Source organism: Bos taurus, chromosome 18 (assembly GCF_002263795.3).
Source record: "Bos taurus isolate L1 Dominette 01449 registration number 42190680 breed Hereford chromosome 18, ARS-UCD2.0, whole genome shotgun sequence".
Lineage (NCBI taxonomy): Eukaryota > Metazoa > Chordata > Mammalia > Artiodactyla > Bovidae > Bos > Bos taurus.
Window position 1 is genome coordinate 44,607,549 of NC_037345.1, and position 233,951 is coordinate 44,841,499.

General features: G+C 43.3%; 4 protein-coding genes, 2 long non-coding RNA genes and 2 pseudogenes across 18 annotated transcripts; 7 read left to right on the forward strand and 1 right to left on the reverse strand.

Annotated features, from left to right (window-relative positions):
- The first annotated feature begins 226 nt into the window (after nt 1–226).
- On the forward strand, nt 227–54,142 carry LSM14A (LSM14A mRNA processing body assembly factor). 9 transcript variants are annotated; one of them, XR_009491168.1, is made up of 12 exons: nt 227–488; nt 24,685–24,848; nt 27,076–27,205; nt 35,976–36,098; nt 40,581–40,757; nt 41,033–41,098; nt 45,232–45,414; nt 45,524–45,695; nt 46,805–47,036; nt 51,019–51,055; nt 51,198–51,384; nt 53,037–54,142. XR_009491168.1 is itself a non-coding variant. In XM_005218991.5 (11 exons), exons 1-10 carry the CDS (start codon nt 368–370, stop codon nt 51,043–51,045), a joined length of 1,395 nt encoding a protein of 464 aa, XP_005219048.2. In that variant the 5' UTR covers nt 227–367; the 3' UTR covers nt 51,046–51,055; nt 53,037–54,142.
- LOC112442480 (uncharacterized) lies at nt 42,531–42,626 on the forward strand (annotated as a pseudogene).
- Nucleotides 54,143–56,494: 2,352 nt separating the features above from the next.
- On the forward strand, nt 56,495–67,810 carry LOC100297504 (T-box transcription factor T-like; annotated as a pseudogene).
- A 16,062-nt stretch (nt 67,811–83,872) lies between these two features.
- GARRE1 (granule associated Rac and RHOG effector 1) lies at nt 83,873–168,704 on the forward strand. 4 transcript variants are annotated; one of them, XM_005219028.5, is made up of 14 exons: nt 83,873–91,625; nt 115,726–117,014; nt 141,693–141,902; nt 146,081–146,221; nt 146,438–146,533; nt 146,658–146,819; nt 149,443–149,601; nt 152,317–152,414; nt 155,969–156,094; nt 157,215–158,248; nt 162,147–162,312; nt 163,054–163,191; nt 165,552–165,630; nt 166,118–168,699. In XM_005219028.5, the coding sequence occupies exons 2-14, from the start codon at nt 116,520–116,522 to the stop codon at nt 166,427–166,429; spliced, it is 3,216 nt and encodes a 1,071-aa protein (XP_005219085.2). In that variant the 5' UTR covers nt 83,873–91,625; nt 115,726–116,519; the 3' UTR covers nt 166,430–168,699. The 4 variants fall into 4 exon arrangements, with proteins under 4 accessions (XP_005219085.2, XP_005219084.2, XP_024834310.1 ...); XM_005219027.5 differs by having other exon boundaries at nt 83,873–83,929; NM_001206284.2 differs by lacking the exon at nt 83,873–91,625 and having other exon boundaries at nt 116,520–117,014; nt 166,118–168,704.
- A 2,844-nt stretch (nt 168,705–171,548) lies between these two features.
- On the reverse strand, nt 171,549–176,371 carry LOC132342838 (uncharacterized). Of its 2 annotated transcripts, XR_009491376.1 has the most exons (3): nt 176,094–176,371; nt 173,098–173,266; nt 171,549–171,924 (listed from the first exon to the last, which is right to left on the reverse strand). It is a non-coding gene; the product is annotated as an uncharacterized lncRNA (long non-coding RNA). The 2 variants fall into 2 exon arrangements; XR_009491377.1 differs by lacking the exon at nt 173,098–173,266.
- LOC132342837 (uncharacterized) lies at nt 172,518–176,450 on the forward strand. The gene is made up of 3 exons (XR_009491375.1): nt 172,518–174,956; nt 175,280–175,345; nt 176,365–176,450. It is a non-coding gene; the product is annotated as an uncharacterized lncRNA (long non-coding RNA).
- Nucleotides 176,451–176,702: 252 nt separating this feature from the next.
- Nucleotides 176,703–204,979, forward strand: GPI (glucose-6-phosphate isomerase). The gene is given in 18 exon segments (NM_001040471.1): nt 176,703–176,905; nt 177,890–177,980; nt 178,316–178,384; nt 179,813–179,932; nt 186,368–186,451; nt 186,577–186,723; nt 187,469–187,540; nt 188,002–188,046; nt 189,399–189,452; nt 199,726–199,786; nt 200,454–200,497; nt 200,612–200,764; nt 201,636–201,765; nt 201,919–201,995; nt 203,877–204,005; nt 204,218–204,293; nt 204,387–204,453; nt 204,571–204,979. Coding segments are annotated over 18 exon segments (1,674 nt in total). The 5' UTR covers nt 176,703–176,783; the 3' UTR covers nt 204,704–204,979.
- Nucleotides 204,980–210,025: 5,046 nt separating this feature from the next.
- PDCD2L (programmed cell death 2 like) lies at nt 210,026–228,291 on the forward strand. The gene is given in 7 exon segments (NM_001192129.1): nt 210,026–210,163; nt 210,278–210,444; nt 210,591–210,651; nt 211,512–211,885; nt 212,771–212,881; nt 218,729–218,877; nt 228,103–228,291. Coding segments are annotated over 7 exon segments (1,101 nt in total). The 5' UTR covers nt 210,026–210,055; the 3' UTR covers nt 228,234–228,291.
- Nucleotides 228,292–233,951: the final 5,660 nt, after the last annotated feature.

Consider the following 233,951-nt stretch of genomic DNA (forward strand, 5'->3'; position numbering starts at 1 on the left):
CTGGCCTCTCCTTGGATCTCCTCTCAGGCCTCGGGGAACGACAGCGACAGACCAGGCCAAGCGGCACTGCTAGGATTGCCGAGGGAGCGAAGGAGCCCTGAGCCACCGGCCGCCAGGCGAATCTCGCGAGACCTCGGCCTCCCCGTCCAGCATGCCCCGCGCCGCCGCCGCTGCAGCCGCCGCCGCCGCCGCGCCGCGGCTTGAGGGCGGGAGGCTGGGGGAGGGTAGCGGAGCCGGCGCTGCCGCCATGTTGGGTCTGAGGCGGCTGCTGTAGGCGCCGACGGAGCAAGTGGGCGAGCAGAACGGCCACAGCGGCGTGGGATCTGCCTCTCTGCGAGCGGCCGGGAGCGGCGGCGGCGGCGGCGCCATGAGCGGGGGCACCCCTTACATCGGCAGCAAGATCAGCCTTATCTCCAAGGCGGAGATCCGCTACGAGGGCATCCTCTACACTATCGACACCGAGAACTCTACCGTAGCTCTCGCCAAAGGTATGCCGGGGCGGGCCTCGGGGTGGGAAGCCGGGCCGAGCGTTCGGGGCTGCGCCGAGCTCTCGGCTCGCGACCTCCTCGCTCCCTCCCCGCTCCACCGTCCTCCTTGGGGTGCCGCTCCCCTCCCTCCGTCCGGGCCCCGGCGTCGCGGGCCGGGCCGGGCCGAGCCGCGGCCTCCCCGGGGCTCTCAGGGTTCCGCCTTCGATCCGGTGACTAAGGACCCCGGCCGGGCCGGGCGGGGCAGCCCTGAAGTCCGAGAACGGGCCGAAGAACACGGAGATACGCGTCTTCCAACTCCGAAATTCGGTGGTTCTGTCTTCTTAACCACCAAACAAAGCCTGAGTATTCAAAGAATTTTTCCGCCCAGCCTGAGTTTAAAGCGCTGATTTGCTGATTTTCCAGCACCCATTTTCTCGCGTTTTTAATTTCAATTCGTTGCATATTCCTCAGGTGAACTTTAAGTAATGTGCCCAAAGTTTGGGTTTCTCCTGCGACGCAGACGGCCTCGAAATGCCATTGGTACCTGGAGCAGATCACATCCCACTTGTCTCCTGTGTGGTATTTACCTGTTAAACCGGAATCCTTCACCAAACCTGTTGTGCAACTATCTCTTTCAAATGTTTGCTGCTCTCCTTTCGGCCTTGTTTTTGGAAATCCGGTGGGAATAAGGGTGCCAGCTTTTTCCGGGTCCCTTGTTCCCAGGGCAGATCTAAGTGGTCAGTGGGCGCTGACCGACCCCGGTGGAGGCACTCTGGGTCCGAGAGTTCTGGGGTCGGGGAGGAAGGTGTCCACCCCAAAGTACGTACCATCGCCCAGTCTTGTGGGTTTTGTTTCCGTTCACAAGTCTGGGTTTTTGTTCCGCCAGGAAACCAGGAAGAAAATAAACTTTAGCTCCTGATCTTAAACCTCACAAGTTTTGGGAACATATAGGAGAGGGAAAGCAAGATAACTAAGGTCATTTTCGCAGCACATCTGGGAGAGTTATAGAAAGAATAGCATGGTAAGGAGAGAAGTCCGGCGATAGGAAGAAAATTTTCTAAATCTATTTTTAAGAAAAAGATTAGTCTTTGACCGATAGGAGAGTCATTTCGCGGTATCACGCAAGTATTTAAAGATACTTTTTGGATTACCTGGTACATCCTTTTTAAAACACTCTTGTTGGGACACATTTTCTATCTAGGTAGGGAGTCTTTAAATTATTTTCTCTTAATTTTCTTTTCTTTTCTTTCCTCTCCCACCCGTCCCTCCACCCACCCGCATGCATATTTAGCTGTATAATTTTTATGGTTTTGTGGAATTGTGAAAAGGGCCCTCTAAAGTTTTTGATGAGAGCCACATATAAGCTGAAAATAGTATTTCTCATTAAAGTGATTTAATAGTTTTTTTTTTTTTTTTTTAAAGCATTGTTTGGCCCAATCTGACTTTTAAGATTTCTTGCCAGGTTAGTGACTTATCAGTGAGTTGACTGTGGTACCTTTACTTCTTACAAAGAAAATAACCTAAGCATTTTTAAGATTTCTAATGTATTCGTCTTTTTAAAAACAAAAACCTATAAATACATTCTTTTGTGCAAGAACCTAAAAACATCTATATAGCAATGAAAAGGTTTTTTTAATCATTGATTTAATTTATGTCTGTTCTCATGGCTTTGATATGTAATCCCACGTACGTAATATATTCTTTTTTTCTAAAGAAATTTGAGTTGTTGATATAACAGAGGCTTGGGAATTGTGTTTGCAAAAATTGGAGTTACCAAATGTGGATATTATTCTACTTGGCAGTTTCTAATCTAAAACTGCTTTGTAACTGTGCAGTCAACAACCAGGCACTTATTTCAGATTTCAGAATTAGAAGTGGGATGTTTGGTGTTAAGATTTTAGAATTTATGTGATTTGCTGAGTAATCTGATATCTGAAATTCCACCTTTTTCAAAATTTGGATGAAGAGTGGCAGTCTACCCAACGAAACCAAAAGTATATTCATGGATTTTAGACTACAGTGTGTCTAGAATACAGTATGTATTTGGATTTAGAGATCCTTGCTAACTCTTTTTAAACTATGAATTGAGTTATCTCTAACATTCTTAGAATTCTATTTAGGACGTTAATCCTTTTCCCCTTTAGAGAGAGGTGTTTTTTTTTTCCCCTCAGTGTGAAATATAACCACACATGTTGTAAAGATATGTGGATAAAAATGAAATATTTTTAAACAAAGGTTCTTGTAACTACCACCCAGGGAAAGACTGGCTTTGCCAACGTCCCACAAGCCTCCCACTCCTGCATCTTCCCATCAACAACTGCTGCCTTCTTAAGCTAGATATAAATGTTATTCTGACATTGATCGTTTTATCACTTAAGTTACATCTCTGAATGATAAGAGTTTTGTCCCTGTTTGAACTTTATATAAATGGAATCATGTTGCATATATTTATTTTGACTTTTGTTGTGACAAAGGATTCCGTCATGCATGTAACTTGTTTATTTCTCCAGTTGCTTTGGATATTCTGAAGCTATTCAACTTGTTTACGGTTTTGGGCAATTATGAACAGTAACTTTGTGTTTGAGTTTACTGATACATGTTTATGTAAATTTCTTTATGCTCTGTACTTTGAATTGCTCTGTACTTTGAATTGCAGGATCCTGGGGAGTATGTCTTTATTAGATCATGAAAAACTGCTTTCCAAAGTAGTTGTTTACTAATTTTTATTTCAGTTATTAGTAAAGTATATGAGAGTTATAGTTGTTCCACATCTCTCACCAACAGTAATACTTGTAACTGCCACTTTCATCAGGTGTTTTAGTTCTGTCCAATCTGGTGGGTATGTATTTGTATGTGGTTTTAACCTTCATGATTACTAGTGAGGTAAACACCTTTTCATATCTTGGTCATTTGGATTTCATCTTCCATGAAGTGCCTTAGAAATTTTTTGCCCATTTTCCTGTTGAAATGCGTGCTGCTGTTGTTGTTTTTCTTGAGTTCAGTATCAGAATATGAATCCTTTGCTGGATATATCTGTTGCAAGTATCTTTTCTCATTTAATGGTTTCTTTTGATGTATAGAAGTTCTTCCTTCTATTGTAAATATGTTACCACTCTTTTCCATTGTGACTAATGTTTCTTGTCCTTTTTTTTTTTTTTTTTCTTTCAAAGGAGCTTTTCCCTACCCAAGGATCATGGACTTACTTTGATTATCTTATCAAAACTTTTCTGTTTTGCCTTTTCACATTTAGGCCTATGATGCCCCTGTAATTGATTTTGTGTATGTTGTGAGGTATTTAAATCTTTACATTTAGTAAGGAAGTCACTTGGCTTATATGGTCCAGATTATAATTTGGTTTCTTTACTTGGATATTACTTACAATTTAAATCCATCTGCAATTATAAAATACTCTTGATATTTTGGGCTAGCTCTGTTTGATGTAGTATATAATTAGGATGACCATATGGCCTGTTTTGCCCTGGTGGAAAGTCCTTGTTTGTGCCTGTTATTTTGGCGAAATTGTTAAAACATCCTTTTTCTCTCTTGAAAATCTTGCAGTTTGGATAATAAATTGTATGGTCCCACTGTATGTAGTCAAAAGCCCAATGCCAGAGATACTGTCAAATAGGTGTTATCTTTTATTTTCTGCTAGAGATTTCACAGACTAGCTTTAGTTCTATAAAAGTGAAATTGAGGTAAGTTTGATGAACTTTGATACATTGAAATCTTCTAAATCAATGTCAGGAAGTTTTAAGGGCAAGTAAGGAAGAATTTAATGTCAGTATAAGTATGTTAATAGATAATCTGGATTGTTGTTTGTTTCTTGAGGTCTTTATCATGGGTCTGAGTTTTTTTTCTTCTAGTACTGATCATGACCTACATGTAATCATCTTTGTTTATTTGCATGTATTTATTGTCTAAGCCCCTGGGATGAACAGATATTTATTAAATGAATGAATAAATGAAAATTATTTAGCATTTTAGTTTATTAATCTTATAGAAGTCTCTTGGGGATATCTCTAAGTGTTTGCAGTGGTATCACTTTAAAATTAAAATATATAAAGTATGTTCCCTCCACCAACAGTAAGAAATTTTGGAGAATGGGAATATAAGAGAATAAAATTTTTTTTTTTTGGCTGTGCTGGGTCTTTCTGTGCACAGGCTTTCTCTAGTTGCTGTGAACAGTACTGCATGGGCTTCTCATTGCAGTAGCTTCTCTTGTTTCAGACAACAGGCTCTAGGTGCATGGGCTTCAGTAGGTGCAGCTCACAGGCTCCAGAGCACAGGCTCAGTAGTTGTGGCATATGGGCTTGGTTGCTCTGTGACATGTAGAATCTTCCCAAACCAGGCAGATTCTTATCCAGTGTACCACCAGAGAAGTCCAGGATAAAATCTTAAGACATGCATGATATAAATGACATTGTTGGGCATACAGAGTTTTTCACCTTATGGCTCAAGCTTAATTATAATTTTCATTTAAAATTTAAAGAATAATCAATTCAGAATGTTTGAGGGAGCTGCAAAGTGATGATGTGCATCAGTAGTTTGTAGGATACTTCCAATTGTATATGTACTTGTATTTGTGAATATGACACCCAAACACATAATAGATCCTGGATACCAAGAGATTCCCCACAGAATGGAAACTTTGTAAAGGCAAGGGTTCTGTCTCATTCATTGCTCTGTCCTCAGCAGCTGGAATAGTGCCAGGCACAGAGCAGACCCTTGGTAATATTTGAATAAATGAAAGGAAACATAGCTTTTGAAGGTTTCTCATTGTGGGAATCTCAAAGTTGGAGGAAACTTACATATCCTATAAGCATTATGTATGTGGATTTTAAAAGTATTTAAGTAAAATAGACTCATTTCAGTTCAGTCACTCATTCGTGACTCTGCGACCCCATGGACTGCAGTATGCCAGTTACCTGTCCATCACCAGCTCCTGGTGCTTGCTCAGACTAATGTCCATTAAGTTGGTGATGCCATCCAACTGTCTCATCCTCTGTCGTCCCCTTCTCCTGCCTTCAATCTTTCCCAGAGTAAGGGTCTTTTCTAGTGAGTCAGTTCTTTGCATCAGGTGGCCAAAATAGACTAAATAGACAAAAGTGAGTAAAATTCTTATCTAACATGCATTTAGTTAACTGTACCTGGTTAATAAACCCTTAAAATGAAAATCATGTTGCCATTGAATTAGGAAAAGAGACTTTGTGAGGAAGAATGATTATATAAGCCGGCTGCTTTTAAAACAAACAGTTTGTTCTTAAAGAATCAAGTGATTGGTGGAGGAATATAAAAGTGGGTAAGTTGGTGGGTAAGTGGGTAATGGATTATATTGCCCATTGGCGTAGCTTACTCACCTCTTGATTGTTAATTATCCACATAGTCATAAACTCCAGAGAGAGTGGGAGAGCTTATGTTGGATGAAATGCCTGTGAAGTGCTTTATTGATTTCTTGCCTTCTCTCTGATTTGGGGATCTGAATCTAGCAATTCACAAAATCACTACTTAGGAACAGCAAAGGTCTAGTGAAACTTAATGCTGCAGTTTCTTTTGGTTGCCCTATTTAGTGAGATTGCCAGAACTTGGAGCCTTGGAAACAGTTTGTTGTTGTTGCATAGTCCTCAGAAGTTCTTGGTAATTCTGAGAGTCTCAGGTCAGGTGCCAGAAACTAACTGTACATTTTCCAGTAGAGTAAGAAAAGCCATGGCTTTCTTTTTCTTTCTTTCTTTCTTTTTTTTATATTTATTTCTTTTGTTTGGTTGCACCAGGATCTTCAGTCTTCTTTGCAGTCTGTGGGGTCTTTAGTTGTGGCATGTGGGATCTAGTTCCCTAACCAGGAGTCAAACCCAGGCCCCCTGCCTTGGGCGCTCAGGGAAACCAGTGGACCATCAGGAATGTCCCAAGACATGACTATCTGAATTGGAAGTAAAGAAAACAATATAAAGCCTGAGGAAAATAATAGTAGAAGAAGAGAAATAGTAAGAGTAAAGGGATCTTACCTGTGTGACACATAGCAAGAGTTTTGTATTTAACTCAGTGCCAAAGTAGTAATAGCAGTAACTGTAGATGGTTTAGCTTGAATTTATTACTCCATGATAGAAGGTGCTCTCTATAGGAGCAATTTACCTTTTATTTTCTCTGTGATACTTTAAAGTAGTACTTCAGTTAGCTATTTTAAAAACTGGATATCAATGAAGTAAAATTGATCAAGTGTGAGGTAGTCTGTGAAGTATTTTACTCACAAAGATTTATTCTAGTGTTGTGGAGTGTTTGTTTTTGGAAGCAAATGTGACCTAAAAGGCCAGTTGGAAAACTTAGTAGTGTCCTTGGACAAGTAATTTAATCTCAGCTTTAACTTCATATTTTAAGTAAGGATAGTAACGTGCATCTTTCAGAGTCATTCTCAGAATTAAATGAGATAATACCAGAAGTATTATAATAACTAGTTTGTTACAGTGCTTACTAGAGTAGCTTTCTCATTGTTATTTCCAACCACTATCTCCATCTTTGTCTAGGTAACCCATCTCCCAGAGAAGGCAATGGCAACCCACTCCAGTACTCTTGCCTGGAAAATCCCATGGACGGAGGAGCCTGGTGGGCTGCAGTCCATGGGGTCGCTAGGAGTTGGACACACCTGAGCGACTTCACTTTCACTTTTCACTTTCATGCATTGGAGAAGGAAATGGCAACCCACTCCTGTGTTCTTGCCTGGGGAATCCCAGGGACGGGGGAGCCTCGTGGGCTGCCGTCTGGGGTCGCACAGAGTTGGACACGACTGAAGCGACTTAGCAGCAGCAGCAGTAGCAGCAGCAACCTATCTCCATCAGTCATTCAGATCTACTGTAGCCTACAGTCTGTTGATCTTACTACCTTTCATTGACCCACACTCTCCTTATAACTTTACCCCCTGTTTTAATTCCATGAGGAGTTGTTACAGTCAGAACAGAGCTTATACTGTCAACCCTCTTCCCCCTCCCACTTTCTGTACAAACCTCACAGCCCTAATTATATCAGCACAGACATGCTGGCCAGTTTCACTGTACATTTATGTTCACTAAGCCCAGAAGTCATGGTTACTTCCCATATATTGTATGTCTTTAGTCCATTCATTCAGGTTTTGTACATGACCATTCCATTCCTTGTTTTCCTCAGACTTCTATCATCTCTTCCCCCATCTTCACTTTCAGCCTGTGAACCTTGCTTCTTCTTTATTTGAGAAGAGAATAGCAAACAAGAGAATTTTGCTCAACTCATCCCACATGTGCCCAGTAACCTGCATCTGTCCCAAACCTCTCCTTTTCTTTGTTTAGATAAACTGTTCTCTCCTAAGGTCACCCATGCATTTGTGCAGTAGGTTTCATCCCCTCTTCATGATTCAAGGACATTGCTCCAACAGCCTCTCCTGCATATTTAGTTTCTCCTTCTCTACCAGACCTTTCCTGTCTACTCACAGATACGCTGTTATTTCACCCATCTTAAAAACAGCAGCAGCAACAACAACAAAAACACTGCTATTCTTAACGCAGTTACTCTTTTCTATCTACTGCCCCCTCTCTCTCTTTCCCTTTACACCAAAACTCCTTGAAGAAGTTGTCTATATCGAGGTTGCCAGAGATTTCCATGTTGCCAAATTCAGTGGCTGGTCCTTATCCTCAGTCTACTTGACTGATCAGCAATATACTGCTCAGTCAATCTCGTCTGCTTGCCAAATTCAGTGGCTGGTCCTTATCCTCAGTCTACTTGACTGATCAGCAATATACTGCTCAGTCAATCTCGTCTGCTTCTAATGGTTTTTCACTTGATGTGATCCTAGTTTTCTCTTAGACCTCACTGTCTCCTTTGTGATTCTTCAACTCCTAACCCTCCCATTGTTGGAGGGTGCCAGGGCTTAGTTCACATCTTCACTCTCTTATTCTCTTTCTCTTTTTTCTTTTGTGTTGTTTACAGATTATTTCCTTGTTTTATCATGTGCACTCTTCTCTTGATTTCATTCTGAATTTCATGACTTCAGATGCTGTCTGTAGATTATTGTCTCCATCCTGCACCCCTCCTGCAGACTCCTAATTTGTGTATCCATCGGCTTCCTTAATATTTCCACCTGGAAGGATGTCTGCTAGGCACCTCCCATTCAATATGTCCCAAACCTGTTTCTTCATCTAGTCCTTTCCTTCTAATTGAACGACAATTTATTGTTTTAGTTGGTTAAGATAAAAAGATCTTTGAGTTATCCTTAAATTTCTCTCACGTACTGTGATTCTGATCTTGTCAACTAATTCCAAGATACATGCAGAATTTTACTTCTTACCACCTCTGCTACTTTACTACTTTGCATTATCTCTGTCCAGTCTATTCAGAGACATTCAGGGGTTCCTGTTTCTTGTTTACCATGTTGACTTCTTAGTTGGTTCTTTTCCCCTCAGTTTTGCATAAGTGCATCTTTGTCATTAAAAAAAAAGGTGGGATGTGTGGGTGGCAAATTTTCTTAGTGAATCTATGTTGTTCTTGATTGCTTGATGACTGGCTATATTATTATGAATTCAGATTGTTTTTTCATATGGACATTTTAAATTATTGGATTATTGTATTCTAACATTCTGGTGTTGCTGATACCAATTTGATTCTCACTTTTCTCTCTGGAAGTTCTTGGAGTTTCGAAATGTTGCCACACTGGAGTGTGTTTTTCCTGAGTGGTTTCACTGGGCCTTGTAAATCTGAAGACTCAAGTTTCTTTAACCTAGTAAATTTGCTGTCTTTGTCCAACTCTCAGATTAGTTTCTCTTTCACTCCTGTGTTTTTTGTTTTATTTTTTAACTCCTATTGGATAAAGTTATTTTTAATTAATTAATTTGCTTTTAAAAATATTTTTATATCTCTGTTGGTTATATCTTTGGGAGAGTAAAATACAAAACCAACCATAAGGAAGAATACCCAACAAAGCAGCTTAGAGGGTTGAGGCTAAATTTAGACTGCAAATTGGACATGCTTTTCCTTTTTCTTCCTGTTTATAAGTCTTAACTCAAACTACATGAGAAGGCATTTTTTTAAAACACATAAACCCATAAAAGAGAAAGTAGAATTGGAAAGGGGACAACAGCAACAAAATTTTGAAGGGTGAAAAAAAAGTTTTTGTCTTTTGAGTTTAAATGTCTTAGCAGAATTTAGCTGTAGACTAAGGAGGCAGTGGGTAAAGCCAAGAAGTGAACCCAAACTCCTAAAAGTCTCAGGAATTGACATCATCATATGCAGTGAAAACAAGGACTATAGTAATTGGGTGAAGATAGAGGTCAGAACTGGAAGATTAACTTGAAATTTGTTTCAACAGTGGTCAGATTTCCAAAGCCTCTTTTGCATTTCCCACATCTGGATGAATAGCTACTTTTCTTCGATCCTGGTACTCTGGTGAGGTTAAACTAGAGATTCTGGAGAAACCTCAGCACATTTAGGAGCAGAGGTACCTACCACACCAAAGACATCATGGAGCACAGGGAGCATAAGGGAAGCTTGCACATGCCTGGGGCTTATTACATCCATTCAGGAGAATTGCTGAGTACCTTTTACGACTACATGTTAAACACTGTGCTATATGCTAGGAAACCAAAGAGCCAGAGACAGGGTTCTTGAGGACCCAGCAGCTAAGGTAGGGCCTGACAGATAGTCACAGTTAGCCACAGGAAGAGGATGTCTAGGAAAAAGTCTCCAGTCCTAGGTCATGGGGAGTTTTGCAGTCTGTTGGGAAAGTGAACCAAAGTCACAAAGGAAAGAGAACCAACAGCTCTGGAAGGTCCCAGTGAAAATGTGTCAAATAACAGACTCCAGCCCCTCCCTCCCCTTTTATTTTTCTTCCCCTGCTACATTTATCTTAGTTTATTCAGTTTGTCATTTGAATAGCACAATAACAAGTCTGAGTTTTCTTGGTGGGTTGTAAAGTGAAAGTGAAAGTCGCTCAGGCGTGTCCAACTCTCTGTGACCCCATGGACTCTGCAGTCCATGGAATTCTCCAGGCCAGAATACTGGAGTGAGTAGCTGTTCCCTCCTCCAGGGAATCTTCCCAACCCAGGGATCAAACCCATGTCTCCTACATAGCAGGTGGATTCTTTACCAACTGAGCTATCAGGTGGATTGTAAGGATCCCTGGAAAGTTTTTAGCCAATGAAGTGATTTGTCAGAGTCCAGCTGTAGGATGTTTATGCTGACAGCATTGTGCAAAAATTGTGAGTGAGGGACAATTTGAGCTGACAGTATTGAATGACAGTACCTATAATGATTCCTATCCACCAAAATTAGGAAAGGAACAAGAGGGAATCACATTTATCCTTCTAGATGCTACTTGAGCATCCTCACCCCTTCAAAGCCTTCCCCAGTTACCCTAGTCAGAAACTATATTGCATCTTCTGTGTTTGCAGTTTATCTTCTGTTTTCTTTTTGTGCTTAGCAAACTTTTCTTATTTTTCACTGTAGACTATTTTTCAACATCTTTCCCTCCTTATGTCCTTTGTGCTTAACAAATTAACTGTTGATAATATGAAGGATTATTATTTCTGAAGTCTCCTTCGTCAGAAAATGTGTGGTTGAACTTGACGTTTTATAGGAAAGGACACTATGATAAATGAAGATGGTATGTATTGACATTTTATTCTCTCAGATTAGTATTAATAAGTAATAATAAGTATTAACAATAAGTATTTACTTTTGCTGTCCTATGCTTTACAGAACTGTTTCAGGATCTCTCCTGTTGCCATTTCAAAAAAGTCCTATTTTTGTGTTTTGCATTACCGCTGCTGCTGTTTTGTATCACCATCTAAATTATCAAAGTACCTTTTGGTTTTATAATTCTTTCTTCTTGGCACTCTTTCTAAATTCTTAGGCTAGTCATTATTTTCTTGTACTCAATCTGAAATGCTAATGGTTGAACAAAAAAAGGTATGTCTTGAGTAAATCTGCACATATTAATAATCCACTGGGAGGAAGCAAGTGAAGTTGCAGGGTCTCAAATCTATAATCATGGAAGGTGACATTGGACTGAAAGAAATGTAGAAGTCTTTCTTCCCCCAAAACTATGAGGAAGAGGGGAGAAAATGAGTGAAGATATGAAATGTATTAATGAAAAGGACAAGATTATTTGGAGTCATTTTAGTCAAAGAGGAGTTTACTTTCACTTTTAGAATTAAGTGATAAAGGAGTTGGTTTTAAGAATATGTTTGAAAAGGTAAGAGGAAAGTTATCTGGGCCATGAAGTCTGTTATCTTAGAGTCACCAGTGACTGGCATGTGACCCATGCCAGGAGATTGAGAATACTGCAGAGAGGTCAATAGTAAAGTCACTGTTGGGGAGGACAGGTCTGAAGTACGTACAAGAAAGGATTACAGAGGCTGGAGACAGATGGTTTTATTTAGCGCAGTATTAGACCCTAACAGAAAGTAGTGTGGATACAGGTGAAGAATGGACCAAAGCAGAGAGTACAAGGTGTGCCAAAAGTGGAGGTTTGCAGTTACAAGCTGTGACGTGATTTCAAAGAGCAGCCCTGTGAAATCTTATATTTTAAATCCCCCCCCCCAAAAAAATAAATAAATAAATAAATCTCCCCACCCAAGTTAAAAAAAAAAAAAACCCGGAGCCCACTTACCACTATCCTGCTCTCAGGGTCTGTGGGTACTGTGTTGTAGAAGAGATAGTTTGATAAATGAAGATCTTTTAATATTTAATTAAACCTTGTGTTAAACCCTTATATAACAGCTTATTCCAAATATGTAGTGTCTCAAATAGTTTCAGCAAGAGTTTGTATAGCATACTGGATATGCACTAAGAACTGTACTTAAAGATAAATGTAAGGAAAATAGAAATACCAAGTGGAGCTTTTTGTTTGTTTGTTTTTAAATTTATTTATTTTACCTTAGCTGTTGTGATGGGTCTTTGTTGTTACACATGGACTTTCTCTAGTTGCGATGAGCAGAGGCTATTCTCTTGTGGAGCATGGACTCTGAGCATATGGGCTTAGTTGCTCCATGGCATGTGGCATCTTCCCGGATCAGGGATTGAACTGGTGTCCCTTGCAATGTAAGGCAGATTCATAACCACCGGACCACCAGGGAAGCCCCCAAATGTAGCTTTTCAGCACTTCCCCCCAACCCCATTTGATACTTATATGCTGGGGTTTTTTTTTTAATCCATGTGCTATGCTTTCTGTTTTCCCATCCTGTTGATGTCCAGCTGTTATTTCTTTTTGCTGTAAATAGTCATTTTCCCATTTTATTCTAAGTAGGTTTATTGTGTGGTTTAATTCAGTTCCTTTGGTATTAAACAGTGCTTAGTAATTTTGGAAATAGCTTACTTAATAGCTTTTTCCACTCTGAAATTTATTCAAGAAATATTCAGATGTCAGCACTATTTAAGGCACTGTGTTAGCTACTTGTGTTAATTGCAAGGATACAAATCTTTGTCCTGAAGATCTTTCAATTTTAAAAGAGGTCACTATATACAGTGGTAGAATGCTGTATGATTTTTAAAGGAAGAATATGTTACCAACACCTGGGAATTACTGGTGGAGTTGTGTGATGGCTAGTGTTAGGTCACTTTGCCTGGGCCACTGTGAGCTTAGTTGTGCAGGCATTCTGACTTTTTGCGACCCCATGGACTGTAGCCCGCCAGGCTCCTCTGTCCATGAGGATTCTCCAGGCAAGAATACTAGAGTGGGTTGCCATGCCCTCCTCCAGGGAATCTTCCCAACCCAGGGATCGAACCCAGGTCTCCTGCATTGTGGATGGATTCTTTACCCTCTGACCCATAAGGGAAGCCCACTCGTAGCCAGGCCACAGTGCCCAGATATTTAGTCATATATTCTGGATGTTTCTGAAGGTTTTTTTTTTTTTTTAACCAGATTAATATTTAAATTATTGTACTTTAAGTAAAGCATCTTTGCTCCCCCATGATGTGGGATGTGGGTGGGCCTCATCCAGTCAGGTTGAAGGTCCTAATAGAACAAAGACTGACCTCCTCTGAGCCAGGAGGAAAGAATTCTACCAGCAAACCACCTTTGGACTCAAACTGCAACTCTTCTCCAGGTCTCCAGCCTGCTGGCCTAATCTGCACATTTTGGATTTTCATGCGAGCCAATTTCTTAAATCTCTCTGTGTCTATATATGTGCATTCTGTTGGTTCTGTTTCTCTGCAGAACTATGATGAATATAAGTAGTATCTAAGCTGAAATTTAGGATAGGTCACGTGTGGAGAGGCACTTTGGTGGAGGACAGAAAACTTGGTCTGTATATGGAGAATGATGAGCTTGGTTTGAACTCACATTCAGATAAGTGATTGGGACCAGGTCTTGTAATTGATACTTGAGAGGAGTTTTACTTTTAAGACTACTTCATAAATGTTATTATGGATTTCCACTTGAACTTAGTTTCCCAACTTACTTTTGGACATTTCTTGAATAATCAGCCTTTTATTTATTGCTCTCACATTTTAGTATTCAGGAGACTTGTTTTTCTTATTTATCAATCAGTATCAGAGCCTAATTTATAATTTTTAGTTTGTGTCCAAAACTTAAGGCTTTTGGGAAATATTAGTGTTATTTTGATGGTGCCAACTACATTTAACTATGGGTATATTTATCATATTTAAACTTAACAAAGCTTTGGTATTTTATAATGGAGATACTGTATTGGGAATTTGGTCACTACAGCTCTTCCCTCTTGTTGTGTACTTTGACTATATGTGTGGGTATTAAGGGTCTTCCCCTGGTGGCCAAGAGGTAAAGAACCTGCCTACTAATGCAGGAGAAGTGAGTTCTAACTTTGCGTCGGGAAGATCCCCTGGAAAAGGAAAATGGCATCCCATTCTAGAATTCTTGCCTAGGAAATCCCGTGGACAGAGGAGCCTGGCCGGCTGCAGTCCATGGGGACACAGTTCAGCGACTGAGTATGCACATACGTGGGTAATTAATACACTGTGAACCAAGTTTAACATTAGTGTATGTTTGAGTTTGCCATGATCTAAAGATAGAGTGGCTCAGATGGTAAAGAGTCTGCCTACAACACGGGAGACCTGGGTTCGATCCCTGGGTCAGGAAGATCCCCTGGAGAAGGAAATGGCTACCCATTCCTGGAAAACCCACGGATGGAGGAGCCTGGTAGGCTACAGTCCGTGGGGTCGCAAAGACACGACTGAGCAAATTCACTTCAGCTTCAGAGATAGAGATATTTTAGATAAATGATTTTGCCAGAACTTTGACCTTATTTCTTTTTTTATTAAAAAATAGTATCATGGGATGCATTTCTATTAATAAATCTTTGCTATTTGTAGCCAGAAGTAGGGAATTGATTATATTCTTTTAAGACTAATGCAGGAAAAAATACTTTCCCTACTTCCCACTCTTTTGAAAGGTAGCCTAAAATGTGGACTTTTCTATTTTGGGAAATAAGAAAAACTAGAAGACTTACTAAAGCAATGTAACAATGTGAAGTTAAGAGTATAGAGGACAACTACTCCTAGTTTCAGCATTCTATTCCAACTATTTACTGTCATTTTGTGTTTTCTCTTACTGCTATATTTGTAGGGGGGTGTGTGTGTGTGTTTCGTTTTTGTTTTTTGCCTCACCTCAAGGCATGTGGGACCTTAGTTCCTGGGAGACCTGGAATGGAACCTATACCCCTGCAGTGGAAGTGCAGGACTGCCAGGGAAGTCACTATGTGTGTTATTGAAGTAAAATTCAAATAACATAAAATTAACCATCATAAAATGTATGATTTAATCCAGTCACAGTGTTGTGTAGCCATCAGTTCAGTTTAGTCACTCAGTTGTCCAACTCTTTGAGACCCAATGGACTGCAGCACACCAGGCCTCCCTGTCCATTGCCAACTCCCAGGGTTTGCTCAAATTCATGTCTATTGAGTTAGTGATGCAATCCAACCATCTCATCCTCTGTCGTCCCCTTCTCTTCCTGCCTTCAATCTTTCCCAGCATCAGGGTCTTTTCTAGAAGACAAGTCAGCTCTTCTCATCAGGTGGCCAAAGTATTGGAGCTTCAACATCAGTTCTTCCAAAGAATATTCAGGGCCGATTTCCTTTAGGATTGAATAGTTTGATCTCCTTGCTGTCCAGGGGACTCTCAGGAGTCTTCTCCAACCCCATAGTTCAAAAGCATCAATTCTTCGGTGTTCAGCTTTCTTTGTGGTCCAACTCTCACATCCATACATGACTACTGGAGAAATAATACCTTTGACTAGATGGACCTTTGTTGGCAAAGTAATGTCTCTGCTTTTTAGTATGCTGACTAGGTTGGTCATAGCTTTTCTTCCCAGGAGCAAGCATCTTTTAATTGCATGGCTGCAGTCACCATCTGCGGTGATTTTGGAGCCCGAGAAAATAAAGTCTGTCACTGTTTCCCCATCTATTTGCCATGAAGTGATGGGACCGGATTCCATGATCTTCATTTTTTGAATGTTGAGTTTTAAGCTAGCTTTTTCACTTTCCTCTTTTACTTTCATTAAGAGGCTCTTTAGTTCCTCTTCACTTTCTGCTGTAAGGGTGGTGTAATCTGTGTATCTGAGGTTATTGATATTTTTCCCTACAGTCTTGATTCCAGCTTGTGCTTCATCCAGTCCAGCGTTTCTCATGATGTACTCTGCATATAAGTTAAATAAACAAGGTAACAGTATACAACCTTAACATACTCCTTTCCTAATTTGGAACTGGTCCATTGTTTCATGTCCAGTTCTAACTGTTGCTTCTTGACCTGCATACAGATTTCTCAGGAGGCAGGTCAGGTGGTCTGGTATTCCCATCTCTTTCAGAATTTTCCACAGTTTGTTGTGATCCACACAGTCAAAGGCTTTGGCATAGTCAATAAAACAGAAGTAGATATTTTTCTGGAATTCTCTTGCTTTTTCTATGATCAACGGATGTTGGCCTTTTTCTCTGCCTTTTCTAAATCCATCTTGGACATCTGAAAGTTCATGGTTCACATACTGTTGAAGACTTGCTTGGAGAATTTTGAGCATTACTTTGCTAACATGGGAGATGAGTGCAATTATACTGTAGTTTGAGCACTCTTTGACATTGCCTTTCTTTGGGATTGGAATGAAAACTGACCTTTTCCAGTCCTGTGGCCACTGCTGAGTTTTCCAAATTTGCTGGCATATTGAGTGCAGCACTTTCACAACATCATCTTTTAGGATTTGAAATAGCTCAGTTGGAATTCCATCACTCCCACTAGCTTTGTTCATAGGAATGCTTCCTAAGACCCACTTAATTTCACATTCCAGGATGTCTGGCTCTAGGTGAGTGATCACTCCATCTTGGTTATCTGGGTCATGAAGATCTTTTTTTGTATAGTTCTTCTGTGTTCTGCCCACAGTTTGAAGGACACTTACTTTAATTTCTCATTTCCCTTTCCCCAGCCCCTGGTGGCCACTAATGTGCTTTCAATTTCAGTGGATTTTCTGACTCCAGATAAATGGAATCGTAATATGAGATCTTTGGTGATGGACTTCTTTTACTTAGTGTGTTTTTAAGATTCATCATATTGTATTGTATTTCAGAATTTAATTCCTTTTTATGGCTAAATAGTCTTCCATTATACCAGATACATTGGGGGCTTCCCTGGTTGCTCAGATAGTATAGAATGTGCCTGCAATGCAGGAGAGCTGGGTTCAACCCCTGGATCAGGTAGGTCCCCTGGAGAAGGAAATGGCACCCACTCCAGTATTCTTGCCTGGAGAACTCCATAGACAGAGGAGCCTGGTGGTCTACAGTCCATGGGGTCACAAAGTGTTGGACACGACTGAGTGACTAACACACTTTGTGTATTCTTGCCACTTCTTCTTAATATCTCTGTTCCTGTTAGATCCATACCATTTCTGTCCTTTATTGTGCCCATCTTTGCATTAAATGTTGCCTTGTTATCTCTTATTTTCTTGAAGAGATCTCTAGTGTTTTCCTCTATTTCTTTGCACTGATTGCTGAGGAAGCCTTTCTTATCTCTCCTTGCTGTTCTTTTGAAATCTGTATTCAGATGGTTATATCTTTCCTTTTCTCCTTTGCCTTTCGCTTCTCTTTTCTAAGCTATTTGTAAGGCCTCTTCAGACAACCATTTTGCTTTTTTGCATTTCTTCTTTGTGGGGATGGTTTTGGTCACCGCCTCCTGTTGCTGCTGCTACTGCTAAGTCGCTTCAGTCGTGTCCAACTCTGTGCGACCCCATAGACTGCAGCCCACCAGGCTTCCCCGTCCCTGGGATTCTCCAGGCAAGAACACTGGAGTGGGTTGCCATTTCCTTCTCCAATGCATGAAAGTGAAAAGTGAAAGTGAAGTCGCTCAGTCGTGTCTGACTTGTAGCGACCCCATGGACTGCAGCCTACCAGGCTCCTCCATCGATGGATTTTCCAGGCAAGAGTACTGGAGTGGGTTGCCATTGCCTTCTCCCACTGTGTGACAAACCTCCATCCATAATTCCTGGGTGATGCTCTGATATCACTCAGGAAATTCCAAGAGATTTAGGAGCTCTGTGTCAGAAACCAGGGTCAAAGACCAAACATTAGAACATAAGATGCCCTTAGTACATTTATCTTTTAAGAAAAAACAGAAATTTTGGAGCTCTGGTCAGAAGCTAGAGATGAGAACCTATTTATATGGGCTTCCTTGGTGGCTCAGATGGTAAAGCGCCTGTCTGCAATGTGGGAGACCCGGGTTTGATCCCTGGGTTGGGAAGATCCCCTGGAGAAAGAAATGGCAGCCCACTCCAGTAGTCTTGCCTGGAAAACCCCATGGACAGAGGAGCCTGGTAGGCTACAGTCCATGGAGTCACTAAGAGTGGGACACAACTGAGTGACTTCACTTTCACTTTCACTCTGGTGGCTTAGATGGTTAAAAATCTGCCTGCAGTGCAGAAGACCCAGCTTCAGTCCCTGGCTTGGGAAGGTCCCCTGGAGAAGAGAATGGCTACCCACTCCACTATTCTTGCCTGGAGAATTCCATGGATAGAGGTTCGATCTCCTTGCAGTCCAAGGGACTTTCAGGAGTCTACTCCATGATAGCCAGCATCATCATGTTCAGTGGTGAAAGAGAAAACATTCCCCTAGGAACAGAAACAGGACAAGGTTGTCCACTTCCACCACTGTTACACAGCAATGTATTAGAAGGCCTAGCCAGCACAGTTAGTCAGAGGGACTATACTGTCATGAAGTATAGTCCCTTTGATGTACTGTTTGATTCAGTCTGCCAGTATTTTGTTGAGGATTTTTGTGTCTGTATTCTTAAGAGATTTTCATGTAGTTTTCTTACGGAAACTTTGTCTAACCTTGGTATCAAGATAATGCTGGCCTCATAGAATGTGTCAGGAAATATTCCTTTTTCTTCTGTTTTTTGGAGGAGTTTGAATAGGATTGATGTTAATTCTTAAAATGTTCAGTAAAATTCACCAGTGAAATTTGGTATCACCAGTGAAGTATGGTCCTGGTTCTTTGGAGGGTTTTGACTACCAGCCCAGTCTCTTGTTGGACTTGTTAAAGATCTGTTGAGATTTTCTGTTTCTTCTTGAGTCAGTTTTGGTTATTTGTATATTTCTGGAAATTTTTCTTTTTTGTCTAGATTATCTATTTTGTTGGCATACAATTGTTCATAGTATTCTCCTATAAGTTTTTAGTCTGTGTAAGATTGGTAGTAATGTTCTTGCTTTCATTTGACTTTAGTTATTTACATTTCCCCATCTTTTTCCTTAGTCTAGACTAGAATCCCAGGGACGGGGGAGCCTGGTGGGCTGCCGTCTATGGGGTCACACAGAATCGGACACGACTGAAGCAACTTAGCAGCAGCAGACTAGCTAAAGTTTTGTCTATTTTGTTGATCTTTTCAAAGAACCAACTTTTGGTTTTAATGATTCTGTGTCTCTGTTTGCTGTGTTGTTTATCTTGGGTTGAATTCAGTATTATTATTTCCTTCTGTCTGCTGGATTTGGGCTTAGTTTGCTCTTTTTCTGATTTCTTTCTTCTTTTTGTTCTCCTTTCTTTGAGTGCACTGGGTTTTAGTTGCAACACTCGGTTTCTTCCATCTTTAGTTGCAGCATGCAAACTCTTAGTTGTGGCCTGTAGGTTCTAGTTCCCTGACCAGGGATCAAACCTGGGCCCCCTGCATTGAGGGCACAGAGTCTTAGCCACTGGACCACAGGCAAATTCCTCTAGTTTCTTAATAGATGATTTGAGATTTTTAAAATATAGCATTTATAATTATAAATTTCTTTCTTGAGTATGGCATTCTTTATATCCCCTAATATTGGCAGGTGGTGTTTTCTTTTTCATTTGTCTTCAAGTTTTTTCTTTATTTTTTAATTGAAGGTTGATTGCTTTACAGAATTTTGTTGTTTTTTGTCAAACCTCAACATGAATCAGCCATACAAATTTTTTCTTAGTTTCCCTAATGGTATCTTTTTTGTCTTATTGGTTCTTTATGAGTCAGTTGTTTAATTTCCAAATACTTGTGATTTTCTAATTTCTCTTCTATTACTACTTTCTAGCCTTATTTCCATTTTAGTCAGAGAGGATACTTGATAAAATTCGATCCTTTTCATTTATTGAGAGTTGGTTTGGCCTAAAATTTGGTCTGTTGTGAAGAATGTTCTATGTGCAATGTAAAGTAATGTGCATTCTGCTGTTGTTGAGGGGGAGAAAAGATATTCTAAATCTTTTAAATGCCTTCTCCAGTGTTACTGAGGAAGTCAGTTTTGCCCTGCCCTTGAGGGTTAAAAAAATGGTCAGCCTCTCTGGCTGGCTTCTCAGTGAATTTTTAGGTAGATCATAGCATACAACCCTAAATTTTTGGAGGACAATATCCCTGTTCCCCACATGGCACCAGCAAGCTAGCCAGGAACATGGGCGACTGTCCCCATAGCTGCCTTTTACAGAGATGGGAGATGATGAATGGTAATAGCTAGCCACTCTGCAAAATGCCAGAATTCACCAAAAGTTAGCGACCTCTTTCTTCATTAGATGCTCACTTGGATTTTACAGGCATCTGGTTAGACTCCATAATTCCAAAATGGTTTGTTCAGATTGTTTGCCAGCCCAGTAGTTATTTGGGTAGAGGGACCATTCCTGGATCTTCTTACTCCACCATCTTGCATGATGCCCCTCACGCCTATGTATTTATTTTAAATAGTTGTAATCTTTTGAAATTAATAGTTTTATAATCTGCCTCATGAATAGCATGTTTAATGTTGTTGTATGTTTACCTAACTTTTTGATGTTACAAATAATATAGCAGTCTATTTTGGAAAAAAAAATGTGGACAGAGTTGTAGATTCTGAGTAAGAAATTACATTTAATAAATCATGTTATATTTTGACCTTAAGTACCTTTTCACCATCACTTGCCCAATAACTTCCAAACTGACCTTGTGCTTCCTTTTTCATTTTATCTTCCAAGTCACAGAAGGAAAAATACTGGAGAATGGTGGTTGCTAGGGGTAGGGGAAAAAGATGCATTGTGGTTCAATGGGCAAAAAGTTTTTAAGCAAGGTGATAAAGTTGTAGAGCTCTGCTGTAATTTTGTTTGTAATTAACAATACTGTGATGTACATTTAAAATTTTGTTAAGAGGGTAGATCTCATGTGGTGTATTCTTACCACAGTGAATCTGATGGGCTAGAGTCCATGGGGTTGCAAAAGAGTTGGACATGACTTAGCAACTAAACAACAATGCGATTAAGAAAAATCGGGAATTCTCTGGTAGTCCAGTGGTTAGGACCTGGCGCTTTCAATGCTGAGGCCTGGGTCCAATCACTGCTTAGAGAACTAAGATGCTGCAAGCCCGGTGATGCGACCAAAAAGAAAAAGAATTGAATTAATAGATAACATTAACAAAATTGCTGGTGAAGTATACCTAACAATGGAGTTGTCTGCCAGTTTGAAAGGGAAAAAAAGTAAGGTAGCACGATGGAAGAAAGTATAACAGAGAGCTGAGTCTGCTACTTGGAGGCAAGGAAAGAGTGCCTCAGGATCAGGAAGAACCACACAGAAAGGACTGGTTACTGAGCCAGGAGGAAACTTGGGGTGAGTGGGAATCATATACTGTTCCTATGTGGTTTTCTATGTTTAGCCACTGCTCCCTAAAATACAATAAATAAAACAAAATAAAATAGCACGTTATAATAAATTAGGAATGAAACAATGTGATTTCTGACTGTACTGACGTAATTCCCTTATTAGCCAGTTGCACATGAGCTAATTCATGTATTAAAATTATTTGTAGCAGAATACTACTGGTAATTTTCTACTTTTTCTGTTCTTGTCCTGCTTTCTCTTTCTGCTCTTAGCATCCAGGTTTCAGCCTTCACTACCTCTCATTTGTTCTGTTATCTTCCAGACATGTATACCCTTCTGATTGCTGTTCTAATTAAGTTATTCTTTATAATACTACAAGAACTGTCTTGAAAACATTAAATCTGATCAGATAGTCTCTATCATTAGAACCTGTTTCTCAAACTCTTAGTGTGTGCAAATCATTCTTCATGGTGTCTGTTGCCATAATTTTTTGCTTTGACTCTCCTGCTGTATGATAGAGATTGTCTTCATACCGTATTTTGGAAAGTATGCTTTTAATTTTCAGCTCTATTGTGGGTTATCTTTAGGAGTGCAGATAACAAATTTTTAAGCCAATGTATGTGAATTTATCAACTTCCCCCAATCTTTTATTAGGTAACTCCTTACTGTAAAAGTTGAGAGTATTCATTTATGAATTTCCTTTCATGTTTCCTTTGCTTCTTATTTTCATCTCCCAATTTTTGTGAGAATAGAGTGTGAAATAGATACCATCTTAACAGCCCATGGACGAAGAAGCCTGGTCGGCTACAGTCCATCAGGGTGGCAAAGAGTCAGACAGGACTGAGCAACATCACTTAACTTTTCTAACACTTTGTAACTTTGTAATGTTTTTCAGAACTATTAAATTTACATTCTATCCTAGCACCTTCAGTGGTAAAGAATCCGCCTGCCAATGCAGGAGTCATGGGTTCTATCCCTGAGTGGGGAATGGAGTAGGAAATGGCAACCACTCCGATATTCTTTCTTGGAAAATTATATGGACAAAGGAACCTGGCAGGCATGGGGTCGCAAAGCGTTGGACATGACCGAGTGACTGAACGTGCATGCACACTAGCACCTTGGTAAATTGTCACATACATTAATATGTTTAAATGATTTTATTGTCCATCTCTTTATTTTTTAATGCCATTGTCTCTGTGAGTTCTTTATTTTGATGTAGCAAAGGATAAGTCTGTATGGCTTATAGTGCACTAAAGTTCTTTTTTTTTTTTTTTTCTGGAAATACAGTGAAACCTTCTCATCATATTTAGGTCCTTATGTCAGGAAATTTGTTATCTTTAGTTGCATTTTGTCTTACTTGTTCTGTTGTCTTTCTCATAGACTGTTCTTGTTAGGTTTATTCTGCAGCTATATTTGTCTTACCTCTTTTTTCTTTCTTTAACTCTATGTGTTTTCAGTATGTGAGTTTTATTTTTCTTAAGAATATAAAGCAGTTCTTTCTGAAATTTTCTTGTTTCATCTTTCTTTTGGATATATGGATATCATTTGAATGGTTTTGTTAAGCCTTGGATAGCCTAATAGAGCTTCTCTTTGGTTTTATAGATGGAAGACCTTTAACCCCACCCCACCTGCCCGCAGCTTCAGGATGAGCTGATTTGTTACCTTGGAGGTCTGGGACTTTATAAAACTTTGTATGGTGGTAATGGTGCTGGTGCTGAGTTTAGGAGTGAGATTGATCCGCTTGTAATTTTCCTAGCTTTCTTTTTGGTTAAAGGACAAAACGTAAAACCATGTCTGTTACTTCTGCCCTGATACAGTATTGTTTGGCCACCAGAGAGGGAGGGGAGCTTCAGCTCTGACATTCTACATCTTTTCCTTTATCACATCTGTGTCCCCATCCATCAAGTTGGAGTATGCCTGGGAAAATTTCTCAGCATGCTATATATGGATACTGGATTTGGCCTTCCAGAGTGGACTAACTCAAAAAATATCTGCATGATACTTTTTAATAAAGTTTTATGGCATAGGTTTGAGGTATTTTCTTGGTTTAGGGGTATTTTAACTTTTTAATTTTCTTTAGTTATAGGGCAGAATAGTCATTTGCAAACCTACAGATGCCATCATCTTTTCCTGAAAGTCTCATGAGTACCTCAAAAAATTTTTAGGATTAAAAAAAGGCATTTAAGCTGAAATATGTATCTTCAGTCTAGCTATGGATAAGTTCTGCAGAGAAATATAAAACTTTGCACAGTGTTAAGGGATTTGCTTCCTCTAGGATACTCTTTAAATGAATAATATCTGATATGGCAAACTTTCTTATTTGGAGCTTCTGTGGGGATGTCAACATTTTCAGAAGTCTCCTCAGATAGTGAACCTGAAACTGTAGTATTGATAAGAAACTTTTGAGGAATTGATTTAAAATATAGATATAGATTTCTGTATCCTCTTCACAGAAAATCTGAGTCAGTGGATTCCAGAATCTTTTTTTTTAGCTAGTTTACCCTGCAACAGCTGGTCACAGTTCAACTTTGAATAATGCCACCCTGAGTGTTAGAATAGTCAGATTTAATTACGAGGTAGATATTTTAGGTAACTAGGGCATTTCAGGCTGTCCCATGGAGCCGAGTAGCTGACAGAGGCTTTACTTGGTTTCTAGAGGACGTACTACTAACCAAGGAAGATATTCTTTTCATTGTCTTGTCTTAAACCTGAAGCTCAGTTTCCCAGACTTTGGGATTTTTGTAGATTGGGAAAATCTTCACTCAGTGAAGATTCACTATACACACACACACACACACACACACACACACACAACACACAAGTTGCTAGTTTTTTTATTTTGCTGAATGGGGACATTAAAAATAAATCAACAATGAAAGGGCTTTTTTTAGCACCTCTTACCACAACCACCAAAGATATAAGTAAGTGACAATGTAGAAAGAACACAATACTTTCTAATACAATATTCATAATACTGATAGTCTTTTAAATTGAATACATGTAACTCTATGCAAAACCCACTTTCTTTTCCACTTTTAAAAAGAATTTACTTTAGCAACAAATTAATGAATACTTTCTCATGGAAGGCGTTTAAGGACTGCTCCTTAGTACTGGAAACAGTGCACTGTAAGAGGCGCTACCTGAATACAGTGAGTAGACACCTATCTCATATCCTCTGTTTTCTTACCAGTTCGCTCCTTTGGTACAGAAGACAGACCAACAGATCGTCCAATACCACCTCGAGATGAAGTCTTTGAATACATAATATTCCGTGGGAGTGATATTAAAGACCTTACTGTTTGTGAGCCGCCAAAACCACAATGTTCTTTGCCTCAGGACCCAGCTATTGTTCAGGTAACATTGTAAATCTGTCTTGGAGTACAAATAAATTTCATACACATAACTAGCCTTGGATTTTACCTCCTTGTTTTAGTCTTTTAAATTTTCTCTATTGAACATTCATGTAGCTTATTACCATTTTCTAGTTACCTAGATACCCAGAATACCTGGGTAATGTTCTCATCCAGGTTTCTCTCTTTAGATGATAAATCGGAACTAAATAGAGTAAGAAATAGCTGAGGGATTTTTCTTTTTTTTTCTTTTTCTTGGGCTGGGCCACACAGCATGTGGAATCTTAGTTCCCATGTGGAAGCCTGGAATCTTTACCGCTGGATCACCAGAGAAACCCAGGAATTAATTTTTATCATAAGAATTCTCTGATTGCAGCAACAAAGTAGCTAATGTTTATTGAGTTCTGAGTTTATGAGAAGCACTGTTAAAAGCACTGCACATATAATAAAGCAAACCTCACAACACTCTCTGAGCTTGGTACTATAGTTATTCTCTTTTTTTATAAGTGAGGAAATTGAATTAGAGTCATAATTTGAACAGACCCAGGCATTCTGGCTCCAGAATCCAGGATCCATTCCACTATATTATTCACATATATTCTATTATTATATATTATTCATACGTGGTTCATTTTACAAACCAGGGTGATAGTGGCTACTCTTAGGTATGTTACTAGGTTTAATGAGAAAAATGCTGAATCACGTTATATGGTTGTATAGTGTACATGGAGTGTTATCTAGTCAGCACAAACACAAAAGGATTTTAACATATACAGATATATTATTTGATTCTGTAATAAAGTATTAAAAAGAAGATCCTAAGGCTTCTCATTAAGAGAAATTTCAAAATTTGTGTATTTTATTAAAAACAGAAACATGTGATGTCTAATAGATTGCAAATTATGAGTTAAAGAGGATGTTCATTATAGTACCCGTTTATATGTTAATTGGAAATACATAGAAACTCTGGATTTCTACTATAGCAGCAGCACAGGAGACAGGTTAACATAAGAGTATTTTTAGTTGTGTGCATAACTGATTGAAAGCTTTGTTGCCCCCATGTGACTTTCCTTCTGAATCCATTTTCTTTCCAACTTTTTTTCTATCAGAAGCCTTTGGTAATTTGCACTAAATTATGCTTGTTGGCTTTTTTAACTTACTCTTTTATGCTGAGAGTGATAAAAATCTTAGTTTTTCACAAAACTGATTGTTAAAAACACACAAAATGTATATGCATTATCTTGCAGAGAATGTACTTTCCAGCTTTTAAAAGGAAATACCTAATGAACGCTCCTAAAGAAAATATTAAGTGCTGTGTAAAATTAAAATGGGAGGGGGGGAGAGAAAAAGTACCTTTTAACATTTATTTACTGTTTTTTCTGAATACAAGATAAGCTTTTTATTAAGAAATGGCTGGGACTTCCATGGTGGTCCAGTGGCTGAGACTTCACACTCCCAGGTCAGGGGGCTTGAGTTCGATCCCTGGTCAGGGATCTAGATCCTACAAACCGCAATGAAGATCCTACATGCCACAACTGAAGATCCCTGAGAAAACGCAAACTTCTTTAATGCAGGGAGAAAAGGCATGTTCTCATGTAAATAGTTGCCTGCACTGAACAAGGAATCTTCTCCAGGCGCTGTTCCAACTCAGGGATCAAGTCTGGGTCTCCTGCGTTGCAGGCCGGTTCTTTACTGTCTGAGCCACCAGGGAAGCCCCAGCATAATAATAACTATATTTAAAGTATAAATAGTAAATGATTTTGTATGGGATAGTCTCTTTCCTGTAAATGTAATAGTATACCTCTAACGATTGAAAAGAAGAGTAAAATCAAAAGTGAAATATCTTACAAGACTGAAACTTAGTACTGTTGATATAACCAAATTTGATTTTTCTCATATTCTTTCTTTAAACAAAGTTCATTTACTTACTCAGGTAACTTTTCTTTGGTTCTTTCCTAAATCTGCTCTAAAATGAAACCTAAAAGAGGAGTTCATTGTAGAAAAAAGTATTTATAAATCACATTAAGTATAATTGACAAATAAAATCAAATATTGTAGTCAGATTATTCAACTGTTATAACATTAAGTGCATGTTGCAAGTTGTTATAATTGCTTCTGTGTCTAGTAATTGTAATTTAATAGTTTTCTTTACACTGTAAATATGCAAATTTATTTCCATTATGCACATATTGTTTAGAGCCTGATAAATTAACCCATAATCTTTTCTTCAGTCTTCACTAGGTTCATCTACTTCTTCATTCCAGTCAGTGGGCTCCTATGGACCTTTTGGCAGGATGCCAACGTACAGTCAGTTCAGTCCAAGTTCATTAGTTGGACAGCAGTTTGGGGCTGTTGGTGTTGGTATGTTGTGCTTTTTTCCTTTCTTTCTTTTTTGTAATTTTCCTGTCTTTATCATAAAGATGTATAAAACCTTCCACAAGTTTTCAGACATTGTTTGATCTTCCTTTTATAACCTGTTATTTTGAAGACTTTGGTCCTTAATGATTAGTGGTTCTATAAAGGCCATCTCTTAGAATAGTAACTTTTAAAAATCTAGGTATATCCAATTACCAAATTTTATTGAATATTATTTTAAATTTACACAAGATATAGCCATTTATTTTTAAAAAAAAATTTTTTTTTAGCCATTTAAAATAAACATTTTTTTCCAATAGGATGGGTTTTCAAAAAGGGAAATGGAGATAATCCTGTTGTTAAGGAATAGTAAACAACACTACGGGCTTCCCTGGTGTCTTAGTCATAAAAGAGTCTGCCTGCAATGCAGGAGACATGGGTTCAATCCCTGGACTGGGAAGATCCCCTGGAGAAGGGAATGGCTATCCACTCCAGTATTCTTGCCTAGAGGAATTTCATGGACAGAAGAGCCTGGCGTGCTACAGTCCTTTGCATAGGGTTGAACAGAACTGAGCAACTAATATACACAACACTATAGAAAATATAGACAGGCTAGGCTAGTAACAGTCCTACTTGTGACTAGAAGACAAAGGCTCTCATGTACAACTAGATATAATGAGATGAACTTTTTTGTGTTTTTGTAGCTGTGCATTTTACCTTTTAAGTATACCTTTATTGATTTCATTGAAATAATCACTTATCAGTTTATTTCACTGAATCACAAATCCAGTTTTCAAGTTTATCTTGAAACTCATTAGTATATTAGTAGATTTTATTAATTAAGTAAACTTCTACACTGATATTTTACACTCTTAAAAGAAGAAATACAACTCTTAGAAAACGTGACTTAGGGTTTATAATTGGTAGTGGTATTGGTGGTGTTCATTTTGAAACTACTTTTTGTATGTATAATAGGATAAGGCATATGAATAATATATTGATGTTGATAAACGGTATTTTTACCTTGGAGAAGGGAGATACACATATTGAATGGGGAAAGGTAAAGAACAGTGTTGTGGTAGTGAATGTGAATTGGAGGTATAGGTGTGAACTCATTTTTTTAAAACTGAGTTTTAAAAAACTTTTTTTTTTAAAAAAGTTTTAAAAATGATTATTTCCTGATTCTGTTCATAGAAAAGGCCTAGAAGCAATGATACCCAGTAGCAAAGGACATGTGTAGACCCAGTTCTTGCTTTCTAAATACTTTTCCCCACTAAACGGAATCTAGGCCCCTTTTAAAAAGAAGAAAAAGGAAACTCTTTTTTTAGTAAAATAGCACTAGCTAAGAAATACAAGGAATGGTGGACATAGAAAATCACCATTGTTAATCTCTAGTGAAATAATTAGCAGGGATTAGCAGTGGATGCTAAAATCATTGGGTGAATGAGGTTGAAACAGGATATTAAAATAATCTTAAAGTATCATCACACAGTTTACTTGTTAATTACAAAGGGAGAAGATGTACCTTTATAATGGAGAAATCTGATGGTCAGTCACCATCTTAATTAATTTGTCAAGTTTGGTATTGCCATAATTATTGATTATATGTCTTCTGGTGTGATGATACATGGGAGAGGTGTAAACACCTTTACTTCTGGGCATTCTTGCTAAAACTGCAGACTCTAACCTTGAAGAAACTGACATACATTTTCAGAAGGTCAGGTTTTTCAAAGGATTCAGTGTTGTGAAGAAGAGAGGGAGCAGGGCTGTTTTAGACTTGGGAAGACTGAAGAAACATAGCATCCAAATGTAATATATGGTCAGATCCCAAGTTTCAGGAAAAGCTGATAATAAAGAATGTTTTAGGGACTAGTGAGGAACTTTGAGTGAGGACTAAATGTAGGATGATGTTCCTTTTCTTAGATGGTAATGGTATTGTGGTTAACCATATAGGAGAATATGTTTTAGGGAGATGACTTTAGTACTGAAGGGTGAAGAGTCAGATTGATTATGGCATATGTAGGTGAAAAGAGAAGTCTGTATATCGCAATATGAAAAAATGAAAAAAATGGGATAGGCGTGGTGAGAAGGTAGTAGTTGGTGAGCTAGGTGAGGAATATATTGATATTCAGTGTACTCCCTTTTTTTGACACAAGTTTGACATTTTTCAAGTTTATATATTTTTGTTGGGGGTGGTAGTTCTTTCATCTCTAATCAGAATTTAAATATTTAATTACTTCTTGGATAGGTGGAATAACTTTGGTCCATGTACCTCCTAATCCTACTCAAGGAAAGATCAATGTTAACTTATCCATGTTAAATCAAGGTATACCCTATGTTATTAGAATCCTATTCTGAGGATTCAAAATAAGGGACAGTTGCAAATTATTTTATCCTTTTGAGATTCCTTTCACTAAGTTGAATAGTTAGCTAACGTCTGTATTGTTGTACTTGCCTTCTACATTACTGTGAAGTTGCATGACAGTATTTATAAAAGTATTTGAAACAGGGTCTAACACAAAATGTCTGCATAGTAAATGCTGCTTTTGCTATTCCTCACATCCTGCTCCTCTGATCAGAGTATTTTGTGGTGGTGAAATACATTAATATATTCCTTATAAATACTTTTATCTAATTGTTCTTTGAATGTCAAAACATAGGTTTTACTTGTGTTTTCCATATGAGTAGACTAGCTTTTGCAGTAGCAAATTATTTTTGATTGTTTGATTTCCATACTGGTAGAATAATTTGTGGAGTGGCTAATTAAAGAACTATATATAGTATTTAGAAATAGTTAAATGAGGAGGAGGAAAACTGTAGCATTGATTAAGGTGGCAGATGTTCTTTAGAAACAGAATTAACTCAGATACAGTTTGTGTTGATACAAATTAAGCCAGATTTTAATCTAAGCCTCTTGTTTTCATTTTCTGTGCCTAGTATTCTGATGTAAAGAGAACGTTTAAATAAATTGGGATTACTCTACTGCTGTTTGGGGGAATTTTTTCCATTTTAATTTTCATATATTATCATCTTTTTATAGTTTTATTTGCAGTTTATATCATGAAGGATTAGTATCTGTAATATCTAAAGAGCTTCTGAAAATAAAGATCTACAACCCAACAGAAAAATAGATAAAGATTAGGAACTAACTTTGCCTTTTTCAGAAAAAAATACAGATGGCCCTTAAACATGGAAAGATGCTTAAATCTTGCTTATGGTGAGATAATTAAATCAGCACCACAACACCATTTCTCATTATCAATTTGACAGAAACCCAGAAGTTTGAATATATTCTGTTTTGTCATGATTATGAGGAAACAGATACTCTCATACTTTGAAAGAAATGATGCAGTGCGTAGAATTACAACGTTATTTTTTTAAGCTGACACTCAGATTGTTCTTATGTGCAAAGATTAGGTCAACTGCCTTTAATTCATAGGCCTTTAGGAAAAATTAATTATCTCAATAAACTGAAGCAGCAAACAGCCATGGTGTGCTTTCTCTCATACTACTCTTGTGCGCAAGAGGAGGTATATTGCCTGAACAGTCAGGCAAATGAATACATTTTAGCTGCTTAAATAATCAAATCATACTGGACAGTGATTCTCTTAGGTCTCTAGTGTTTTGTACAGATTAATTTTTAATCACTGAGTTTAATGAACACTTAACTTGCTTATGAACTTTATAAAGTTAGTATAAACCAGGAGAGTGTTTCCTGCATTAAGAATGACAGACTAAGGATTATTAAAGATCTACTTTGGAATTCCCTGGCAGTCCAGTAGTTAGGACTTTGTGTTTCCACTGCAGGGGACCCATGGTTGGGGTAAACTAAGATCCCACATGACATGTGATGTGGCCAAAAATAAATAAAAGACCTACTTCAGTAATGTGTAAAGGAATTGAACATTCCGGTTAAAAGGCAGAGATCATCAAACTGAATTTTTAAAAAAAGACCCTGTTAGGTTCTAATGAGGCAGATGAAACTGGAGCCTATTATACAGAGCAAAGTAAGTCAGAAAGAAAAACACCAATAGAGTATATTAATGCATATATATGGAATTTAGAAAGATAGTAACGATGACCCTGTATGCAAGACAGCGAAAGAGACACAGATGTAAAGAACAGAGTTTTGGACTCTGGGAGAAGGCAAGGGTGGGATGATTTGAGAGAATAGGATTGAAATATGTATATTATCATATGTGAAATAGATCGCCAGTCAGGTTCAATGCATGAAACAGGGTGCTCAGGGCTAGTGCACTGGGATGACCCTGAGGGATGGGATGGGGAGGGAGGGTCAGGATAGGGAATACATGTACACCCATAGCTGATTCATGTGAATGTATGGCAAAAACCACCACAATATTGTAAAGTAATTAGCCTCCAATTAAAATAAATTTTTTAAAAAGACCCTGTTATATGATAAGAAAAGTATGTTAGAAAAATTAACGTCAGACAGAACTGCTTAAAGATCAGAAGTACTGCCAAAGATACAGAAGGATTCTTTATGACAGTACAGTGGGCAGTTCATCAGAAAGCTGTAACAATCCTAAATGTGTATGTGACTTTTATAAAATAATACACCAACACCAACAATTGCAGAATATAGATTCTTTTCATGGAGAAGGCAATGGCAACCCACTCTAGTATTCTTGCCTAGATAATCCCATGGACAGAGGAGCCTGGTGGGCTGCCGTCCATGGAGTCACACAGAGTTGGACGTGACTGAAGCGACTTAGCATGCATGCATGCGTTAGAGAAGGAAATGGCAACCCACTCCAGTATTCTTGCCTGGAGAATCCCAGGGACAGAGGAGCCTGGTGGGCTGCTGTCTATGGGATCGCAGATTTGGACATGACTGAAGTGACTTAGCAGCAGCAGCAGATTCTTTTTAAGTAAGTGTGGATCAATCATTGGGATAGGTCAAATCTTGGTCTATAAAAGAAGTTACATTAAATTCAGAAAGCTTGAAATCACGGTATTTTCTCAAACCACAAAGAAGTTAAGTTTGGAGTTAATAATAAAGATAACTTGAAAAAATAGACAAGTAATTAGAAGTTGAACAAACATAAAATCATTAATGAATTAAAGAAGAAATCACAGGAGAAATTAGAAGATATTTTAAAATATAATGATCATAAACCACAACATATCAAAATTTTTGAGTGGAGCTTAAGCATTGCTTAGCTCATACCTTAAACACATATATAAGAAAACAAAAATATTTTAAAATCAGTGCTCTAAGCTACCAGTTTATTAAGAAGGGTAAAACAAAAAAAGGAAAGAAAATTAGCCCAAAAGTACTAGAAAGAAGAAAAAAGTTAAAACAGGAAATAGAAACTAATAAAAAAAAAGTATGTATATATATAATATCAATAAAGCCAGAAATTGGCTTTTAAAGAAATTTCATAAAATTAATAATCTTCTAACAAAACTAAACAAGGGGGAGAAACTCAAATACTGATATCAAGAATGAAAGAGTAGACATCACTGTAGATCCTAAAAGGATAATGTGAAGATACTGTGAACAACTTTATGTCAACAAACTTGTCATTTTAGATGAAATTACCAAATTTCTTGAAACTACAGGTTTCCTAAACCAATACAAGAGAAAGTATAATCTCACTAGCACTCTGTTAAAGAAGTTGAAACTGTAATTTAAAATAAAGAAAATTCTAGACTGTTTGCTTTACTGGTAAATTCTACCATTTAGGGAAGAAATAATTTTACCAATCTTTCAAACTCTTTGAGAGAGTAAAGGAGAAGAACACTTCCTAACCAGGTAATGAAGGCAAGATAAGATACCAAAATGTAAGTGAAATTACAAGAAAATAAAATTACAGCTAATTTCCATGAACATACATATAAAAATCCTCAACGTAGTCTTATCAGTGGAAGTCAGCAATTCATAAGAAGGTTAGTACATAATGACAAAGTTTATCTCAGGAATGCAAAGATGTTATAACATTTGAAAATCATTGGTAATTTACCACATTAACAAAATGAAGCAGAAAAGCTGCAGTCCCAAAAGATATAGAGGAAGTGTTCAATAAAATTTGATACTCATTTATCAGCAACTAAGGAATAGGAGGGAATTTCCTCATTTGATCAGTGAAATGAAAAGCTTGCATACATAATAGTGGGATAATGAAAAGCTTGCATACATAATGTGGGATAATGAAGGCTGTTCCCTTAAGGTAAGGAATAAAGTGAAAGCAGAATTGTATCTTATTTCATGTAGTGTTCTTCTAGAGGTCCTAGTCAGTCCAACAAGGCAAGAAAAAATAAAAGATTCAGAGATTGGAAAGGCAGAACTAAAAATGTCATTATCAGAAGGTGACATGATTCTGTGTATAGAAAATGCAAAGAAATATTAAAACCACTAGAATGAATAAGTGAATTTAACATGGTAAGGGACACATGGTAAGCACACAAAAATCAACCCGATTTTTATATTCGGAATAGGCAGGTTGACAAACTATGGCCTGTGGACCAAATCTTGCCAGCCTCCGGTTTTATTAGAATACAGCCATACCCATTTAGTTGCATGTTGTGGCTACTTTTACACTACAGGTGCAGAGTTGTATAGTTGTAATAGATCATGTGGCCTGAAAAGCCTAGAATATTTTATTTACCATTTGACAAATTATAAAATTTGCTGATCTAGAACAGATTATTGGTAAATGAAATACAAAATCCAATGCAGCTTATAATAGCATCAGTAACATCAGATACCCAGGAATGAATATAAAAAAAGATATTTAAAAGCCTCTGTACTAGTGGTTCTCAGTAGAGGGAAGTTTGTTTCATCCCCCTCCCTCAGGGGACATGTGATAATGTTGGATGACATTTTTGTCTGTCACAACTTGGGTGCTACTACTATCCAGTGGACAGAGGCCAGGGTTGCTGCTTAACATCCTATCATGCATGGGACAGCCCTCAAAACAAAGGATTGTCTGGCGCACCGTGTCAGTAGTGCTGATGCTTGGAAAACTGCTGTTCAATGAAAATGACAAAACGTTGCTGAGAGAGATTACAAATCTACATAAATCCATGCTTAGGGGTTAAAAGATTCAGTATTTTTATGGTGACACTTTTCCTCCAAATTACAAATTTACAGGTTGAACATAATCTTAGTAAAAATCCCATCACACTTTAAAAAATAGAAATTAACACATTGATCCTAATATTTGTATGAAAATACAAACTATAATAACCAATATACTCTGGAAGAAAGAGGAAGTTTGAAGTATATGCTGTTTCAAGATTCAAGACAGGGAATGATCAGTACAACAATGGACAAACACAGGTAGAGAATAGAGGGTTTAGAAATAGACCTATTTAAGTGCTGACTTAAGACAAAGATGCCAGTGCAGTTCAGTGGAAAGGAGGAAATCTTTCCAACAGATAATGTTGCAGCAGCTGGGTATCTATTTGGAAAAAATTAACATTGATCCCTCCCTAACCCTATGCATAAAAGGTAATTTGAGATAAATCAGTAGCAGAATTGGCATGAAGGAGGTGGGTGTTGTATGACCAAGAACTCAGAAAAGAGATGGAGAATATAGAAGAGTTTTCTAACCAGAGGGCAAGGAGTAGGAGGTTGAGTCAGGTGAGAAAACAGAGCAGGGTGGAGGTTGCCTACGCATCATCAGAGTAGTCTATATCTTGGTCATTACCTAGAAATGCTAGGGATGAGGGACTCAGCATTCTACAGAACTATTGAGAACACTAGTCTCAACATTTCTGGGCGTGTTGTGGGAGATTATGTTAGGCCTCTCCTTAGCTGACTGAGGCCACAGCCTGAATGGATTACAACTCTTAAGGAATCCCATTCATTCTGTGATAAGTTCTGCTGCCCCATTAATTAGGGGGAAGTCAGAGGCAAGGCTTAAAGAATATGTGAAGGTAAGTAATGGTTGAAGGAACTAGAGTTGCTTAGCTTGAAAATAAGATGTGAGGGACATGTCCATAATGTTCAAGTAATTTAAAAGCAGGTAATTAAACTTCTGTTGTGGAGTAGACATGAAAATAATGAGGGGAGGGGTAGGCAGATTGGCGGGGGGCGGAGGCGATTGCTTATAAACTAAAGCAGATAGAGGTGGGTAAGGAAGACTGTTGAAAACCTATGTAGATTAAATATTAAGAGATCACAGCATGTGGAAAGTGATTGATTCATAAATTCTGAAGAAATGTAGAGAAGATTGACATAACCTAATATAGCAAAGAATTGAGTCCTTTTGAGGGATTTTTTTCTTCTTCATATTATCTGAGCTTTTTGTGGTTGCTTTAGGCAGAACATAGCCCCACAATACTGTCCTGAGGAGAAGCATTAAAATGGACTGGAGTACATTGTCCATTGGAAATGCTGGAAAAGCGCTTTGTAGACCTGTCTGCTGATTTGGCTATTTATACAGATATTTGGTTTTAAAATAATTGAACCTTCATGTTAGTGTTGAATATACCATTTCTGCTACTTCTCTATCTGATGTGCATTCTGCTGTCCTACCTGTATAACTGCTCAGGACAGTATTGCATATGTTACAAAAATCGTTTCCAAAGAAGCTGGAGTACATATGGGCTTGCTTTTATATGTATATACTGCCAAAATTTTCTCAAAATTATTTTTTGATTCAGTTTCATTAATTTCTAGTATTACTAACTTGCTCAGGTGTTATGGGGAAGGACAGTTATCATCACTAACATGGTATATTACTTTATATAATAGAAAGGTTAAAAAAAATTTTTTTTATTTTCATTAAAATTTTTTTTTTTAAAGCCGGAAGCTCCTTGACATCCTTTGGAACAGAAGCATCAAGCAGCAGTGCCCTCTCCCAAAGTAGTGTGGTTGGTTCTGCCTTTACACAGGATTCAAGAGCTCTAAAAACACAGCTATCTCAAGGTAAGCTGTTTTTTCCTTCAAAAATTTCCATTCTAAATTTCTGTGGTGGTTTTTGTCTTTCTTTGAATGGAAGAGCTTTTGCAGATTGTGAATCACGTATATAATTTCTATTTAGCTCTTTTTAAATTGTCATCCAAATAAGTACATTATTGAATGACTTCCACTGTTTAGACTTTTCACAATTCTTAGATCATAAAATGAAAACGGTGAACACTGTTTGAATTTTTTTTTTTTTTCTAACAAAGCGATTATATTACTTGTATATGGTGGTTGAGTCACTAAGTCATGTCTGACTCTTGTGATCCCATGGACTGAAACCCACCAGGCTTCTCCATCCATGGCATTTTCCAGGCAAGAATACTGGAGTGAATTGCCATTTCCTTCTCTGTGGGATCTTCCTGACCCAGGGATCTAACCCGAGTCTCCTGCATAGCAGGCAGATTCTTTACTGGCTGAGCAACCAGGGAAGCCATATATAATATGTACTTGTATACAATACTTAAAATATTATACTCAGACTCACTACTGAGGATGAATTCTCTGAATTTGAAATAGTAGCTGAGGAAACAAGCTGTTCCTTATGCTGTTGCATCTTTCCTAGCATCCTCATAATCTAGAGCAGTGGTTCTCAGTGTGGCCGCCACCTAGAACCAAATCTAATCTGGAATGCTTTAAAATGTAGATCCTGAGAACTGATACATAAGAATCCTGGGAGCTTGGAGATCTGCATTTTAATAAACTTCTTAAAGGATCCTGTTTCATTTGTTTTTAATTTTGTTTTTCTACCAGCCAGTCTCATAACCTTCAGTGATTCTAAGATTCCTTGTCTTTATCTGCTGCTAAAGTAGATGATACTGGCCCATAGCTTTATATGGATATTTACTTTCAAATAAAACAATGTAAAGTCATTTCAGAAATATGCTGTAATCAGGACAATATTTTCAAAAACTCTTCAGGGTAAAATCAAGCCAGTGCTAAACATAATCCTGTGTATCTCACTTTAGATATTTTGAAATAGTTGTAGTTACTCTTATTCATATTAACTTAACTTAATTTTTAATTTGTTAACATTCTGAAGATTTCTTATAAGTATTAATAAATTAGAAATAGACTAAGTGTACTGTATAGCACAGGGAACTATATTTAATATCCTGTGGTAAACCATAATAGAAAAAAAGCATGAAAAAAGAATGTGCGTGTGTGTATGTATATAACGGAATCATTTTGCTTTACAGTAGAAATTACACAACTTTGTGAGTACTTCAATAAAATACATCTTTAAAGAAAGAATTACACTCAGCATAGGAAGAAAATAAAAATACTTGATTTCACTGCCCAGAAATAACATATTTATTTGCAGATTTTAACATAAGATTTCCTTCTGAGAGAAAATACTTACTCTTTTTAAGCATTAATTTTCTGTACTATAAAATAGGACTTACTGATAAACTAACAGACTTATTGTAAGGGTTAATTTTTTTAAAATGTGTGTAGTGCCCTCCGCATAGTACCTGACAGGGAACATGCTCAGTAGATGTTAGCGGTCTTAATTAATAACTAGCATTAACCTTAATATTGAAGCACCAGAAAGATTCTTGTTAAAATCATAATAACTCTGGATCTCATTGCTGCTCAGCATTGTTCTGGAATTTTTAGCTATGTCAGGAAAAAGAAAGAAATATGAATACTAGAATTAGTATTATTTGTCGATGGTAACATTGTTCTTGGAATTGAGAATTCACTGAAAAACCTAAAACTAATAAGGGACTTCAATTAGAGGTAAAATGTAGAGAATAAGTACAAAAATCAATAGATGTCCTAAAACCTAACCCACTGATTATTAATGGGGATAAAAGAAAATGTTCACAATAATGAGAAATAGAAATTATATAGAAAATATATAATAAATATGACCAGCCTCTGATGAAAGAAAGTATAATAGAGGGACATAAAAGAAGTTACCTATAATCAGAAAAGCATATCTTATCTCTAAATACAAAGATTTAGTTTTAGGAAGACTTTACTTCTCATAATAACTTTACTGTACTTTGTAAGAGAACCTAATAAAATACATACACAGACTGTCTTAAAAGCATGCAGATACGACAGAGGATGAGATGGCTGGATGGCATCACTGACTCGATGGACTTGAGTCTGAGTGAACTCCAGGAGTTGGTGATGGACAGGGAGGCCTGGAGTGCTGCGATTCATGGGGTCGCAAAGAGTTGGAGACGACTGAGCGACTGATCTGATCTGATACCTAGACATGTTTTAAAAATAAAAGTAATGAGATAGGGCTTACCTCTTAATAAAGTATACATAAAATAAACAATGCAGGAATAAATTTAGAGATGAATGGAGCAAAAGTCAGAAATACATCCAAGTATAAATACGTAATTAATATATGATAAGGATGCTGTTTTTAAATTAGTGGAGAAAGACTTGTTGTCCAGTAAATGATGTTAACAGATAACTGTCTGATCATTTGGGAAGTTAACTCCAGAATTCTTCCCTCATACTTCAGACTAAGTTTTAAATAAATTAAAATGTTTTTTAAAAAAAAATTTACAAGAAACAGAGAGGAGGCCTGGGGTTCTGCATTTTAATTTCACCAACTAAATTTCTGAAATTTATCAAATTTTAACGCCTAGAATTTTCTTGCAACTGGGAAGATAAGAATGAAGGTAACTTGAGGGAGTGTGTTTATAATAAGAGCTTTTGAGTTTTATGTTTGCATGTATGCTAAGTTGCTTCAGTTGTATCTGACTCTGTGACCCTATGGACTGTATATAGCCTACCAGGCTCCTCTGTCTATGGGATTCTCCAGATAAGAATACTAGAGTAGATTGCCATGCCCTTCTCTAGGGGATCTTCCCAACCTAGGGATTGAACCCCATGTCTCTTAAATCTCCTGCATTGGCAGGCGGGTTCTTTATCACTAGCACCACCTGAGAAGCCCCTATATAAATAAGATCATTTAATGGACTATCATAAAATTACCTATAAACAGGGACTTCCCTGGTGGTCCAGTGGTTAAGCATCCATATAACATTGCAGGGCACACAGGTTCAATCCCTGGTCAGGAAACTAGGATCCTACATGCTGTGGAGCAGCTAAGCCCTTGAGCTACAAGAGTCTGTGCCACAAGGTCCCACATGACATGTTGAAGATCCTGCATGCCTCAGCTAAGACCTGATGTGACTAAATAAACAGAGATTAAAGATAGAATTACCTAAATAACAAGCTTTTCAAAAAACATAACACTTGTTCAGTAAATAAATCACCTTTATTTTAACAAATAAATACTTCTGTAAGGTGATAAATAATTACAGAAATTTTTCTCTTAGGTCCAAACTTACATAAACTTGCACCATGATTTCCCATTATAATTAATGGGAAAATTACAGTGTTTCTGTTGTTGGCAGACTGAACTGTGACATTAATGTAATGCTAGAAATAGTGACACACATTGTTGTTGCATACTTTAGATAACCATGAACCAGGGGAGGATACTGATAAATAATCCCTGAAGCTCCTGGTGCACAACAACCAGTGTGCTATCAGCACTCGGCCAGGTCACCAGTTTGGAGCCTGTGCATAATAGCACAGGTAGATAGGAACATTTGCAGCATATTTGGGATTTTTTTTTCTTTTACATAAAAGTGAGCATTATTTTTTAAAGCAAAACCTATTTTGCTACAATATCATGGGATGTGAGAGCACGTTGAGCAGGGATTTACAGCAAACATAGGGGACAAAAGCATGATGGGAGCACCCAGTGTTACACTCTTCTGTTCATACTGTGACCAGGCTCTGACTTCATAAAAGGAAAAATGGAATTTGTAAGTACCAAACCATATTAAGCAAAAACTTGCCTAGAGATCATTCAAATAGCAAAGATTGAGTATAGTTATTATGTAATTATCTGAAGGTTTTATTTGTTGCTGGTCTTTTAGTATTAATTACCCAAGCCCCTAAGGTATTGAAGAACTTCATTGTACTTTCTAATTCTTTACTTCCTTTATAATACTTACAGATATAAGTGTATCACTTTAGATATATCTTCAGAAAACACTAAAAAAGTTAAAGCCTCTGAAAATAATGACTAAAGTGTCAGTATAATCTTGTGATTGTGGTTGTTGGGGAAAGCCTACATCTGATCTGCCTAAATGCTCTTTGATAATATTCATTTGATAATATTCATTCATACTTAGAAATACAGATTCAGTTTTCACAGTTTTTTGTTTGTTTGGGTGGGATTTATTTTTACTTTTTTTTCTTCTTCTTTTTTTTTTTTTACAGTAGTTAAGTGAACAGCCCACTAAAGATAATTTTAAGTTCTGGTCTAATAAGTAGATGGATTCAAATTATTCAAAGGATTTGAATTGGTGGAAATAAAGCTCTAGATGTATTTTTAGGGTCTAGATTATTTTGAAACCCCCAAAGGTTAGGGTAGTTTCTTATCTTTTGGTTACGTTTTAGGTCGTTCAAGCCCTCAGTTAGACCCTTTGAGAAAAAGCCCAACCATGGAACAAGCAGTACAGACCGCCTCGGCTCACTTACCTGCTCCAGCACCTGTTGGGAGAAGGAGCCCTGTATCAACCAGGCCTTTACCATCTACCAGCCAAAAACCAATAGAGAATCAAGAGCACAGGCGAGGTAGAACTTTAGCTGTTTACTATTTCTTGATTGACCGGTCAGCATCTTCCATTCAACTTATTTTCATTAAAAAGATTTACTTTATGTGAAATGATCCTAGAAGGTGTAAACTGAACTTGAGAGAATGTTCGTTCAGTCTTTCAAATTCTACTCAAAGTAGTGATGGTGGTGGGGTTATATGGATTTTTGGGTTTGTTTGTTTTTCCATTTCTGACTTTCCAGAAGTTTTTGATTATGTGTCCCAAGTTGACTGTCACTTTCTGTATATTCTATAGCTGAAGTACATAAAGTCTCAAGACCAGAAAATGAGCAACTCAGAAATGATAGCAAGAGACAAATAGGTAAGTTGTTACATGGATCTGAAAGTCTAATCCTCTGCTTTTCAATTAAACATTTGAAATGTATGATGTGTAATTACTATTTTTAAAAAAGAACAGCAAGGTTTGGTAGCTATACAGGAGTAGCACAGGAGAGTTTGATTGTGTTACCTCGATTATGGTGCTGGTGCTGTGGATCTGTGTATGTAGCAAGAGGTCATAAAACTGTATGTAAAGACATACCAAAAAATGAGTACATGCAAAACTATTGAGATCTGACTATGAGATCTTAGTGTAGTTAATTATATTGTGCCAGTGTCCTCGTTTTTCCCAGTTTTTGATAATGTACAATAGATAATCAAGATGTTACTGTTGGAGGGGAAGCTGGGTGATGGGCACTCTGTACTACTTTTTCCATTTTTTAATCTAATTATTTAAAAAGATTTTTTTTTAAATCATCATTACGTGGAATAAAACCTACTTGTTGGTAAGCAATTGTCTTTTAATATATTCTTAAATATCTGCTAGTGAGATTTGTATACTTTTATTTTTATATTTTATATTGTTTAATGGCTTTCTCTTTTGTACTGTCTTTTGTATTTTTTTATGTTTTTGTATCAGTTTCATGTTAGCATTATAAAATTGCTTTCTTTGTTTTTTATGCTTTTAAAAATGGAATCGGGAATTCACTGGTGGTCCATGGGTCAGGACTTGGTGCTTTCATTGCCATGGCCTGGATTCAGTCCCTCTTCTGGGGACTAAAATCCTACAAGCCACATGGCGCAGCCAAAAAGAAAAGAAAAAAGAATGGAATCATTGGAAACTATGTTCAATATCCTGTGATAAACCATAATGGAAAAGAATATGAAAAAGACTATAATATATATATGTATATGAATCACTAGCAGAAATGAACATAGCATTGTAAATCAAGTATACTTCAATAAAATAAATTTTTAAAAAAATAATGAAATTATCTGTACCTTAAAAATTTGAGTTTTCTCATTAAAATTAAGTCCTTTTTTTTTTTTTGAATTATTCAAGAAGTTTAACTTTCTTTCATAATTATCGACTTAATACTTGTAAACTTGATCTTTTTGGTAATCTGTAACATACCCCAAATCCATCTATTTTTTATTTTCATATTCATTAGCAGAGAATAAATTATGATTTAAAACTCTTCCAAGTTAAAAAAGAAAGGCAGTGTGTGATCAACTTAATTACATAATAATTGGGAGATGATCTTTAAGTTTAGCAAGCTAGAAAACACTGTATTTCTTCTGTACATTTTCATATGTGTTTTTATTTATGCTGTGTGCCATAGAATTAACAGAGGTTGGGGTTTGGTTTTACTGTTTCACTTTTTTTTTTTTTAATTTGCAAAAATGAAAGAACTCCTCTCTTCTCAAGATAAAATAATTGCTATGCTTCCATCATTCAAAAATCATGTAAAGTAGTGTTCACTTTGGCAACACATACACTAATATTGGAACAATTAGCATGGCTTCTGCACAAGGATAACATGCAAATTCATGAAGATTTCATATTTTAATATAAAAGGAATGTGTGTGTCTATCTGAATCACTTTGCTATATACCAGAAACTAATACAACATTGTGAATCAAGTATACTTCAGTTACTAAAATAAATAGGGAATTCCCTGGCAGTCCAGTGGTTAGGACTCTGCACTCTGACTGCCAGAGACCCAAGTTCAATCCCTGTTCAGGGAACTGGTCCCACAAGCCATGTAGCACAGCCAAATAAGCAAGCAAATAAATAAATCATGTCAAACAATAAATAAAAGTATCTTTAGCTACCTTTCAAAATTTAAAACATATCACGCTGTACTTGCTGGCTCGTAGCCAAGACATTTTCAGTAGTAAAGCTGAATATTTAAACATCCTGCCTGTCCAGATTTAAGTGTCTGGCTATACTGCTATGGGTTTTTGTGGTTTGTTTTCTCAAACTTGGACAATTGCAAAGTTTTATTTAGAGACTAGTGAGCACAGATGGTGACTGCAGCCATGAAATTAAAAGATGCTTACTCCTTGGAAGAAAAGTTATGACCAACCTAGATAGCATATTGAAAAGCAGAGACATTACTTTGCCAACAAAGGTCCGTCTAGTCAAGGCTATGGTTTTTCCTGTGGTCATGTATGGATGTGAGAGTTGGACTGCGAAGAAAGCTGAGTGCCGAAGAATTGATGCTTTTGAACTGTGATGTTGGAGAAGACTCTTGAGAGTCCCTTGGACTGCAAGGAGATCCAACCAGTCCATTCTGAAGGAGATCAGCCCTGGGATTTCTTCGGAAGGAATGATGCTAAGGCTGAAACTCCAGTACTTTGGCCACCTCATGGGAAGAGTTGACTCATTGGAAAAGACTCTGATGCTGGGAGGGATTGGGGGCAGGAGGAGAAGGGGACGACAGAGGATGAGATGGCTGGATGGCATCACTGATTCGATGGACATGAGTCTGAGTGAACTCCGGGAGTTGGTGATGGACAGGCCTGGTGTGCTGCGATTCATGGGGTCGCAAAGAGTCGGACACAACTAAGCGACTGAACTGAACTGAGCACAGAGATGTCTATTGCTGTGTAGTCATTATGTGTTAAACATTTCACATAATTATAATCATTGAATTCATCCTGCTTTGTGCTCTATATTTTTCTGTTGAAAGTGAAAAAAGTGAAAGTCACTCAGCCATGTCCAACTCTATGTGACCCCGTGGACTATAGCCCACCAGACTCCTCTGTCCTTGGTATTTTCCAGGCAAGAATACTGAAATGGGTAGTCGTTCCCTTCTCCAGGGGATCTTCCCAACCCAGGGATCAAACCCAGGTTTTCTACACTGCAGGCAGAGTCTTTACCTTCTAAGCCACCAGGGGAGCCCATATTTTTCTGTTAACTCATCAAATACTATTCCATGTTTCTCTTATAATTTTTTTTTAACTGTTCCTCTTATTTAGATTCTCAAGTTTTCACTGTAATTTATGCTACTTTGGTATTGCTTTACCATGCCTCATAAATCTTGTTATTGTATTAAATTGTAGAGAAAGGATAGATACAGGAAGACTTGACTAATATGGATCTATTTAGAGAGAGACAGTGAAGGTGAAGCAGGAAGTGGCTGGAGGGATTGAGATCTGGTGTTTCTTGTCTTTTGAGTTCTCTTGCAGTTTGTGCTAATGTGCTCATTTATTTTTCTCCCTGTAAATCTTGGTTTCTATTATCCTTTCCATAAAAGGCTTCATAAGTTTTGAGAACCCAGTATACATTTGACACTTAATAGGTATTAGGGATATAAGCAGAACAAAGTAATGTAGTGCAGAAATCTCCCAAATTGTTTGATTGTATACTGTATCAGCCCTAACTTAATTGGTGGAGAATCTACCTGTAATGTGGGAGACCCAGGTTTAATCACTGGGTTGGGAAGATCCCCTCAAGAAGTAAATGGCAACCCACTCCAGTATTCTTGCCTGGAGAACCCCATGGACAGAGGAGCCTAGCGGACTATAGTTTATGGGGTCGCAAGAGCCGGACACGACTTAGCAACTAAACCACTACTACCATACTGTATCTGCAGCATGTTTGAGTACAGACCCCATAGGAATAAATTTCACTAAGGACATTTATAAATTTCATATTTATAAATTTTATGTGCACTCTTCTCAGTCTAGGGAGGCTTCCCTGGCAGCTCAGCTGGTAAAGAATCCTCCAGCAGTGAAGGAGACCCCAGTTCAATTCCTGGGTCGGGAAAATCCACTGGAAAAGGGATAGGCTTCCCAGTCCAGCATTCTTGGGCTTCCCAGGTAGCTCAGCTGGTAAAGAATTTGCCTGCAGTGTGGGAGACCTGTGTTCGATCCTTGGGTTGGGAAGATCCCCTGGAGAAGGGAACAACTACCCACTCCATTATTCTGGCCTGGAGAATTCCATGATGGTATAGTCCACAGAGTTGGCTGTGACTGAGTGACTTTCACTTTCTTTCACTTTCTTCTCAGTCTACTATGTATTAAATATTTGTGAAACTTCATCTCTTTTTTATAGTAAAAAAATACAAATATAGTCAGGTATATAGAGACATAAGCATTTCTGTTGTTGACCATAACGACCATAATAATAGCTTCTGCTTTAAACCAGCTTATTCTTTATTAATATAGTTCCAGGTGCTCCTTCAGCTCCAAGGAGAGGGCGTGGGGGTCATCGAGGTGGCAGAGGAAGATTTGGTATTCGACGAGATGGTCCAATGAAATTTGAGAAAGATTTTGACTTTGAAAGTGCAAATGCACAATTTAACAAGGAGGAAATTGACAGAGAGTTTCATAATAAACTTAAATTGAAAGGTGAGTTTTTATTTTTCTCCTCAGAGAGTACTCTTTTCTGACCATGTGAATTATGGACATTAAGGCCAAATCTTGACTTATATGGTATGTACTTTTTTTTTTCCATTAGAAGATAAACTTGAGAAACAGGAGAAGCCTGTCAATGGTGAAGATAAAGGAGACTCAGGAGTTGATACTCAAAACAGTGAAGGAAATGCAGATGAAGAAGATCCACTTGGACCTAATTGCTATTATGACAAAACTAAATCCTTCTTTGATAATATTTCTTGTGATGATAATAGGTACAGTCTTTTAAGCTGCTCTTATGCAATTAGGAGGTTGAAGTGTGAAGTGATTCCTGATAAATTCACAAAGTGTCATGAATATTTAAAAGTCCCTAAGGACTTCCCTGATGGTCCAGTGGTTAAGGATCCATGCTTCCCAGTGGGCACAGATTTGATCCCTGGTTGGAGAACTAAGATCCCACTTGCTGTGTGGTGCAACCCCCCCAAAAAATCTAATGACTACAATTTTTTAATGTTTTGATAAAAGAAAATAACTTATACTAAAATTTTAAATGATACTACTTTTGGAAAAGAAGAAATAATCATATATTTTTGTTTGAGGATGCATTCACATTCGAAAATTAGTAATTAAAATAGAAGCATTCATCTAACATCTAAACACCTTTTACTCTACCCCTCTACAGTGTAGTTCAGTTGAAGTTTGCTGATGTAGTAAAACTCTGCTCTATTGCAGTAAATATGAATCCAGAAAACTGGTTGATTAGAGGACTCAGCATAACAAAGTTGCAGAGTTTCTGCTGCCTGGCTCAGGCCGTCCTTCTGCTGCATTTTGGTGCCACCCAGTGGTGGTTGTCTGCTTCAGTTTAAACATGGATGGCGATGGTGCTGAATCTGATTGGGCTGTAGGCCAGCAGCAGTGATTCAGAAACTTTAGGCATCAGGTCCAGAGGTTGGACCAGGAGCCTAGTAGGATCTTGGGAATCAACCCTTTATCTCCTCCCATCCTGAGGCAGGGTTTCCTTTCCCTTTCTTCCTTTGAGGCTGATTGGAGGGTAGAGTCAACTGCCAGTCCATTTATTGAGGCTATTCAGTTTCTTTGTATCATCAGCTGCATTTGCAATAAACAATACCAGTCATACTTTCACATGAAGTGTAACAGAATATAATAGGAACATATTGCCATGGACAGCTTGTGATGACTTAGATTAGGTACTTTTTTGGGGTTTTTTGTTGTTTTTTATGATTTTTTTGATGCTTAGAAATTATTTAGCCTCAATTTGGAAATTAAGTGCTACATAGTCTTGCTGGCAAATGTTCTTTAAAAGTTGATACACTACAAAAAAAAAACAACTTGATATACTAAAGATTATTTGTCCTCATAATAGAGAACGGAGACCAACCTGGGCTGAAGAGAGAAGATTAAATGCAGAAACATTTGGAATCCCGCTTCGTCCAAACCGTGGCCGTGGAGGGTACAGAGGCAGAGGGGGTCTTGGTTTCCGTGGTGGCCGAGGGCGTGGCAGTGGCCGAGGCGGTGCCTTCACCACTCCTCGAGGATTTCGTGGTGGATTCAGAGGAGGTCGTGGGGGCAGGGAGTTTGCAGATTTTGAGTATAGGGTAAGTGTTATTACATGCTTTGGGGTTGGCTTGCAGTTGGATGAAACTCAAAATGTTTTAAATTTTTATCTATTGGGAGTGAGTATTTCTAGGACATCTGTGTAACTTCCATTTGACTTTTCAGTGGAGGATATACTTGATTATGATATTTATATAATTTTAAGGAGAAGTAACTTCTTGGCTAATGGATCTAATTTTTTAAACTATTTTCTTTTCAATTGGAGGAAGTGAGAGAAATATATTTTTATCTTCTGTTACAGAACCATTGTTTCAGATTTCATGGACTGGTAAAATTTCTTCCAAAAAACTATTAGAGACTGACTTAATTTCTTTTTCTTAAAAAGTTTTGTTGTTGAAGGCACAGGGGATCGCTAAAAGATATTACACAATACAAAAAAAGACCATATTATATCACTTTTATTTCGTGTTACAAAGTATGCTTTAATACCAAAAGAATCTAGGAAGAACATATTCCAGAATGGAAGGCAAACCTGTGCATTTAATATAGCTAACGTAGTATTTTGTGTGTACAAATGAGGAAATGGGTAAAGAGATATTAAATAACTTGCCCAAGGTTAGCTAATAAGTGATGATGCTGGATCTTGAACCTAGTACATTTGTTCCTCAGTCCATGATCTTAATTAGTTTTGTGGAAAACTCAACTACATTTTCCCTGGTTTTTTATTTTACCATGGTCTTAAAAATATCATATTGGTATATGGAAACTGCTGCTTGCAATTTCTAATTTACAATGTTAGTTTCTGGTGTATAGCAAAGTCATTCAGTTACATACACACACACACACACACATACACAGTCTTTTTCATATTCTTTTCCATTATGGTTTATTATAGGATATTGAATGTAGTTTTCTGTGCTATACAGTAGGACCTTGTATAAAAAAATATATGTATAATGTATTTAAAGGAGTCTTTAAGTCAATGTTACTATCCTAGTTATTGACCTTAGGGATAGTGGAGAGGAAAGTATATAATGAAAGAAAGGATGAAAATCCCATCATAAAGAAGCCTATTAGGAATTACAGAAAGCAGCTAGAAACTTAAAGACCCACTATCAGGAATTTCACTCTTCTATATTTAAAACTGGTCATTGTTGAGCTCCCTCTTGAAGGATCATTAATTGTGGCTTTTGGATCTGTTCTGTTATTTTTAATGCCTTTGATACTGTGTCATCACAGCCAAGACTGCTGAAAATTAGCCTCAGATCATTAGGTCAGGACATCCAGCCATGGTAGACGCAGCCTGATGTATCTGCAGGACTTTTGACTTCCAAAATAGCCATTCCAACTTGGAGACTGTCTTAGGAACCATGGAATGCTTCTTACTTGCCACTATTACTCCTCTTGAGGTTGCCAGTGAGCTTTTGTTTACCGAATTCAATAGCTTTTTCACAAATATTTGCCCTTCATAACTCTGCAATATTTGACACTGATAACTACCACCCAACCTGGAATCTTCTTCTTGGGTATTTTTTTTTCCCATAAATACTTTTGATATTTTTCTCATTATAAAAATTAAGTATGTTCCTCACCACAGCCTATAAGGTACTTCATGATCTGCTTGCTTCTCCAGGTCAGAAGTCTAGTACTTTCTCTATATCTTGTTGCTGGTGGGACTGCAAGCTGTTTCTGTCATCCATTCCACCACAGATATACAGACCTTGTTCTTGTTTAATGCCAAGCTTATTCCTGTCTCACCTTTTTACCCATTCCTTCTGCCTGCAGTGTTCAGTTTGCTCTGTCGAGCTCACGTTTGTACTCTTGTGTAGGCTTGATCTCTCTGTCTTCCTCCCTCTCTCCTCTCCTGCAGAGATTTCCCCCTCCCCTCTCTGAGCTGATCTATTCATAGCTTCTAATCAGTTTTTCAACTTGGACCTTGACCTACATATTTCTCTATTTACTTGCATTGTGTCCTGTGATCAGCTTAAACTTAACCTTCCTCAGAATGACCTCATCATCTTCTCACTTTCCCATCATATCAGTTTGGTGTTCTTTTGGTCACCCTGGTGGTGGAGTATCCATGTCCACGTCATCGCATTCATTCCTTTGAGATATTCCTGCCAATTACCATAGTAACCCACTGATGGCTCTTCAGACCTTCAGTCTGTCTTTACCTCACTTGAAGCGTATCAGCTACCTGTTGAAGAACCTATGGCAGCTCCTTGTTGAAGACCACATTGAGTCAGCTTGGTTTGAGAAAAGTGAAAGTGAAGTCGCTCAGTTGTGTCCAACTCTGCGACCCAGTGGACTGTAGCCCACCATGTTCCTCTGTCCAAGGGATTTTCCAGGCAAGAGTACTGGAGTGGGTTGCCATTTCCTTCTCCAGAGGATCTTCCCGACCCAGGGATCGAACCCAGGTATCTCGCATTGTAAGCAAAGTGCTTTACCGTCTGAGCCACCAGGGAGGTCCATGGTTTGAGAAAAAATACATTTAAATCAGACCGTGATCCTGATGAGAATTTTTGTAATCTTTGCCAGTATGGCATCGATTTAAGTTGTTAAACCTATCAGGCCCTGGGTTTTGACATTTGTGGGTAGAGAGTTGAACAGATTTATTTCAGATACACTTTTTAAAGACCATTGAAGTCTCAAGAGTTGGGAAACATCTGAAAGATGTGACCTCCTGGCCAACCCAAACGCCTCTTCTGTTGGTACCCCTGTAGGGACTGGGAACTTACTACTGTTTCTAAGAGCATCCATTCCACCACAAGGGTGCTCTTAATTATTAGAATTTCACAGACACATGGAATTTGAATGAAAATCTTTTTCCCTCTATCGTCAACCTATTAGTTTAACTCTTCACACAGAATATATACTCTTCTTCATGATGATTTTTCATATATTTGAAAAAAAAATAGCTGTCATGTTATCTTTAAGACTGGACCATTACTTCCCTTTATCTGAACAGTAACAACACACTGTGTGCATGGTATATCCGTTTACTAATGCCAGCCTTCTTTTTAAGGTCGAGTCTCACTGTTCAGCTCTCTTGAGCTTTTAGTTAAAACTTCTGTCATATATATTGCAGAATTAGAATGCATTTAGGGGGTGTCTGCATCAGTCTTTTTTTTTTTGGCTCTGCTGGGTCTTGGTTGCTGCACATGGGCCTTCTCCAGTTGTGGCAAGCAGGGGGCTGCTCCCTAGTTGTGGTGCTGTGATGTGCAGGTTTCTCATTGCCGTGGTTTCTCTTGTTGCAGAACCCAGACTATAGAGCACACGGACTTCAGTAGCTGCAGCTCACAGGCTTAGCTGTCCCACAGCATGTGGGGTCTTCCCAGACAGGGACTGGACCCTTGTCCTCTGCATTGGCAGACATATTCTTAACCACTGGACCACCAGGGAAGTCCTGCATTTGTCTTTATCCATACTGGGATATCCCTGACGGATAGTTCAACCTCTGCTTGGGTATTTCAAGGAGTGAAACCTGAGTGGACCTTAGGCTGATGATTAGAAGGTTCTAACATGACATTGCACTGCTTGCTGTTTTTACCCTACGAGAGTCCCACTTGCTATATCCAGCCCCATTTCTTATTACCCTTTAAACTGTCTAATTCAAATAGGTTAACTCTTGATCATCTCTTAAACGGTTGCTTGATTACAACTAAACTTCATTCATTGACCAAATATATTGAATTTCTAGGATATGCCAAGCTCTGTGCTAGACATTGGTGGTAACAAAACACTTGGAGCCTTGATATTAGATTCCCCTGGAAAGACAGACAGAGCTAAAAGTCAGGGGTTTCCTTTCGGTCTTGCCCAAGGTTTGCTGTGTCCTTAAAAGCTTCTCTTCCTTCCACCTCTGATTTCTTTCTTTTCTGACCTCCCATGGCATCTGCTTCCGTCACCACACATTTTACATATACCCGTATTCCCTGTTTCAGGTGTTTTGTTTTGTTCTGCATCACCAACTAGATGGAACCTCTTGGCATTAGTGAATATGTATTTTACTTTTCTTTCCACCAGAATGCCTATGCCAGCGTGGAGCCATAGTGAGCTTGAAGTAAGTACTTAGCCTGATTAGCGTGATTCCTTGATTAGGAATAAGTTACATCAGCCTTCAGTGAGGCTGAAGGTCCATCAGTGTGGGTACCCATTGATTGTTTATTCCAAAGTTAAATGATCCTTCTTCTGTCTACCACTAGATCCTAGACCTTCTCAGCAGCGTATTCGTTCCAAATCATACCGTCTGGCACCTTTAAAAGTGGAAATAGTGAGAGACCAGTATTACATAAAGGAGATTTATCTTCAAAGGATTAAACATGTTCTGAAACGTCTAGTATTTCTCAGAGATGAAGTGCAATGACATTTGCAGCAGCCTTCATGTAATGGGTTAGCTTTTTTCTTTATGCTTCACTGACATAAACAATATAAGTAGGTCTGGTTGTTTAATGCAAACGTGGGTAAAGATGGAATCATAGGTTTTTTGTTTTTTAAGGATTCCTCAGAAATACCAGTCAAACTAGAACCTCTCTCCCACCCTCCTCCCAGTAAATAGTTAGGAAGCCAGGAACCCAGAGGAGTTAACTTCCTTGATCTAGATACAAGCTAATCAAGCCAAAATTCACTCCTTGACTTCTGAGTTTTCCTTAAGGATAATGTTAGAAACATAAACTTATGGTGAGTTTGGTCCTGTAGTGCTTTTTCTTTTCTTTATTTTTTGGGAGTGGAAGATGAGGCTGGGCATAATAAGAGAGTAGCCCACTATTATTTTATATGCTGCTGCTAGGGAGGTTGAGCCACCATGGTGGGTGAGATAGGTTGCCTTCCACTTGAGTCTTATGTTCTTCACAGAGGGTCCAGAGGCAAGTATCTGAAATGACTCAGCATAGTACTTTCTCTCTCCCTTGCCCCTTTTATTTTCTCCTTTCCTTCCTGCTACCTCTCTGTCTCCCCCTCCTTCTGCGTCCTCCCTCCCTCTTTTCTTCTCTTTCTTGCTTTCTTTTTTTTTTTTTCACCTTTCAGAAAACCACAGCATTTCAACCCTAAAAGGTCTGGATTGATCATACAGCTTTCTGAAAGGTAAAAAAAAAATTAAAAATAGGGGCATGTGAAATTTGGCCTTGGTGGGGACAACAGGACCGTCTTCAGCAGCTTGCTTTCTGCATCAACTAATCCCATGCTGTTTGTATTCTAACTTAATAACATTGTACAAATGGTTTTTGTATATGCAGATAAAGTTTTTCATAAAGTGTGTGTTTCTAACAGGGTAAGAATCGGCAGTAAAAATCAGGCACGTGCTAGCAGCTATTCCTGAGGAAAAGAGAAGCCCTTCCCTTGGCTCTGTGTACAGGCCTTTGGTTTAGAATTAATCTCACTGGAAAACTAGAGGCTCCTTGAGAATTTTATTGCTTTCTTCTCCCTGGTTAGTTTTAAAAAAAAATTCACAAACATATTTAAAATAATAATAATTAAGATTTATTTAATCATATTTAATATGTCATATTTATTTCATATTTTCATAAAAGTTGTCCTTTTAAAATGTATTTTTCAAATCATTGGCTTTCTCCCGGCATGAAACTTCGAAGAGAAATGTTATTTTGCCACCTGATATTTTATTGCTTAGTAAAGATATCAGAGACTTAGGGATTTTATTAATCTTCTTCCAGTATATGTTGTCAGTTGTATTTGATGAGTTTAACTACTATGTTCAAGGCTTAATTATTTTTTGAAATTATTAGGACAGCACCAAAGGTAGTAGGGCATACCTCTGTTTTAACCGGGGAGCCTTCTTGCTTGGACAGCACCACTGCTTTAACCTCTATTAACTGGAAAATACAGTTAGCAGTAATGAGCTACTGCGGAGTGTGTAAGGTGTCAAAAGTGTTTCCTGGAAATCAGTGAAACAAATTTATATGTGAAAGTTAAGAGGAGGGTGAATTTAAAGGTAATGAAAAATATACTTAAGCAAATTAGAGAGAAATACTTATTAATAAACCCCAGTAGTTTGAAACATGAGCTAATTTTTTTTTTTTCCTTTTTAGAAGGACAACAAAGTTGCTGCATAGTCTACAAACAAGTCTTTGGAAATAGATGGATTTCTAGTTCTTCGTGGTCCTGAGAATTGGTTTCAGTCTTTGAGAAGAATGAAGACGTGAATTTGCTGTATATTTGTCACCAGCACTGGGTTTTTGTTTGTTTGTTTTTCTGCTTAATTTCAGAGATACAATGCAGTTACTTTTGGGGGTGGGGGGAAGGCTCATCTTAAAAAATGAGCATTAATTATATTTGGAATAGCAGAAGGTTAAGTAATTTCTTATGTATAGTTAAACTAAAGCAGTACTCCAGTGAAACTTACAGGTATTTTTTTCATCACTGAAAGGATCTTCTTTATCACTAAATTGTATTTGGCGATTCCTGCAAGTTACCTGCAGATAGGGCCGTGATACTGTGTTTTGAGCCACAGAAGGGTGTGTGTGTGTGTGTGTGTGTGTGTGTGTGTGTGTGTGTGTCTCTGTCTGTCTGTATCTTTTCTTTGCTTTTTTCTTTTTTTTCTTTCTTTCTTTTTTGGAGATCCTGTAATATCCCTTTTGAGGTAGCTTATTTCGTCAATTAATTAGGGTGCTGGATGGTAGAGAATTTTGTCAGTCAACTATGTACACACAGTAAATACTGTTTCTTAGGCAAAGGTAACTTTTTATATAGTTGTAAAATTCCATTATATTCCATTGCCAAAGAAACATTAAGAACTTTGTATAGCTGTATAAAAAGCAACTAATTTTTTAAAGAATAAACATTTTAAAGTCAGCAAACATACTGTGTCCTTGCAGAAGTTGATGTGCTGAGGAGCAGAACTGTGGGTGGGTCTTTTTTTCATAGCTTTTCAGGCTTAAGATTGTTGGTTTGATTTTTTTTTTTTAATGTTTGGAACATAAATGAAGATTTGATACATTCATTATCTAAAAAGGATAAATTACTCATGCTTGTTGTAAGAAGTTTATTTTGTAGCAAATGGCATATCACAGGATTTATCCAAATAATAGATATTTTCAGTATACAAATGTAAATAATCATAGATAAGAATGTATTAGCTGTATTTTCAAATAAGTATCCCCCCTTTTTTAAGACAATAAAACTAGGTGTCAATTAACCTGTTCTTCCTGATATGCCTGGAATTTTGTTGTGATACCTTGACTCATTCCATTATATTTCAAGAGGATTCAGAGTGTTAGAAATTATTTTAGCAACCTACGAGATACCATAGCACTGGTCCTTCGGCCTGTGACCCACAGATGTGACTCAGTATAGAGTTCATTGCTAATGATAAATTATTAGTAAATCTTTTTTCTATTTTAAGCTATAGTTGCGGGCAGGGGTGGGGGGGAATCTGGCCACTTTTGTGTTTTATGAAGGCCATGGAATAAAGGGATCCAAAGATTTAAATATTTTTATCAATTTTGATTTTTGTTAACTTTCTCCTTAAAATAATCAGTAGTGGTAAAGATACAAAAAACTGCACTGTAGGAGAATTGAAATATTTAAAGGTGGTTGATATTTTTAATTTTAATTTTATATCTTTTGTAAGGCTCTACAAGAAAATGTTTTGTGATTCAGTTTCAGTATCGAGGTCCAGCTCTCGGCAGCCATAGTTTAGATGATATCATTAATACTGTTTGCTTGCATGTTAACAACAAAGTCTTTTGGAGGACCCACCAATCATGATATTGAACACATTTCCGAGACATTCGGAACATCAAAGCAAGTGCTATGACAATACCTGTGTAGACTGTCGGAGATATCCTGGGCTACTTTGAAGAAAAAAGAAAAACTGTAAATACCAATTCTACATGCTCTGAAAATATGAATTCATGCATTTTGCCAAGCCCTCTGGGTCATTGACTAGGGCGTTTGGTACCCCAGTAATAACTGGCAGCATGGCATACCTGCAGTGCACCTTACAATATTAAAGCAGATTTTTATTCTGAGACAGAATAAAATTATTCAATAAAAAATGTTCGTCAAAGTTCTTTCTCTTTAAACACTAATATGATCCTTACAATAGAAAGAAATACAGTATAAGGCATCTTTAACATGTAAGGGTTTATATTCCTTAAAATTAGCAAAATTAATTTCTATTTTCCTAGGATTTATATATTGTCGTAGGTGTTTAGGTAAAGCTAGAAGCCTTCTCTCCCCCTCTTAGCATGCAGCCAGCTCCTTAGTTACAATCCATGACATGAGGAGATTAAGCCAGCCAGATACAGGCCAAACTGGCAACCTCAGGCTAGAATGCATGCTCTACAGGCAGGCAGGTGCAAAAGAGGGAAAAGGGGAGGGCTGATTCCTCCGAACTTGTCTTTGGAGAGACCATTTCTCCCTCCAAAAGCACAACTGGATGTGAGGGCTAGCAAGAGAGGTCAGGAATGTTCATTCAGCTCACTGGCTCTTAATCAGGGGTGACCTGACATTGGGGAGCATTTAGAAATGTGAAAGCAGATGTTCTGGTTATCACAATGAATGATTTGAGACACCACTGACATTGAAAGAGTAAGGGCCAGGATGGTGAATGTCCTGTGCTCTGCTGGACGGTGCCCCTTTATCAGTTATCCAGTCCAGAGTGCAGCAGTGTCCCTTGTATCTAGAGAAATACTAAAGTCCCTCTGCATGGAAGGGCAATGAGTGGGGAATCCCCCTGTCCCCAGATTTAAAAAAAAAACTTCACTAAAGAATCTATATGGTATGTGAAAGGAGAAGAACCTTACTTCCAGGAATACTGTTGGCATGTTGGAAACTGATTATCACATAGGAGTTACCAATTCATCCTCTTCTCCATCAGTTGTTCATAAATCGCCTACCAGAAACAGCTGAGGAGCATTTTTTTAAAGTACAGATTCCCATGCCCCACACTTGGCGTGTCTGATTGTAAAGTTCTGCTGTGAAAACTGGCAACCTTAAATCCCACGGTGCTTCTGATGAGCCAGGTTTAGAAAGCCAATTTTAAAACATCGCAGCTGGCTCATCTAATCTAGCCCCCTCTGTGTTAGGGGTCTTGGTGAGGTTTCCACATAGAACTATTTTTTTTAATCATTTCTCTATCGTTCCAGATTCAGTATATCTAAATTGTGGCTCCATCATGAAGAGTGGGAAAGAACTAAGCGGTAGAGGGGGTGTGTGTCTGCAGGGCAGAATCTAGAGGGAAACTGAAAGATGGAGACTTGTTTCCTCCAGTGTTCAGCTGCTTTGAGTACTGAGGCTCAGTTCCCAGCATGTAGGAAATGAGTGTGTGGTGGTGTTTCTGTGTGTCAGTTTTACGTGGCTTTCGTCCCTGTCTCCATGGGTTGTCCACCTGAAAGAAAAGCTGTTCTTTGCGTACAACCCTGCGGTTGTAGCTCACATCTATCTAATTGTGTCTGGATTCAGTGTTGCAGCATCTCCCTGCCCTGTTAGTTCAGAGACTGTAAGCTGGTTTAAACCGTGACAGTGGGGAGAGTGTCACAGTATAATGAAGGTGAGTGAACTTTTAGAGGAGCTCAAATGTCACCAATTTGCTTAATTTACCTGTTTTGACTGATTTTAGAAGATGACAGGTATTAGTACAATGGGAATCCAACTTAGGGAAGTAGCACCATTAATCTCTGAATCTGGATGTGCTAACGGGGCTTTGCACAGAGCAGGCTGCCCTAGCTTCTCCCAGGATAGACACTGGGACAACTTCTTGGCCTAGGAGCTAGTCAGGCAAGGGACCCAAAGGAGAGTGTACCTCTGAGCGGCAGTCTCAGAGACCAGCAGCCACCAGTCGGTCAGCTCCTGTGTACACTGGGAAGCTACAGTTGGAGGACCCAGGCCCTGCTCTTGGGGCTTCCCAGCCTCCTGAGGAGGAATGATGCAGAGGTTTATATCCTGTTTTTCAGGGCCAGGGTTGGTAAAAGCAAGTTTGTTGGTTTTTGAGACAAAAATTCATAAATCTGACCCCAAGAGCACGTAGTGAGACTTTGAATCTAATGTGGTTTCTGTTCTCCATGATGGTGCTGAGCTATGAGCCAGTGATATGGGTGTTTTTTAAATTCCAGCTTGGTTCATATTTAACAGACTTGGCTGACTGATGAAAGCGTTTTCAGGTTTAGCTCATAAACATATCAAAATCAACCTGAACACACTGGTGTCCATATTGTGGTTTGTAAAGAAAGAAGCCCTGTGAGGCCAAAGCACATTTCAGTTCAGTAATAAGGCTTTCTTAGAGTGACTCATAGTCTAGGCGCACAGAAACAACTGAGAGCGGCCAGCAAGGAGCTCATGACCCAGAAAGTCTTGTGTTCGCCTCCAGACTTGAAGAGCAGTTTGGGAGTGGAAGGGCAGAGAGGAGAGAATTCCAGCTTGAGGAGGTGGGAGAAGCCTGGGTCCAGGCGAGATTGAAATGAATTCCAATGAATGATTTACAGTCGTTGCAGGACAGAGGACAGGAACATGTTTACTGGATGTCTGGAGTGTGCTTCTGTAATCCTGGTTCTCATTTAATCCTGATAATCCTCCGGAGCTAGCCCTACACAGGATTGTTGATGAGAATGCAAATCCCTGCATTGCAGTCCAGGATTTTGCTTGTGCTGAAATTGTTTTGTAAATTTTTTTTTAATGGGTTAGTTGGGTGGCAGTTATCCCTTACTCCATTCCCCAGTGTTTAAGTTAATAGCATTTCTTTGTCCCCAAATGGAGCTTTGCAGATTGCGGTCTACAAAGGAAGGAGGTGTAGTTTCATTTTTGTAAAAGTAATACATTGTAAAAAGGATATGAGCCATATGGAAGATGGTTTATAAAAAGATAAGAAAGAAAATGTACAGTTCCACCATTGAGTGCTGACCATTGATAACACTATTTGGCTGTATATTCCAGGCGGCATTGTTCTGCACAGGCGTGTGCTTTTCGGCAAAAATAGATTGATAGTATTCATACTATTGTGAAACTTGTTTTTTTTTGACGTAGTGTATTGAGTAGCACTGCTTTGTTTTAAAGTATGGTATGTACACAGGCAAGTACACGTATCATAATTACCTATGTAAACACTACCCAGAAGCCCATTACAACTCCTTCCAGTAGCTCCCACCCCCTCAAGGGTAACCACTAACCTAAATTTTAACAATGTAGATTGCTTTTGCTTGCCTGTTACTTATAAAAATGGAATTATACCGTGTATACTCTTTTGTTCTTAGCTCAACATTGTGTTTGTGAGATTCATCCATTTTGTGGTGTTTGGCTGTCACTCTGCACTTTCGTTGCAATGTAATATTCCATTGTGTTACGAAACAGTGGTTTTATCCATTCTACTGTTGATAGCATATTTGGGTCATTTCTAGCTTTTGGCTGTTAAAATAATGCTGGCACTGTTTTTTTCCTCCTCAAGAGAAGCTGAAGTTGGAGTGGGGGAGAGGAACCCTGACTTACACCACTTAAGGACTTGGACTGCTGTGAAGGATAGTAGTGCCCAGCTATGGTGCCACTCCACAAGTGCACTCCTGCAAGGAATTTGTAACTTAAGAATAAAGTACTAGAAACCCTGGTGTGCTGTAGATGTAGACATAGGTGTGTCCATTAGAGCAGATGCAGGGTTACTCCTCCTCTGCGGGCCTAGCCTTTGTTCCCCAAGGACACTGCTGTACCCACCACCCTTCCCAGTGGCAGCACCAGAGTATTCCTTGCCCTGCAAACCACGTTCAGGACGTGGGCTCCGTGTCCTTCCTCCCTCCCTTCCTGGTAAAACCCCTACTTACTCTGTTGAGGCTTATGTGATCTTCTCACTCTCCTGGTTACCTGATAACTACCATCTTAAAAAAAAAATTATTCCTGTCTTCCTCTACACTTGCATCCTTCCAAGTGAATTCATCTGTGTGGTTTACCCATCTATGTTGGGAGTCCCCAGGATCATCATACTCAAGGACTGTCATTCTTAGGGCAAAATTAAAGAAAAGGCAAAATTAAAAAGGTGCAACGCAAAATTAAGGAAAAGGTATGTGGGCAGAGTCTGGAGCAAACCAGGCTCAGACTTTCAGAGGGTGTCACAAAGGATGTATCAATACTTGATTCCCCAAGCAACAAATTGTTCCAACCTGTATGGAATGTTTTTTTTTATCAAGGAACCCCCCTCAGCAACTGAGGGCCCAGGGTTTTGATTGGGGCCTTGTTATGCAGTCACCTTCCGTGTGGCACATACTAAAATCCAAGACTCGAAAGCATAAGTAAACCACATTGATTGTGCAAACAGTTAGGCATCTTGAGCCACTCTTATCCGTGTTGGGAACGATGGAAACCCTCCTCAAATCCTAGTTTCCAGGTGTCAGCCAGGGCCGAACTTATAAGCCGTCTTTATAAAGGACAGTAGTCAGCCTTGCTGTGTTAACTCTTGTGGAGCCACCCCACACCCTAGTTCCTATTCCTTATCCCGAGACCTTTTCTTCTCATCTCCTCCCATCCAAACCTGTACACACACCTGGATCTTGTCCATCAGTCTCAACTGTGTCATCTCTAATCATGGGTTTACACACCTCACACTTGGCTCTTCCAACTGACTTGCTCAAGAATTAATAATTACACACAGAGTGACCTAACCACTCCTTTGCTCAGTAACTGCTTTCAGCTTGGTTGGTGCAGACCTCCAGGTCAGGAGTCTTCCTACCTCGGTTGGATTCATTAGCTTCCATCTTTTGCTTTCCTGTTTCCCATTTTCAACTAGCCTAGACTCCTTGAACCATCATTCTCTTACAAACCTTAAACTCCTGTGCTCTTCTGAACTTTCTGTGTTCTTGCCTAGAGAAACTTAAAGCCCAAAAACAGCCACCCGCCCACGTGGTCAATATTCACTGAGAGGGTTGTGTCCCGTGGAAGAGAATCACCGGTGAATGTGTTAGTACCACTATAAACCTGACTGCTCTCTCCTGGGCCCTCAACACTGCCAGTAAAACATGGTGCTGCTGCTGCTAAGTCGCTTCAGTCATGTCCGACTCTATGTGACCCCATAGACGGCAGCCCACCAGGCTCCCCCATCCCTGGGATTCTCCAGGCAAGAACACTGGAGTGGATTGCCATTTCCTTCTCCAATGCATGAAAGTAAAAAGTGAAAGTGAAGTCGCGCACTCGTGTCCGACTCACGACCCCATGGACTGCAGCCTACCAGGCTCTTCCGTCCATGGGATTTTCTAGGCAAAAGTACTGGAGTGGGGTGCCATTGCCTTCTCCAGTAAAACATACTACTACTCTGCAATTACCTCTCTAGTCAGCAAATGGTCCTGTTAAATGCATTTCAAAAAACTAGAAGGCACTGGATGGAAACTGCCTCAGGCACTTAAACCATACTCTACGCTAAGCTCGTGTGCACCGAGCCTTATCCTGGTTGTCCTCTAAAAACAGAAAAGATCACGGATCAAAAAACTGCTTGTGTTCTGTCTCCCTAACTCCCACCATTCCCATTCCCAGACTTAACATTATTGAGTTACCTCTCTGCCTGTATTCAACTTCCTGAAGGATCCTTCCCATTCACATTTAATTATGCCAGCATATTCTATGGCATAAGTAAGTGAAGTCATTCAGTTGTGTCCGACTCTTTGTGACCCCATGGACGGAGGCCTACCAGGCTCCTCTGTCCATGGGATTTTCCAGGCAATAGTACTGGAGTGGATTGCCATTTCCTTCTCTAGGGGATCTTCCCGACCCAGGGATCGGACCCAGGGATCAAACCCCGGTCTCCCACATTGTAGATAGACACTTTACCGTCTGAGCCAACAGGGAAGTCCTATTCTATGGCATATTCATATGTTAATATTCATATATTTATATATACAGGCATAATGGAGATATTGTGGGTTCAGAGCCACACCCCAGTAAAGCAAATATTACAATAAAGTGAGACAAATATTTTTTCTTTCCTAGTATATATAAAGTTAGATTTACACTGTACTTTTGTCTATTAAATGTGTAGTGATAGCATTGTGCCTAAAAAACAATGTACATCACCTTTATTTTTAAAATAGTACTGTTGGAAAAATGGCCCTGATAGATTTTCTAGGTGCAGGGTTGCCACAGAACTTTCAATTTGTAGAAAAGGCAGTATCTGCAAAACAATAAACAAAGTATACATATAGTAACTATGTAGCATTTATTATGTTACAAGCTTCTTTGTTAAGAAAATTATCCTTGAATCCTACATCCTACCAGTTCCTACTTAGAGCTCTTAACTGTCTGACGCCTCATCTCCCTTTCACTTCTTAACCCGCCTTGTTCCACTCCGGTGCACCACTAAAACAGTTCTTGGTAAGGTCACTAATGATCCCCAGTGAGCCTTTCGAAGTTTTCCTTTCTTATTTGCTTTGCAGAACCATTCCATACCGTCCACCTCTTCCTTCTGAAAATACTCTTGTCTTCCTGGCTGCCACACTCACCTGGTTTTCTTTCCACCCCTCTAGCTGCTGCTCTTAAGTCTGCCTAATTCTGATTCTACAGTCACCCTATTTTGAAATAATAGTGTTCCTCAGGGTTCGACTTTAGCTTTTTTTCTATTCTCCCTGCCGCTCCCTGTCCTCCCCCCAACACACACACACACACACACACACACACTACCACAAATTATTTAGTGGAGTTTCCCACATTTGGGGAAATCACAGGGGTAGCACATCCAGAAAAGCCTCACCCTGGGAAAACCACCTTTGTGATCCTGCTAGCTAAGGTCACTTGTTTTTTGGTTGGGGGGGGGGGGGGAGTAGGTGGGGGGGTGGGTGGGAAGGGAGGGGGTGCTTATCTATATGGAGTTATTCTCATATTCACTTATCTAGCACTGATCTTTTCTAAGTCTGGATCTGACCCTTTTTTTTTTTTTTTTTTTGGTTGGCTGCTCCACTTGCAGAATCTTAGTTCCCCAACCAGGCTCACCACAGTAAAAGTACTGAGTCCTAACCACTGGACCACCAGGGACATCCCTGAGTCTCACTTCCTGATTTTGTCATTAAAGGTCTTATAGTAGCCTCTCGAATGTAACGTTCCCAAAACTAAAGTGATGGATTTTTTTCCTTTTTGGCTGGCCACTCAGCTTTTGGGGTAGTAGTTCCCTGAGCCTTCAGCATTGACAGCACTGAGTCTTGACCACCGGACCACCAGGGAATTCCCATTCCCTCTGCTTTTCTTCCAGTGTTCTTGGTCTAGTATGTAGCAACACCATCTACTAACCCAACTGTGCTGCAAATGTGAAAGTCACCTTTGACGCTCCATTTCCTACAGTTTTATACCAGCTTCATGCCTGTTAGCAAGTTCTATCAATTCTACTTTCTAAATACATCTAATGTCTCTTATTTTTAAAATGTTTTATGTTGATAAGAGATATGTGTAGACATGTGTTTTAATTTAAATGCCTCAGAGGGCTTATAATGAAAGCCCTCAGTCATACTGTTATCCCTTCCTACGTAGGCTTTTGGTTTTAGTTTTACTGATTTTCTGTGGAAAACAGAAAGCTATTCAACAAATCTTTACCAAGCCTTTATATGCAAGGGGTATAGTTCATTGGCAGGGTAAGCAACAGTGAACAAAATAAAACAAGCCCTTCTTGGAGCTTGTGTTCTGGGAGGAGACATATAATTAAATTTGTAGTCTGTTAAGAAGATGCTTAAGGGAAAATTCCCTGGCGGTCTAGTGGTTAGGACTCAGCGCACTTTCACTTCAGGGGCCCAGCTTCAATCCTTGGTCAATGACCTGGAATCCTGAAAACCAAATGGCATGACCAAAAAGATGCTGAAACTCTATGGAGAAAAAACTACGAAGGGAGGACAAGATAGGGTGTATAGGTGTGTGTGTGGGGGCGGGCGGGGGGGGTGGATTGCTGCTTCAATTTAAAATAGGTTAGGGAAGCTGACATTTGATAAATGACTCAAGAAGCTGATTGGCTGTTCAAGCAGAGGAGATGTTAGCTGCAAAGACCCTGAAGCAGGAGTGAACCTATTATGGCTGGAGTAGTGAGGGAGGGGCTTCCCTGGTAGCTCAGCTGGTAAAGAATCCTCCTGTATTGCAGGAGATCCGGGTTCAATTCCTGGGTCGGGAAGATCCCCTGGAGAAGGAATAGGTTACACACTCCAGTATTAATGGGCTTCCCTAGTGGCTCAGATGGTAAAGAATCCTCCTGCAATGCAGGAGGCCTAGGTTTGATCCCTGGGTTCAGAAGATCCCCTGGAGGAGGGCATGGCAACCCACTCCAGTATTCTTGCCTGGAGAATCCCCATGGACAGAGGAGCCTGGCGGGCTACAGTCCATGGGGTCGAAAAGAGTTGGACACGATTGAGTGACCACGCACCATCGAACCACAGAATAAGGGAGGAGAGGCTTGTGGGATATGAGGTTAGAGTCAGTGGAGTCTTGATAGGGAAGGAATAGTGGAGTCCGCTCTAATCATTGACATTTGTTCCCAGATGGGGAGCAATTGTAGGGTTTTGAATAGAAAGAAGAGTGACAATCTGACTTACATTTAAAAAGAATTGGGAAATTCCCTGGTGGTCCAGCAGTTAGGAGTCAGCACTTTCGGTGCTGGGGCCTGGGTTCCTTGGGAACTAAGATCCCACAAGCCATGTGGTGTGGCCAAAAAAAAAAAAAAAGTACTTCTACTACAATGGTCAGTGAATCTCGTCCATGTGTATGTCTTTGGATTTTAAATAAATAAATAATAAAAACATCTGACTGCTGTGTTGAGAATAAATTAGTAGGAAGGCCAGGTAGGAAACCAGCACAGTAACCCAGAGTGGGTCTCCCTGCCCTCTGACAGTTGGAACACGCGGCCTAGACTTCCAGTGGCAGAGATCTGTAGTTTGGGGACCTGTTTGGTCTCCTCAGTGGACTGTTCCTCTGGTGGAAGCTTCACAATATCGCTTCTTTTTTTTATGTTATGGTTTTTTTGGCAGAGAGTTATGTGGCATCTTTTAGCTCCCAACCAGGGATCAAACCCACACCCCCTGCATTGGAAGGTGAAGTCTTAACCCATGGACCACCAGGAAAGGCCCCGGCTGAGGCTTTAATGTATGCTTTCAAACAGTTCAAAAATAACTTAAATAGAATTTCCAATTGCAATCTGCTTCCTTTTTCTCAGTGTCACTCAGACCTTCAAGTTGCCCTCTTCACATGCAACCAGGTTGTTTCCAAGTTTTGCTAGTCCAAGCAGTGTTGGAATGAGTCATTTAACAAATAGGTGAATGTATCTGTAAGATTAATAACCGAGATTCTGGATAATAGGAGACATGACTTCATAATTCTAATATTCCCGTGTCCTTTTTGATAGAGATTATAGCAATTACATTCAGCTGTTTTTTCAGGATGTGTATTACCTTTAATGGGCTTCCTTTGTGGCTCAGCTGGTAAAGAATCCGCCTGCAATGTGGGAGACCTGGGTTCGATCCCTGGGTTGGGAAGATCCCCTGGAGAAGGGAAAGGCTACCCACTCCAGAATTCTGGCCTGGAGAATTCCATGGACTGTATAGTTCATGGGGTTGCAAAAAGACGGACGCGACTGAGCCAATTTCACTTTCACTGTCGGCAATTCAAGTGAAATAACCTTCTCCCCCACCCCTTCCCTCGCCACCGCATCCCTCCACCCACCTGCACCCCCCCACCCCCATCCAGATATCTCTCCTCGCCATCCACCCGGGTCTGGGACCCGGGAGGCCCCTCTTGTTGAAAGAGTGGCCGCCTACTGAGGTGAAGGTGGCTCTTCTCTCTAGTAGCCAAGTCAGGGCTTGGGGGGCGGTGGGGAGGGGGCAGGTAAGAGGATGAGCTCGCCAACAACGAGAGCGGGGGAAGAGCCTGCAGTACCCCGTGGACCATCTGCTGAGCTGTAGACAGCGAGTAGCAGGCAGGCGGCCCCAGGGAGCCCGAGCTGCGCCTGGGCCTAGAGGAGAGCTAGCTGGGACTGCGCTTCAAGGACCTCACCAACGAGATGATGGTGACCATGAGCGGCAGGAGGGTGTTCCCAGTACTGAAGGTGAACGTGTCCGGCCTGGACCCCAATGCCATGTACTCCTTCCTACTGGACTTTCAATCGCTTGAAGTACCTGAACCAAGAGTGGGTACCACGGGGCAAGCCTGAGCCACAGATGCCCAACTGCGTCTACATCCACCCTGATTTGCCCAACTTCAGGGCACACTGGTTGAAGGTGCCTGTCTCCTTCAGCAAAGTCAAGCTCACCAACAAGCTCAATGGAGGGGACTAGATCGTGTTAAACACTGCTTCCCAGGAGACCCAGTTCATGGCAGTGAGCACTTACCAAAATGAGGAGCTAGCAGCTCTTAAAATTTAATACAGTCCATTTGCAAAAGCTTTCCTTGATGCAAAGGAAAGAAGTGATCACAAAGATATGATGGAAAAACCTGGAGCCAGCCGGCCATCTGAGTGCTGGCTGATTCCTGGAACCAGCACCCTGTGTCACCTGCCACCCCCGACCCTCAGTTCAGTGCCCTGCCCTCACAGCCTTCCATGCACAGCTGTGAAAGGTACCTGGCCCTGAGGAACCACCATCCAGGAGACCCCTACCCCAGCCCTTACGCAGCAGAACAATTCTCGAACCCTTTCTGACAATTCATCTGCATGCTCCAACCCATGACAACTGTCCAGCCTTGGAATGCCTGCCCACACCAGCATGCTCCTCATGGGTCCCAATGCTGGTCCTCCTATGGGCTCCAGCCAGTACGCCAGCCTGTGGTCTGTGAACAACGGCACGGTCACCCTGGGTGCCCAGGTGTACCCAGCGGGCTGAGAGCCCAGTTCTTTTCTAGGCTTCTCTGCTCACTCTGCCTCCCTCACCCACGTGGTCTCGGCACCCTCCTCCTAGGGGTTCCCGCTGTACAAAGGAGCTGCCACAGCCAGAGACATTGCCGACAGCCAGTAGGATGCCCCAGCCCGCCTCCTGGCCTTGTGGATGCCCGTGTTGCCTCCATTGATGTGAACCAGAGCCTGTGTCTTTAAGGACACAATGACTCTGCTGTGGCAGCAAGTGTTCATTTGATTGGCAGTCTCCCGGGGCGAGGGAAGGAAATGAGGCATGTTAACCCTCCCTTTAAATAAGAGGAAGATACATCTTCTGCTAGTTACCTTATTTCATCCTCCGAGGCTGCAGTGCTGTCCTGGGTCCTTATGTGCTGCAGGTGAATCCGGGTGTGAAAGCCATGCAGGTGGCCTCACTCACCAGGATTCACAGTAGCAGTGACTTGCTAGCAGCCAGAAGCTCTGTTTTGCCTACAACTCATAGATGACTGTGGCATATCAGAATTTGTAAACTCCCCTGTCATACTCCAATGAGATAAAAAAAAAAACACACTTTTAATTCTCCTCCCTGTGGCTTTCAAGTAGTTTTCAGACTCCTTTTGTGGCAGGGATCACAGTCAGAGTTCAGCTGTGAGAGAATCAAATCATAGTTGGGGACAGCAGATTGTAGTTGAAAGGACAGTGTCCAGCTCTGTCCACTAGAATGTGTTGAATTTGACCATATGTAGCTAATTTTTCATATTGCTAAACCTACAACTGTTCATATTTTTCTTTTGCCAAACTAGCCAATCAGCAGAAAGCATCTTCTGTAAAATAAAACCAATGTAAAAAAAAAAAAAAAAGATTAAATGGATTATCTTTTTTCTGAATTTCCATCAGTTTCTTAGGATCATCTATACTATATTATTTTTTAAATTTTATTTATTTTTATTTTTGGCTGTGCTGGGTCCTGGTTCCTGTGCAGGCTTCTCTCGAGTTTCAGAGAGCAGGGTAGTCTTCACTGCACTGCATGGGCTTCTCTTGTTGCAGAGCACAGGCTGGAGGGTGCACAGGCTTCAGTAGTTGCAACACGTAGGCTCAGTAGTTGAGACTTCCCAGTGGCTCAGTAGCTGTGGTGCATGGACTAAGTTGCTCCATGGCATGTGGGATCTTCCTGGATCAGGGATCACCCACGTCTCCTGCATTGGCAGGCAGATTCTTTACCACTGAGCCACCAGGGAAGCCCAAATCATCTCCATTTTAATTTGCTTCCTGACTGGACCTTGCCTTTTTTCAACTTCTGGATTGTTTTTCCTTTACCTTTTTCACATTTAATATATACAGAAGGATATGTGACCTGTAACATGAATAAATGAACCTGTCACTTAAACCCAAAATTAGAGCATTACCAACAACCTGCATGTATATATTACCACTCCCCTACTCCATTTCTGTGTGTGTGTGTTAGTCATTCACTCTAGTCTGAGTCTTTGCAACTCATGGATTGTAGCCTGCCAAACTCCTCTGTCCATGGAATTCTCCAGGCAAGAATACTGGAGTGGGCTGCCAATCCCTTCTCCAGGAGATCTTCCCAACCTGGGGATGGGACCTGGTCCCTACACTGAAGGCAGATTCTTTACCATCTGAACCACCAGGAAAGCTCTTCCATTCACTTCTGCCTCAACCAAAAAGAAATCACTATCCTGAAATTTGTATTTTATCATAGTTTTGGTTTTGTTTACAGTATTTTTCCATAGAATTTCTGAATGGCTCTTGCACAATTGGTATATATTCTCTGTTACTTGGAATTTATTCCATTTTTTTTTTTGAGCTCACCAATTTTCAAATCTCATTTAGACCATTGTTTCCTTGAATCATTATTTATCCTATAGGTTTTTGTTTTCCTGGAGTTTCTGAATGTTCTATTTGGCTTGTATTTGTTGCCTTTATCACATAATAAAGTTTTCCCAAACCTTTAACCTTGAACTATCATTTGATTTAGCTTACGAAGGCTCCTTTTTTCCCCTAAAGCCCATCATTCTATAATCTTTTGCCATCCTGCTAAAATTCCAACATGTTGCTTTCGAGATCTTCAGGAAAGTTAGGATCCTAGGATTCCTCTTCATTGCTCTCCTGGGTTAAAGTCACAGATTCTAGGATGTCATGTTTTCCATTTTCTTGTTTGCTAGAATTCTTACTGTAAGATCTCTGTCACAACTTCCTCTTTTTTAACTTATTTTTTTAATATATTTACTTATTATTATTTACTTATTATTTTTAAAATATAAAAATAAAATATAAAAATATAAAAATCATTCTCAGCTCAATTGCTGACTGTTCATCTAACATGCAGCGGTGCTAAGTCTGATGCCAATTTAATTTTTTTTTCCATGATAGGTGATGTGTTTTTTCCTCTTTGGGGGTTGGGGGGGGTGGTGCAGGGCACAATTTGTGGGGGTACCCCAACCAGAGATTGAATCCAGGTCACAGAAGTGAAAGCACTGAATCCTAACCACTAGACCACCAGGGAATTCCCATGTAGACCCTTTTTACTTAAAGATTCGTATCTTTCCTTTAGCTTTCTCTTTCTACTTCTTAGATAATATCTTTGATGCCACCCACTCTGTTCTTTCACTAAATCTCCCTCTTACTCAAATGTAAAAGCTGTCAAGCCAAACTTTTGTGTTTCTTAGGTATTTTTACCAGGATTGTTAATCTTGGTAGTACACTTCCTGTAGTAGACTTTATCCAAATATCTGAGAATTCTTTCTTACCTCTCACTGGAAGGAAGCAGAAGAGTTGCCTTGGAGCTCTGGGTGTCACCAGGATTTGTCATCTGACAAATGCTCTAAGGTGTATCTTTATCATGAGAGTTAGATCATAAAGAAAGCTGAGCACTGTAGAATTGATGCTTTTGAACTGTGGTGCTGGAGAAGACTCTTTTTTTTTTTTTTTTTAATTGAATGTCTTTATTAATGCTTGGTAGGGGAAGTGAATGAAAACACACAAGTGAAATGAAGTCGCTGAGTCGTGTCTGACTCTTTGCGACCCCATGGACTATAGCCTATCAGGTTCCTCCGTCCATGGGATTTTCCAGGCAAGAGTGCTGGAGTGGATTGCCATTTCCTTCTGGAGAAGACTCTTGAGAGTCCCTTGGACAGTAGGGACATCAAACCAGTCAATCCTAAAGGAAATCAACCCTGAATATTCATTGGAAGGTCTGATGCTGAAGCTGAAGCCCCAATACTTTGGACGTGAAGAACCAACTCATTGGAAAAGACCCTGATTCTGGAAAAGATTGAAGGCAGGAGGAGAAGGGGGCAATAGAGGATGAGATGGTTGGATGGCATCGTTGATTCAATGGACATGAGTTTGAGCAAATTCCAGGAGACAGTGAAGGACAGGGAAGGCTGGTGTGCTGTAGTCCATGGACACAACTGAGCAGCTGAACAACAATGAACAACAACAAATACTTTCAGGTGTATCTTTATTGTTGAGGTCTCTGAATTCCCAAGGGCTTCATTCAGCGGTGCCAGTGATTTCAGATCCACAAATACTCTGTACCTGCAGAAAAGAATCTTCCTTTCATTGTTTGTTTTTCCTAGGAGTGTGTCGTCTAATTGTAGGTCACTTTAAAAGCATTAAGAAACAAAATTGTTCACTGCTTGTTGTGCAGACACACCCTAGGTTAGTTTTCCTGTTTTCAAACCCCCTTCTCATGCTTGCCGTCTGTCTTACCTGCTGCTTCAGAGTCTGAAGCATTTCAGAGTTTCAGGCAAGCAGCTCCTCCTGCACAACAGCAACCTTAGAGTATTGTGTCCGCATTCTTTTGTTCCTCCCTGGGTCACCGTACTTCTTCCATCTGTTCTAATCAGTCCAGAAATTTGTTGAAACATACCTCACAGAATCCTCCCTGCCCCATTGTATTTATATTCTAAATATTATTTTAGTCATTTACTGACTATTTAGTGTAGTCTTTTTTTTTCCAACTACAATTTTATTTTATTTTTAAACTTTACAAAATTGTATTAGTTTTGCCAAATATCAAAATGAATCTGCCACAGGTATACATGTGTTCCCCATCCTGAACCCTCCTCCCTCCTCCCTCCCCATACCATCCCTCTGGGTTGTCCCAGTGCACTAGCCCCAAGCATCCAGTATCGTGCATTGAACCTGGATGGGCAACTCGTTTCATATTTAGTGTAGTCTTAAAGGTTGCTGTTGTTCAGTCGATAAGTCATATCCAACTCTTTGTGACCCCATGGACTACAACACACCAGGCTTCCCTGTCCTTCACCATCTCCTGGAGTCTGTTCAAACTCATGTCCATTGAGTTGGTGATGCCATCCAACTACCTCATCCTCTGTTGCCCGCTTCTCCTCCTGCCCTCAATCTTTCCTAGCATCAGTCTTTTCCAATGAGTCAGTTCTTTGCAGCAGGTGGCCAAAGCATTGGAGCTTCAGCTTCAGCATCAGTCTTTCCAATGAATATGCAGAGTTGGTTTCCGTTAGCATAGACTGGTTTGATGTCCTTGCTGTCAAAGGGACTCTTGAGAGTCTTCTCCAGCACCACAATTCGAAAGCATCAATTGTAGTCTTAAAGGAAAAAGAAGGTAAACGTTTGCAGTTGATAATTCTGTCTGCCTCTACTCGAGTGTGAAACACTGTCAACTCTTGCCTGTACAACTTTAATAACCTCTTCGTTGGCCACCCTCCATCCATACTGTACCCCTGCCATTCATTTTCTATGCAGTAAGCAGGATGAGCTTTTGGGAATACAAGTCTGATTGCCAGATTATATCACATGTCTTAGAGAAGGCATCTAATATGGAGGCCTCAAGAGACTGTCCTACTGGAAATCATATCACTGCAGCCGAGGTCTCTAATGGATGTGTTCATGGTGTCAAACAGCCAGACCCATGCTACTCGCAAGAGCCAACAAATGAGCAGGGCTTCTGTCTCCCCAAGGTCTCAGTCCTGGTCTAGACCTCTGAGTCACAGATCTAAAAATAAGTTTCGGGGCTGAGAGCTAGCAGGGCAGGAGCACACCTCTGCTTCTGTGGCTAGCTGGTGTTTGGCAGGAGTGCGTCCACATCCAGCACTGCTACTGCTCCAGACAGCCTGGAGATCTGGCTCGACTCTGGGAAGGACTAGGCGTTGGAGCTGCTCAAAACCTGGCACTGGGTTTATCTGTAGCTGTGTATGATCAGAATCTCAGGGCTGTCCTCTGCAAGTATCTAAAGGGCTTCTTGACAAAGCAAGAAATGCCAACCTTGTCCGTATTTACTATAACCACTCCTGGGTATATTCCTCGGTCAGATGCCTCTCAGTGTCTGATTTCCAGGACTGTCTTTTTGTTGTTGTTGTTGTTGTTGTTTTCGTTTTTTTTGGCTGTACTGTGCAGTATGCAGGATCTTAGTTCCCCATGCCTAAGGGGATCAAACCCTTGCCTCCTGCAGTGAAAGCATGGATTCTTAACCACTGGCCTACCAGGAAAGTCCCATCCCAGACAGTCAATGGGTTTGCTCTGCAGCTTTCATCATCCCAGGTTGTGGCTTAACACTCAAAACATACCTCATGTCTGGGCCAGCTTACTTTTTCCTTCCAGCTGCTCCTTGGTTTAAATCTGGAAATCCTGGAGTCTTCAGACTTCCACTGAGCTGAGATAGACCACTATCCTGGTGTCTATTCCTAGCTGCTTTTTCTTTTCCCAGAAATAGAAAGGAGCTGTCAGACACGCTCATTTTTGCATTATTCCAATTAAAACTTACCTTGTTCACACTTAAGAGGCCGGGAAGTATAGAATCAAGTGTTAGTGAGTGCAAGTAATGTCTGTAACAGCCAGCCACAGATGACTTGGCAAAGCTGAGCCCACAGAGACCATTGGTGGAAAGGCTGGCAGTATCCCCAAACTGCTGGCATGAGCCCCCGTTTACCTAATGAACAGGCTGACATCTTTTCACAAGTTACCCTCTCTCTACCCCTGTGAACAAATGGGCTGTGCACACAGTCTTCTGCTTTTCAAAACGGAAGAGGAAATTTTAAAAACTCAAAAAATTGGAAATAGTTGGGAACTTCTTAGTTTAATAAAAGATACAAAAAATGTACACCAGCGGGGATTTCCTTGGTAGTCCAGTGGCTAAGACTCCAAGCTCCCAGTGCAGGGGCCCTGCATTCAGTCCCTGCTCAGGGCACTAGATCCTGCATGCTGCAACAAGATTCCACACACTGCAGTGGAGATCAAAGATTCTTCGTGCTGCAACTCAGAGCAACCAAATAAAATATAAATGTATTTTTTTAATGTACACCAGCATTACATATAATAGTGAAACGCTGAACACTCCTCCTGTGATTGGTATCCATTACCATCACTTATATTCAGCATTGCATTGGCTGTTCTAGCTAGAATGAAGAAGAAAGGTATTCATATAAAGACTGGGGGAAAGAGAAAATAATTATTTTTAACATGACACAGTGAGATATGTATAAAATCCAAACCTATCTACAAACTGCTCCCATAAGTGAATTATCAGCATCTGCAAAAATCACTTGTTTCTATGTAATTGGAAAGTGAAAATTTAAAATATTATCCTTTATAATAGTACTAAAGAACCAAATGTCTAGCATTCTAATGAAAGATGTGCAATACCTCTACACAGGAAACTACAAAACATTTCTGAGAAAAAATAAGGGCATGTTTTCAGAACCTTGGAGTGGGTGAAGAGGACATAAAAAGTGATAACCATGAAAGAGAAACTGGACTTCATCAAAACTAAAAACATGTTTTATCAAAAGATGTCAAGAGAGTGAAAATGAAAGCCACAGCCCAGGAGAAGATACTTGCTTTATGTAATATTAGTCCACCTGCCAATGCAGGAGACACAGATTCGATCCCTGGTCCAGGAAGATCCCACATGCTGTGGAGCAACTAAGCAGGTATACCACAGCTACCGAGACTGTGCTCCAGAGCCCGAGAGCCACAACTACTGAGCCCACAGTGCCCTAGAGTCTGTGCTCAGCAAGAGAAGCCACGAGCATGAGAAGCCCTCACACCACAACCAGAAAGCAGCCCCCACTAACTACAGAAAAGAATGAGCAGCAATGAAGACCCAGCATAGCCCAAAAAAATAAAATTTGGGAAAAAAAAAAAAAACCCACAATGAGGGACTTGCCTGGTGGTCCAGTAGTTAGGACTTAGCACTTTCACTGCTGGGGCCTGGGTTTAATCCCTGGTTGAGGAACTAAGATCTTGGAAGCTGTACGGCCAGCCAAAATAAAAATAAATGCACAATGAGATGCCATTCAAACCACCACAAGAGTGAATTAAACATTTATATATATGCTGCTGCTAAGTCGCTTCAGTCGTGTCCAACTCTGTGCGACCCCAGAGACGGCAGCCCACCAGGTTCCCCCGTCCCTGGGATTCTCCAGGCAAGAACACTGGAGTGGGTTGCCATTTCCTTCTCCAATGCATGAAAGTGAAAAGTGAAAGTGAAGTCACTCAGTCGTGTCCAACTCTTAGCGACCCCATGGACTGCAGCCCACCAGGCTCCTCCGTCCATGGGATTTTCCAGGCAAGAGTACTGGAGTGGGTTACCATTGCCTTCTCCAATTTATATATATATAAATATATATATATTTAATTTATTTTTGGTTGTACTGGGTCTCCATTGCTGCTTCATGGCTGCTAGGGCTTTCTCTAGTTTCAGTGAGCTGGGGCTACCTTTTGTTGCGGCGCATAAGCTCACTGTGGTGGCTTCTTTTGCTGTGGAGCACAGGCTCTAGGCACGAGGCCTCTGTAGTTGCGATTCAAGGGCTCAATAATTGCAGTGCACGGGCTTAGTTGCTCTACAGCATATGGAACCTTCCCAGACCAGAGATCGAACCTGTGTCCCCTGCATTGACAGGCAGATTCTTATCCACTCTATCACCAAGGCAGTCTGACATAAACTTTCTTTAAAAGATGTCATGTCAAGTGTTGGTGAGGACATGGAGAAACTGGGACTTTCACACTTTAATGGTAGAAGGGTAAATCAGTACAACCATTTTGAAAAACAAAGGAGCAGGATCTGTTAAAACTAAATACGAAAAAATAAAAAGCTATATTTGTATATTTATGACCAGCAGTTTCACTGTTGGGTATATTCCCCGTAGAAATGATTGGCTTATGTCCACCAAAAGACATGTTAGAATGTCATAGTATAAGTCATAATAGCCAAAACCTGGAAATAAATGTCTAGCAACAGTAGAATGAACAAATAATGGTATACAATAGAATACAGTGAAAAAAATAAGAACTTGCTTTATGCAACATAAATCTCACAGATGATATGAGTGAAAGAAACCAAATACAGAAGAGTATATACTGTACAGTTACATACATCTATATAAAACTCATAAAAAAGCAAAACTAACTTATGATGATGGAGTTTAGTAGTTACATTTGGAGGAGGTAGGGCTTGCTAATGTATTTATATCTTGGCTGGAGTGATGGGTACAGAACATAAGTGAAAATTTGAACTGCGCTCTTAAGATTTGTATACTTTATATAAATTAAATATCATTATAAACACTAAACTTCCCTAGTGGTCCAGTGGCTAAGACTCTGCACTCCCAATGCAGGATACCTGGGTTCAATCCCTGATCAGAGAAATAGATCCCACATGTCACAGCTAAGACTCAGCACAGCAAATAAATAATTTTTTAAAATGCTATATGGAAGGGGACCTTAGATTCTCTCTATTGCTCTGCCCTCTGAGGTCAAATCAGACCCCTGAGTGCCTTGCTGACTCCCTCTGCCTCTGCCCTCACTGTCCCAGTGCTATGGAAACACGAATTTTTACAACTCTCCAGTGACTTCCTGTTTCTCTTAAGAAAGTGTTCCATCCTTCCCAGGCTGTCTTACACGCTCTAGTCCCTGGAGAACTACCCTTAGCTTTCCCTTAGTGCCAGATTCCAAAATGAGTCAAATTCCAAAGGCCTTTGCTGTTCCTTTCACCTGGAGGTCTCTTTCCCAACTAATTGTGTCTCATTCTTCAAATGTCAGTTTAAATATTACGTTTTCAGGGATGCTTCCACATCCTTCCAGAATGTGTTAAGGTCTCCTTGACTACTTTTCTTCACCACAATGTGTCCTCACTGTGCTTGAAGGTTTATTTTTATCTTCATCTTCATCATTTTTGCTTGTGGGGAAGGATTGCTTTTGTCTTATTTGCCACTCCATCCCCAGTACCTGGCACTGTGCCTGGCCTGTGGTAGGTGCTTAGAAACTTGTTGAATAAAGGAGCAAGTTACCTCACGAATGCCCGCCGTTTGCTGTATGCAGTGCCAAGTGCTGCAGCTACAGTTGAATATGAGATGAATATCACCCAAGCTCAGAGTTCAGGAGGGGCAAAACATAACTGCTTTGGGAGGTAAATACTATGACTGGGAAAACAGAGAGCTTTGGATTTTAGAGAAGGCTTCCTAGAGGCTTCCTTGAGGTCATGCTTTCAAACAACTTAAAGAGCCCCACAACTAGCGGCCTGTTCTGGGAGGGGACCAAGCTTGTGACAGATTCTGGACACATGGTTGTCTTGGATCTGCCTATACCTAGGCTCCCCAGGTGGTGCTAGTGGTAAAGAAGCTGCCTGCCAATGCAGGTTAGTTGTAACAGATGCAGGTTCTATCCCTGGGTCAGAAAGACCCTCTGGAGGAGGGCATAGCAACCCACTCCACTATTCATGCCTGGAAAATCCCATGGACAGAGGAGCCTGGTGGACGACAGTCCATGGTGTCACACAGAGCTGGACATGACTGAAGTAACCTAGCAAGTACGCACGTGCCTGTGCAAAAGTGGAAACCGCTCAACATTGTTCATTTGATGAGATCACAGAATTTTTGAGAAGTAATCCCATTTCTTCTTACTGATCTAATACGCTTTATGTGAGATAAGGTTTTACTTTCAGGGTTTCTCCATATATGTTTAAGGTGAACTGGCTCCTTTTCAATAAGTCCAATCTCTTTTTCTGGATGGGTAGGAAGGCTGCATGGTTCAGTTTATGGAATCTAAGTTCCCCAACCAGGAATCAAACCCTGGCCCCAGCAGTGAAACAGCCAAGTCCCTAACCATCAGGGAATTCCCTCAATGATTCTTGTAAGTCAAAGGTGGCTTTTAGTTTCATCAGCTTCTTCTGAGAGCCTCATTGTAATCTCAGAACTGGATAGAGCTTCCCAGACTCATTTGTTGCAATGTAGAGTGAGCATAGTTCATTATTTTGCACTGTAACAGCAATGTTTCATGGTAGTGAAATCACTGTAGGTTAAGAGCCAAATTTTAGTTTACAAACTCAGCCTTTTCTCAAATATTTCTAGTAACTTGGCTTCAAAGTGGTATTTGGTTCTGCCCAGTTTTGCCCCTAAATGGAAAACATGAATATTTGGCAGCTGTGTGGGTTAAGGTTAAGGTTAGGCACAACACTGCCGAGCAGTGAGAAAACCAAGAAAACTGGAACTCTGGGCCCTCAGCCCATCTCCCTGTGGAGTGAGTGGGGGAAAAGCCCTTTGGCTGTTCAGCGCTCACACACGCTGCTCCCTGACCTAGCTGAATACCTGGTGCCCCACATTCCACACGGGAGGCATCCAGCTGTCTGATCATGGGAATCTGGTGTGTGCGGTCCTACCATCCAGCACCTACATCAAACTTGAGTCCATCTCTTGGGTGGGACCCAGGCTCTGTGACCAGTGCCCAAGGTTGTTCAAGTCACCATTGACACCAGAAACTCAGCCAGTGGCAGCTTTACTGTCCCTGCTTGCTAGAAATTGAAGACCCAATTGACATGCCCTAAATGAAATAACTAGAAGGTGTGTGTTACACCTCTGTTACACTAAGCTGATTCAGTCATGTCCAACTCTTTGTGACCCCATGGACTGTAGCCAGCCAGTCTCCTCTGTCCATGAGATTCTCCAGGCAGGAATACTGAGTGGGTTGCCATGCCCTCCTCCAGAGGATCTTCCTGACTTAGGGATCGAACCTGCGTGTCTTATGTCTACTGCATTGACAGGTGTGTTCTTTACCACTGGCGCCACCTGGGAAGCTGCAACTAGAGGGCATCCACATGTAAAAAAAATCTGAATGGAGACCTAAACAAGTTCAGAGTTGTTGGGTTGGAAGACTTTGGCATTACATGTTGAAGAAATGAGGGGACTTCCCTGGTGGTCTAATGGCTAAGTCTCCACACTCCCAACGTAGGGGCCTGGGTTTGATTCCTGGTCAGGGAACTAGGCAATGGCACCCCACTCCAGTACTCTTGCCTGGAAAATCCCATGGACGGAGGAGCCTGGTGGGCTGCAGTCCATGGGGTCACTAAGAGTTGGACACGACTGAGCGACTTCACTTTGACTTTTCACTTTCACGCATTGGAGAAGGAAATGGCAACCCACTCCAGTGTTCTTGCCTGGAGAATCCCAGAGACAGGGGAGTCTGGTGGGCTGCCGTCTCTGGGGTCCCACAGAGTTGGACACTACTGAAGCAACTTAGCAGCAGCAGCAGCAGCAGCAGCAGGGAACTAGATCCCACATGCCATGACCAAGAGTTTGCATGCCGCAACTAAAGATCCTGCGTGCTGCAACTAAGAGCCGGCAAAGCCAAATAGATAAATAAATAAAAATAAATATTGAATAAAGAAAGAAAGAAATAGAGGAAACAACCTCCTTGAGCACCCTGAGGTGCTCCTTTGCACTGAGCCCAGAGGGAGCAGACAAGTTGCAGGGTGGGAGGCTGTAAGTTACTCCCAAGCATCAGGACCGTTGCCAAGGACAGCCATTCTAGTGGTCACAGTGCTTTTTTTGTTTTGACTAATAAATCCCCTCTTGTTTCAGTGACAATGAGCTGTGGTTATTACATCTTGATAAAAAGGAGAGTCCACCCATACTCAGGACAGGGGACAGAGTTCTGGTTTCTTCAACCACAACTTCAACATCTGGGGGACTCAGGACCCTCAATCTTGGCCCCCTTGTAGATTTACAAACCACATGTATGAGGGAATTCTCATACATATAATTGTTCAGAACTCCCAAGTTTTCAAGTTTGAACTCATCACAAGGCCACAGAATCAACTCTGCAAACGACCCTCCTGCAGTTCTTGAGAGCACATCTTTCTTGTTTATTATTATATTTATTGTTAATTGATTGATGATTGCTTTACAATATTGGTTTAATTTTTGCCATACATCAACATGAATGAGCTATAGGTGTACGTATGTCCCCTCCCACTTGAACCTCCCTCCCACCTCCCACCCTTTCCCACCCCTCTAGGTTGTTACAGAGCCCCGGTTTGAGTTCCCTGAGTCTTACAGCAAATTTCTATTGGCTGTCTGTTTCACATATGGTAGTGTATATGCTTCCATGCTACTGAGAGCACATCTTTCTGGATCAAGACCACAGCGTGGATCTTCTGAGCTAGGGTGGTGCCCATCGGCAGGTCCACATACCAGAACCTGAGGAGAGACAGACCTTGGCTGTCAGCATCGAATGGACTGGAGCTGCCCCTAGTTTTCAGGATAACTTGACCTCAAGGCTGTGAAGACCTTCTGTCTCCACCAGCATCTTGCCTGGTTCCCTCTTCAGCACATCTTTTCTTCCTTTCCTGGTCCTAAGTCCTTGGACCCCTGGCAGTCTATGAGTTCTGGAAAATATCCATTGCCATTGTGCAGACCTTCACCGCTGATGACTGTGGTGGGTATAGCCTCTAGGGTGGCCCCTAGGGCATTCAGCAGCTACCCGTCCCTCACCCCACGCACATCCAGCCCCCTCTGCTTCACCAAGCCCAGGAGAGCCCTCAAGGAGTCCCCCAGCAGCTCCTCCTGCCTATGTAGTACCAGGCATTCTCTCCTCGCTACAGGGGGAAGGGACTGGACTCCTGGAGTCCAGCCCACCCATCAGGGATCTCCTAGGCTCCCGGCCAGCCCCAGACCCTCAGAATCATCAAAGGCAACCTTGGATCTGAGAGATGGGGTGAGACAAGATGGCTCAACCTGGCAAGGGCCTCTTGGCCACAGCCCAGTCATTTCCAGCCAGCAAGGGCTGGGGGCAGGGGGGATGGAGAAAGAACAGCAGGATGTTCAAATGATTACAGGGGAAAGGGAGGCGTGCGGAGCGACTTCCTCAGGGAGACAATCTGGAGACTGGGGGAGAAGTTTCCCTTTTGGCACATGACCCATGGAGCCCTCAGCCCCTTTTCTGCCTGGTCCACACCACCCAACAGACTGGGGCTGGCCTCGCCCCAGCCTCTCTCTGTGCCCAGTAGTCAGCCAGTTGCTCTGTGCCCAGAACGTCTGGCCAACCCTCTTCAGACTGGCTCCCAAATCCCATGGATTCTTGGATGCCAATACCATTCCTAGGGCTCACAGCCCATCTTGTAACTTTCATATTCTGCCCAAGGGAGACCAACAAGGTGAAGGAGGAAAATTACTCTCCAAACTCAGGGGGTCTCCCCATAGCCCCTGCCCACTGTGCCCCTCTCCCCTACCCAACCACTGCCACCAAGAACACTTGGCTATGAAAACTCCTTTCTTGCAGGATCTTCTTTCAGACATGCCCACTAAAGCCAACATGTAAGAGCCCAGCCTGGAAGCTCTGGCTTTGACTGCAAAAAGAGCACACAAACCAACAGTAATAACTTTGACTGCTTAAGAAAATCAGTTCTCTAATCCCTTCTGAGCCCCTTTCTGTGGGATGCTCCTATTCTGCAGCTCTTCTGATGTTAGGAATGTGGAACCCTCAGGAAAGCTAGACTGAGCAAATCAGCTTTGTTTTTCTCAACAAGAGGAGGCATCTCAGGTCAAGGCCAAGGTGCATCTCTGGCCCATCTCACTGACGCAGTGCTCTTCAGCCACTTGAGGGGCTCCTGACATCCTGTTCTGCTCACTCCTCCCAGAGAACAACTTCTGAAGCTCTCTTCCCTTCCACGGGGTCTGGCTCCAACTCTACCTCTAAATCAACACAGGAGGGCGAGTGGATTCAGGGAGAGATCTTGTTTCCTGGCCTGGGCCTTTTTGACTTCCTGAGTGGCAAACTCTGGTGTTTGTCTGGTGGTCTCTGAGGCACCCATCCCCCTGTGCACGCTGAGGCTCTAACCACAGACCTCTCTGCAGAGCTGGAGGATCACAGCTTTGGTCCCCAAGGATGTGGGGGCTCCAGGAGGGTCTAGCCTCCACCTCTAGACTTGTGGGCTCCATCCTCCTTTCTTGGCACTCTGCTGCAAAGGAGCTTGGGAATAAAGAGGTGACATGAAGCGACTCTTGAGATTCCCTTGGAGAGCAAGGAGATCAAACCTGTCAATCCTAAAGGAAATTGACCCTGAATGTTCATTGGAAGGATGGATGCTGAAGCTGAAGCTCCAGTACTTTGGCCACCTGAAGTGAAAGACGACTCACTGGAAAAAACCTGGATGCTGGGAAAGGTTGAAGGCAAAACGAGAAGGGGGTGGCAGAGGATGAGATGGTTAGATACTATAGCATTACTGACTCAAAGGACATGAATTTGAGCAAACTCCAGAAGACAGTGAAGGACAGATGAGCCTGGCATGCTGCAGTCCACAAGGTCACAAAAAGTGGGACATAGTAACTGAACGATAACAACAATGAAGTGATAAATGTCTCAAACCTGTGTGGTGGGTCCATGAATGAAGTGATAAATGTCTCAAACCTGTGTGGTGGGTCCATGGGTTTTTTTTCCCTTTCTCTCTATATCTGTGTGTGTTGGACGAATGAAAGTAAGTATCATACCCTCTAGGAGGTATGTATGATAGATAGGTGTGCTCACAAAGCAGACTTGATATTTCCACAATACAAAAAGTCTTCAGGTAAGCCTGGGAGATCCAAGATAGTCTGATGCTCAGAGCACCCCAGAGGCCACCAAAGGATCCCCATGATTGGTAGTGTCCATACTAAATACCAATAAGAAATGTAGGCATGGCTGAATGGGTCTCTGGAAATTCCTGGCCCAGGACTGAAGTCTAGAGAAAGGCCCAGATGGTGCCAGGCATGAGTGGTTTCCAGGCTATTACTCTGGGACCGCGAGTGAAGTGAGAAACAGTGGTTGGGTGTGTGGGTCAGAGCTTACCAGAGGAGCCCCTTTAAAGCCCCATCCAGTATTTACCAGGTGCCTTTAGGCATAACCACTGGAGGCTTTGGGGGTCTGTAATAGAAGTTAGGAGGAAAATGGGAGCTAGGAGAACGTTCAAGCAAGAAATAGGCTTATCCTGAGACTGCAGGGGCCACATTTGGCTCACTCAGAAGCCAGGCACCAGTGGGACTTCCCTGGTGGTCTAGTGGTTAAGATCCCTTGCTTCCACTGCAGCCACCATCATCTCTGACTCCTTTTCCAGCCTACATAGGTGTGGTGACACCAGCACCCAGGGACACTTCCTCCAACTCTGCTGTCCTACATCACATCCCCTCTCCTGTAGCTTGAGTTCCACAGCCCATTATGTCAGTAACACTGGCTCCTCTCTCTGTTACTCAAGACACAGGTGGATCCTTGTTCGTCTTCTTCACTTTTACCTGAAAACTGCTGGGACAAGTCACTTAAATAGGAAAGAAGGCTCTGTCCACCTGAAATAGACCCTCAGTACAATTTAGAAATTCTACCACCTTTTTCCTTTCTGCTTTCAGACCTTTTTCACTCTCCTCATACCTCTGTCCCCAGGCTCCCCTCACGCTTTACTGCAGACTGAGGTAAGCCCATGGCCAAGCATTTTAGAATTCCTCCAGCCTTTTCAGAACCTCACAAGATGAATCACATCATCTTTCTACTGTATACTCAGCCTCTTTCTGTCAACCAGACTTTTCTCTCTGACACTGATACATGTTTAAGTTTCTCCACCTTAAAAAACAAACCATGGACTTTCTTGGTGGTCTAGTGATAAAGAATCCATCTGCCAATGCAGGGGACACAGGTTTGATCCCTGGTCCGGGAACATTCCATATGCCATGGGGCAGCTAAGCCCGTGTTCCTCAACTACTAAAGCCCACGCACCCTAGAGCCTGTGCTTTGCAAGAGAAGCCACCACAATGAGAAACCCATATATCACAACTAGAGAGTAGCCCCAGCTCACCACAAGAGAAAGCTACATGCAGTGATGAAGACCCAGCACAGCCATAAATAAATAATTTCCTTAATCTACACTCACTTTTAGCTGCATTAGCCCCCTAAGCCCCAGTGACATCTCCAGCTCTCACCTAAGCTCCAGAGTTCCACCTCAACTGCCTACTTGGTGTGTCCTCTTTCACATGATATCATGCTCACAAGGGCACTCATGACCTTTTTACTCTCTTCCTCACTTCCAAATATGGTCTTCAGGAGCTTCCCTGCACTGTTACCACTCCCATGGCTCATCCCAGAGACCCAGGAGAGCTTTAGGATTCCCTCCTCTTTCTGATCCTCCATGTCCAGTTCACCACTGACTGTATTCCCCGTTGACTCTCCCATAGTATGTGAATGACTTTCAAAGTGAGAGTCACACACTCACTAAAGTAAGAAGGCGATCTATTGGAGTAAAGGAAGAAAATATTAGAACTTAAGACTTCTCTTTCAAAACTTTTTATGTATGTTTCATAACATAAGCAGCATATTAGTAGTGTATTACATCTGTATAAGTTTTAAGTAAATAAAGCTGCATGATATTCAAATGTTTTCAAGACCAAAAAAATGTGCAGGTCCTGGTCTAAACGAGGATCACCTTTTGCAAAAAAAAAAAAAAAAGGAAATAGACTTCTTACTGATCTCCACATCCATCCAACTAGCTTGGTAAAATATACATAAAATGCACCATTTTAATCACGTTTAAGTGACCGCTTTGCGGCATTAAGTACATTCACACTGTTGTGCAATCACCACCACATCCATCTGCAGAACTTTCTCGTCTTCCCAACCCACAATTCTGTATCTATTTATTTATTGGCTGCATCATCCAGCATGTGGGATCTTGTTATCCAAATAGGGAATGAACCCGCACCCCTGCATTGGAAGCATGGAGTCAACCCTAACTGGATCATTTAGGGAAGTCCCTCTCTGTACCCATTAATTACAAACTCTGAATGCTTGAATGCTCCCCTCCTCCCAGTCCCTGTCAACTACCATTCTACTCTCTGTCTCTATGAACTTGACTATTCTAGTACCTCATTTAATTGGAATTATAGAATATTTGTCCTTTTGTGATTGGCTTCTTTCATTTAGCATAATGTCTTCAGTTTATCCTTTGGCAGCATGTGTCAGAATTCCCTTCCTTTTAAAGGCTAAATTGAATGGATATACCTCATTTTGTTTATCCAGTTCATGCATTGACGGACATTGGGTTGTTTCCAGCTTTTTGACTTTTATGAATAATGTTGCTATTAACATGGGCATACAAATTTATGTCCACTCTTGCCTCTCCTCTCTAGTCCTTCTCCACAATATAGCCCAAGTAATCCTTTTAAACCCACAAGTATGGCCAAATCACCCCTTGCTCTCAAGTAAAATTTTCTCATCATCTTGGTTTCTTGAACACAAAGCCACTGAAAACACCTGCCGTTACTTCTGCAATAATACCCTTTCCTCCCTGCTTCTTCAACCCTCCCCACCTGAGGACCTTAACTCCTGCTCTTGTCCTGAGGGAAGAATCCTCTGGTCACTCTCCTTCACTAGGTCTGGGGACTCTCTCCTTCCCTCATCAACTTTCCCCTCCTAGCCCTTGTCTCATCTGGCACTGTATCATCAAGCGCATTGATAACAATTATTATGTTTCCATCGCTGGAGAATAAACATATGAGGGAGAGGGCACTATCCAGTTCCTACAGCGCCTGCCAAGGCCAGGCAGCTAATACACGCTCAATTTCTCAGTAATTAATTTTAACAATAAATCTGTGTGGACTCAGCTGACCCCTCCCGCCCGGAGGCCAAGTCACAGTAGAGAAACTGGGTGGCTCTGGCCGCCGGTCCTCGAGCCCACCCTGGCTCTCCCACTTGGAGGTCGGGACGGAGGTGCAGGGCCGCTCGCGTCCCCAGCTCGCGCGGCGAGTTGCGAAAGGGGGGGTCGGCGCCCAGCCTCTGGGTCCTCAGCCACCCGGCGTCAGCCCGGGGCGGGGGCGGGGCCGGCCCGGAGACGTCACTTCCGGTGTACACAGCCGGTCCGGGCGGTGCGCAGGGGGCCGGGGCGCGTCGCAGGTGAGGAGCGGGCACGAGCAGGCGCTGCCTGGTTCTGGCTGGCGGGCGGGCGGGCTCACCCACTGCGGGGCGGGAGGGCGGTGGGCCGCTGCCGGGGCTGGCGACTGGATGAGCTCGCGGGGCGTCGCTCCCGCTCGGGGCCTCAGTGCTCAGGGCCGTCGGCTCCCGCCCCTTGCCTGTCCGCTGTGGAGGACGCCGGGCTCAGGGGGAGCTGGCTGGGCGGACGGAAGCCCGGAGAGGCCTCGCGGCTCGTGCTTGGGACTGGGGGCGCGGCAGGGACCCCGCGGATACGGGACATGAGGGACCGGGAGCTCTCTCTTGGGCGACCGGAGCCGGGGAGGTCGAGCTAGCCCCTTTACCCGCTCCCGGAAACCCCTTCGAGGAGTACGCGGAGGGACCTCGGCCTATGGGTCTCGGGGTCCGCGGGGACTGCCTAGGGACGCGGCCCTCACGCCGCCCTGCGGCTGCCGGTCGGCTGAGCTCACCTTCCCCGCCGGGGCCGGGCCGGGCCGGGCCCCAAGGAACACGATTTTCCGGCCCCGCTGAGCCCGTTGGCGCAGTCGGGCCCGGGGAGGTTGCGCGGGGACCCCGAGAGGGCCGGGGATGAGGATGAAGGATCCAAGCCCGAGGGGCGAGCGCAGGGTCAGGGGTGTGTCTTCCTGCTCTGCTCGGTGCGAGGAAAGAAGCTTGCCTGGTTGGCATGATAAGAATTTTATTTATTCTCCTCACAAATTTTGCCAGATGGAATACTTAGCTTTGAGGGGAGAGGCCCTAATTTGAAAATAGCTTTCAAATTCCGCCCCTCACTCCCATTATAAAAGCAATTCATTCTCCTTTCTTCTCGCTCAAGACTACACAAAGTGTTGTGACAGTACTTTTTAAAGTAACAGTCATCATGTAACCTACCATTCAGTGATAGCCATTGCTAAGATTTTGTTGATACCAATAAATACATGTATTATCACTTTTATGGACTTCATTATACCTTTGTATATCACAATTTAACCAAGTCCTACTAATGAACATGTAAGGTGCTTCCAATTCGTCATGGGATAGATGATTCTGCCACAGAATTTGTCTGATGGTTCTTATAGGATAAGTTAACAAATAAGGTCAAAGGTAACATTCATTTAAAAAATACATAGTATTATTTTTCTTTTGTTGACTCTTGCAAAATTATTCTCCATTCCAGTATTTATAACATACAGCCATCTTTGCTTCTCATTTCATGGTTTTATTTTGTTTTTCTTTTAGCTATTTAATTTACTTAAAATAGAGTTTTGGTTTAAGATATGAAAAATTTCCCAAATACCTTCCCAATTTTATTGAATAAGCTGTGATTGCCATTGTATCATGTTTTACACCGAAAAGTTCTAAGTATGTGTTTGTAAAGGACTCCTTACAGACTTGATATTTAGATTTTGTGTATGCTTTTTCAAAATTCCATTCACAGTATCTTTTGTAAAAATTATTTTTCCTTAAAAGTCCTGGGAGTATTTTATGTTTGAATTTTTTTTTTTTAATTTTTATTTTTTGACAAAGTTTAGTTACTACTGTTTCATTTGCTTTCTTACTGACAAGATAACAAACTCCATATGAAGAGTTCAGGTTTGTTGTGGCAACTTTTCCGTCTGGCATTTGAGATTCTAATCTTCCTCTATTTTTGCACACGAATACGTAGGTTAGCATTGGAGACCAAGATAGAAAAGTTCTCAGATTCCCTTGGCAAGCCTAGATTTTTCTATCTAAAATTATCCCTGGATTTTTGGAAGACAGCATGTTTTAAGCATCCTCTTTAAAAATTTTTAAACAAGTTGCACATGATTCAGCTGAAAATTTTGCTAAATGTTTATTCTGTTGCTAATCTGAAGCCTAATATACCAGGAGCTTTTTGTCACGGAAATCTAACAAATCTATAGGAAAATTACTGTTTCTGAGAGTTAGTGGACTGGGACATCACATGAGTTGAGTGTCCACTCTCTTCCCTCCTGTGACTTTCTGCTTAGTGGAAAATGATGACCTTCCAAGGTGGACAGAGAATGTTGGTTTGAATAAGGAATTGCTTTTTTGGAGTTACAGAAAAAGTGAGATCCCATTTTCTCTTAGTATAAGTTCACTGAAAGCCTGGATGTATCAGGGGTTGTGCTTCAAATGTCTTTATTTATACTGAGTCCATCCTCCTGATGGTCCCTTAATGGATAGACACAGTGGCTGCTGCTATCTCATTTCCCTTGACCATAAGTATGTGGCATGGTGAGCCACACTTTCTTGCTGTTGTGAACCTCCTCTTAGTTGGCCTTCTTGATGCTATCTTAACTTTGTGACTGTGCTTTCTCATTTGTCTTTGCTTCTCTTCTTCCCACATCTGCCTGGGAGCATTTTGTATTTTTGTTGTTGTTCAGTCACTAAGTTGTGTCTGACTCTTTGTGACCCCGTGGACCGTAGCACACCAGGCTTCTCTGTCCTTCACGGTCTCCCAGAGTTTGCTCAAATTCTTGTCCATTGAGTCAGTGATGCTATTTAATCATCTCATCCTCTACTGCCCCCTTCTCCTTTTGCCTTCAGTCTTTCCCAGCATCAGGGCCTAGGCATTTTCTAAGGCCTAGCTTAATACCTCTACCTCTGTCCCTTAGCGCACGCTCATTCTCACTCATCCAGTATGTGACTTCTAGGTAGAGACCCATTTCATCCCTTCACCCTGTTTCCACTTGGTGACCCCAACTCAGACTTTGCTGCAAGTAATTTCTTTCTCTCACTCTAACTGACCCCTGCACATGTTCCTGAGGCCATACTTTCTTCAGGTGAGGGAGCCCTTCACTGCTTCCCAAGGTGGCTTGTCCTTTGTGACTCTCAAGTCCTTACCAGTTGACTTATTACAACTCTTCTTTCTTGATTTGGGTTGTATTTGCCATTTGCTTTCTATTCCTTACAGTTTGATGGAAACTTGTACCTTTGCTCTAAGGGACTTCAGACATAATATGATCCTACTCTGAATTAGAAAAGCGAGACCCAGTGAATTTAGTCATGAATTTAGTTAGCTTACATTTACTGAGTATTTACAGTGTAGGCTTCCCTGGTGGCTCAGACGGTAAAGCGTCTGCCTGCAATGCAGGAGACCCAGGTTTGATTCCTGGCTCAGGAGGATCCCCTGGAGAAGGAAATGGCAATCCACTCCAGCACTCTTGCCTGGAAAATCCCGTGGACAGAGGAGCCTGATAAGCTACAGTCCATGGGGTCGCAAAGAGTCAGATACGACTGAGCGGCTTCGCTTCACTTCACAGTGTAGGCCAGTTACTGTACTGGAAGATTGGAATAGAGAGCTGGAAGGCATGGCCTAGGTAAGAAAACCAGATAAGCAATTTCATCAAGTATCGCAAGTGCCTAGAAGCAGGAGACAGGTTTTAGAGATCTTGTTTGTCATGTTCACTGTTGCTATCTCCACAGCCTGAAGCACAGTGTTTCCGGAGGGATTATTTGTTGATTGAATCAATGATCATCTGAGATTGAAATCAGAATGAATGTTACATCAATTATCTATAGAAAAAATATAAGGCAAGAAAAGTTTGTAAATGTAGGTTTGAGAATTTCAGGGAAAACTTTCAAGTTCAACGAGAATGACCCAGCTATAACCCTTAGAAGGCATGATTGGAATGTGTTTGTGGCCAAATGCTTAAACTTAATGTTGTATCCTCAGAAGAAAGACTGGGACTCTGGAAGGAGAAGTTTCGGAAGATACCTTTGGAAATTGGGTTGGTGGGTCCAAGAGAAGAATCGACTTACGTGTTTGTAGTACCGTCGGGGGACCCTGGTTGCAGGAGCTGTGTGCAGTCCTCCACTGGGCCTTTGCACTTCCAAACAGATGGGTGCATCTCTGTTGATACCTCTAGTGGACTCTAGTGGGAAGAATCTTTCCTTTGCTGCCATGATCCAAAAACCCTTTGATTAGAACATGACTTTACATGGAGATTGCCTGTTGAGAGTGTTCTTCATCCTGACTCTTTGGTCAGATTCTGGTTTGTTTCCCCATCCGAGAAATGGGGTAATAATAACACCTTCCTCTTTGGCCCCCAGTAAGTGCTCAGTATTAGCTCTTGTCAGTATTTATAGAGTTTGTAACTGGCCTTCAGGGCTTCCCTGATAGCTCATTTGGTAAAGAATCTGCCTGCAATGCAGGAGACCCTGGTTCGATTCCTGGGTCGGGAAGATCTAGTGCAGACGGGATAGGCTACCCACTCCAGTATTCTTGGACTTCCCTTGTGACTCAGCTGGTAAAGAATCTGCCTGCAGTGTGGAAGACCTGGGTTCGATCCCTGGATTGGAAAGATCCCTGGAGAAGGGAAAGGCTACCCACTCCAGCATTCTGGCCTGGAGAATTCCATGGACTGTATAGTCTGTGGAGTCACAAAGAATTGGACGTGACTGAGCAACTTTGACTTTCACTTCTGTGGTTAATACATCAGTCATCTTTGAGCTTAGATAGCCTGAATCAGTCCCCCTGAACCTACTTGTTCCTTAGTGCACTGACAAAGCTGAGAGCCAGAAGGTGGGAAGTCATGACAGATGTGCTCTTCCCAAACTGCTTATTCAAAGAATTCAGCCACAGTTGTCAAGGAAGACTTCCAGGGGAAGGCTGGTCTTGAGCTGAATACTGTGGGAAGTAGTGAGTTCATCTCCACCAGAAGGGGAGCGGGCTTTTAGGCAGGATCATGACAGCTACAGAGGTGTAGAGCTGAGCAACCTTGAGGTATGTGATTTGAAGGAGATTTAGGGTGAAGGGTGGATAGACCTGAATAGGGGAGTAGAGGGAAATGAGACTGGCAAGTGGGGCCAGCTTTTTGAAGATATAGTTCATAACAGTCTCTAGCTTTTGCATCCGGCGTTGTGTCTATCCCTTAGCCTCACTGTGCCAGCCAGATGTCTTGTGAAGTGCTTTGCATATATTACCTTGTTTGCTCCTCATAATAATCCTGTGATGTAGGTATTTACTGTTAAAGAGAAATGACATGTCAGATATCACCTACAGGATCTCTGCCCCTCAATTCAGCCTGCATGTTGCTATAAGGCTAACCCTTGATATCTGCTATGCACTTAAAAGCCTTTTGTGGCTCCTGTTTCCTAATGAAGTCCAAGGTCACAAGATTTTCTGACTTCATAAAAACGTCTTGGGTTAAAGTGTGAAAATATGTATGTCTTAGTATTGAATCAAAACAGCATAGGTGCAGAGTGCATCAAGCATAGAGAAATATCATCTCAGTGAAAAAGGCAAGATGCAAGACAATGTGTATATGTGCCCATTTGTGTAAAAAAAAGAGAGAGAGGGTACTCATGAAACAGATTTCTAAGAGCAGGAAGACAGTTCTCGAATGATAGAAAAGGAACAGTGATTGCCATTGGAATGAGGCTCCAGAAATTGAGGTTGGTAGACTGACCTCGCTTTTTCTTGCATACTCTTTTGTACAATATGATTTTTTCAATGATGTACTTGTATTATCAATTAAAAGTTAATGGGGGGACTTCCCTGGCAGTCCATTGGTTAAGATTTTGTATTTCCACTGTAAGGCTTCCCAGGTGGCTTAGTGGTAGAGAACCCGACTGCCAGTGCAGGAGACACAAGAGATGTGGGTTTGATGCCTAGGTCGAGAAGAGTCCCTGGAGTAGGAAATGGCAACCTATTCCCAGTATTCTTGCCTGAAAAATTCCATGGACAGAGGAGCCTAGCAGGCTGCAGTCCATGGGGCTGCAAAGAATTGGACACAGCTGAGTGACTGAGCATGCACACACGCTTCCAACGTAGAGGGCACAGGTTCTATCCTTGGTCCAAGAACTAAGATCCTACAGGTTGCATGGCACAGCCAAAAGAAAAGAAAAAGGAATTAAAAGCCAAATGTCCGTTGTACGCAGCAGTCATTTAGAGAGGGAATGTAGCGTAGAGGTTAAGGGCAAGGACTGTATCCAGACTGCTTGAGTTTGCATCCTGCCTCTACTACTTAATTAGTCACTAACCCCTAAGCCTCTCTTTACCTCAATTTACCCTGTCTGAAAAGGGGGAAAGTAATAGTGCCTACCTCCTGGTGTTATAGTGAGGCTTAAAGGAGTTGTTATTTGTGAAGTCCTTAGAACAGTTCCTGACAGGTGTGGGTTTCTGGTGGTGGTGGTCGTGGTGTGGCCCTGTGTTGTGCACCAAAGTGACTGTGAAGATCTGTCCAGTCTGTCTCTGTGTGTCCACAATTCATCTGCAAAGGCTCCGTGGGAACTAAAGGGGCTGGAGATGGTTTCATCGAAACAGTGGATCTTAAATATTGGTAACTTCTAGAAAAAGTGAAAGGAGAGACAAGGACACAAAGTGGCTTGTTCTGGGGGTGATATGTGTCTGAGGTGGACTGAGGCAGAGAAATGAGGCAGGAAAGAGCTTTGAGGGAGCCTGAAATTGGGGTATATTAATGCCATGGCCAGTCACTGTTCTTAATATATATAAAATAATGATATGATTTATGATAATGACAGTTTAGGCTTGATGAAATGTGGTAGCTCTACCTTGATCTTTCACATGATTGTGGGGTGTTCTTGTGTAATTTTTTTTAATGAACCCCTTAATGCAGTACATGTGGGTTTGTTCCAGGTTGGTGCTTGTAGTCAGTGCTGCCAGTGGGCATCCTGGATACAGGCCTCTACATTTCCTGAGTCTGTTTCTAGGATTCATTCCTAGATGATGTTGATTTTTTTTTTTAAACTATTTTGACTGTGTTCCTTGTGTCTAGGCCACCATCAGATATATGCTTTTTCAAATTGGTAGTTGCAAAGAATCATAATGTGAAAGATTGATTTTGAGTGTGCAATTAAAGCTAGGTAGGTATTACTGAAAAAAATTCAGATTTTCTTAATTGAAAATGATTTGGGGATTAGGTGCCAGTGAGATGGTCATTATGACTGGCGAACCTAGAAATACTTGAGTCTTCCACTGCCCAACTCCCAGATCCCAGAGGGGGATGTATGTGCCTGAGAACAGGTAGAGGAAGCTGGCTTGGCTCCCAGCCTTGAGAGCTGCAGTCTGGTAACCTAGGCAGGGAGAGGGGAAAGTGGCTTCTCTGACCAGGGACAAGGATCTGTAGTCTTTTTTTTCATTTGTCTGTATTTTTGGCTGCACTGGGTCTTTGTTGCTGTGTGCAGACTTCTCCAGCTGAGGCGAACTGGGGCTACTCTCTGTTGAGGTGTGATGAGGGCTTCTCGTTGTGGTGCCTTCTCTTGTTACGGAGCATGGGCTCGAGGCTCAGGGGCTCTAGTAGTTGTGGCTTGTGGGCCCTAGAGCACAGGTTCAGTAATTGGTGCTCAGGCTTCATTGTTCCACAGCATGTGCAATCTTCCCGGACTAGGAATTGAACCTTTGTCCCAACACTGACAGGCGGACTTCTGTCCACTGCGCCACCAGGGAAGTCCTCAAGGACCTATCTTGTTCCCCATCTCAAGGTAGGAGAGAAGGCACCTGTGCTTAAGTTGCTTTGTGATGTACTTTATAATGCAAGGTGATTCGTTCCTTAGCACTGCCCCTGTTCTTTCTCTAGTTTGGGGCTGAAAGAGGAGGGAGTGGTCAGCAGGGAAGTGGGAGGGCCTGGTTTCCTTCCCCTCTGGAGAACACAGGGCAGCACCGCTTTCAGTTTCTTGCCAGGACTTTGGGAGTTGAGGCCAGAGCTGCAAGAAGGTAAAAAATATTTTTGAAAGTTATTATAACTATGTGGGGGTGGGGGTGAAGGGGAGTTTGTATTTTTAATGATAGCAGGCCAGAAAGAAGAATTTTTAAAAAAAGATAAAATGCTGCCCTCTGACTGGTCTGTGGCCTGTTTCAAAGCAGTAGCTTCCATTTATTGAGTGCTGTCCTTTATGGACTTAATCCTCACTGAAGTCCTGAAGAAACTGAGGCACAGGAGTTCAGTAATTCGCATAAGATCTTGGGTTAGTAAATATCATTTATTCAGCTGATAGTTACTAAGAGCAGGATTTCATATCTAGGTCAATCTGTCTCCCAAAGCCATAACTGTTTCCATGAAATCTCTCAAGTTGGAGCATCTTACCCCGCAAATTAAGAATATGAGCCACAGCAGTCCTTTTCCTAGGGCTGTCTTGCCTGCTTGGGAAAGAAGTGGGGGTGAGATGAGGAGGAGGCTCCTTGAATGTCCTCACTGCTAAATATTTGACTTGCTGGAATGTTTGTGGAGAAGAATGAGATCCTGAGCTATAACTCTGATTTACTGGGATTTTTTGAGAGACGGGAAGGCTTGCTGGGTGTAAAAACTGGAGGCTTTGTTCCCAGTCCAAAGGATGGAACTTCTATTATATCCATCGATAAAATTTTTCATGGATACCTTAAATTTTCAGAAATTATCCTGAATCTGAAGTGTATTTATCTAAAATTTATATAGTTCCACTCTGTAGTAAGAGAAATAGTTTCCATATTACAGTTTGATTTACACATTTGTACGTAAGCTTCTTGATAAATACTTGTTTTTCCCCATTGGAGGTTAATTTTGGGTAGGTTCCACAGTGCAAGTTGTTAAGAATGAGTAGCGCTATAGAACTTTATGTTTTCTTAAATGACTTTTTAATGGATACATAAATTTGGAAACTTTGGACTAGACTTAACCAGAGCTGAGTAGATCAAAGCCTTTCCGTGTTCTAACACACTGAAACAAAAACTGAAGGTTTTTAATAGGTCTAGGTTAAAAAAATATATTTTTTAACAAATCGGATTTGAAAAATTACATCAGTATTTTGTAACTTTTAATTTAATGATTTACTTTAAAGTTATCGTCTCTCCTTGATTTATGCTCGAATTTCCATCAGCAGGGTAGTTTGTTGTAATGAATGTCTTCATAGTGCTTGGGTGCATTTTAATTGGTCAAAGACCATTTCAGTTTGTAGATTAAAAACTTTGTTTCCCTGAGTAAACTTTTTCAGATGTTTAGGAGCCAACTTTGTTCACCTTTTGGAAATGTGGGGTAGTTTTTTACAGATAAGCCTCTTAGCAAGACTCTGACTTCCCCTTGCGCACCACCCCCCGCCCCATTTCCTTTTCTTTTGGAGATTTCTGTTCAACAGAGATTTTTTTTTTTTTTTGACTCAGAGCATTTCTCTAATACAATTCAAAAGTTCTAATATTTGTTTGTTTCTTTGGGCCTACCTCGTGGCTCACAGGGACCCGCACCATGGGCAGTGGCAGCAGAGTCCTCACTGCTGGACCGCCAGGGTCCTGGCCTGTTTTGTTTTTAACCTGTGTTATTCTGAAGCTAAATTTCAACTCTGTTGCCTTTGTGGTTAGAAAATTTGTTTTTTCTGCTGTAACTGAAATTATCAGTTATTCGTAGATTACTGAGTATAAAAGCTTTTTGACAATCTGCTAATGCTAACTTGCTTTGTTATTATGGAGGAATGTCGTATTTTGTGATGATAAATTGTTTTAGAGCAGGTGTCAGCACAAGGGGCAGTCAGGTGTCAGCCCGTGGAAGCAGTGTTACGCCATTAGACCAGAATCCCCTTGACACCAGCACTGTTAACCTGTGCATCCTAGGTGCCTAGAGTATTCAGGCACAACTTACAGGGTTGAGCCGTGCTAGAGGACACAGGTGTAGAAGAATCTTTAACTACGACAGATTCTAGCTATGATTAGAAATTTTTAGAATTCTATGAATAGAATTTTTATTTAATAAAGTTTTTTCTGTCTGCTTGAGTTTTCATACCTCAATATGATTTTAATATTTTTTTGTTTTGGCTGCTGCAAGCTGCATATTTAGTAGGGTTTTTTCCTGTCTACTAGTGTTTTCATACCTCAGTATAGGAAAGCTTGGACTGCAGATTTTGTCAACAAGTCAGTTATTTCGTAACTTTTTGTTTTGTTTTGGCTGTACAAAGCTGTATATTTAGTAGGTTGTTTTTCCTGTTTACTTGAGTTTTCATACAGGAAAGCATGGGCTTTAGATTTTGTCAACCAGTCAGTTATTTAGTAACTTTTTGTTTTATTTTGTTTTGGTTTCACCACTGGGCATGCAGTATCTTAGTGCCCCAACCAAGGATCTAGAACCAGTGCTCCCTGCAGTAGAAGCACAGAGCCTTAACCACTGGGCCACCAAGGAAGTCCCTGTCTTAATAGCAGTTTTAGTAGCCACTTCTTGACCAGGAAAAATATAGTTTAATCTTGGCATCCTTAAAAATTTTTTCATTGACTTTTTTTAAAAACTCTGATATAACTGTAATGTTTCAGGAGTTGTCGCACGATTCTTTAAACTAACATGGGTTATATTCCTTGGAAACTTTCTGTATAAACTAGAGCCCAGTTTTGCATGTAATTTTCTTTGGGAGCAGTCTCCCGGGCACAGAAGTAGTCTGGACTTGGTGGACCCCTAAGTGTCACTTCCTTTCCCCTGGTGTTGGCTCTCCATGTCTCCCTTTCCGTTTCCATGTTTTAATGATACCCTCCCTGCTCAGTGATTTGTGTTCAGGAAGCTAGGCAGTGATTACTTTTGTTTCTGCTTTGTGAATTTCCTCCCCCACTTCCTATTTTTACTGAGCAACTACAGGAAGTGAGGCGTCTCCTGGCTGGCAGCTGCTAAGTCCTGATTTTAGGTGGCAGAGAGCAAGGCTTTAGGGCTTAAAAAAAAAAAATTAGTTAATTTATTTATATTTATTTATGCTTATTCTTTGACCATACCACATGGCATGTGGAACTTCCCTGACCAGGAGTTGAAACTGTGTTCCCTGCAGTGGAAGCACGGAGTCTTAACCCCTGGACCATCAGGGAAGTCCAAGGCTTTAGGGCTTTAAAAAAAAAAAAAAAAGCATTTTCTTTATTTTTTTAAGCTTGTTTTTTGGCCGAATCTTGAGGCATGCGGAATCTTAGTTCCCAGACCAGGGATCTAACCTGCATCCCCTGCAGTGGAAGTGCAGAGTCTTGACCACTAGATCACCAGAGAAGTCCCTTAAAGCATGTTCCACCTTTGTCTGCAGGAATCATAGAAACACACTCTTATGATTGGGTGATTGGGTTGAGATGACGACATGTCCTCCTCAGCCTGGGGTTGGGGAAAACTGGGTACTCCTCAACTGGAGGGCAGAGCTTTTGGGAAGTGGTTGAGGGTTTTTTCCAGTAGTAACACTGGGACATAGTAGCCCTGTGGAGAAGCAGCTGTTGTGGGTGGACAGTGTGGCAGGAGCCAAGGGTGAGTGGAAGGGACCTGTTGCAAGTGAGGCTGGAGGGGGTGATTCTGGATTGGGGGCAGGGGGCCTCGATTGGCAGGCTTGCAGTGAAGTGAGGAGTCCCATATGCTCTGGGATCTTTGACAAGGCCTCAGCCTCTACAGTGCTCTCCTTCCTCCCAAGTCCCAGCATTTGATTTCTCAACCAGGTATTTAGCATTTACCTGCCTCTCTTCCAGTGATACCTTAAATGTATCTACTGTGGCTTAACTTCTGGGGGAAGTTTGTATCATCTTCCCAGAAAGAAATAACTTATACATTAGGTACCTGAACATGGAAGGACTTTGTTTAGCAGAGTTGCTCAGTAGCAGTACTGTTGACCTTTTGGGTGGATTATTCTTTGTCTTTAGGTGGACAGGGGGCTGTCCTGGGCATTGCAGGATGTTTAGCAGCATTCCTGGCCTTACCCACTAGCACTTTCTCAGTTGTAACAACCAAAAAATGTTTCCAGACATTGCAGAATGTCCCCTGGGTGGATGTCTGTGTGTGTGAGTGAGTGAGAGTGTGTTTGTATGTTTGTATGTTTGTATGTATAGCCTTGTCTTCACTTGTTGAGAGCCACTATGTTAAAGATTGAGTGCTGACTTACTAAATTTTGTGAAATGGGATAAAATAGAATGTTTGGTCCCTTGGGATTGGAGCTATTAGTTTTATTCCAGTATCTGATATTCTCATGCATTTTTAGCTTGCTACTTAGATTTTGCTATTGTCTATCTATTATGCTTTCAATAAAAGGTCTTGGGGCCTGAGCATCTGGAGGCTTGGCTTCTAGTCCTCATAGAAGATACTCTTTCTTGGCCTTAAATGCTTGCTCCTGAAGACTAGTTCTTTGGAAGCTGAACAGTGTAAGGGAGAGAGCAAGAGGCATTTAGGATGTAACAGAAACAGTAGCCAACATTTATGCAGTGCTTGTGCAGACCAGGTGACCAGGATTGAACTGTGAACTGTGGTGAGCACAATTGGCAGGATGAATGCTGTAAGAGACTGTAAGGAAAGGGAACAGGATAGGGACCACCTAGGCTAACACATGTAGGGTTGATATCAAGGCAGTAAATATACAGGAGGGAGACCAAGGGATGGAAGGATGACTAGGATCTCTTGTGAGTCTAGTCCCCAGAGCCTTGAATTTGGATCATCAGCAATGGATATGATCTCCTAAAGAGAAACAACTTTTCTCTTTTTTCATCTCTGGGCTCAACTTCCTGCCAGTTCCTGTCAAGAATCCTATAGCATGAAACCATCTCCTAAGGATAATAAACAATGTCTCAGTCTAGATAATTGACAGAGGTAGAGTAATGTAGTGATGGAGAACCCTGCTGCTAGTGGCAGGCCCCCCAGGCACAAACCAGCTCTTTGGGGACTATTTACCTCACCAGTGTAGCAGGACCCCAAAGAACTCACTCAGCTTCTTGTGTTACCTCACAGGGTAATTAGCTAACAAGTGTGAAGTGTGTAGCACAGCGCCTGCTACTTAGTGTCCATTCAGTTAAGGTCAGTTGTTTTTCTTTTACAGTTCTAGTGAATCTAAATGAAATTATGTATCCAAAGCTCTGGGTGTACTGCTTGACACATTGTAGTCACTTAATGATCAGTTTTATTGAGGAGAACTTGGGTAAACATGCCATTTTGTCAGCTTTTTTTTTTTCTTTTTCAATTGGACTCTCTTATCTAGCACTTAGCTTACTGCCTTTGTGGCTAGCAAGGCTGAACATATGAATGCTGTATAGAAATAGCCATTAAATAAATACTGAGGATGAACTAATTATTCAGCAAATAGCTGTTGAATGTTTATAAGGTGCTTAGCACCCTGGAATGTCTTGAATGCCCTCAGTGATCTTTGTTGGAGGTGGCAGAGAAGCACAGGGGAAGCTGGCAGTTGTGATGCAGTACATCACTCTGCAGCAAAGATGATGCTAAGACAGGGCTGAAAACAGGATGTTATGGTTGCACATGCATTTGCTCCTACCTCAGGCTTTGTCAAGGTCTCTTCCCAAAATGACGTGTCAGACGTTCAGGAGGAGTAAAAGTAAGCCGGGAGAGCTTTCCATGCAGAAGGAGCTCAGTGGGTAGATGGTGAGAGGAAAAATGGCACAGGCGCGAACTAGGCAGAAATGGGGTGGGGGAGGTGGGAGAAAGATGGGAAGGTAATGGAGAGCCGTAATCAGTTTTAAGCAGGAGAGTGGCGTGATTAATCACACAGCAACCAGAGAGGAGCAGTCCAGGCATTTGGAAGATCACTCACGAGGCTCCTCTATAATTCAGGCAGGAGATAAAGATAGTTAGAACTTTGGATTGGCAGTGAAAATAGAAAAGACTTGTAAAATGTTAAGAGAACAGAACGAACTTGACTAAATGATTAATTGAATGTAAGTCCAGGTTTCTGGCTTGTTCATGTAAGTTAATAGTGATGCCATTCACCAAGACAGGGAAGGAATATGGAAAGACTGGGGAGAGTTGGTTCTGGACATTTGATTCAAAGACCTGTGCACTAGGCCGTTGAATATTTGGAATATGGAGCACAAGAGAAAGACTGGGGCTCGAGAGATGGATTTGGGGATCCTCCCAGTGAGAATTTGTTGATCTTAGAAACAGACAAGGCATAACAGAGCTCTATGGAACCACAGCATTTCAGCTCTGTCAGTGACTCAGAGAGGTGACTGAGAATGGCCAGAGGGGCAGGAGGAGAGCACAGAGAACTAGCATCTTTGTCTATCACTCATTTTAATGTGACAGCAGAAGGTGAGCCAAAAAAAGAAGAGTCCTAAGGAGAGAGCGAGAGAGACCTAAGAACTGGGTCTTCTGGACATTTTCTCTTGTCTGAATAGATACTTTAAATTTGTGAATGTTGGGAATAAAATTCTTCAAAGCATTTTTCTGGAATGCATTTCTAAATATGGCTTGTGTCATTCTGACTGACCAAAAAAAAAAAAAAAAAATCACCATGGAAATGGTTGGACTTTGAACTTCATGGACAATAACTTCACTTACCTCCCTAATTTCCTGTGAGTGTCCCCACATTATCAAGAGTGGGTATTTAGATTTACATTGTTGTGGACTGGAGAGGACAGAGATTTTTCTGTCTGTTTTCTCTGAAGGAGTTGTTTTTGGAGTCATCATCTTTATTTTAAATAACAGCTTTATTAAAGTGTAAGTTACACACCATCAGTTCACTCACTTAAAGTGTATCATTCAATGATTTTTAGTATATTCATAGTTATTACAACTACCACCACAATTTCAGAATGTTTTCATCACTCCAAAAAGGCTGGAAAAAAAAAAGAAACCCTGTGCTCATTAGCAGTCATTCTTTGTTTTTCCCAGTCACCCTAGCCCTAGGCAACCATTAATCAAACTTTGTGTTTCAATGGATTTGCCTGTTCTGGACACTGCATATTAATGGGATCATGCAATTTGTGAACTTTGTTTCTGGCTTCTTTCACGTAGTGTAATGTTTTTAAGACTCATCCATGCTGTTTTATGTATCAGTACTTCATTTCTGGTTTTTTTTTTTTTTCGGCTGCTTGGCATGGCTGGTGGGATCTTAGTTCCCCAACCAGGGGTTGAAAACCAGGCCCCAGCAGTGAAAGCACCAAAACCCTAACTGCTGGACCACCAGGGAATTCTCATGCTTCGCTCCTTTCTTGCCTGAAGAATATTATTCCTTTGTATGGCTATATGCCACTAAGTCGTTACACATTTGGGTTGTTTCTGCTTTTGCACTATTATGAATAATACTGCTCTGGACCTTCATGTACAGGTTTTTGTGTAGACATATGTCTTTCATTTTTCTTGGGTATATACATAGTTGTGGAATTATTTGGTCTTATGGTAATTCTATGTTTAACCTTTTGAGGTACTGCCAGACTGTTTTCCAAAGTGTCTGCACCATTTTATATTCCCACAGATTCTAGTTTCTTCACATCCTTGCCAACACTTGTTTTGATTGTATTTTTATCATAGTCATCCTAGTTGTAAAGTGATATCTCATGGCTTTGATTTGCATTTCCCTGATAGCTAATGATGTTAACCATCTTTCCATTGCTTGTTGGTAATTTGTATATCTTCTTCAAAGGGTTCATCTATTTTTGATCATCAGTTTGGACAAGGTAGATGAAGTTGTAAAACCTGATACTGTAAAAGAACAGATGAACATGTAGAGAAATGAGGGAAAAGCATGCGTGTGTATGTGTGTGGTAAAAGATGCTATAAACAGAAAAAGATGAAGGACGGGCTCCCCAGAGAAATAACTAGCACTCTTTACCCATCTCAGGCATGAGCTTGAGAAACAGGGTGCTTGATGATCCTGTTATTTAGCTGTGACTTTACTTCCAAAGTAAAGCCTCTACCATGGTCTCTACCTTCCGCACATCACTTTGTCTTAAGACTACAGGTGTTGCAACCACTGCCAAGTTTCTGTAGATCTATAGTCTGACAAGTAGAGAGGTTGCCACATGGATTAATAGTTTGGTCTGTATTGAAGTGTGTATCAGAATTTGCTTCCTTCTTAAGTTGAATAATATTCCATTATATGATCATACCACATTTTGTTTATCCATTCATCCATTGATGGACATTTGGCTTGTTTCAGCCTTTTTGCTATTATGCATAATTCTGCTATGAACATTGGTATACAAATATCTGTTTGAGTCCCTGCTTTCAGTTTTTTTCTGTGTATACCCAGGAGTAGAATTGTTGGATCATATGGTAATTAGTTATTAATGTACGTTTAATTTTTTGAGGAACTGCCATCCTGTTTTCCAAAGTGACTATACCATTTTACATTTCTACCAGCAATGAATAGGGCTTCAGCTTCTATATCCTTGCCAAAATGTTGTTTTCTGTGTTATTTTTTCTTTTTATAGTAGTCTTTCTAATGCATATGAACTGGTATTCATTTTGGTTTTGCTTTGCATTTCCCTAATGATTGGTGATGTTGAGTATTCGTTCATGTGTTTATTGATCATTTGTTTATTTCTTTGACAAATGTCTATTCACGTCCTTTGCCCATTTGACAGTTGTTTTGTTTGCGTGTATGTTTTTGAGTTGTATGAGTTCTTTTTATATTCTGGGTTTTACTTCCTTTTCAGATATATGGTTTACAAATATTTTCTCGCGTTCTTTGGATTATCTTTTTACCCAAAGTTATCTCTGCCAGTTGTGTCCTTTGATGTATAGAAGTTTTAATTTTGATGAAGTAAAATTAGTCTAGTTTTTCTTTTGTTGCCTGTGCTTTTGATGTCATATGCAAGAAATCATTGCCAAGTCCAAACTCATTGGTTTTTATATATTTAGGGAATTTTACTCCAAAAGAGTTTTTCTTTCAATTCTTAGATTCTACCACTTTTGGCCATTAATAGGGCTTAATTTTCAGGTTGACTCTGAATCCTAGGACATGGGCTGGTAGTATTAAATGGGTTCCCTAATTTCTGGCCAGATAAGAATTCCTGGGCTTATCTTTTAGTTTTTGACCCTAGATCTAGAATCAGCGATTCCTTTCTTTTAAAAAAAAATCATTTATTACTTATCTCTGGTTGCATTAGGTCTTCATTGCTGCGCATGGGCTTTTCTCTAGTTGCGGGCCAGTGGGGGCTGCTCTTCATCGGAGTGCACGGGCTTCTCATGCAATGGCTTCTCTTGTGGTGCACAGGCTCTAGGCACATGGGCTTCAGTAGTTGCGGCCCACGGGCCTGGGTGCCCCATGGCATGTGAAATCTTCCCGGACCAGGGATCCAACCTGTGTCCCCTGCATTGGCATCCACTGTACCACCAGGAAGTCCCAAGAATCAGCCGTTTCTATAAGGAGTTCTCATTCTAGTCGTGGGAGGAAATGGTATTAAGGGAGATAATTGCAACTGGGATATGAATTTAGGTCTTTTCAGTAAAGTAAATGTGTACTTTTTAGAAAGAAAAAGATAAATCATGATTCAAATTTAATAGAAGGATTAAAAGACTTTTATTTCGTTGATTTTATATTTGTCTCTCTTCTCCTTTGTTGACCAGAGAGATACAGTCAAGATCCTGTTTTAATTTGAAATAACCCTTCTCTGTACCACTAATAGGAGTTGGCTGATTCAGTGGCCAGGAGTGAGAAATAAGGAGGAGACCAGGTAGATGAAGCTATTTCCCACTCCTGACTGTTCCTGCTGATTCAAAGCTGGACATTTATCCACATCTTCCTGGAGGAGGGCTCTGCTTCTCCACCTGCCTTTGGCTTTACGTGTTCTGTGAAATGTCTAGCTCTGCTCTGGTTTATCTTGTCGTACAATTTCCTCTGCCTTCCTCTGTGTCTTCTAGAAAGTGATCAGCACTTAAATAGACTGTATCCCTCAGCTGTTCTTATCACTGTTATGTTGATTCCCTTGTGAGTATCTTTACTGTTATGTCTTTGGGATTTGAGCAATGTGGGCAGGTAAGTACATGTGCCTGTTTTATTTAGCCTGCCATCTTGAAATGAAGCTACTTTGTGCCATACTGTTTCTGACAATGCGTGCTGAGTGCTGCATGCGTGCTAAGTCACTTCAGTGGTGTCCGACTCTGTGTGACCCTATGGACTGTAGCCTGCCAGGTTTCTCTGTCCATGAGATTCTCCAGGCAAGAATACTGGAGTGGAATGCCATGCCCTCCTCCAGGGGATCTTTCCAACCCGGGGATCGAACCTGAGTCTCTTTCGTCTCCTGCACTGGCAGGAGGGTTCTTTATCACAAGTGCCACCTGGGAAGCCCCATTTGTGACAGTAGGACTGTTTTTCACTCTCTTTCTCTTAATGGCTTAATGACTGAAATGGATTTTAAATTGTTCTCTGTGTTCACAGATAATAACTCTCACATCATTGAAACGTGACGCCAGCCACCCTAGAATACAGGGATTTCCACTCAGTTAAGGGATTGGGTGACTTTATAAGACCTTTCTTGTCAGTAACTTTTTCTCAGACAAGCAGAATAATAAGGCCTACTTATTTTCACTTATTGGAATGATGATAATAGGATCATCAAACATTTAGTGGTTAATAGGTGTCAGACATTATTCTACATGCTTTCTATGTATAAACTCATTTAACTCAATAACAGTAGTTATGGTTATTATCCCTATTTTACAGACGATGAAACTGAGGCACGGAGAAATTAAGGAACTTGCCCAAGGTCACATAGCTGGTTAGTGGCAGAGCCAGGATCCCACCCAGTTGGTCTGCCCCAAGGCCACTGTTTTCCACTGCATTCTCTGAAGGAAAGGTCTTCAAGTTTTCTCAGGATGACCACTTTTTTTTAATGTTATCAGTTATGGGTATAAGAAAACCCTTTTAAAAAAAATTTGTTTATTTTTAATTGGAGGATTATTGCTGTACAATATTGTTTTGGTTTCTGCCATAAGGAAAACCCTTTTATACTTAGCTTTTGTCTAGTTTCAGCCTGTTCTGTGTTATTGGTTGAATTACAAATTGCTGCTGACTTTGATTACAGAAAGGAATGTTTTAAAAGATGTAGTTAGGTCTGAGTTCAATTTTAATTTATTGAGAGTTTTTGCAGATTATTGTAGTGTTGAAAAGATGTGACATATACTAAAATGTCCTTTCCTACTATGTGTTTGAGAATCTTAGGCAGCATTAAAACTTATGACTACAACACAAATCTTACAAGTCTTGGCTGCAGCTAACTTCTGAGGTCTTTCACAATGCATATTTATTTCCATGTAGCATGAATAGTGGATTCATAAATGGTGAATATTTTCCCAGTGAAAATTCTTTTCAAGAAAATACGGAGCAGAAATGTCCTTAAATGGATTGAACATATTTTAGCCCTTCAGGGAGATAAATAGAGGGGGAAAGCTTTCAAAAAACAGCAAGACAAGCACTGAGAATACTTTAAAAAAGGAAGGGATATATCCCCATGCTTACATACATGTTTGTGTGCATTTTAAACTTCTTTTGGCTTTACTGGGTCTTTGTTGCTGCACGTGGGCTTTCTCTATTTGTGATGTACAGGGGCTACTCTTTGATACTGTACATGGGTTTTTCATTGCAGTGGCTTCTCTTGTTGTGGAGCACAGGCTCTAGGCTCTCGGGCTTTAGTAGTTGTGGCACACGAGCTTAGTTGCTCCATGGCATGTGAAATCTTCCTGGACTAGGGATCGAACCTATGTCCGTTGCATTGGCAGTTGGATTCTTATTCACTGTGTCAACAGGGAAGTCCCTTTTTAATTTACAGAAATGTATGATCTTGTGCAACAGTAGAACAGATAACACAATGAACCTCATGCGTGCCTATCACCGAGCTTCCAGCAACATTTTGTGAAGGGCTCTTATGATGACTGCCATGATGATGACTCCTGAGATGCGTGTCACCACCTTGTTTGCATATTACTTCTGGCAAAGTCCCATTTGAAAATGATAGGACTTGAATGGTATTTCAATTCCATGATACTTCCTTGAATTCAACACTGTCTAGTTTTGATTATAGCAAAGATCAGCACAGGAACACAAGATCTATTAAGAATAAGTAGAAGCCAATTTTTATTTTCTTAAGGGTCTTGTTTGTTCTGTCTCGTGAAGAACCCCAACCTTAACTATGACTAAAATGGTTTTGTTAGAAGCAATTATGATATAAGCAGACGTTTTCATTGAATTGTCCAGCCAGCCCCTTGATTCTAATATATAGAATCATTTATCACATGGAGGTGGAAGTCCCTTTCTGGGTTTTTGAATGAATAGGAATGTTGATGAAATACACAAGTTGCCATAAGTAGTGTTTATATAGTCTGCATCTTCAGATGTCCTCATCCTTGTGACTTTCAGCAGGTTTTCAGCTGACCAGTTTTGTTCTCAAATTATAATATATGTCTAGAACCACTTGAGAATCTTGTAAAAAATGCATATTTTTTTCTGCTCCTAATCCCAAAGATAGATTCTTTAGATTTGGATTGTACCCCAGGAATCAGCATTTTAACAGTCATTCCATTAAGAGGGATATTCTGATTCTAATGTCAGAGAAGGAAGTCCTTAAGCTATGGTTGGCTTTTTCCTTTCAACCTAGTCCAGCGAGGTTAATGTTAATATGGGATCTTATCAAAAATTGCTTAAAATTTTCCATTCTTTTTTTTTTTTTCGCCATTCTTAATAACATGTTCAGTGGGCATTATAACCACTCCTTGAACACTGATGTGACATATAGACAGCCTTATGCTAATACAGATGCATCTTTGGTCTTTTTTTTCTCTTGGCTGGGCTGGGGCTTTGCTGCTGCACATGGGCTTTCTCTAGTTGTGGTGAGCAGGCTTTTCTCGTTGCGGTGGTTTCTCTTGTTGGGGAGCAGGGGCTCTAGGGTGCATGGCTTCAGTAGTTTCGGTGCATGGGCTTAGTTGCTCCTCGGCATGTGGGATCTTCCTGAACCAGGGATCGAACCCGTGTCCCCTGCCTTGGCACGTGGAGTCTTAACCTCTGGACTACTAGGGAAGTCCTGCACCTTTGGTCTTTAACAATTCAATTATGATGCTCATGACCTGAGGACCACACCTTCAGAATATAGGTGCACAGGCTGTGATATGGATTCAGAGGATCCAATATGGAGATTCCCTGGTGCTTCAGTGATTAGGAACCCAGTGCTTCCCCTGTAGGGGGCACAGGTTCAATCCTTGGTCGGGGAACTAAGATCCCACAAGCCAAATGGCATGGCCAACGAACAACCAACAAACAAATTAAAAAGTAAGCAAAAATAAAAAATCACTAAGGGTCCAGTATGTATTTCTCTCTGGTTCCCTGGAATGTGTTAACTTGAGCCTTTGTCCTCCCCTGTTTGGTATCTGCTGGACCAACCCTAGATGCAGTTTTGATGATGTCACCTGCTGCCTCCAGCTCTATGTAGCCTTCTTCTGTTGGGAAGGGAAGGGAAGCACGGAGAGTGTGAACGGCCGGTGGTTCTTCACCTGGGACTCCAAATCCAAAACTGAAGGAAAACTCTGGTGTTTTGGATACATGTTTGACTATGGAGTGTTTTGTCATCAGTTTCTAAAAGGAATCTGTGACCTTTCCCTCCCCACCTCCTTCTACTTCCCAACTCTGCATACATACACACAACAGAGAGCCGTGTCCTAGAGCAGCCTATGTGAGAGTCACCTGGCCTCTAGACAGCAGTTGTAGGGACACCAAATCGCAAAACAGTCTCTACTCTGTGGAATCAGAATTGCTCTTCATCATCTGGTAAAAACTGCAAGCCACAGCTGTGCTGGGTGGCCAACTGGCCAGCTGTATTGCTTAACTAATATTCCATGTGTCCCCCTACATTTCCCAGTTTATCTTGCAGTTACATTAGCACATGTGACTAATTCTGACCAAAAGGAAGTGATGTGTGCCACTTATGTTGGGAAGTGATGTGTGTCACTTATATTGGGAAGTGATGTGTGTCACTTACACTGGGAGGCAGTGAAGAGTGGATATGGGTTTCTTTTCTTGTGCTAAGGTGACTGTGGAAAGTACAAGTTCCAGTGATGTCCCTACAAGCTGAAGGGCTGCCAGACCCTCACTGAATGTTATGTGAGCAAGAAATAAATCATCTTAGGTTAGGCCACTCCTTTCAGGATTTGTTCCTGTAGCATAGCTTAACAAGGATAGTGCTGAATAGAACACTTCCATATGCATTTAGAGTTCTGGCAGTAAAGATGTAGGTACTATGCAGTCTAGTGCAGGACATTTAGTACTTTGAGATCTTTTTCCTTCATCTGAATTGAAAGGTATCCCTGGAAAACTTTTTTTTTGTTGTTGTTGTGGCATGCAGGATCTTAGTTCCCCGACCAGGGATTGAACCCATGCTGCCTGCATTGGGAGCTTGGAATCTTTTTTTTTAATGTAGATTTTGTCACTTTAAAAAATTATTTATTTATTTATTTATTTTTGGTTGTACTGAGACTTTGTTGCTGCACGGGCTTTTCTCTAGTTGTGGAGAGTGGGAGCTGCTCTCCAGCTGTGATACACAGGCTTCTCATGGCAGTGGCTTCTCTTGTTGAGGAGCACAGGCTGTAGGGCACATGGGCTTAGCAGTTGTGGCTCCTGGGCTCTAGAGCGCATGCTCAGTAGTTGTGGTGCAGAGGCTTTGTTGCTCCAAGGCGTGTGGGATCTTCCTGGATCAAGGATCAAACCCATGTCTCCTGCATTGGCATGTGGATTCTTTATCACAGCCACCAGGGAAGTCCTGAGCTTGGAGTCTTAATCACTGGACTGCAAGGGCAGTCCCCCAAACTTATTTTTTATTATGTACCTTTTGCTGTTAAATGAGAAGTTACATAGGGAAAATAACAGCCTTGTTGAGATATAATTCACATACCATATGTGTTATAGTATATTCAGAGTTGTTCAGCAGTCACACTATCTAACTTCAAAACCTTGTTATTACCCTGAAAAGAAACCCTGTACTCATTAGCAGTGACTCTCCATTGCATAAATCTACTTGTTTCTATGGATCTTCCTATTCTGGGCATTACGTATCAGTCAGGGTATATAATACGTAGCTTCTTGTGTCTGGCTTCTCTTGCACTTAGTACAGTGTTTTCAAAATCTGTCCATGTTTTATAATAGCATGTATCAGTACTTCATTCCTTTATATGTGCATAATACATATTTAATGTTCCATTGTATATGCCACATTTTATTTGTTCATGAATCAGTTGATAAGAGATTTGTGTTGTTTCTTTTTTTTTTTTTTGATTATTTTGAATAATTCTGCTGTGAACATCAATGTGTAGGTTTTTGTGTGAATTTATATTTTTCCTCTCTTGAATATATACATTGGAGTGGAATTGCTGGGTCATGTGGTAACACTGTAGTTATTTTGAGGAGCTGCCAAACTGTTTCCCAAAGTGCTATACTTTTTACAATCCTACCAGGAATGTATGAGGGTTCCAGTTTCTCTACATTCTCACCAACACTTGTTATTGTGTGTCTTTTTGATTAAAGTAATCATCTTTGATGAAGCAGCTATATGCAAACCAGTCAGTGAGATATTAATGTGTATTTTAACTTGTTAAGTTGTTCTTTAAGCAGTTGTAATATCTACTGGCATTTTTATAAAAATATTCACCATGAGCTTAGCACTAAAATAAAAAGTGTAATGAACAATAACAATTTCTCTGCTTGCTTAGTGTTTACAGATTTTATGTTTAAAATAATGGATTCTAGAAGAGGGAAAAAGGGAGTAGATGATTCTCCAAATGTAATTGTTGTCTCTCTTTTTAAAAAATTAATTTATTTCTTGGCTCTGCTGGGTCTCCGTTGCTTTTCTTGGATTTTCTCTATTTGTGGCAAGTCGGGGATCTCTCTAGTTGTGATGCTCGGGCTTCTCATTGTGGTGGCTTCTCTTGTGGAGCACAGGCTCTAGGCACGTGGGCTTAAGCAGTTGTGGCACACAGACTCAGTATTTGCAGCTCACGGGCCCTAGAGCATGGATTCAATATTTGTGGTGCATGGGCTTAGTTGCTCTGCAGCATGGGAATTTTCCTGGACCAGGGATCGAACTTGTGTCCCCTGCACTGGCAAATGGATTCTTACCCACTGCACCACCAGGCAAGTCTATACTTGTTCTCTTAAAGCATAAATTTGTCTTTATAAATTATGTACTTCTAATTTGTCAGATGGATTATACCTTAAATAAATAAGCTTGAGCCTTTTAAAATCACAATGAAATCCTGAAAGGTTGTCCAAAATGAAGTAGTTGAATTGTTACATTAAATATATCCTGGAGTTCACTACTTAAAGGAGCTTCTATGTATCTTTTAAGATGGTCAGTAACCCTCTGATTATTTGTTTCATAGATTGATGTTTTTGTTTATTTTTAAGAAGAGGAGTACCCCATTATGTTGGGAATACAAGTGTTTGAAGTAGTATTATGTACATAGTTGATCCTCACATAGATGCTCACAAATCTCAGATCCTGTGTTTGCAGATTAGCTTAGTGGCTACAATTTATTTGCAACATAAAATAAATACTTGCAGAGCTCTTGTGGTCAGTTGTAGACATGTGCAAAGTGGCAAAAAATTTGAATTGCCCAACATGCACACCCCCAGCTGGGGTTGAACAGGGTGATGGTCTGCCTTCTCATTTCAGCTCTCAGACTATAAGCAAGTATTCTTTTCATAGTCTCTTAAGTGCCACGTTTTTTGCATTTTTATACTTTTGTTGGCAGTTTCACTGTTTAAAATGGCCCCTAAGTATATTGCTGAAGTGCTCTCTAGTGTTCCTAAGTCCAGGAAGGCTGTGATGTACCTAACAGAGAAAATCCATGTGTTTGATGAGCTTGATTAGGTATGAGTTATATTGCTATTGCCTGTGAGTTCAGTGTTAATGAATCAACAATATATGTTAACTAAGGTATCTGTAAATAGAAACATAAGACAAGGTTATATGTTAATTGGTTGGTGACAATGTTTTCACCAGACATTTATGGGATCTTAACTTTGCATGTATGTCTTCTAAGAGTACTGATTTAATATTTGCTAATTCAGTGTTCATAGCAACCTTACATAACTACAGAGTCAACTTATGTAATGAGTTGTTTTTCTCTTGTTGCTTTCAAGAGTCTCTCTTTAGCTTTCGACATTGCATTATAATGTGTCTACACTGAATTCTTTTTTTAGTTTATCCTACTTGGAGTTTGTTGAGCTTCATAAATGTATAGATTCATGTGCTTTTCATCAAATTTGAGAAATTTGGGAACTTTATTTCTTCAAATTCAGACTTAAATTGAAGAAAGTAGGGAAAAACCATTAGATCATTCAGGTATGGTCTAAATCAAATTCCTTATAATTATACTGTGGAAGTGACAAATAGATTCAAGGGATTAGATCTGATAGACAGAGTGCCTGAAGAACTATGGACATAGGTTTGTGACATTGTACAGGAGGCAGTGATCAAGACCATCCCCAAGAAAAATAAATGCAAAACAGTTGTCTGAGGAGGCCTTACAAATAGCTGAAAAAAGAAGAGAAGCTAAAGGTAAAGGAGGAAAGGAAAGATATACCCATTTGAATTTAGAGTTCCAAAGAATAGCAAGGAGAGATAAGAAAGCCTTCCTCAGTGATCAATGCAAAGAAATAGAGGAAAACAATAGAATGGGAAAGACTAGAGATCTCTTCAAGAAAATTAGAGACACCAAGGGAATATTTCATGCAAAAATGGGAACAATAAAGGACAGAAATGGTATGGACCTAACAGAAGCAGAAGATAGTAAGAAGAGGTGGCAAGAATACACAGAAGTATATAAAAAAGATCTTCATGACCCAGATAATCACAATGGTGTGATCACCCACCTAGAGCCAGACATCCTGGAATGGGAAGTCAAGTGGGTCTTAGGAAGCATCACTACAAAGAAAGCCAGTGGAGGTGATGGAACTCCAGTTGAGCTATTTCAAATCCTAAAAGATGATGCTATGAAAGTGCCGCACTCAATATGCCAGCAAATTTGGAAAACTCATCAGTAGCCACAAGACTGGAAAAGGTGAGTTTTCATTACAATCCCAAAGAAAGGCAATGCCAAAGAATGCTCAAACTACCGCACAATTGCACTCATCTCACACGCTAGCAAAGTAATGCTCAAAATTCTCCAAGCCAAGCTTCAACAGTATGTGAACTGTCAACTTCCAGATGTTCAAGCCGGATTTAGAAAAGGCAGAGGAACCAGAGATCACATTGCCAACATCCATTAGGTCATAGAAAAAGCAAGAGAGTTCCAGCAAAACATCTGCTTTATTGACTACGCCAAAGCCTTTGACTGTGTGGATCACAACAAACTGTGGAACATTCTGAAAGAGATGGGAATACATGACCACCTTACCTCCTTCCTGAGAAATCTGTGTATGCAGGTCAAGAAGTAACAGTTAGAACTAACTGGACATGGAACAACGGACTGGTTCCAAATCGGGAAAGGAGTACATCAAGACTATATATTGTCACCCTGCTTATTTAACTTATATGCAGAGTACATCATGAGAAACACTGGGCTGGATGAAGCACAAGCTGGAATCAAGAGTCCCAGGAAAAATTTCAATAACCTCATACATGCAGATGACACCACCCTTATGGCAGAAAGTGAAGAAGAACTGAAGAGCCTCTTGATCAAAGTGAAAGAGGAGAGTGAAAAAGCTGGCTTAAAACTCAACATTCAGAAAACTAAGATCATGGCATCCGCTCCCATCACTTTGTGGCAAATAGATGGGGAAAACATGGAAACAGTGAGAGATTTTATTTTGGGGGCTCCACAATCACTTCAGACAGTGACTGCAACCATGAAATTAAAAGATGCTTGCTCCTTGGAAGAAAAGCTATGACCAACCTAGACAGCATATTGAAAAGCAGAGCCATTACTTTGCCAACAAAGGTCTATCTAGTCAAAACTATGGTTTTTCCTGTAGTCCTGTCTGGATGTGAGAGTTGGACTATAAAGAAAGCTGAGCACCGAAGAATTGATACTTTTGAACTGTGATGTTGGAGAAGACTCTTGAGAGTCCCTTGGACTGCAAGGAGATCAAATCAGTCAATCCTAAAGGAAATCAGTCCTGAATATTCGTTGGAAGGACTGATGCTGAAGCTGAAACGCCAATATTTTGGCCACCTGATGTGAAGAACTTATTGGAAAAGACCCTGATGCAGGGAAAGATTGAAGGCAGGAGGAGAAGGGCATGACAGAGGATGAGATGGTGGGATGGCATCACCGACTTAATGAACATGAGTTTGAGCAAGCTCTGGGAGTTGGTGATGGACAGGGAAGCCTGCAGTCCACAGGGTCGCAGAGAGTCAGACACGGCTGAGCGCCTGAACTGAACTGATTTCTTCAAATACTTTTTTTGTGCCTTTCTCCCTCTCTTCTTCTGTGATGCTGGTATTCTTGGTGGTGTCCCACAGTCTCTGAGAGTTTTATCTTCCTCTTTCTCAGTCTAGATAATCTCAATTGGTTAATCTTTAATTTCACTGATTCCTGTTTATATCTGCTGTTAAGCCCTTAATTTTTTTATATCAGTTATTATATTTTTCAACTCCAGAATTTGTTTGGTTCTGTTTTTTTTTTTAGTAGCTTTTATTAGTATTCTGAATTTGCTGAGACATCATTCTCATATTTTTCTTTAATTCTTTTTTCCTTTTTAATGATTTTTTTAAACTTGAGGTATAGTTGTGCAACCATCACCACCATCTAATTCTAGAATGTCTTTATCATCTCAAAAAAAAAAAAAAAAACAACTGTATTAATTGATAACCACTCCCCATTTCCTTCCTCTCCTTCGGTCCTGGCAACTACTGATCTACTTTTTTCTGTCTCTCTGCATTTGATTTATATGACTGTTTCGTGTTAGTGGAATCTCACATTATCTGGCCTTCTGTCTCTGGCTTCTTTCTCTTACCATAATGTCTTTGAGGTTCAGTCACACTGTAGCGTTTATCAGTGTGCTCAGTCACTGAGTTGTGGCCAACTCTTTGCGACCCCATGAACTGTAGCCTGCCAGGGCCCTCTGTCCATGGAATTTTCCAGGCAAGAATACTGGAGTGGGTTGCCATTTCCTTCTCCAAGCATTTATCAATGTTTCATTCATTTTTTATGGTTGAATAATATCCATTGTATGGCTGTAACACATTTTGTTTATTCATTCTTCAGTTGATAGACTTGGGTTGTTCCACTTTTGGGCTATTGTGAATAATGATGCTATGGACATTCATGTGTAATTTTTTTTTTTTTAATGAACTGATGTTTTTCAGTTTTCTTGGGTATATGCTTAAGAGTGGAATTGCCTGGTCTCAATGGCAACTCTCTGTTTAACGTTTTGAGGCACTGCCAAACTGTTTTTCACAGTTGCAGCATCATTTCACATTCTTACCAGCAACTTAGGAGGGTTCCGGTTTCTCCACATTCTCACCCACACTTATTTTCTGTTTTGTTTTTTGCTTGTTTTTACTGTAGTCATGCTAGCATGTGTGAAGTGATATCTTACTGTGATTTATTTGTTTTTCCCTAGTGACTATCCATGTTGGGCATCATTTGATTTGCTTATTGGCTAGTTGTATGTCTTTCAAGAAGCATCTGTTCATATAATTTGCCCACATTTTACTAGGTTATTTGTCTTTTAAAAAATTTTTTTAAAGTTCTTTTTATATTCTGGATACTAGACCCTTAACAGATACATGATTTTCCATTATTTTTGCCCATGCTGTGGGTTGTCTTTTCACCTTGGTAGTAACCTTTGATGCACAAATATTTTTAGTTTTGATGAAGTCCAGCTTATCTATTTTTTCTTTTATTGTTTGTGTTTTAAGATGTCATGTCCAAGAAACCATTGCTAATCTAAGATCACAAAAATTTGCACCTATATTTTCTTTTAAGAGCTTTAAAATTTTTAGTTCTAACATTGAGGTCTTTGACCCATTTTGAGTTACTTTTTGTTTATAATATAAGAGAGGGGTTCTTATTCATATTTTTTTTTTTTTGCATGAGGATATCTAGTTGTCCCATCATCATTTATTGAAAAGACTGTTCTTTCTCAACTGAATGGTTTTGCGCCCTTGTCTAAAATTAGCTGAGCATAGGTGTCTAGGTTTATTCCAAACTCTCAATCGCATTCCATTTATATATATATGTCTTTCCTTATCCTAGAGCTCTGCTGCCTTTATTACTGTAGCTTTACACCTAGGTTTCCAAATTAGGAAGTGTGAGTCCTCTGACGTCTTGGTTTCAGTACTTGGTAGGTCTTGGGTCTCTTGCACTTCCATATGCATTTTAGGATCAACTTGCCTATTTCTGTGGAAAAGGTTCAAATTTTGATAGAGACTGCATTGAATTTGCAGATGAATTTGGTGAAGTAGTATATTTAAGCATTACTAGTTTCATCTACGTAAACTTTGAAAGCATGTAAAGGGGAAAAAGTTTAATGTTTATGATGTTTATTAAAAAATTGAGTGTGTGGGCCTTACTTGACCTTCTTGAATCATCTGGCAGAGGAATGGGGGTGGACTCTCAGAGCCAGGAGCAACAGTGTGCAACACACAACAAAGAAGCGTGTTCCTTAGGGCTTTTCAAGACTCACTGTGGCCAGTTCAAGGTGATAGTTTTCCTTCACAGAGCACACAGTTTCTATGTGAGCAGCCTTCCATCCTTCAGCACTCCTGCTGAGTGTTTCTCTTGTCCTTCTGAATTTGTACAGCCACACTGGTAACAGTGGAACACTTGAGTAGGGATAGATGTGATTGCCTTATTGTATGTAATTAATTTGAAAAATGAACATTTGGGAACATATTTCTTACATATAGCTGTTTGATATCTCATTTCTTGAAAAGTTTATGAGAGTTTTTAAGAGTCAAAATTCTCTTGAACACAGAGCTACAAACGGTGCTAGTTTAATTGGATTTATATGCTAGCCGGGTTAGGCTTGTACTTTTAGAGTATGTGTTTGTATTCACAACACTTTTCTCATCTCTTGCTCTTACAACCTGTCTACCTTCCTGGGTTCCTAATGAAATTGTAGAATCATAAAGAAGGCATGGTAATTGGCTATATAATGAATGAAAAGATGGTTGTTATTTAGTCACTCAATCATGTCTGATTCTGTGACCCCATGAACTGCAGCACACCAGGCTTCCGTGTCCTCCACTGTCTCCTGAAATTTGTTCAAACTCATGTGCATTGAATCGGTGATGTCATGGTATGACATATTTATTTTTATCTACCAAAAAAGCAAAGTGGAAAGAAAGAAAATCTAGTTATCAATAAGTAGTTCAGTTCAGTCGCTCAGTCGTGTCTGACTCTTTGCAACCCCATGAATTGCAGCACGCCAGGCCTCCCTGTCCATCACCAACTCCCGGAGTTCACTCAGACTCACGTCCATCAAGTCAGTGATGCCATCCAGCCATCTCATCCTCTGTCGTCCCCTTCTCCTCCTGCCCCCAATCCCTCCCAGCATCAGAGTCTTTTCTAATGCGTCAACTCTTCGCATGAGGTGGCCAAAGTACTGGAGTTTCAGCTTTAGCATCATTCCCTCCAAAGAAATCCCAGGGCTGATCTCCTTCAGAATGGACTTCAAGAGAACACCACAGTTCAAAAGCGTCAATTCTTTGGCGCTCAGCTTTCTTTACAGTCCAACTCTCACATCCATACATGACCACTGGAAAAACCATAGCCTTGACTAGATGGACCTTTGTTGGCAAAGTAATGTCCCTGCTTTTCAATATGCTATCTAGGTTGGTCGTAACTTTTCTTCCAAGGAGTAAGGGTCTTTTAATTTCATGTCTGCAGTCACCATCTGCAGTGATTTTGGAGCCCCCCAAAATAAAGTCTGACACTGTTTCCACTGTTTCCCCATCTGTTTCCCATGAAGTGATGGGACCAGATGCCATGATCTTCATTTTCTGAATGTTGAGTTTTAACCCAACTTTTTTACTTTCCTCTTTCACTTTCATCAAGAGGCTTTTTAGTTCCTCTTCACTTTCTGCCATAAGGGTGGTGTCATCTGCATATCTGAGGTTATTGATATTTCTCCCAGCAATCTTGATTCCAGCTTGTGTTTCTTCCAGCCCAGCATTTCTCATGATGTACTCTGCATATAAGTTAAATAAGCAGGGTGACAATATACAGCCTTGACATACCAAGCTATATACAGACATCATGTAGACTACATATGTCATTCAATAAAATATATTTGAACTATTTTTGTTTGAGAGAGCAGATCGTTAAGGCAAGTGTAAACCTAATGAGCTGTGGAGGGAGAATCACACTGCTTCACTATTGTAGGTTCAGAAATGACAACCAGAGATATTTAGACCTTGCTTTTTGCACCTATCTAGAGCCAGGGGTTGTGTAGAAGCCTCCCCAGGGTGTAGGAACTAGCACAGCCTCCTAGACTTTCCTTCGATCATCTAGAGGGGAAATTGGTACTGGATGAGGATGAGAAGCAAACCTGCCAGCCACTCACTTCTCCAGACTCTGTCTTTCTGATGCTGCACTTCGGCCGACCTGGGTATCCTGAACAGACCTAAAGTCATCCTGCTTCAGGGTCTTTGCTGTGGTAGTCCTTTCACCTGATGAGCCCTGGCCATCACTCTTTCACTTATCAAAACCTGGCGTACAATCATGGCCTATCTCCTTAAGGTAGAGTAACATTTTCCTCATAACAACCTTGATTTCTCAGTCTTTTGCTCATCGCTCCATTTCCCAATCCCCCTTAAGGTTTTGTGAGTGCTGTACTTGTCAACAGTCCCAGTCGGGTACTCTCCTAATCCTCTTGTGGATTTGTGAGCTCTTTGAGGAAAAAACAAGGGAATGCCAAACACAAACATTAGTCCAGGCCCCGCGCGATGTGTCACTTGTCAGCATGAACTTTGAAGCGGTTTGTGTGGAATCAAACTTTTTTGTTGTGTTATTTTTGTACTACAACTTGAGGAATTTTCTAACCATCATCATATCGTAGTTCTACTCTTTTATAACATTTCTTATTCATTTGGAGCCCATCTTTGTGGATGATAGCGTTTCAGGAGTTAATGTTCTAGAATTACTCACTGTCCTATAACTCTCCTAATTCTATCTTATTTTCCCCCCTCACAGGAAATGACTTAGAAGCCTTACAAGTACATCTGTGCATTCTTGCTTCAGACTTTACAATTGAGGGCCAACCCAGTCTGGAAGCACCTCTTATTAATGTTACAAGGAAACCGCTACCTCAGCAAACAAAAGGAAAGAAGAAGACTTATAATAACAAATGCCTTTTTTTTGAAGGAAAAAAAACTTGTTTTCAGAAAATATTAAAGGAAATTTGGAAATTTTTCGCATTTAGAAGAAGCTTTACAGGTAAATGGATTTGGCAGGCAGGCTCTGTCAAAATTCTGCAGATTTGATCTTCCTTCCTAAGGACTTAGTGTAAAGTGATTCTGTACTGCTTTTTAAATTGCTGTTGATCAGCTTGTGGGTTTTTGGGTTCTCACTTTTCTGGTATATTGAAGATACATTATATTACATTTTTTAAAGTTAAGTTATTTTTCTGCCATTGTAAATACAAGTATCAAAATATTCTTGCAAAGCAGTTCTCAGTAAACATTTTTCTCAGCAACCATATCTTTTTATTAAGAGGGTAGAATGCTAACAGTTCTTATATAGCATTTTGGACACACTTATTTTTTGTCAGAGGTCCTGCTTCCACTGAAAATATTAACTATATAAACTTCTTGTCCTTTTCACGTCGACATTGGATCACATGGTCACCTGCCTCATGGAAATGCCTTTTTTAAAACTTAGATTTGCAGAACTCCACTATTTTTATACCTAGCCACGGTTTTAGGAAGAAAGAAAAAGGAATTGGAACCCTGACCCTCTCCCGGTCACTGGGACAGTCCCCTTCCCGCATGTATTGCTGCAGTGCCCAGGACAGTAAAATGGACTACAAGCGGCGCTTCCTGCTTGGCGGGTCCAAGCAGAAGGTGCAGCAGCACCAGCAGTACCCAATGCCCGAGCTGGGCCGAGCACTGAGTGCTCCCCTGGCATCTACGGCCACCACCACCCCCCTGGGCAGTCTGACTGCTGCAGGCAGCTGCCACCACTCCATGCCCCACTCCACTCCCATTGCCGACATCCAGCAGGGCATCTCCAAGTACCTGGACGCCCTCAACGTCTTCTGCCGTGCCAGTACTTTCCTCACAGATCTCTTCAGCACTGTGTTCAGGAACTCTCACTACTCCAAGGCAGCCATGCAGCTCAAAGATGTGCAGGAGCACGTCATGGAAGCAGCCAGTCGGCTGACTTCAGCCATCAAGCCCGAGATTGCCAAGATGCTGATGGAACTTAGTGCTGGGGCTGCGAACTTGACAGATCAGAAGGAATTCAGTCTCCAGGACATTGAGGTAGAGTATCTTCTCTGTCATACTTGGGTTGGAAAGTGTATTCCAGAGGTAAGTGAGAATGTTGTTTTTGTTTTTTCTCAAATCACTGAAATGATGGTCTTCGTCCTCTTTCCATTGATACTGTGTTCTTGTGAAAAAAAATTTTTTTTGCATGCCAGGTTTTTAATTGCTTTCATTTAAAATTAAGTAGGATAAAAGATTATTAAATGAATCAGCCTAGATTTTCTTTAAATTTTCAACTTGGAACTTAATTTCCAAGTAACATGCTGTTACAGTGATGTGATGTGATGTGATAGTCATTCGGTCGTGTCCGACTCTTGCGACCCCATGGATTGTAGACCGCCAGGCTCCTCTGTCCATGGGATCTCCCAGGCAAGGATACTGGAGTGGGTTGCCATTTCCTTCTCCAGGGGATAAAGTACACAGTAGGGACTGAGAATTCTAAATGTGATTATAAAGATTTATTTGTGAATTGTCATTATATAGACCCGTTGGTTTAATGTAGCAAGTTCTACACATGTTTACAGGATAAAGGTATTTTTCCAGTTCTGAATTTACAGTTGTTCATATTAGGATACATTTGCTTCTTATTTAGGACATTTCTTAGGTCTTTGATAGTCAAAATGAAATATTCTCCCCTTTTCAGGGCTTTAGATTATAAAATTGGAATATGAATTTCATTCAGAATAAAGGTGATGTTTTTCCTTCCTTCATTTAGAAAATAATTGTTAAACTGTCATCTGGTAAATTCGCTTCACTGCTAGATTTTTAAAATTATTTTTAGTTGCTCAGAGAGTTCTTCTGAGTTTGATTTTTCCGTGTGTCCTTGTACATTTTAGCAACACATCAGAGGTTAGGTTTCTGGATGCTAGGAGGGAGAATGTTTTTTCAGCATCCCGGGGTTGTATTTGATTTTCAGAAATCACCAGTCTTCTGAACCAAATCTGATGATTGCAGTGGCTGAATAAGCTAATTTATAATGTTGTGGGTTTGGGGGGAACAAAAGCTAAGCTATTAAGTGTTATGACTCACTTTTATTGTGTTTGAAAGGCATATTGTGATTTGGAAAGCATTTCCAAGAGGAATTGTTTTGTTTTATTTTTGGCTGTGCTGGGTCTTCATTGCTGCACAGGTTTTCTCCAGCTGTGGCGAGTGGGGGCTGCTCTCTAGCTGCAGTGCGCCGACTTCTCATTGCAGTGTCTTCTCTTGTTGTGGAGCGTGGGCTCTAGGCGTGTGGGCTCAGTAGTTGTGGCACATGGACTTAGTTACTCCACGGCATGTGAGATCTTTTTGGACCTGGGGATCGAACGCATGTCTCCTGCATTGTGGATGCTTAACCACTGAACCACTGGGAAAATCCTCCAAGAGGAATTTAAAATTATTTTTGAGAAGAAATAATAGTCTTGGTTTAAATCAGGCATTAGGCATCTTCACATTTTTTCTGTAGAGGGCAAATAGTAAATTTTAGGCTGTGTGGGCCACATTTGTCTCTGTCACAAATTCTTTGTTTTTTGGGTTTTTTAAAAATAACCCTTTAAAAATGTGATAACCAGTTTTCCCTTGTAGACTTGTCTATTGGACTCGATTTGGCCTATTGCTGAGTCTGCTGGTATAAATGTATACGTGTGTAATATCTTCCTTGGGTCATTCTGTTTTGAACCTATCCAAATATATTTTTATTTTCTGATTTTTTTCCTATGGTCATGGCATATATTCAGAGAAAGCATGATTTTGAAGTGTTTTTAAAAGTGGCTTGGCAAAGTTTAAAGTATTTTTTAATATTATACATGTAAATCATATATAAAGCATATTTTGAAAAAAATTGTACTTCTCAAGAGAAACTCAAGCAGTAAAATTTAACACTACTGCTCGACTTTCCCATCTCATTCCTTTTCCCGGAAGAGACCACTGTTAACTGGGTTGGTGTGTGCCATTCCAGACTACTGTGTGTACATGCACAGATACACAGCTGTGACTTTTGTTTGTTTTATGTGAAGAACCAAGTTCAACTCCCTGTGTGCTTGATTGCTGCTGGGCAGAGATGTGGCAAGAGAGCACTTAGAGACTCTGCCTTGTCTGAAACAGTTGAACAGGCCCAGACTGTTACAGCTATCATCCTATAATGGCACAACCATCATTAGCTTTATTTAGAATTTCAGGCAAGAGTGGTTTGAAAAATGAAGCCAAAGCCTCTTATTTTAACATGAACATTACTGAGCTCTTCTTCAGACCATGCCTCCAAGTGCTGGAGGAGACAGAGCTAGGCCTCCAGGGCCACTTCCCCTCTGACCCAATGGGCCAGTGCCCTTGTTCCCCAGGACAGGACAACTAGAGAAGGATGAACTAACCCTGAGGACTTGGAGTTCAGTAATCCACTGGGTGCAGTGGCACTTAGCTGGTCCCTTCTGCTTTTCTGGGACCAGTGTGGACCATCTGAGCTGAGAAGGGGAAATATTTCTTGATGTGGTTTGGAATTTTGGCTTGACTTTCCCCATTGAAATGTGATTAGGATAGCTGGAACACTACCATGTTTTTGTGTATAATGGGCTAAACAGGCTTTCAGAGTCTAAACTGGAAACTAAGTGCTGTTGATAGGTTTTAGAATCTATGTTGTATTCTGGGTTTCAAACTGCTGACATAAAAGTAAATCCTAAAATGTGATTGCCAAATGTAGGCCTGCAGACTTAACATTTTGCTCTTTCCACAGAACAGTATTTGTTGTTTCTGGAATTTATGTACTGCCGTGGTCCCTCTCTCTCAGGATATTCACCAATTCAAATGGAATAGTTAGGCATTTTTTCCCCTGTGTTGGCTTTTAAAGATTTTATCAGCAAGGCCCAGAGACACTCTTTAGCATTTGTCCTTGGGGAAAGAATCTGTGGTCTAACATCGATGAACTTGACTGACTAGGCAAGGACCTGTGCTTGGCAGCTGAGCCTAGGACTGTGGTTGAAGAAAGCCCTGAATTCAGTGCTCAAACGCTTGACTGTTTCAAACTTGAGATAGAGTACTAGTTCCACTGTCCCACCCCTTGAGGGGCGGAAACATGCTTCTGACGCTCCCTGAGTTCAAGTCAGGTTTGGGATATGCTCACTGATTGACAGACCCTGCTGCCTGTGTCTAGGAACTGCAGTTGCTGACTGTGCTCTGGGGCAGGCAGGGTGTACATGAGTCCTGTCCTGTCTGTATTCATTAGTGACTCTGCCCCTTACTTCAGGTGGTTCACCCTCATAATCTCACTGTTAGAGAAGTAAGTTGTGAGTATTAACTAGTGCTCTTGACACTGCTTATTATGGGGCATAGAATCAGAAAATGTGGGTTTAGAAAATGACTCTGCTTCTTATTATCTGTGTGATGTCAAGCAAATCTCTAACATCTGTAAGCCTCAGTTTGCCCATCTGTAAGATGGAATTACCACCCACCTTCACAAGAGTTCTTGTGAAGATCAGAAGCAGTCAGTGTGTGAAATACTGTACCCAGTTGGTTGTCATCCCATGTGGTTATTGCTTCCAGCATGGCCTGAAAGGTGCTATTAGCCCTTCTCTGAAGTACAGAGCACAATTATGTACAGAGCCAGCATCAGAGAGGAATGTACAGCAGGTTGTTCTTCTCACCAGGAAGCTTTTAGGTGGAAAAAGTTGCCACTCCTAGGACATTTGCTTTACTTGTTTCTTTCCTGGTTCCTTAGGCAGGCCACCTCCCTTTCCCTTCTGCGTTATTGTCTCTTTGGGAGTTATAAGATGGCAATAGTATTACCTTGCTTGATGTAAAAACTGTTAGGATCTTTTCAGCATAAAAGCCCCTAGGGACCTCTTCTACCAGTAGTCACTGCTCTATTACCTTGTAACTAGAATTCCCAGATGGCGCAGTGGTAAAGAACCCACTTTGCCAGTGCAGGAGACGCAAGAGATGCAGATTCGATCCCTGGGTTGGGAAGATCCCCTGGAGTAGGAAAGGGCTAGCCACTCCAGTATTCTTGCCTGGAAAATTCCATGGACAGAGGAGCCTGTTGGGTTACAGTCCATGGGGTTGCAAAAGAGTCAGACATGACTGAGCAACTGAGCATGCATAGAATGGGGACACTCAGGGAAGGGAGTGGAGAGGGATGTGGGACACTTGCAGTAGCTAGGAATTTTTGAACAAGCCAGTTGACAGTTCAGGTGGGATTTTCACCCCTCTGGATTTATAGAAAATGTAGAGTTTACTTTGTGTATGAACTGGAATGTTGTCTAAAATGAGAAATATGATCTTAATCAAGTGCTCCGTGGGGATTCCTTTGTGTAAGTCTTGAACTATCAGTCCAGCCAAAATGAATTCAGGAAAAATATGGTTTCCCACATTGGATTTGTTCATCATATAAAGCTTTGACATCCCACAGCATTTTTTACAGGTAGACCATATGAGTCCTGCTGTCTTTATCTTTTCGAGTCTAGGGACATCTCCATTGGTGTGTTAATTCCAATGTTCCTGTTAAAGGCCAGGCTACATGAGTTGTGGCTGTGAGTTCTCTTTGGTTTTGTCTACCTCAGTTTTATTTGTCCTAAAAATCTGGTATCCTAACTGATACTGAGCCTTAGACTCATTTGCAAGCAAAACATGTAGTTCATATTAAAGAAGTATAGGCAATCCCCTAACTAGGTTTTCTATTTATTAGAAAGTCACAAATGTTAACTTCTTTTTACAAACATCTGTCACTCGTTTTAAATAAAATTACTTTTTCAGTGCAAATATATAAGTGAAAGAAGGAAACTGACTTGTAGTTCATGTGTTCATTACACAGGTATTTATATTGCACACTTTCTTTGTGCCAGGCACAGAGGAAGCAGCGGCAAACAAGACAGAAGTGCCTCCTTTCATGCAGATAGATGAGGACTGTGATCTTAGACACTTGGTTAGAAAAGGCATCAGTGAGAATGTGATATTTGAGAAAGAAACTGGGGGAGATGAAGAAGCAGGCCTTGATGATAACCAGGAAAAGAGGGTTCTGGGGAGAGGGAACAAAGCTCCTGAGGCAGGAGCAAACCTGAGTGTGTGAAGAGCAGTGAGGGTCTGTCGTGGCTGAAACAGTGAGTGAAACGGACACGAGGGGTGAGGTCAGACAGGTAAAGAGGTCATCCTCTGCAGGGAGGATGAGAGGAGGGCAGCAAGACGAAGTGATGACACCTCTCGCCTTGCTTTCTTCACCACTTGGGAGCTCTGGGGCTCTGGTTTCACAATGGGGCCTCAGTATTGATACGGGGTTCCCAAGAGTTGTATGCCTTTAAAGGGATGTATTTTATATCTTCCAGCATTTTTAATGACTTTCCAAGTACAGTATCCCTCAGCACCTGCAGGAGATTGGTTCTAGAACCCCCTGTACAGAAATCTGAAGATTCTCAAGTCCCTTATATGAAATGGCATACTATTTATATAGAACCTACACACATTCCCATGTGTAATTTAAATAATCTCTAGATTATTTATAAAACTTAATACAGTTTAAATGCAGTGTTAATAGTTGTTAAATTCAGTGTAAATGCTATCTAATAGTTGCCTGCATGGTAGATTCAAGTTTTGCTTTTTGGAACTTTCTGGAGTATTTTCCCCTGAATATTTTTGACCTGTAGTTGGTTGAATCTGCACACGTGGACCTTGCAAATCAGAGAACCCCCTGTATCACCATATTATAAATAGACTTTAAATCAAGTCTTTATGTAATTGCACCTTGGCTTTCAGTTCTGTGCATTGACAGATATCTTTTCTATACTGTGTACCTATGAATCTGTTTGAAATAATTTATTTGTGATCACTGACTGACTCTTAAGGACCTTTATTCAAGCATTTTAACATTTATTTTGGATAGATGTATGCCAGAAATGCTGCAGAGCAATGGTAATGGAAAATATTAGAAGCTGGTTTCAAAATGTGATTTTCATTAACCCTAATGGAATTAAATTTGCATAGTGTTTTTTTTTTCTTTTTTTTTTTGCCTAAAGGTAAAATTCAATGTTACTTCTTTCTTGTTTCATCTAGTTGACCTTCCATAACAGATTATGGAGTAAATGTTTCCTAACTATATATGCCAAATGAAAATTCAAATCGCTGGTATTAATCAGAAACTCAAATTCATTTTATAAAAAAAGTATATAAATCCAGTTTTCAGGCTGTTAATTTCTGTCACTCTTCTTGGCTGTTCTTTTAACCAACTGAATCTGTTATCTAAATTGTCTTCAGATTTTAACTATTAGGAGAAGCTGTAATTAATTAGGCAGTTGAAATTTGGGTGATTGTGCAAAATTTCACTGTGAACAACAAATAAGATTTCCTGCCTTCCCAGCCCATCTTTTATGGGTAGAAGCCCCTGGGGCCAGAGGATATCATCTACTCTGGAGGGACTGGATCCTTTGATTTATTAAGAAGTGCTGTGCACAGAAGAGACACAGATGTAAAGAACAGACTTTTGGACCATGTGGGAGAAGGTGAGAGTGGGATGATTTGAGAGAATAGCTTTGAAACATGTATATTAACATATGTGAAACAGATCGTCAGTCCAGGTTCGATGCATGAGATGGGGTGCTCAGGGCTGGTGCACTGGGATGACCCTGAGGGATGGGATGGGGAGAGGTGGGAGGGGGGTTCAGGATGGGGAACACATATACACCCATGGTGGATTCATGTGAATGTATGGCAAAAACCACCACAATATTGTTAAGTAATTAGCCTTCAATTAAAAAAAAAAAAAGAAAACTCAGTGCCAACAAGAATAAATAAAAGGATAGAAAAAGATGAAAAAAAAAAAAAAGTGCAGCCCACTCATTATTTTGAAAATTGCTAATTAAAAGGAGAAAAATGAGGAATTAAGCAAATTTTCTGCTTCTCCACTACAGACATTTTTCAAACCAAATGTAGCCCTAGTGGATGAGGGAAGTTTTCTTCTATTTAGAAGATTCTGAGTACTCTCCTGTGTAGAAAAGATGATACGATTAGAAAACTCACCATTTTGCAGACCATAATGAATTAATTGACTCAGGTGGTGGTCAACAATGTAAGATAAAATCATTTGATAAAAGGCTGCTAGAGAGGAATCAGGCTTTTCTCAGCCAAATCCATTGGTCAACCTCAGCATCACTGAATCAGAGGCAGCCATGTGATTGTATCTCCTAATAAGAACTATACAGCACTCCCATAATGCAGTCTTGTACTTATCCATCTTTCTGCCATATCCTGGGGTGGGAAGGACCCTGAAATAATCTAATCAAGCCTCTAGAAGGAATTACCACTCTACAGGAAATGTGGGGTGTGGTGGCACAAGTTATGTAACACCACAAGGGAGCAATCACAATCAGACAAATCCAGAAAGTGGCATATTCTATAGGCAGTTGACCTGATTTGTTCAGCAAGTCTAGTAGCATGAAGAAAAATTCAGTAGAGAGTTAAGAGATACAAATTAAAAGAGAATTGAGATAAAACAACCAAATAAAATGAGCTTTTTGGAGTTGAAATTCAACCCAAAAAATAAAAAAGATTTTTTTTGGCTATACCACATAGCTGATGGGATTTTAGTTCCTCGACCCCGGGTCCTCAGCAGTGAAAGCATGGAGTCCTAAGGACTGGACCACCAGGGAATTCCCCCTAAAAAGACATTTTTAAAAATAAGTTGGGAACTTTGAAAATGTATTGGGTCCTGGTTGATTGGGATTTGCTCCAAAACATTCCAACAGAATAAGGTAGAGTTGGGGAGAAGGATGAAAAAAACACAGCAAAATGTTTTTAGTTGTTGAAGCTTTTTGATGGGTACATGGGGTGAGGGGTTGTTATACTCTGTTTTTGTGTGTCTGGAGAATCCCAGGGATGGGGGAGCCTGGTGGGCTGCCGTCTATGGGGTCGCACAGAGTCGGACACGACTGAAGGGACTTAGCAGTAGACATTTTCCAAGTTTAAAAAAAAGGGAGAGAGAAACTTATGACCACATGACAGGCGTAATGTGTCAGGAACACCCAATAAATAATTGCATTTCATGGAGTGATTTGTTCATACGAAGTGGTCTTCTAACAGGAACGGAAGTACTTAGGAAAACTCCTGTGTTCTGTCTACTCACAGAATACTCCTCTGGCACTCTGGTCCTAAGTTTGTTGTTGGGGGGTTTTCCTATACAAAGCAATTTGGGATCAGTTCTAACACGTTTATACACACACACACACACACACATTTATATATTTAAATATATATCTCTTTCTTTTTTTATTCATTTGGCTGCACTGGGTCTTAGTTGCCACATTTGGAATCTTTGATCTTCACTGCAGCATGTGGAATCTTTTTTAGTTGCAGCATGCAAACTCTTAGTTGCAGGCATGTGGGATCTAGTTCCCTGACCAGGAATAAAACCTGGGACCTTTGCATTGGAAACACAAAGTTTTAGCCACCAAACCACCAGGGAAGCCCCAGTTCTAACACTTTTTCCTGGAGTTAGCATCAGATCCCACAGTTAATGGCTCAGTCCCACAAGATTCCCCCTACCCCCTCACTTAGATACCAGTTACAAGTCCAGGGAGTTACCTGTGTTTCTTAACAACTGGCTATAAATCAAAAGATTCCCATGACCCCTTCCACAGATTTGATTAATTTGTTAGAACAGCTCACAGAACTCAGAAAAAAACATTTCTGAGAAATGTTTTTTCATCTCAGAAAAAAACTCAATTATAAAAGGATGTAACTTAGGACCAGCCAGATGAAAGATATGCATAAGGCAAAGTTTGTGGTAAGTGGTGTGAGCTTCCATGCTCTTTCCAGGCCTGCTATCCTCTCAGCACCTGCACATGGTCTTTATTCCAAAATCTTTCTGAACCCCATCCTTTGGGTGTTTCTGAACCTTCATTTCACAGGTGTGGTTGATTCAGTTTTGGTTGTTGGTGATTGATTCTCTCTCCAGCCTTTTCCCTTCTCCAGAGGGGTTGGGCTGAAAGTTTCAAACTTGGTTCCCCTGGCAACCAGCCCCTATCCTTAGGGACTTTCCAAAAGTCACCTCGTTAACACAGACTCAGGTATGGTTGAAAGATGTTTGTTATGAATAACAAAAGATACTTTCTCTCTCTTATTCACTTAGAAAATTCCAAGGGTTTTAGGAGCTGTGTGCCAGGAACCATGGGAAAAGACCAAAATACGTATTTATTATTAATCACAGTATCACAGAGAGTATTATTGAGTAAGGTATAGTGATGAGAAAAAAGGTAAGTGCTTTTCAGAAAAAAATGAAGGAAATAAAAGTGAATCAAGGGAGAAAATGATGAGAATAGAGGAAAGATACCTCTGAAGGCAGGACCCCAGCAGCAAGGAGTAGTCGAGGAAAGAATGCTGTGCTTGCAATTTTGGTGACTAAAATGGCAGTGTTGCTTTCTTTTAGGAGACTATAATTTAATATTTCATAGTTACTAAAAAGTCATAGTTACTAAAAAGACAAGGTGGCAGAGGAATAGGAAGGGGAGACCACTTTTTCCCCCACAAATTCATCAAAAGATCATTTGAATGCAGAGCAACTTCCACAAAACAACTTCTGAACACTGGCGGAGGACACCACACACCCAGAAAGGCAGCCCATTCTCTTCGAAAGGAGGTAGGACAAAATATAAAATACAAAAAGAGAGACAAGAGTTAGGGATGAAGCCCTGTCCTGGGGAGGGAATGGTGAAGGAGGAAAAGTTTCCACACAGTAGGAAACCCTCTCACAGGCGGGTCTGTGGGGAGTTTTGGAATCTCAGGAGGCAGTGTAACTGGGAGAAGGAAAAAAAGAAACCCACAGAATACAAGTCTAACCACTACTGCAGAAAAGAGAACTTTCCTGGAAAGGCTCTAACCTAACAACCTAACCTGGCCTGGCCTGCTCACAGAACAAAGGATTGAATACCAAAGGAGAGCTAGCTGTGTACTGGCCCCTCCCCACCTGGAGGCAGAGAGGCAGGCTTGGGACAGCCAGAGCAGGAAAGCAAGGGGCTGCTACAGTCTCAACCCCAGAGATACATCTTCCGCCAGGAGGGTCGCAGCCTGAGATCAGCTCTCTAGAAGAGACATGCGGGGCACCCAGGAAACCAAGTGGCTGGGACTGGGGAGGTGATTAAGACGCATGACTTACCTGGGACAGTATGCTTGACAAGCACTTAGTCACCTGAGCTGCTTAGATCTGGGAAGGGCGCAAAACACACGCCCAGCCCACAGAGACTGAGCCTGAACTGTGTCTGAGTGTCTCCTGTGGAGATACAGGTACCTTTTGAAGGTCATCATTATCTTCATTACCTCCACCATAGTTTGGCCTCAGGTCAAGCAACAGGGAGGGAACACAGCCCCTTCTTGCTGCTCTCCCATCAGGAAGAGCAGTGGCCTGCCACAGGGGCTCTGGGTGCAGCAGACCTGGGTAATGGTGTAAGCCCTCTTGGAGGAGGTTGCCATTAACCCCACCATAGAACCACCAGAACTTCCATAGGACTGGGGAAACAGACTCTTGGAGGGCACAAACAAAACCTTGTGCACACCAGGATCCAGGAGAAAGGAGCAGTGACCCCACAAGAAACTGACCCAGACATGCCCGTGAGTGTCCAAGAATCTCCGGCGGAAGCGTGGGTTGGTGGTGACCTGCTGCTGGGTCGGAGGCACTGAGTGTAGCAGGGCATGGATGGGACCTTTGAAGGTCATCATTATCTTCATTACCTCCACTGTAGTTTGGCCTCAGGTCAAGCAACAGGGAGGGAACATAGCCCTGCCCATCAACAGAAAATTGGATTAAAGATTTACTGAGCATGGCCCCGCCCACCAGAACAAGACCCAGTTTCCCCCTCAGTCAGTCTCTCCCATCAGGAAGCTTCCATAAGCCTCTTATCCTTATCCATCAGAGAGCAGACAGAATGAAAACCACAATCACAGAAAACTAACCAAACTGATCACGTGGACCACAGCCTTGTCTAACTCAGTGTAACTATGAGCCATGCCATGTAAGGCCACCCAAGATGGACGGGTCATGGACAGGTCACATTTCTGACAAAACGTGGTCCACTGGAGAAGAGAATGGCAAGCCACTTCAGTATTCTTGCCTTGAGAACCCCATGAATAGTATGAAAAGGCAAAAAGGTATGACATTGAAAGATGAACTCACCAGGTTGGTGGGTGCCCAATATGCTACTGGAGAAAGAATGGAGAAATAACTCCAGAAGGAATGAAGAGATGGAGCCAAAGCAAAAACAACACCTAGTTGTGGATGTGATGGGTGATGGAAGTAAAGTCCAATGCTGTAAAGAGCAATATTGCATAGGAACCTGGAATGTTAGGTCCATGTATCAAGGCAAATTGGAAGTGGTCAAACAGGAGATGGCAGAGTGAACATTGACATTTTAGGAATTATTGAACTAAAATGGGATGGAATGGGTGAATTTAATTCAGATGACCATTATTTATATCTACTATTGTGGGCAAGACTCCCTTAGAAGAAATGGAGTAGCCATCATAGTCAACAAAAGAGTTGAAAATATAGTACTTGGATGCAATCTGAAAAACGGTAGAATGATCTCTGTTCATTTCCAAGGCAAACCATTCAATATCACAGTAATCCAAGTCTATGCCCCAACCAGTAATGCCGAAAAAGCTGAAGTTGAACGGTTCTATGAAGACCTACAAGACCTTTTAGAACTAACACCCAAAAAAGATGTCCTTCTCATCATAGGGGACTGGAATGCAAAAGTAGGAAGTCAAGAAACACCTGGAGTAACAAAATTTGGGCTTGGAATACAGAATGAAGCAGGGCAAAGGCTAATAGAGTTCTGCCAAGAGAACGCACTGGTCGTAGCAAACACCCTCTTCCCACAACACAAGAGAAGACTCTACACCTGAACATCACCAGATGGTCAATATCGAAATCAGATTGATTATATTCTTTGCAGCCAAAGATGGAGAAGCTCTATACAGTCAGTAGAAACAAGACCAGACCAGGAACTCTACACATGGACATCACCAGATGGTCAACACCAAAATCAGATTGATTATATTCTTTGAAGCCAAAGATGGAGAAGCTCTATACAGTCAGCAAAAACAAGACCAGGAGCCGACTGTGGCTCAGATCATGAACTTCTTATTGCCAAATTCAGACTTAAATTGAAGAAAGTAGGGAAAACCACTAGACCATTCAGGTATGACCTAAATCAAATCCCTTATGTTTATACAGTGGAAGTGAGAAATAGATTTAAGGGCCTAGGTCTGATAGATAGAGTGCCTGATGAACTATGGAATGAGGTTTGTGACATTGTACAGGAGACAGGGATCAAGACCATCCACATGGAAAAGAAATGCAAAAAAGCAAAATGGCTGTCTGGGGAGGCCTTACAAATAGCTGTGAAAAGAAGAGAAGCGAAAAGCAAAGGAACAAAGGAAAGATATAAGCATCTGAATGCAGAGTTCCAAAGAACAGCAAGAAGAGATAAGAAAGCCTTCTTCAGCGATCAATGCAAAGAAATAGAGGAAAACAACAGAATGGGAAAGACTAGGGATCTCTTCAAGAAAATTAGAGATACCAAGGGAACATTTCATGCAAAGATGAGCTCGATAAAGGACAGAAATGGTATGGACCTAACAGAAGCAGAAGATATTAAGAAGAGATGGCAAGAATACACAGAAGAACTGTACAAAAAAGATCTTTATGACCCAGATAATCACAATGGTGTGATCACTGACCTAGAGCCAGACATCCTGGCATGTGAAGTCAAGTGGGTCTTAGAAAGCATCACTACAAACAAAGCTAGTGGAGGTGATGGAATTCCAGTTGAGCTATTCCAAATCCTGAAAGATGATGCTGTGAAACTGCTGTACTCAATATGCCAGCAAATTTGGAAAACTCAGCAGTGGCCACAGGACTGGAAAAGGTCAGTTTTTATTCCAATCCCAAAGAAAGGCAATGCCAAAGAATGCTCAAACTACTGCACAATTGCGCTCATCTCACACGCTAGTAAAGTAATGCTCAAAATTCTCCAAGCCAGGCTTCAGCAATATGTGAACCATGAACTTCCTGATGTTCAAGCTGGTTTTAGAAAAGGCAGAGGAACCAGAGATCAAATTGCCAACATCCGCTGGATCATGGAAAAAGCAAGAGAGTTCCAGAAAAACATCTATTTCTGCTTTATTGACTATGCCAAAGCCTTTGACTCTGTGGATCACAACAAACTGTGGAAAATTCTGAAAGAGATGGGAATACCAGACCACCTGATCTGCCTCTTGAAAAATTTGTATGCAGGTCAGGAAGCAACAGTTAGAACTGGACATGGAACAACAGACTGGTTCCAAATAGGAAAAGGAGTACGTCAAGGCTGCATATTGTCACCCTGCTTATTTAACTTATATGCAGAGTACATCATGAGAAACGCTGGACTGGAAGAAACACAAGGTGGAATCAAGATTGCTGGGAGAAATATCAATAACCTCAGATATACAGATGACACCACCCTTATGGCAGAAAGTGAAGAGGAACTAAAAAGCCTCTTGATGAAAGTGAAAGAAGAGAGTGAAAAAGTTGGGTTAAAACTCAACTTCAGAAAACTAGGATCATGGCATCTGGTCCCATCACTTTATGGCAAATAGATGGGGGAACAATGGAAACAGTGACAGACTTTATTTTGGGGGGCTCCAAAATCACTGCAGATGGTGACTGCAGCCATTAAAAGATGCTTGCTCCTTGGAAGAAATGCTTTGACCAACCTAGACAGCGTATGAAAAAGCAGAGATGTTACTTTGCCAACAAAGGTCCATCTAGTCAAAGCTATGGGTTTTCCATTGGTCATGTATGGATGTGAGAGTTGGACTATAAAGAAAGCTGAGCACCAAAGAATTGATGCTTTTGAACTGTGGTGTTGGAGAAGACTCTTGAGAGTCCCTTGGACCGCAAGGAGATCCAACCAGTCCATCCTAAAGGAAATCAGTCCTGAATATTCATTGGAAGGACTGATGCTGATGCTGAAGCTGAAACTCCAGTACCTTGGCCACCTGATGCCAAGAACTGACTCATTTGAAAAGTCCGTGATGCTAGGAAAGACTGAAGGCAGGAGGAGAAGGGGACAACAGAGGATGAGATGAGTGGATGGCATCACTGACTCAATGGACATGAGTTTGAGTAAATTCTGGCAGTTTGTGATGGACAGGGTGGCCTGGTTTGAACTGAGGTGAGTGTTTGAACTGAACTAAAGTGAGTACTATTCATGTTCCCATTTTATTGATGAGATGGGTGTGGAGTGGTTAAACAACTTTTTAAAAGTCTCATGGCAGATTCAGACTTTAGACACAGACAATCTGATTCTGTAGAGTACTAATTCTTGACTGTAGCTCTGTACTGCCTCTCAGCAAAACAATGGATTGACCCCATGAACTGAAGAAAGTTAGCTCTCTCTCTCTCTGGTCATGACTGGATACAGGGGCTCACACAGTGCTAAACAGACCCAGACTGTCTCCATGCCAGAGTTACCAACACCTCTGTTCTCTCCCGGGTTCTGACAAAAGTTCTGGAACTGAATCTGATTGGCGTGACTTGGGTCACTTGCCTGTCCTTGGGCCTGGTGGGCAAAAAGGTTAAACTAACACACCGACTGGTCAGGCCTGACTATGTGTCCACTTTTGGTGCTGGGGTACCTCCAGGCTGAGAGCACAAGGGGAGCAGTTCCCTGATGGCTGCTTCCAAAGCCACGGGACTAGATGTTGGAGAGGCCACGCTGCAGGTTCCAGGTGGAGCATGTCAGAAGATGTGATGGGGAGCATATTTATGACCCTGGAAACACCTGCTGAATTGTTTTGTTTTCAGGATTTTAGCAGTTTATTATGTCTTCTATGAAGCTTTCAGTTATGTGTCTTAGTAAAATTTCATAATTTCCGTTCTAGTGGCTGTGTGTATTTTTAACATTCTTAACTAATCTTTATTTTAGTTCCTGCCGTGAATGAAATCTTATCTATTTATTTTTGGCTATGCTGGGTCTTCGTTAGTGTGCGGGCTTTTCTCTAGTTGTGAGTGGGGGCTACTCTCTAGTTGTGGTATGCGGGCTTCTCGTTGCAGTGGTTTCTCTTGCCATGGAGTATGGGCTCTAGGGTTCTCGAGTTCAGTAGTTGGGGTGCGTGGGCTCGATTGTAGTGGTGCTTGGGCATGTGGGATCTTCCTGGACCCAGGGATTGAACCAGTGTATTCTGCATTGGCAGGCAGATTCTTTACCACTGAGCCACCAGGGAAGCCCAGGATGAAATTTTATTTGAAAGTTTTTTTCTGTAACATAGGAACACCCTTGATTTTTTTTGTTTATTTTTGTCTTATCTCCTGCTCTGTGGCTGGACTCAGTAATTTTGATGTTTCATTTGGTTTATCTGGGGTTTTTTGGTATAGATCATGTCATCTATATATATCTTCTCCCTTCCAGTAGTTATATATCTTGTTGCATTGAACATAGGTTTTACTTTTACTTTTTGGCCACACCACATGGCTTGTGGAATCTTCTCTGACCAGGGACTGAACCCAGTACGTGGCAGTGAAAGCCCAGAAATCCTAACCACCAGACCACCAGGGAACTCTCTGTCTATCAGCATAGATTTTAATATATAAAACAATGAGCTTTAAGAATGAGCACTTTTTTTTTTTTTTAAGAATGAGCATCTTTGTTTTGGTCCTCATTTTAATGAGAATTCTTTGGATGTATTACTATTGATTATTAGTTTTAATAAATTAGTTTTATTTTGTATGTGATGCATACTTATGGCAAAAAATACAAACATTTCTGAATGCCATAAGTTCACTTTTCCAAAGGTCATGCTTCTCTCTTCCAACTCCATCCCAGTCCCAGGTAGAACCACTATTAACTGTTTCATGTATCTGGGCAGAAAACCACAAGTAGATACACATACACAAACATACAGGGAAAATACACCTTTCTAGGCCCTTATATATACCCTTAATTCCCTCAATAGCATACTTGTTAGTTACAATATTGGTTCTCGGTTTGAAAGAATAAGCCTACAATTCCAAGGCATGACATGTTATACCTGATTCTTCATTCTGGGCAAGTGTGTCACTCACAGGAAAGCCTTGCATGGTTTACAGCCTTTCTTTCTCCAGAAGAGTCATTATCTCCCCCTGGCTTGTTGGGGATATCACCCTCAAAGTAAGCTCGAGGTTGCAGCTGGTGTCCATGGGCTGGCTGCAGAAGAGCTGTCCAGTGAATGAAAGCAGGAAGAGTTCAGGGGTAATAACATTTGCACATGGATGCTGCCATGATGTCTTGCCCTCAGCTCTTCAGTCAACATGCTACTCTTGGACTAGATTGGTGTTTTTATGTGGAGAGTAGTAACTGCTTTTTTTCTTCTTTCAACAAATATGTACAGAAAGATTGTCTGCTGTGTGCCAGGCATTGAGAATGTGACTGGGAGCAAAACCAAAAGACCCTGTCCACATTCAGCTTAACTCCTAGGTAGGGAAACAGACAAAAAATAAATGGCCCATACAAACATAATGCAGGTAGTGAGAGGCACTATGAAGAAAAAGAATGAAGAAGAAAGACCTCTCTGAGGATGGAACACTGAGCAATGTCTGTCTGAGAGATAGAAGGACGCTCCAGGTACGATAGTGGTTCATTTGCAAATAGGGTCAGAGTGGGCCTCCTTCAAAGGACACTTGGCATTGTCTAAAAGTCCAGTGGGTAGGACTTGGCGCTTTCACTGCTGGGCCCTGGGTTTGATCCGTGGTTGGGGAATTAAGGTTCCACAATGTGGAATTTTGCATGGTACAGCCAAAAAAATAAATAACCAACTCTGGAGGGTTTTTTATTTGCTTTTGTTTTTTTAGGAATATCGTTCTTGAAAATAGAACTATACTTCCCAACCTCCCTTACAGCTAGGAGTGGTCACTTGAGTAAGTTCTGATTCATGAAGATGTAACTGGAGGTTTTGGATGAGACTATGAGGAAGTTTCCTTAGAGGGAAAAAGGGTGCTCCCTTTTCCTTGCTCCCCCCAATTTTTTACTGTCTAGAATGCAGGAAAAATGGCTGAAGGTCATTTAATTATTTAGAACTGTGAGGTTATGTAAGTATGTAAGTCTTGTGGGAGGATGAAGAGCAGAAAGATGGGAACTGGGCTCCCTGTGATACCCAGGAGCCTCATCCTAGCTCTGGACTGCCAAACCCTAGACTTATTTTCACCTTTGTTGTTCACATGGCTAAGTCGTGTTGGACTCTTTGCAGCCCAGTGGAGTGCAGCACACCAGGCTTCTCTGTCCTCCACTATCTCCGGGAGTTTGCTCAAATTCATGTCCATTGAGTCGGTGTTGCTATTTAACCATCTCATCCTCTTTTGCCCGCTTCTCCTCCTGCCCTCAGTCTTGCCCAGCATCAGGGTCTTTTCCAGTGAGTTTGTTCTTCGCATCTGGTGGTCAAAGTATTGGAGCTTTGGCTTCAGCAACAGTCCTTCCAATGAATATTCAGGGCTGATTTCCTTTAAGATTGCCTGGTTTGATCTCCTTGCTGGTTTTCATCATAGAAAGAAGTAAATATGGATCTTATGTAAGCCACTGCATTTGTTGTTGTTGTGTGTAGATAAAATGAATCCTAACTGAAAGGAAGCAGGAAGATCGGTTAAGAGGCTTTTACAGTAATCCAAGCAAGAGATGACTGTAGCTTGGAATAGAATGGTAGCAGAGGGGGTGACTAGAAGCAGTTTACTCTTTTTTAGTGTGGTAAACTATACATAGCATAAATGTTGCCATCTTAACAGTTTTGAAGCATATAGTGGCATTAAGTAGATTAATATTTTTTGCAGCCATCGACCACTGTCCACCTCCAAAACTTCTTCATCTTCCCAAGCTGAATCTCTGCCCACTGAGCAATAACTGCCCCTCCTCCTTCGTCTACCATAATTGATGTGGACTTAGTTCCTGTCACTGGCTTTTCCCTGTTTCATGTCCTGGATGATAGTTTATAATTATACTTATTAGTTATATAAAGATGTATAGTAGTGTAGCTAAAATATAAAACTTCCTATGTGTGTTGCATGGTAATAAATTTTGATATATTTTATTTTGGAAAGCAGACTGTAAAACAACATATGAAAGTGAAAGTTGCTCAGTTGTGTCCGACCCTTTGCGACCCCATGGACTATATATAGTCCATGGAATTCTCCAGGTCAGAATACTGGAGTGGGTAGCCTTTCCCTTCTCTGGGGATCTTCCCAACCCAGGGATTGAACCCAGGTCTCCCGCATTGCAGGTGGATTCTTTACCAGCTCAGCCACCGGGAAAGCCCAAGAATACTGGAATGGGTAGCCTATCCCTTCTCCAGCAGATCTTCCCAATCCCAGGAATTGAACTGGGGTTTCCTGCATTGCAGGCAGATTCTTTACCAACTGAGCTATCAGGGAAACCCCAAAACAACATATAAAATGAGCCAATTTTGGAAAAAAAAGAAAGTTTCAAATGTAGGCTGTTTTGCAAACGTGTAATCAGTGATTATATCTATTTAGTAATATCTGACACTGTTTTTTTATTGTGCTGATCTTTTCTTCTTAATTTATTTGCAGTGAATATATATTACTGGTATAAAAGTTTCTGTGAATCACAGTGCTTGAAGCAGTTTAGAAACTGTGTCTGATGATATTGTTACCAGCAGTAAAGCAGCGTGTCAGGGGCAGAATGTAATCTTGTCTGAATGATTAACGTTTGCTGTTGGCTCATCCATCCTTGGGCATGTGTTAGCTTTCTCTCCTCCCTAGTTCTTTCTCCTGTACATAGCATGGCAGCTTCTTTGTGCTCTGGGTTGATACCAACTGCAAAGAGATTATTGTTTTGTTAATTGCTTTAAAAAACAAAAAGTTTAAATACTCACTGTTAATCAGTTTTTAGGTCAGACTATACATCTTAGTTTCAGTGAGCTTGGTTTTTACATTTTCCTACTGTAATTTAATCTCCATAAAGTACTTTCCATAGTCCAAGCGTGGTCTGCTGCATTCTCTATTTCTCTGGAGACACATTTAGGTTCTTATATCACATTCCGGTCTGTTGGTTAGGTCATTATGTAATAACTGTGGAATTATCATAAGGACAAAAGATTGAGAACACTTGGAACCAATTGTAATGTTTAAGGTACAAGTAAGTTTTGAAGAGAAAGAAATGATTGAATGACCTTGGAATTTCTAATAAAAGCCACCAATCCGGATTGACTTCATTTCATTCATTCTTGACTTTTAAACTGATCAGAAATAAATACCAGAACGCAAATGTTTGACACTATGGCATATGCAACATTTCTACTTGTTCTTCACTTCGCAGGGATATGAGAAAGATGATTTGTTCAGTGAGTTTGAGTAGAAAATGAATTTAGACATTGTGTATATCAATGTGAAGATCACAAGGTGTGTCACAGATGGGGTGGACTTGGGCAGTCTGTAATTTCAACATGTGGGGATATAGTAAGGGCTGAGTAAGGCCATGGCCCTGGAAGAAGAGTAATTAAAAATTTGAAAATATTCTAGGAAGGTAGAATTGACTTTGGTGGTGTAGAAGGGGTGGTCTTTTGAGGCTCAAAACAGGGTGACCTTAAACTAAAATCTGTTTTAATTAATAAAATAGAAAGATCACTGAAAAGAAAAGGTTTCCTCGTTTTATCCATAAAGATAACCCCCTGTATAGGTCCATTTATAGAGACATGGGAAAGTGAACACGTACCTTTTTCTTCTGTCATCAGCAATTCCCAGAAAACAAGGTTTTATTTCAGTAGATGCTCAATGGCTGTTTACAATCCAGAATGCTTCATGGATATTTGGAAGCAGTAGTGGCAAGGTCACTTATTGTCTATATTCAGGAGTTGGGCTTTTATGAGGAATTTAAGTCATACCAAAATATTCCTCTCTCTCTCTTTTTTTTCCCTTCTTTTTTTAAAGCTGTGCCGCTGCATGGTATGTGGTATCTCAGTTCCCCAACCAGGGATCAAACCCATACTTCCTGCAGTGGAAGTACAGAGTCCCAACCACTAGACTGCCAGGGAAGTCCCCAAGATGTTTCTCTTAATGCAACTCTGATAATAGCCTTATATTGCCCCAAATTCCATCCAGTTGGGATGCCTTGAGATGAATATGTGTGTGTGTGTGTGTTTTTTTAATTCAGATGCCAAGGGTAAGATTAAGTCTGATTGCTTTCTTCATAATTCTTGAATGAGACTGATGGGCTGAAGGCCCAAATAGATGTTTTGGGGCTTGGAATTCCTTAAGAGGTAAGAGAAGTTGTTCCTTTTCCCAAGCTCCATGTGCCCTCTCCCATTTTATTGCTGTTTGCAGCCAGTCTTAGCTGTTGTCTGCTATGCAAATCATGAACTTCAAGACTCATGCCACCCCAAAGGGCCACAGGCACTTGTAAAATTTGTTGCAGTCCCTTTCCCACTATCAGAGAAGACTGAGCCATGCCTCTCAGTCTTTGTTCATCAGGGTTCCTGCACTGCGGTCCCCTCCCCTTCGTGATATCCTTAGCCACTGTTGTGACTACCTCCTGGATCTTGTCATATGAAAATAGCACAGTCTGGTGGTTAGAACAGTTTTTGGAGTTAGACTCAGTGTCAGATCTCTACTGCACCACTTATTACCTGCTTGACATTGGAGCAAGGTTCTTTCTCTCTCTAAGCCTTGGTGTAGTTATCTGTAAAATGGATGAATTGCTGTCACCCCACAGCTTCGCTTCACTGCATGTAAAGTACTTGGTATGGGTTAAACACTCAGTAAATGGTAGCTCTTGATTGACATGGACTTCTGGAGCTCCAGTGACATTTTAATCTCACTGACCACTCATTTGTCCTTCAGCTTGCTACACATGTTCTGCATCTTCATGGGATCCCATAATCCAGGAAATGGTCTCCATGTGGAAGAGAAAGTTGAGACCCTCCTGGTCTGGTGGTTAAAACTGCGCACTTCCAATGCGGGGGCCATGGGTTCAGTTCCTGGTCAGGGAACTAAATTCTCACATGCTGCTCTGCCAATATATAAGTAAATAGATGCAACTTTAAAAATAAAATTAAAGAGAAAGTAACTGTCCTAGGCCCTTGGGTCACATGCTTTCAGATTCATAACTTTAGAGTCTCTATTGCTTTCCAGGTTTCTCAGGAAGACCCCAAGGACTGGCACATCCCTGGGTCAGGGAGGATGGAGCCTGTGACAGGAAGGAAACTGGGCTAAGACAGGAGATATTGTAGAGAAAAGGTGGGCAGAGGCAGGCTGGAGGTTGAGCTCCATCCTCCCTCCAGAGAATACACTTCTGTTACTTAGGTACACTTGTAGAATACATATTCTTTAGATAGCTTTTCCAAGATCCAGGGTAACCATGGTTTTGATTGGCTTTTTAGTGAATTGTTTACAACACAAATATTTTATTACAACCAATAATTTGTGCTCCATACCTCATATAAGTAGGGGGAGGGAGATGCTGAGGTCTTGTTTTTGCCACTTCTTATACATAAGGAAGAAATTTAAGTTAGACCTCTCATCCAGGGTCAAGCATGTGAGAAGTGGTGGTGGCAACACTCCAAATGTCCCCCTTCTAAAACTGACCACCATCTCTCCCCATTCATTCCTGCAGCAGCGACATCCTCTTTCCACCATTCTGCCCTCAACAGCAAGAGGACCCTCCCCAGCCCTCAGCTTGCCATCAGCAGCATTATCAGAGTGTCCTCTTCTGGGCCCAGGACACTCAGGCCCTCAGAGGCCGTTCCTAGAACTTCCCTTCAGAAGCGACAGACAGAGTACTCCCACTGTTCCCGTGCTCTTGTCCTCAGAGAGCCTTTTCCTTCCCACCTTGCCCCTCAGTGTTCCTTCTCCAGTAGCCCCTGCCTTTGCACATCTACTTACTGTCCCCCACCATTAGAAGGTAACCCTCAGAAGGACAGTGACTTGTTCACTGTATTTCTTGTAGTATCCTCTAGCTTTTTTTGTGCTTTGTACATACCACACACTCACATATTACACATTTGTTGAAAGAATGAATGACTCAGTTGTATCTGTCAGAAGCTGAAAGAATGTGAGCCCAGAGCGGATGGCACAGGGCATGTCACTGCTCCCTCCTCCCCCCTCAGCTGCAGCCTGCCAAGAGGCCAAGGAAGAAGGAGGAGGAAGAGTTTGTGTGCCTGGGGACTCGGCTTCAGGCCTCCTCTGGGTTTGCTCTGTGTGGAGCTTCAGAACACCGCGTCATTCTGGCCTGAGCCGGTTAAGGGTGAGCGTCTGCCATGGGTCTGGTTTCAGTGTTGCCAGCACACAGCTGTCTCCAGGCGTGTAGATCTTGTTGAGGGCAAGGTGCACGCTGGCTAAAGGCATAGACACTTGAGTCAAGTGAGCCCTCTGCCAAATTCAGTTTGTGTCCCCTTGACAAAGTTTCATAACCTTTCTGTGCCTTAGTCTTATTGTTTGTGAAATGGGAATGACCTCACATGGTTGTTCCTAGGATTGAATGAGAAAATCCATGTGAAATCTTTAGTGCAAGTGAGGTGCATGCTGAGTGTTCAAGCTGGCTGATACTGCATACAGTGCTAATTAAATCCTGTTTTTTCTGTTTGTGTCACAAGTTTCAGGTTGCTAGGTCTGTTTACTCTGTGTGGCTCACTCTGCGCATCTCTATGAGAAAGAGCTTTGAGGGAGTAAGTGGAAACCCAGGAGGTTTGGGTGGGAATTCAGCCTGTTTTTCTGATTGTTCCCTGTAGACAGAGGATGCTATGATGTGAGATGTCTGTGTTTGTTTTAGTTTTGTCCTGGTGATTTCCACAGGGGAAAATAATTCAGAGGGAGTAAGTGTCACCGCTGGGAACTTGCCTGACTCTTTCTCCAGGAGGAAGAACTCTGCCTAGTGCGGGTAGGAAAGGGCAGCATCTGAACTGTGCGCTGGGAGGTGAGAGCGCCAAGGAGGGGCCTTCTTTCTGCCTGCTTCACCAGGCCAAGGTGTGGGCCCTGGGGTTGAGTGGTAGTTGCTGTAACTGCAGTGGGAACCGTCACCATGCCCCCAGGCAGTGCCCCCATGCTGGCGACTGGTGGGCCCGCTTTGCTGTCCTCCAGTGGGATAAATTACAAACTCAGTTAAGTAATTTTTTGTTAGTAAACCACTCTATAGGCCAATGAAATATGAAATACTTTCCATTAAAAATGTTTTGTGGGACTTCCCTGGCAGCCTTGTGGTTTAATACTCTGTGCTTCCAATGCAAGGGTCATAGGTTCAATCCCTGGTTGGGAAACTAAGATCCTACATGCCACATGGCATGGCCAATTTATATATATATATATATATATATATAGGGTTTTTTTGAATGTTATGAGGCATGTAAAAAAGTTACAATAAAGTTTTGTTGTTATTGTCAAATTTGGTATGGATAAAACTGTAAAAGATTAGGGAAGATGTCAGTAATCTGAAAAGTGTCTGTTCAAGTTGCTTTGCAAGTAGCAAATTCTTATCTCCTTTAAAGAAAAAAGAAATAGGAAATTGTAGAGAATACCTTGTAGCTGGAGTTAACACAAGAAAGCAAACAGAGAACAACAAACAGTGCGGAGAATAGCTCTTGCCAGTGCCAGAGGTTGGCAGATAAAGGCACATTTGTATCTTTTGGTGGTGGTATGTTGTAGGAGAAGGCAGTGGCACCCCACTCCAGTACTCTTGCCTGGAAAATCCCATGGACGGAGGAGCCTGGTGGGCTGCCGTCCATGGGGTCGCTAGGAGTCAGACACGACTGAGCGACTTTACTTTCACTTTTCACTTTCATGCATTGGAGAAGGAAATGGCAACCCACTCCAGTGTTCTTGCCTGGAGAATCCCAGGGACAGGACAGCCTGGTGGGCTGCTGTCTATGGGGTCGCACAGAGTTGGACACGACTGAAGCGACTTAGCAGCAGCAGCAGCATGTTGTATGTTTTTAGTACACATATTTTTATAATTATATATTAATAGTATACATTAACATCGCATTATGTATTTAGTAGCTTATAAAGTAAATTTTCTGCTTTAATGGACTATTGTATTAATCAGTCAGCTGTACTAATATGTATTAGGCAAGTGGTGTTCTCCTGATCTGACACATGGATGTACCAGTATGTTTTGTTAACTCTGAGAAAACAGGTCTGTCAGCTTTGTTTCATAAGACTGGAAATATGACATACAGCTATGGTAATAACTATGTAATTACTATGTTAATAACACTGTTACTAAAACAACCTGTATCTTTGGATTCCATTTCCAATGGAATATGTTCTTATAGTCAAACTGACCTTTCAGGTTTCTAATCATCTGGCTTTTCTTCTGTCTTCTGAATACTGTGTGGAGAGAACTGGAATTGTGGCTTGCTGTGATTCCACTGAAGCTCACAGACAGTTCATAGGATTCTGTGAACAAGAATCCAGATGAAGAGAGTGGAGGACGGGAGTGAGGGAGGCGAGGGGGGAAGTGGGGAGGTCCATTCAAACCTTGAGGCTGGTAACTTGGTTATAATGTTTTGACTTCTAGGCACCGGGCCACCCAGGTCCAAATGTGAGAACAAAGGCAGATCCTTCTAAATAAAGCATGGTGACTTTGTAACTTCCATGTGATTTCAGAATTCCAGTTAATTGTTACCTCTACTCAAATTCATAGTTGAGAAGTTATTGCAGTAATGCAGTAGCAACCCACAACCTGAAAGTCCCTGACTCTCTTGTCTTCACAGGTGTTGGGACGATGCTTCTTGACAGTGGTGCAGGTCCATTTCCAGTTTTTGACCCAGGCGTTACAGAAGGTGCAGCCCGTGGCTCACTCGTGCTTTGCTGAAGTTGTTGTGCCAGAAAAAAAGAACAGCAGCAGTGGCGGCGGCTTATCTGGCGCGGGCCACACGTCGGAACTGGAGGAGGCCGTGCGGTCCTGGCGCGGGGCTGCTGAGGTAATCCTGACTCCCGGGAGATGAGTGCCCTTCGTTCACATAGGAGAGGTTCCAGAGGGCCTTTGCCTTTTGGTTCTTAAAAGGGCCTTTTTATTTAGAAGTGTGAGTTTTCAACTGCTGTCATTAGATTGTTGATTCATTTAACAGTGAATGCCTTTGTAAATGCTCACTCCATACCAGGCATGCACCAGGTACTGGGAAGACAGCCTCTACTCACAGCCTCCTAGGAGAAAGGGCTTTACAAAAGCAGGGTTGAGGAGAGGCCTTTGACAAGAAGTGCAGCAGAGTTTCTAGGAAAGGGACCAGAGCGAAGAGGCTGGAGGGCAAGGAGAGTAAGCAGTCAGCTAGGTAGCTAGGTGGGGATGTCGTCAGCAATGACACTTCTTGTTGGTATTTTAATACTCCTTTGTTTCTGAGGCTTGAAGAAAAAAGCCTTGCAAGTCAACATTTTAACTAGGATTTACTGTTCCATTTCACAGAGTAAAAGAGAATTTATATTATAATATTTAGTTTGACTCATAACCTCAATTAAATTGGCAAAATTTTTGATTTTGTTTTAGAAATCTCTTATCAAATTTGTAAACATCTTTCAACATTTTAACATTATATGTTCTGTTGTTTACTTAGTTCAGTATTATGATGTTCCGTTGCATTGTTATTTCTTCTCAATTTCTTTTCGCTGTGTTGGTCCCTTTCATTTTAAAGATTCTCCTCTGCTTTCTTGGTGTTTATTGGAGCAGCCATGCAGTGCTAATTGGGGGCTGAGTGCAGGAGTGGTACCTGCTGATTTCATTGCAGGTGGCCAGGCAGTGGGATCCACACCTTTGTCTTCTCACCTTACAGCCCTCTGTGCCCTCCTGGCTGCCGTCTCCTGATCACACTGCTCACACTCTACACTCTTTGTACCTGACTCAAGGTCTTCTCTACCCAACCTGTGGGTATCATTCATGCTGAGAGCCCAGCCCAAGTGAGCAGCCTTCTGGTGCTCCTGTGACCTCCTGGCCTTGACCTTTTCCTTCACCCACTTCTGTCTGCCCTGGCTTTCTGCCTTCCTTCCTTTGCTTTCAACCAGTGACCCTGCCCCCTACACACTGAGAAAACAGAATGTACCTAGCAGCAGCCCCTCTTCTCCATTTCCACCCAGATGACACACGTCTCCCATTCAGACCCTCTCCTGTTCCTTGCTCTTGGTTCCAGCAGAGGAGGCGCCCTCCCCGCCTGTGCAGTCTGCCTCTCTCCACCCTGCCCCCACCCTCAGGGCCTCTGTACTAGGACCCTAGGTTTTGTCTCCCACCTCCTCAGCATGTTCCCACCAGTACACAAATAGGCCTACAAATAAAAATCCTCCATGCTCTGCCCTGTTTCTCTGCTCTTTTCATAGCCAGCTTCTTGGGAGAATTGTTTGCCTCACCTTTGATTCATGCTAAAAAAAATTACTATTATCAGATATTTCAAGCATATAGGAAATGTCACATACATAACCATCTATCTTCCTTTTAGCTTTGTCAAGTGAATCTTCACTTTTTGCCACATTTGCTTCATACCTTTTATTTTTAACAGAAAATGCAGTTGAATTCCCTTTATACTTCTCCACTGTCGTATTCATATTCCTTTCTCTCTAGAGATAACCTCTTTTGATTTTGGAGTGTGACTCCTATGCATATTTTTATAGTTTTATTCTGTATGTGTGTATCCATATGTATATTGTTTTGCACAATATGAAGCTTTATATATAACAGGCGTCATTCAGCTCACTAAAATCTGGCTTCCACTCCTCCACCAGAACATGCCTTGTCTTGTCAAGGTCACTGGTGCCTTCGGTGTTGCCAGAAACATTGGCAGAAATCCAAGGATCCCATTGACTCCATTTAGCAGCTCACAGCGACTTGGGCCCTGGAAATCCTCTCTCCTTATGAAGAACCAACTGCTCTTAGTTACCCTCTTACCTCCTAGGATAGCCTCTCCAACCGCTTTGCTATCTTCTCTTCAACATAACTTATGAATGTGAGTTCCTCAAGGCTCAGGTCTACGTGTTCTTTTCCCTGAAGGGCCTCCATCTAGTCTTGGAACTTTAGAAACCGCTTGTGTGCTGGGGCCATGGAGTGTGTGTGCCCAGTGCCCTTCTCTGTGGTCTCAGGCCCCCGTGTTCAGCTGCTGTCCTCCTCAGGTCTTCAGATGGCTCAGCCCTTGGCCTTCCCACATACACCTGTTCCTCTTCAAAGCATCCCTGCGCTAGCAAGTAGCGCCCTCTCACACTGGGTCCCTTGTGCAAGAAACCTGACATTTATCCTCCAGTTTGTCTGTCACAACTGCATCCAGTCCACAGGAAAGCCCCGCAGACCCTGCCTCCAGAATACTATTGTAGACCTATCCCTTCATTCTGTGTCCACCGTCACTGACTTATTTCAGGGGATCATTACTCTCCCCTGACATCTTCAGAGGCTGGGCCTGCTTCTCCCTTTCCTGTCTTGCTGTCCCTCATCTCTCTCTCTTTCCTTAGGATAAGGGGTAGACCTGTCCTATGACCTGCCTAGTCACACATAGTCTGGCTCCTGCCTCCCCACCAGCCGCCTCTGGCCACTCTCCCCACTCCCTGGGTTCTAGTTCCTGCGCCTACATCTCTGCCTGTCCGCCCCCCTCCCTGACCCTGCACTTCTGTTGACTGCCTCCTCCTCTTTAAATGCAGCCTAAATGATGATTTCTCAGTTTCTTGGGTGCTCCCTGTCACAGTTCTTTATTTCCCTTGGGATGAGTTTTTCCATTTTATATTTTTTAAATGTTTTATTTGCTTGCCTTTTCAACCTACGAAGCTGTCAGCTCCAAGATTATAGGGACCAGGATTGATGCTCCACTGTCTATCCAGTGACTCCTGTAACGTAAGACCTCCTTATGAGGTCTTACATATTTTGACTAAATGAAGAGTTCTAGAAAGAGAGTCAAATGGTTTTAAACTGTGGGACTATTAGGGTGCAGGGAGTGATTGGTCTTCATATAGAATTTGTGAAGCTTTGGAAATCTATGACATTATAGCTGCTTAATTTCCTTTAGTCTTGCAATGTTGGTAAATGTTATAACTCCATTAACCTAGAAGAACAAAAATTAACTGTTTAAAAATTTTATTTGTTGCACAAGTATTATTGCAATAAAAATAGATGTTGAAAAAAATTGAAAGACAGTTCATCCTGAATCCTTCCTTACATCTAATAAATCGAATATATATTTTTCTATATTCTCTAGTCCTGATCCATATGTATAGATAACTAGCATTTCATCACAAGACACAGATGAGTCTTCCTGTTTTTCTGTCTTACGTCCTTATGTCTTCTTGTTTGTCTGTCTTATATATTCATTCTTGTTGTTTAGTTGCTAAGTCATGTCCAGCCCTTTGTGACTCCATGACTGTAGCCCACCAGGCTTGTCCGTCCATGGAATTTCCCAGTCAAGAATACTGCAGTGGATTGCCATTTCCTTCTCTAGGGGATCTTCCCAACCCAGGAACTGAGCCTGTGTCTCCTGCTTAGTAGGCAGATTCTTTACCACTGAGCCACCTGGGAGGTTCAATGTACTCTTCATAAACATATATTTAATGACTAAACAATAAGTATTTCATTTTTCTGTGAGGATTTCAAAAGTTCTGTTTTTCCTTTAATGTTACAATGTAGTTTTTTTCCTACTGGTGAGGTTTTTTACTTTGGTGTATAGGACCACTCAACCAAATAGATATATTTTTTAATTTTGGAAACTTCAAGGGCCAATATACTATGATATCTATCTTTTTAAAATAGAGAAACTTAAAATGTGATTAATATAACAGGTAGGTAAGTCTTTTTCGCAGGTTTTATTTTTTGATTGTGCCGTAAGGCTTGTGGGATCTTTGTTCCCAGACCAGGGGTTGAACCCAGGCCCTCAGCAGTGACAGTGTCAAATCCTAACCACTGGACCACCAGGGAATTCCCAGGGGGTTTCTTAAATAAGGTAGTGCTATGTCAGGTTTGTTTTTTCATCAATGCTTGGTTTAGTCTTTCAGAATTTCTGGCTGCTCTCTTTATAATAGAGATAATCCAGAATGACTAATGCTTAGATAGTTTCTTGCTTTATTTTAATGGTTTCTTTTTTTTTAAATTTTGCTAGTATCTGTAACATCTTCGTTTACCTACCAGTGATTATTTCTGTTGCAGGCAACATCTAGACTGAGAGAAAGAGGCTGTGATGGCCGCCTGGCAGGAATTGAAGTTCAGCAGCTCTTCTGTTCTCAAAGTGCAGCAATTCCCGAGCACCAGCTGAAAGAACTGAACATAAAAATTGACAGTGCTCTGCAAGTATGTTTTTCAAAACTAGCACATTAATATCTGAGGAATGAAAACAAGGGCAGGAGTTAAAGTTTTGATGTTGAACCAGTTGGAAAGAGTAATAGGATAGTAGTTGGCCTCATGTCTTTTAATAATTATAGAAATTTACAATTTCTATTTTCACTGGACTTTGTCAGTTTAGAATCTACTATGTAATCTTGATTCCTAAAAACACTTTCTTTGCAGGCATATAAAATAGCTCTGGAAAGTTTAGGTCACTGTGAATACGCAATGAAAGCTGGTTTCCACCTGAATCCAAAGGCGATAGAAGCCAGTTTGCAGGTATGTTACTCTGTCTGGTGGCTCCGGTGAGCTGTGGTGTGGCAGTCACGCCGTCCACATGAGCCCGTCGTCTCAAGAGCTGAGCCGTGGGTCATCTCTCTTGTCCTCTCCGACCATTTTCCAGGGCTGCTGCAGCGAGGCAGAGGCGCAGCAGACGGGGCGGAGGCAGACCCCGCCGCAGCCCATGCAGTGTGAGCTCCCCACTGTGCCCGTGCAGATAGGATCAAGCTTCCTGAAGGGGGTCTCCTTCAACGAGTCAGCCGCCGACAACCTGAAACTCAAGACGGTAGCTTCCCATGGGGTTCCTCCAACCCGGGTGTGAACTTGAAAATAGAGTTCTTAAGGACACCTAACGGCTTGTAAAGAATCTGGATTAAAAAGCAAAACTGAAGTGAAGACAGGAGGCATTGACCTTCCTCAGTAAACTGTTGTCTAAAAGCAGACTAGTGACGTTCCCCCACACACACATTTGATAGGTCTTTATTGAGCAGCCGTTAGTACCAGGCTAGGAGGTTTGACAGCCCCCTAGGTTGTGATAGTAACCCAGCACGAGGGGGCCTCAGCTAGAGGATTAGTGATGTGACCCTTGAGAAGAGGACTTACTGAAAGACCTGAAGAATAAGTGTGGGAGTGAGGCTGGGGCTGTGAGACAGCCAGGAAGTGAGAGCCGTTCCAAGAGCTGAAGGCCTTCCTTAGAGCTGAAGCGGGGTGTCCTCTGGCTATCCAGTACAGTCCCTAGTAGGATTTGGATTTAATTGTCCTGAAATGAGGGCTGGGCTCTTCTAGTTTGTTAAAGTTGTCCAGGTGATTCTAACGTGTAGTCAGACCTGAGAGTCTAGAACAAGGGGAGACATGGCACTGACCAAGGCTGGAGAAGCAGCCCAGGAAGATGGAAAGCCCCCAATTTGAGGCTGGTGCCCCACCCTGGTAGGTCACGTGATTAGGTTGGCATTTCTGAAAGATCTCCCTGGCCTCAGGATAGACTTTTGGCTGGAGGGAGAGCAGCACTGAAGGCTTTTGGCCATGGCCCCATCTGGTGATGATGGGAGGCAAGTGGAAGGATTCAGGAGCAACCTGCTGCTGCTGCTAAGTCGCTTCAGTCATGTCCGACTCTGTGCGACCCCAGAGACGGCAGCCCACCAGGCTCCCCGTCCCTGGAATTCTCTAGGCAAGAACACTGGAGTGGGTTGCCATTTTCTTCTCCAATGCATGAAAGTGAAAAGTGAAAGTGAAGGTGCTCAGTCGTGTCCGACTCCTAGCGACCCCATGGACTGCAGCTTACCAGGCTCCTCCATCCATGGGATTTTCCAGGCAAGAGTACTGGAGTGGGATGCCATCGCCTTCTCCGCAGGAGCAACCTAGAGGTTGTAATAAGCAGGACTCCATGATTAACTGGCTATGAGAAGGAGGGGAAGGGAGATGAGGCCCAAGTTTCTGGCTTGGACAGCAGTTTTGGTGCTGCTTATTAAGGCTTGGTGATAGTTGTCAAAAATACATTTTTGTACATGATTTTAAGATTGCTTTTGGAATGTCCAAGTGGAGCCATCCAGCAGGCAATTGGATGTATGGGTCTAGAGCTCTGAAGTGGGATCAGGCCTGGGTCCTCACAGACAGATGGTCTCTGGAGCCAGAAGAGAGGCTGGGGGAATCCAGGAAGTGTGTGGAAGGGGTTCAAGGAAACTTTGGCATTTAAGAGAGTGGCTGTGACTATTTTATAGTCACAGGGCCATACATGAACTTCTTCAGGCATGTCCTGTATCTGCCACTGTGGACTCTCCTTATGGTACGTTGATCAGAGTACACTGTTGCTGTGAAGTCCAGCTTGTTGGGAGAGTTCTGGATCATCGGTTTGTTGTGAGAGAATGTAACGCAGGAATAGCCAGATGGAAGAGGCGCCTGGGGCAAGGCCTGGGGAAGGGACTTGGTGGCTTCCTGTTCTCTCCAGGCAGCACAGTCCCAGCACCTCCCTGTGTTCTCCAGCCCAGAAGCTCCTAGGGTAACTTTTGTAAAGAGACTTTCGCCAAGTTAATTTCATTTATGATTTTGTTCAAAGTGTATAAAATAAAAGGTTTTGAAAGTACACTATAAAAATGTTGTTTATGGTTATGCTCTTGGGACGGGCTCTCACTTCCTGGCTGTCTCACAGCCCCAGCCTCACCCCCACACTTATTCGTCAGGTCTTTCTCTACTTTAAGTCCTCTTCTCAAGGGTCACATCCCTTAATCCTCTAGCTGAGGCCCCCTTGTCCTGTGTTACTATCAGAACCTAGGAGGCTCTTATGGTTAATGTTTCAGTGAAATAAATAAGAGGAGAAATCTTGCTCTAGTACTCAAGTAATTAGGACCGTTTGTGGAGCGTCCTATGTGCCAGGCATGTGTTAAATGTTTCCCATGTATCCTCTCAGTTAATGCTCACCCATGAGGTAGGCACAGCCCTTTTCCCCACTTGTCAGAGGAACTGGAGCCCAAGGCCGCACAGCTAGAAAGTTGCAGACTGGAATTGGAGCTTATGCTGACCACTTTTTCATCCAGAATAGGAATGAAGTTTTCTGGTATTTACTTGTATCAGATGATTTCCTTTCCTTCCTTATTCAGAGGGATTCAGAACTTCAGAATTCCTTAGCCAATTTGCATCAGTAGATTGCTAAATAATGCTGTGTTTTGTGCTAGAATAGAAATCACATGTGTATTAATGCACATGTATCCGTATCTAGCCAGTCACAGGTTTGAGAAAATCTTTGAAGGTAATTGATGAGAATTACTTAAGAAATCAAAAATGAAGTGACTTGGGAGAAAATAAAATTCTCTTCTCTTGAGGGCTATTTTGTACCTATAAATGCATTTCCGTAAATTTTGGAACCTTGTATGGCTTTATTTTGAGGTGTGAACTCTCTTTTTATCAATCTGCAGCATACGATGTTACAGCTAATCAAGGAGGCAGGCTGCTATAATGGAATGACACCCAGGGACGACTTTCCTGTGACTGAAGTCCTGAACCAGGTGTGCCCATCCACGTGGCGGGGTGCCTGCAAGACTGCCGTGCAGCTGCTGTTTGGCCAAGCTGGACTGGTGAGTGAACACTTGTGAAGGACAGGGGAGAGTAGAGGAAGACATTTTAAGCACGTGAGCATGTGGTGTGGGCTCACGTGTGAAAACATTGGATAATATAAACAGCCCTTTGGTTGCTGCAGAGTTTAGACAAGATGGGAAAGGAAGAGCATCATTAAAAGGTCTTTTTTTGTCCTTTACTAGATTGATGTTATGTATTTGCAGGGGACCTAGTTGCAAAATGGTGTCTCAGGCTTTCCAGATTTTAAGGAAACCATTACATTAGTGATGATTTGGTAGGCCCTTTCACCTGGCCTGACTCTCCAGGGCTACAGTGGGTGTCTTTCTGTTGCTCAAACACAGCAGCCTTCTTCCTGTCTCAGGTTTTGCCCTCGATGTTCCTTTTCCCTGAGAATACTCCTCTCAGATCTTCATGTGACTCTCTCTTTCTCATTTTCCTTACATCAGCTCAAACATCACGTCCTCCGATGATATAAGTATTGCCCCATCCAGTCACTTTGTATCCCAGCTCTCTGTATATCTCCTTTTATACAATAAAAATAACAACAGCAACTCCAAACTAAGTTTGATCTCTTCACCTTTGGTGAGAAGAATAACTTTTGCCACATTTGGGTGGGTTAGGAAATCAACATCTAGGTGTCTTTAATTTTTGTTTTTTTTTTTCACTATTTATTTGGTTGCACCGGGTCTTTTGTTGCTGCATGTAGGATCTAGTTCCCTGACCAGAGCTCAGACCCGGGCCCCCTGTATTGGGATTGTGGAGTCTTAGCCACTGGACCACCAGGGATGTAACAACATCTAGGTTGTTGTCAGGCGCCTTTGATCTGTGAACCTTATGTATTCATCCTATGTTCTAGCATGAAAGATTGCTTTCTGAAGTGTTATAGGTCCTCCTCCAGGGGATCTTCCTGACCCTTGGAGGAAGACATGGCAACCCACTCCAGTAATCTTGCCTGGAGAATCCCATGGACAGAGGAGCCTGGCAGGCTACAGCCCAGCAGGTCACACAGAGTCTGACACGACTAAAGCAACTTAGCACACATGCATAGCATTTTAGAGATTAAAGGAAGCTAATTAGAGATCAAGATAATTAAAGAACTGTTTCTACTCTGATTCCTACTTTATTCATAAAAGGAACTGTTGGGAGGATGCAGTCCTTCTGTTTGGTGTGGGTGAGCGCTCCAGTGGCCCAGCTCAGGGTAGTACTTGCTTTGTAGAGGGCCAGGTGGGGCCTGTCCACAGTGTTGAGTTACATTTCCCTTAAAATCTGTTCCATAGTATAGGAACTCCTGAGAAAAAGAGTAAACTGGAGACCCCTGGAGCCCACTGCTTTGAGTAGATTGATCCATATTCCCAAAGACCATTTTAAGCAGCAGCAGCAGCAGGGGAACCATGTCAATAAGTTCTCTAGAAAGGAGAATGTAAAATAAGGCAGGAAGACCCAAAGGCGGTTTTGAGAAAACATCAGTTAAAAAAAAATGTTCCATGTTATTCAGAGAGCAAAAACTTCTTCCTAGTTCTCTGCTCCTTGATCCCAGGGCACCTTTGTGTGTGACTGATGAAAAACTTCAGATTATTGTTCTGGGATGGGAGGAGAGAGGAAACACCTGCTTGTTCCAACAATGGCTATTACTTGGACAGGAAGTCTTTCCTAAAGGACGCTGCAGACCAGCTGTGGGAACTTACAGCTGTGGAAATCGGCTCCATTAGATGCTGAATTTGGAATCCTAATAAGCAACTCTGCACAGCTTTGCCCTTCCTAAAATATTACAGATTTGTTTTTAAAGTGTTTTATGATTATTTTCTTAAATTTCTTTTAGTTATTTGAAAATATATTCATCACTTTGTTACACCCTTTGAATTACAAAGGATACTATATCATCTGTGTAATATTAAAGACTCTCCTCAGGACTTCCCTGGTAGTCCAGTGGTTGAAACTGCACTTCCAATCCAGGGGCCACGGGTTCAATCCCTGGTCAGGAAACTAAGATCCCACATGCTGCATGGCACAGCCAAAAAAACGAAAAACAAAAAGCTGAAGAAAGAAACAACTCTCTTCGAGGGAGTTCCCTGGTGGTCTAGTGGTTAATACTCCATGCTTTCGTAGCTGTGGCCCGGATTCAGTCCCTGGTTGGGGAACTGAGGCCCCACAAGTGCACAGTGTGACCAAAAACAAAACGAGAGAAAATCACTGAGAAAGGATTGGTTCTGCATTTTTCCTGAAGTAATTCTGTTCTTATTGATGGTTGAGGATAAAATGGCCTTAACAAAAAGCCTCACCATCTTCTGGCTCATATTTGGTCATTACACGTAGGCTGCTCTAAAAGCATTGGTTTGATTTTTAATGACATTTTTACTTCTTTCAAGTGCATCAAGTGAAAAAATACTTAGATGAAGGAAACAAAGTAATTCCTAATTAATGTATTTACAGCTTGGAAGAAGTACTAAAAATGATTGTGAAGTTCAGTACATCCTGCACCTAGAATGCAGTTTCTGTTTTTTTGAAGTATTACTGTTTTCAGTCATCTTTATTACTTGCTGTTGTCTCCATGGGATCCTGACTGGCCTGTGTGTTTCTGTGTTGCCAGATAGTTTGCTGTCTTACCAGAATAGTTCTTACCAGAGTCACTCAGCATTGATAGGCTCATGCATTTGATTTGTTTATGATCCATTTTTCTCTTTGAAAGCTGATTGTTGTTTTTGTTTCTCTCTTAGGTGGTAGTTGACACAGCACAGATTGAAAATAAAGAAGCCTATGCCCCCCAAATCAGTTTAGAAGGCTCCAGAATTGTGGTTCAAGTCCCATCCACATGGTAACAGAACTCTTACACTAACACAGGCCTAAGCTTTGATTGATGTTTGCACATCTTTGAAAAGATTGCATTGCTTGTGACAAATTTGTTACTGAGTCCACAGCTTTTGAACAGAGTATATCATTTTCTCTAAGTCACCCAGCATTTCTCTGAAGCTGAGTATAAAACATAGAATTTCTTCTCCTTTGTTCCAGCAACAACCCTGCTGACCTAGAGGTCATGTCAATACATACCCAGTGTCATTGAAAATCAGAAGGCAGACTGAGCTATTTCATTTTTAATTATTTGCTTATATTTATAAACTTATAATGAAGTATTCTTAATTTATTCTAACAAAAGCCCCTACAAATCAGTAAGAAATGTGCAAAGCACATAGACAGGTAAATCAGAGGAGACATGGTCAACGAAGAGGTGAAGAACATGTATAACCTCACCTAACAAAGAAAGGAAGGCAAAGCGGAAAATACAATGTCATTTTGCCCATCATGTTATTAAATTGTTTTAGAATAACAGTACTAGGTTTGGTCCAGACTGTACAAAAACCGGCACAGATATTGTTGAATAAATCACACAGCCTTTCTGGAGGGCAGTTTCATTTGTCAGAAGCCTAAAATAAGGGCTGTGACCTCAGCAGTTCCACATCTAGGGATTTATCCTTGTGATGTGCCTACAGATTCAGTACAGTTTTATTAGTAAATAGGAAAAATTAAACATATATTGGAAGACTTTTGCTATTAAAATCATGGGCAGAATGAATATTTAACTATATAGAAAATGTTTGAAGTAATTAGGTAGGAAGAGGTAGTAAGGAATAGTGACACTATTTGGGCCCGTGTGGACTAACGTGGTATTTGGGTAATGCATTTGAATTCTATTTAAACCATTTCTTCTTGAAATGTGAAGGGGGTCCAGTGGAGATTCTGCTTAAAGTTTTAGAATTTGTTAATATATCAAGTGTGAAAGCACTTGTGAAAGTGTTAAGTCACTCAGTCATTTCCAACTGTTTGTGACCCCAGGAGCCCAGCAGGCTCCTCTGTCCATAGAATTTTTCAGGCAAGAATATTGGAGTGGGTTGCCATTCCCTTCTCCAGGGGATCTTCCTGACCCAGGTATCAAACCCGGTCTCCTGCATCGCAGACAGATTCTTCACCATCTAAATGGTTGGTGATTTACGTCATGTCCCAGAATCTCCCTTCTGTGAGTTTCTCCACAGATTTCTAAATTTGATTATTAGTTAATTTATATTCAGGTCTTCATTCCTATCAAACAGTAGATTTTTTTTTCTGGACTCAGCTTGCAGGATCGTAGCTCCCTAACCAGGGATTGAACTCAGGCCCGCAGTAGTGAGAGTGTGGAGTCCTAACCACTGAACTGGCAAGGAATTCCCCAAGCAGTAGATTAAAAGCTCACATTTTGTAAGAGTTTTGTGTTCCTGAAATTGTTTTCTAATTCAGGTTCTTATTGAAAAATATTAAACTTAACTAGGATTCTCATTTTAAAGAAAACATTTCCAACTCTTGGATAATTGGGTGGATATAAACAGCTAGTACTAAAATGGTTAACACTGCAGTTTACTTCCAGAACTCTCCCTTTATGATTGATTTCCTTTGTAATTCATTGCCCGTCCTTGAAAGACCTCACAAACTGCTCCCTCTGCTGGCTACTTTTGGTAAAAATGGCACAGTTTTCATGTTTTTGTTTCAAGTTACGAAATATGTGCTTGTTGAGAAGAACTCAAAAAGAAGTAATTGCTTTATTCCAACTTAGAGAAAATGAAATTATTAGCAAAACTAGTCAAGAATTTATTATTTGCTTTGCTTTTAGCATAATGAAGTATCTAGATTCTTTTTTCCCCCCAAAAGTAGTATCTTACTTAGGTCCCTGCCCTTAACAGAGCTGGCTTTGTAATGGCGTGGGGGTTGGGCAGGGGACTGTTAATAAGCGTAGGAGTTAAGTTCAAGCACTGGCAAGTGTACAAGGGGAATAAGAGTAGAGTGACATCATCTGTTAGAGAATAACAGGTAGAGATGGCAAGAGGAAGCTATTTTGGATGAGGAGGTCAGTCATGAAGGGTCTCTTTAAGGATGTGACATTTGAGAGGAGCCTGCCACGCAGAGAGCAGATGGGGAAAGCATCGCAGGCAGAAGGAACAGCAAATGCAGAGACCTGAGGAGTGCACTGGTGTGACTGGAGGTATGCTGGGTGGGGGTGAAGACAGGAGTCGTGGAAGCCAGGACTTGCAGGGTCCCTGGGGGACTAGGGTTTTATCTAAGAACAGGTAGAAGGTTTTAAGCCAATCAGGGTAATTTGTCAAAAAGAATAGGTTTAGTTTCTTCAGGGGATTTTACTGATGAGTTCTCAAGACTGATGAATAACATAAAAATACCATTCTGTTGATTTTTAGAAAGAAATTATTAGTATCACCAGAAACCATAGTACTGCTTTCTGCATGACCAGAAAATGCTCGCTTAGTGGGCGGACATGTGACCAGCCAGATCACAAGCAGAAGTTGGCTTGAGAACATAGAGCAAGTATGTCCTGGTGATCAGCGATTCCAGGCTGAGAGAATCTGGTGCGTGGACCTCAGCCAGGTCCACTGGCCAGGATTCTGTCCTAGGAGCCCAGGGTCTCGTCGGGTGCTGGCAGAGCTTGCCTTGTTGCTTGCTTTCTCCAGGGTTTCTGAAACTGGCCAGCTCACACCCTCACATATATTTCTTCTCAAGCCAAAGTCACATTGGGGAGTGCTGCTGCCTCCTTAGGATGGCTTTGGCAAGTGTTATTTAGCTGAAGTGTTATTTAGCCTACTGTTTAGCCCCCGGAACACTCGGTAACAGACAGCATCTTCCTGGTTCTCCCTCTCAGAAAACGCCTCTTGGTGGAGGTGCCCGGGGTGGGCAGTGGGGACCTGAATGCCAGCGGGAAGGCAGCTCTCAAAGGGAGCAGTTGAGGCAAAGGCAACAGCATGAGAGATCCTGAGATGTGAGCAGATCCAACATACTCAGGGCGTATGAGAAGCCTCGTAGTTGGGACACTGTAAATAGAGGAAACAGTGAAGAGGACTGTGTCCAGAGAGGCAGGAGGCCCAGGTCACAGAGTCTGGAGGGCTGAGCTGAGGGGTTTGCATTTTATTTCAGCCACAATAGGATGCCACTGGAGGGTTTTGCACAGGGGAGTGGTGTGTTCAGATTTGTGCTAGAGGAGGCTCACTCTCTTGCTGTGTGGAGGAAAGTCAGGGCTGAAGCTGGTGTAGGACAGTGAAAGGGCGTTAGGACACCTGGAAGGCAGCCCCTGCACTGAACTCTTCTCTTCCTGCTAAACAGATTCTAGACAGTTAGAAATCTGCCGAGACGCCAGGCCCTGTTGTATTTCTTCCCCCTCCTATTGCAGAGCAGCAAGTCCCAGTGTTAGCCCTGTCATCCTCTAAATATTCTTATGATTACTAAATTTTTCTTTGGTGCCAAAAGTTGTGACCTTTTGTATAAGGCCTGATTGAAAATTGGAACCCTGTTGTGGAGAAGGGCAGCCTAGACTCACGCAACTTGGTTGGTGCCTAGGTGCCTGAAAGAAGACCCGGCTACCATGTCCCTGCTGCAGAGAAGCCTAGATCCCGAGAAGACGCTGGGCCTGGTGGACGTGCTCTACACTGCGGTGCTGGACCTCACCCGCTGGAGGGCAGGGAGGTGGGTGTCCCTGCCGAGGAGCAGTGTGACCACTTACAGGGTCATGTGAGCTCATGTCACTCATAGTATGTGAGTAAATAAGGCATGAAGGGGAACTTTGGGGCAACTTGTTATTTGGGAATACTTTCAAACTTATATAAAAGTTGCAGGAAGAGAACAGAGAATTGCCCTTTATTTACCCAGACTCCCCAGTTTGTGAACACTTTTGCCTTCATTTGTTATATCATTTCAGAGTTAAGTCCATCAAGAGCATTTTAACCAAGCTCACATTCTCCCTATGAACTCAGAGCAGAAAGGTGTTTAGAAAATTTACTTATATCTTGCATGAAATTTATTTATATCTGAAAGTACTGACAGTTGCAAGATTATCTATTTGTGAATAAACTTTAGAACTGGTAGAGACCTTGAACATTTAGCCACAGGCCCTCTGCATGTCTTCATTCCTGAGCACACAGAGGCGCAGAACAGCAAGGTGACTTAACCAGGGTCACTGCAGCCATCACCTGCCCAGCTCCCATCCCATGCCCTTTCCATCTCTAGGACTTTCTTTCAGTACTGGAAAAAAGTATGCAGGAAACTTTGGAAGTAACAACCCTCTGTTCTTGGCACTGTCTGTGAATTACCTTCAGAGACAAGCTGGGCTGCCTAGTGTCCCTGGGACCTGCCCACTCACCCCTCTCTGCTGTGTGGATTAGTCTCTCGACCCTCTGCTGGATCTGCCAGGCTCCCCTGTCATCCAGGCACACAGCCGACCTCTGCCAAATGCATCTCCCACGCTAGATGAGGTGTGCTTTGCTCTCCTGCGTTGCAGTCAGAGGATTTCACTCAAAAATCCTCATGCCAGAATCCTAATGTAGTTTTCATGGCCCTGTGTTAGACATGGTGAAAGTGAAAGTGTTAGTTGCTCAGTTGGATATGGTAGATGTTTTATAATAAATATAGATAGTGCTTAAATTACGTACTCTTAAAACTTCTGGGTGTTTATGAAATAAATGAACCCAATTCCAAACAAAGAGGTCTTTTTATTCTTAAAGTCTTTCTTGAACACCAAAGCAATCCCATTTTATTGTCCAATTTGTATACTTTTCTTTTTTTTTATTTTTAATTTCTCTTTCAATAGGGAACAAGCTTTACCCTGCATACAGATCCAGCTTCAGAGGGAGATCTGTGATTTTGGAAATCAGGCTGACTTGCCTTCTGGGAATGGGAACAAGTCTTCAGGTGGCCTGCAAAAGACATTCTCCAAGCTGACCTCCCGGTTCACCAAGAAAGCTTCGTGTCCCAGCTCGAGCAGCAACACGAGTTATTCCATTCCAAATACCCCTTCCAAAAACATCTTCATAGCCGGGTGTTCAGAAGAGAAGGCCAAAATGCCCACTAATATGGATTCAAGGCTACAAAGCATTTTGAACATTGGCAATTTCCCTAGGACTGCAGACCCTTCACAGTCAGCTCAGAATTCCAGTAATCACATGGCCAATGGTTTTCTCCTGGAGAGGCGTGACAACTTCCTGCAAGGGGATGATGGCAAGGACGAGAAGGGTATGAATTTGCCAACCGATCAGGAAATGCAGGAGGTGATCGATTTTCTCTCGGGCTTTAACATGGGCCAGTCACACCAGGGCTCCCCGCTGGTGACACGGCGTAACTCTGCTGCCACAGCCATGGTGACTGAGCAGAAGGCAGGAGCCATGCAGCCACAGCAGCCGTCACTGCCAGTGCCCCCACCATCGCGGCCACCCCAGGCTGGGGCGCACACACCTCTGACACCCCAGCCGGGCCTGGCACCTCAGCAGCAGTCCCCAAAGCAACAGCAGCCCCAGGTCCAGTACTACCAACACCTGCTGCAACCTGTCGGACCGCAGCACCCCCCGCCCCAGCCCCGGGCCCCTGGGAAATGGGTACCCGGCTCATCCCAGCAGCCAGCGCAACCTGTCGGAGCTGGTCTGTCTCCCCTTGGCCAGTGGCCTGGCATATCTGATCTCAGTTCTGACTTGTACAGCTTGGGTCTGGTGAGCAGCTGTTTGGATGATGTGATGTCGGAGGTTTTGGGACAAAAGGCACAGGGACCTAGAAATAACACCTGGCCAAACCGTGACCAAAGTGATGGAGTCTTTGGGATGTTGGGAGAGATTCTGCCTTTTGATCCTGCAGGTATGTGAGCCCCCTCCCCACCTTGGGGTTTTAACTTAAGTAGTATCACCAAGGACTTTATAGGGCCTGTCATGGCCTTCCGTGTGGGAGGCAGTGACTTAATCCCCTTTAAAGACCCTTTCTCACTGTCTGATGGCAAGTATGGGGCAGCTCCAGCAAAGGGAGGAAGCAGTAGTTAGAATGAGTCTGAGAAGGTAAGTGGAACTATTTTCTTATTTTGTAGACGACAGAATTGAGGCTAAGAGAAGCCGAATGACTCAAAGTCCCATTAGTCAAGAGGGCTCCAATCTGAGCCCTCCCATTCAGGGCAGCCAAAATGGCCCTTCGTGGGCTTCTTTTTTCCTAATTACATATTCTGTTCTGTGATTCTCTTTTGCTTAAAGTCTAGAAGCCATGAAAGGTGGTAAAGCACCCTCCTACCTTCGTAGAATTTGGCTTTTCCTGGCCTACACAGTGTGAAAGTTCCCCAGAGTTATCTCAGGAAATTAGAAAAAGAATTTAGAAACAAAACAAAAATAAACTAGGAGGAGGAGTTACATATAAAAGTTGTTCTACACCTGAAACTAAAATGATATTGTAAATTAGCTATACTTCAATTTCAAAAAAGGATAAAAGCTAAAGCTAAATAAATTTGAAAGAAAAATATAGTAAACATTATAAATCTAAAAGACGGGTCTTTAGAAAACCAATAAAATAGAGAAGCCAATTTATTGTAATCCTGATTAAGGCAGAGCAAAGAAAAACAAGATTAGGAAAGAGAAAGGTAGCTACAGATAGAGGAGAGATTCGGAGAAGGCAGTAGCACCCCACTCCAGTACCCTTGCCTGGTAAATCCCATGGACGGAGGAGCCTGGTAGGCTACAGTCCTTGGGGTCGCTAGGAGTCAGACACGACTGAGCGACTTCACTTTCACTTTTCACTTTCCTGCATTGGAGAAGGAAATGGCAACCCACTCCAGTGTTCTTGCCTGGAGAATCCCAGGGATGGGGGAGCCTGGTGGGCTGCTGTCTATGGGGTCGCACAGAGTCGGACACGACTGAAGTGACTTAGCAGCAGCATAGGAGAGATTAAAAGAACTTTAAGGGTTTCCCTGGTGGTTCAGTGGTAAAGAATCCACCTGCCAGTGCAGGCGACACAGGTTCAATCCCTGATGTGGGAAGATCCCATGTGCCACGGAGCAACTAAGCCTGTGTGCCACAACTACTGAGCCTGTGCTCCAGAGCCTGGGAGCCTCAACTACTGAGCCTGTGCACTGTAGAACCCGTGCTCTGCATCAAGAGAAGCCACCGGAATGAGAAACTGTGCATCACGGCTAGAGGGTAGCCCTCACTTGTCACAACTAGAGAAAAACCTGCACAGCAACAAAGACCAAATAAATAAATAAACCATTAAAAAAAAAAATACTTTAAGACATTATCACATATGATGTGATGACACCATACTAGAAAACTGAATGGAAAAGAGAATCTTTTCTAACAAAACATATGTGATCAGAATTGCACCAAGTAGTGGAAAACCTACCCAGTCTATTCCAGGAAAAGAGATTGGAAAGGGAGTTATGAAGCCAACATGATTTTACTGTAAAAATGTAACTTTTTATGAATGTAGATAGATGCAAGAATATGTAGCAGTATATCAAAGGAGTTATATCTGGTTCACTTCAGTAGTATAAGATAGTTCAGTCTAAGGAACTCGGCTCCTGTACAGTAATCTGTTATTTCACCCAGTAAATGAGAAAAATTCATACAGCAGAAGATGCCATCAAGACATTTGGTAAAAGACACCAGCAGTTCTTAAGTAAACTCAAAACATGAATAGAAGGAAATGTCTTGAATATGGAAAAGATTATCTACCAGTAGCCAGTAACAAGTAGTACTTTGTACAGTGAAACAAAGTCATTCCAGTTAAATCAAGACCCAAACAGTGTGGCAAATGATACTACCAATACCATGTGACTTTGTCTTGAACTTTCTGGCAAATGTAGCAAGACAGAAACAAAGGAAATAAGTGGTATAATATGCGTTAGGAAAAGAGTTTAAAAAAGCACATCTCTTGGGACTTCTTCCCTGGTGATCCAGTGGCTAAGACTCCGAGCTTCCAATGCAAGGGGTGCAGGTTCGATCCCTGGTCAGGGAACTAGACCCCACATGCTGCATACAAGATACAAGATAAATATATACAAATCGATTATTTTTTACTCTAATTTAGCAAATGGAAGTGAAAAATAACCGCCACAAGAGATTTCCGACCAAGTGAACCCAGCATTATCTAAAATTAAAGGAAAGAAATTTTTTTTATGTCTTCTCAGAATTCTTCATACTGCTGCGTGTGCTCTTTTGTTCTTGCTCCCCTTGTGTGGGTGGATGTGGGGCCCCTACCTTGGGGAAGGTCTAATGGTTCCATGCTGCTATGGAAGAGCAAGCTCCTCTGGCCACCACCAGTGGGGGCTGCTGTGGTACATTTTTTCAATCGCTGAGAAACAGTGTGTACATTTTTTGACAGTCCTATAATTAAATCCAGAGTATTAATGGTGTTTGGCATAACTTTATCATCTTTAATCTCTACTGGGGCCCAAACAGCCTGTATGTCGTTAACCTAGGAATCCTACTAGCTTTTCCTTCTGTATATCCCTTTCTTAACTTCAAGTCCTTCATGTAGCTTCCTGCAGATGCCACCCCATCAGCATAAGGTCTGCGTGGCTGTTTTTGCAAGATAAGGACATTCTGGAAGGATGAATTCCAGAAGGCACCCTTTCAGGCAGGGTCAGCTAGAACTGAGTGCCACCTCTGCACAGGCGCACGCAGTCCCTGCGCGCCCTCTTGTGGCCATCTTCGTGCAGTGCACACATGGTGGCTCCCAGAGAGAGCACTCTAAGGATTGAGCCCTGGTATCTTTCCCACCTTGAAGCTAGAAAGTATTCACTCATGAGTCATATTCAGTTTGTGACCTACAGACATTTTCCTACTGTGTCTTTTTGTTTGACTTTCTCTAAATGTCTTCTGTGCTGTTTTTCTTCCACTGGTACTGGCCTGCACATCCTTACTCAGTTCTGTCCAATATGTTTCCATCCACTTCTTCATACTTAAATTTCACCTTACTCACTATCACTCTTATGATCTTCAGGCTGAATTAGCAGGTCTGCCTTCAGTATCCAGGAGAATATTGGGTCAGACTTGAGCCCAAAGGGGAAGACCGGGTATTCTCTATCTGGCTGACCCTAATGCTTTGATAACTTGCAGGTTATCTCTTAGTTGAAGTCATCATCTGATCCTCTTAGTTGTTAAGTATGTAGCTCCAGACATTGGAAATTTTTAAAGTAACTAGTATTTGCCCAGTATTTTTGCCTGGAAAATCCCATGGATAGAGGAGCCTGGTCGGCTGCAGTCCATGGGATCGCTAGGAGTCGGACGAGACTGAGCGACTTCACTTTCACTTTTCACTTTCATGCATTGGAGAAGGAAATGGCAACCCACTCCAGTGTTCTTGCCTGGAGAATCCCAGGGACAGGGGAGCCTGGTGGGCTGCCGTCTCTGGGGTCGCACAGAGTCGGACACGACTGAAGCGACTTAGCAGCAGCAGCAGCAGCAGTATTTGTCTTTCAAATTGGCTAAAGCAGACCTTTTTATTCTCTTTGTGCACATTCAGCTTGCCCTGCTCTAGGCAAACCCCTTCTCACAGTCCCTATGCACACACCATTCCCCATCTTCAGACCTGTGTGCTGAAAGCCCCATCTCACCACAGTGTCTGAGCAGATTCTACAGCCCACTCTGGGCCGCACGCCTGGCAGCCCCTCACCACTCATCACTGTGTTTGTCAACAGGACACCCTCAGATGGTAGGGAATGAAACAAGAGGCCAGTTTGGCCCCCAACCCTGTTTATTACTCTGTCTTAACACAGTGGGTTCAGATCCCGAGTTTGCACGCTATGTGGCAGGAGTGAGCCAAGCAATGCAGCAGAAAAGGCAAGTCCAACATGGTCGCCGCCCAGGCAACCCCCGAGGCCACTGGCCACCCATGGATGATGCCCATCGGACCTGGCCTTTCCCAGAGTTCTTTGCAGAAGGGTGAGTGCTGGGTGTGTGGGCGGGAAGCTGAGTTTGGGGTCTGGGTGTTCTGCAGGGGACCTTGGTATATACTCTTAACAGGCCATTCATTTCTAGGCCCCCACGTGAGAATGGCACATGGTCAGATCTTAGGGGTCAGAGTTTCGTGACTGACTAGGATGCCAAGTGGCATGTGGTGTCCCTGTACATACACCATTGGTATGAATTGATGATTTCTGAGACAGGCTCTTCTGCCCTGGACAGAGATCTTATTTGGTGGTGTTTGGGACATAATTGCATGTTCAACACAGTCTTTAGCTGAAATGAGCATGGTGATGAAACCTGTGTCATTTATGGAATGTGATCCTTATAGCCTACAAAAAAAAAAGCAAAGGTGTACAGTTCAGATTCTGATGTATTGAGAGAACTGTGGATTTTCATCATAAAGACCTTTGGGGGAGTGAATTTTTTTCTTTTAACACCTCTTATTGCTCCCTGATTAATAACTCCACATAGCTAAAGACCATCTCAGCTTTTTGTTTGCTCAAACATGAATTGCATATATACACCACAGCTTCTGAGGCATTTTTAAAGGAAGGAGAGAGACAAGGGACCACTATTGGGTTGTGAGATAAGAGCAGGGAAAAGACTGTTCCCTTAGGGCTGGGGTGGGGGTGGGTGTGGGCCTGACCTCAGGCTGTCTAGCTGGGGTCCAGGCTTGGTGCCTGACGCCTGGGACCAGTTTCTCTCTTTGGCTTTCAGGGATGGCCTGCACAGCGGCTGGGCGGGGGCTCAGGGAGACTCAGCCAGCTCAAGTGATGAGACATCCTCTGCCAACGGGGACAGCTTGTTCTCCATGTTTTCAGGGCCTGACCTTGTTGCTGCTGTCAAGCAGAGAAGGTATGATGAAATATTTAAACCAAAGAACAGAGGGGTGCATGGATGTGATCCACAGCTTAGTCCTCTACAAAGCTCAGTAGCCCCATTGTTTCCAGGTACCCACATTGAGAGAGGGAGAGGACCTTTTCCAGTACTGTCTTGCTGAAGCTTGGGTGGTGATATAAAGTTGGGCTGAGTTTTTACTGGGAGAACAGTCTCATACTCATGGTAGCCCAAAACACCCGTATGACAGGCTAGGGAGTATTACGGAGAGCAGGGTCTGCTGCTCTGGGTCTGCTGAGGCTGGTCTGCATCTTACAGGGGACAGGCCTTTCCGTGGGAGGAGTAGGGCCAGGACAGCCAAGTTCTGGTCAACTCACCAACAGGCTTTGCAACCCCAGACATGGGCCTGGCCCTCTCTTACCCTCAGTTTCTTCATCAAAGGTGGAACTGGATAAAAATAACCTCTCAATGGTATTTCAAAGTTGAAAAAAAGTTACAGAGTATATTTGGAGCTAAAGTTTTCAAGTGTAAGTGTTAGTTGGTCAGTTGTGTCTAATTCTTTGCAACTCCCATGGACTGAAGCTCTTTAGGCTCCTCTGTCCATGGAATTCTCCAGGTGAAAATACTGGAGTGGGTTGACATTCCCTTCTCCAGGGGATCTTCCTGCCCCAGGGATCAAACCCAGTTCTCCTGCATTGCAGGCAGATTCTCTACCATCTGAGCCACCAAAGGCATTATGTTTTCAAAAGTAGTATCAAAAATGAAAACGGACCCTGAAAGAAGAATTTGTTTAGAAAGAAATGGAGAGACTGTTGTGGGTGTGAGGAAGCAGAGGCCTGCCTGGTCGAAAGGACATGAGCAGGAATAGAAAGCACATAGGGTCGCCTGGGCGTCAGAAGTCATGCCCATGTGTGATAGGACCAGGGTCTGTCGGATAAGAGTGGGGAGCAGGTAGATGAAGATGGAAGGGCACCTGCGTCACGCAGACTAGGATACACAGAGGAGCCACTGTGATGTTGGCAGTGATTGCTGATCCAGGCTGGGGCGCATTCTCATGCCCGGCCCTGGGCTTGGCATTCACGTACATTTCCTCATTTAATTATCACAAACACTGTGTTTGTTTACTAGGGCTATCATATCAAAGAACAACAGACTAGAGAAGTATTTAACAGCAGGGATTTTTCTCCTAGTTCTGGAGGCCAGAAGCCTGAGATCAAGGTGTCAGCAAGGTTGCTCTCCTCTGAGGCCTGCCTCCTTGCCTTGCAGCTGGCCCTCTTTCCCGTGTCTTACATGGTTCTCTCTGTGTACCTCTCTATCCTGATTTTCTTTTCTTATAAGGACAGCAGTCCTGTTGGATTGGAACCCACCCTAATGACTTCATTTTAACTTAGTTGTTTAAACAACTTATCTCTAAATGCAGTCACACTCTGAGGTACTGGGAGATGGGGCTTTCACATATGAATTTGTCCTTTATTCAGTAGCTCCTGTCATGTACCAGGCACTGGTGATAGAGCAGCAACAAATCAAAGTCCTCTTCTTCATGAAACTGATATTCTACTGAAGAAAGGCTGATACAAAAATCCAGTATGTTGGTTTGGATTAGGTTCTATAAAGAAAAATAAAGCAGGGTATGAGGGCAGAGAATGCAGGGGACAGGTGGATTTCCTGTGTTCCAAATGAGAGTCAGGGAGGCTTCTGATGAGCAGAAAGCTGAACAAAATGATAGAGGAAGTGGCAGTGGGGTGTGGGAGAGAGAAGAATCAAGGGTGAGATGCAGGGTTTTGGCCTGAGCGTCTGTGTGAAACAGTGGGTGTCATGGACCCTGATGTGGAGGACTGCAGGAGTGGGACTGAGCCTTGAGAAATGCAGACTGGAAATTAGAGAGGCTGACTAGAGGTCCAGCTAGTCACCACCTCAGCAAAGGCCGCTGCTGCGTACTGGAACGCTGGTAGACTGATTTACCTGGCTGGCTGCCTGCTACATCTGCTTTTTTCCTTCTATTTAAATTTTTTTCACGTTAGTGGTAAAAGTAACAGCTGTTTTTTTGTTTTTTTTAAGTCATCTGTCTCCAGTGCATGGTAAACAGTCAGTCTGTATCTGTTGACTAACTTAACAAAAGGCTGGAGCTGGCGGACTCAGCAGCTGAAGCAGCAATGCCAGTCCTCATGCCCGCTGCCCCCCACCCCCAGCCCAGCCCTGTCACGGCCTCCAGAAGGGTACCACACCATGGTGACCCACCTTTGCCTCCTGCACACAGCGGGCCCAAGGCCTCCCCACCCAGAACCAGTGCCTAGAGACACCCATACCAAGCAGCTAGGTGTGCCCTGGAGGGAAGCCGGGTGGCAGGCAGCCACGGCCTGAGTTCTGGGTTCTTTCAGGAAGCACAGCAGTGGTGAGCAGGAGACCAGCGCGCTGCCCTCGCCGCCTCTTCTCACCGCAGTGGAGGACGTGAACCAGGTATGTGGGCCCTGCTCTGGCCACAGAGGGCTGGCTTCATGGATACCATGGGCAAGGTTCCAAACCCTTAAGTTTTAAGAGTTGGGTGGGGGGTTCTTTGTGGTGAACAACTCTCTTCTATGGTTTTTGTCTAAATGATCAGCCATCTCAGCAGACTCGAGCCACGTGCAGAGGAAGTTCTGGGGCTGTGCTGTCCAGAATGATGGCCATTAGCCTATGTGGCTACTTAAGTTGAAATTACTTCAATGTAAAGATTGAGTTCCTTAGTTGCACCGTCCATGTGTGGTGAGCAGCTGCCGTACTGGGTGGCATGGACAGAGCACATCTGTGGTCGCACGCTCCGCTGGACGGTGCTGCTCCAGGACTGTGGGGAGGGCTGGGGCTCGCGCCGTTTCCTCAGTGGGAATAAGGACTGGAGACTGGGGGAGGTGGGAAAGGAGGATCAGTTGCCAGAAATGCCACTAAAATGCCCTCTTCTGTCTCTCAGGATAACAAAACCAAAACGTGGCCGCCCAAAGCCCCCTGGCAGCACCCTTCCCCGCTGCCCAGCACCCTGCCTGGCCCAAGCGCACCACTCTATGCAGTCGCCAGCCCCGGCAGCCAGTGGAGCGACACCATGCAGATGCTGCAGTCCCCGGTGTGGGCTGCCACCAGTGACTGCAGTGCCGCCGCCTCCTTCGCCTACGTGCAGACCCCGCCGCAGCCCCCGCCCCCACCAGCACACAAGGCAGCCCCCAAGGGCTTCAAGGCCTTCCCTGGGAAGGCTGAGCGCAGACCAGCCTACTTGCCCCAGTACTGACCCCAGGCCCGCCTGCCCACCCGCCCAGAGCTTTTGGGGCCAGGGGCCCCAGCCCAGGGCTGACTGGCTGGCAACAGCCCCCCAGAGGACCAGTGCACCCCTGTCCCAGGCAGGGATCCCTGGGGATGGAGGTGGTTGGCAGCTCCAAGCCTTTAAGGCCTGGCTTCTCAAAACTCTGGAGGCATCAGACACCTGGAGGGCCAGATGAAGATAGCGTTTTCTGACTCTCCTCAGGGAGATGCTGGGGGATGTTCGAGTTTAATAAGCACCTCTGGTGATTCTGATGTAGGTGGGCCACTGGCCACACTTTGAGAAACACAGCTCTCAAGTTTGTAGACCCCACTGCGTGTGTTGGGAAGGCGTTGGGGCTGAAGGCTGAGAGCAAAACTGACCATTCTTCTGAAACCTTCTCTTTCCCTCCTTAACACGTTGAGTGATGACCACACCAATCACTGTATTTTATAGCTATTTTTCATATAGGTTTTTAGTTAAAGTATCTCCTGCCTCAAATGCATTGAATATTTTAAGATAACAAATAGAGTGGCTGGAGGTTTTTCAACACTATATTTAAGCTTCTATGAACTGGGCAAAGGATAGCATATTTGTGATGAGAAGCAATCACCTGGGTTTTCTGTAGATGGACAGCCCCTCGCCACCCCCAGCAGCACCCAAGGGGTGTGACCTTTACCGGATTTACAAAAGCAGGATCATAGCCCTGATGGTGCGTGGAGATGAGCCTGCTGGCTGCTGTCCGTGTGCGGGATAAAGCTACACCTTCTGCCCTCATATCTTTCCACACACGGCCAGAGGCTTCAATAAGGTTTCCGAGCGTGGGGTTGTGGTCAGGGGGGCTGCAAAGAGACACTTGAAATTGCAGTAACATTGTGAGCTGGCTCAAGACAAACCAATTAAGATGTAGATAGGAATTAATTTAAAAGTTTTTCTTTAAAGAAAAAAATAAACCACCTCATTTTCAGTTAACATGTGCTGTTAAATAGATAACATCCTGTGGATTTAGGGATATTTTTCCAGCCAGAATGGATCCAGAAGAATTGAATGGTGCTTAAATTGAGAAATAATAAATATATCTATATAGACTAGACCTATCCCACTGTATATTAATTGAGGTTACAGAAGTTCTTTATATAAAACTTATTTAAATTTTTCATATTTCATCTTTGAAAAAATCTAATTGAGAAAAATCCATAATATTTTCTGGTATGAAAGTTTGACAGTATTAATATTTTTTTTTATATTTTCTTAAATCATTAAACCATTTTAATATATGTTAACTACTAATAAATGGTTTATTCTTTCTAACTCCATATAAGCTTTTCCAGCAGAGATTGTAATAACACAGTTATGTTCTCATTTTTCTATGAATATAAGTAAATTTATATTTAAAAATACCAAAAAGAATATATATATATATATATGTATGTAGACACACTAATTATAGAGGACCCTTAGGGTGTCTGAGCCCAGCCATCTGAACCTTTAGTACTGTGGTGCCAGGCTGTCTCCAGGCCTCGGGTGTTGTCTTTTGTGCTGAGTGGGGATGTCAGTGCTGCCTGTAGTCATGATCCTCTCACCGTGGGTTCTGAACATTCACCTCACCATGTTTACAGAGAACTGTTTTGTACATAGACTTTTCAGGCACGTGCTCTGCACCGACCCTGGTGGCTCTTGTCCGTGTTGGCTGTCACTGTGTGTGCACTACGTCTGTTGTTATCTGTGGCTGTTTCCTTGTAAGATAGTTTTCTTCTCTCCTTCAGTGATGTGTCTCCAGTACCCCGTGTTTCGAGTTCTATTATACTGAAGTACCCTTGTTTTAATAGTGCCTCCCCAAAGACCTCACTCTGGACAGAGGTCAGTCCTTTATGCTCCAGCGCAGGTGACATCAACATTGCTAACTGTCACTTTCCAGTCTGTTTTTCTCGATTAAGGAAGGCATTTTGTAATTGCGTCTCCATGGGCTGTGAGACTGTGTGAAGCTGTTTGTGTAGTCTCCTTGTGGGTGCTGTGTTCTCAGCACCGCCTTGCTTTGAACACTGGTAATTCCAGGTGCTGCGCTTGGCAGAGGGGTCTCGCCAAACGCATGTGTGTGCGTGTGTGAGTATGTGTGTCCTTTGTGTGGCCAGGCGTGGCTGCCTTGCTCGTGTGACTAGTTACAACGCTTCCAAACTGGAACTCTACATTTTGTATCTTACTTTTAAAGCTCCTATAAGTAAAATAACTATTGGCTTTATTAAAATATACCTTTAATAATTTTTGGATCTCTGTCTAAAATGAACTGCAGCAGATGATCATGTCAGAAGCCCTGTCTGATTCATTACTTTGAAAAGCTGCACACGAATAGGTTTTTAGGTCAGCCTGTCCTCTGATTCTGAGCCCTTGCAAGGGTAATACCTCTGGGGGTATTAGGATAAGCTGGGGTTGGGGGTGCTGGCGTACAGAAAGTGGGACAACCTACCACATCTCTTCTGTTGGCTTCCCTGAGGCCAAAGCTGAAAGGGCCTGTGTGTGGCCAGAGCCACTATTGTGGTGAAGGAGGCCACCTGAAGAATGCAGACTCTCCTTGGGTTGTGGTCTGCCAACACACACATTCCACCAAGTGTGGGCACTTGTGAGCTGCCCAGCCAGCCTTTCCAAGAGGCAGATGAGGTCTCCCCTAACTCCACCAGACACCCGCCATGTAGCAGACCCTCCCTCATAGGTACAAGAAGGACCAGGTGCACTGGATGGTGCCATCCTGCTGTGGAGAAGGAGAGATTGTACAGTGGGAGCCACAGAAGGAGGGGGAGTTACAGGGGAGTTGCAACTCATTTTCACTTACAGCAAGACAGCATTTGATTGAAACTTTTCCCATGCACTTAAGAAAATGGAGTGAATGAGTATAAATATATAACCTACCAGTACAAGTACCACTCTGGCTTCTTTCTGCTGAGACTCCCAGAAGCTGAGCATGGGGACATTAAATACACCTCAAGACAAGGTTACTTAGTAACAGCCATGTTGTATGAATATTGCTAAGGAAGACACTGAAAGTTCCTATTAAAATGCTGCTGCTAAGTCGCTTCAGTCATGTCCGACTCTGTGCGACCCCATAGACGGCAGCCCACCAGGCTCCCCGTCCCTGGGATTCTCTAGGCAAGAACACTGGAGTGGGTTGCCATTTCCTTCTCCAATGCATGAAAGTGAAAAGTGCAAGTGAAGTCGCTGAATCCTGTCTGACTCCTAGCGACCCCATGGACTGCAGCCTGCCAGGTTCCTCTGTCCATGGGATTTTCCAGGCAAGAGTACTGGAGTGGGGTGCCATTGCTAGCCAGAACATTTTATAAATGTTAAACATTTATAACAAAATGTAAACATTTTATAAATTGTAAACACATTTTATTCATATGTGTTCCTATTTAACATTAGTACCCAGTGCTGTTCTCCAGGCAAGAATATTGGAATGGGGTTGCTGTGCCCTCCTCCAGGGGATCTTCCTGACCCAGGGATTGAATCCGAGTCTCTTCCATCTGCTGCATTGGCAGGTGGGTTCTTCATCACTAGCACCACCTGGGAAGCCCATATTCTTGCCTGGAGAATCCCATAGACAGAGGAGCCTGTAGGTCTACAGAGGGTTGCAAAGAGTCAGACACAACTGAAGTGACTTAGCACACACCCACACACATGGTCCTGTTCACTGAATTCTAATTGACAACAGTGGTGGAGACAGGAGTCCTGTAAACCCAGCTCCATCCTGAATGGGTGGGGATGGAAGCAGACAGATGTTCACCAGGGCCTCAAGAAGGTCCCTGGGGGCTTTGGCTCAGCTGAGAAATGGAGGAGGACACACAGGCAGGTCCTTATGAGTCTGGTGACCCTCCTTTTCCATCTGGGGTTCCTGGGAGAGTGGACATCCAGCTCTGGGAATGTAGCTGAAACTCTGCATCCCAGCCATGTTGCTGGGAAAGGACGGCCCACTGTGCGACCCCTCTCGTGATCTGCTTCCTGATGCGGATCCAAGAAGTAAATCCTGCCAAAGGTCAGCTCCTTGATTCCCAAAAAGACGTGTGTGGACAAGTGACTGTAAGGGTCTCAACCACATGTGCCTGGGAGTCTGAGGAACCTCTGGGGCTAGGCTCTTGGAAGTAACACAAACAGATGGCCTTAGGATCCACAGGGGCTGGCTGACTGGGCCCAGGCCTCTGCTTGTCTGTGAGGGGGGCTGTATGTGGGCCTAGGTGAGGAGGAAGGATTGTTTCCCGAGTGTCACGTTCATTTCAACATTTACTATCGTCACGCTCCTTGCTAGGATAGGAGCCAGGCTGCATAGAAAATGAAGTCTCTGCCTATAAACTCCAGAGAAGGCAATGGCACCCCACTCCAGAACACTTGCCTGGAGAATCCCATGGGCGGGGGAGCCTGGTAGGCTGCAGTCCATGGGGTCGGTAAGAGTCGGACATGACTAAGCCACTTCACTTTCATGCATTGGAGAAGGCAATGGCAACCCATTCCAGTGTTCTTGCTTCGAGAATCCCAGGGACTGGGGAGCCTGGTGGGCTGCCGTCTATGGGGTTGCAGAGTCGGACACGACTGAAGTGACTTCGCAGCAGCAGCGGTCCATAAACTCAGTCTTTGAGGGAAGACAATTCCCTCTTTCCCGTTCTCGGTAAGAGATACATATTCAAGCACTCAATGCTCAGGCAGAAATCCTAGAAGACATTTTTGATCTTCTTTACTCTCCTCTTTCACTTAATTAGGAAGTGCTACAAGCGCTACTGTGGTCTTCCCTGGTAGTTCAGCTGGTAAAGAATTCGCCTGCAATGCAGGAGACTCCAGTTCGATTCCTGGGTCGGGAAATTCCCCTGGAAAGGGACATGCTATCCACTCCAGTATTCTCGGGCTTCCCTGGTGGCTTAGACAGTAAAGAATCTGCCTGCAATGCAGGAGACCCCGGTTCAATTCCTGGATAGGGCAGATTCCCCTGGAGGAGGGCGTGGCAACCCACTCCAGTGTTCTTGCCTGGAGAATCCCATGGACAGAAGAGCCTGGAGGGCTACAGTCTGTAGGGTCACAAAGAGTCGGACACGACTGAGCGACAAAGCACAGCACAGCACAGCACAAGTGCTTCTGCAAGCATATTTCAATTCCACAAAGTTCTTACATCTCCACTGCCATCAACCTGGTCCTCCCCATCTCCTGCCTTTCCTTCTCAGGCCTAAGGTCTCCTGGACACCCCTGCTACCTCGAGGAAGCCTACCGACGGTGCCCACGTGCCTGGGCCTTTCCATCAGTTCTGTGCGGCCAGAGCTCAGCCTCTACCCGGCCTTGTTTAGTACTCCGCTATAACGTGTCTTTGCACATGTCCCTCTCGCCAGAATCAAAGCTTCAGTAGAGCAAGGAGTAAGTCTTGTTCATGGCCACAAGTGCAGAGTGCAGAACACCGCGAAGCAACTCCAGATAATACAGATGAAATGAGGTGCCGCTAAGGCCAGAGGCAAATTCTAATACAAAACCAAAACACAGAATTAAGACTTGAATCGGTTTTCACATCGGGCTAAAAGAATACGCAATGACCAGGGTTTGTACTAGAGCCGCAAGGAAGGGGTGTTTAGCTCTTTACCAAGTACAGAGTTTACTCTTAGGGTGAAAACCCACGGCCATGTGCGGAGGGGAAATTTTTTTAAAAAACAACTGGATTCACCAGGAAAATCTGGCGACATCCCAAAGCGACTGAAGTCAGCTGAGCAGGCAAGCACCGCGTGCACGGAACACGAGCCCCGAGCCTCCAGGGGGCGCTAATTCAGCCATCCGGGTGTCTCTTAGCCTGCGCACGCGCAGTCTGCCCCGACCCGGAGTCTGCGCACTTTCGCGCACATGTCCATCCCAGACGTGCGGGCAGAGGCGTCTGCAAGTTCGCCGGTCAGGGGCCGGCGGCTGTCTGAGCGCGGAGACATGCGCACACGTGCTCCCTCGGACGTGCGAGCCCACACGCAGACGCGTGCGCACCCCCGCCCGCTCACTACCTGCGCTGGTCCCGCCTTCCCTGTGCTGGTCCCGCCTTCCCCGTGCTTAGACGCGTGCGCACCGCCCCTCTGGAGGGTGTGGCGGGTGTCAGGGGGATTCGCGGAGTTCTGGAGAACTGCGACTCCTCACCCTTTCTCGGTCACCGTGACTCAGCATCCTCGGTGGGTACGCCGCCTCGGAGCAGCTCGCGAAAATCCATCGGCGTGTATCGCCCCATACCCGACCTCCTTCACACTCGAGCCCCAGAACTGCTGCTACCCTGTCCCGGAACCTCCTTTTGCCCTTGTCCTGGTCTCCATGCCCTGCCTGACTCCTGTCCAACGGCCCTGAATTGAGGCCTGACTTAGGTCCACCCTTCAATCCACCCCTCTCTCTCGGTTCATAACATTTTGCCGAGGGCACTTGAAAGTGCCTGGCACTGGAGCGGTCTATTGAACTTTGAGAGCCAGGTTTTCTTTTGATGGTGGTTGTCAGCCCCAGGTCTGGATGCATAGAACCCTCTGAGAGAGCCACTTCTGAACACCGATACTGTGCGGTTTGCAGACAGGGCTTGGCTTAGCATGTGGAGCCGATTGTGGGGATGGTGGTAGAAAACAGGTTTAACTTTTATCTATATATGGTTTAGTCACTAAGTCGTGTCCAACTCTTACCCCATGGGCTGTAGTCCACCAGGCTTTTCCGTCCATGGGATTCTGCAGGCAAGAATACTGGAGTGGGTTGCCATTTCCTTCTCCGGGGGATCTTCCCGACCCAGGAATCAAACCCAGGTCTCCTGCATTGCAAGCAGATTCTTTGCCGACTGAGTTATGAGGGAAGCCACTTTATCAATATAAATATAAAATTACCTTAATATTTTTCCAAACTGCAGACTTCACTCCACTCCCCAAGGTTTGATTAGAGAGGCTACCTCCACACCCCAGTGTCTGATCGTTGCCCCCCCCCCCCCCCCCCCACACACACACACACACTGCACCTTTCCTGGTAAGAATCTCCCTACTGCCTTACTTAGATGCTCAGATCCAGTCCAAGGGGAGCAGTGTTGATCCAGTGGTTGTATTCTGCCTCTCTGCCTCTGCCTATGCTGCTGTCCCTGCCTTTGGAAATGTCATTCTTGGCCATTTCCACTTGTAAAATTCTACCCTGTCAATCAGATTTACAGGCTTAATTGATGTTCAAATAGAAGGGGCGGGGGGAGGCGTGATGGAGAGGGCCTGAAAGAATTGCCTGCTTCTCCTTGTTCCGTATACCCTTTTCCTAAGGCTGAAGAGTCCGGAAGTGGCCCAGGACAGGGCCAGGGCAGGGTTGTGATTAAGAACAGGGTTCAAGACTGGGGCAACCTTGAACTGATTCTCTTCTTAGTTTAGCAGAATGGCTATTTTCAGTTTTTTTAGTTTGTCTGTTACGTGGAGAGGATAATGGGATATCCCTCATGGGGTGCTATGAGAGTTATGTGGCAGAGAATTTAGCACAGAGCTCTGCATGCAGTAAACTAGCCAGAGTAGGAAAGTAACCATACTTTCCTGCTAATATAGAAAATCCACATAACTGGAATTTCAACGTACAATGTTAAAATATTACGGGGAGATCTGAGAATAGGTGGGAAATCTGGAATAATTGAAGCTGCTGGGAATCACAGAGGCCAAACTGCTGGAGGTGTACATTATAGAATATTAAAAAGAAGATGAAACCTTTAAAAGGTAATCATTGGAGGCCTTGCCTCCTTCCTCTTTAGTACCTAAGCTGCTCCTGTGGGTTTCAGGTGGATGGAAGTGGACATTGGGGAGGATAGTGTGGCAGGGGGCAGGTGAACACCCATAAAATTTTTGGAAAGATTGGGAGTTGTAAATGACAGCTTAGCTTAGAACAACGTCAAGATGAGGGGAAATCAGTGGTTCGTGCTGCAGCTGCATACTGAGGTGGCCTGGCCCCAGGAACTTGGGTGAAGCGGTTCACTCTGCCATCTCTCTGGAGGTCCTTCTCTTCATGGTCTGTCCTTTCTGACAGGCAGCCTAACACTACAAAAAAACTAGAGTTTTTCCTACTGGCTTTGGGTCCCTGTTTGGCTGTCTTGGGCTTCCCCTGGTGGCTCAGATGGTAAAGAATCTGCCTGCAATGCGGGAGACCCAGGTTCAATCTCTGGGTTAAGATCCCCTGGAGAAGGGAATGGCTACCCACTCCAGCATTCTTGCCTGGAGAATTCCATGGACAGAGGAGCCTGGCGGGCTACAGTACACAGAATTGCAGACAGCCAGACACAACTGAGTAACTTTCACTTCTGACTACTTAGGTCATGTGTTCATCTCTGGCTTAAGTCATATGTTCATCTCTGATTCAGTCAAGGAGGCAGAGGAAGAAGCCCAAGGGTGAGAGGTAGTGGCTTTGAATCAAGACAACAGATAAACAGACGTCTGCTGTGATCACTGAAAAGAGCCTGCTTGAGAAAAAGGGAGGCAGTGGCTCCTACTGTTGAGAGTCGTCAAAGGAATCATAGAGCAAGTGGATGATATGGGTAATAGCTACTGAGACCGGGCCTTCCTGTTGGATGGAGTTCTGTTCTGAAACACAGGATTGAGGGTTGAGAGTGCTGTTCTGTGCAGATAGCTGCTTGGATGGGAACTCTGTGATTGGAGGGTTTCTCAGAAACAAGTGGAACAGATGCTGTTCAGCACTGTCAGGGTTCTGCTGGATATGGGAAGCCCATTTAAACCTCAGAGTTGACAGATGACCCAAAACTCTGGACAAATAAGGGCCATGTGGCAGGGCTGTTCCCTGCAAAGTCCTGTGACGATCTCTTCAATTTCTGACCCCTCTCTTTTCCTTCTTTATCTTTAGGAACTCAAATAATTCTGGGCAGAGAGAGAAAGGCCAGAAGTGGCAGTGACAGCATGGTGCTGGGAGGTAGGTCAGAGGAAGATCTAAGCCTAGGACTGCAGCAGGACAGGGCACACTCCTGGATGGATGGCATTTCTGGGGGAACTTGGTGATGGAGAAGCTCAGTTTGAGTGCACAGTCCTTGGACCTCTTCTCTCTGACTACATTTACTTCGTCTTACCCACACTCTCCTCTAGGCTCATGACTTCAAATGCTATCTATTCACTCATGCCTCCCAAGTTTTTCCTCTTGCCTAAACCATCCCTCCTCGTACTCCAGACTTGAACACCCAACGAAACACCTCCACTTAGATCTCTAATAGGTTCTGAAAACTTGTCAAAAATAAGATAATGATCTTCCCCCTGAAACTGGCATTTCTCCAAGATGTAATGGCAATTCCATTTTTCCAGGAATTTGGGTAAAAAACCAGATGTTATCATTGACTGTTCTTTTTCTTTCTCTTAATTCTTCACTCAATATATATAGGTCACCAGGCCCAACTCCTCCTACCTTGACACCTTCATTCCTGGTCTGCATTCTTACCGTAGCATCCTGTCTGTTGTCCTTACTTTCATGCCTACGGAGTTGTTGGTCTGATCCTTTGGTAAACATGTCAGATGATGCCCCCCCCCCCCCGCTTTGTTTAAACCTTTCAATGGTTTCCCATCTCTGTGGGAATAAAACTCAAAGTTCTCACAATGACTTCTTGCTTTCCTTCCCTCTCTGACCTCCTCTTTCACTCTCCCCTCATTCACTCCGCTCTAGCCAGACTCACCTTTTGCTGTTGCTAAAATATCAGCGTGCTTTCCTCAGGAATTTTGCAGCTGCTCTTCCCTTTTCCTGAACACTTCTCCCCCAGATATCCAAGGGGCTTGCTTTCTCACCTTCTTCAGGCTTTTGCTCAAATGTCACCTCCTTTAGTGAGTTTTGCCTTGACCATTCTATTCAGAATTGCATCTTCTATCTCCAGCACCCTTTTCAGTTTTCCTTTTCTCAGTAGCACTTACCAGCATCTGATAAGCCATATATTTTACTTTTCACCTAAGCGTCCCGAACACCTGCAACGCTGCCTGTAACACAGAAGGTGTTGGAGGGAGTTGTGTTAAGTGAATGAATGAATGAACGAATGAACTAATGAAGCAGGCAGGAGCTCGGCCTCTGTTCCCCAATCAATTCCAGGCAAAGGCTGGCAGAGTAGCAGCAGTCCAAGCGGCTGCCAGTTAGCAAGGAGAGAAGAGCTGAGGTCCCGGATCCTCGGCTGTGGGCTTGGTTGCCCCTAGGCGCGGACGGAGGAGCGGGACGGGGCGGGGCCAGGAGCGGGACGGGGCGGGGCCAGGGGCGGGGCGGGGCCGGGCGCCTGCGCCATAAAGCTCGCTGCGCACCGGGTCTCTCCGCCTGTCGTTCGCTGCTCTCCACGCTTCCCTATCGGCGCTCGCCCGGGTCCGTGTTCCCAGCCACTCACGCCATGGCCGCGCTCACCCAGAACCCGCAGTTCAAGAAACTGAAGACATGGTACGAGCAGCACGGCTCTGACCTCAACTTGCGCCGCCTTTTCGAAGGAGACAGGGACCGCTTTAACCGCTTCAGGTGCGTGCGCGGGACGGGAACGGGGGCGCGGAGGTGCTGCACCGGGAGGCGGCTCGCGGGGCCGTGCGGTGCAGCGCCAGGGCCCGGAGGGCGGGGCGGCGGTCCCCGGTTGAGTCGGCGGGAGAGGGGGGGGTCGGCCGTGGATCCGGGCCTGGGCCCAGGCCGCACTTCGTCCTTGACGCCTCCTTGAAGCAGGTTTCCGGGTGCTCGCTGGAGGTCTCGGGGCCCCGGCAGCTTCGTCTGGAAGAGTTCCCCACCTCCTCCGCTTCCCTTCCAGGGGACATCTCTCTTTCCTCCCCTACCCGCCCAGCAGTCCCGACCGGCTGAAGCAGCCCATCCTTCCGCGGTTGTGAGCAAGGGCCCTCGCTGACGCAGCAGGCGCGGAAGGGCTGCTCCCCACTTCATGCGATCCTGGCTTAGAATGGACCATCCGCAGGGTGTGGTCAGGGTGGGACAGGCCCGTGGGATTTGCGGAGAGTCGTGGTGAAACGCTGGAGAGGTGGGGCTGTGATTCCTGCCCTGGAGGCTAGATCCGGAGACCCGTGAACAGGGGTAAAAGAGGAAATCTTGGGGGTTGGGAATGGCCAACCCGTTGGTGCAGGTATTGGGCAGAGGAGATCTGTGGCGCTAGATTTGAGGTCCCTGATGGCCAGCCCTGTTCTCCGGGGCCTTCCCTGAATAGGTTGGGTCTCAGGAGCCCTGGGCCAGAATGGTCACTCCCTGGCCAAGGCGGTGGCAGCGCTCCCAACTCTGTCTTCCCATCCCCCAGCTCAGTTTTAGGGGAGCAAGGGCCCCTCACCCAGCGTCTGCAGCTTGCACTGTGCTGCTCCTGCTGCAGGTCAGCTGAGTGGGCGGGCAGGTGACAGAAGACACCACTGTGCTGGCCAGCTGAAGCTTGTTTGGATTTGGCACGGGGAGGATGTTTTTTCTGGAAGCATCTTGTCAGGGAGCAGATGGTGGGCAGCTTCTGCTATCTTTCTGCAGCTTGAACCTCAACACCAACCATGGGCATATTCTGGTGGACTACTCCAAGAACCTGGTGACGGAGACTGTGATGCAGATGCTGGTGGACGTGGTAATGTTCTGCTTCGGAAGGCTTGACCAGTGACCCATGATGTGGCAGGCGAGCAGGGCTCCTGGCGCCCCCAGATTCCTGAGCATCTTTACTTCCTTCTCTTAGTGGATCTCAGTCATTGCCTCTGTGCCCCTGCCCCGGCTCAGGTTCTGACCGGCATCCCAGGGGACCCAGTGCCCAGATGTCTGAGCAGACCCTTCCCAGGCAGTGGGGGAGGGCGCCAGGCTGCAGCCATCCTTCAGTCCCACTGGGGATCTGCACCAAGCCTTTTGCTTGGGGGTTTGGACTCTTGACCGTCGTGGGTGGGACCAGGTCTCAGTGTCTTCTCTTCTCAGGCTAAGTCCAGGGGTGTGGAGGCCGCCCGGGAGCGCATGTTTACTGGTGAGAAGATCAACTTCACTGAGGTGAGCTGGCTAGTGGACAGCAGGCTCTGCAAACCCTCCACAGCCTCTTGGTTCCCTTTGGGGTGCGTCGGACTGTTAGCAGCATCGCCTTGTGTCATACTCCTTCTCTTAGGCAATGCTTTTGCTTAACGAGAGACCTGAAGGTCTGTTTCCTCAAGCAAGTTGCAGGGCCAGACACACCCCATGGTGTGTCTTCCCCAAGCCTGCAGTCTAGGTCTGGTGAGTGGGATGGCTTCCAGTGTCTATGTCTGCCTGGGGACAGCAGCTCTCAAGCCTGCAGAGAGAGGGCATCTCAAGACATGGTCAGAGAAATTAACTCTGATCTGTTCTTGCTGCAGGTTTAATTAGTGAAAAGCAGACTCCTGTCAAAATCAATCTCCTCAGTGGTAGGAGTCAACAGGAAGCTATGGCAGGGCCAGGTCTGGGCCACCCTGTTCCTGAATCGCTGTGGAAGCCTTGGAGGCATAAGAATCACTGAGCATGCAGAGCGTCAAGCTCATAATGTTACTAGTCTCCTTTTACACACGGGGAACCTGAAACTCAGAGATCAAGTCACTTATCTAATGTCATTCTCTAAGTGGCAGATTCAGGATTCAAACATTCTGTCTTTCACTGCTGGGCAGTCTGAGGGAGGCTGCAATCAAGGAGGGCTTCCTGGAGGGGTCATTTCATTGCCTACAGAACATGGCTCAGAAGTGAGGTTGGACAGGGTGAGGGTGGTGTCGCATGAAGCCCTCCACCTTAGCGATCCGCTCCCTGGGTTGGAGTCCTAAGATCATCCCTTCCTGTCCCTCCAGAGTCTCAGATGTGTTTGTTTCAAGGCCTCTGCTGCCCGAAGCTCGATGGGACTGTTGTTCTCACTTGATAAGGCCAGCTGCCTGGCGCTTATCACAGACTTGGGATCTGTTTTGGTTTCCGGTGGTGGGTGTGATGGAACACTTGGTGAGGGAAGGTTGAGTTGCTTGCTTTGCTCCACTTTCAAGGGGCCGGGACACTTTTCAAAAGGTGCCAACAAGCACCATGAACTTTTTACCAGGTAGATGAGACTGGGCTTCGTGAGCGTTGGTCCTCTGCAGCCACTTACTGCTTGTCTCTGGCCTGTGTTGCCACCAGTCTGCCTTCGCTCACTCCATTCAGCTTTCCTCGACTTTTCATGCCCTGAACATCCGGGGGTCATCGGGGCCTGTCCTAGGCCCATTCTGGTCTCTCCCCTTGTGACTGTCCGCAGCACATAAAGCAAGGGGCACTTGCCTTGCTTCTCCTCTCCCCCGGATCCTGGGGGTGGTCCCTACTTCCGTGAACACACAGTGGGTTCTCTGTATGAGTCCAGACACTTAACAGACCTTAGCGCCTGGATGTCCATTGGGTGCAGCTGGGTGTGTGGCTGCACCAGGGCGAGGACCTTCACACGCTGACTCTCGCCCCCAGGATCGGGCTGTGCTGCACGTGGCCCTTCGGAACCGATCAAACGCACCCATTTTGGTGGATGGTAAGGATGTGATGCCAGAGGTCAACAGAGTCCTGGAGAAGATGAAGTCTTTCTGCCAGGTATGGGTGGACTTCCCACTAGCCATGTGTGTGCTTGTATTTGGGAATCTAGGGGTCCCGATGGGCTGCCCTTCCACTCTCCTTGGAGAGGACCCCAGCTCTCAGTAACCTGAGGTGGGGGCAGTGTGTGTGATTGCTGGCCATGGGGGTCTCTGCTAAGGCACGGATTCCCCTAACCCTGTTCTCGGGGAAACCACTACTAGCAGCCGTGGAGCTGCCTCCTTGAACTGTAACACCTGCGGGCTCACGGTGACAATCTGGCCAGGACAGAGATCTGAAAAGAAAAGTGAGGCCTCTGGAGGGGGAAAGACTTGCTTTTTGTAACCTCTTAAGTCATGGATCCTTATTTCCTGGTCTAGAACTAGATAAAATTTAAAACTTAGGATTTTCTTGACCACACCCCTGCCAGATTTCCGGAGGCAGTCTTTATTTACTGTTAAATCTTGCACAGGTTTCCCGAGCATGCACTAGCTTGTCTGTCATCTCTTCTTTGAAGCACACATACCCACACATGTACACACACATGCAGCTTGTCCCTGCTTCAGCATTAATGCACAGAACTGTGCCTCCTTTTCCTCTGTGGGTGTTGGGGTTGCCTCAGAGTCCTTCTGGAGAGTTCCCCATATATATTGCCATTGCCTCAGTGTCTACGCCAGGAATGGTTCTGCAAGAATTCGTGGATGTCCTCAAGCCTATAGAGCAAGGGTGATATCTGTGGGCTGGACTGTTTGGGCAGGCCTGTGCATGTCTGTGTGTGGATGATGCGTGCTCTCGGAGTGATAATCTAAGCTTTGGTCAGCTTTTCCCTGGGAGCAGTGTCCACCATGTGTGGCTGGTCAAAGTCTGGTCACTTTGGGTGAGAGCCATCTTCTGACTGAAATAGTGGGAGGTGATCTGGGCATCCATCCTAGAGGCAAAGGCAGCCAAGTAGGACTTCACGTGGTGAGGAAGGCTTGGGATCCTGATTGGAATCTGAATTCCAGAATGTCCGTTCGTAGTGGTTGGTGCTGGTGATGGGCTTTGGGTGGAGGGGAGGGCATTTCCCCTCTTCATGGATCACAGCCTTGTCGTGGTCAAGAGGCTTTTGTAACTCAGTGAAGCTATGAGCCATGCCATGCAGGGCCACCCAAGTCAGACGGGTCATAGAGAAGGCAAGAGGAGAAGGAGGCGGCAGAGGATGAGATGGCTAGATAGCATCACCAACTCAATGGACACGAATCTGAGCAAACTCCAGGAGACAGTGGGGGACAGAGGAGCCTGGCATGCTGCAGTCTGTGGGGTCGCAGAATGGGACACAATTTAGTGACTGAACAACAACAACAAAGGGTGTTTCCAGCTATCAGGTGTGAGCGCAAGAACTGCTGTGCTCTGTATGAAGCCTGGTGCTCTGTTTGGTCAACCTTGGTGTGCAAAGGCATGCCAGGTGGAAAGTGTGTGGCACTGGTTGTCTGGGAAGCTGTTTGCAGGAGAACCCTCCCTTACAGCTGGCTGCTGGAGTACCTGACTCAGACTGATGGGTATTTATAGTACAAAAAAGCTGCTGAATAGCAGCATTTCCCTGGTGAGGAACACTCCTCAGGGCTGTGCTCGCAAAAGTTCACCAAGATTGGGTGAGAATGTTCACTGTGACCTTGATTGTCCCGGCAAAACCTGAAAACAGCCTGCCCTTATTTATTTAAAATCAGTGTGTGTTCATATACTGTAGTCCTGGGCACCATTAGTAATTAGGGAACTACAGCTGCATTGACCTGCTCTTCTGTTGAGGATATACTGTGAAGTCAAAAAGGGAAGTTACAGAACTGGTGGGTTTCGTTAGACACCATCTGGTCAAATAAAGGGTATGTGTGGTTCTAGTAAAGATACACAAAGGTTCCGTTCTTGGATGCCATATTTTAACAGAACTGATGATGAGATTGAGGGTTGAAAAGCTGAGTAATTTATTTTTCTTTCTGTGTTGATGGAAAAGTGCTCATGGCAGTTGATTATTATCTGAAAGAAATAAAGTTACAGGGTCTTACTGGTTTGGGGAAAGCCGTGTGTATCAGTTTCCTATCACTGAGTAACAGATTACTCCAGAATTTAGCAGCTGAAAACAACAGTCAACATTGCGGTTGATTGGTTCTGGTTCTGGTCTTACAAGGTTTTAGTCAAGGTGTTGGCCCAAGGTCACATTCATCTGAGGGCTTGATGGGGGCTGGAAGATCTTCTCCCAAGGTGTTTCACCAGCAGTTATTGCTGATTTCTGGGAGGCTTTAGTTCCTCACCTTGTGAACCTCTCCACAGTCTATTTGGGTGTCCTCATTATATTGAGTATTTGCATGGTTACACCCTGGCTGCTTTCATACTTTTTAGAAACCTCTGAAAGGTGAATATAGTAGTATCTTTTATAGATATTAGCAGGCCCATAAGTATTCCTATTCCCTTCTGAAATCTAACATTGTTTTGCTATAATAAAGAAAAAGTTTAAAAGGAAAAAGACCATGAAAGTTCTATGAGTGAAAAAAAATAACTCCACAGTGTTATTTCGTAAGCTTGTTAGTATAGTTTTATACTCTTAGGGGCTTTTGATCAGTGTTCTTGTCTCCAGAAGCATTCTTGAAAAGTACCTGTATTTTACTTACACACACCATGCAGTTGTTTCTTGATGATTATATATTTAGCATGGAGCTTTAAGCTCCATTTTATCCCATCATGGATGTATGGAAAGCAGCTGCTTTGGGAAGAAAGTATGAAAGTAAGGTTAAAATGCATGAAGTAAGGTTTGGGCTTCCCTGTTGGGTCAGTGGTAAAGAATCCATCTGCCAGTGCAGAAGACATGGGTTTGATCCTGGGTCAAGAAGATCCCCTGGAGGAGAAAATGGCATCTGAAAAGTTAGCGACTATACAACAGCAACATGACAAGGTAGCTGATTTTTCCCAGAGCAATTGCTCCAACAGAAAGCAAGGCAGAGTGCCTCAAGGCCTTTTATTATCTTGAGCTAGCATTAGAAGTTACTCTTTCTTTTCTGACTCTGATCAAAGTGGGAAGGGACTACACAAGATCATGAATGCAGTGCCAGGAGGTGAGGATCTCTGGGAACTATCTTGGATGTTGGTTACCATAGTCTGCCTTCTGGTTCCCAGTAATTCATCCTGTTCCTTCCACATGCAAAATAAAATACCCCATTCTCTTTCTCTTAATGCCATTATCAGATTACAATGTCAGTTAGAAGTCAAGAACTTCATCATCTAATTTAGGTTCAGATATATCTGTATTTTCTTTAACATAACTCAAATGTAATTCCTTTCGATCTGAAGATATGTGAATTAAATAGACAAGTTATTTTCCCCTCACACACTCAACATACAGGTGAGATAGGCACAGGATACCTATATAGGATAATTCCTTTGCAGAAAGGGAGGAAAGTGGGAGGCACACAGGAATCATTGATCCAAAGCAGTTCTTTTTTATTTTAATTGGGAAATAATTACTTTACAGTTTTGTGATGGCCTCTGCCATACATCAACATGCATCAGCCATAGGCATACATGTGTCCCTTCCCTCTTGAACTCCATCCCTCCAGGTTGTCACAGAGCACCAGGTCCAGAGCAGTTCTGAAATTCACCAGACGCTTGGTTAGGACTCAAGGCTTCATTCCTCAAGGCTTTTGGCTTTGCTCTCTGTTATCTTTTTTACATGAAAGGTAGTTTGTGTTTGTAACTGCCTAGTTTTTTCAGTCTGCTTACTGCCTATAGAAATGTGGGTTTTGAGGGGGACTTCCTTGCTGGTCCAGTGGTGAAGACTCCACACTTCCACTGCAAGGGGCACAGGTTCAATCCCTGGTTGGGGAACTAAGACCCCACATGCCATGCAATGTGGCTAAAAAAAAAAGTTTAAAAGAAATGTGGGCTTTAAAAAATTATTAGCTGTGCCACACAGCTTGTGGGATCTTAGTTCCCTGACCAGGGATTGAGCCCAGGCCCTGGCAATGAAAACACCAAGTCCTAACCACTGGACAGCCAGAGAATTCCTTGAAATGTGGATTTTTAAAGATTTTTTTCCTTTTATACCATCTCTGTCCCTTTCAGTCCAAACTGGTAATATTTCTAACAGTTCAATTATCTTAAAAACTTTGTTGGTCTCCTATGAAGCTTACTGGGGTGGGGAGAGGGGTTGGTCACTTCATTAGACAAAAGCTACATTCACAAACTTCTTCAAGATAATTTCTACCATTACTTCTCAGACCACAAAGATAGTACTCTTAAAGTCTTTGGAACCCTTATCTTCAGCCAGAATATTCTCTGTAACCACCTTAATTCTCGCTGAGGTCTTAACAAAAGCTTTACAGCTACATACTCTGTTTTACCTTTTGAAGTTTTTGTTACAGTACCTTGGACGCGATCTTTGCCACATCCATCTCTTAATTTTGGAATCACTGCCTAGAGAGGCTGGGAGTTTTCAAATCCTGCAGTTGCTGGCTTCTTTTTGTTTAAAAGTTCTACATTAAGTTTATTTCTCTCTGCTTGCATTTTACTGTAAGCACTAAGAAGCCAGGCAATTTGTAACAGCCTGAAAACTCTGTAGCTAGGTCATCCAGATCATAATAGGATACATCTTTTACTTTCCCCACTTAAAAAAATTATTTACTTAATTATTTTTGGCTGCACTGGGTCCTTATTACTACGTGTGAGTTTTCTCTAGTTGCAGTGAGGGGAGGCTGTCTTGTGGAGCACGGGCTCTAGGTGCTTGGGCTTAGTAGTTGTGGCACGCAGGCTTAGTTACCCCACGGCATGTGGAATCCTCCCTGACCAAGGACTGAACCCAGTGTCCCCTGCATTGGCAGGCAGATTCTTAACGACTGGACTACCAGAGAAGCCCTACTTCACCCTCCCCCGATTAATGCAGTCAACACTGTTATTAAATCTTCTTTCACTATATAACAAGGATTTTCTTGCAATTCCCAATAATGTTTTCCTCCTGTTTCTTCAAATCTACATCAGCAACCCCCTCAAGGACTTTTAAACCTCTGCTAACAGTCTCTTCCAGGTTTTATTAACTCTCCTGAGGGCTCTTTTAGCTTTTACCCATATTTCTAAATTTTTTTATGGTAATACCCTACTTCTAGTGTCAAAATCTGTATTAGTTATTCATTATATAACAGATTGCATCAAAACTTGATTTAAAATAGCAGTAAATATTCACCATCTTGAAGTTTCTATGGAGACTTCCCAGGTGGCGCTAGTGGTAAAGAACCCACCTGCCAGGGTAGGAAAGTAAGAGCCATGGGTTGGATCCCTAGGTTGGGAAGATCCCCTGGAGGAGGGCACGGCAACCCACTCCTGTATTCTTGCCTAGAGAATCCCATGAGCAGAGGAGCCTGGTGGGCTACAGTCCATAGGGTCGCAAAGAGTCTCACATGACTGAAGTAACTTAGCACGCATACACGCACACACAGTGTCTATGGGTCAGAAACTCAAGCTTAACTGGTTGGTCTTGGTTTTCGGGGGAAGCGGGGAGGTCTCTCTTGAGGGTTGTACTCAAGATGTTGGCCAGGGCTGTAGTTATCTGAAGGGTTCTGGAGGATTCTCTTGCAAGGTGGTTCCTGCTCATGGGTGGTGAGTTGGCACTGGCTTTTGTAAGAAAGCCACCATTCCTCACCACAGTGGCTTCTTCACACAACCATGTCTTCTTGTAACGTCGTACATGGTTTCCCCAAAGTGAGTGATCTGAGAGAGCGAGGCAGAAGCTGCGCGGTCTGTCATGACCCGGCTTCTGAAGTCCTGCTCCATCACTTTTGCAGTATTCCGGTGGGTTCACAGCCCTATACTGGAGAAGAAAATGGCACCCCACTCCAGTACTCTTGCCTGGAAAATCCCACGGATGGTAGAACCTGGTAGGCTACAGTCCATGATGTCGCAGAGAGTCGGACACGACTGAGCGACTTCACTTTCACTTTTCACGTTCACAGCCCTATGCAGCACAGGGGGCTCACGACACCCACACCTCTGTAGGGCTCACTCTGCACCCACGCCTCTAGAGTGTGTGGCTGCCAGGCAAGACTCCCTAGGAGCACGTGGAGGCTGGCTGCGTGTCTCGTTCTGTCCCTGGCTCAGACTGGTCATAGTACTTGGCATTTCACATCTCTCGGCCTCTGTCATGTTAGGTTCTGCTGGAAGTTCATGCTGCTTTTGTAAATTCTGATAACGTTGCTGGTTATGAGATGGGGATATCGCCCCTCCCTCCTACCCTTACTCGTGGTGGACGAGGGTCTAGTTGATGATGAGGGTCTAGTCCCTACCTGAGTGTGGCAGGAATGTGACACTACGGTCTCAGTAGGCCTCTCTGAGGGCCTGGAAGTTGGAACTAAGGTGTAAGGATACAGAAGTAATGATGCTTTTGAACAGCGGTTTATACTCTGGGGTTTGGGCTGATGACATCTCCCTGCTCTGTGCCAGCGTGTCCGGAGTGGTGAATGGAAAGGGTACTCGGGCAAGGCCATCACGGACGTCATCAACATCGGTATTGGCGGCTCTGACCTGGTAAGAAGAGGGCTGCCTTGGGATAGAGGAGGGGGTCTCATCCGGCCTTGGTTCCCCCAGAGATGGGACCTGGCTGTTCTCACCACTTGTGGCATCTTGTTTTCTGATGCTCCATCTCCCCACAGGGACCCCTCATGGTGACTGAAGCCCTCAAGCCCTACTCTTCAGAAGGTCCCCGGGTCTGGTTTGTCTCCAACATTGACGGGACTCACATTGCCAAAACGCTGGCCACCCTGAACCCCGAGTCCTCTCTCTTTATCATTGCCTCCAAGGTATGGGTTTCAGCCCCGGCCTGTCTCCCAGCCCTGTTGCGCTGGGGTGGGAGCAGGGGTTGGGGGGAGTGGGTGCTTTGCTGCCGCCCTGCACACTGGACCCTCCCGCCTGCTCTGAATGAGCTGTGCTCTGTGGCTCAGGTGGGCACAGCTGCCCTCAGACCGTTCCTTATCTGGTGGCCAACACAGTTCACCCGATGAAAGCCCACACTGGTCCATGTGTGCCTCTATCTGAGGCCATGCCCACTCACTTGGCTGAATCTGGGCTCAGCCCAGGACCATTCCTATCCTCTCAGAGATTTGTCCCTAACGTCTGCTCCTTTCTCATCCCAGAGCCAGGCCCAGATAACGTAAGCATTTTGCTTTTTTGTCATTTATACCCTGTTTACTCATATCCATGCACATTAAATATTATGGATAATTTCATCTGGGTTTTGAGATACAGCCAGGTCTGGGCTGAAGGAGCCCCAGGCCACAGCAGCTATCCTGGCGGATGTTCTAACCTTTGACCTGTGGTTCCTCTGTGAAGTTCTGGAATCACAGAATGACGCTGCTGCTTCCAGGCCTCTGCCCCAGATACACACTAACTGGGGCTTTGAGGACATGTGGGCGGAGGTGACGTGGAGCAACTCACTGACCCACATGCACTGCTTCCGTGTGATAACTGGGCATCCATGTGGCCTCCGCTGCTGAGCTCTGGCTCAGGACTGTATCAGCTGGGGACCAACTGCTGTACTCTCTGCAGACCTTCACTACCCAGGAGACCATCACGAACGCAGAGACAGCGAAGGAGTGGTTTCTCCTGTCGGCCAAGGATGTGAGTGCTCATGGGCAGTGGGCAGGCGGGGAAGGACAGAGTGGGTCTGCCCAGCCCTGTAGTCCTGTTTCCCCTGAAGTTGGCAGCAGGAGGCAGCCTTTCTGGTTAAGATACTTGACTTTGCCAGCCCAGACAAGCCCAAGGTGCAGACCCTGCTCTAACTTCTGAGGGCCCTTTCTTTAAGGCTACTGGCCCTGTGGAGCCTCTCTGCCCCTGGCCCTGCCAAGTTTACAGGGGAGGCACCATGGGCCTCGTGTGCCCATGAGGTAGGATGGGCCAGCCAGCCTCTGACCCCTCTGCCTATTCTGCCTTGATTTGGGCCTCCTCCAGCAGCCTCAGAATCGAGTACTGGGGGCGGTGGGCCCCACCCAGGGCCTGGGTTTCTCCGGAGGCAGGAGGGTCACTGTCCCTGGGGGTGGTTCCCAGGGTGAGTATGGTCTAACTTGGCTTATCTCTTGCAGCCTTCTGCAGTCGCGAAACACTTTGTTGCCCTGTCTACCAACACTGTAAGTGCCCACAGGGGTTCCTGTACCACCACCCTGGGTTGGGGCCCTGGCCAGGTCAGGGTCATGGCCTTTCCAAGTACATGAGCTGACATGTGCTGACAGCGTCAGGGATCTTGGCTCAGCCAAGAAGGATTGCTTGCCTATGGGGGATGTGAATTGCAAGCCATACTTGCCACTTTGAACTGCTGCTGCTCCATGAGGGGCTTGCAGTCAGTGGGATCACATTAACCCCACCCGTTCCCCGGGGCCTGGCTGATAACCACAACATTCCACACGTGTGACCTCCCTTGGCCTCTGACACTGGCCTCTCCCTAGACGAGATGTGCCAGGTACGGGTCGGGTGGTGGTGGTTCAGTCGCCAAGTCATGTCCAACTCTTGCGACCCCATGGACTGTGGCATGCCAGGCTTATTTCTCATGTAAGGATGTTAGTTAAGCCCAGTGAAGGGATGTGAGTTTGCCCAGTGATTGTATGAGTCAGTGATGTAAGGATTAGAACGTGGTTACCCATGTGCCAGCTCCTCCTGGCCCCAGGTTGTGCAAGGTAGGGGTGGGGGCAGGCCTGTGGGAGTTGGGGCTTTGCTCCCGGAATCAAAAGAAAGGCAAACCTGGTTGAACACTGGCTATGTGGCGGGCCTTGTGTTGGGCAGTCTGAACTGGAACCACACCCAGGTTCTCTGGACTCCCACTCCTTCCGTGCCACCCCCACCCATGCCTCCAGTGCTGACCTGCCTATGAGAGGAGACAGAAGGACATCTTAGGGCTGGCCAAACAGCACAGCTGTCCGCCTCTTGCAGGTAGAGCTGGTCAGTAGGGCGTCTCCTGTGGGGTCTAGGGAGGGGGCTGCTGACCCTGTCTGTGTAGAGGATAGAATAAGATTGGTCTTCCCCTGAAGGCTTCCTGGGGTTCGGTCACCATCCCAGTATCGGAAGGGCTGGGCAGGTGTCCAGGTTGTCTGTTCCCCGGCCTGGGAGGTGGCCCCTGCCTGTGCTCGGGTTCCAGTCCGGGGCCCAGTTTCCCAGAAGTCCCGGGGATTGGGTCTGGGTGGTGGCTCTTGCAGAGCAGTGTGGGGGCCAGGTCCTTGCAGTGAGTGTGCAGCTCCCCTTCAGCAGGAGGGCTTGGCCAGTACCAGGCCACCGATGTGCTGGGTGTGAGCTGGCTGGACATCTGATTCTGGGGTGGGCGTCTCCTGGTGCTGCCCTGGGCTCAGAGGTGGCTCCAGCCCCACCCCAGTGAGGGCTCTGTGGAAGGTGTGTTGCTCCTAAAGTTTGGACAGCATGACTCCTCATGCCTGCAGGTTCTCGTGCAGCTAATCCCGGCTTCTTCTTTCTTTCTCCCTTTGCCCCTTTTTAGGCCAAAGTGAAGGAGTTTGGAATTGATCCTCAAAACATGTTCGAGTTCTGGGATGTAAGTAATGGCACTTGCCTGTGGTGGGTGAATTATGTCCTTTGCTAAGTCAAGCCACAGATGAGGGGCCCATGGAGTCAGGTCAACGTTTATTGAGCACCTGCTGTATGCCTGGCTTTGGGACAGGCCAGGAAGTCCTCAGGGAGCAGGAGCAGCTTCGCTCAGTCAGGATATGGCCCCCCTCCCACTGAGGGCGGCTTTCAGGGCCAGGGTGACACCCCCCGGGTGCCTGCAGTAGCACCCACAGTGGGGTAACCGGAGCCACCCCCATCCCCCTCGGTGAGCTGAGGTTGTGAGTTATTCTCAGTGATGACCTTTCTCTGAACCACAGCCGCAATCTGTAAAGGCCAAGGGGCAGGGCAAGGCAGGAGTATGACTGGGCAGGCCTGGAAAGGAGCTGCAGGGGCAGCTAGAGGTGGCAGAGAGGAGGTGCCAGGCCTGGGGCCGGGTGGGGCCCCGCTGGGCAGCTTGCAGAGCCAGCACTGCTGGGGGGCAGAGCTGTGGGCCAGTCTAGCCACGAGTGGTCCCACAGGCTCATCTCTGCTGAAGCCACCATGGGTGCCAAGCAGTGAGCCAGAATTGTCTCTGCGGCTTGCCTGAGTGCAGCCGTGGTGTAGGAAAGGCTCTGGCGGCAGAATGCAGGCAGGCTTGGGATGCAGGGATGCAGTGCAGGGAGTGGTGTGGGTGCAGTGGGTGTGACTCTAACACATGACCTTGGCAGGTGTACCTAAGAGAGCATCCTCTAATCGAGGGATTTTGCCCTGGGGCTGATTCCAAGCCCTTATACCGCAAGCTCTCTGCTGAGTGGCAGCATCCGAAGATGTAACCTCCTTTGAAAGCTGTAAAGGCCTTGGAGTCTGGGAGAGAATTTAGCCCTCGTACCCTAAGATGTCTCTTGTGTGTAATGAGTTAACTTCTTTCCAGAATGGGACTAGTTATGTACCATCCTTGGAAGAATTGAGAAGAGTCACTCAGATCCTTGTCTGCGTCTCATGGCTCAGATGAGGAGCCCCGGTCGAGAGAGACTGTGCAGCTGCTAACAAATGCATGCGTGCCTGAAACAGGAAGGGGCGCCTTCCTCCTGCATGCATGCCTGAGACAGGAAGGGGCGCCATCCTCCTCCTCCTCCCTGGGATCTCGAGCCTGAGCAGGTGGTGGTCAGGGCCGTGCAGGGGCTCCCGTGAGCCAAGGAGTCCGGCAGAGCGGGGCTGTGTCCCAGCCTGGGTTTTCACTGCCTGTAACCACCCAGTCTGAAGAGATGAGTTGAAGTGTGGCTTAAACAGAGACCTGGGTCTCCCAGGTAAGGCCTAGGAACACAGGAACATGTTCTGGCTAGTGAGGGCCAAGTGCCTCGAGTGGGCACAGTAGAGGCCTCGGGCCAGGCCAGACATAGCTGGAGGGACCTGCATGTATATTGCTGAATTGAGAAGGTGACATCTGAGGAGCCAGGGACAGGTGAAGTTTCTGGACCTAGGGTCTCTCAGGTGAGAGAGAATCATCAGAATAGATACAGGGATATTGTGCTGGCTCTGAGGTAAGATCGGAAGAGTTCAGTCTGGCGTAAGTGGTGAGGACTGCTCAGCTGTGTCCAGGGGGTGCAGCCATGGTCCAGGGTCCATGGGGCATCCTTGAGTGTCGGGCTTAGGCAGAGGTGAGGTGGTAAACTGGGGGAGACTGTCAGGGCTCAGCCAGAGTCAGCACATATTGGGGGGCTCATTTTGGCTGTTGCTGTCTGAAGAGGAGCCAGGACAGGTGCACGTGATGTCTGAAGAGGCAGCCCCAGGATGGGTAAAGGTACAGGGGAGATTCTGGAAGAATTCAGATGTTTATTCTGTCAAGTAGCGTCTGAGAAGCCAAAATTATGGACAGGTACTTAGACCTGGATCTGTGAGCTCAGGATGGGTGTATATAGTGGGATCTCTCTGACTGGCTCTGAAGAGTGAGCCTCAGGTACTGGATGGCTGATCACTCAAGCGAGGCTGTTAGAACTCAGACGAGACAAACATGGAAAAGTCCCCTGAGCCAGGTGAGCCTCTGGGTTCTCAGCATCCTGACCAGTGAGACAGGCAGAGCTCAGGGTGTTGTCGAGGCCTCTCGGGTCGCATGACCAGCCCAGGACGTGTCAGTGGCATTGGGGTCTGGCTGGGGTAGGGTTTGAGGTGCCCAGATGAGGGAATGGTAGGAATGTACCTAGTTATCAAAGGTAAGGACTGGAGAGTTGGGACAGGTGAAGACAAGTGAACTGCTGAGGAGCTGCGTCACTAAGATGTGATGGGAGAGGCTAATGGTAGACAAAGGTCTCTAGAAGTGTCAGAGGCACAAGTCACTCAGACCCTGTTTGGCACCAGTGGACTCTCACCAGGCTTCCCTCGGGCCACGGCAAGCAGCCAGGAATCTGTCAGGTCTCCGGGAAAAGTCTTCAGGTTAGGTTTGTACAGAGGGGTCTGCTAGGGGTCATCTGTAAAGCTACATCTGTTTGAGGTCTCAGAAGCTAGAATCAGACGAGGTGTATATAACTCGGTATCTTGGGGAGACCCGAGGAACTGAGATTAGACAACATCTGGGCAGAAGTGGGTTGGTCAGATAAGGACACTGGAGCCAAAGATAGTCAGAGACAGAGCTGAGTCTGACAGGTGGGCTTAGAAATCCACGATTGGGTCCAGGTCAGAACTGTGTCCTCAGTTGTTGTCCGAGCAGTTCTGGTGACTCAGGGCAATGGCCCAGGGGCCCCTGGGAAAAGATTGAAAACCTGGAGTCAGGCAAGGAGATGGAGCACTGCATCCATCCATCTGGAAGGTTCGGCAATTCTGTGTCTGTCTCGGGTGCAAAGCAGGTATGTGAGGTAAGGTTGAAGGAGTTGAGGCGAGAGACAGGCTTGTACTCCTGGTTCCTGAACAGGTGAGGTCTGAGCTGTTGAGGTTAGTCCCTGGCTTGTACTCTGAATCTGAGGAGCTGAGGTTCAGTGCAGGTAGATAGAACTGAGTTTTTCAGGTTAAGTCTGTAAGCCAGAGGCAAGCTGGAAGTAGGCTGAAAAGCCATGTTTGGGTTCATTAAATTCTGTCCCATAGTTGAGGTCAGGAACAAGTAGGTAGATCTGTCAAGTGAGGCCTGAGGAGCCAGAGTTAGGCTTATCTAGAAAGAACTGGATTTCTTAGATGATCTCTGAGAATATACAGTGAAGACAGGTGGATAGAGGGAGGTGTCTCAGGTGAGATCTCAGGAGCTGGGATTGGGCCCAGATGAATAGAGCTGGATCTCCCAGGTAAGGTCAAGATAGGTAGGTAGAACTGCTTCTTGGCAGATGTCTCATGATGATGAGTTGTGCCCGGATGCAGGTATGTGGAATTGAGTTTCTCAGGTAAGATCTCTGGAGTCTGCATAGGGGACAGATTTTATTCTTGGGTCTCACAGGGTGAGTTAAGCACAGGTAGTAGAATAGAGTTTGTCAGGTAAAGTCTGTGGAACAAGTTTAGGAAACTGGGTCTGTCCAGTGAAATCTCAAAAGTCACAGGTAAGTCCGGGAAAGAACCGAATGTCTTAGATGACCTCTGGCGAGCTGAACTGGGGCAGAGCTAGCCTGTCAGGAGCAGCCTCAGGAGCCAGGAACAAGCACAGGTAGCCAGAGGTGGCTCACCATGTGCAGCTGAAAGACCCAGGGTCATGCACAGGTAGGTAGAGGCAAGGTTGTCCAGCTGCAGGCTCGGGAACCAGGGTCAATCTCAGGTCGGTAGAACTGACTCAGGTCGGTAGAACTTGACGTGTGAACTTGACGGTCACACGTCAAGAAGAACCAGAGTCAGGCACAGATAAGCAGAGCTGGTCCACTAGGTACAGTGTGTAAGGTGCCAGAGTCATTAACAGGTAGACAGAATTGGCCTGCTGGGCATGGTCTGAGGATCCGGGTCATATACAGGTCGGCCAAGCTAGTCTGCCAGATAAGGACTGAAGGTCCAGGGGAGTGTACAGGTAGGCAGAACTGTTCTGTTGGGTATGGTCTGAGGACTCAGAGTTGAGCACAGGTAAGTAGAGCTGGTCTGCTAGGTACAGTACAAGGAGCCAGGGTCATGTACAGGTGGGCGGAACTGGTTCATTGGGTATGATCTGAGGACTCAGGGTCACCTACAGGTAGGCGGAGCTGGTCCGTAATGTATGGTCTCAGGACCCAGGGTCATGTGCAGGTAGGAAGAGCTGGCTGGGTAGGTATAGTTTGAGGACCCAGGGTCATGTGCAGGTAGGAAGAGCTGGCTGGGTAGGTATAGTTTGAGGACCCAGGGTCATGTGCAGGTAGGCAGAGCTATCTGCTCAGTATGGTTTGGGGACTGAAGTCAAGCACAGGTAGGCAAAGCCTGTGCTAGGTACACTGTAAGAAGCCAGGGTCAGGTACAGGTGGGCAGAACTGTCCCATTGGGTATGGTCTCAGGACCTGGAATCAAGCGCAGGTAGGCAGAAGGTCTGAGGAGATCGAGTCGTGCACAGGTAAGCAGCGCTGGTTTGCACAAGGAGCCAGGGTCAAGAACAGGTAGGTAGATGGGTCTAGGTGTGGCCTGAAGGTCCAGGGTCGTGAACAAGTAGGCAGGTAGGGTATGGGTAGGTATGGTCCAGTGATCCAGGGCCAAGCACAGGTAGGTAGAACTCGTCCACTAAGTATAGTCCAAGGATTGAGTCAAGCACAGGTGAGAGCACAGGTACAGCACAAGGGGCCAGGGTTGAGAACAGGTAGGTAGAGGTGGCCCACATGGTGCAGCCTGAGGAACCAGGGGCATACAGGTAGGCAGAGCCTGGTCTGTTTGGAATGGTCTGAGGATCCAGGCTCAAGCACAGGTAGGCAGAGTTGGTCTGCCAGGTATGGTCTGAGAGTCCAGAATTGTGTACAGGTAAGCAGAGCTGGTCTGCCAAGTGCAGTCTGAGGATCCAGGGTCATGTACAGGTAGGCAGAACTGTCTGCTAGATATGGCCTGAGGACTCAAGCACAGGTAGGCCCACACGGTGTATCACAAGGAGCCAGGGTCAAGTGCACAGGTGAGCAGAGCTGGTCCGCTAGGTACAGCACAAGGGCTCAGGGTCATGTACAGGTAGGCAGAACTGTTCTGCTGGGTATGGTCTGAGGACCCGGAATCAAGCACAGGTAGGCAGAGCTAATCCACTAGGTAAGATCTGAGGAGGTGGAGTCACTCGCAGGTAAGCTGAGCTGGTTTGCACAAGGAGCCAGGGTCAAGTACAGGGAGATAGAGCTGGCCCGCTTGGTACAGCCTCAGAACCCAGGGTCACGTACAGGTAGGCAAAGCTGGTCTATAAGATGTGGTCTGAGGAGCCAGGGTTAAGCCCAGGTAAGCAGAGCTGGTCCACTTGGTAGCACAAGGAGCCAGGGTCATGTACAGGTGGGTGCAACTGGTTCATAATGTATGGTCTGAGGAGCCAGGGTCAAGCACAGGTAGGCAAAGCTGGGCTGTCAGGTGTGATCTGAAGGTCCAGGTAGTATCCAGGTAGGCAGAACTGGTCCATTGGGTATAGCACATGAAACCTGGTTCCCTAGACATGGTCTGACAATCCAGGGGCATGAACAGGTAGGCAGAGCTGGCTCAGCAAGTGTGTTCTGAGGGGCCTGGGTCAGAGGCAGGTAGGCAAATCTGGTTGGTAGGTATGGCAAAAGGAGCCAGGGTCAGGTCCAGGTAGGTAGAGGTGGCCCACTACGTGCGGACTCAGGGTTATGTACAGGTAGGCAGAGCTGGTCCATAAGACGTGGTCTGATGAACCAGGGTCAAGTACAGGTAAGCCGAACTGGTCTACCAAGTGCAATCTGAGAACCCAGGGTCACGTATAGGTAGGCAGAGCTCATGGGCCAGGTATAGACTGGATCCAGGGTAAAGTTCGTATAGGCGGAGGTGGTCTACTAAGTGTGGTCTGAGGAGACAGGGTCACATTCAGGTAGGCAGAATTGTCGTCGGTATGACCTGAGGACTCCGAGTTAAAGCCAGGTAAGCAGAACTGGTTCACAAGGCACAGCACGAGGAGCCAGGGTCATGTACAGGTGGGTAAAGTTGGTCTGCCAGGTAGGGTCTGAAGGTCCAGGGTAACGTACAGGTAGGCAGAGCTAGTCCATTAGGTACTGCACATGAAGCCAGGGTCGTATACATGCAGGCAGAGCTGGTCCCCTAGGTATGGTCTGATGTAGGGTCATGTACATGTATGCAGAGCTGGTCCACTAGGTATGATCAGAGGATCCAGGGTCATGCACAGGTAGGCAGAGCTGGCCCAGCAAGTGTGTTCTCAGGAGCCCAGGTCAGAGGCAGGAAGGCAAAGCTGGTCTGCCAAGTGTAGTCCTGAGAAGGCCTAAGGATCAGGGTCACATGGGCAGAGGTATATAAACATGATCTTAGGTGGGTTTTTGCCCCCAGGGTTCAGGTACAAGTTGGCATCCCTGGACTTGTTAGATGAAATGAATGGGGCAAGATCTAGCCCAGAAATACATAATTGGTGTGATTGGTAAGGCCTGAGAAGGTGACTCAGACACAGGTGGGACCCCCAATGGTAGGATCGATGAGGACACTTAAGTGGGTAGCGTGGACTGTCATCGAGGGAAAGCCAGAGTGATCGTAGGTATGTATACCTAGGTCTGCCTGGGGAGGTCTGTGGAGCCCTTGGGTTCAGGTAGGAGAGGTAGAATATGCTGAGCCACATCAGCCACCTGTCCTTAGCACCCTGGTCCAGTGTGATGGGCAGTGTTGTGGAGGCCAGGGGATCTGTAACCAGTCTGTCACATTGGGGTCTGGTTGGCAGGGTCTGAACTAACCAAGTATGGAAAGAGATTGGATTACACCTGGTTGGAGAAGGTGGGATCTGAGGCTCGTGAGGCTCAGAACTTAGAACTGACTGCTACATCTTTAAGGTGTGTTCTGCACTCGCTGCAGGTAAAGGTGAGGTCTAGCGATCTGTGTCTGCAGCTTGACGTTTCAGAGGCTCAAATCAGATACTGGCTTTGCTGGGCTCTTCCCAAAACAAAAGTCAGGTCTGAGACCCTGCCCTCAGCCAAGGTCAGCAGCCTGGAATCTGTCAGTCTGAGCCCTGGCCGTCTATTCAGTCCAGTTTCTGGGTTTGAGTCTATTGGGTGAGATCTGAGAGCCTCCGTCAGGCATAGTGTGGTCTGTGGGACTGTGACTGTCAGATCAGGTTCCCCCAAACCCAGAGCCTTTCTAAGTAAAGAACCCCATCATACTCATCTTTATTACCCAAGCTGAAACGTCTGATCCTCTCACTCTTGATCCTCTCATTGTGCCAATTCATCCTGTTTAATTAACATCCTGAATCAGTGCTATGCATCCGCACCACCCCCTTCCAGGGAAACGTCACTCTTTGGACGAACACTGGGGCTCCCGTGTGGTTTCCTGCTTCCCTTCTCACCTCACCTACAGACTTCTTGGTTCTCCATCCTTGCCTCTCCGCTTCTGCCCACCAGTTTATGACTCCTTCCTTCATCTTCAAAATTGTGCTGCCCGTTTTCCTGCCCAGCCTTTCTCAGCGGGCTTTCAGGAGAGAATTAAATCCTAATGCCCCAGGGCAGCCATTGGATATAATGAATTAGCACCTCTCTTTTGCATCTGGAAGGATGCTAGCCTTGGATCAACCTTGGGAGTATGGAGAAACTAAGTCATTCAAAGCATTTTCTGTGGGGCTTAATTCTCTCACTGTTGAGAAAGGCTGTTCTTGCCACAGAAGCTTTGCATTTGCTGTTCTTGCTCCCGGAATCCTCCTCCCTCTGTGCTTCCCTGAGTAGTACTTGCCCATTCTTCACATCCAGGCTGAAGCACCTTCAGAGTCCTTTCATTATTGGTTTCAGTACTGTATTCCTGTCTTCTAAGCACTTTATCTCATTTTCACATTTATTGGCATTTCATTATTGGTTGTTTCATTTATATCTTTCACCCCCATGGATTGTTGGCATTGCCTATGCTAGGAACTTGGTGGGTACTCCATAAATAGTTGTTAGGAAGATGTGATTGGAGCTCTGAGGATTCCGATGATACAAAGTGGAATCTGCAGTGTGGCATGGGAGGACACAGTGTGGATGGTAGGTCTCGGTCTGGCTTGGGCTGAGGCTGAAGATCAGTCAAGCCCAGGTATGAGCTGCTGGGCCTGTCAGTGTCCCAGGAAGCAGGGCTGGCACAGGTAGGAGCTGTGTCTGTCAGTACAGCCTGGGAGTCGGGGATGGGCTCAGGTACAAGGCACTGGATCTCCTGTCAGAAGAGTCAAGGCTAGACCCAGGTATGAGGCATTGGGCCTGAGGAGCAGGGCCACAGTCAGGTAGGAGGTGCTAGGGTTTTTCGTTGTTCAGGGAAGCATGGGCACAGGTAGAAGGTGCTGGGTCTGTTAGTGTTTACGGAGGCTGGACACAGGTATGAGTCACTGGTTCTGTTGATGTCCTAGGAGGCATGACTAGACACAGGTATGGGGTTCTGATTTGTCAGTGTCCAAGGAGGTGGGCTCGGCACTGGATCTGCTGGTGTCTGAGGAGGCCAGACCTGGCTCAACTATGAGGCCCTGGGTCTGTCGGTGTCTGGTGAGGCCAGACCTGTGCAGGTATGAGGCCCTGGGTCTGTTGGCATCTGAGGAGGCCAGACCTGGCTCAACTATGAGGCCCTGGGTCTGTCGGTGTCTGGTGAGGCCAGACCTGTGCAGGTATGAGGCCCTGGGTCTGTTGGCATCTGAGGAGGCCAGACCTGGCTCAACTATGAGGCGCTGGGTCTGTCGGTGTCTGGTGAGGCCAGACCTGTGCAGGTATGAGGCCCTGGGTCTGTCGGTGTCTGAGGAGGCCGGACCTGTGCAGGTATGAGGCCCGGGTCTGTTGGTGTCTGAGGAGGCTGGACCTGTGCAGGTATGAGGCCCTGGGTCTGTCGGTGTCTGAGGAGGCGGACCTGTGCAGGTATGAGGCCCTGGGTCTGTCGGTGTCTGAGGAGGCCGGACCTGTGCAGGTATGAGGCCCGGGTCTGTTGGTGTCTGAGGAGGCTGGACCTGTGCAGGTATGAGGCCCTGGGTCTTTCGGTGTCTGAGGAGGCGGACCTGTGCAGGTATGAGGCCTTGGGTCTGTTGCATCTGAGGAGGCTGGAGCTGGTTCAGGTATGAGGCCCGGGTCTGTCGGTGTCTGAGGAGGCCAGACCTGTGCAGGTATGAGGCCTGGGTCTGTCGGTGTCTAGGGAGGCCAATTCTGTGCAGGTATGAGGCCTGGGTATTTCAGTGTCTAGGGAGGCCGATCCTGTGCAGGTATGAGGCCTGGGTCTGTCTATGTCTAGGGAGGCTGGCTGGACCTGGTGCAGCTATGAAGCCCAGATCTGTCGGTGTCTGAGGAGGCTGGAGCTGGTTCAGGTATGAGGCCCGGGTCTGTCGGTGTCTGAGGAGGCCAGTCCTGTGCAGGTATGAGGCCCGGGTCTGTCGGTGTCTGAGGAGGCTGGACCTGTGCAGGTATGAGGCCTGGGTCTGTCGGTGTCTAGGGGAGCCGATCCTGTGTAGGTATGAGGCCTGGGTCTGTCAGTGTCTGGTGAGGCTAGACCTGGTGCAGGTATGGAGGCCTGGATCTGTTTGTTTGGTGAGGCTGATCCTGTGCAGGTATGAGGCCCGGGTCTGTCGGTGTCTTGAGGAGGCTGGAGCTGGTTCAGGTATGAGGCCCGGATCTGTTGGTGTCTGGGGAGGCCGGACCTGTGCAGGTATGAGGCCCGCGTCTGTCGGTGTCTGAGGAAGCTGGAGCTGGTTCAGGTATGAGGCCCGGGTCTGTTGGTGTCTGGGGAGGCCGGACCTGTGCAGGTATGAGGCCCAGGTCTGTCAGTGTCTGGTGAGCCCAGACCTGGTGCAGGTATGGAGGCCTGGATCTGTTTGTTTGGTGAGGCCGATCCTGTGCAGGTATGAGGCCCGGGTCTGTCGGTGTCTGAGGAGGCTGGAGCTGGTTCAGGTATGAGGCCCAGGTCTGTCGGTGTCTGGGGAGGGCAGACCTTGCTCAGGTATGAGGCCTGGGTCTGGCAGTGTCTGGGGGGAGGCCGGACCAGCCACAGTAAGGTCTCGGGTTGAGTCTGTGGCTCTGGCCAGTCCATGTGTAGTTAGTGCTGTTGGTCAGCCCAACAGCTGCCAGCACCCGGCTTGCTGTCTTGCTTCTCAGAGGTGGGTTGGGCCAGGCCCTTGGAACTGCACCTGTAGAAGAGCATGGCTCCTGGGGACAAGTTTCCTGGCAGGAGGGAGGGGGGGCGGGGTGTGCCAACCTCTCCTCAGTGCCTTTTCCTGTCTCTTCTAGTGGGTGGGAGGCCGCTACTCGCTGTGGTCAGCCATCGGACTCTCCATTGCCCTGCACGTGGGTGAGTGTGTGTGTTTTATGTCTCTGTCTTGGGAGACGATGCTGCAGTCTGAGGTAGGGGTGGGGGCTCATGTCCCCAGATGCCCTCTTGTTCCCTCAGGCTGCTGGCTTCTCTGCCCTTGATGGGACCCTTTCTCCCAGGTCAGATGGGAAAGGCTGAGTGACCCTTGGTATTTGCAGGTTGGCCTTTCTCCCTGCCCCTCACAACTGTGGTCTGTCTCATTCCCCATGCCAGGTGGAGTTACAGCTGCCTTTGAGCTCAGGACTGACTCTGATTAGACAGGCTTTCCACAGGCCTTCGTCCTCCCAGATCCTGTTGCTTCTGGCTCCCCCTCCAGCCTTCTCCTGGTTCTATAAGAAGCTGTGTCCATGGCCTGGAGGCACAGTCAGTTCAGTTCAGTTTAGTCACTCAGTCGTGTCCGACTCTTTGTGACCCCATGAATCAGAGCACGCCAGGCCTCCCTGTCCAACACCAACTCCCGGAGTTCACCCAGACTCACGTCCATCGAGTCAGTGATGCTATCCAGCCATCTCATCCTCTGTCATCCCCTTCTCCTCCTGCCCCCAATCCCTCCCAGCATCAGAGTCTTTTCCAATGAGTCAACTCTTCGCATGAGGTGGAGGCACAGGGCACGATCATTTCTATTGATGCGGCTTTTGTGTTGCAGGATTTGACAACTTCGAGCAGCTGCTCTCAGGAGCTCACTGGATGGTAAGTGCTGAGGCCCGAGTTCTCCAGCAGGCACTGGCCAGAGACATGTTGGTTGGTGCAGCTCCCTCCCCCTCAGCAGCTGCTGAGCCCCTGTCCACCCTGGTCTCCTTGCAGGACCAGCACTTCCGCACAACGCCCCTGGAGAAGAACGCCCCCGTGCTGCTGGCTCTGCTGGGCATATGGTACATCAACTGCTTTGGGTGTGAGACGCACGCCATGCTGCCCTATGATCAGTACCTGCACCGCTTTGCTGCCTACTTCCAGCAGGTACCAGCTGCCAAGCCAGGCTTTGGGTCAGGGGCCCCCTGAGCCCAGGTTACTTCTCCTCCTAGGGCCTTTCCCCCTGTTAGCCTCAGGCATGTCCAAGGCCCACCTGTGCTCCCCCTCTCATGGTGAATCTCCGTAACCAGGATCCATGTCAGTCAAGTTGGGCTACCATGGGAGGGGCATGACTGGCTGTCATGGCGTCGTGGCTGGTCAGGCTCTGGCGTGACTCAGGGCATATGCCTCACCCGGGTCACTTCTTTCTTGGACATCACCTGTTAGGCTGGGGCCATAGCCTGGGACCCCCGTAGTTTGCACTGCCTTTGTCTCCCTCCAGAAAAGCAAGTTTACACCCAGTCTGTGGTGCCTCTTTGGGCCCCTCACAGCCCTCTGCCCCTGGAATCTCCACAGCCCCCTTGAAGCAGCAGATTCTGTGACTGGAGGAGGGGCTGAGGCCCCCCCAAGACCAGAGTCTGGTTGGGGGGATGGCCCTCAAATACAGTACAGCCTGGACCCCAGCCTGCCTTAAGAAATCACTTAAAGATTTTGTGACCAGTTTCTGCTCTTAGGAAGGTCCTCCCTGTACTGCCATACCTTCCTTCCCCTGGTCATGGGTCCTCCCTGGACCTCCATTCTTACCTTCTCCTGGTCATGGGTCCTCCCTGGACCTCCATTCTTACCTTCTCCTGGTCATGGGTCAGAAGCAAAATGCTTGTGACCTCTGCCCTCCCAGGTGAGGACGTAAAAGGATCGTGCCTGTGGATATCTCACGGGGCAGAGCAGGCACGCCTGGTGTGTCCCAGGCAGGTTTTGGGGATGGTGTGTGAAGAGCAAGACTTGCAGATCGAGGGCTGGGTTTCTGGCCCTGTTCCAGGGTGACATGGAGTCCAATGGGAAGTACATCACCAAGTCTGGCACCCGCGTGAACTACCAGACGGGCCCCATTGTGTGGGGGGAGCCAGGGACCAATGGCCAGCACGCCTTCTACCAGCTCATCCACCAAGGTAGGGCCCATCTGGCCTGCGCAGAAGTGCTACTGGGGATGGGGAGGGCCTGCCGGCAGAGCCCCCTCCATCAGATGAGGGTTCCCCTGGAGACCATATGGGTGGCTCCCATGGCGGGGGTAGGTACCTGAGTGAGCGCTGTACCCTTCACAGGTACCAAGATGATACCCTGCGACTTCCTCATCCCGGTCCAGAGCCAGCACCCCATAAGGAACGGTTTGCATCACAAGGTAAAAACACTCTTCCTGACCCTTTTCAGCTGTCTTAGATTCACATCACACCCAGACCTCTTAAGACTGCTGCGTTAGTCAGCAGCGACTAGTTTTCTGTTCCTGTCACCACAAGCTTAGTGGCTTAAAAACAACACTCATTTATTGTCTTGGTTTCTTTGGGCCCCAGTCCATCACGCTTGCTGGGTCTCTGCTCAGGGTCTCAGGCTGAAGTCAGGGTGTCCACGGGGCTATGTTCCTTTTTGGAGGCTCTCGGGGGCAGCCTTTTCATCATTCATTCAGATTGTTGGCAGAATCCATTTCCCTATCAGTTCATTCGCTGAGTCGTGTCCGATTCTTTGTGACCTCCATGGACTGTAGCACACCAGGCTTCCCTGTCCCTCAACAACTCCCGGAGCTTGCTCAAACTGTAGTCCATCAAGTCGGTAATGCCATCCAACCATCTCATCCTGTCATCCCCTTCTCCTGCGTTCAGTCTTTCCCAGCATCAGGGTCTTTTCCAAGAAGTCAGTTCTTCGCATCAGGTCACCAAAGTATGAGTTTCAGCTTCAGCATCAGTCCTTCCAATGAATATTCAGGATTTATTTCCTTTAAGATTGACTGGTTTGATCTTGCAGTCCAAGGGACTCTCAAGAGTTTTCTCTAACACCACAGTTCAAAAGCATCAGTTCTTCAGTGCTCAGCTTTCTTTATAGTCCAACTCTCACATCCATACATGACTACTGGAAAAACCATAGCTTTGACTAGATGGAGTTTTGTCAACAAAGTAATGTCTCTGCTTTTTAATATGCTCTCTAGGTCGGTCGTAGCTTTTCTTCCAAGGAGCAAGCGTCTTTTAATTTCATGGCTGCAGTCACCATCTGCAGTGATTGTGGAGCCCCCCAAAATAAAATTCTCACTGTTTCCACGGTTTCCCCATCTATTTGCCATGAAGTGACAGGACCAGATGCCATGATCTTTGTTTTTGGAATGTTGAGTTTTACCATTTCCCTATGGTTGTAGGACCAAGGTCCGGTTTCTTTGTTGACAGCTGGGAGCCATGCTCAACTTCTAGAAACCCTTTTGGCTCTTGGTCTCAGAACCAGCAGGGGTGGGCTGAGTCCCTCTGATGCTTCAGTTCTGTCCTGCCTCTTCAGTTGCATGTCAGAGGATGACTCACTTGCCTTCCCCTTCTGTTATTTTTAAGGGCCATGTGATTACATTGGGCCCACCCAGATAATCTCCTTATCTTAAGGTCTGTAACCTTAGCTCCAAATCCCTCTCTCTACCAAATCCCTTTTGCCATGCTGTGTACACAGGCATTAATAGCAGGGGACAAAGATCAGGGATTTAAGATCTTGTCTGCCATGACAGCAAGGGGAAAACCACCCCACTCCAGACAAGGGTCCTTGAAGAGGACTGCTCCTGCCTTATCTCGGGTGTGCAGAGTAGCACAGGTTACTGTGGGCACAAGCTTTGGATTCGGTGTCCTGGGTTTGAATTCTGATTCTTCCCCTCTGTCCCTCTGGCTGGGATTCAGTGCTGTTGACTTGAAGAAACTGAGGCTCAGCTAGAAAAGAGAGATGATGCCTCTGCCCGTCATGGTCTTAAAAGATAGACATTGGTAAAGTTCTTAAAAGGGCCCTCAGCAAGTAGTATAGTCCCTGAAGGGTACTTATTGTCATTAGCTAGTTTCTGGTGTCCTTGGATGTGCTCTGTTGTCCCCGCTTGTTCCAAATAAGCTCTCGAGTCGGAGGCAGTCGGGCTAACCCCAACTGTTGAGACTAACCCCGACTGGGCAGTGCCAGGCAGTCTCATCTGTCTGCCTGAAGCTCACACGTGCTTCACGATGGTACTTGATGTCTCTCTCATCACGATGGTACTTGATGTCTCTCTCATCAGATCCTCCTGGCCAACTTCTTGGCCCAGACTGAGGCCCTGATGAGGGGGAAGTCGACAGAGGAGGCCCGGAAGGAGCTACAGGCTGCTGGAAGGAGTCCAGAGGACTTTGAGAAGCTGTTGCCTCACAAGGTCAGTGCTTCTCTTGGAGTGGGCTTTGGGGTGGCATCCTGGAGTTGGAAGGATAAAGTCGTGTGGCCGTGGCCGGGGAGCACTGTCCTGTCCACAGTAGGGGGCGCTGTCCTCACGGACCTGCCCACCCCAGCCTTGGGCAGGGTGTGCTTCCCTTCTGAAGAGCTGGGGACCATGACTAACTGGGGGACATTCGTGGGTGTTTTCTGAAGGTCTTTGAAGGAAATCGCCCGACCAACTCTATAGTGTTCACCAAACTCACGCCATTCATTCTTGGAGCCTTGATTGGTGAGTAAGCGGGGATGGTCTCAGCTTGGGGTAGGTCTGAGTGGGCTGGGGGAACCCTAACGTGCTTCCCTCAACATGTACCCCCTTCCACAGCCATGTATGAGCACAAGATCTTCGTTCAGGGCATCATCTGGGACATCAACAGCTTTGACCAGTGGGGGTGAGTTGCTGGCTCAAGGGGAGGGTAGGGAATGCCTACCAAAGGTTAGTTGGCTTGTGGATTTCCCTAGTAATGCTGGAAGCCTCCTCATACCCTTCTTTCTCCTCTCCCTGGCAGAGTGGAGCTGGGAAAGCAGCTGGCTAAGAAAATTGAACCTGAGCTTGACGGGAGCAGCCCAGTGACTTCTCACGATTCTTCCACCAATGGGCTGATCAACTTCATCAAGCAGGAGCGAGAGGCCAGAAGCTAATAAACTCGTGCCCAGCAGCAGTCCCTGTTGTGACTGGTCCTTCTTGTCTGCCTGCCCAGAGTCTGCACTGCACGGTCCTGCCCAGAGCACCCTCTGGTTTTGGGCTTGGACCACGAGCCCTTTGAGGGAAGCTGGTCTGGAATTGCCACCCCTGCCCTCTCAGTGTCCACACCCTCTCTGTTCTACAGTTGGCTGAAGTGTTTCAGTGCAACTGATTTTTCTCATCTATGTTTATTGTTCATGTACCAGGAAGAAAAATAAAGATGTCACAAGGGAGGTCATGGGCTTAGCCTCTTTGTCGTGAGATGGGCTCTCTGCAGAAGTCAAGGTGCCCAGTAGGAAGAGTGGTTGCCTTGACTGAGGCTTGACTGTAATTGGTGAGCAGATCCACACTGGAAGATGGTCCCTTGAGAAGAGAGTGGGTGCAGCGGAGCACTGTCCATGTCTCGAGGGCAGCTTGGCCTCTGCAGCTGGATCTCTCCTCTGTCTTCTTACACTGCTCAGGGTGAGGCTTACAGTATTTGCTGAACGGTTTTTAAAACCACAGCGAGATTTTGTCTCTTTTGGGTGGATTCCTGGCCCAGATCAAGAGTGACTGCTAACTCCTGGCCAGGTGCTCAAGTAATTCTTCCCTTTGATAAGGTAGACATTGAAAAAAAAGGAATTTTGAACAAACTGCTCTTTTATCTTCTATTTAAGGTACTTCTATTCAAGATTAAATAATACTTCTGGCCAACTTAGCTGAAAAGGAATTTCATTTAAAGAATTGATGGGACTTTCCATGTTGTCCAGTGGTTAAAAATCTGCCTGCCAATGCAGGGGACATGGGTTCAGTCCCTGGTCCAGGAAGATTCCACATGCCACGGGGCAACTAAGCCCATGCACCACAACTACTGAGTCTAAACTCTAGAGCCCAGGAGCCACAACTACTGAGCCTGAGCGCCCTAGAGCCTGTGCCCAACAGCAGAAACCACCTCAATAAGAAGCCCGTGCATCACTAAAGAGTAGCCCCAGCTCACTGCAACTGGAGAAAGACTTGGAGTGGCAACGAAGATCCAGCAGAGCCAAAAATGAAGTGAAGTAAAGTGCAAGTTGCTCAGTCATGTCCGACTCTTTGTGACCCCATGGACTATACAGTCCATGGAATTCTCCAGGCCAGAATACTGGAGTGAGTAGCCTTTCCCTTCTCCAGGGGATCTTTCCAACCCAGGGATTGAACCCAGGTGCCTGCATTGCAGGCAGATTCTTCACCAGCTGAGCCACAAGGGAAGCCCAAAATAAATTAGCCAAAAATAAGTTAAGGTTTTTAAAAAAATGATGAGCAGAACCAATGGGCAGGCTAGAGGCTGAGCTTTCCAGATGTACACCCTAGACTATGACACAGAATGATCTCAACCAGGAAAACTACTGCCCATCATAAGGCCCTGCTGCCCTCGACCCTGTCATCAGGGTGGCCTTGACCCCATCTTCTGGGCTGCCTGGATTTGAGTTGTCCTGTGAAGAGCTGACTCATTGGAAAAGACTGATGCTGGGAGGAATGGGGGGCAGGAGGAGAAGGGGATGACAGAGGATGAGATGGCTGGATGACATCACCGACTCGATGGACGTGAGTTTGAGTGAACTCTGGGAGTTGGTGATGGACAGGGAGGCCTGGTGTGCTGCAATTCATGGGGTCGTAAAGAGTCTGACACGACTGAGTGACTGAACTGAACTGGCTTGGTCATATTCCTTCCTCCAAATAGGGAGAAGTCAGGACAAACTGCACCCATGGAAGGAAGGAATACCCTGATTGTAGAGTGACCATGTAGGTGCAAATGTCCACCTAAAATAATAGAAATTGTCACCACTTCTCATCTTCCTATTGGTGAAATGAGATTCTTTTTTTATTCCCAGAGTGAATGTCCACTTCTCTCCCCACTTTTGCAGAAGTGATAGAGGCTCTTCAACACTCAAGCTCTGTTGAAACCCCTGCTAACCCACCTCCTTTCTTAATACAGCTGATGAAAAGTGAGCTATAGTCCCAGCAAAGGCACTTCCTCTGTTACAAAAGAGCAAGCACACACAAAAAACTTGCAGAGAGGAAAATTCTGGTGGCAGACTGTCTCAGGCCGACTTGGTTTCACACAAAGGATCTTGTAGCAGTGAGACCCCTGAGTTCTAGGCCAGCTGCCGTCTCGTGTCAGGAGGAAGAGGACCTGGAAAACACCAGTTGGCCACATGTCCCTTGGCCCTACCTGGTTTTGCTCATCACTGCCACTGTAATCTCTTACAGCGTCCACTCTGTGGCTGCCAGTTGTTGCGAGTCTTGAATAGTATATGAGTTCTCCAGAGGAGCAGAACCAATAGGATGTGTCTGTATATTTCTATATAGGTGAACAAGGAGATTTCTTATGGGAGGAGGCTTACATGATTATGGAGGCTGAGAAATCCCACAATATGCTGTCTACAAGCTGGAGACTCAGGAAAGCCAGGGGCATAATTCAGTTTGACCCTGAAGGCATGAAAACGAAGAGGCCACTGATGTTAAGGTCCAGAGTCTGAAGGCTTGAGAGCCAGGAGCTCTGATGTGCAAGGGCAGAAGAAGACGGTTGTCCTGGCTCAAGAAGGAGAGAAAATTCATCTTTTCTCCTTCGTTTTGCTCTCTTTGAGCTCCCAGTAGACTGGAGAATGCCCACTCACATTATAGAGGGCAGATCTTTATTCAGTCTACCAATTCAAGTGCTATTCTCTTCTGAAGCACCCTCACAGACAGAGAAAATATGTTTTTACCAGCTATCTGGCCATTCTTTAGCCCGGTTAAGTTGACATGTAAAATTAACCATCACAAACAGCTCTTTGGGTGAGACTGAAACAGTGTTCAACATCTTCATTCTGTATTTCCTCAAATACCAACTGTATCATCATTTGATGATTACTGTGAGTTTGTCAGGAGGCCCAAACCCTACAAAATCATGAATTAAGTCAGACACTTCCAAGTCTCACACATGCAAGGACTCTTCCCAAGGACTTCACAATAATGCCAGTGTCAGATTGCTTTTAAACTGCTTCTGGAATTCTGGAATGCAGTAGTAATTCACATATTAAAAATTCCTCTTAAGTAATAAGCCTTCATGCTGTGATCACACGTTGATGGAGAGGCTGTAATAGGTAGTGTTATGATATAATCAGATGACATTGGAGAGAGCTCAGTAACTGGCAACCATCAATTTGATGACAAAAGTTTACCTTTTCCAGACTGTGGCCTTTTGCTGGAGGAGATCTTGCTATGTTAGCAAGAATAAGAAGACTTAAAAAAATTTTTTTTGGCGGCGGGGGGGGGGGGCATATGGATCTTAGTTCCCTGACCAGGGACTGGACTCGTGCCTCCTGCAGTGGAAGCACAGAGTCTTAAACACTGGACCACCACAGAAATCCCCAGGAAGAATTTTGAAGTTTGTTTCTTATTGCAGTAATTTAGAAATGTATCCTGGGAAACATTTAGCTGAAATAACAAGTATCTACCAAGTCATCCAACCATTTTGGATAGACATGATGAGAACAGCAAGATTGGACTTCATAGTACCTGTAAAGCCATCAGATTGGCAGTAATAAACCAGGAGTAAACCAGGTTTCAGCTCCAAGTCCTTGCTGGGGCTGGAGTCAAACAAAAGGAGGCACCTGTGTCTTTTTTATTTTTTTACACACCACAGTACAAAGCCTGAAATAGTACTTCTGCAACATGCTTTTTTTAAGTCCAATTTATTGAGGTGTAATTTACATATAGTAAAATTCATCTTTGGTGTACAGTTCTGACAATTCTATCCAGTCATGTAGCCAGCGCAAGTGAGATCTATAGCATTTTCATCACCCCAAGTTCTGGCATCCTTTTGTGGTCAATCTCTGCCCCCTAAACCCAGACTCTCTGGCAAGCATCGATTTGACTACAAAGGTACCTTTTCCAGAATGTGGCCTTTTGTATCTAGCTTCTTTCACTTAGCACTACCTTTTTAAAATTCCCCTGGGTGTGCTACAGGCATCTTAAAATTTTTATTATGGAAAAACTCGAACATATAAAATTCAAATAGCATAACAGACCACCCTGTGCCTCACACCAAACTCGAACAATTACCAATCCAGGGCCAATTTTATTTCATCTACGGACCCCTCCCATCACGTACCAACCCTCAGATACATCATTTCATCTACAGTATAGGCATTTCAATGTGTCTAAAAAATGTGGGCTTCCCTGGTGGCTCAGATGATAAAGAATCTGCCTGCAATGCAGGAGACCGGGCTTTGATCCCTGGGTCAGGAAGATCCCCTGGAGAAGGAAATGGCAACCCATTGCAATATTCTTGCCTGGAGTGTTCCATGGACAGAGGAGCCTGGTGGGCTACAGTTCATGGGTCGCAAAGAGACACGACTGAACGACTAATACTTTATACATTTTTTCTCTAAAAATTTAGGACCCTCTTTTTTTATTTTTTCCGGGGGTGGGGTGGGGTGGGGGGTTGTTTAGGAGAGTGCTATTCCCCTCCAATTTTTGGGGGGGCTGCCCCTTGGGCAAGTGGAATCTACCAGGGATCGAACCCCGCCCACTACATTGGAAGCTCGGAGTCAGAGCCACCGGACCGCCAGGGAAGTCCCCCCTGATTTTAGATAAAACTTCTCGGCAAGATACCTCACAGTAGATGGTACCTACTTCCTTTCGCGGCGCATTACCAGGGGAAAAAAAAACATCTGGAATCCAGGATATTAAATTTCAGTTCAGTCGCTCAGTCGTATCCGACTCTTTGCGACCCCATGAATCGCAGCACGCCAGGCCTCCCTGTCCATCACCAACTCCCAGACTTAACTCAAACTCACGTCCATCGAGTCGGTGATGCCATCCAGCCATCTCATCCTCTGTCATCCCCTTCTCCTCCTGCCCCCAATTCCTCCCAGTATCAGTCTTTTCCAATGAGTCAACTCTTCGCATGAGGTGCCAAAGTATTGGAGTTTCAGCTTTAGCATCATTCCTTCCAAAGAACACCCAGGACCGATTTCCTTGCAGTCCAAGGGACTCTCAAAGAGTCTTCTCCAGCACCACAGTTCAAAAGCATCAATTCTTCGGCGCTCACAGTCCAACTCTCACATCCATACATGACCACTGGAAAAACCATAGCCTTGACTAGACGAACCTTTGTTGGCAGAATAATGTCTCTACTTTTGAATATGCTATCTAGGTTGGTCATATTAGAACTCCCAAATTACATCTCCCAGAAGGTCTAGGAGGGGCGGGGCTGTCCCACAGGCGTCAGCGAAGCGCATGCGCAGAGAGGCGCACCCTCTCGGCTGCCGTAGCCCGCCTCTTCACTTGTTCTCCCGGTCGTCATGGCGGCTGTTCGGAAACCCGTGCTGCTCGGGCTTCGAGATGCTGCAGTGCACGGCCGTCCCACGGGGCCGAGCGCCTGGACCGCAAGCAAGCTGGGCGGCGTTCCGGTGAGGTGGGGCGCGGGAGCCGGGGTCGGCTGGAGCTGGTGTTGGGCTACGGGGTGAGGGAGTGGGCGAGGTCCCTGGACAAAGTCAGGGTCTGAGCGCCTTCCTTGTCCTCAGGACGCCCTGCCCGCCGTGGCAGCTCCGAGGCCGGTGTGTGAACTGTGCCGGCAACCGCTTGCCCTCGTGGTGCAGGTGTACTGCCCGCTGGAAGGCTCTCCTTTTCATCGACTCCTGCACGTGTTCGCTTGCCCTCGCCCTGAGTGCGGTAGCGGCGGGGCGCGCAGGTAGGCGGGGAAGTAGCTGAGCTGCCCACAGGATTTATGTCGAGTGGGCGGGAGCGGCGGCCGCGCCAGCTGCACCGGGAGGGGACTGGCCAGCCCTCCGGCAGTTGGCGATGCAGTCCTCACCGCGGTTTTTCTTTACTATGAAGTTGGAAGGTGTTCCGCTCCCAGTGCCTGCAGATGAGAGAGAAAGAGACTCAGGACGCTCAGGTAACGCAGTTGTGACTATCATATTGTTGTTTAGTCGCTAAATCGTGTCTCTTTGCGACCCCATGGACTGCCTGCAAAGATAGGACTGCAGAACAAAATCCAGCTTTTCTTTCCCAATAAATGTTGCTTTATATATTCACTGAGTTCTTAATGTGTGCGAAGCATTGTGCTAGCAATAATAGGAATAAAAAGGTGGTGTTTGCCTATATTTCTTGGGGTTCAATTGCAGATAATAGAAAAGCGTTTTGACTTTTTATAGCTGAGACTGATTTAAAGTTAAGTTTTTCCTTATCTTACTAGATAGGCTGGAGGAAATTACTCCAGGAGTGACCAGCAGAACTACACCTCAGAACTGTCCTGTCAGGGAGCTGCCATGACACCCCTCATGCAGTCTGGAAGCCCAGATGTATTCTGATGAAGTTGCCCTTGTCGGAACTGTTGACTCCAGAGCCTTGCTCTGTCTCCATCTACATACCAGCTGCCTTTTGCTTCATGGTCACTCTTTCTACTTCATTCTGTCAAGTTTGTCTCTCTAGTGTTCCTTATGAGCGGACCCCCTGACCATATCTAGAACCCTAGCTGCTTAGGAGTCTGGGAAATGTAGTTCTTTCTTACCAGCTTCTGTAGTATATGAAGCACAACTGAAAGCGGTGTTGAAGAAACCACCATAGTATATCTGCCACAGTGCCCCTGAAAAGGAAACACAACATTCCTCACCTCCAACATGCTTTTGAGTAAACCATGAGGTGCTGGAGTGGGAGGGGCAGATGTAAGGTTCCTTCAGGAAGGTGAAGGATTAGGTGGCTCAGGAAGCCAAGGGAACAGTGTGCTTGAACCTCATTCGCTGGGTATTTTTCCAGAAACAGGAAAATGGCCTCACAGCTGAGGATTGGTGTGAAGGTGCAGATGACTGGGGAAGTGACAGTGAGGAAGCGTCTCCACTGCAGCCTGTCTCGGAGTTTGGAAATGATTTGAGCAATGCCAAGGACAGAGACTGGACCTCCCAGCTCCAGGACCTCCGCCTGCAGGATACTGTCCCAGGTGTTGCTCCTCCTGCACCTCCTGGGGGAGGGCCGGCCTTGCCTCCTTCGGTGCCGCAGTTCCTGCCCTATTACATCTGTGTCGTCGATGAGGATGACTACACGGACTTCATCAGTCTGGACCATGCTCAGAGCCTTCTGAGGGAGTATCAGCAGAGAGAAGGAGTTGATATGGAACAGCTGCTTTCCCAAAGGTGAGTGTGTGTGCTGTTGAGTTTGAGAGGTGGTTTGATCAGGAGGCTTCCAGAGTTGGTACTCTTTGGTTTTATCCTCAAAACTGGGGATACTTTTTCAGGCAGAACTTTTTCAGGTCTGACACACCTACAGGCGTGTTGGTGTTTGAAAATACTCCATAATGGAGAAAGACATGACAAGAGCCGGTGGGTATATGACTTTTTATTTTGTTTATTTATTTGTTTTATTTTTGGCTGCCCTGAGTCTTTGTTGCTGTACACAGGCTTTCTCTAGTTGCGACGAGTCGGGGCTACTCTCTATTTGTAACGTGCAGGCTTCTCATTGCAGTGGCTTCTCTTATTGCAGAGCTGGGACTCTAGAGTCTGGGCTCAGTAGTTGTGGTGCATGGGCTTAGTTGTCATGAGATATGGGGGAATCTTCCTGGACCATGGATTGAACCAGCATCCCCTGCACTGCAGGGCGGATTCTTAACCACGGGACCACCAGGGAAGCCCCATGATGACTTTTTACATTGCAAATAATTATCCAGTGTTGAAAATGGCTAAGAAGCAGGGCTTGGGAGAAAGTTGGGCAGGGGGTTACTGTTATTCGTTATAAAGTGTTAAACTTATGATTTTTAAGTTATGTACGTATATTTTACTGTGGTAAAGTTTTTAAAATTGTGTACTCTGTTTCTTTTTTAAAAAACTTATCTATTTATTTAGGCCGCCCAGAGCAGCTTGTGGGATTTTAGTTCTGCAACCAGGGATTCAATCTGGGCCCTCAGCAGTGAGAATGTGGAGTCCTAACTAGTGGACTACCCGGAAATTCCCTGTGTACTGTTCTAAATACAGTTAATTCTCTGAATGTAGACACACAAAAGTGTTTTCTGCTTTTCTTTTTAGTCTGTCTAGTGATGGTGATGAAAAATATGAGAAGACTGTAATTAAAAGTGGAGATAAGATGTTTTACAAATTCATGAAGAGAATTGCTGCTTGTCAGGAGCAGATTTTAAGGTAAATGCACATTTCCTTTTATTGTTTTTCTTGTTGATGCAAAAGTAATGTGTGTTAGTTAGGAAAACACAGAAAAACAGAACAAGAAAACCAAAATCTACAATATTCCCCAAACCAAGAAGCTAAGATTTTAGTGTATTAAGTTATTTTTTACATATCTGAATGTATATGTGTAAGTAGGTATTGTGTGTATTCTTTTATTGTTGTGAATTGGGGTCATGGAATATAGCTATTCTCTTTTCATAAACATTCATTGGTATTGAGGGTTTCCCTATGTATTAAAAATTCTTCCAAGTGATTTTCTTCTGTTTTATTTTATTTTATTTTTTGCCTCCCTCCCCGCCCCCCTCTTCTGTTTTAAATTTAAATTTAAAACACATTTTTAGGACTCAAAAACATAGAAGTATGTACATGTGCATATATGTATAAATATAACGGAATAATTCCTTTCCTACTATTCATATCTATCAGGTCATCACTGTTGTTAGTTCCTGTGTGTGCTTATGTAATTTCTTTATGCATGTCAAAGCAAATGTCACATGTTACTTTCCTTTTTTTTTTTTTTAATCACAAGAAAGCATTCAAGAAACATTCTGTTTCCTGCTTTTTCAACTGTGCTATTATCTATTATTGTATCTTTTCAGAACATTAAGAACTATATTAAAAAAAAAAGTTACTGTAGTCCCATGTCCATTTTACTTGTTGATGGACTTTTAGTGAGCAAGTATTTCTCTAGGATGCATTTCCTGAAGTGGCATAGTTAAGCAGAAGGGTTTATGCAATTGTGGTTTTAATTGCTAGCACCCAGTTTTCTCCCATTGGACTTTTAATTCCTGCTGGCAATATATGATCTTTAATTCCTACTGGCAACCTATAAGTGCCTGTTTTCCGGTGGCCTTGCCAGCAGGGTGAGGTTCATGCTTTTGTATTTCTGTCAATTCACGGTGAAAAAGGGCATCTTGGTATAATATTACCTGATTTTTTTCTTATGAATATCTTCTTCTGTGTTGTGGAATTACTTCTGTTGGGTGGGCCAAAAGTTTGTTCAGGTTTTTCTGTAAGATCTTACAGAAACCTTTTTGGCCTCCCTATTGTCTATTCATAACCTTTACCCATTTTTCCATAAGTTCTTGTTCCTTTTGATTTTTAGGAACTTTTTATCTATTAGAGAGATTATGATGATTAATTTTATATGATTAAAATCATCATGATTTATTTTCTGGGCCTGTTTGTTTTTTGACTTTGCTTGTGGCAGTATTGTTGGGTGTTTGATTGTTTCCATCTGGTTTGTTTCAGTTTTGCATAGTTTAGTGCTGCAGTATGCATCCTGTTTACAACTCCTGGAATGTCGTAGTGATTTCTGTCTAAGCTAGTTCTAGGAGCGAAATTGAGGATTGAAATTTTGAAGTTTAAAGGTTCGTGATACATATTGTTCGACTGTAGTTTTTATTCCAGAGTACAAAGTCAGACTTTACTCTTGATTCTTGGCATCCTAATTTTATTGATGATAATTCACTTTATTTCTCCTTACTTTAATTAGGCATGACAACTAGAGATGCTGTGTTGAAAACATGCCCAAATTATGAAACCTTCAAGCCCCTCAGTAGTGACAGTAATTCTTAGTTGGAGACCACCCTTTGGGAGGGGCCTCTTCACTGATGAGACTCAATGCTCACACTGATCCTCTCCTCCTCCAGGGCTGAGTTATTGTGTGCTGGGCTTGGAGTTGGTCCAATAACAACCGCTCTTGGTGCTGGCCACAAAAGTACCTGGTCTGGTCAGAGGAGACAGGACACTATATGCTATGATAGGTGCCCAACGGAGATGTGAACAAGTGTGCCAGCAACCCAGAGGAGGGACCAGGGGCCTTTGCCTGTTTCATCAGGAAAGGCACCATGCGGGAGACACACTTGGAGCCCCTAGCCCATACCCTGTAGGATAAAGGCCAAGGATGCTTTGTGTCACAGAAGTAACTGATGAAGGAAAAAGATAGCCAAGTGCATCATGGCGGGATAGGGGCAAGCCAGTGGGCTGGACACCATGGTGTCTGAAGTGAGAACAGCTTGGTTCTTGCCTCCCACAGCTCCAAACCTTGACCTCCTTTAGGACACACACCCTTGTTGTCCTCCTTGACAGACTGGGTACTCCCCAGACTTGGTGTCTAGAACTGGCATGGATTAGGTATGTTTTCAATCCATTTCTTACTAAAGAATTTGTATTTTATTCTGTAGCCAGTGGATGCCAGGGGAGTGATATGATCACTCGAGATTCAAGGAATCCAGGTGAGAGATGGTATAAGGTTTTGGATCAAGGCAGAGGATGTGGGAAACAGGGAATGAGTTTGGGAGATGTTTGTATAATGGCAGTTCTTGGTGACCCTTGGATATGAGAGTAAAAGATTGGAAGGCAACAAAGTGGTTTTGAGCTTCTGGCTTGTGAAATTGGATGAGTGTTGATGCAGTGCTGGAGATGAGGATTTCGGAGGGTGTTATTTGGGGGGTGGAGTCTTGATTGTTCTTAGACTACAGAGTGTGTCTTTGTCATTTGATTTACATCTTTGAAACTAAATCTTTGTTATAGTAGTTTTGGTTTTATTTCCCTTGCACATTCTACTTTACAAGTTTCTTATACCGAAGCCATAATACTTTGTAATAAGTAACAACTGCCTAGAGGATATTGAATAAGAGGTCTTGGAAGTTCAGGGCCTGGGTTTTCCATTTCTAGTTGAAGGTCCATGGGCAATTCACTTAACCTTTCTTATCCTCAGTGCCTCGTCTCCAAAATGAGGATGATAATACAACTACCTATTTCTTAGGATCCCTCTGGGAACTAAATGAGGTGATGATGAAAATACTCTGTACAACCATAAATACTGACTGTTGTTTGAAACCCACTATGCTGTTTTGGGGAAGCAGAGATCTATAAGGATCTCTTAATGGTATTGGTGTACTTATGTATTCATGATCTTTGGCAGTGAGGACAGTATGTTATTCTCATGCAAAGCATAGTACCTACATATAGTAGGTATTTGTGATACCGGTACATTTTCAAACATGGTAGGGATGAAAAGAACCTTGGTTTTGGTCTTAGAAGACTTGGCCTTGGGGCAGATGACTATTTACTCTTCTGTAAAATGGGCCTAATGCCTACTTTGTAGGATGTTTGGAAGGATTCAGTGAGCACGTTCATTCATTCAGCTAATATTTACAGAGTCTACGCCAGATGTTAGGTGCTGTTATAGATGCTGCAGGTACAACAGAAAATGACACAAAGTCCTTGTTTTTATATATTTTACCTTCTAGTGAGAGAGTTTAAAAATAAAAAGATACATTGTGTGATTTCCACAAGTGATAAATGAGGAAAATAAAACATAACTTCTAAATAGGATGTCACAGAGGCTCTCAGAGGAAATGACATATCCAGCAGGTTATAGTATATAAAAATGACAACACAGGGAAAACGTGGAAAAATGGGTCTAGATACAGTGGTCAGAGTAAAATCACGTGGTCTCTCTATCCTAATACCTGGTTACAGTGAATATAAAAAGTAAAAATCAACCAAAAATAAAGTAGAAAAAAACAAACTTTAAAAAGAAAATCCCTTCCATCTGCATTGAAATAAGGAAAGAAACTTAATACCATAAAACTCAAAGTGGCAATCCAGGATGTGATATCACTAAAAGTCTAATACAGTTCTGGATGCCTCACATGTATTTATTTATATAGTTAACTTTCTTTTCACAGAGGAAGGTACATTTCTGTACCTTCAGTGTGAGTTCTAGCCATTCAACCTTCTCTCACTTCTTGAAGATACACTGATAAGTCCACAGCATCCTGAGAATTGTGGTAATAATGTTGAGTCTGGAAAGAAGCAAACAGGAGAAGAATCTGTATCTTCTGCTGTAGCGCTTTTGGCCACACAACTGGGTGTGGTGCGGGTGAAGATACAGGGAATTAGGAATTGCCTCTCAGAAGCAAAAGTTGGGTTCCATGATACGATACAGAAATGATAAAGAAGTCAAGGGCAATTTCTTGCCCATTAGAGTGGGATCCCCCAACATGTAAGACATTTTACACTATCTCAGTAAAAAGGAAGCCCAGGTGTTCTAGTAGATTGCACTGAGTCTTACAGAACTCTACCCCCACCCCGATTCACCTACAGAAGAGTACAAGAAATGAAAAATGTGTTTGGAGAAGGGGAAAAGAACAGACCTCTGATGTGAGATTGACAGGAAGTCAGTAAGAAAACCCACACATTGTTTTGGAGCAAACTGGTGGTCTAAACAGAGTTGCCCTCTTGAGGCCTGAACTAGCTGAAAAGTGGCAGGCCACCCATGTAATCATACTGTTGGTAGTAAAATTAGAGAAGTGAATAGTGCATACAAAAATGCGCCAAGAACCATATCTGGAAGAAAAGATAATCTGAGGAACACATAATTCCCAGCAGAGTTTTCAAGATACAGATGAACTTTGTAAGACAATGTGTTCAGTAAAACCAAGAGCTCCAAGTTGAGAAAATAAGATGCCAAGGGAAGTTGAATTGCTAAAGAAATCAAGCCACACATTGTGTATCTAATAAATTTAGAAGTAGTCGACTTGGCTGAAAATCAAAGTACTGATGTGAAGAGAGTTTCAAAAATCTCATGAATGCTGAACAAAAAGACAAAGTAATTAGAAGGCGCTATCTTGGAAGGTCGGAGAAGGCAATGGCACCCCACTCCAGTACTCTTGCCTGGAAAATCCCATGGACGGAGAACCCTGGTGGGCCGAGGTCCATGGGGTTGCTGAGAGTCGGACACAACTGAGCGACTTCACTTTCACTTTTCACATTCATGCATTGGAGAAGGAAATGGCAACCCACTCCAGTGTTCTTGCCTGGAGAATCCCAGGGACGGGGGAGCCTGGTGGGCTGCTGTCTATGGGGTCGCACAGAGTCGGACACGACTGAAGCGACTTAGCAGCAGCAGCAGCATCTTGGAAGGTGGATAAATATAATTGCTATAAAGATAACAGGTGTCCAAAGAAGAGAACTCAACAAATGGATCCAAAACAATACTCAAAGATAAAATAGGATATTTTCTCCAAAATGAAATAAGAACTAAATCTGGGGATATTAAAGTACATTGATGACAAGAGTGATTGAAGTGAGAGACTTAATCTGGTGGTTGTTTTAAAAATATTGTCCATGAGGGTCCTATTGTATGGCACAGGGAACTGTAATCAGTATCCTGTGATAAACCATAATGGAAAAGAAAGAAAAAGAGTCACTTTGCTGTACAGCAGAAGTTAAACACACATTGTAAATCAACTATACTTCAATGAAATTTTTAAAAGCATAAAGTGTGTCTGAAAAGTTCATCATTTTGGCTATGGCTCTCCATGTATTTATTTTCTTTATGGGTTAGTTTTTTCTGCTTCTTTGCATATCTAGTAACTTAAAAAAATATTTACTGGAAACTGTATGTTGGAGGAAAATAGATACTGAAGTTGATACTCATCCCTTAGGGGTGCACACCCCTTCTTCTGTAAGGCCAGAACTGTGGGGAGCTGAGTCTCAATCTGCAATTGAGCAGAGTCTGGGCTTTGTTGCAGTTTTAGTTCAATTTAGTTCAATATTAGCTTTAGTGCCTTCATCTAGACTTTAAATCAAGCATTGATAAGAATTCAGATGTCTTGCTATCATTTCCAGCCTTGCAGCTAGTTTTCTGGGCCTTTGATTTTCTTTGCTATCTGGTTTTGCTCCGGATATTCTCCAAGAAAGAAACAAAATCGATTAAGTGTAGTCTTGGATGTTAACATGTGACTTGTATGTGGCCTTAATTCAGCGTTCTTTTTCTCCTTATTCTAGGTACTCCTGGAGTGGAGAACCACTTTTTTTGACCTGCCCTACATCAGAAGTCACTGAACTCCCAGCCTGCAGCTACTGTGGAGCCCGAAGGATATTTGAGTTTCAGCTTATGCCAGCACTGGTCAGCATGCTCAGAAGTGCTAATTTAGGTAAAGGGCCCTTTATTTATTTGAGTTTGTGGGTTTCTGGCACTAATTTGGGATTAGTTTTTAAAATGAAAACCTAGTGTTTCATCTTTGTTTCCTTATAAAATATAAGCATTACAGAAAATTTGGGAACTTAGAATAATTTTTAGGAGACATATTTGTTGCTTCCGTTCGGGGCTAGTATAAATAAAGTTGCTTTGAACATTTGTGTACAGGCCTTTGTATGGACATAGGCTTTTGGATTAAGTATCTAGGAGAAAAGCAGTTGAATCGTGCGGTAGGTGTGTGTTTGACTTTTTAAGACACTGCCACCTTGTTTTCTAAAGAGCCTGTGCCACTTACATCACAACTGACAGTACATGAGAGTTGCACCTCCTTGGCAATACTCGACACGGTCTGTCGTGTTCATTTCAGTCTCATGAGTGTGTAGCGACATCGCATGGTTTTCATTTGTGTTTCTCTAATAACTAATGATTTTGAGCATCATTTTCATGTGCTGATTTATCACTATATATTTTCTCTGGTGAAGTGTCTGTTCTAATCATTTTCTCTTTCTAAAATTTGGGTAGTTTGTCTTCTTATTGAATTCTGAGAGTTTTGTATGTATTCTGGATACAAGTCCTTCATCTGGTATATAATGTACAAATATTTTCTCTAAGTCTAGCTTGCCAATTTTTATTTTGGGGTTTTTTTTCTTTTTTTTTTTAGTGTAGACTTTATTCTTTAGAAGCTTTCAATTTACAGAGAAATTGCGAAATAAGGACCTAGAATTCCCATATACCTCACGTCCAGTTTCCCCTTTATTAAAATAAATTTATACTAATACAGTACTTTTGTTATAATTAATGAGCCAATATTAATACATTATTAACTAAAGTCCATAGTTTATTTAGATTTCCTTAGTTTTTACCTAATATCCAAGAGCCCATCCAGGATATCACTTAGTGTGTCTCTTGCCTGTGATGAAAATTCAGACTTCCTCATTTTTCTTAAGCAAGATTTTTTTAAAAGAAATATTTATTTATTTATTTGGCTGCACCAGGTCTTTGTTGCAGCATGTGGGATTTTTAGCTGTAGAATGTGGGATCTAGTTCCCTGACCAGGGATCAGACCTGACCCCCTGCATTGTGAGTGTGGAGTCTTAGCCACTGGACCACCAGAGACATGCCAGGACTGCCTCGTTTTTGATGACTTTGACAATTTGTGGGAGTACTGGTCACTTATTTTGTAAGATGCCCCTCTTTTGGATTCATCTGATTTTTTTTCTCATAATTAGAATGAGACTACAGATTATTGAGAAGAAAATCATGGGGTGTGGGGTAAAGTGCCATTTTCTTCCTGTCACTCATCTTATCAAGGGTGCCTCTTTAAACATTGATTGTTGATGTTGGCTGGTATTTTAGGTTTGTCCACTTGAAAACAGTGCCTTTTTCTCCCCCTTCCATAAAGTACTGACTTGTCTTTTTATTCTCTAAACTGTCCTTTTAAAAACAGTTTTTAATTTTGAAGCACAATTTATTAATCTTTTCTTATATGAATTATGTTTGTGATATCTTGTCTAAGAAATGATTGCTTAGCCCAAGGACACAAGTTTTGTTTCTAGTTTTACATTTAGATTTATGTCCATTTTGAGTTAAATTTTATATATGGTATAAGGTATGGTTCAAGTTCCTTCTTTTCCATGTGAATATCCAGTTGTTTCAGCACCACTTATTGATAAGACTCTTCTTCTCTGCTCAAGTATCTTTTACCTTTGTTGAATATTGGTTGTCCATATATGTGTTAATTTGTTTCTGTACTCTTTATTCTGCATTCTGTTCCATTAATCTGTTTTTCTGTTTTGACACCACTGCCACACTATCTTGACCACTGTAGCTTTGTAAGATTTGTTGTTGTTGTTTAGTCACTACGTCATGTTTGACCCTTTGCGACCCCATGGACTGCAGCATGACAGGCTCCCATGTCCTTCACTGTCTCCCAGAGTTTGCTCAGATTCATGTCCATTGAGTCCATGATGTTATCTAACCATCTCATCCTCTGCCGCTCCCTTCTCCTTTTGCCTTCAGTCTTTCCCAGCATCAGGGTCTTTTCCAGTGAGTCAGTTTTTCTTATCACGTGGCCAAAATATTGGATTTGTAACTTGGTTGTATCAGTCTTTCAGCTTTATTCTTCCTTTTCAAAAATATTTTGACTCTTCCAGATCATTTGCATTTCTGTGGGGTTTTTTAAAATTGCATTTTATTTCTTAATTCTTTAACTGAGCTGTCCGATAAGTTAGCCATTCTATATGTGCATGCTCAGTCACTCAGTCATGTCTGACTGTTTGCGACCCCATGGATTGCAGCCTGCCAGGCTCCTGTGTCCTTGGGATTCTGCAGCCAAGAATACTGGAGTGGGTTGCTATTTCCTCAACTTCTTAAAAAAGTAAAAGACTTTCTGGGATTTTGTTTGGTATTGCGTTGGTTCTCTGGATCAGATCGAGGAGAATTGACATCTTAACAATGTTGAGTCTTCCAGTCCATGTAACTAGTATCTCTCTCCATTTATTTAGGTTCTCTTTAATTTCTTGCAATAGAGTCTTATACTTTTCGGTGTAGAGTCTTGCATATCTTTTTTCAGTTTTGTGTCTATGTGTTAAATGTTTTTTTATGCTATGATAAATGGCATTTAAAAAATTTCAGTTTCTGATGTTTGCTGCTAGTATTAATATGTTTAAATATAACTGATTTTTTGAAAAATGTATTATAAAATACACGTACTTAAAAATTGACCATTTTAGCCGTTTCTTTAAGTGTATAATTTAGTGATATTAAATATATTCACAGTGTTATGTAACTGTCACCACTATTTTATTCCCAGAACTTTTTTGTTATCCCAAACAAAAAAATCAGTCTGTACTCATTAACTACTCTGCCCCTCCCGTAAAAGAATGAGCCCCACCCCCCACCCCAGCTCATTTTCTCTTCCCCTAGTTGCTGGTAACCTCTATTCTGTCCATTTCTGTCTCTTTGAATTTGCCTATTCTAGACACCTGACATAAGTGGAATCATATGATGTTTGTCCTTTTGTGTCTGGCTCATTTCATTTATCATAATATCTTCAGGGCTCATGTTGTAGCATGTATCAAAATTTCTTTCCTTTTTATAGTTCATTCATGATATACAGAGTTCACTGTATAATACAGATTTTTTAAATTCTTTAACTTGGTGGTGGGGCTTTCCATCTTTTGGCTACTATGAGTAATGCTGCTGGTAACATTGGATACAGATACATTTGAGTCACTGTTTTTAGTGTTTTTGGGTATATCCTCTGAATGGCATCCCTGGGTCTTAATTTCTTTATTTTTTTGGCTGCACTGTGCAGCATGTGGGATCTTAGTTCCCTGCCCAGGGATGGAACCTATGCCCCTTGCAGCGGAAACATGGAATCCTGACCACTGGACTACCAGGGAAGTCCCCAACCATGTCATCTTAAGAGCTGTAAACACATATGTTGAAAACAAAGACAAATCAGTGACCTAATTGTTTACCTTAAGGAACTAGAAAAAGAAGACCAACCAACCAAAACTCACAGAAGAAAGGAAAGAATAAAGGCTAGGGCAGAGCCTTTAAGGATAATATAAAAACAACAGAAAACTGTTCAGAACCAAGTTTTTTGCTGTGGATTCGTTAGGATTTTCTACATATAATATCAGATCATCTGTATTTCCTAATATATATTTTATGGGGCTTCCCAGGTGGCGCTAATGGTTAAGAACCCACCTGCCAATGCAGGAGACCTAGAGACTTGGGTTCAGTCCCTGGGTTGAGAAGATCCCCTGGAGGAGGGCATGGCAACCCACTCCAGTATCCTTGCTTAGTTGCAAAGAGTCGGACACCACTGAGATGACTTAGAGCTTCATATATATATATATATATATATATATATGTACATATATGTACATATATATACACACATACATATTGCTGTTTGCTAAATATAAGTATTTTACATGGACTAGGGACTGATTACATTTGATCTTTATAACCACTGAGTATTCATATGTGTATTTAAAGTACTTTTTAGAACAGACATGAAAATACTGAATTCACAAAACACGTTTATCCATTGTACAGTATTTTAAAAGTTATTGTGGTTTAATTTTAGGAGCAGAAATTTTCTCTGTTAAGATTATAAGCTAACCAAGGCACACATTTGGCAAAATCATACACAGTTGAGGAATAATGGCTTCTACCTCTTTGCACAGCTGCCATAGTCACTCATGTATAATGAGTGAGTCACTCATGATGATGGGCTTTCTTATGTCAACATTATCTTTTTCCAGTTTATCAATAATTACCTAAGATGCATCATGTACATTTTTTCTTTTATTTCAATATAATCAGTAAATCTTTCCTCTGTGGTGATGAACGTGTTCTTAACACGAACACGCTTTGTCATGTGACGTCACTGTCACATGGGCTACTTCTTGTACACCATCAAAAGCAAGGAAAATTGTTTGCTTTTTATATTCCCAACTTAAATTTATATTTCAATTTAACCTGATTTCTCAGGACCATTTTACATATTCTTTGAATTGCATTAAACCCATAAGAAAGTGAAATTGAAAGTCGCTCAGTCGTGTCCGACTCTTTGCAACCCCAGGGACTATACAGTCCTTGAAATTCTCCAGGCCAGAACATTGGAGTGGGTAGCCCTTACCTTCTCCAGGGGATCTTCTCAACCCAGGAATTGAACTCAGGTCTCCTGCATTGCAGGTGGATTCTTTACCAGCTGAGCTACCAGGGAAGCCCTAAAAACACACAGGAAGAGATCACTGTTTATCTTTATCTACATCACTAGCTATATGGACATTATAATAACATGTAAGTTTTACTTCATTGAAAAGCATTTCAGGGTTTGATCTTAGTATAATTTTTCAAAGGGGTAACTTATTTCTAGGACAAAATATAGCAACAGCTAAAATAATTTGGGAGACTACTATTTCAGTTTCTTTAAATTTGTTACTTTCGGGGGCTTCCCTCCTGGTCCATTGGTTAAAACTCCCCACTTCCATTGCAGGGAGTGCAAGTTCAGTCCTTAGTCAAGGAAGTTCCACTAGTCGTGAGGTGCCACCAAAAAAAAAAGAAAAGAAAAATCATCACTTTCTAGTAACTATCCTAGGAACTGATGAGTTCTACATATGTTTTAAACAATTCTTATTTGAAAACATCAAGATGAAAAACTGAATGTTTGTGGTCAGATTCTGTTATCATCATTCTAATAAGAATATTTGAGTTGCAGATAATTTGATTTTGTTCTGTTAGTGTGGAAATGTAAGTACAGAGACAAAAACAAGCATTCTTGGAAAAAAGATCAGATCAATAGAGATAATTTTACTTCCTCCTTTCTGATTTGGATGCCTTTTATTTCTTTTTCTTGTCCCATTGCTTTGTATAGAACTTCTTCATTGAATATAAGTTGCAAAAGTGGGGATCCTTGTCTTGTTCGTGGTCTTAGGGGAATAGCTTTTAGTTTTTCACCATTGAGTATTATGTTAACTGTGAGTTTTTCATGTATATGGCCTTTTTCAGTTTGAGGAATTTACCTTCTATTCCTCATTTACTGAGTGATTTTTATCACTACAGGGTTTTGAATTTTATCAAATGCTTTTTTCTGCATCAATTGAGATATCATGTAATTCTATTGATTCTATTAATGTGGCATATTACACTGATTTTGGTATGTTTAAACATCTTTTCATTCTTGGGATAAATCTCATTGACTCATAGGATATAAACTTTTTATAAGGTCCCCTTTTTTGGTTTGTTTTTATGAGTTTAGTATCTTCTTTCATATCTTTGGGATGTGTTCTGTTTTTTTTAAATTTTTACTTGTTTCCTGCATTTTCTATTTCCTGCAGTTTACCTTTTTTTCTCTGCTTGTTTTGATCCCTGAGTTTTCTATTGAAGATTTTCTGTAAATATCTGGTAAACCTTGGAAATCACCATTATTTGCCCATGTGTAGGATCATTCCAGTCATCATTCTTGACATAAATGCAGACAGAAAGTTAAAATAGATGTATGACTAGAAATTTTTTTTCTAAAAAGGAAAAGATTTAGTAATACTAAAGTACTAGAATAAATTCATGAAAATTTAACATAAGAAAAATTAAGTGTAAGTGAAGGAGCTGCTGGACTTTTTAGGTAATGGGTTCTTTATTAAAAGAGGCCCTAGTTTCTAAAAGATCTTCTGAAATTAAGAAAATTATATTCATTTCATATTTCCATTTTAAATGGTTTGTATTTGACCCTTTAATAGATAAGGAAATGTTTACCCTACTCCATCTCCACATATTTTAGTATCAGTTTTGCTTTATTAAAGTTATCAGTCTGTATTTTGGAAACATAATTCTCATAGCTGTTTAGCCTGTGAATTCTTTATGCTGTTCTCTCCTAGTTGGATTCCACCATGTAATTGCCTCAAAGAGGGCTCGCAGGTGTGAGCCCTAACTAGTCTGCCTTTCTAGTTGAAGGACAACTTATATGTAAAGTTATTAAGCCCCACTTTCTTTCTTCAAAACTTGGTCAACCCCATGCTGTCACCTTCTAATAGTGAGGGCCCCACCAGCCCTTTTATCTGGTACCTCCTGTCATCTCCCATGGCTGGGCCTCACTGGAAGTACATTTTTCTGAAAATCCCTGAGATCTTTCACGATCATATAGATATCTTTTGGCATTGAATGTTGCTTTGTGGAAGTCTAAAGGTGGACTGATGCCCCTCCACCCTTTGTAACTAACACTGACACCATAGAACTTTCTTTATCCATGAAGTCCAGTCAGTGAACTAACAGGTCTTACGGTCCCATTGTTCTGTAATTCTTGTTTACTTATTTTAGCTGCACTAGGTCTTAGGTATGGCATGAGAGATCTTCGATTTTTGTTGTGGCATGCAGGACCATTAGCTGCATCATGAGAACTTTTAGTTGAGGCATGTGGGATCTAGTTCCCTGACCAGGGATTGAACCCTGGCCTCCTGTTGAGAGGGCAGAGTCTTAGCCACTGAACCACGAGGGAAGTCCCATGCAGTTTTGTTTATCATGGGATTGGATGGGTCTTCGGACCTGCATATTTAGTTTTTCTTGTTTTCTTTCTTTCTTTTTAAGTTGGCCATGCCGTGCGGCTTGCAGGATCTCAGTTCCCCAGCCAGGGGTTGAACCCACACCCTCGGCAGTGAAAGTGAGGAGTTCTAACCACCAGCCTACCAGAGAATTCCCCTGAATGTCTTTTCTGTAGAGTTTGTAGCTTTTCTGTAGAAGCAACACCAGTTGGTTGGGTCACCTTTCTCTTCTCAACTCCATGATAACATCTTTTCTCTTTCCCTCTGCATTCATTGAACTTCTTGGAAGCCTTTCCTTTCTACCTGTAACTAGATTTCACCTGTCTTTTCTGTTTCTTGTGGTTGCTGATGTTTTTTCATTACATGTATAACGGGACTGTTTTGATCTCCATATGCCTCTTTCTCCTCCCTACCCTTCAGTCCCCACTGTGGGAGGTCTCTGGGTTCATGTATAATACTCAGCTATTTCATATTTTATTCTGATTCTTTGCATCTCCTTCTTTCCTCTCCTGGTGGTTACTATTACTGAGGCTGTAGCCTTCTCATGCCCTCTACAAACTGCCTGTTATGCATTTTAGTTGGGAATTTTCTCAAATTCACCAGGTTATTTCTTCAAAATCAGCTCTATTTTACCCTTTTTTGGGACTGTCTTTGACTTTCTTTCCATTATCACCACCTACATTTAATATATATATATATATATATATATATATTTATTTATATATTTATTTATTTGGCTGCTCCAGGTCTTAGTTGCAGCATGAAGAATCTTCTATCTTTGTTGTGGTATGCAGCATGCTATCTCTTTAGTTGTAACATGTGGGATCTAGTTCCCCAACCAGAAATCGAACCCAGGCCCTCTGCACTGGGAGCACGGAGTCTTAGCACTGGACCACCAGGGAAGGCCCAACTGCCTACATTTTTTTTTAAAATTTTTATTTATTTATTTTTGGCTTTGCTGGGTCTTTGTCACTGCATGGGCTTTTCTCTAGTTGTGCCAAGTGGGGGCTCCTCTCTAGTTGCAGTATACAGGGCTTCTTTGGCAGTGGCTCCTCCAGTTGCGCAGCATGGGCTCTAGGGTGCTTGGGCGTCAGGAGCTGCAGCACATGGGCTTCAGTAGCTGTGGCTCCCACACTCTAGAGCACAGGCTTAGTTGCCTCACCAGCTTAGTTGCTCTGCAGCATGTGGGATCTTCCTGACCTGGGGATTGAACCCATGTCCCCTGCATTGGCAGGCAGATTCGTTACCACTGAGCCACCAGGGAGGCCCTGCCTACATTTTTCCTTTGCTGCTCCAAACCAGTTGCTCAACTCATCCTGTTGACTCCTGTTTTCCTATTCTGATATCAACAGGCTTTCTTATTACTCACGTTCTCTTGATGCCATTTTTCCTGGCTCCATCCATTGATACATTTCTATAAATTCTTATCTATTTTCTGCTTTTTGCCTGTATCCTTTCTTGGACGTAGTGTTCTGTTAGTATGACATTTTAAAATGATCTTCAACGTCAAATAGTCTGGATTTGGCCACACCACGCAGGATGCAAGATCTTAGTTCCTCGACCAGGGATTGAACCTGTGCCCCCTGCAGTGGAAGCACAGAGTTTTAACCACTGGACCACCTGGGAAGTACCATATTTTTAAAGTATATTTTGCTTATCTGTTTTGTTTTTTTTTTTAATCAGCAGTCACTTTCTATAGGAATACTGTGACTGTATTGTGACTGAGTGCTAATGAGCACTGTTTTTGCCTTAAGTAATTATTTTTTCAGCTTGTAAGGTAAAACCACTGCCTGTGGCAACATCGGTTATCCTGATATTGAGCAATCCTTCTCCTTCCTATTAGCGTCTTCTGCTTAACCTTTCTGCTTTACAGATAACACTCAAGATGTGCCAGGCTCTGTTCCAAGTATCTTGTATGTACTAGCTTATTTACTCCACACAGCAATCTTATCATCATGATAAATACATAATAATATCATAGAGGTGAAATCACTAGGTGGTAGAGCTGGGTTTGAACCCAAGCAGTCTTGTTCCAGTGTCTGGGCTATATTCACTAAGCAAACTGAATATTGAGTGTATCTCCTAACACTTTCTCTTTATTGGAATCCTGATTATGTTGTATTTTTCAGATCTTTCTGTGGAATTCGGAACCATTCTAATTTACACATGTGAGAAGAGTTGCTGGCCTCAAAATGATCAGGCGCCCATGGAAGAGTTTTGTATTATCCAAGAGGACCCAGATGAATTATTATTTAAGTAGTGCATTTCCTTTTATTTATATAAATTAAACTTTAATGTTTAAATTGTCTTTTTACCTCATTTTGACTCAGAGTTTATTAGCTCTTGTTTCTGTTTGCTTTTTGGCACCTGTGATGGGTCTGGAGCCAGGATTTAGAACCTCTCGTTTATGGGCTGGTTAGCCCTTCAGGGTCAGTGGCCTGCGTCCACAGAGGCAGCTCAGAACGTGGCTCCTCTGTAGCCCACGGGCAGGTGATCTTATGGAAGACCCTGACGGGTTCTTGGAGGGAGAGGCAGCTGTAGCGCTGTGAGCAGCAGCTAGCCATGTATTACCCCTGCAGCCTCTGCATTTTTGCTGTCCCTGAATGCTGACAGAGCATACTGCTGGGACTGTTCCAGCTGCTTGAGGCTTCTGCCCTGTGACATGAACTGTTGAAGCCTACCACACTTTCCACCCTCATCTACTTCCACCTCTTGCCCCTTTGTCTCTTCTGGACATTGTCCCTCCACCCAGCTATCCACCACTCATCTCCCCTTTCTCCATTTACATTTTATGTTTTTGACTGCTTCCTTGCCCTCTCCCTGCTTCCCAAGGTGGGGAGAGGTACCTGGGGAAAGTGGCTGGCCGTGTAGAAGAAAGCAAGGGTGTTGGTTATAGATATTTCAGGAACACTGGGTTTGTAGGGTTGAGGCTGGGTGTGGACCTGCAGAGAGAGGTTTTTTGTTTTTATTTATTTATTTATTTATGGCTGTGCTGGATTCATTGCTTCAAGGACTTTCTCTGGTCGCACCAAGCAGGGGCTGCTCTGTGGTTGTGGTGCACGGGCTTCTCGTTGTGCCGGCTTTTCTTGTAGAGCACAGGCTCTGGGGCATGTGTGGGCTTCAGGAGTTGCATCTCCTGGGCTCTAGAGCACAGGCTCAGTAGTTGTGGTGCATGGGCTTAGTTGCTCCATGGCAACTAAGATGTGGATCTTGCCGGATCAGGGATTGAACCTATGTATCCTGCAATGGCAGGTGGGTTTTTTGTTTTTTGTTTTTTTACCACTGAGCCACCAGGGAAGCCCTGCAGAGAGAGGTTTTGATTCTTCCTCTCTGTCATGTTGGAGAAACCATCACCAGTTCCCTTGTGGCACTTCTGTTGTGGGCAGATAATCCCTCAGACTTCAGACCACTCACTCCAACTGGAGCAGAATACAGACTGCTCATATCAGGTACATCAGACTGCAGGTACATCACTTTGGATTTATTTAAATGGCCAGAGAGTACCCTCCTTTGATGAGACGATGGGGTATAATTGTTGCTTTAAACAGTTGATACAGCCATTTTCAGATATGACTTAGGTGTCATGTTTCTTTTAGGTGGAGACAATTTGTGCTTCCAACCAAATGCATTCTTGAATCTAGTTATACATGTTTGTATCAGATCTTATCGAAATAGAGTACAGATCGCAGAGGCATCCCCATCATCCAATAGAAATAATGTTTGTAACATAATTGTTAAGGAAGCAAGACATGAGAAAACAAGTCCAGTGTGAACCCACTTAAATGCTGTGTCAAAGATCTAGATCTGAAAATAGAAATACCAGCAAGGCCCTGAGGAGTAGGATTAGCTGTGCAGTTCTGTGGGCAGGAGAGAAGCAAAGGAAGGTGGCTCTATCCACTGCGTGTCTTGAGGGAGAAGGAAGGTGAACATCCTGTGCAGAATGTCTGTTTACAAGAGGCAGGCCAATGGTAGGGAAGGGACGTCAGCAGTGTACTATGCAAGGGTGTGCCCCCAGCCCCTCGACCAACCCAAGCCATGGTTGGGTTCCCTGGCCCTTCCTTTACCTTATGGTTCAGAACCACAGCCTGAGTGCTCCTCACAGACCAAGCTTGGTGGGTGCTTGGTGAACCAATCACTGATGAAAAAGAGCAGAGAAGTCAAAAGCAATTTTCTTCTGTTTTCCATTGTCAACCAACAAAACGAAGAAAAGAGTGTATTTGGCATTATAAGAATTGCAATTTGGAGCTTTAGTCATGGTCCAGTGGTTAAGAATCTGCCTTGCAATACAAGGGACACGTGTTTGACCCCTGGACCAGGAATATCCCACACGTTTCAGAGCAAGGACGCCCATGTGCCACAACTACTGAGCCCACATTCTGCAACTCCTGAAGTCCACACACACCCTAGAGCCCATGCCCTCCCACAAGAGAAGCCACCACAATGCGAAGCCCATGCATTACCACAAAGAGTAGCTCCCACTCACCCCACCGCAACTAGAGAAAGCCCATGTGCAGCAATAAAGACCCAGTGCAGGCCCCCAAAATAAATAAATAAATAAATCTTAAAGAAGTTACAGTTCAGAAGACACAGATTTGAGTATAATGGAAAGAGTGTTCCAGGGAAGAGAATCAGGGGCTTATGAAGACAAATGCCATGAGGCTATATTCTGACACAAGAAAGGAAATAGTTGTCCTTTAGGGATGATGGTCGCGAGTTGTTTTAGGGTAAGGGTCTGATAGATAGGCTGTCATGAGTTATATTTGGGTAAGGGTAATAAGCATTGAGTTTCTGGCAGATGTTTTGAATGCCTTCATTAGGATAGTGAGTGGTCAGAAGGTCAGACTTCACTGCCATGCTGTGCTTAGTCACTCAGTGGTGTCTGATTCTCTGTGACCCCATGGACTACAGCCTGCCAGGCTCCTCTGTCCATGGGGATTCTCTAGGCAAGAACACTGGAGTGGGTTGCCATTTCCTTCTCCAGGGGATCTTCCCAACCCAGGGATTGAGCCCGGGTCTCCCACATTGCAGAAGGAGTCTTTACTGTCCGAGCCACTAGGGAAGCCCTTGGAGTCCAGAAGATATAGACACTATAGACAGATAAGGGGATCTTATGGAAGCCTTGCATAAGTTACACTTTATCAGTGGCCTTCCAGCTCCATTTTAGAGAGCTCTCTTAGTAATAATGACTGTATTTGGATTTTCCTTTTATACCATCTTTTCCTTTTTTCTTTTAATAATTTTTTCTGATTTTAAAGTTCACATTTTCTTTGAGGAGCATGAGCATCTGGGAAATACAGGAAAGTTTAGAGAAGAAATAAAAATTGTCCACAATTCCAGCATACATAAATACACAAAAATACTAACCATGGTTATTTTCTTGCCATTTGAGAAAATTTTTTAACAAAATTGAATCACTTACATGGCTTTGTATCTCTTTCATTTAACATTATGTTGTGTTTCCCCCATCAGTATTCTCCCAGGACATACTTTGTAATTGAAACTGAGTCTCCCCGCCTCCTGAAACCAAGTTCCCTTACTGAGTTTATGATAAATCTCTCCACAACTTTACTCCCTTTCTTAACCTCCTCTGATCTCAGTCCTATGCTAATGGAACACTAATCAACCAGAGTCAGATGACTAAAATTGCTGTTGTTGATAACCTCATTAATGTAGTAAACTTGCTATTATAGGTGTCATTGTGAAAGGTTGTTGTTGAATCACGTGAAGACACCGGGATTGTTGGCCCCTGGAGGAGAAGAATTCAATCTGGGGCCAGAGACGACGCTTGATTGCTCAGAGCTTTTGTGTAATAAAGTTTTATTAAAGTATAAAGGAGATAGAGAAAGCTTCTGACACAGGCATCAGAAGGGGGCAGAAAGAGTACCCCCTAGTGTTAGCAATGAAGTTATATACTCCAGTGAATCCAAAGAATGTCTGGAGGTTGTAAAGACCTCACCAGACCTACTGCCATAATTTACATTTTAAGATAGCAGAATTAGCCAGAAGTTTTAATCCAGAGACTGTCCTCAGGCAGGATACATTATTGTTATATAATCCTTGTAAAGACCAGGTCTACTCCCATAATTTACATTTTAAGATAACAGAATTAGCCAGAAGGTTTAATCCAGAGACTGTCCTCAGGCAGGATGCATTATTATTATATAATCCTAAGGAATGTAGAGAAGGAAAAAAAAGTTTGTCCTTCCTTCCTCCTTGAGAATTCCAGACCCCTCTCTCCTTGGGGATCCCTAGACTTCTTATCAACCTGCCTAGGAAATAACTCTCTGAATTGTTAAGGTACAAACTCAGGTTGTTTCTCCAGAGGAAGGTGAGCTAACAGATCCCTGAGGCATGGACCACGTGGCCAGAGAATTGTAAACCAGAGACATATCCTACAGAGAAGGCAATGGCACCCCACTCCAATACTCTTGCCAGGAGAATCCCACGGACAGAGGAGCCTGGTGGGCTGCAGTCCATGGGGTCGCTAAGAATCGGACACGACTGAGCGACTTCACGTTCAATTTTCACTCTCATACATTGGAGAAGGAAATGGCAACCCACTCCAGTGTTCTTGCCTGGAGAATCCCAGGGACGGGGGAGGCTGGTGGGCTGCCATCTATGGGGTCACACAGAGTCGGAAACGACTGAAGTGACTTAGCAGACATATCCTAACTCCCCAAACTACTATTTAAAAATGTCACAAGGTGATGATTAATCCCTCTTTGTTCTTCCCCTTAAAAAAATCCCCTAACTCAAAGACCAAGTTGAAGGGACCTGAGGCTTGCCTCCCACATCCTTGCTTGACACCCTGCAATAAGTCTTTCAGTTCAGTTCAGTTCAGTCGCTCAGTCGTGTCCGATTCTGCGACCCCATGAATCACAGCACACCAGGCCTCCCTGTCCATCACCAACTCCTGGAGTTTACCCACTCATGTCCATCAAGTCAGTGATACCATCCAGCCATCTCATCCTCTGTCGTCCCCTCTTTTGGCTCCATCCCTTCATTCTTTCTGGAGTTACTTCTCCACTGATCTCCAGTAGCATATTGGGCACCTACCGACCTGGGGAATTCCTCTTTCAGTATCCTATCATTTTGCCTTTTCATACTGTGCATGGCTTAGTCTCATTGAGTTAGACAAGGCTGTGGGTCAGTGTGATCAGATTGACTAGCTTTCTGTGATTATGGTTTCAGTGTATCTGCCCTCTGATGCCCTCTTGCAACACCTACCGTCTTACTTGGGTTTCTCTTACCTTAGACGTGGGGTATCTCTTCACAGCTGCTCCAGAAAAGCACAGCCGCTGCTCCTTACCTTGGACGAGGGGTATCTCCTCACGGCGGCCCCTCCTGACCTTGAATGTGGAGTAGCTCCTCTCGGCCCAGCCTCCGCTCCTCGGGCGTGGGGTGGCTAGTCTACAAATTTACACTGTCAGAGTTTGGCTTTTTTGGCTTGGGGCACAAGAGGCCTTTACTTCATTACACATATGCTGCAAAGTATTTTTCAAAAAAGAAGTATGCATCCAGCTCTTTATGTTATACAGCCGCTTTCCACTATTTCACACATGGTGGTGTGTATATGTCAATACTACGTTCTCAATTCATCCCACCCTCCCCTTCACCTGCTGAGTCCACAAGTCCATTCTTTACATCTGCCTCTCTTTTCCAATTTAATTATTTTTTTTAACCAGTGATAATTGCCATTGGATAAATTCCTCGAATTGGAAAGAATGAATCAAAAGCTATGCACAATTTTAGGGTTTTTTTGTATCAAATTGCCACAATACTCTCTAGAAAGCTTTGCCTTAGTATACCTGCAGTGTGGGGGAGTGCCTAACAAAAGTGTTACACTGTTTTTGCCGTTCAATGGGTGAAAAGCGTTTGAAAACTATTTTGCCTGTCTTTGATGAAATTTCAATATTGATCATATTGCCCACTCCGTGAGTGTCCTTCACATCTATTGCCTATATTATTTGTGTGACAT

Coding starts and splice junctions, on each gene's coding strand:
- LSM14A (XM_005218991.5), top strand. CDS start 368: ATGAGCGGGGGCACCCCTTACATCGGCAGCAAGATCAGCCTTATCTCC. Junction 40,758..41,032: donor GAATCAAGAGCACAGGCGAG/GTAGAACTTTAG, acceptor TATATTCTATAG/CTGAAGTACATAAAGTCTCA. Junction 45,696..46,804: donor ATTTCTTGTGATGATAATAG/GTACAGTCTTTT, acceptor TCCTCATAATAG/AGAACGGAGACCAACCTGGG.
- GARRE1 (XM_005219028.5), top strand. CDS start 116,520: ATGTATTGCTGCAGTGCCCAGGACAGTAAAATGGACTACAAGCGGCGC. Junction 146,820..149,442: donor ACAACCTGAAACTCAAGACG/GTAGCTTCCCAT, acceptor ATCAATCTGCAG/CATACGATGTTACAGCTAAT. Junction 158,249..162,146: donor TCTGCCTTTTGATCCTGCAG/GTATGTGAGCCC, acceptor GTCTTAACACAG/TGGGTTCAGATCCCGAGTTT.